Source organism: Gopherus flavomarginatus, chromosome 5 (assembly GCF_025201925.1).
Source record: "Gopherus flavomarginatus isolate rGopFla2 chromosome 5, rGopFla2.mat.asm, whole genome shotgun sequence".
NCBI lineage: Eukaryota > Metazoa > Chordata > Testudines > Testudinidae > Gopherus > Gopherus flavomarginatus.
The window spans coordinates 119052121-119317527 of NC_066621.1; the positions used below are offsets into that span (position 1 = coordinate 119052121).

The following is a 265407-nucleotide window of genomic DNA, read 5'->3' on the forward strand; positions in this document are numbered from 1 at the left end:
TCTGGCCCGCGGGCTGTAGTTTGCCCACCCCTGCTTTAAACCATGATTTGAGAACTTCAGCAATTTAGCCAGAGGTTAAGGGTCTATTAAAGGAGTGGACGGGTGAGGATCTGTGTCATGCAATGTGCAGGAAGTCAAGTCTAGATGGTCCCGTCCGACCTTAAAGTCTATGTCTCTGCCCAAGAGAGGTGACGGTTGGGGAGCCAGAAGCCTAAGAGTGGATGCACTTGATGGACCACAAGGGGGCAATACAGGTTTAGTTGCCCTGAACTGTAATGTATAGGTCTTGTCAAACAAACTCGATTTCATTTTTTTGATATAATCACAAATTTGGTTGATAACTACGTAGATGTAATAGACTTATACTTTTGTAAGGCTTTTGATTTAGTACGAGGCTATATTCTGATGAAAAAATGACCACTACATAAAATCAAGAAAGTTAAATGGATTAAGAACTGACAGATCTTGTTAAGTAAGTAATTGTCAATGGGTGGGGAGGTTGTAGCGGGGTTCTAGGCTTGATGAAATTCAATATTTTTTATCAATGATCTGTGAGTAAATATAAAATCAGTGCTGATAACTTTGTGGATGACATCAAAATTGATGGAGTGGTAAATAATGAGGACAGGGCAGTCATATAGTGATCTGAATATCTTGGTAGACTGGGCCCACTGAAACAAAATGTGTTTGAATACAGCCAAATGTAAAGTCACACATCTAGGAACAAAGAATGCAGGGTTTACCTACAGAATGGGGGAATGTATCCTGGAAAGCAGTGACTCTGCGAAGGACTTAGGGATGGTAGCAGACAGACAACTCTTCTTTTGCTGTGGCAAAAAGGGCAATGTGATCCTTGGATGTATAAACAAGGAAGTGGTCAGCAATCCCTTGGAGTTCAAGGATGATTGTCTTCCCACAAAATGGGAGTAGTGTGCGTAGGAGTAGGGAGTTGATTTTATTTTTGTATACAGCTGTAAGAGATTGGAGCCTGCCTCTAGTGCCTTCTTCCGGCTGGACCCTGGCTTGCTCTTGCTGAGCCAGTGTCCTCCCTGGTGGAATTCTGCCTGGAACCTTCCCACAGAGTCCAGGGAAGGTAGTTTCCATCAGGGGCAGTTGTTGTGGTTCTCTTATTAATTTCAGTCTCCTCAACAAACAAGATCAAAACTTCCCCAAGTTTGTCTCTCACCCCACATGAATTCCTGGTTTACCTCACAGCCTTTTGATAGTAGGCCTTTGATAATGGTCTCTCTTCTGTCCATTTTTGTTTCTGCGAGTAGTTCCTCCCAGAGTAGCTCCATCTTCTGGCAGGTAGTGCTGTCTCCATGTCCTGCTCCTCCTCTTATGAGAATCAGCCAGTTAAGAAGCAGGTCTTCTCCAAGGTGCAGTGGGCAGGGCTAATCAGCCAGCCAGCTGCTGACCTCTGTCAAATGGTATCTTTACCTTCACAATGGCATTGGTGACACCAATACTGGAATATTGCATACAGTTCTGGTGTCCATATTTTTAAAAGGATGTTCAAAAATTGGAGAGGGTGCAAAAAAGAGCCACACATACACAAAATGATTTGAGGGCTGGACAAAATGCCTTACAGTGAGAAACATCTGTTTAGCTTATCAAAAAGAAGACTGAGAGGTGACTTGATGACCTTTCACGGGGAGGAAATACTAGATACTACAGAGCTCTTTAATCTACCAGGGAAAAGCATAACAGGAACCAAGGGCTAGAAGCTGAAGCCAGCCAAACTGAAAGTGGAAATAAGGCACACATTTTCAATAGTGAGGTTGATTAACCATAGAACAAACTACCCAGGGAAGTGGTGGATTTTCCATCTCTTGAGGTCTTACAATCAAGATGTTGCTCTTGATTATATGCTTTAGCCAAACACAAGTTACTGGGTTCAATACAGGGATAACTGACTGAAATATAATGGCCTGTGCTATACAGGAGATCAGATTAGATGATCTAATGGTGCCTTCTGGCCTTAAAAATGTATGAATCCACCATTTCTATCTCCCTCCTCACCCCCCAAACTGCAGCCATCATCTCTGTCCTCCACTCAAATTTCGTATACCTACTGTCAAAATAGCAGCTGTTTGACTTGTGAAATGTGGGAGGCAAAAAATAGTTGGACAAGCCTGTAAATCTCCCTCTTGCCCCTCCCCATACAGCCAATATCAGTCATCCTCTGAAGAAAATCCTCAAACGTTATTATTCTTAGTATTACTGGAGTCCATTGTGCTCAGTACTGTAGAGATGCCTCCTCTTTCTCTCATTCTCACAACTCTAATTCCCCAAATCTTCCGAACTTCAGCCATTTATCTCATTTGTATCTAGGAAACACATCAGCCACTTCCAATCACTAAAGCCTTTGCTCCTCTCTTAAGCTTTGGAATCCCTTAATAAATCTCTTTCCTAGTCTTCAATATTATATCATATATAAAAATAATACAGTGAACATAAGCCTCACATTCAGTTTAGAAATAAGAATGATTAAAATGTGTGTTGTAAAAGGTGTGTTGTAAACAAGACACAAGAAGTCATTCTTCCGTTCTACTCTGCGCTGGTTAGGCCTCAACTGGAGTATTGTGTCCAGTTCTGGGCACTGCATTTCAAGAAAGATGTGGAGAAATTGGAGAGCGTCCAGAGAAGAGCAACAAGAATGATTAAAGGTCTTGAGAACATGACCTATGAAGGAAGGCTGAAAGAATTGGGTTTATTTAGTTTGGAAAAGAGAAGACTGAGAGGGGACAGGATAGCAGTTTTCAGGTATCTAAAGGGTGTCATCAGGAGGAGGGAGAGAACTTGTTCACCTTAGCCTCTAATCATAGAACAAGAAGCAATGGGCTTAAACTGCAGCAAGGGAGATTTAGGCTGGACATTAGGAAAAAGTTCCTAACTGTCAGGGTAGTTGAACACTGAAATAAATTGCCTAGGGAGGTTGTGGAATCTCCATCTCTGGAGATATTTAAGAGTAGGTTAGATAAATGTCTATCAGGGATGGTCTAGACAGTATTTAGTCCTGCCATGAGGGCAGGGGACTGGACTCGATGACCTCTCGAGGTCCCTTCCAGTCCTTGAGTCTATGAGTAAAATATTCTTTATCTGGCCAGCCCAATTCCTAAAGCTCAGTCATTTGAATGCACAGTCCAAAAGAAAAATTAGATCAGGCCGGATATTTCTATATGAAACCACTAAGAACTTCCCTTTTCATTACACTCAAACTTTGCCAGACATCAATATTGCTATAACGATCAGATCAGGCCAATATCGGATCCCTCAGAGAAAGGTGTAAGAACACCGGAGTAGGCAGATGTGGGTAATCCACACCCCATATTTCATCTAGGTCTAATCTCTAGTAGTTAGCCATTGGCTTAAACCCTAATAGTCTGACAGTTTGGTGCTCATGAAAATAAGAATTCAACATAGACTGAGGGCTAGAAAAGGCTGTTTGACTTGTACACCTATTTGAACTAGGGGCTAGGCTAGGCAAACTTCTTCCACACAGATCTGCCATTGCACTTCAGACCTGCCAGGTAACACAGAACAGCTACAGCAGGCCCTTCATGTCTGGAAGACCTTTTGTATTCTACTTTTAAACATTTTACATGTTGATTGACCTACATCGATCTATCTGCAGGTGTGTGTGCGTGCACTCATGCGTGCGCGTACGTACACACACCACACACACACACACTTACTTTATATAGGTTAGTTATATATGATAGAGAACAGGGAAATGTAAAACGAAAACTGTTACCTGGCAAAAAGTTCCCCAACTCTTTCTGGCAGTTGGCTACTCGTACAACTAACAGTCCCTGATCTTAGTAAATTCCAGAGAGACATCCAGTGTTTCCTTCAGCTATACTACTACTGTTTTGTTCTGTCATGTCAGTTGGAAGTCCACTCTACCTGATAACTACTCTTTTTGTAAAATAAGCTCTCCTTCAAGCTCTCCTTTTACACATGTTCCTCCCACGCTTACCCCACAATTCCTAGTGGTGGTCCATTGCACACCCTCAACTAGGGCCTCAAGTTTGGTTTTAATACAACATTTGATACACTAAAATCACTGAATCAACCAATACCCACTCAATTAAGGAACTGGGTTAACAGAAAAGGTGAAACATCCCTCTTTTAGAAGTCACATAATAGATTTACCTTCAGGTGCCATAGGAACACTAACATTTTGATACATCTGTCTCTCCCATACCATTTATCATAGAATCATAGACTTTAAGGTCAGAAGGGACCATTATGAGCATCTAGTCTGACCTCCTGCACAATGCAGGCCACAGAATCTCACCCACCCACTCCTGCATCAAACCTGTGTCTGAGCCATTGAAGTCCTCAAAAAACTTCAAGGTGCAGAGACAGCAAAGAGTCCTGCGGCACCTTATAGACTAACAGACGTTTTGGAGCATGAGCTTTCGTGGGTGAATACCCACTTCGTCAGATGCATGCATCTGACGAAGTGGGTATTCACCCACGAAAGCTCATGCTCCAAAACGTCTGTTAGTCTATAAGGTGCCGCAGGACTCTGTTGCTTTTACAGATCCAGACTAACATGGCTACCCCTCTGATATAAGGTGCAGAGAACCTTCCAGCAAGTGACCCGTGTCCCACACTGCAGAGGAAGGCAAAAAACCTCCGGGGCCTCTGCCAATCTGCCCTGGAGGAAAATTCCTTCCCAACCCCAAATATGGCGATCAGTTAAATCCTGAGCATGTGGGTGACTCACCAGCCAGCACCCAGGAAAGAATTCTCTGTAGTAACTCAGATCCCAGCCCATCTAACATCCCATCACAGACCATTGGGCATATTTACCTGCTAATAATCAAAGATCAATTAATTGCCAAAATTAGGCTATCCCACCATACCATCCCCTCCATAAACTTATCAAGCTTAGTCTTGAAGCCAGATGTGTCTTTTGCCCCCACTACTCCCCTTGCAAGGCTGTTCCAGAACTTCACTCCGCTAATGGTTAGAAACCTTCATCTAATTTCAAGTCTAAACTTCCTGATGGCCAGTTTATATCCATTTGTTCTTGTGTCCACATTGGTACTCAGATTAAATAATTCCTCTCCCTCCCTAGTATTTATTCCTCTGATATATTTATAGAGAGCAAGCATATCTCCCCTCAGCCTTCTTTTGGTTAGGCTAAATAAGTCAAGCTTTTTGAGTCTCCTTTCAAATGACAGGTTTTCCATTCCTCTGATCATCCTAGTATCTTGTTACTCCATGCTGTCCTCTTTATTATGAGCTTTCTTCAAGTAAGAAGATGCAGCTTGGATACCTCTCTAAATGTGCAGTAACTTGCACTTTATGAAGTTATAGCACAACATTCATGGACATCTGTAATGTACTACTGATCTAAGCTTTTAAATCTTTTTACTACTACGACATGTGAGGTAGGCACTATGCTGCTATTCCAGTCTTGGAGGCTCCAGTCCTGATCTACAACATCTCGTGTTACAGTAGTCTAGGAGTTGTAAGGTCCACCAGGTCTCAAACTCAGGCCCAAAGAGCTGCCAGGCAGCAGACACCTCCATGCTGCCACCCAGCAGCATATAACCAGCCTGCACTCCACAATAGATGACCCGCTGTGGACACACCATGGAAAGTCCTGCCTCAAAGGGCCTGACAGGTCAGCAGCCTCATGGCTCTTGATTATTTAAACCCAAGCAGCTTTCCAGGAAGCATCTATGCAACAGCATGGGTCTCCAGGAGCTGCTATGATCATTTCCGCTCTTTGCTTTTGAACTCCTGGCTTTGACCTCGCCTCAATTTGATTCTTACTTACCTCCTCACCCAAACCCTGAAGCTTGACTTGGACTCCAATCATCAGTATCGATCCTGACCTGAAACTTGACTACGAACTCCTCCGCGTTGTTCTGCCTCATGATTTACCCTATTCTGACCCTTTGCTCTGACTGCCCATGTCAAAATCCTGACATGGGCCTGTCCCATTGCATGGCCTGCATTTATAATGAATTTTGTATTGGTTTTTGTAATGTGGACCAATACCCACTAGGAACAAGGTTTAATCATTGGGCATATCTGACTCCCTGCCAGAACAGATCATATGCCTGAGCTTTGCCCAGCCGAGACTCATAGGTAACCAATTAGGAATCTGAAGGCTACACCAAATTGGCATAACAAAGCACACTATACATATTACAACTTGTCTCATCTATTATATGAATGTATGGTCTGTTAGCAAGCATTAGCAAGCAATGCTTCATCTCCATCCAAATGGCTCTTGTTCGTTTCCATGGGCACCGTACTTACACATATTCACTACTTAGACTGAGGTGAACAAACGCCTGCTGGGCCTTGTAGTCCTCCTGTATTAAAACTGAGAGTGGCCATACGTTGCATTGCAGAACACCGGGGCACCACTGAAACTGGTCTAGCCCCTATTTTGTGACAGACTCATTTAAACTCCATGCCACAGCTTTACATCTGTGTTGGGGGGGGGAATAAAATACAGAAGTTAAAAGAACAAGACATCTGAAAGAAGAGTTATTTATTACAAAACTAAAGTCCAAATTCTACCGCTGATTTTCTGTGAATTCCTTTACAAAATGATTTTTAGTTCAAGGAAGCTCTCTCCCAGCCATTTAATACACTGCGTTTAGTATACCATGCTGCTCTGCAATTGAAGAGAATTAGGAGTCAGCAGTCAAATAATACATGTATAGAGACATACACAAAAACAACCAAAATACATTAATATTAGCAGCATTAGTAAAGTTCATAATGCAGAAGGATAGGGTCACAAAAGCCCATCATCACTTTATCTCCAAACTTCTGTTCAGTTTTGGGTAAATTTTCCAGGACAGAGCCTAGATCACTCCCTTAATATGACAGGATAAACCTGCCTGCATAACTTTTAGGAGTCTACATAAATAAAATAGCAATAGTGGCTTCAGCACTAATATCCCCCCGTAGCTCCCTCCAAAATAGTATGTGCAACAGTCAGTAGTCCTTGACCCCCAAAACACAGAGTATGATGTGTATTTCAGAAATAAAGTAACACAGGGACAGCCATACGGCTTGGCTTACTGCCACGGAGACAGATCCAGTTTGGTCTTGGTTTCTTGCTTTTCAAGGTTGTTTAAAGGGGCTGGGCATGCTCTGGAGATAGCATCATTATCTCCTATCTTTCCCTCATCAAGGAGAAAGGGCCATATGATGCTCTAACACTTCTCAGCTCCCTCCCCACCATGACATACACCTGACCAGTAAGGAGGGTTCATTTACTCTGAAGGGGGAAGTCTCATCCAGATGCCCCAGCTGATGATACAGGGCCACCACGGAAGGATGCTCAGGGTCCAGCACGGACATAAGCGGAGAAGAGAAGGGGTATTCTAGTGGTGCATAGCACATAGCTCATGTACAGTGCTGGTTATTGCATCCAGAGACCAAGTCACATGGGCATGACCCTTGGAAGGGAAGCTACCAGGTCTGGCAACATTTGAGAGCTATGAATAGAAACATTTTGGAAGAAAACACAGGCACACCTTTCATCTCCACTGAAACACGATGGATGAGATTCCCAGAGGCACAAACAAGAGAGACAGTTGGCAGGAGTCCCACCCTTTGAACTCTCTCCGCTGATGCTGTTAAAGAAGTCAGTTATTATAGCTTTCTACTACAAGGCCTTTGCCATGAGCGCATTTGACAGGTATTCTGTTCCTTCAGGACATGGCAGCTCAGATCAACTCTGGTCCAGGCTCTTCTGGAAACTGGATGCACATCCAAAGGGCTCAGTGATTAGTGGACCAGCCTAGAAAGGAGTACAGGACTTTGGGACGGGGGGGGGGGCAGAAGGGGATATAAAAAGCTGGACCATATTAATTTGTTCTGAATGTCAGTAAAACAGACCCAATCAATTAAGACTTCACAAGAAATTCTCTGCAGATCAGACTGATGCTGGCTTTCCTGCTAGCGGGTACATGGATAGGTGTATCACATAATGATGATGAGCTGCAGACGTGTTTATTTGTGAGTCTTCCACAGCTGCCCGAGCAAAGGCACTTTCAGGACCACAGCTCTGTCCCACAGACACGAGCTCCTAGCTCTGTGGAATGAATTCAGTCATTGCTGCTGGAATGAGCATGTGTGCCCCTACGGTGATTGCCAATAGAACCTCCGTTCAGGTGAATGGAATGCCTAAAATAAGCTGGATATGCTGAACTCAAGTCCTTCTTTGTATCCTCCAAAGACTGGAGAAGTGAAAACACAGTTTTACAGTATAAATCTGAGGAAAGGGCAGGAATGGGAATTTTGAAGCCCGCAGATGTTTACATTTTGGCTCTACAGATTGAGTTTGATGACATCCCCAACAATAATGGATGACTGCCTAGGAAACCTCACAGGGATCAGCTGCTCCAGACAGCAGCATCTTCTGGCCTGTGAAAGCACCATTAGCTGTTTCCACATGACTGGGGAAGGGGACAAATGAGTTGTCCTCAAGATGAACCAGCACTCAATTCCACAGTCAGGAATGCCAGACTGAACTGAACTAGTGTTTATCAAGCCCTAGAACCCAAGCAGAAAGTCTACAGATGATCTTGTGGAGACCTCTGACCACATAGAGGCAGTGCAGAGCGATAGGTCTCTCCTCAAGAAAGCAAGGGTCAGTATCACTGCACACTGCTTCAAATCTGCACAGTTCTGGAAAGTGTGTCCAAGCTTAAATGCTGCTGCAATGCCAGTAGAGGCAGCACAAATTAATAGATTTGGTAGTGCTCACAAACACAGAGACACTGTTGTTTTGTTCTCAATGATGGCCTGGTGAATTTTTCAAGAAATAGATATTTAGGGTCAGATCCTCAGCTGGGGTAAGACAAAGTAGCACTCCTGAAGACAATGGAACAACATCAATTTGCACCAGCTGAGGACCTGGCTCTTAGAATTTAGAGGATGAACTCCCAGGCTGTACCCATTTTAAAAAGCTGTTTATTAATGTCTGAGTGCAGTCCTTTTAACACTAATTCAAGAGAGTGTGATCACAGGCTGTTCATTATTGTGGGACAACTAGATTTTTTTTTTGGTGTGTGGACAGTGGGATGCATAGGGGCCAAGAAGTGGGTTAGTTCTTGTGCCAGTCAGAAACTTCCAGTGTGAGGCATCCAAACTCCCAGCACCAAAGACAAGTAGCTTCTTGTTTGTACCGACACTGAAGCTGACCTAGGCACAAAAAGCTGGAAGGGAGACTGAGTTAGGTGGTGTTTTCAGGTAGCCAACTCAAGCTCCCCCAAAATCCAAAGCAGGCCTATTAGTGCAACAGAAGAGACAGGAACAATGATCAAGGAGAAGCCCAGCTTTCTCATGTTACCCCTGAAGTTCTTACTGCTCCATCTCCTCAACAACAGAGGTTGCTAAATCAACATTTTGACTTAGCTAAAAGGTCCTATGATGGCAAAGATGTGTGAACCACCTTTGGGACCATCCTACATATAGGTACCTACTGATTTCTTTCTTCTCAATAGCAAGGGACTGGTTTGCTGCCATTCATGTCTATATCACTGCTGGGTCCTCAGTTCCTGAGGGTATCCTGCATCTCAATTCACCCTTTACGTGAGGCCCTGGCACATCCTCCCATTGGCAGTGGGACTTCTGCAGGAAAAATCTACTCTCATGACATCACAGCATTAAGCTGATGTTCTTACTGACAGTGTAAGATACCCAATAACATTATTAAAAATGAGGCAATGTATTGCCTGCCTGTCATATTGCCACCTGTTTATAATCCGTTGCTGTTTTTCCACATGTCAAACTAAGCAGGATTTGGTGATGTTTTCAACCCTCTCCCTCATCCTTCTTTCCTACATATCTCTGAGCAGCCTTGGCGAAGCCAGAGGGGAGCACTTCCTATCACAGTAAATAGAAAGAGATCATCAAACACAGCAGTTAATTACAGTAATGACCCCCCACCATGGACTGTCAGCAGGGGATTAACTCAAAACCTTTAGCATCAAAAACAAAGGCCTATATCACTTGAGCTGGTAGCAGTAGTAGGCTCCTATCTTGTATGTGGACCAGCCTCTAGAGGCGGATATGACATACTGAGCCAGCATGTTATAATAGCAAGCAACTGCCTAACTGAACATTCCTACATTTCCTCTATTAAAGTGACAGCAAGTCTGAACTGAGCCTCAGCCCAGCATACAGCACAGCTATCCAGCCTGGTCTGGGGATGTTAGCACAATCTCCATGCCAACAGCCTTTTGTGTTACAGATAACCCATTGGAATCCATGGAGAGTGGCAAGGGAGTATAGCGGAACTCATCTTTAAAACTCAGACATACTCACCTGTCACTGATACTCACCCAATACATATTCAGGAGCAGGGCTGAGAGGCAAAGCAGAGAATCTGAAATGAAGGGTTTGATCATCTTGATACATATGCAAAATCGCCTCACAAACCTTGCTCCCTCGAAGGACACACACAGCTGGGACTCAAGGCAGTTTGTTTTGGATGCTACAGGGCAGTAATAGTGAACTGAGTGGAAAGAAAGGACCTTAGGGGAGAGAAGTGGAACAAAAGAAATATTTGGGGGAAGGAAGGAATAGATACCTCATTAAAAAGCTTCCCCACACCTGTTTGAGGACCAGGTCCCTTCCCACCCACCCCCACCGCCTGGGAAGGGACAGGTTCAGCATCAGAGAGCTCTTAACCAGACAAGCAAAGAGTTTTTATTCTGGTTTCTCTCTCTCCTTCCACTTCCCCATTCTCATTTGCCTGGCAGTTTATCATAGTAACAAGAAGTGCAGTTTCCAGTTAGAAGAAACCTGCTTTCAGCAGAGGAATATTAGTGGTTAAATACCCCAGAACTAGCAGCAGGCTTTGCAGATTCCAGTGACCACTGAGCCTTAGCATCCTCACACAACGCAGAGTTACTGGCAGTAGAACTGCTGGTATCAAAGGATGAATGACAGCTGTCAGCAAGGGCTCCCTATCTGTCCATCCCCAAAGAGGCTGGCCCTTACATCAAAGAACCCAAGACAAGCAATAAAAGAAACCTGCTGCTCTCACTGTAATTATCTTTGGAGCATCTTAGCATCTTGTGGCAAAATTGCAAGACTGATGAACTGGAACTGTCTGGCTCTGAGCTGTCATGAGGTTTGCCAGGTAGCTACACAATGATTATTATAAGTGGTTACAGGTGGCCTGAACACAAGGGGATATGCAAGGATAAACAATCTCCACTTCTTCTGTTTGCAAAGGGCCTGGGAGACAGGCAAGGCATGATGGCTTATGGAGGGTTCAAGCCACTGAGAGACTTTCAGTTTGGCCAGGTACTAGAAACACCGCATCGGATCAGTGAAATGCAAATGGCTAGGACAGGGTGTTCCCAGACATTCTCCAAAATTCTCCAAAATATATATAAAACACCATCAAAAAAAGTTATTAAATATGAAAAGATCCTTAATATCTCAGGACACTGTGCTTTCTACAGTCGATTCTTTCCTGCAATCAAGTGATTTTCACATGAACAGAGACAGACGTGTGCAACCTCACCCTCCAACACATATAAACACATACATTCTCCAAATCACACCAGTGTGGCTGCTGGACAGGCCAAAGCAAGGCCAAACTATGACTGTAAAAAATTTTAAGACACATTGCGTGGAGGACCCAGGTCTTCTTTCTGAGCAGTATCTGGCCTCAGAAATAGAATCTACTAGACCTATGGCTGGAGTCTTACTCAGAGGGTCTTTCTTGTGGTCATCCTCTGCCAAGGCTCAGACTGTGCAAACCAGTGAGGAGACAAAGGGCTGCTATGGGGAGTAGATTCCCCGGAGTTCTCCAGAGTAGTGCTTCACAGCCATTTGACTCAAAGTGCCCAAGAATCAGCTTGACCCTTGATAGTTCTTGTGTTTCTTATTCCCTTGTTCCAGGCTGCCTCCTGCCGGCTCTAGAACTCCCATGATTCCAGCCACCTGAGCCCTGCCATTGGGCTGTTGGGATCTGAAGCCATAGGTCCCACCATCCCATAGGACAGAGGATGGAAGAGGTAGAAGCTGTGGAGAGGATCAAAACACCTATCAAGGTCTGATTAACTGCACAGAGCTCAGAACTAGGGCCACAGAAACAGCTGAGTCATGTGGATGACCTATGGGAGCTTTCCATTTGGGCTGCTCTAGATTCTATTTGGGGCCCTCTCCCTCCCGCTCACAACATTAATACAGCCAGGTATGTGGCCTTACCATGGGTGAGGTGGGATTGGGAAGCCTATAAACATGTTTAATCAATACATTTTTGAAGTATAGCATAGACCGATGGCCTGGGACCATGTGGGGTGGGGATCAGAGTCTGTATCTGCTAAGTTGTGCGGAAGAAGGAAGCCAATCCAGCTGACGGCATTTGTACCCACTGAGCTCCAGGGTTAAACAAAGAGACTCCCCGTAATGAAAAGGTTTCTGCAAAGTCATTACCAAGAGATGGACAAAAGCTGTCAAAGCTGAATCTGGTTCACATGAAGGGTTCAGGGCTGAGTTTGTTGCTATCCGAGAATTTAGCAGAGGACAAAAAAAAAGGGAAAAGGAGTTGGGAGAGTGAAAAGTTTAAAAACAACACGTGTCAAGGAGCCAACACTTCCACTGAGACAACAGATGTTGTTTTACATGCAGGAGCAGCTCAGCTTCTGGCTTTCTCACCTGTACACAATGAGCAGCATCAGTGCCAGCATCCCATATGTATACACCCTCTTCCCCATGGAGCAGGACAGGCACCCAGCACAGAACTTCAGTAATGTGTCCCATGTAATTCCTAGGAGAAGAAAATACAATTCATAACTAGAGACACCATGTCAGAAGCCAGGAGAGAGATACAGGCTATATTTGCTACATTCAGTCACAAACAAATGCTGATAAAGCTCTATATGAACAAAGGACCAATTCTGTTTTTAAAGTCTGATCTCTTATCAACCCTTAGCATAAGAAGTGAAGCTTTCGATCAGTAAAGATTTGGTTTTCCCAACATTCCCACTGGAATAAAATACTTTACATTAGCCCTGACAGCTAGAGGTATCAGACCACAAAACTACATAATTCCAATTACTATCTTGCTTCTTCTGTCTCCTCCATTTCAAGTGCAACATGATTTTAGTAGCTGAAGGCTCATGTACTACCAGGGTCCGAGATTAATACTTTATACCATTTGAGAACAGGGACTTCCCGTTTACAAAGCCTTAAAACGTTATTTCTTAGTGGTCTGAAGACAGTGACTACTAAAAATCATGTTGGAATTTAAATGGATTATTTTAATATATCGTTTGTATTACAGTAGTATCTAGAGATCCCAACTGATATCAAGGCCCCACTACAAAGCACTATACAAAAACAGAGTAAGAGACAGTCCCTATCCTGAAGAACTCTAAACAGACAAGATACAGAACAGAAAGGGAACTAACAGAGTCAAGGGGAGGTGAAATGACTCACCCATGTCACATAGCAAGAAAGTGGCAAAGCAGGGAAAAGAAGCCAGGTCTCCTAAATCCCAGTCCAATGCCCTATCCACTAGCGACACAGCCTCTCTGAGGTCAAATCAAGATGGTAATCCAAATGACACAATTGTATAGGATTCACTGTCTTAAGCAGCTAGGGCTAAAAACACTTTTGAACCAGTACACATTTCTAAGCATTAGCCCTGAACTAGAGATCCGAAAGAAAAAAAGTTGATTTCTTAGTTATGTCACTTTAAAAATACCCCTTCCAACTCTGCTCGCCTCCTATTCCCCTCTGCCTTCAAAGTCTCTGCTTTGCAGTATTTACCTGTCAACATGCTAGAGAAAAGCATGGCAGGAAAGTAATGATGAAAGTAGAGGACTCTGCCCATCATGAAGAAAGGGAGGTAATGGAGGAGCCAGCCCAGCATGATCTTCCCTCCACTATGCAGCAAGACTTCAGAGAGCTCTGAAACACAAACCCACACTTCAGTAGATAAAACTTCACAACCCTGGCTACCCTTTCAAACCTCAACACCAAGGAGGCAGAGTGTGAACACCAGTAAGATTGGTAAGAACAGGCTTAGCAGGTCTACGTTCCAAGTGTTGGGGGGAAGGATAGCTCAGTGGTTTGAGCATTGGGTTTAGCAGTGTGAGTTCAACCCTTGAGGGGGCCATTCAGGGACTTGGGGCAAAAATCTGTCTGATTTAGTTGGGGATTGGTCCAGCTTTGAACAGGGGGTTGGACTAGATGACCTCCTGAGATCTCTTCCAACCCTGATATTCTGTGATCTAATCAAACCCCGCACTCTTCCCCATATTAAACCAGCCTTGGCTGAAACTCAGGGAGCTTATCACTGAAACTGAAAAAAGAATCATCTGCTGCTGATAAAGCACTCCCACCTCTGGAACATCCCTAACAAGAATTATAACCATGACAGTTGTAAAGCACAGACATCCTGGTGCTGGAAAGTTTTCGGTACAGAGAGAGACTCAACAAATGGTGTAAGATAAGTTCTGACTCGCAAATTTATGCTGACCACCTGCACAAACAGAAAAGGTCACAAGTAAGTTACAACTTGGACACGAAAGATAAAATGTAAAAAACTTGGACAGGAAGGAGGACACATAGGGGCCAGTGTGTAATTGGTTACAATTTTTGTTATGTGGGGGTGTGGGATAATGTGCTAGGCTTATTAAATTTGAAGGAGATAGCTAGTTTTACCTATATAACATAAATGAAAATCAATACTCTTTGGGAATCAACTCTGTACTGTAGTACAACAAGAAGCTGCAAGACATCGAATCCTCTGCATGTCTGTGACATGCAGAGGCATCGCTAGCAACCCCCAGACGAGTGGATCCTGATTGGCCATCAAGTGAAATTTGTCTATATATTGGGAGTGGTGAGTATAATAGATTTACTTAGTATATGTATCTCTGGGTCTTGCTAACAAATAGATGTTTAGAGCACAGTTGGGTAAGGCTCTTTCACTGGGAAAAGATCCTCAGACCCGTAGAGCTCTTGGCCTCATGAGTAAAGGTGGGTACTTAAACTGACCAGGTTTCTCCCTGAGCCGCATGGATAAGAGTAGGTGCCTTATGCCCCGAACCCTTGGAAGGGAAAGGGTGGGAGTGCCTAAATTGACTGGGTGATGCCTTGAGCTCTCAGTAGAGTATAGGCAGGGTGCCCCAGATTGTGCAGGTAACACAAGGTTACCCACAATATCCCACCTACATTATTCATGCAGAAAATGAATCACACAGAAATACCTACCAATAGCATCTTCCTCAATGAACAGATACTGGAAAAGTCATACAAGATGGACCTGCAGAAGACCTGGTCACGGACCTGGCTGGTCTTGCTAACATGGGGTCCTGTAAAGACTAATCCTGCCGTGGCACAGGATAATGGACTAGATGAGGCTTAACAGGTCTTTTCAATCTCTGATTTCTAGGATCCTCTCTGGATAGCCATCCCTGATCCTCACTGTCAGCCCATTCCCTGGAAAGGAATGTGGTCTAGTATTTAGAACCAGGGGAACAGGGGCAGGAGATCTGGATCCTATTTCCAGCTCAGTCAGTAACTCACTATAGGTATGTCTACACCGCGATAAAAAAGGTGAAGTACTGAGTCTCTGAGCCCGGGGCCAGCTGACTTGGGCTTTCAGAACTTGGGCTGCAAGGCTAAAAACTGCAGCGTAGACATTTGGGCTCAGGCTGGATCTTGGGCTCTAAGACTCTCCTCACTCACAATGTCAGAGCCTGGGCTCCAGGAGGTTTACATTGCAATTTTAGAACCCCTGAGCTCATCTATGCCAGCCATGGCAATGCCACGGGTCTTTTACCACAGTGTAGACCTAACCTCAGTGGCTTTAGCTAAAAATCACTTCACCTTTCTGTACCTTATTTCCTACCCAATTATCTGTAAAATAGGGGAAACACTGATCTATGTCAGAGGGATATTGAGAGACTGGATTCCTTAGGGTTTGTGAAGTGCTTTGTAACCTGCAGATGGAAGAGGCTAAGGAAGGAGAAAGGGCTGTTAATATCCTCCTCCTAGTACCTTCTCTCTGTCAGCTCCCTAATGGGCACTAGCTAGCATTTCTCCTTTCAATACAGATGTGTAATATTAATACAGCACATATCACACAATCATGAACCAGAGAGGGATCCAACAGACCACCCCCCTTCGAGCAAATGTAGGATTGCTCCCTACAGGATTTTTAATAGAGCATTGTCCAGTCCAGTTTTATATGACTCGAGGAATGGGGCTTCCTGCATTTTTCCTGGAAAGTCTGTTCCATAGTTTTGTATATCTCAGTGTCAGGATGATTTTCTGGATATTCTGCCTAAATTTACCTGGTTTTTAATTTCATCCCACTCCTCTTAGTTACAACCCCTTGGACTTACATGAACAATTCTTAAAAACCAGACTTTAAATCAAGGCTGATGTCTTTCTAAAAGATATGCTTTAATTCAATTTAAATTTGTTGGGCTAGATGAGATAGCTGAGTAAAATCTGTACCATGCTATGCAGGTCAGAAAAAATTTTCATAAGGGTCCTTTACAGCCTGAAAAAATTGTTAATTCCTCTCCCCTTTCTTGGCATTTACATCCTTCCAGGTATAAGATTTAACATTTCTATAGCATTATACATTTTAAATACTTGTACTCATTGCTGCCATGTTCCTCTTGAACACATTTTGTTCAATTTCTGAGTGGTCTGATGTTCCATAGCAGAGAGAGAGAATCAGCTTTCCTGCAGCAGGAAACCAGGATGACAAATTGTCACAATAGTGAAGCCTACAAATGCAGTAGGGTAGGAAAGCAGGACTTACCTTTGAATTCAACTGTCAGCTGAGCTCCCCTCTTGATGGTCACAATAGTGCAAGTTGCCATTAGGAGGTACAATCCAATAGTGACCAGATTCAGCCACCAGACTACCTGTGTGGAAAAGACCAAAGGAGGAGATGGAAGTAGCAGAGAGTGCATAAGACATGATGGAAAGCTAAGTGAAACCACAGATGAGAAGGGGAAGAAAGCAACTAGAGAAGAGAAAGACAGGGGGCCACTGTCTCTAGGAAAGCCAGGAGAAAACTACATACGTGCTAAAGGGAGACATCACTGTTTTGCAAATCCCCCACTTACCGGGTTCCCCAGCAAATAAACTCGATAATCTGTTTCGTTGACTCCAGAGAAACGCAGGCCCTGGAGGAGGAACAGGGAAAGGGTATCAGAGGAAATTAAAATGGTCTGTTCCTAGTGAGCCCACATCAACCTTCAAACTCACTGAGGCTTCCACAGAAAGTCAGCAGTGAGAAAGGTGAGATAAGTTCCTTCTCGTGCCAACAAAAAGGTTATTTCAGCAGCAGCTGAAACATAGTCATGCATTTTAATAAAGAGATGCAGTCCCACAGCGCTGCAGTTTGGGTGCCATACCCCTATCAAAAGCACTTGCAATCAGACAGGAAGGTGGATTTGTCAGCATACCTGGTAGTTGATGGGCCAGTGCCAAGGCTTGGATGTGACTTCATTCTCCTTTGGTTTGAGGCCACTATTTCCCTATAGGCGGTTGAGAAGAAAATTACAGTCAATAGGCAGTTGTGCTGCAAGTCCTGCATGGCAGCTCTCTGTCTAGGAAGGGCTTCAGGGGCATAGGAAGAATAACCCTGTTTCTGGTATGTTCAAAGGTGCGCATAAGCAAATGCCCTAGGAAGGTTAAGCCCTTTCAGGAGCACCCAGATTTAAACATCAGGCTTTGCTAGTGTTCCTACTACCTCATTACTTTGCAGTAGATTAGCTCCTGGAAATCCCCACAACTATTTCACTTTATTGTAAGGTCGTTCCCTGTTCTCTCATTGTAGCAGCATGTAGTGATAGCAAAACATTTCCTGGGGACTGCTTCATGCACCAGTAAGAGAGAGAGAGATGCCAGGCTGACCCGCAAATCACAATCAGAGACCAAGTTTAGGTCCCCATTCCATATACATTGTGTGTATCTGGAAGCCTCTCCCTCTAATTGCACCAATTGTACACATACTGAAAAGTCAACTCCTCTGCTCTAAGGCTGTTAAACAACAGGAAGAAAGCCCACCATCTTCAGAGCACAGGTAAAGTATACTGGTTTGAATCTGAGACCTTCCCACTAAACTCCAGATATAAACCAAGCATTAGGCTGTATATCATCTACAGAGAAAAGAAGTTGGGCAAGGAGCTTCACAGTAACTGCCAGCACTAAACCTGGCCCAAGATTTACATGAAGCAGTGACCAGTGAAGCAATTGACACCTGATGGTAAATAAAGGATTAGATTCAGAGTCTGCATCCTCTAAAAGTATGCAAGCAACTTTCCATGCCTGATTATTTGTACCAGCAAAATGGCTATTTAATGCCCTAAGCTGCATGCACACAGCCAAGCGTACAGAACCTTGGAAATTTAAATCTGGACATAGAGTATCAGAGGCTGTTTTCGAACAATTCTCTTTTCATAGTTTCTATAAAAAAGTACACATAGAAATCTACAGAAAGAGAATAGTACACGGTCAAGCACTCAAATGTTAGGAAATACCAGAATTAAGGTTGCCTATGTAACCTTAAATTCAGCTCTCTTGTGCATATGCATTACAATAATGTCTTTAATTACATGATCCCATATTTTTTTTCACAGGACTCTTGACCTTGATGCTGGCCACTAGAGGGAGTGGAGTCACACATTTTGCCAGTGGGTTTACAGCTATTGCTGGCAGCAGAGGAATACTGAGACTTAGCGCACGTCCAGACTAACCCGCGGCATCGGCGGGTTAAAATCGATTGCTCGGGGATCAATATATCGCGTCTAGTCTGGACACGATGTATCGATCCCCGAGCGCGCTTACATCGATTCCGGAACTCCATCAACCCGAACGGAGTTCCGGAATCGACACGGAGAGCCGCGGACATCGATGCCGCGCCGTCCAGACGGGTGAGTACCTCGATTTTAGAAATTCGACTTCAGCTACGTTATTCCCGTAGCTGAAGTTGCGTATCTAAAATCGATTTTAATACCTAGTCTGGACGTGGCCTTAGGAATCCTGGCTTTCATTGCAGGATCTGAGGGGAGTGGAATCTAGTGGTTAAGAACCATTCTGATCTGCTCCTGCCACGGCTAACACCTTCTGCTTCTGGCCCCTCCAGTTTGTCCTCATCTCAGTCTTCCCACTGCCTGCTTTGACCCATTCCATTCCCTCTGCTCTGCCTCCCCTCAGCTCCATGTCTCATAACCTCACCTCACAGCTGCTCATTCCAGTTCCTACCACCCCATTGCTGTTCACCCCGGTCTTCCTGCTACTCCCTGAACCCCTGTCTCAGTCTCCCTCCCCACAGGCCTGGATCCTCACCCATCTGCAGATCAGTCAGGTTATTTTCTCCTCCCTGTTGCCTGGGTCAGCTGGGTGCCAGCAGGGAGAACACTGAGAGCACATGAGAAAGTCTACCTGCTCTCAGTACTGTTATCTAGTGCCACAGCAGCCCCTAGCAACCAGGAGGAGCAACTGCAGGGCAAGTCCTGCTCAGGCCACCTCCCCATGATGTGATTTTCATAAGGACAGCAACAGACATATCCTGGACACCAGGATAACAAACCCCCTAGTAAATTTCAAGTCGCTGCTGAGAGACAATATTTGTTGGAGACAATATTTGCTTCTCGATTAAATGGTTTTAAAGGTGGTTTCTTTGGGGGCACTATAGGAAAAACAAAAGTATTTTTTCCCCTCAAACCTCTGAGAAATGCCTGAATTACTTTTGCTGAAATTTTTCAGTAAAATTCCACCTAAGGCAGACAGTTCGCGTGGAAAATTTCAGTTAAAGTTTGCCAACTGAAAAAAGTCTTATAAAAGAAAGTGTCGCTTAACTATAGGTGTTTCTCCCTATGCCACCCGATACTTTGTGTACATAGATTTGTGCGTGAATATATACACACCCAGTGAATGTTGGTCATCATCAATGCCTTTCGCTAGATGGAGTGTCCATCAAAGAGCATGATCATGTCACCCTCTAGTAGCTGTATCCTAGGCACCCATATCTAAAAATTACTACAAATGTGAATGTTTCCCAGGTTACTACCAAGACCAAGTATTCTCTACATTTTTCTTCTCCGGTTCTTTATTGCTCAGAACATGTGTGGAAGAAGCAGGATCTTAGATATTTAACGGCTCAGCTACTCCTACAGGTTTTCCTTTAGTCTGAAATAAGAGTCCTCATTTCAAGACAAGAAAATTACTTCTATGGAAACAGTTATGTTGATACTTCCTTACATAAAGCAATATTATAACTGGTTGCCATGGAAATGATTAGTATTAATAACGTTACTGAGCATTTCTAGAGCTCTTTTCATTTCAAAAGAGCTTTACAAAAAACACATTAGCCTCAGAGTCTTTCATAGGTCAGTATTATCCCCATTTTACAGATAGAGAAACTAAGGCACAGAAAGGAGAAGAGACACGGTGATACAAAACAGTCTCAGGTGAGAAGACTACAAGAGCAGTCAAACTCTGAAGAAAAACAAATCTGTTTTTTTTGCAAACATCCTCAGTGACAAAGAATGAGGGAAGAAGAAAGCAGAAAACAGAACATGGAAGAGTTTTTGAAACAATGGGTTTTTGTCTTTTTAAATTTTTCCATCAGATGTTCGTGTATCCTCAAGTGTTTATACACATACTTTTATGGTCCCCCATCACTGCACTATCTGAGTGCCTCATGAGCATTAATGAGCTTATCTTTACAACTGTCCCATGAGGTAGGGAAGTATAATATCCCTGTCTCACAGAAAAGAACATAAGGCACAGAGAGATTAAGTGACTTGCTCTAGGTCATACAAAGTCTATGGAACAGCCAGAAACTGAACCTAGATCTTCCAAGTACCATTTTAGAACTTCAACCATAACACCATCCTTCCTCTCTAAGTATAAATCCTTGTAACCCATGCCAATATATATATTCTGTCCTATATTGACTGCTGCTATTCCCTGGACATCACAGTATAGAATGTTTCTTTTTAGCTCAAGAGTTAAAAAACAAACACACACATGACAATCTAAAACAAAGTGACCCTACCCGGATCATAACCATGTGGGACTCCAGGAGAATCTCTGGGAACGAAGGTTTCAGAACATCCAGACTGATATTGGGCACTATGAAAAAGAAAACAGGTGAATTAGAAGCCTGTACATGCTACCTTCCTTTAATACATACATACACAATAAACCCTCTCCTTCTGTATCAAATCTGTGAGTAACTGACTTCTGGTACCTCCTTGGTTCTCAATGCATGTCATTCATATTCTAAACACAACTTCTTGCAGTCAAGAAAGTATCCCCAAGTGAATTTCACAACTGATCTACTTTTTGATTTCCCACTGTACTTTCAGAAGCGTGAGAAACAGACAAAACTCCCTGAAATAAACAAAAAGTCTCTGTGTTTAAGCAGAAATAAGAGCCTCGCTGTTCATAGACTATTCTTTATCTACAGATCAGCCATGAGTGGGAGAATGCAAAATGCATGACAGTGGGAGAAGACTCCAGACCAAATGAACAGCTCAGAATTTCTCTCTCTTGGGTTGAATATAGTACTTCTGAAAGGCTGCAAAATGTTAGCGGGTTTTAATGAGGTCAGAATCAAGCAAGTTGTGTGATAAAAATCAGGGTATTGAGTAACACGTAAACCAAGCAGACAGTGAATAAGGCTGTGACACAGGTCTAACTTTTGGATTGTGCTGGAGGGGCTGTGTGTCACAACTGGCATTCTCGACTCTACTCTTACAATTCTAGCAATCTCATTATTGGAATGTTCCTGGAAAAGAGAATGAGGCAAGTGTGGAATAGGGCAGTGAAGATCCTACACTTTCTAAAAATAATCTAAAAACTTCTATTATACACTTGCATTCAGAATAGCTCCTTCAATTAAAAAGCTGGTAAGGGGGGCTTAAAATAAGTCTCATAGTGAAACATCAGTTACAACTTTAACTATCAAGTTGTGACCGGCTCTTCCATAATACTTCACCCTTCTGCAGGTTCTGAGGATCTCAAAGTGGTTTATAAACACCATATCTCACAATCCCACCATCCCCCCATTTTATAACACAGAAATGGAGGCAGAGTGACTGGCCCAAGATGATGCAACAGGTCAGTACCAGAGCTGGGAACAGAACCCAGGGATCCCATACGTCGAGTGCCTTGCTCTGACCTCTTGATAACCTCACTCTCTCTTCTTGAAAACAAACAAGCCAACCTGCATAGTGTCCAAGAGATTTCATCACTTACACTTGGGATTGATGTGATCTTCAACATTCCAAAGGGCATTGGGAGTCTCCTTCACATATGGAGTGCAGGTGACTTCCACCTGTTCCCAGCCCCTGAGGAACAGCAGGAAGGCGAACCATTATTTACAATTCAATTTTTCATTCAAATTGACATTCCTTGCCCAAGGTCAGCTATCAATTAGCACCAACTGCAGCATCCAACCTAACATTCATTTCTGTGTACCCAGAAGTCCTCCCTTATCACAGTATAAACAGAAACTGGACTGGATTTCAGGAGTGTCTAAGGTCACAAGACTGCTGCATATATGAAGAGCAACACTTCCATATTGGGGTTCCTTAAATTCGGTACCAAAATCCATATTTAGGTAAATAAATATGTGGCTTAATTTTCAGAGGAGTTGAATATCTGTAGCTCCCATCAACTTCAAGTCAACTTTTAGATTCTCCCCAGGAGAAGCAGTCACCATTACTTTAAAAGTCAATTCATAGCTAGAGCAACTGCATTATAGAAACAAAGGAATTGCCATAGTGGATCAGACCAATTGTTCATTTAGTCAATTATACTGTCTTCAAAACAGCCAGTACTAGATGCTCAGAAAAATATGAGACCCTTAAGTTGGAAAATACAGAACAACCTCCCTATAGGCAGGGTGACCTCAGGCTACTCAATCATTGACCATCAATGAGAGCACTATCAGCGTGCATGGGCTTTTCCAGAGACCTGGAAAAAATAAAAACTTTTCCTCTTCCAGAGCCACTTGCTGCATCTGCTCTCATACTCCAGATCTGTGCTCACACATAGGAGAGAAGGGTGTGGGACACTATTGTGGTCCAGGTCTTCCCATTAAAAAAATGAATAGGAACTGATATAACTATAACAGCAAGGGACTGGATAGTTCAGAGGATTGTGAAATGGGACAACCTTTAGGTCACTGGTGGCTCCTACACTTAAATGAGCTGGTGATGTAAGAGTCGCAGTTTCCAAGGGTCTATGCTGCAATCATTCTCAGTACAATGGTCCCTCATGCTGACAATTTATTTTTTGCAAAGGTCAAGGATTGACTGGTTTATAGAACATGAACTCATCACTCATGCCTAATGCTAGCCCCCCTTGAACAGGGCTGAAGCACACCCCCATGCTGATGTCTGGGATGGACCTCTTGGTAAAGGACTTTATTCTCATGAAATGCCATTTGCTAGCCCCTTCACTGTAGTAGATTTCATAACCCTCATCCAAGATTTCACTCTGATTTTCTACTTTTCAGATGCCCCTTTCAAGAATAGAGAAAAAATATAAATGTGTGTATTCTCCAGTCCAGATTAAAAAGTGCCACTGAACAAGGAGATCTGGTGTCAAGTGTGTAAGAAAAGGAACATCATCTGCTAGCATGAGACTTTTGGCAGGAAGAATCACAAGCTAGGCTGAGATTATTTACCATTTTGGCAGCGTCTTCCCAGAGGACCCAAGTATGCATCCTGTGGCCAGATGAGTCAGTCGGATCTGACTCCGTAGGACTTTAATACGTTTCCCAGCCTTCCTGCCCACCACCTCAATCCGCCAAAAATCGTTGGCATCTCCTGTTCCATTCTATCATTCAAACACACCACCAAAAAAAACCAAAAGCACATGTCACTGGAGAACAAGACACAGAAAACAGCAGCTTCTGAAACTTTACAGTGTTGACAAAACTGAGAGGATCAGACCCAACTTAACAGGGTTTCTCTAGCAGCAACAGAATTTTATAGACACCAACAATGCATGATGTATCCATGCTTACTATTTACCTACATATTTTCCTCATCAATTCCAAAATTCTTTGCTTCAACTTCATATGTGGCTCTCAAGATATGAAGTTACATTTTAAAGGGATTTTAAACTGGATGGTTTGGCTGGGCAGCATAGGGGGTTTACTGAATAGTCTCTTGCCTCAGGACATTTAAGACTCAAAGCAGATTTCATTTACAAAAGTCACAGCACTGCTCAGTTTAGACCCTAGAAGCCATTTGTCTATACTGCAAGGCAGTATACAGAAAATAACAACTGTCAGTGCAGCTTTAAAGTTAGAATTTAAAGAGTCTGGTGCTGACAAAGCTAGGGTTGTGGTGACAGTTTAAAGCTGTTTCTTTGTATGTGCACATTTTGGAAAGATCTTAATTACGTGCTATTCTAATTCCTTCACACCGACATACATCACATATATTAACCTGTGTAATGAGCTCCAACTTCCATTATAACCTCCCATGTACTTTCATGCATTGTAAGTGTTCTCATGGATAAGAAACTGGCTAAGAGACAAAAAACTAAAAGTAGGAGTAAATCTTTTGTCTTGGGATGAATCTCCCTCAAGTGGAAGATGATTTATTCTTACTATTCACTTACTATTCCGTATCCAGTGACCTGAAAGTGCTTCCTTGTCATGGGGGCCTCATGCTGGTGACTGTGAAGATTTCTAGAAGTCCTGAAATTAATCACAAGTAAAACAGTTTTCAATTTTACATTGAGAATGGTTTGTGTGAAGAGCTTTCATTTTGGTCACCAATAAAGATTCATTTATACAGATTCCACAGCACTTTATAGGGATTACAAATTTATTTCTTAACCATATATATACAGGAATCACTTCACAGGCCACATTCAACCACCTCTGGAGAAGTTCAAAAGCATACTGACTATACCACACTACAGTTTAGGACATAGAAATGAATAGTTCAAATGAAACTACTGGGAGGCAGGAATTTAAGAATACAATTACTCAGGGCACTAGGGCTAACATCCCTGTTCTTGCAAAACATGCCATGAGGTCCTTGAGGTCTTGACCACTCTTAATAATTTTATTTTCCATGCAAAAGACTGCACCCTCTAGCAGCGCAAAATCCCCTAGCACCATGCTGAACCATTAGGCTAGGACTCAAAAGAAAAATGATCACTTGCTGCATCATTTGTGCAGCTCCTACATTTTTCTCAGTTCTTCTATCCCAGGCCCAGTCCTCCTCTGCATGTGAGAGCTCACAAGATCCAGTGACGCCAACTCATGATTTTATCATGACTCTCAATCATGACTCTCATATATTTGGTATTTTTCTTAAAGCCCCAGCTGCTGGAATCATGTTGTTATTTAAGAATCTCAGCTTTCCCCTACAAAAAGTAAAAGTAAGTTTCCAGCTCTCATGGTTGCAGAGAAAAGTTTGAAAACATGGACCCTCAACAAGGTTCAAAAGCCAAAAGACCAATAAAAAGCACCCAACATTTATTATATTTAAAATCTCATGATTTTTTGGGATCTGATTAATGCTTTTTGAATGCTTGGGGAAGGCAATACTGAAGGTCACAGAGTAATACAGCACAATTTGCAGGTCAACAGAAGTCCTATATATTTAAATAAATGAATGCTCAGAGAGGGCAAACTCCTCCGTTGCGCAGTGAAAGGAGGGGAAATGCAGATCTAAAAAAAGCACACCAGGGTTCTCTGCCATTCATTGAAGAGGGAGGACTCAAGACAAGCCTGCGTATCATTTTAAACAGTTTCATGGCTGCAGTCTCAGTGTCTGACTGGAACTTCAGCAGGGACATGCCAGGTACACAAGGCAATAATGAGGATACTTTTTGCCCCATATTCCTGGTATGTTAGGCAAAAGTTAAGGACTTATCTTGCTTGCCAAACTGGAATGGCGGGAAAGGTCTGGTCACAAACAATAGAATTAATGGTCTGAAATTCCTGTATTGCTGTGGAATAGCCCTTAACTTTGCATACCATGGAGCTGGACAGATTTCTCAGGAGCTGCAGATGGTTCTCTCAAAAAGAAAAATACATCATTGTGATGAAGCTGTTTAGAGGTCTCTCATCCCAAGAAAAGACAGTGGCTCAGAGATCCCATTCAAAATATGGGACTGTACAGAGGGAAATGCCACAAATTCCATGCTGGGTATAGATATATGGAGAAAAGTCTACAGCAGAGGCTCTCATCCAGGGGTCCAGGGCCCCCTGGGGGGCTGTGAGCAGGTTTCAGGGGGTCCTCCAAAATAAACCAAAGAGCAAGGCCAGCAGACTCGCTGGGACCCAGGACAGAAACCTGAAGCCCAAGCTCCGCTGTGCGAGGCCGAAGCCCGAGCCCCATAGTGCAGGGCTGATGCTGAAGCCCAAGGAACTTAGCTTTGTGGGACCGCTGTGGCATTGGGCCCCGGGCAACTTCCCTGATTACTACCCCCTAATGCCGTCCCTGGCTTTTAATCTACTGGATATGCAGAAAAACAGTTGCTGTGGCACAGGTGGGCCAGGGAGTTTTTATAGCATGTTGGGGGAAGGTGGGGGGGGGGTCAGAGAAAAAGGTTGAGAACCCCTGGTCTACAGCACCAAAGAACTTGAAGGTTTGTGCTAGCCTATTTCTAGTCATTGGCAGGTCAGATCTCACACCACCATCCCCATTTACCAATCCCATGGCAAACACTAATTCTGCTCAACTCCCAGAAAACATGGATTGGGAGATACAACCTCTTATATTTTTCTATTATTTCTTAAACACCTTACTCTTTGTGCTCCAGCCGGATAACATCTCCATGCCTTACAAACTCCACAGAGCAGGAAGGATCTAAATGATCTGCTGGCAGAAAAACAGATAATAGCACTGGGTTTAGAAAAGGATCAATACTCTCAGAGAGACAGTTTCAGAATGCTGATCCCCAGCCAAACAGGGGATGTGCTCAGCAAACTCACATCACTGGACCATAGACTCAGTGCAACCCCTAGAATCAGACCAAGGACCAGTCCCAACTGTTATTCCTGGAACCATATAATGGAAACTTCCAGACAGCAGATACTGTCCTAAAATAAAAAGATTGGCTGCCCTTGGGTACACCAGAAAGGCTGAGAAAACAACACTCAACAGTCAGTACATATATACTTTAAATATATACCAAGGATTGTTTTTTTAGCTGCAGCCAATCAACTTTAATCTTATTAGGTGCTGCTAGTGCAGGAAGAAAACCCTAGATACCAAGCATGCTTCACATATAGCTTCTGTGTTCTAAGATGTGGTCTGCATAGACAACCAGTCCCAATGTGAAATATACCTCTACCCCGATATAACACTGTCCTCGGGAGCCAAAAAATCTTACTGCATTACAGGTGAAACGGCGTTACATCGAACTTCTTTACCTGTGTTGGAATCATGTTTCTTTATAACCCACAGGTTGTTCAAGTCCTTGTGTAAATAGGCAGTGACCTGGAAACATAATAATAAACCATCTCATTTCACCAATAAGTCAGGGTCTAGCCAAAGTACAAGATCCATCAATCAGCAGGGCAAAAATACCAATTGCATCCAGTGCTGATACAATAATTAAATACAGGATAACTTTGTGATGTTGTCCCTAAATTACAAAGTCCTGGCTCTTGGACACTGCTTAACCCAGACACATCCTTTATTTTTTAAATGGAGTTATGTATTACCAATGTGTGTCATGTCACTTGTAGCTGCAATATCTCTGTCTGCCTTTCCCCTATTGCTCTGTGAGTGCTGTGCATCCTTGGTAATAACTTCTAAGTCATATCACAGAAACATAGAAATGTAGGACTGGAAGGGACCTCAAGAAGTCACCAAGCCCAGCAGCCCACCCTGAGGCAGGACCAAGTATACCTAGACCATCCCTGAGAGGTGTCCTTGCCATCCCTGAAAGGTGGCCAACTTGTTCTTTAAAACCTCCAGTGATGGGGATTCTACAACCTCCCTTGGAAGCCTACTCCAGTACTTAACTACCTTCACAGTTAGAAAGCTTTTCCTAATATCTAACTTAAATTTCCCTTGCTGCAGATGAAGGTAGGACAAGAAGTAATGGACTTAATGACCTATCTATTTGGTTCTCTCTCTTCTCTCAGTTTTAGTTCAGAGGCTCTTTCGACAACAAGATCTTCTGTTCTGCAAACATCAATTTCCTGATATTCCTCAGTTGGTGTCAGAAATCTTAGGCCTGACATCTTGATCACTTCCACAGCAACAAACTGCAAATATCACCAAGGGATGGTTAGAAATGCTGAATGGGAATAAGCAGCAGGTGCAGACACCGAGATCCTATTTCTAAAGTAATTGTTCCGAGTGATAGAGAATGGAGGAAAATGAAGCAAATAACTGTCTATCCTCAATATCTTTCGTCTGACGATCCCAATGCACTTTACAGACACTAATGCATACATTGCAAAGCACATCTTCTTAGGAAATCTGCTGAGGAAGCAGATATTGCTGGGGTGATGCTTAGAGAAGATGGGAACTTAGCTTTATTTTTGTGCTGCCTCATTCACTAGTATTACATGTTATGGGGCTGCTGATTCTCTCTTTGGTTTATTATCATTTCAATTATTTTTCAGAGGTGTCAACAGAGTTCAGACTGGTGCCTCTTACTACTGTTGGTTTATAAATCTAAAGAAATATAAATCTAATCTAATAAACGAACCCTCACAAAATCCCATCATTTTCTTCATCATCCTCAAAACAGAGATAAGAAAATTGAGGCCAAAAGGAGGAAGTTACTTTCCAAGATCACAGAAGTGGTCAGTGGCAGAGCGGGGAACAGAAAGCAAAAGTCCTGACTCTCATTCCTCTGCTCTTACTCTTAACAATGCCCCCTTCAAGATCAAGAAGTGGATTTGTTTTAAACGTAAGGAATTTCACTCTTTTCCATGAGGTGGCAGCTGCTCTTTCTTTTTATGTTGTCTTGGCATGCAAGACAACCTCCTTAATTTAATGCATCTTTAGTATTGCAGGACACCCATCCAGGCATAAGAGTGATACGAATTCAGGCACCTGTAGTGCTGGGATTTTCAAACAAGGGCAAAGCTCAGCACCCTATCCTCACCCCCTCATGTGGTTCTCAAAGGCCAGCATAGTATATAAGTAATTATGTGGCTTCTATCACTGTCATAAACAGATAGTTAAGGGTTAATGTCTCTTTTACCTGTAAAGGGGTACAAGCAGTGAACCTGGAACACCTGACCAGAGGACCAATCAGGAGACAAGATACTTTCAAATCTCAGTGGAGGGAAGCCTTTGTTTGTGTTTTTTGGGTTTTGCTCTGTTCTCTCTGGGTTCTGAGAAGGGCCAGACATGTAAGCAGATATTTTCAAATTCTGAAACAGCCTCTTCTGTTCAATTTAGTAAGTACCAATTAGGAAAGGCGGTTTAGTCTTTTTATTTGTTTTCTTTATTTGCAAATGTATATTTGGCTGGAAGGATTTTAACTTGCATTTGTACTGGGGGGAGGATTCTCCCTGGTGTCTATAGCTGAAAGACCCTGTAACATTTCTCCATCTTGATTTTACAGAAACAATTTTTACTTTTTTTCCTTTCTTTTATTAAAAGCTTTTCTTTCTAAAAGAGCTGATTGATTTTTGGTTATCTTGTGTAAGACCCAAGGGGAGGGGGTCTGTACTCACCAGGGAATTGGTGGGAGAAAGGAAAAAAAGGGGGGAGGAAAAACTTGGATTTTTCTCTGTGTTAGTCACTGTCTCTCTCTCTCCGGAAGAAAGGAAGGGGGGGGTGGAGAAGGTGAATTTCCTCTTTGTTTTAGATTCATGAAGCTTGAATCTGTACTGCCTCTTGGTGAGGGGAAAAGGGGGGGGGGGGAAGGTGACATTCCTCTCTGTTTTAGGATTCAAGGGTTTAAATCACAGTGATCTTCCAGTGTAACCCAGGGAGGGGAAGCCTGGGAGAGGCAACGGTGAGGGGAAAGGGTTTACTTTCCTTGTGTTAAGATCCAGGGGGTCTGGGTCTTGGGGGTCTCCTGGGAAGGGTTTGGGGGCTAGAAAGTGTCTCAAAACGCTATATTTTTGGGTGGTGGCAGCCTATCAGATCTAAGCTGGTAATTAAGCTTAGAGGAATTCATGCTGGTACCCCATCTTTTGGACGCTAAGGTTTATACCACGACAATCACTATTATGTCTGAATGCTCAGTGCAATAGGTCTTTAGGAATGTCACGCCAAATCTCAAAAGGGGAACTGTAAAGAGTTGCACCGCCCCAAGCAGCATGATAAAAACATGACAGTGGGAAAGAGCAGCTGCCTTTATTAGAGGATATAAATCTTCTGGAAGCTCCAAAGTCAGCAGAGCATGCTGGCAGCAGTGAGAGAGAGTGGTAGAGTGACACACTGACCTGCTGCTGACGAGCCCCCACACCCTCTGGGTACAAGTGCCAGTGTGAATGAAGGTACCCCCCTGCCATCCGAAGGTTCTTCATTGTGATCACAGAACCATAGGCCAGGTCTGAAAGGGGAGACAACAGGTCTTAAGGAGCTCTCCTGTCAACTCACAGTCAAGCTATAGTACAGTAACTCAAGATATAGACACTTCTCTTTCTTTTGAGGCAAGCCTATTTTCCTTCTCATGCATAACTGTAGTCAGCTACCAGGTGGCATCAAATTCACTTAGTGGCTCTTCACCTCCCTCATAGTCCCTAGAACATAGAAGGGGAGGACAACCGGCGTTAGGACCCAGGAGGCAGGGGCCAGCTGCAAAGTCAGTGAGCTAGAGGGGCACTCTCCCTTAATTGGGGAATTAAGGGGGGGGGAGAGGAGCAATGGCACCCTGCCTCTGTTTGTCCCTCTGCCCCTCCAAACTATGCCCATGGGCATCCCCAATCCTGCCCTCGCACAATTTACCTCTCCACCAGCTCTTTCAGGCACTGGAAACGATTCACCTGCACTGCTGGGAAGGGGCATGCCACTGCTCTAGCAGTTTCCCTTTGCTCCCCTGTCATTCTGTGGGGAAGCAAAGAATTCGCGCATGCAGTGACGTAGAATTCACCCAGGAGGGAATGTGTCTAAGAGGTGACATGTAAAGTATCACATGTAAACTGGTGAAATGCTGGTCATGAATATCATTGCATGATGCATGTATGGGTTGTGTACAAAGAATTAGGTATGTGTGCTGGAAATACATTCTTAAAATGTATTTTGGAGGCAGCGCATATATCAAGCCTGTCCTAGACAAAGGAATATGGATTCTTCTGTCTGACTGGCTCGATTACAGGAAAGGACAATGAAAGTACATTTACATACCAGGTAAACAAAGCAACCAAGCTAACAAGCAGAGGAAGAAAGAGCTTAGTAAGCACACAGGGACAGAGTATGCACCCCCAGCAAATCTTCCTGAGTGGAAGCATAGACAATGGACTGTGAGTAAGTATCCATATGTACCAGGCCTTTGTGGCTCCCTGCAGGTGCCCCCTTGGCCTACTACACTCCATCCTAGGAAAGGAGCAGTGAAGGTAGGTCCCCCAGGCATGCCTAGAGAGGCTGCATGGAAGCAACCAATCTGAGACCAGCAGGCTCAGATAAAATGAGCTTCAGAGCTTTAGCAGATCAGCTCCAGGCTGAGGCCAAAGGGGCAAGAAAGGGTGCTCCCCTTTGTCCAAAGGAGCTCAATTAGCCGTATTTGCTTAAGCTGGGGGAGAGAAGACCTGAGAACTTTAACCCTGAGAGAAGAGGTGAAATTAAAGGGGCCAGGTGGGAAAAGGCCCAGGGAACTAGCAACAATGAACTGAAGTGAGCAGTACATGGCTGCTGTTTATAGGGTCTATGGGTTGTGGGCAGTAGTGGGCAGGCCATGGTTCCCCCTCAGACAAAGTGGTGTAAACCCTGAGAAGAGGACAATGCTTGTTTGGAAACCCAAGTGAAGGGCTGAAATTTAAGGACCCAGAACTGGGGTTGATGACACTGGTGAGAGCAGATAGACAGTCTTGGTTGGATTTTTGTTACCCTAGAAGGGGTTCATTAGGATTGTGTGACCTGGCCAGAAGGCCAACCTATTGAAGACCAGCCAAGCAAGGTTGACAACCCACAGGGGGTGCCAGGAGTGGGAAAAGGACTGCAGTACTGCACCCAGCAGCAGGAAGCACTCAACAGATGAGTGCCCCCTGCTACAAGGTAATATAAGGGAACAAAAAGACATTTTAGTTATAAATCACTTAAAGAACTAAAAAGGCCAGAGCTCTTGGAATCTATGAAAGTTAGATCCTTCATCCATGTGAGCTGAAGTCTCTGGGAACTGATTATAGGTGAGAAATTGCCTGAGACAAAGACTGTAATCTGTTAAGCTTTAGACACCAGAAAGTCTGTTTTATTTTGTTTTGTTTGTAATTATACCATCTCCTTTTTTTCTTGCTTAGTATTACCTAAATCTCTATTCTAGTTCTATTATAAAGCCATCTCAGTGATGCATAGTAAAGTGAAGTATGACTCACCAGCTAACACAACAGGCTGGTGTGCACACTGTCTCTTTGGAGGCAGTGAACTTAATTTCTGTGAGTATCAGAGCAAGAGGGACCGGACACTGCAGGGAGATATCTGGGGAACTCACAAACTGGGATTCACTGATTGTTACCTGCAAGGCAAGATTTAGACTGGCAGAGTCTCGAAGCGTTTGCTAGTGACGCAGAAAAGCAGGTGTGGCAGGAGCCGACACTCAGCCTAATCTCTAGCAAAAGCTCATTCTTGCCGGTGAATCTGCTGACCAGCTAACAACGTATTTTGGTTTTTTTAAGACATAGTTGTGTGCCAGGGTTAGTTTGAGGAGTTTACTTCCCCAAGGAACTGGACACTTACGCTCTGGAACAGAGACATTGTGAAGATTGTTCCCAATCAGTCGGGACTGAAAGGCAGAGCTGAAAAAACCATCCCCAGGCCCACTAGGAGAGAGCAAAGAATGTTCAGACTGTGGAAACAAGTGTGCAGAACTGAAATATGCATTACCAAATCATTTTAAAAGCAAGAAACAGATAAGACAATTAGTCTGTCTCAGAACGCTGAGGAAAGAGAACTTCAGCTCTCGTAGGTGTCTACCTCTCACAATGGGCTCTGACTCACCTGGCTAGGACAAATACACTCACAGGTGATTTTCAACAGCTTCAAGGTTTTTCTATGGCCAACATAAATTAACCCTTTTAGTTCTGTATGAAGAACAGTGAGTTTTCTTTGAAAGTGGCACATTCCTCGACTCACTGTCTCACCTTGGGCAAGTCACATTCCCTCTCTATTGCTACTAAAGACCCACTCCTGCTGTGATATTTGTGTGAGACTGACTTATACCTACATGTCTGAGGAGTAAATAGAAAGAATTCATAGATCATACTGATTTTTAAATCGCTATTACCACTATATGCTCAATCACCTCCTTGACAACCTTACTAATCTGTCGCACCCATTCCCAATGCACAGTATCAATCTTTTCTTTGGAGACACCTACCATATTATGAGTAAAGCTGGTCAGAACATTTCTAGTGAAATGAAATTTCACCAAAATAAGCTATGTCATCAAAACCTGTGTGTTTTGTGGAGATGTACCAGGTTCCATACATTTTTTTTGTCAGGAAGGTTTTTGGATCCAGAACCTGGATGCGTGGAGGTAGAGAATAGTTTGATTAGAGTACTAGCCTGGGATGTGAGAGAACCATGTTTAAGGTCTCTTTTTGAACTTGATTTGGAGTGATCTAGGATGAAAAATCCACTCTGAATGAGGCAGAGCAAGGACTTGAACCTGGGTCTCCCACATCCCAAGCCAGGACCCTAAACACCAGGCTATAAGGCGGGGGTGACCAAACCATGGCTCGTGAACTGCATGCAGCTTTTTACAGTTAAAACGCGGCTCGCAAAACTTCCCATACTCCCTCCTCGCCCCCACATTCTTTGCCTCCCAGACTCAGGGCAGGAGGAGCTCAGGGCTTTTGCCAACAGGGAGAAGGGGCTCAGAGATTCAGCAAGAGCAGAGTTGAAGCCACAAGCCCCAACAGGGAGCCCCAAGGCCTCGCATGTGCCTCCCGCGGGGCTGGAACCCCAAGATTCCTATTCCCACAGGGCTGAAGCCCTGAGCCCTGCAAGCACACCCCATGGGGTTGGAGCTCTGGGAGGCATGTCCCGGCTTTTGAACGTCTGAAGATTGTTGTATGCAGCTCAGCAAGTAAGTTTGGCCACTCCTGCTAGAGCAAAACTGGTTTCTCAAACACACAAAACTTCTGTTTGTATGAAAACATCTGAAATGTTTTGTTTTTATTTCAATGCAGAATGAAAACAAATTTCAAAACATTGAAAGTAGCCACCATGAAACAGAAAAGTAATCTTCCAGTCAGCTCTCATTGTGGGTACTACTGAAACCAAGTGAACAAAGAAGAAGAAAACAAAGGCATCTGAGCCCTGTCTCAAAATCTGATTAGGGCCAGAATGGAAGGAGGGTGGTTAAAATACTAAACTGGGACTCAGAGGAAGGTTCTAATCCCACTTCTGCCACTGACTTGCTGTGTGACCTTGAGCGAGTCAGTTTCCCCTCGCTTTCCCCTTCTGTATAAAGGGGTTAATTATGCCAAATAATGCAGAGGAAGGGGAGTTGTGAGACTTAATTAACATCTGCAAGACATTTTAAGATACTTAGACAGAAGGGGCCAGAGCTACTATTATAGTTTCCACTTAAATAGCTACCAAGTCTCTGTACAAATAAATATATTAAACTGATTTAATTAAATCTACACCTCTACCCTGATATAACGCTGTCCTCGGGAGCCAAAAAAATCTTAACGTGTTATAGGTGAAACTGTGTTATATCGAACTTGCTTTGATCCACCAGAGTGCACAGCCCTGCCCTCGCCCCGGAGCGCTACTTTACCGTGTTATATCCAAATTCGTGTTATATCGGGGTAGAGGTGTATCTGGATCTACCTACACTGGGCAGGAAACCATGTTTAAGCAGAGTTTCTGAATTCTGTGCTAGCTGAACCAACTACTATTAAAATGATTTGGCTGGCTGGTGTGCACAGAGCCATCCGTGTAAGAACTATGTTTTAGTCTGGGCGGGAATCTAGGCTAAGATGTGGCTTGTAAATGTGTTTCTGATGCTGAAACCTTAAAATTACTAAAGGCAGAACAAATAGTGACTCTCAATTCAAAGGGAAGGGGAGGTGATTTTCTTTCTGGCCTGAGGGAGAAAGTAAGTAGGAAAGCTTGATAAATACCTTTTATTTAACACTGCGAAGTGAACAGCAAACTGAGCTGTGTAGAGCGCAAGTGGCAGCAGGATGAGGCAGAATACACGAGCCAGCAAGTGTTTCCCCAGTGTGACCTGCAGACAAAATCCAAATCAAACAGAGCAGCAGCAGAAACTCTCCTGATTGTGACTGCCAGGAGTGCCCCTGTGGTGGGAGACTATTCATACAAACCACTATGGCAAGACCAACTAGCTCCTTAGCAAGCTGCAAGATTTCCCCAAAAAGGCTGAGGGAAAGGTAGAAGCCAAGCCACACACTTCCAATGTGCTCCCCAAAAAGTGGCCTCATTTGAAAATATAGGAAAAAATAGTTTTTATTTTCAGAAATGCTCAGCACCCACTCCTGCAACTGAAGTCGATGGGAGCGGCCCAAGATCAACATCTTTGAAAATCAGGCCCATATTGCTTATATAGTTTAATGGGGTAGGACCGAACCTGAAAATAAATTAAGAGTGGGGAGAAGCTTGTGGAGTAGGAACTGTGACTATGTGGTGAAGGGAGAAAATGAAACCATAAGGGAGGACCAATTTATAAGAGTCTTAGGGGAAATCATGAGGTTCTCTCAGATGTGGGTCTAAAAATGGCTTCTTGATTACCCAAACTTGCTAAGAATTTAGATATATAGAGGTTAAGGCTGACAAAATCAGGTTTAATCGGGTGTCTATCTATCTTAGTTTTTTGTGAGAGCTTAATAGCTAAGTGATAAGTAAAGCAACTCCCATCTCCTAACACCAAGGCAAATTATTTTTAAACTAATAGGGAGAACACTGACTATGTTTCGTTGTGGTCCAGATCCTGCACCCACTGAAGTCCATTGGCATATTACTCCTGGGGGAACTCTGTGCCACTGTGCAAAGCAGAATTTGTGCATAATTAATGTTCTGTACAGAATTTCTTGTTTCCCCTGCAGAACTGGGGCTGCAGAGCTGCTGGCCACTCCTAAGTGCTGCTGTACTCTGCAGAGCCCAGCTCACAGTTAGTGGAGAGCCCAGCGGGGATGAAGGCTCTCTATGCTCTGGCTGCCCGGCTTGATCCTCATCAACCCAGGGACAGAAGAGGGCCTGGGAGACCTACCTCTGGTAAGGGTGAGGAATGGCAGGGCCGCACCACGTCCCCTGCTAGGACAGTAAAGAAGCTGGGGGAAGTAAAAGCACTGGGGGGACAGGCTGTCTGGAGTGGGAATGTCCTATGACTGGGCTCTGAGAGAACACAGGGGTGTGGGTGTCTGGGCTGGGGGGGGGTACCCCACAACTGGAGTCTGGCGAGTAGGGAATGCAGGTGTCTGGGCTGCAGGTTCCCCACGGCTGGGGTCTGGTGGGAGGGAAGTGTGGGTGCCCCATGGCTGGACTCAGAGGAGCGGGGTGCAGATGTCTGAGCTCCAGGGGGATGCCCACGCAGTCCCCTCCAGCATCCCTCTAGTTTGAACTGGGTTGTCGTAGATGTTTAAATCTCTACTCCTGAGAAAATCTTTTTTTTAGTGTCTGTATTGTTGACATACTTCTTCACAGGTATTTTGAAATAAATTACCCAAACAGTTGAAACACAATATAATCACTCCAGTTATTTTGACAAATAAAATATGCAGAATTTTAAAATATTGTGCGCAGAATTTAATTTTTTGGTGCAGAATTCTCCCAGGAGTAGAAGATGCCATTGTCTCAGTACTTCTGAAAAAAATCTGGCCCAAAGCATCAGTTGAACACCCAAAAATCAATGCCACTTCTGAAAATGTTGGTTTAAAGTACATAACCAAAGCCACAGTGTTAATCAACATCTGAACTGGCATTAAAATTCAGGAATCTAGTCCCCAATCCCAAACTTGGTTTTAGCACAAAAAACACTTCTCTTTTCACAAAAATCTCTTTTTGTTACAATAACTATTTTTACCAGTTATTTGTATTTATATTGAGAAAAGAAGAAAAATATGACATCACTAAAGAGCACTGAACAAAACAGTAGTAGGCCAAGATGAGGCGCAGGTTCCAGAAATCAATTTTTTCCAAATAAATGACATGTAAACAAACCAAACTAGTTCCATAGGCAATATGGAGAAAAGTTATTCCTGCTTTTAGGCTTTTACCTTACTAGTTCTTTTTCAGAGTAACTGACGAAGGGTTGCCAAATAGTTAATTATTCAGCAAGTCTCTCTTTTCTGGAGTTGGTAAATTTCTTTATCTATTCTACCACTCAGGGGTTCTCTTTTGCTGCCAACAGCACAAATGAAATCACTTTGCAGCTGTCTGTGACAGAAACTTTAGAGATGATGGATTTGTTCCATTTCAAATACCATTAACTAACTCTGTTCTCAAGAAACACTCTCTGAAGCTGGAATGTTGCATCATTGCAGCTCATATTGATTTGCATTAATCAGGGAATACAAACCACAAGGCAGGGAGGAAAAAACAATGTTTATGAAATAAGAAAAGACAAAACCACTAAGTGGAAGAAAAAGAATTTTCAAACTTCAAAACAGGCTGAGACAAAAGAAGAATTTAACTTTTTTTTTTTTTTTTTTTTAAGATGTGCTTGAATAGTGTCTCTCTCTGCAAGATCTTAAATGGGATATCAAAGACATCTCTGACGTAATAAACATCAGATTTCACAGCCCCCAGATACTGTATGCAATATTTTTTAAGCCAGAGCACCCGACCTTTCCCCTTTCAACAACTGCATTGGCAAGTTACCCAGAGCCTAAAAGCTGCTGTGCTGCATTTATGTAAAATGAAGCAGGGTACAGTTGCCTTCATCTTCAACACAACAGCGTATCTTGCAGAGACTGCAAGTCACACAGTACACACTGCAAGTAAGCCACTGGATCCCAGTGAAGCTTTACATGCCCTCGCAGTCTGTATCTTTGTATTGTAAATGAAGACAGCATCAACCTGCCCCACTGCATGCATATTAAGTGCAGCAAATTAGGAACATCTAGCACAAGGGTAGTCAATAGGCAGACCGTGGGCCAAATCTGGACCTCCAGACACTTTTAAACAGAATTTGAAATTTTTTTTTTTTAAAACACTTATTACCATTATTATTGTTATTTTTTCTGGAGTCTGGACCTTGACCATACCTTGGCCAAGAAATCTGGAATTGACTACCCCCGATCTAGCAGGAAGCACTTCTCTTTAGTAGGCCACGCTGTAGAATTCCAGATGATGGCTAACTATGAGATATCATCTGGCCATCCTTGATATGCATTTAATCTAGAATGAAATCTAATGCACGCAACCCAAAAGGCAAGAGGTCTCTCCAATGAACAATGGCGATCCTCTGGGTGCATTATATCCTGCTGACATAGCTTTTTTTTTTTTTTTTTTTTTTTTTTAAACGCAGGAGGCGACTGGTTTTTCATTATACCTCTCAATTCCAGTCATCATCTGGCGCATATCTATCAGCTGTCTTCCGCAGACAAACTGATAGTAAGCTGTTTTCATGAATATCAAAAGCAGGGAAGTTAACAAGAGGGAAAAACACTAAATATAAAGAAAAATTCTGGACACTCACCAGTGACAGGCTGAGGTCCCCCAGCAACTCCCAAAGATCATAAACTGTGTTCAGTCCAACCAAGAGGACTACAAAGAGGCCAACAAACTTCACCCCTATCGCACCAGCAAGGTTGACCCCAGTCAGACTCAGCCAGAACCACCAGGGGGCAGAAAATGGCCTGCACAACAGACAGAGCAGGTCACTATTTAATGATGGCTACAAGTGCAAACAGCACCAATTGAAACAAACAGGAAATCATCTGCTCAGAGCAGGCCCTGGGCAACTGCAAAACCTGTTACCACTGCTTCCTGTTCCATTTCTCAGGGGTCTTTCACTGGAAGTGGGGAAATAAAGTTGACATTTTTCATGAATTTTGGAAGGGTGCAAGCGCACCCTTGTTTTGATGTTTGTAAAGGGCCTCTGTTGAAACCTAGCCAACCCTATAAGGAGGGCTTCAGGAGGGGAATAGAACCACAGCCTACAAGCTAACCTAATGGGTTTGGTGACAGTCCACATACAGGAGGCCTGGGTCGGAGAGGAGTGCTACGACTCTTGCTCCATGACATGGCAAGGATGGAAGAGTCAAAGACCTGTGACAAGGAAGGGGGACAGATATTGGCTATGCTCCTCCTTGTATCTTCAATAGGCCTATATCAGAAAAATACTGGGGTAGAATATCTTCCTATCCACCGCGCAAGTGTTAATGACAGCAAAAGAAACCAAACAGTAGGGAAAAGATGAGTGGAGGATGTCTGCAGGCAGCATTGCGTGACTTTCGATGGGCCACACTAGCCAGGTCTGCTGTAGTCAGTCACACTGAGACAGCACAGTCAATTCTACAGCACATTTCACACAATGGTACAGACCACAAATGGGTAAAGCTTACCGTATATACTCATTCATAAGCCGAATTTTTTTTTAGTAAAAAAGGGAAGCACCAGAGAAGGAGGTTGGCTTATGAACAAGCCTCTCCCCGTAACAGAGGGAGCAAAAAGAGGCAGCAGAGCCAGAAGGAAGCCCAGAGTCTCTCCGCTTCCCTCCAGCCTCCAAAGCAGCTGCAGCTCCAGGGCTGGCACGCTGCAGCCATGCTGCCCGGCCCAGCCCGCTGGAACATGCTGTGACCGCGCCGCCCGGTCTGGCCTGCCAGAGCAGCTGCAGCTGTGCTGCCTAGCCTGCCAGAGCAGCTCCAGCCAGGCCAGAGACATCTTCCCCTGGCCCTCCCCAGATAAGGTGGGAAGGGATGGGATGGGGAGAGTGTGGGGGTCCTGGCCTCGGGGTGGTGTCATGTGGGGGATCATCACAGGGGTTATTCCCCTGACCCCCAGCTATTCCCCCCCCAAAAATTTCCCCACTAGTTACTGTCCCAGCCCGTTAGCATAAGCAGCTGGCACACCAGGACACTTTGTTTACTTAGGTTTACCTCCGTGCCTGCGGAGGCTTGAGGTAAACAAACCATCTCAGCCCGCCAGCAGCTTAACCTGATGGCCTGGGAGCCAAAGTTTGCCAACTCCTGAATTATAGAGTTGACTTATGAATGGGTCATAAAAATTTCCATTTTTACTTATCCATCTTGGCCGGGTCAGCTTATAAACGAACCAGCTTATGATCGAGTATATACTTCCGTTATCACATCATCTGATTTTGGTTCCATTGTGGGGAAGATGCCCTATGTTGCTCCACCTTACATAAACTCTTCAGGATCCCAAAATGCTCTGTAAGCAGGATCATGCCTCTTGGATATGCATAGACCAAATAGCCTGGAACACATTACTGCTTCATTCAGAAATCTCATGTAAACACTTCCAAAAATGCTGGGATATCAATCCTTGAAGCCCAAAATTACACTATTTTATAAATATTCATGGGCTCACCACTATGAAAAAGCAGAGCTCCCCTGGCCTGGAAACAAAGAAATTGGGCCTTGGAAATTGGGGCAAGAGGACATACAAAAGTCTTACCATTAAGAGCAAAGCAGATGGTAAAATCTAACTATCTACTGCTCTGATCACATCATGCCCTCCACTGGCTTCCCTTGTTATCAGAGGAAGTTCAAGTTTCTTGTCTTTACCTTCAAGGCTCCTGCATAGATCCACACCATCTATATCTCTGTGAATGCTTCTGCTCACACTAGCTTTCATACCCCATTCTCTACTCAATCCTCTCCCACGTACTTCGTATGTCTCTCTCAGCCTTAACCCTTTTCCACACAACCATGCAAAGAAGTGGATGGTGTCACCAGGAGGGTTTCATCTCCTCGAGCAGGACTGCTAAGAAGAAATTCGGTCCACCTAACAAAAAAGGGGAAAAGTATCTTTGGATACAGACTGGCTAATCTAGTGAGGTGGGCTTTAAACTAGGTTCAACAGGGGCAGGATACAAAAGCCTACGTGTAAGTCCAGAATACGTAGACACGACTGAAGGGTCAGAATCTGGGAGAAACATGGGAAATCAGAGCAGGGACAAAGAAAAGAAAAGAGGGACAATAGAGGGGAAATCTAATGAACATTGTAGATGTCTGTATACTAATCCAAGGCATGGGGAATGAACAGGAAAAACTAGAAATACTAGTGAATAATCAATTACAACATAACTGGCATCACAGAGACTTGGCAGGAAAATTCATATGACTGGAATAATAGTATAGAAGGGTACAGCTTGTTCAGGATAGGCAGAGGGAAAAGGGAGGTGTTGCCTTGTATATAAAAGACGTATACACATGCTCTGAGCTTCAAATAGAAGTGGGAGGCAGACCTGTTGAAAGTCTCTGAGTATAGATAAAAGGGGTAAAAAATACAAGGGTGATGTCATTGTAGGGGGTCTACTATAGACCACTTCGCCAGGAAGAAGAGGCTGATGAGGCTTGTTTTAAGCAACTAACAAAATCATCCAAAGCTTAGGACTTGGTGATGATGTGAGACTTCAACTATCCAGAAATCTATGGGGAAAATAACACAGCAGGGCACAGATTATCCAACAAGCTCTTGAAATGCACTGGAGACAACTTTTTATTACATAAGGTGGAGAGAGCAAGTAGGAGAGAGGCTGCTCTAGATTTGATTCTGACAAACAGAGAGGAAATAGTTGAGCATTTGAAGGTGGAAGGCAGCTTGTGTGAAAGTGATCATGAAATGATAAGAGTTTATGATTCTAAAGAATGGTAGGAGGGAAAACAGCAGAATAAAGACCATGGACTTCAAGAAGGCAGATTTTTAGCAAACTCTGAGAATAGTTACATGGGAAGCAAGTCTAAGTGAAAAAAGATATCAGTAGAGTTGGCAGTCTTTTAAAGAGACATTATTAAGGGCACAAGAGCAAACTATCCCAATGTGTAGGAAAGATAGGAAATATGATAAGAGCACCCTGCCTTACCCAGGAGACCTTCAACAACCTAAAACTCAGAAAAGAATTGTACAAAAAGTAGAAACTAGGTCAGATTACAAAGGATGAATATAAAAACACCACAAGAATGCAGGGACAAAATTAGAAAGGCCAATGCACAAAATGAGATTAAACTAGCTAGGGACATAAAGGGCAGCAAGAAAACATTTTTACAAATATTTCAGAAGCAAGAGGAAAATCAAGGACAGAGTAAGCCCTTTACTCAATGAGGAGGGAAAGACTAACAGAAAACACAGCTATGGCTGAAATGCTAAATGCCTTTTTTGTTTCAGTTTTCACCAGTTAGCAGTGATCAGATGACTAACACAGTGAATATCAAAGTAAACAGGGTAGGATCTGAGGCTAATATAGGGGAAAAAACAAGTTAAGAATTACTTAGACAAGTTAGATGTCTTCAAGTCCGCAGGGCATGGTGAAATACATCCTAGAATGCTTAAAGAACCGGAGGAAGAGATCTTTTAGCCACTAGCAATTATCTTTGAGAACATGTGAAGGATGGGAGAGACCCCAGAGGACTGGAAAAGGGCAAATATAGTACCTATTTATAAAAAGGGGAATAAGGAAACCCAGGGATTTATAGACCAGTCATCTGAACTTCAGTACTGGAAAAATAAAAGAACAAATAATCAATCAGTTTGTAAGCACTTAGAAGATAAGGCAACAAGTAACAGTCAACATGGATTTGCTGAGAACAAATCCTGTAAAACCAACCTAACATCCTTCTTCGACAGGATAACAAACGTGGATAGGGGACCCAGTACTTGCAATATATTTTGACTTTAGTAAGGCTTCTGAGACTGTATGATTCTGACCTTCTCATAAGCAAACTAGGAAAATATAACCTAGACCAATCTCCTATAAGATGGGTACACAACTGGTTGGAAAACCATATTCAGAGTAGTTATCAAGTGGGTAACAGTCAAGCTCACATGGAATATCAAGTGGGGCCCCGCAGAGGTCGGTCCTGGATCTGGTTCTATTCAAAACTTTCATAAATTATTTGGATAATGGCATAGAGAGCACATTGATAAAATCTGAGGCTGATACTCAGCTGAGAAGGGTTGCAAGCGCTTTGGAGTAAAGGATTAGAATTCAAAATTGTCTTGACAAATTGGAGAAAATGGTCTGAAACGAATAGGAAGGAATAATTGCACAAATACAAAATGCGAAATGATTGCCTAGGAAGCAGTACTGCAAAAAATATTCTGGGGGTATAGTGGATCACAAACTAAATATCAGTCAACAATGCAAGCCTGTTACAAAAAAAGCAAACATCTTTCTGGAATGTATTAGCAGGAGTGTGGTAAGCAAGACACTAGAAGTAATTCTTCCATTCTTTGCAGCACTGAGAAGACCCTCATTGGGGCACCACACTTCAGGAAAGATGAGGACAAATTGGAGAAAGTCCAGAGGAGAGCAATACAAATAATAAAAGATTTAGAAAACATGACCCAGTCTTCAAGTACATAAAAGGATGTCATAAGGAGGATGATAAAGTGTTATCCTTAAACACCAAGGACATGACAAAAAGTAATGGGCTTAAATCACAGCAAGGGAGATTTAGGTTGGACATTAGGGAAAAACTTCCTAACTGTAAAGGTAGTTAAGCATTGAAACAAATTGCCTAGGGAGGTTATAGATTCTCCATCACTGAAGGTTTATAAGAACTGTTTATCTAAACACCTGTCAGGGATGGTCAATATTACTTAGTCCCGTATCAGTGCAGGGGACTGGACTACATGACCTATCAAGGTCCCTTTCCATCCATGACTCTCAGAAAGCTCCCATGTTCACAACAATCTCTTCCCCTTCTCCAAGGAGCCAAATTCCCTCCATCATCTTCTTCCATCCCAACCCCTCTCCCCACCCTCCCACTATCATATTGTCTCCCTGTACATGCATGAAGGCTAATACATCTATGGCATAATAAACAAATATCACCATCTTACCTAACTGCACAGGAGTTATACTTGACCATACTCAGGACAGCTCCCATAAGAAAGAACATCAGAATGGGGTCAAGCAGGATGTACTGGGACAGCGTAATGCAGCCTGTATCTGGAAAATAAAACACCAACTATACTAAGAGATGTCTCAGTTTCAAAGAAAACCTAGAGCAGCGCCTGTAGCAAGCCAGTTTCCTCACAGCTTAGTCAAGAGACAGCATGGGCAATGTTGGGTCTAGAAACAAGTCAGCATGTCTCAACTTTTACCATAATATGAAACTTTGAAATGTTATTTTCAAATGGCACAAACAGCAGAGCTCTGAATTGCCATGCAGCAAACACAGATTATGTTCTCAGTTCCTCATTCTTTGAGCAAATGGGAGCTGGGAATGACGAATGAAAGAAAGAATGAATGAACAGCAGCTTTGACTTGGAGATATTAAAAATCCTGTGATGCTTTTTGAGAGTCTGTGTGTTAAATGGCCCATCTCTAACTCAGGTAATTCTATTCTGCCTATCTAAACCCTTCTCTATAATTTCAATTATACACAGAACCTTTATTGACTTACTACCCTGAAGTCTTATTTAGCATTGCTGGGCACTATTAAACAGCTGCTATATCCCATACCAGAGGTGACTGTGTTTCAGTATTGGGAAAAATTATCTCTAGCTATACATCTTTCATGCAGTTTTTTAAAATTCTTCGATTTAAATGTACTCCAATAGCACAGCAATGAGCACCACAGAAATACCTATAAATTAAATAAGATTATAAAATGCTTTGGGAACCTTATAAATAAAAAGCACTGTATAGATTGCAGTTATTCGGCTCTTAGAAGGGAGGCAGTGTCTACCATTTCTCATCAGTGACTTCTTCTTGGCAGGTAATGACTCCAGAGAGAAAAGTCTCTGCACAGTTAATCTGCCCTGAGGCTGGCCTCCATTACTGACCCTCCTTCATCCACATGCCAAACAGATAGGATTTCCCGTGAGGATGCTAGAAATGCTTACCAAAAATCAGGATGGAGGCTGCAAGTAATGCTGCAGACAGTGACTTGGAAAGCTCCAGCACTATGAGGTAGGCGAAGGGAACTAGGCATGAGCCTAGAAATGCACAAAACTGAAGGAAAAGAATGGACACAGAGGGGAATGACAATCTCTTCACAAGATGAATGTGTATACAGATCCCACATGCCCTTCTTCCCTCCATCCTCAAACAGATTCAAACAATGGATGCTCCTGCAAGAAACTACAACGGACTGAGTGGTGCCCAAGTCTGGCTCACTGAGGATACTCAGGCAGAGGCCAAACTAATGAAAACTTAATTTGAAGAATTTCAGTTGTTTATGCAGTTCTATGTCTACACATGTAAGTAACAAGGATTTGTTTTTTGTTTCTTTCCAGACCATATAAGTCATTTCCAGAAACATCTTTCAATCAGCTTCATCAAACCACCTTCAGGGACAACTCATCCTCATTTTACCCTGGCCAAAGATAATACATGGGTTCCACCATAACATCCAACAAGTTATTTCAGAGGCCTGCTTGCCATAAAAGACATGGGGCCAGACAAAGAAGAATGTTAATGTTTGCTCCAGTTTCAAAAATCCCAGTACCAGCCCATCTGCACAGATGAGGTAGAGATGAAAGAATTTAATATATGTCTTAAAAATCCAGCCTCTTCAAAATGTGAAGGGAAGTAACAGTCTATACTGAAGGAGCCAAGGAGAGGACGGGACACACCCATCTTTTCCAGAGGACTGGTCAGCTTTCCTTCACTGATTTGTGAGCAGATGAGTTAAGCACTGTCTGGTGCATTCTTACCCCTCTCATTCCTATGTAGTTATGATGCTCATATCTGTCCCCTGGCTTTTGGAAAGGAAACGTGCCATTGTATCCGCTCAGGTACCCAGCAAGTCCTATCAGCATCTGGGGAGGGAAAGGGGAAAACAACTTCAGAATCAGTGGCATCCACTCCAGCTGCAGGAAAGATGCTCACAGCATCCCACATCCCACCATCAAAAATCTACCCAAAATTTGTAGATCTGCATCTTATCTGGCTATAATCCATCCCAACTATGTGCATTGCTGTCACGGGCACCACTGAGGACTCTCTGAAATGTGTTCTTGCCTTTAATAAAGCATTTGGCTGCAGTGCAATAACAACCCTATTCTCTTATACCAGATACCCATCCAGTTGCAATCCTCCTCAGCCAACATAAGTCTCTCTTAATTGGCATTTTATGAGCAAGGTGATAGACTTGGATATGAAGATCTGATTGGCTCAGAATCTGCTGTTTTCAAATGTTATTTTGAGAAAAGAAGTATTGTTCACTGGTTTACAGAGCACTTAGTTCACATTCCTGCTAGTAGGAACTGCGAAGCTCCCTGGATCTGTAACTTCCCACAAGGAGACGCCTTCATTTCCCCTAGAAGCACTCGCACATGTTTTACAACCAATCGTTTTCTCCTTTTCAACATCCATCATTAAGCACACTCTTTACTTTCCCATATTTTTGGCATTTTCCATGGAAGAGAAAAGAGAGGATGTGGCCTCAAGAGGGGGCCACATGTCACAGCCTCTCAGCTTGACAACAAATAGATGACAACGGTAGCAAGGAAGGGGCAACCAGAAAACTCTGGTGCTCATCCTACACTTTGACCAGAAGAATGGAATAGGCTTTGGTTGGACTGTTCCAATGACCAGGGGATTCTACAGCCTCCTAAAATGTACGCAAGACCTGATGAGAGCTGTTCACCTTCCCCAGAGGTGGGTGGACATCAAAGAAGAAGGTCCGGTTAATGTAGTAACTTCCCATCTTCCCAAAATGAGTTTCATCCCAACTAAAAAAAAGAAAAGAGAGATGTACTCAGGAGCTGGAAATAATCAAATGTCCATAGATGTCTATTTTTCTAGTGACTATCTTTTGCCACTTTTATACTGGATAAATGCATAACATGGGATTACATGTTAAATCCATTACGAGGCTGGAGCTAATGGAAAATGGGTCAGCCTCCTTATTAATCAAGATATCTCTCCATGAACACACCAGTGCTGCAGAACCTACACTGGCTGCCTTCTGGCTGTCAAATTGAGTTTAAAGGTGTCAGTTTTGTCCCTTAAGTCCTAAATGGCCTGGGAGCTGCTTACCTAATATACATCTCTCTCCCTGTACCATAATGAGGGTCAAATTGGAGCCTGCTCAGTATACAATAGAGAAAATTGTTGGCAGGGCGTTCACCAAATGAACCCTTGACATTGAAATCCTAACCCTACCCCCTTCTGAAATAGTCCAAATCAGCTGTTCTTCCTGGCGTACTACAAAAAAAAAAATGCATACAAAACCAGGTGACTGGGCAACAAAATGGTAGATGAAATTCAGTGTTAATAAATGCAAAGTAATGCACATTGGAAAACATAATCCCAACTATACACATAAAATGATGGGGTCTAAATTTATCTGTTATCACTCAAGAAGGAGATCTTGGTGTAATTGTGGATAGTTCTCTGAAAAGATCCACTCAATGTGCAGCGACAGTCAAAAAGGCAAACCGAATGTTGGGAATCATTAAGAAAGGGATAAATAAGACAGAAAATACATTTTCTCTATATAAATCCATGGCATGCCCACATCTTTAAAACTGCGTGCAGATGTGGTGGCCACATCTCAAAAAAGATATATTGGAATTGGAAAAGGTTAAAAAAAGAGCAACAAAAATGGTTAGGGGTGTGGAACGGCTTCCATATGAGGAGAGACTAATAAAACTGTGACTTTTAAGCTTGGAAAAGATATGACTAAAGGGCTATATGATAAAAGGTCTATAAAATCATGATAGGTGTAGAGAAAGTAAATAAGGAAGTGTTATTTACTCCTGCACGTAACACACGAACTAGGGGTCACCAAATGAAATTAATAGGCAACAGGTCTAAAACAAACAAAGGAAGTATTTTTTCACACAATGCATAGTCGATCTGTGGAACTCCTTGCAAGAGGATGTTGTGAAGGTCAAGACAATAACAGGGTTCAAAAAAGAACTAGATAAATTCATGGAGTATAGGTCCATCAGTGGCTATTGCCAGGATGGGCAGAGGTGTCCCTAGCCTGTGCTTGCCAGAAGCTGGGAATGGACAACAAGAAATGGATCACTTGATGACTACCTGATCTGTTCATTCCCTCTGGGGCACCTGGCATTGGCCATTGTTGGAAAAGTGGATATTGGGCTAGATGGACCTTTGGTTTGACCCAGTATGGCTGTTCTTATGTAAAGCCTGTAAGAGCAGGCATTAGGGGAGGGATGAGGTGATTGGGCACAGCAATTTTTAAGGGGAATGTGAAGAATGAGAAATTTTACTTTATAATATACTTGTTGACTGGTGATTAGCATATGCATGAAAATGTGCTGCCTCAGTTTCTCCATCTGTAAAATGGGAATAATGATGAAAAGCACTTTATAAGAGCTAGGTATTATAATTTTAATTTCATAATGACTGTAGCAATGTATTTTTATTAATAGGAAAAGCATCTAGAGTCCAACAGAGTTATTCTTTTATGTCATTGTCATTACATTAAAAAATAAACTAACTAAACAGTTATCACCAGGAACATGGCCTAGCTCCATGTTCATATAGCACTTTGGCCTTGTCTCCACTAGCGCAATTTATCGTGTTATATAACGTTTATTCCCCAATTGAAATGCACTTGGCATCCACACTCACAAGTGCTTCAATCAGTCTCCATAGGGACTAAACAGACTGATGGAGGATGGATCTTTCCAGACAATTGTTCCAGAGACAGTGTGGACAGAAGAGCCTTCAAAAGCAACCTCCCACCACATGAGGTGGTAGGAGCCTCTTTTCCCAGCAACTCACCACAGCTGCCTCATTCACTGAGCTCACTACAATTTGCTGGCTAAGTCTCCTCTCTGCCACGCCCCCCTTGTCTTGACCCCTTCAGCTATGCCCCACAAGCATCCCCAGGGCCGGATTTCCATTTAGGCACAGAAGGCACATGCGTAGGAGGGCCGGCATTCCAGAGGCACCTAAAATTAAAATGGGTTAAAATGTTTTTTTTTTTTTTAAACGGAACACATGTAGGCCGGGGACTGCTCAAGATGCTGTGCCTAGAAGCATGTAAAGTGTAAATCCGGCGCTGAGCAACCCCTACCTGGAAGTGTCCCTGCTGGCCATGTTATTCACCCCATCCCATCGGGCTCACATACTCAATCAGCGAGGCAATGGGGCATGACTAGCCACCAGCTGCGGGATGCTGACCCGCTAGGTGACGACTGTCAGCGGGGCGAGCGGGGAGCTGCGCCCCATACCCCTGCCCCACTCCCAAGGCCCAGCCAGCCACACAGCCGCGGGCAGGCGCCTGTCGCTGCCCCAACCCCACGGGGCTGCCAGCGCCTCACCAAACCCCCATTCATTCCCCACGCGGGCAAGCGGCTCCTAAACCCGGCACTGGGCCCCTGACCGACCCAGCCGTGACTCCGCCCCCCTCCCGCGGCCTGACCGCCAGCCCCACCCCCGTTGCCATAGCGTCGCGCCCCTCACCAGACGTGCGGCGGCTCGGACAGGCGGTAGAAGCGGGAGGCGAAGCTGAGGAGGGTGATGGAGGCCAGCGGGGCCCAGACCCCGACTGGAGCTTCCAGGGGAGCCCAGGCCCGCGGAGGAGGAGAGGGACGGCTCGGCTCGCCGGCCGGCCTGCGAGGTCGGCGCTGCCGCAGCCCCCCGCAGCGCGGGCCCGACTCGGCCTGGCAGCGCCCCGCCGCCAGCGTCATCTGCGCCCCGACACGAGGGAGGCGCCGGCAGCCGGGCACCACCGCGCACGGCATCAAGGGAAAGGGAGTCCGCGCCGTAGGGCATGGCGGGAAGCGGAGTCTGGTTCCCTCGCAGGGCATCGTGGGAGTTGTAGTTCTCCGCGCCCGGGGCCAAAGCGTCACCCCGGCTGGTGGCAGGGTCAAGCGAGAGACAGGTCGGAAATGCCACAGAACGGACCCTGCGCAGCGTGAAAGGAAACGGTGGGGACCCGTCACCTCCTTCCGCGCCCAGCCGGCACCCCGAGATTGCCCTGCCCGCCCCCTTTCACTTGCAGACCCCTCCAGACTCCCCGTGACTGCCCTGCCCGCCCCCCGTTCACAAACACCCCTTGACTGCTCTGCCTGCCACTCCCATTCACTGACAGACCCCCACAGACACCCCAACACTGCCCTGCCCGCCCCCCTTCATTGACAGACACGCTGTGACTGCCACTCCCCATTCACTGACAGACCCCCACAGACACCCCAACACTGCCCTCCCCGCCCCCCTTCACTGACAGACACCCTGGGACTGCCACTCCCATTCACTGACAGACCCCCACAGACACCCCAACACTGCCCTCCCCGCCCCCTTCACTGACAGACCCTCACAGACACCCCAACACTGCCCTGCCCGCCCCCCTTCACTGACAGACACGTTGTGACTGCCACTCCCCATTCACTGACATACCCCCACAGACACCCCAACACTGCCCTCCCCCCCCCTTCACTGACAGACACCCTGGGACTGCCACTCCCATTCACTGACAGACCCCTACAGACACCCCAACACTGCCCTGCCTGCCCCCCTTCACTGACAGACACGCTGTGACTGCCACTCCCCATTCACTGACAGAACCCCACAGACACCCCAACACTGCTCTGCCTGCCCTCCTTCACTGACAGACACCCTGGGACTGCCACTCCCCATTCACTGACAGAACCTCACAGACACCCCAACACTGCCCTGCCCGCCCCCCTTCACTGACAGACACCCTGGGACTGCCACTCCCCATTCACTGACAGAACCCCACAGACACTCCATGAATGCCCTGCCCATGACCCTGCAGGCCCATTAACTGACAGACTTCCCCCCCACACACACCCAATGATTGCCTGGCCCCACCGCGCATACCCACTGCCCCCATTTGCTGACAGACCACACACACGGTAACTGTGCTGTCTACAAACAGCCACAGCTCATGTGCACATCATGGGCACACCTACTACTTGCCCCCATTCATTGACGGACCCCACACAACACACACATCTTATGTGTGCCCACAGTATGTGCACATTCATTGCCCATCCTCATTCACTGACAGACACACCCAGTGACTGCCCTTCCACTGCTCACACACATATCAGCTGGGCACACACAGCACTTGCAAAGTTTGTCATGCCTATACAATAGTACTTAATCGATCAGATTTACTTTCATTGCTAGCCAGATTCACTTTCTGGTTTTTGAACTGCATGCTACACTCTCAGCGTTGCAATTACTTTGGGGGGGATGTTTACATTCAAATTCTTCATTGAAATTTTAGAAAATAATATTAAAACGTTTCAGTTAATATGAGGATTTTTAAAATGTTTTTCTCCTTACAAAAATCTAAACTTTGGGCATAAAACTATCCAATCGAGACGCTTTAAGACATGGAAAAGCATCTAGAACTACGACTCCCAGAATCCCAGCAAATCTCAAAGCATGCCTGGGGTCTTATCTGAATAAGACTGGCAGCAGTAATAGACCTATAGAAAGCACGTGAGGGAGGATGCGTCAGCCAATGCAATGTTAGCATCTGTGTGACTTCTGTTTATTCAACGGCGGAAACAGAACAGAGCGGAGCTGAAAGTGCAAGATGAGTACTGCCTTAGTGAAGGTATTTACTGCTACTGGGGACCAGAGACAGAGAGCAGAATTGGGGCTTTTTCTTTCACTCTGGTTGCACAAAGAGAAGTTCCTATTTCTCCTACAGATAATGCAGCTTCAGCTCGAGGATCTTCAGGTTAATTCAGAGGCATCTGAAGTGCACACTGTGCATTTTCAGACAGGGTTGTAGCTACCCTCAACCCCACACGTTTTATAGAAGATGGGCTGAAATTGTGGCCCCTTGATCAGATGTAAGTAATCCCTGGATTCAGTTTAAACTCTGAGTCCTGCAGTATGTCCTATACAGGCAGAACCCTATGCCTCTGCAGAGCCACATTGACTTCACTTGGACTTTGTCCAGGTAGAACAACTTGCAGGACCGAGACCTTAGTTAGTATCCAGTGCCTCCACGTAAAAGTCTCCAGGAAAGAAATAAACTGCTTAGTATAAGGACAGCTGCAGAACACAGAAGATTTTGTAAGTGATCAGATTGGATTTCAACATTTAACAAGAGGCATCCCACCAGATGGCATGTGTGTTTGTGGGAAGGGCAAGGAATTTGGATCAGAGTTTAAACATCATGTGCAGCAAATGATATAGAACTATCATAAATTACAACATATGGTATATTTGGTATATTTTCCTCTCCCGTGACCTATGGTAGTGAAACTTCTGCACATGTATTGGATGATTAAGAGCTGAGTGATTTATTCTGTTCTTTTGGGTTATGATCTGATGATAAATTATAATCTAACAAAGCACAGGTGGAGAGTTTCAGATGGGTTTCCAACCCTTGGGCATACCTCAGAGGAACGCTTTTCCCCTCTCTAATCCTACCTTATCCATTGTTGCCAGGGCTGCTGTACTGAGGCAGGTAATGCACACAGGGCTGTTACAGTGTTGCGGTTGGAATCAACAAATGGTCAGGATACAAAGAGTCTGGTCCGGTTGATACAGCCTGAGACATATAGATATCAGTGAAAGCCCGGGAAGAAGTGACACTTAGAGGGAAACAGGGTTGCAGGGTGTCATAAACAGATAGTTAAGGGTTAATGCCTCTTTTACCTGTAAAGGGTTAAAAAGTTCACCTAGCCTAGCTGACACCTGACCAGAGGAACCAATGGGGAACAAGATGTTTCAAAAGGAAGGAGGGAAGTTTCCTTTAGTCAGTTTCAGGGTATGTCTACACTACGGGATTATTCCGATTTTACATAAACCGGTTTTGTAAAACAGATTGTATAAAGTCAAGTGCATGTGGACACACTAAGCACATTAATTCGGTGGTGAGCGTCCACACTAAGCACATTAATTCGGTGGTAAGCGTCCATGTTCCGAGGCTAGCATTGATTTCTGGAGCGATGCACTCTGGGTAGCTATCCCGTAGCTATCCCATAGTTCCCGCAGTCTCCCCCGCCCATTGGAATTGTGGGTTAAGATCCCAATGCATGATGGTGCAAAAAACAGTGTCGCAGGTGATTCTGGGTAAATGTTGTCACTCAATCCTTCCCCCGTGAAAGCAACGGCAGACAATCATTTCATGCCCTTTTCCCCTGGATTGCCCTGGCAGATGCCATAGCATGGCAACCATGGAGCCTGTTTTGCCTTTTGTCACTGTCACCGTATGTATACTGGATGCTGCTGACAGAGGTGGTACTGCAGTGCTACACAGCAGCATTCATTTGCCTTTGCAAGTTAGCAGAGATGGTTACCATCCCTATTGCACAGTCTGCCATTTTAAACAGGTGATGAGATGACGGTTATCAATTATTTTGTACCATTTGCAATTGGAAATTGGCGATGACAGTTATCAATCATTTTGTACCATCTGCTGCTGTCATGAGGGCTCCTGGCTGGCCTCGCTGAGGTCGGCTGGGGGCGCATGGACAAAAATGGGAATGACTCCTCGGGTCATTCCCTTCTTTATGTTTTGTCTAAAAATAGAGTCAGTCCTGCCTAGAATATGGGGCAAGTCTACTAGAGAGTCAGAGAGTACAGCCGCTCCGGGTCACAGCCCCAGAGATCCTGCAGAAATGATGAGCTGCATGCCATTCTAGGGGGTGCCCCTGCAAAAGCACCACCTGTTGCTTCCCTCCTCCCACACCCCTCCTGGGCTACCGTGGCAGTGTCCCCCCCATTTGTGTGATGAAGTAATAAAGAATGCAGGAATAAGAAACACTGACTTTTTAGTGAGATAAAATGAGGGGGAGGCAGCCTCCAGCAGCTATGATAGTCCAGGCAGGACATTAAAGGGTTGGGGAGGATAGGAGCGCAGCCTCCCGCTGCTATGATAGTCCAGGGAGTACAGAATCTTTTCTTTAGACACGAAGGGGCGGGGGGTGGGGCGATGGAGCTCATCCTCCAGCTGCTATGATGAGGACGATTACCCAACATTTTGTACCATCTGCCAGGAATGACAGGGAGTCATCCCCATTTTTACCCAGGCACCCCCGGCCGACCTCACCGAGGCCAGCCAGGAGCTCTCACGGGATGATGACGGTTTTCCACCATTTTGTACCATCTGCCATCAGGAAAGGAAGGGGAGAGGATGCTGCTGTTCTGCGCCGCAGCACCGCATCTACCAGCAGCATGCAGTAGACAAACAGTGACATTGAAAAATGGCATGAAACAATTTTTTTCCCTTTTCTTTCACGGGGGTGTGTGTGTGTGTGTGTGTGTGTAAATTGACGAGATAGACCCTGAACCACCCAGGACAATGTTTTGACCCTTCAGGCATTGGGAGCTCAGCCAAGAATGCAAATGCTTTTCGGAGACTGCAGGGGACTGTGGGATAGCTGGAGTCCTCAGTACTCCCTCCCTCCCTCCATGAGCATCCATTTGATTCTTTGGCTTTCCGTTACGCTTGTCACGCAGCACTGTGCTGAGTCCCTGTTGTGGACTCTGTCTCTCATAGCCTGGAGATTTTTTCAAATGCTTTGGCATTTCGTCTTCTGTAACGGAGCTCAGATAGAACAGATTTGTCTCCTCATACAGCGATCAGATCCAGTATCTCCCATACGGTGCATGCTGGAGCTCTTTTTGGATTTGGGACTGCATCACCACCCGTGCTGATCAGAGCTCCACACTCGGGTAAACCGGAAATGAAATTCAAAAGTTCGCGGGGCTTTTCCTGTCTACTTGGCCAGTGCATCCGAGTTCAGATTGCTTTCCAGAGCTCACTGTGGGATACCGCCTGGAGGCCAATACCGTCGATTTGCGGCCACACTAACCCTAATCCAACATGGCAATACCGATTTCAGCGCTACTCCTCTCATCGGGGAGGAGTACAGAAACCGGTTTAAAGAGCCCTTTATATCGATATAAAGGGCCTCATTGTGTGGACAGGTGCAGGGTTAAATCGGTTTACTGCTGCTAAATTTGGTTTAAACGTGTAGTGTAGACCAGGCCTCAGTTTCAGCTGGAGTGAAAAAGATCAAGGAAACAACCTCTTATCAGAGTAGTAAGTTTTAGAAAGGGATAAATAGGTTTATGTTTATTTCTTTGTAACTTGTCTTGGTACCATTAAGGGAATTATCAAATTTGGGTATTCTTGTGTCGGCTCTCTGAGCTAAGAGGCGAAAACATTATCTAGAATTTTGCCCAGGGGAACATCCTCTGTGTTTTGAATCTGTTGTCTGTGAGAGTAGCTGATATGCTAATCTCTCCCAGAGGGTTTTCTTTTACCTTTTTTTTCTTTAATTAAAAGCTGCCTTTTTAAGAACCTGATTGATTTTCTTCCCTGTTTTTTTTTTTTTTAGATCCAAGGGAATTGGATCTGGACTCACCAGGGATTGGTGGAGGAGTCTCTCAAGGCTACCCAGGGAGGGGAAGGTTTTGAGGGGAAAGGGAGTGATCTAGGTACTTAGAAATTCTGGATGGTGGCAGCGAGACCATATCTAAGCTGGTAATTAAGCTTAGAAGTGTCCATGCAGGTCCTCACATCTGTACCCTAGAGTTCAGAGTGGGGGTGAGACCTATGACACAGGCACATGGTGCTCCTTGTTGCGCCAAGAAGTTCCCACTGAGCCTTAAGAACTATTGCTGCATAACGGAACCTGTATGCTGTGTGGGCTGTATGCCCCTATTAAAGATGTAAGCTGCTGCAATATGATCCATTTTAAACCATGTAGGATGTAGCCTCCAGCTGTTACCCAGCTATCAATGTGGTCCTCAGCTGGGCAAAGTTTGAGGGGAAGAGTCAGGTTATTAGCCAGTGAAATAAGTTCCAAGGTATAAGTGTCACCAGGAACACACTGTAGTATTTTGTACTGGCAGCTTCTTCCGGCTGATGCTCTCTAAGCACTTTACAGCCATCAGTGCATTAAGTCTCACAGTCCCCTAGTTAAGTAAAAGAGTTGTCATCCCGTGCCCCATTTCACACATAGAGGTTATGTCCAGGTCATGTGCTACATCACCACAAGCAGAGCCAAGCATAGAACACAAGAGTCCTGACTCCATCAGCTGCTCTGTTCTTTATCCATACTACTCCCGACCTCCTCACTAAAGAATGAAATGTGAATAGAAACAAGAGTCAATGGTTCTTCTCAGTGAAGGAGTCATGAGGAGAGAGTAATATGATTGAGACTTTTCAGCTTGGAAAAGAGACGAATAAGGGGGGGATCTGATAGAGGTCTCTAAAATCATGACTGGTGTGGAGAAAGTAAATAAGAAAGTGTTATTTACTCCTTCTCATAACACAAGAACTAGGGGTCAACCAAATGAAATTAATAGGCAGCAGATTTAAAATAAGCAAGAGGAAGTATTTCTTCACACAACTCACAGTCTACCTGTGGAACTCTTTGCCAGAAGATGCTGTGAAGGCCAAAACTATAACAAGGTTCAGAAAAGAACTAGATACATTCATGGAGGATAGGTCCAACAATGGCTATTAGTCAGGATGGACAGGGATGGTGTCCCTAGCCTCTGTTTGCCAGAAGCTGAGGATGGATCACTTGATGATTACCTGTTTTGTTTATTACCTCTGGGTTACCTAGCATTGACTACTGTCGGAAGACAGGATACTGGGCTGGACGGACCTTTGCTTTGACCCAGTATGGCCATTCTAATGTTCTTAGGGTCATGAATCTTCTTTGGAATCTGATTGCACTTCTGCACACCCAGCATGTGACTGGGAGGACTTACTGCCCCAGATCTTCTCTTCACCTCCCTTCTCCCTGTGCAGACCAATTTCTTGGCCTTTCACATCTCTGAAAGGCAATGTTAACTTGAGCTGGCACTGTCTCAAGTGACAAAGGGTCCTAAGTTGTAAAGTAAATGTGATGCTTTCCCCTCATCCTCAGGGGCCTTGAAACTAAAGAGTGAGGTCATCAGCATGACACAATTTACATGCATGGCACTCAGTTAACAAATGATCAGGCAGACTGCAGAAATATATAGAGAGAACAAGCAGGAAAATGTCTTCCTTGACTGGTAGGTTAGAGCCAGGGAACAGAGAGGCAAAGGGAAGATATTGCCAATTCCAAGTGTTCAAAAATTCTGAGCAAGGTCTTAAAGAAAGATGAACAAAATTAATACATTTTGGATGTTTTTTCTTTACCTTCTGGTTTTTGATTCCTTAGAGTTTGTGGTTTCCAGTTTTGATCTGCAACCACGAGGGCTAGAAAGTTACTATTTTTTAAAATGAAAACTGAGATTTTCACATAATCTTATGACTTCAGGAGCTGAGACTTTGTGAAAATCACCAAATAGCATGAATGTCACAGGAAAATCCCAAGAGCTGGTAATACTGCAGCATTCCTTCCTTCCCTGCCCTCCTACCAACCATTCCTCCGGTGAACTTTGGCTGGGATAATTTAGTCAAACATTTACATTCTGTAAACAGTTTAAATTAATCTAATATTTAGCTGTGAAAATGATTTAGAGCTTAGATACAGGACTGGGACTCAGGACTCCTGGGTTTTAGTTCTGGTTCTGCCATTGTCACAGGAATCAATGGACAAGTCACTTCCTCTCTCTGGTACAGTATTCCCCTCTGTAAAATGGGGCTATCATGACACTGCATTTTGGGGGGAGAGGAAGAAGGGGTGGCATGTGGAGTTAATTTATTAACATTTTCTGACGTGCTTTGGTGTCCTCCAAAGGAAGTAGCTAGAGGTTTATTATTTGTTAATAAGAAATACAAACAAGTCTTGTGTACAGAGGAGGAACCTTTGTTGTATGTTACACAGTGTATTCCCAGTTTTACACAAAGACAGTCCCTGCTCGGAAAAGCTGGCATCTTTGTGATAACAGAAACCCTGTTTTTAGAACAGGCTCTCCTTTTATTATCCTACCAAGTTGTATTTCTGCACTTGCAGCTTCCAGCAACCCAAAAGTCTCTATATAAATATTTTATCCATCTTGACAAGAGCCAGATATCACAGTGATGGGTTCAATATATCAACCTAAAGAGAATTATAGGTGTGGCTGATACAGGATATTCACTCACAACAGAACTGAATCCTTCCAGTTCCCATTGCTGAATCTTCTTGTTAGGCCTGAATAAAGATATAGCACAAAAACAGGTATGCCAACCTGACCGAAGTCAGACTAACAGAGGTTTCTGGGTAATCCTTGAGTGGAAAAATACCGAGAAGCAGCATGTCTCATAAAGAGCTGGGAAAAAGTGAGATAAGAGAGCAGCTGCATTCCTGGCTTAGTACCAGCTGTGCTGTGTTAGGAGCAGTTCGTCTGAAGAGCTGATAAGGAGCCAGCCTCCCTGTATTCATTTCCTGGTTCTGTTCTCTGTCTGTTCTTAACTCCCCTACATTCCTAACTGCTGGTGTTGCCTGTCTCCTTTGCGGTCAGACAACGAACCTCGCCGTCTGGGTTCGGGTCCCCGACATTCTGAACACAGGAAGCTATGAAGAATTTGGATTCTGGCACTTTTCTCATTGGCTGTAGGGGCCAAGCCTTCCCCCACCCCAGCTGAGTGAAAAGAGAAGGTAGGGCCACGTGGCTTTCACTCTTTGGAGTGAACTGCATACACAGACCATGGATTCCTCTGGAAGGGTGAGATCCAAAGGGTTTAAAGCAGCTGGGAGCAGGGCCAGCGCTTCCATTTAGGCGACCTAGGCAGTCGCCTAGGGCGCCAGGATTTGGGAGGGTGGCACTTTGCGGCTCTCGGCTGCGGGGGGTCCTTCCGCGCTCTGGGTCTTCAGCGGCAATTCTGCGGCAGGTCCTTCACTCACTCCAGGACCCGCCGCTGAAGTGCCCCGAAGACTGGCAGTGCAGAAGGCCCCCCCTCGTCACAGAATTGCCACCGCTGACCGGGAGCACGGAAGGACCCCTGCCTAGGGCGCCAAAAAACCCTGGCGCCGCTCCTGGCTGGGAGGTTCCTTGGTTCAGTAGTTAAACTAGAGATTCACTTCCCTGCGCTCTCAGCACTTGCTTGGATGAGAAGCTTCTGTTCCACATTGGGAACATGCGTGTCGGTGAATGGCTCAAAGGGCTGGCTCATGCCACTGAGGTTTCAAATGGAGCTTCTCACTGTAAACAAAAGGGAATTTTACTTTAAAAATCAATGGCATGATAAAGAAGCCCACATCTGAAAGTGACAAAGAAAGACATTTTGCAGGACCCAAGCTCACCTGACTTGTATCCTTGTTGAAATGCATCAAAACTGATCAAATTTTCAAAGGGTCAGAAGGAAAAATGCTTCCCTCTCGCTGAGAAACTGCTAGCATTACCATCATGTAATCTGCTTTCCTCTCTCTCCTCTTAGCCAGTTCTTTATAGTTATTTCCGAAGTTCCTGCTCCTGGAGAGTGAGAATTGGTAAGATCTGGTATTTAATTCTTCTTTGCTCTGGCACTGTCAACTCCACTACCTTTCTTGAACACTAACTCCTTTCACTAACCAAACTAATCAGTGACCTACTTAGTGAGAGAGAGATCAGCAGACATGCAACTGAAAAAACAGTGACTTTGGGTTTCCGTCACTTCTCCAGGGGGAGGAGAGAGCAAACACCAGAATCAATTTGCATTTGGTGGAGGGGAAGGCTAGCAGGGAATCAAGAGAATAACCATTTCATGTACCCCGTTGAAACTGGAGCGGCAATGGGCAGACAAGATACATACTGGGATTGAAAGAATATCTCATGTTTGTTTGTTACAAACTTTTAACCATCTACCCACCTTTGGTAGAATAAGGGGGGATCTCTGTTGTCCTTTCTTCTCAGTCCTGGCCTCTCAATAGTGGGCTCTGGATGGCTCCCCCCCTGCCCTCAGTAGTTCCATTTTTCCCCAGACACTCTCTAGAGCTAGTTAGAGGGACATACTTCCTTCATAAAACTAATGTAATCCAGATGCCTTCATCTCCCACATTCTTTAGAGCGGCCTCGTGTTCTGTGCTTGCAGTGATACCACCTCGAAGTATGTGATCTTATCTGATCCTGCAAGTTAAGCAGGGTGGGGCTTGCTCGGTATTTGGATGGGGACAAGTTAAAACAAGGTTTTGCCAAAAGTCACCTGGGTGACACAGGGCAATCTCCCTTGTGAGCTACCACTGACCCTACAGCCCAAGGTGCTGTAATGCAGGGCATAATGGGGGTTATTCAATAGGGTGTTAGTACTGATCTCAGTGCCTCAGCAAAGTATTAGGGGGCACTGCATGACAGAGGCACTGTCTTCCACAGGAGATCTAAAACAACCACTCTGAAGGGAAAGAGGTTTCTTGTTTTGTTTTTACACTGTCTTCAATAGAGATTTTAAAACTGTGTAAGCCCATTTTCCTTGGAGCCTAGCTTTCTGGCTCACTATGCCTCTCTGAATCTACATGTTGTGTTTTCGCTAGCGCTGGCTCTGAAGGGAATTGCCTATGATCAGGAACCAGTGAACCTCCTGAAGGATGGGGGACAGCAGGTAAGAGGGCAACTACAGTCAGCCTCCCCCTAAGCTGGCACACAGGCTAAGCCTAGGCATCACTAGAAATTTGGCAGCCCAGGATTATCAGAGGGCAAAGGAAATGGGATCTATGTTGCCTGCTCACTCCAGACTTTTTTCCATAGCTAACTGTTGCCTCTGACCTCTTCAGCATCCCTAACTCCCTCCCTTCCTAGCGTTGACTTAAGCATAGGCTGAGATCAAGAAAATCTCCTGAAACTCACATATATCAGGCCATAGACTTGTCTCTCCATGGGAAGGGGCATTAGCTCTATTGCTTGGGGGATTTAAAACTAGAACTGGACAGCATGCTAGGGAAACTCACCATCCTGACTTAGCCCCCAGGAGGGAGTGTGAGAGAGACTGATTGCATGAGATCTAATAGTTTCCTTCCCTCTCTGATGTCTGTGCCTGACATTGTCCAGGAGGCTGCAGGCAGGCCCTCTGCCTTCAGTCGGCATGGGGGAACCAAGCTCATAAGGTGGTGGCAATAAAAGCAGGGTGCTGCTATTTCCAAGTAGAGTCCTGGGTTGTGGATGGGTGGCACCAGAAAATGGAGGCATTTGTCATGGAGATAACTGAACAACACTGTAGAAACTGACTGACTGGAGCACAGGTAGCCCTGCAGCACCACTGAGGCAGGAATCTGCATATGACAACATGGCCAAGCCGAGAATGATACTGCAATTGCACTGCTGGGGGGATCGGGGATGGATCTTGCCTTGTCACTTGGGTCAATGGATAATGCGGGGGTAATGCACCTGGAGTGAACCCTAGGCTCCAACAAGAGTGCCTCCTGGTGCCCAAAGGAGGGTCATAATGTACCAGGACCATTAGGACTGAAGCAGAGGAAAGAGCCAAGGAGAAAACGTAGTGGAGAAACCTCAGGGTTTTAGCAGTATCAGAGACAGCAAGATTGCAAATCCATTTGCGAGCAGGGGAATTGGGAGACAAGGTAGCGCTGGCCCACACTCCTACCAAACAATCAGATGTGGAGAGAGAATATACAGAGCTGTGGGACCCTTGAGGTTTTCCCTTTCAGAGAGGATTAATTGGCCTTTCTTGGGTACAGTATAGTAATCCCAGTGTTTTCTCTCCAGTTTTCTACTGAATTCCAGGCAGTAAATCCAATGCAGCAGGTCCCGGCTCTGAAAATCGATGGCATCATCTTGTCTCAGTCGGTGAGTAGCCCAGCCAGCTCTGCCTATTAATCATTTACTGTGTCCTGCTGCCCACAGGGAGGACTTTGCCCCCACAGAGTGCCTGGTCTCTGGGTTAAAGAGCACAGAAAATGATCCCGGCTGGGAAGTGTATAGCAAGCAGCGCCTGCAGGGAGACTGCCATGGGAAGTTGTCTTCCTCTTCAGCTGAGAGATTACTGTGTATCAGGCACAAAGGCACCTGATATTAGTGATCACAGCTCAACTGCTGTCTCAGAATCCCACCTTTTCCTGGGTAATTTGTCCTTTGGTAGCTTCTGCCAGGGAGAGAGATCACTTGAGAGGTGAGCCAGGAGTGCTCCACCAAGTTTCTTCAGGGAAGTTTTTCCACATCACAAAAGGACAGTATTTGGTATGGTGGTAACCTCTGATCAGAAGGGGACAGACCTCAGACAGGAAATCTGTCTTTAACTCCTGCTCCTTTGCCATGCAATGGGGCTGGCTCTCCTCCCTAGCCCTCCAGTATCTCACCCATGTCTCCTTGCTCATTGCAGCTGGCCATAATTCAGTACCTGGAAGAGACCCGGCCTAACCCCAGGCTGCTGCCTCAAGATCTGAAGAAGAGAGCCCAAGCCCGGATGATTTCGGATCACATTGTTTCTGGCATTCAGCCCCTGCAGGTACTGTCCTGTCACAAACAGGCAGATGAGACTTCCAGATTGGGTTTCTAGCTGTCTGTGTCTCTCAAAGATTGTGACAGTATCATTCTGTTGAAACTGCTGATGGGCAACAGAGTGGCAGATCTCACACAGACAGTGGCATAGGATCGAATCCAGGCTCAGCATAGTTAGCAGCATCTACCTATTTTGCCGACTGAAAACAGCAAGGCACTTCCTGCAAAGACCACATGCTCTGACACTGAGAAATGTCCATGGTTCCCCAGGGCTTCTATTCAAGAAGAGCTGAATTTACAAGCAGCGCAGTAGGTTTCAGTTGCAGAGGTTAGCGCCTCTTGGCAGGGGGCAGAGAGGGATGGCTCCAGGCACCAGCGCAGCACTGGCCTGCCAGTCACTGTGATGGCGGCAATCAGGGAGCCTTCGGCAGCATGCCTGCGGAAGGTCCGCTGGTCCCACGGCTTCGGTGGCAATTCAGCGTCGGGTATGCCAAAGGCGCAGGACCAGCAGATCACCTGCGGAGACGCCGCTGAATCCGAGTGACCAGTGGACCGCCAGCAGGCATGCCACCGAAGGCCGCCTGACTGCCGTGCTTGGGGCGGCAAAAAACAGAGCCGCCCCTGCAGAGAGAGCCCCAGGCAAAGGAGTGATGTTTCGTAGGAAGGGCAACTCTGAGAAAGAACTGGGATGTGTGGGTCTGTGGTTCAGAGACTGAAACCTCTAGTGGCCCAAAGGGCTGAGTTTGGGACTGGGGATTAGGGATTGACACCATCTAATCCCAGATGACCCTGTTTTGTGTGTGGCCTGTGGCAAGTTACAGCCTGCTGGATCAAGCTAATTTGGGGACTCTTCGGCCTCCTCAGAACCTGACTTTCCTGAAACAAGTGGGAGAGAAGATGGAATGGGCTCAACACAATATCACTTGTGGTTTCAAAGGTACGTCTGCACTGAATTAATCAGTGCATCTGCGAATAGCACAAAGCACTGGATGAGCAGTCTGGTGGGCGATCTGGTCCAAAGTCCTGCTTTCTACTGCACAGGAACAGAACAATGAGCCATCTATGGTATCATCTGCTGCCATGCTGGAGCAGACCAAGGGCCCATCTGACCCTGAATCTCACATCCAGCAGTGGTTAAATATCTGATGCTCCAGAGGAAGTTCAATGCTGCATCTGGAAACAGGGAGGAGGGGATTCCTTCCTGACCCCTGTAGCAGTCAGCTCACACTCTGACACATGAGGACTGACAACACTTAACCTTTTATCCCAGCTGTCACAGCAGATGCCTTTTACATTCATATAAAGTGTACAGCCCTGTATTTTAAATAGTACTAAGCTTGTTGCCTCAATATCCGTGGCAGAGTGTCCCACGGGTTAATTCTAGTAGGCACAAAATACCATTTTTATTTCCTCTCAATAAGTTGCCTTTAATTTCACTCTGGGCCTCCTTGTTCCACTGACCTGAGATAGGGCAATAGGAGTGACTGGCCCTCCCTGCTTCACTCAGTTTATATCTCTGTATCCTGAACCTTCCTGTTCTTCTTCTTTCCAGTTCTGCTCTTTAGTCTCTTCGTATAGGGAAGCCCTTCTCCCTGCCACTAACAGTGGAGGCAAGGGGCAGAGGGGAAGAATAGGAAGCCTATTTTGTCCTTTTGAAACCATCTTGGGTCCAAAATGGCTGAGTCCCAAAACACCCTCCTTCCTCAGCTCCAGTGAGAGTCTCCTTCCCTATAAGTGCTGCCCTGGGTTTCTTCCTTCTAGCTCAACTCAGGGTACCTTGGTTCACAAGACTCAATCCAAAAGGCTGATGGCAATTTAGCACCACTCCCCTTTAAGCCGCTGAAAGTGAGAGTTGCTGATTCCTGACCCAATGCACTGTCTCTTTCTGCAGCTCTGGAGCAGATCCTGCAGCACACTGCTGGGCGCTATTGCATTGGGGATGAGGTAAGGAGATCAGACAGCACAGCTTGCAGAAGGCATGGATAGCCTAGCATTTATCTGGGACTGGTTTTGGGCATAGAGGCTGTGGAGTCACCGCACAACCACACCCTGTGCTCAAGGTATATGCAGACAGAACATTCCGTGGGCCTCTTCATAAGAAGCAGGGCTGCAAGCATCCGACTCAACCCATTACCTGCTCTCCTTCCCTAGTTCCTCCTCCTTTGGGGAGTAGCCATTTCATTGCATTTCACACAGGAGGCGGACAGCTTTCCCTTTCCCAGCTCTCTGAGGATGGCAAAAAGCCATGGGCTAGAAGGGACATTTGCTTGGCCCTGTCTGTATGCTACCTCTCTGCAGCACAAACCAGCCTCTTTGGCGGCCATCTTGCTAAAGTCTTAAGGACTAAAACCCCTTGGAGGTAGCCACTCCTGGTCCAAGCAGGCACAGTGGCTGTGGTGATGCCCATTGACACAGGGTGCAGTCTCCAGCCCTGCCACCGCAGCACCTCGTTATCACTTACATTTTAAAGAAAACCAAACAGCCTAACTAGTACAGCTCATTTTGCTACCATTTCCAGCCAGAGCAGAAAGTATGAGAGACTTCAGGAGGCTGCCCAGTCCCTGAGCTTAACGTCCTAGTCCTGCAGTTGCTTCACTCCATTAACCCATGGAAGGAAGCTTGGTTTGGTAGCCAAGGCACTGGACTGAGACCTGATAACAGTCTTCAGCTACGTTAAGGGCTGTAATAAAGAAGCTGTTCTTAATGTCCACTGAAGGTAGGACAAGAAGTAATGGGCTTAAACTGCAAGGGAGATTTAGGTTAGATATAACGGGAAAAATTTGAATTATAAGGATAGTTAAATTCTGGAATAGGCTTCTCCCCTATATAGCACTCCACCCCCACTCCACTCCACCCAGGGAGGCTGGGGAATCCCCATCACTGGAGTTTTTTAAGAACAGGCTAGATAACCTGTTAGGGACAGTTAAGTTTACTTGTTCCTGCCTCAGTACAGAGGGCTGGATTTGATGACTCCTCAACTCCCTTCTAGTCCTATATTTCTATGAAGAAATCTGGGTAAATTCATGGCTCTGCCCAGTATCTGCCCTGGGCAAATCACTACTCTCTCTATGCCTCAGTTTTCCATCTCTAAAATGGAAATAGTAGTACTTCCCTCCTGCCCCAGTCCGTCCTATTTAGGTTATAAGCTCTGTAGTGTAGGAACTATCCGTTACACTGTGTGTGTGTACACATACAGCCAAGCACAATAGGGCCTTGGTTGGTTCCTCGTGAAGCTACTACAATGCAAATGAGAGGTTCACTTATCACGGATCCAACTCACCATCCCTAACCAGAGGCACCAATTTTCCCTGGTGCCGGTGGGAGCTCGCGCCCCTCCGCCCCTGCCCCCACCCTTACTCCACCCTTTTCCTGCACCTGCCCCCACCCCATTCCAACCCCTTCCCTAAAGTCTCTGCCCCAACTCCACCCGCTCCCTGCCCCTTCCCCAAATCCCACCTCACTCCCACCTCTTCCCTGGGTGCACCACATGCCCGCTTTTACCCCTGGCTCCCAGAGCTTGCTGTGAAAATCAGCTGTTTCGTGGTGCAAATGCTGGGAGCCGGGGGGGGGGAAGCAGGCACGTGGTGTGCCCAGGGGAGGAGGTGGAGGCAGAGCAGAGACAAGCTGGGATGGGGGGGGTGAGGCGGGGAGCTGCTGGTGGGTGCTTAGCCCCCACCAATTTTTCCCCGTGGGTGTTCCAGCCCGAGAGCACCCAGGGAGTCAGTGCCTATGTCCCCAACTGGTTGTCTGCTCCCTCTTTGGAGGGGCACCTGGATTTGTTTGCTCAGTGGCAGAGTTGCCCTAGGAATCTCATGGTGCTGTGCTGTCCTAATGAATTGGTCCCCATGGTGCGTAACCATGCAGTTCTCCTGGGGCCAATGATTAGCAGCTGCAAGTGACTCCAAGGGTTCCATTCTGCATTGTCCCCATGCCCAGCAACTAAGCCTGCTTGCAGAGAGGGAGACCTTCTGTGCAGCCCCAGAGCTCCCAATTCAACTCTTTCATGCTGCATGGAAGTTGGTAAAAGAATAACTGCCCTCCTTCCAGTGTGGAAGAAACAAACAAGCTTAGTTTCAACATGGAAACACCCATCCCAGCCCCCAAAAGGCATCAGAGAGTAACAGTTTATGGTCACTACTGTTCCAGGCAGCACTGGGGCAGCTGCCCAAGAGGTAAATAGCTTTGTATCCCATCCCCCTGAGCCAGTCAGGCCCCTCCTCTTTCATTTTGGTAACACCTGGTGCCAGTGGAAAGTAAACACTGAACATAAACATGTACAACCATTTTCATCTGTCAGTGGTTCATCTCTCCTGCACTAGCATGTATTGGGTGGGTGTAGCTATAGCTTGAAATTGAAACAACCACCCACTGCTGTTCCAGGTCCTGTAAGGAGCTGGACTGGGAGGCAGCCTCCTGCTCTTCATAAGGCCCACTATAGGGTCAGAACTGTACAGAACAGGGCGAGTGCTGAGAAGGGCTTTTGGGGAAAAAATGGGCCTGACAATCTGTAGCACCAGCCAGTGCCCTGGGCAGGAGGGTGGGGTTCTGAATTGTTTTGACCAGTTTTCTTTCCTTCACTGCAGGTTTCCATGGCTGACTTGTGCTTGGTCCCTCAGGTTCACAATGCTGAGAGGTAAATGAAGGCTGGTCAGCCCCATTAGACTCCACTTCTTGCACCAGAGGCCTAGTTGATGGCCAAGCCTGACCTTTCTCCTGCTGATGCTCAAGCAAATTGGGATAGCACTCCTTCCCCCTGCCCTCACATCTTTATCGGGGTATTCTTCTCCTCATGATTTTTTCATTTCCAAAACCCTGTATCTTTTGAGGGCTCACAAAAGTGAGGAGCTGGGATTTCTTCCCTAAGGCCCCCAGAGCAAGACTGGCAGCTGCACCCACATGAGCTTAGACAGGCCTGATTCTGTATCCCCACCTATGCAGAAAGCATGGGAAACGCAGCCTCTTAGGGCTAGTAGAAACCCTTATTGAAAGGGCCTCTTGCAGCCAGAACTGCAGCATTGCACACTCCAGGAGAAAGAAGATATTTGGATACCATGACTGGCAACCTTATTTAAAAAAAAAAAAAAAAAAAAAAAAAAAAAGTGTCTGTAAGACCAGTGGGGGTATCCATTCTAGGAAAAAAGGTGCGTTTCTTGCCCCATGCTAACCAACATAATGTAACATGCGAGAGGTAAAATCCTAGTGAAGACACGGCTGCTTTCACACATTAGCAGGCCAAGGTAGATCCTAGAGGTGATCTTAGCTAACACATGATCAGAACACAACTTTTTTCCTGGTGCAGAGTAGGCCCCGATCTGCCAGATGATCTGCTTGACTTTTCTGGAGCTGTGTGCTGATCGTGCTGCCCTGGGTCCGTGGAGCAGGGATTCTGTAGAACTCCCCCTTAGTGCTTGCTGCTGGACTGTCTAGCTGGGAGTATCTGACTGCATCTCTCTTCTCTTTGTAGATTTAAAGTGGACCTGGCTCCATACCCCACGATCACCAGAATCAATAAAGCCCTTCTGGAGCTAGAGGCATTCCAAGTGAGCCACCCGTGCCGGCAGCCGGATACCCCCGCAGAGCTGCGAGCCTAAGGTCCTTCCTACAAGCGGGCTCTGCTCCTCTCTAAAGCACAAGGGCAGGGGTGGCAGAGAAATGGATCACACTCTGCCCAGAGAAGGAAAGCCCAGCAGGCAGCCATAGCATTGATGTATCCTTGCCAGCTGCATCGGAGGAAGGAGAAAGAGAGCGAGCACCCATGCCCCTGTACGCTGAAAGAAGCTGTGGGTGGCCCATTGCAGACCTGAGTATGGTAGGGAAAGGTCATGCTTACCCCGATCATGTTTAACTACCTTCAATCTCACCACGTAGCAGATTAAAGGAGAAGCATCAATAGCTATCGTGAGCCCTGCATTTGTGTGGCTTTGGGCCCAGGAATGGGCTTGCGGAAGATATCTTAGCTTTTTTTTATTGTGGAGGGTGAGGGTAATCGACTTTTACAGGAAATGTTCATACCAAGATTGAGTTGTACCTATGGGAAAAGGCCAGCTTGAGGGTGCCTCAGTTTCACCAGCCTGATTGTCCTAGCACCCGCCCCACAATTACAGTAACCCCCATTGCCTTCAGTAAATACCAGTTCACATGCTTGTTAAGTGCAAAGAAGATCAGGCCCACTCTCCTCCTGCAAACATAATGAGAGCTAGACCCCAGCCCCGGGTCTCTGCTCTTGTAGGGAACCACCAACAGTTACGCTATACCATGCCTGCCACGCCGGCAGTGACCGCATGAAGGAGATTAGTTGTCCCAGGCTGCTGAGTGATCTATATGTCTTCCCTTCACCAAGCAGCAATCTGGGAGAACTAGTCTCCCTCGCTGCTGGCATAGCAGCCAGCTCCCCCCTTAGCCAAAGATGACAGCGTTCTCTTCCCCATCCCCAGATGGCATGCCACTTACACCCAGACATCACACAGCATCAGACACTTTTCAGCCACTTGTAGAAAGCCAGTCACTCACTTTCTAGCGATACTGTTCCCCGTCCTTCCAAAGGGGAGATTTCTGGGTGGTGAATTCTCATTCATTCCAAGCCAGAAGAACCCTATTCCTGGATGGCAGAAAGGAACTGCCAAGTTGCAGCTGAGATCCAGCCAGCTTTGGTGGGTGACTCACATCCTCACCTTACAGCCCTCTCTTCGGAGCCTGCAGCTAGGGTGACTAGACAGCAAGTATGAAAAATCAGGACAGAGGGTGGGGGGTCATAGGAGCCTATGTATGAAAAAGACAAAATAATCAGGACTGTCCCTATAGAATCAGGACATCTGGTCACCCTACCTGCAGCAACCCCCTCTCCTCACCCAGTTAAGAGTGAATATATGAGGTCACCTTCATTTCCGCCCAACAGAAGCTGGGATTTGGGTCAGGGAAGAGAAGTGATATACAGCAAGAGAGGAAAGCAAGAGACTAGTTCTGCCCAAAGCCTTGGGGAAATTCCTCTAACGGGACACTGCAGATTTAGTTCAGGCTTCCGAGGATAATTAAGTGTCAAAGCGTAGGCATCATGCAAGTGTGAGGCGGGGATTTGTGCCTAGTCCTCAGGCTCCATGTCCATGGGCCCCAACATAGGCAAGAAGTCACCACAGGTTTCAGGGAGACATTCCAAATGTGGGGCAGATTTCACCTACATGCAGAGACTTGGTTCATCGCTTTGCTTTGATTCATTTATTGCCACCCACTGTCTATCCATGTGTCTCTATTTACCATGACACAGAACCCCTGCTGTCCTGGGCTTGGTCTCCTCTAGGTCCAGCTGGATCTTGCTTGTGCTATTGTAGAAGGTCCCAGCACAGTCTGAGCCACCAAAAACCAGCACGGTGCACAGGTTGCACTTGCTCTGGCTCTCCTTGTCCACATCTGTCAGGTGGGCAGAGGTGAGGTTGAGCAGCATGTGGCCAGCCCGGGGCACTAAGGAGAGGTGACTGTGTGTCACTGTGCTCCATGCAAAGGTATCTGCAACAGAAAGGAATGATTGCTGCTGGCAAAGCTGTCCTCTGCACCAGGGATGAAACAGACAGATGGACACCAGGCTGCCAGAAATACCAGCAAGTGCATTGTCACTGCAGCACAACAGCCACCTTCAGCAATTCTTAGTCAGCAGCTCTGAGGAGGGGATGGGGAGTTACTCACCAAGGTGAAAGATGAATACATCCTGCAGGGCTCCCTTGGCATTGCAGCCTCCACTGATCAGGATCTTCTGGTCAGACACTGGCATTGCAGCATGGAAGCTAGAATCAGAGCAAAGCATAACAATAACCAGAGCAAAACGTGCAGAGGACTCACCTTCCCTGCCCCTCCTCCCCCAAACATCACCTAAGGGGCCTCTACTTACCTAGGAGAGGAAGCCTGGGATAGTGGTTCACGCCACAGATGGGAGTCAGGACTCCCAAGTTCTGGTCCCAGGTCTGCCCCTGAACTGTTGCATGACCCTGGGCAAGTCACTTTCTTCTCTGTGCCTTAGATGGTGACTCACCTCTGCAGGTGCTGAGAGGCACCAGAGAACCTCAGACAAAAGGTGCTAATGAAGGGCAGAGGATTTTATGTTTGCAAGTACTTAAGGGCCTCCCTTCCAGAACCAAGCATTCTCCTTATAAGGGTTTCTCCCTTTCTTTGGCTCTGGTGCTGCCCAGGAACTGGGGAGGGTGAGTTGTGCTGGGTGGTAGCCCTGCAAGCATGCAGGAAGCACAGTTCCAGCCATGAAGTGAGATACAGAGGGGTGGGGGAAGAAGAGGCCTCTTGATCCTGCAGCAGGATCTTACCAGCGTGAAGAAGGCTGTCCTGAAAGAAACGGGACTGGCACATACTCCATGTAACCTGAAACGCAGGGGAAAAAGCAGGAGACACTTCAAATGCATGGAAATCCTAGCAGCTCTACCAGCCCCACTGCAAGACACAAACCTCTGTGCTGAACGTGGGGAACATAGGGTTTGCTGCATCAAATCAGAGCAGCAACCGGTTTAATCTGCTACCCAGCTTCTTGCAATCACCAGTGCCTGATGTTTCTTACCCCCTGCCTTGGGCCAAGCCATCTCCTACCCACCCCATCAGGCCTTCCCTACATGCATAGCTTCCCATCCCCTTACTCTGGTCCAGACACCTCAGAGCCAGGCTGTCTCCCTCCCATATCACATAAGGGCCCTCATTCACCCACTGTCCCCCAATCATGTTTCCTAAGACAGGCAGCCCTTGGATTCCCACCCCAGCTGCCCAGTATAGCCTAACAGGATAGTGATGTCCTCTTCTCACCCAGATCCAGGATGTGCACATCATTCAGGTACAAAGGGGTCCTCTGACCCCCAAAGATCACCAGCTTGTTCCTCAGCAGAGTGGCTGAATGGCTGGGGAGAGAGGGAGGTGAGTGAGCAAGGCAGCCTCTGGAACTTCTTGGAATTGAGGGTTCAGTCTCTTTTCACAAAAGCAGGCTTCCAGGAGAGCCATTAACTCAGCTACGCGCCCCGCCCCACCCCCCCAACCGCCGCCCCACCAAAACAAAAAACAAAACAAACAAACAAAACCCTCCAGCGCTGCCCGGCCAAACAAAAAAAAAAATAAAAAAACCCGAGCGCCACCCAGCCCCAAGGTGCCACCCCAAGCACATGCTTGGTCGGCTGGTGCCTGGAGCCGGCCCTGCTGTGTGGGACAATCATGCTCTGCCCTCCAGGTGTGGAGATTAACTAGATGGGACCTGCTGGTGCTTCCCTCCCTCTATCTTTGAGGGCTGAAATGAAGGTGTCTCACCCGAGCCGAGGTAAGGGCTTCTCTCCCTCCACAATGGGCTGGTACCAAATCTTGTACTCAGGGTTGAAGACATACAGTGTGTTGCTGCAGGCTCTGGACTCCAGGGATGCCATCTTGGGGAAAGTTCCTCCAAAGATAAAAAGCTCCTTATGGTAGATGGTGGCGCTGTGGTAGGCCAGTGTCGGCACCTTCCCCTTGGCCTGAGGAAGAAAGTTTCTAGTCATGTTTCACGTGTGAAAATGAAGCACACAGGTTGGCATGGGTCAGCTCCCTGCTGGCCATGGGCATAGTGAGTCCTGGTGCCACTCCACCTGCTCTATGACCAGAACTCTAAGATGCGGGTGGACGATATCTGCTCAGTTTATGTCCCACCTTTCTCTGACCTGAACGAGTCATCACCCCACTGATCCCAATTGGTTCTGAACACAAACAGGAACAGGAGGTCATTCTGGAAACATTTCCACCCCAATCACTGCTAATCCCACCTATGCCATTCTCTCAGCCCTCTGGCTTTCCTTGTGCTTTAGTGCTGCCTAGAAAAGGAAGGGAGGAAGGTGCAGGGGATCACCAGCTGGGAAAGTTTCTCTCCAGGAAACAAAGAGGGAAGGGGGAAAGCACAAGATGAGGGCCTCTAAACCAAGAAAGCCAGATCATTATCTTGGTGCCCAGACCAGGTTTTCACTAGCCCCCCACAAATGGGGGACCATTTCCCCTGCAATTTGTGTGTTATTCTCCCAAATAGCTTGGCTCAGACAGAGCATCCAGTGTCAATCCATTCTGCCTCCAGCCTCACTCACACTGGATGCACTATCTGGTTTCCAGTGAGCTTCAACCTTTTTAACCAAGTTTTCCTAGCTGGGTCTAACTTGGCTCGCCCCAGGGGACAAAGCAAGGAGGGGATTAGAACCCAGAACAGCCCACTTCCCCTTTGCCCTCCTGAAGGCTCCCATTGATGACCCTCACCATATCCCTTCCACTGACCATGAAATGGGAACCAACTGACAGTGCCTGACACTGGACTAGAGGCCAAAGAGTGAGCACAAGAGCAAGGACATGGGCATATTGCTCTTGGGTTCCCTGTTGGTCCTTGACAGAAACACACTTCTCCCCTCCTCCTCTCTCTTCCCCCCATGCTTTGTCTCTTTCCTGCAGAAGCTCCGCTACTCACGGCCACGAGAAGCCACTTCCAGGTGGATGTGTCCAGGATGTGGATAGTGCTGTAGGGCTTGCCCTCCTTCATGCCCCCAAAGACATAGATGCGTTTGGTGTCCAGGTCATAGGTGGCAGTGTGACCACGTGAGCAGGGCGGCACAGAACCCAGTGGTGGCAGATCCATGGGGAACCAGAAATCATTGTCTGTCGGAGTAACGCCATACTAGTGAGGGGGCAGAGACCCTCCCTTCACGCCTCACACCTCAAAAGCCCTATCCCCTATCAGCCTTTGGTCAGGACCCTGCTCCCTTCATTCCTCCCACTCCTGACTCAGTGCCAGAGGGAAGGGCTTACAGCAGTTTCTGGGGTTGGTGGTGGAGGGTGTGGGGGCAGCATATAGCTGGGGAATAGCATGGCAGAAAAGATGTGTGTGTGGAAAGCGGCAGAACCCTGGCTTCACCTCACAAACCCCTCAGACACTGCAAAGTGTCCGCAGCCTCTGCTCCTTGAAAGCCACCCATCTCCCCCTCCCTGCTTCCAATGACGCTCCTAGTCCTAACAGCCAACAGCAGGAGCAGCTCACACATGCAGGACTGCAGGTTCAGACGGCAGCCCATGGCACAGACCTCAGCACTGGGTGGCACCAATGGATGGCCCCCAGTCTCAACAGCATGCAGCCTTCTGCTGAGTGGAGGGACCAAAAGGGGGAAATGGCGCTACCAGAAAGGAGCGGAGAGGAGGAGGAGTCAGCAAAGAACATGTAAAAAGGATAAAACAGAGAACAAGGAGGAAGCTGAGCAAGAGAGAAAAATGGAGAAATAGCTGCCCATAGCAGTGTGAGCTGAGGTGCCACGGGGGCATCCTCCTACATTCTCATCCCAGCGGAAGGAGCCAGTGGCTTCCAGCCTATCTATGCAGAATAATACTGCCCTCCCTGCAGAGGGTTCAGCACAGAATGGCATTGGCATGGGTAGAATGCTTCATCTGCCTGGCTCGGAGCAGACCCAATGCACTCAGCTCCTGCTTCGCCCAGAGATGCCTTCTGTCCCTAGGGACCTCTGCTTTCAGGAGCAGCGCCAGGGTTTTTGGCGCCCTAGGCACAGGACCGGCTCGCCGGTCCCATGGCGCCAGTGGACCTCCCACAGGTGTTCCTGTGGACGGTCCACTGGTCCCGCGGCTCCGGTGGACCTGCCGCAGGCGTGCCTGCAGATGCTCCACCGGAGCCGTGGGACCAGCGGACCCCCCGTGGGCACGCCTGCGGGAGGTCCACTTGAGCAGTCTGCCGCCCTCCCAAATCCTGGTGCCCTAGGCGACCGCCTAGGTCGCCTAAATGGAAGCGCCGGCCCTGTCTGCCTTCCCCTGCCCAGCCCCAAACTTCTCACCAATCTCTAGTTTCCAGAGAGAATCCTTGCAAGGCTGTTGATTGGCTCCCTCTCCACCAATCAAAATGGCTGTTTCTGGATCACTGAGGCACATGGCGTGACACCATCGTGGGCTCGGACAGACTGGAGGAGGAGAGACCAAACCGAACTGTGTCACTGGACCAGATATGGGGGCCTCAGGGTCTCCTTGCTTCCATGGAGAAGGCAAAGTGAAGAGGCAGGGGCCTGGACTCTCATGGGAAGGTGGTAGCCAGAGGCCCTGAACCCCCAAGGACAGATGGTAGGACAAGAAGCACTACATACCTATACCCAAGTGGTCTGGAGGCCAGGGCCCCTTGGGCATGGGGATTTTCTTGTTGGCTTTAGGGAGTAATCATGGGATTTCCCCTTCCCATTCTCAGTAACACAGGAAGTCAGCAGTGGGGAGTCTGGCTAGCTCCAGGATCATGCTCCCTGCACTTCATGACAAGCAGGTGGGGGGCATTTCGATCCCTTTGAGCATCCATGCAGGAAAGGATCCTCAGCTGTGGACAGGTCCAGTTCTTTTCTCCTACATTTAAGGGTATTAGGAGAGACTGGTGACTAGGGGACTGCCAGGTCCTAGGGCATGTGGGGGGTGAGAGGCCAGGGTTCCCTCCAGCTAGTTCTTTAGGGAAGCTTCTTCCCTTCTTCCATTTCCCTCTCCTTTCCCTTCCAAAGTTCTTCTTACCAACAGCCCCCCATACTAACTGGCAGGGAAGCTGGAAAAAGTTTGGTCAAGTCTATGCATCATTTTTGCCACCCACCCACCCCCCACCTTAGTGAGCCCCACCAAGTACCCAGTGGGGCTGCTCAGATTTCAGGGAGGCTGCAAGCAGCATTGGAGATAGTTCCTGTCCCTCTCACAATGCCCAGGGTGTATAGTTTGGGGGCAACCCCATGAAGGCAGGCAGAGTACACATAGCCTGCTCACAGTTCCTGAGGCTTAGGAAGTTAAAGGGACAAACATGAATATTCACTCCAAGGCCTATGACATTAAAGGAACAATATCCCCAAGTGGCTCAGAAGCCAGGCCAGGGTCTGAGCACCAGGTTCTCACCTTGCAGCTCCTTCACCTCCAAGTCTGCAGAGAGAAAACACAGACAGATGATGGTCCCCTGAAAGCAGCAGCAGGGAGTCACCTCCTAGAAGCTACTCAATCCTGTGATGCAGTGCAAATGCCTCTTCTCCCTACCCTGGCACACTGCCATGGAAATGACACTTCTGAACATGGAGATCCATGGGAGTGGATACATGCTAGCACATTGGTTCCAATCCAGCCACATATCGGGGTGACAGGCTGACTCACAGAGAGTGAAGAGTCACCACCAGCTCATTTCGCCTGTCTGCGCGAACCTCCAGGTTCAGAGACTTAGGTCTCAAAGCATAGGAGAGTAGGTGAGATTAGTGCTGGTGAAAGGTGCAAAAGGGAGAGCCCTGGAGAGAGCTGGTATCTGTATCCCCAGAACAGGTACAAGTAAAGCAGGGCCTCCCTCTGCCACTGTGCTTCACCCACTCCCTGGAGGGACCCGTCTAGGGTGAGACAGGAGATCAGGCTCCATGACTCCTCTGCTCAAACTGCCAATAAGGGGAACCACTGTGACAGTGGTTTGGGGATGGGGATACTTGTTTCCCTAGGAATGAGACTAAGACCCACCATCACATTTCATACAATAAATAGCCTTCAAAGGCTTACAGATTTTGGTCCCAAGCTGGGGTTGAATTGGAACCAATGCTCTAAAGGACAAAGATTCCGTTTCCAATTCCCCAGTCTCTGTGAGCCAGCCAACTCCCTGCAGACTGTTACATATAAAGGATGTTCAATGCAAGAACATTTTTAAAAATACTCTCCTAGCACGCTCTGCATTTGACATCAGTTAATGACGTGTCCACAAGACCAAGAGATATAGTACTGGTAAGGGAGACTGGCTGGCCCAATGGACAGGGTACAGGACTAAAGATCATGATACCGGCAATCTCAGCTCAATTGTGTCAGTGACCTACTGTGCAACAATGGGTAATGTTCTCGGTGCCTCAGTTTCTTCAGCTATAAATGGGGATAATTACATTTATCTTCATTTGTAAGTGCTTTGACACCTACAGACGAAGAGCTAGGTGAACTATTACATGGTGCAGTGCAGTGGCATTCAGGAGACGCCGAGTTCCATTTCTGACCAAACAGGCAGAGGTTGCACACTCAAGCCATTTGTTCAAGGACAGAACCGGAGAGAGATTCTCAGGGTTCTGAGAGGGACACAGGGGACCCTCTTGGCTGGGGTTAGGAACACACTGGGCAACTGTCCCTAGAGGCAGCACGCACAGGTCTGGGACTCAAGCAGGCAAGACCCAGAATAGACACCATGAAAGCAATCATCCTAATGTCTGCATCTCATGCCAAGTTTATGGAACCAGAGTTACCTTCAGCATCCTGCTCCCCTTCACATGCCCTGGGCTCAAACAAGACTTTCCTAGGCTGCTTTAGCTGGAGAGGACTAGGCTTGCGGATTTTCCTCCTGGCCTCCTTGGGTGCCTTCTGGGCAGTGGGTGACTCTGGGGTAAGGGGCATCAACAGCTTTTTTGGTGGTGGAGATGAATCCTTACTTCTGGTCCTTTGTGCTCTGGCAGTTGCCTCCAAACTCTGACCTTTAACCTGTCCAACAGAAGTGACAGCAGAATCGGTTGCCTGTGGCTTCTGGGAGAAAAAGTAAGCCTGTTCTATATCTCACTTGGCTCTTTAGATCAGTCTCATCCATGGCTGGAGATGACAAAGGGACAGGTGAGCCAGGACCCCCCCAGTTAGCCCACTACTGTGGTGGAGGCTAATTTTGTGGAGCGAACCAAGCTCATGTAGCCACCAGCTGTTCTTCCTGCTGCATGCCCAGCCAGCAGTCCGTCTTCAGATTGCCAACTGAAGAGTGGCAGAGCAAGAACGGCGGCATTATTGGAAGGTGGGAGAGCAGGATAGTGACAAGCTGAAGCATTTACCTGTAGACACCAGGTACATTTGACTCAAGTGAGGAACATTACAATTCATTGATCTTTCTAGCAAGACCAGACCTTAGCTTCACTAACCTGTTCAGCCAAGGCCCTGATAGGCGAGTGTGCCAATGGCTTTACCTGCAAATAGAGCTCACTGGCCTCGAATGGCTACAAGCAAGGGAGAGGTGGGAAGGTACAGCTGAGGTGTCCAATGTACACATACCTCAGTGGTATCGTCCAAGACCTGGATGGGGGACGTGGTATCTTCCGGGAGGACTGGTGACTGGGTGGGCTCTGGTGCCAGAAACGGACGACTGGGGGTGCTGTTGTAGATGCCCTTGAGCAGCTAAGGGACAGACAGGGACCGCAGAGCAGCATAAGAACAACATTCTCAGCCTGCCCCCATGTTTCATACACACCAGCGGCTTAGTCTCCCTCACTCACAGAGTGAGAAAAAAGCTAAATTACGAGAGAGATCAACTGCAGGCCAGGAGCCTGTGTCCAGCTCTTAAAGATTCCTAGGCCAGAAAGGTCCACTATGATCATCTAGTCTGACCTCCTATATAACACAGGCCATAGAACTTCCCCAAAATAATTCCCAGAACAGATCTTTTAGAAAAAAATCCAGTCCTTGATTTTAAAATTGCCAGTGATGGAGAATCCAACATGACCCTTGGTAAATTGTTCCAAAGGTTAATTACCCTGATAGTCAAAAATTTCTTATTTCTGGTCTGAATTTGCCTAGGTTAAACTTCCAGCCATTGGACTGTATGATACCTTTCTCTGCTAGATTGAAAAGCCCATTATTAAATGTTTGTTCCCCACATAGATACTTATAACTTGTAATCAACTTACCGCCTTAACCTTCTCTTTGTTAAGCTAAATAGATTGAATTCCTTGAGTCTATCACTGTAATGCACATTTTCTAATCCTTTACTCATTCTCGTGGTGGAACCTTCTGCAATGTATCACAATCCTGCCTGAATTGTGGACAGCAGAACTGGACACAGTATTGCAGCAAGGGTTGCACCAGTGCCAAATACAGAGAAAATAATTGCTTCTCCTAGCTGAGATTCCCTCATTTATGCAACCCAGGATTGCACTGGTTCTTTTTGACACAGCATCACACTGAGAGCTCATGTTCAGCTGATTATCCACCATGACCCCAAAATCTTTTTCAGAGTCACTGCTTCCAAGGCTAGAGTTTCCCATCTTGTAAGTATGGCCTGTGTTCTTTGTTGCTAGATGTATACATTTCCATTTAGCTGTATTAAAAACAGTGTTTGCTTGCACCCAATTTCCCAAGTGATCCAGATTGCTTTGAAACAGTGACCTGTCCTCTGCATTATTTACCAGTTTCTGTGTCATCTGCAAACTCTATCAGTGATGATTTTATGTTATCAATGACTTGGAAGAAAACAATGTTAAATAGTGTAGGGCAAAGCACCAAGTCCTGTGGGACCCCATTGGAAACAGCTGCTCAACGATGATTCCCAATTTACAATCACGTTTTGAAATCTAGCAGTTAGCCAGTTTTTGGAACTTGGACTGGTGGTGATGAAGGTGTTTCTCACCCCAGAGGTATTTACCATAGTGGATACTCATTCACGTGGAGCTTCTTTGCTTCTCTTTCTTTCCCACGGGGCTAGGCAACTGTCTAGGGGGAACCGTCACAGAGCTATTGCTGGGAATTAAGCAGAGCACCCAGTGCTGTGATAGCTAAAAAACAATGTAACAGCCAGGTCTGGCTCCAGGCACCAGCTTAGCACTGGGGCGGCCACTCCAGAAAGGGGCGGCACTTCCAGGTATTCAGCGGCAATTAGGCAGAGGGTCCTTCGCTCCCGCTCGGAGCAAAGTACCTCCCGCTGAATTGCAGCAGATCGCGATTGTGGCTTTTTTTTTTTTTGGGTGCTTGGGGCGGCAAAACCCCTGGAGCCGGCCCTGGTAACAGCCCCAGGGAAGTGAAACAAGGCAGGAATCCTCAGAGTCAGCCAGCAGTGAGACCCTGGAACCGATTCAGGTGCGGGCTCTGAAACGTTGCAAATATGAACATGCCAGGTCCCTAGGTCATCATTCCCAACCTTGACAGCAATGCCACAGGCCTCGAAATCTGCAGGACTAAGAGAGTGGAAAGCTACATGGATGCTCAGATGGACAGACAGACAAGGAGTCTGAACTCAGCCCATGGATTGGAGCCTTATTCAGGAGCGCTGCAATCAGGAACTTTCCAGCCTCGTATCAATAATAATACCTAGCTTTATAAAGCTTTTCATCCATAGACCTCCAAGCACTTTACAAGGGAGGTTAATAGCAAGAAGGAGAGGATCCATCTCCGGGGCACTTGATCCAATGTTTTCAACACATGGGCAACCAACTGCCTGGATACCAAGAACTGGGGTCAGAATGGAATTGAAACATCCTTTATCTATTAGTATCCTGTGGCATTTAAAAGTCAAAGGTGCATTGGTAGACCTGTGCATAGAACATAGGTCTGGAACAGCAGGGCTTCAGGTCAGGCCTGAGGTGCATTAGCACATCTGTGGGAGGAGACCAAGCACTGGAATAGCAGGGGGTGTTGCAGGCCATAATCAGCACCCACAATAGGAAGAACAGGATATGTAGGGAACTGCTTTCTTACCTCTCCATTGACAGTCAGGAGAAGTTTAACAGGGTTGCCACAGTCCATTTGTTTCAATGAAGCCATCAGAACATCCACCCTCCAGTCACCTTCCCACACAAGGGACCTGTGCAAGGACCATGGAATCTCAGCTCACAGTGGACACTGCCCAGGGGAGACATCCTGCTCCCTTACCAGTGCTAATGTTCCACAGAATTCAGTGCCCCCAGGCCACAAAGCACTCAGCCCTGGGAGGAAGCTCTCCCCCACCTTCTGTTCCTTCCAGATCCCTTGGCTGCAAGGATTCTTTTTCACCCTAGTAACAATATTGGGGAGAAGGGCTGATCTGGGGGAAATTGCCACACCAATAAGGGGGGTAAAGGTGAGCTGGGGAGCCCTTCCAAATTCTCTCCCACCCATCTTAAGTTCCTAACTTAAGTTCTATAGGATGGTCAGAAAAAACTATGCAGTTCTATTCTACAGGCCTTCTCCACAGGAGTCCACACATTTTTTATGTTCAGTTTGGGACGTTTCCTTGACAATCACCACACTCTCCTGCCCACAATCATTAGGCCCTATCTGCCAGAGGGGGCTGATCAGAGCAGACAAAATAATTGATTACAATCTTTGAGAGGGGAAAGATGGCCGAAAAATAAAAACTTGTCAGGTTCTCCCTGCCTACGCATCAGCTCTGCCTGCAAAAATGTTCAATGCTTTTTGTGCTAGCACAGAGCTGGCTGGGTGCTTTCTGCTGGCAGCTGCCATGCTACATCTGTGCTCCCCACTGCTACAACAGTTGCTGTAAGGGGAGCTTCATGCCCGTATCCCCCATGGGTCCTGCACCCTGTCAGACCTGTTCACCCCAAAGCTGGCCACCACAAGGAAGAAGAGGGGACCAAGCAGCTTCTGCACTGCCTGAGTGTGCTGCAGCACATTTTCCCGTTGGAGCCAGCTTGCTAGTGCTCAACCCTAGCCCAGAGTTTTAAGAGTTGGTCCCAGGAACGAGACCTGGAGCCCTATTCCCACTACTCCCCATATAAATTAGGAGAGACCCACTCCCTCCACGTCCTCTATTCCCTTGTTAGCTGAGGAAGACCTGCCCCTCCACACACCAGAAGAAACATCTGCCAGCAATCAGCTCAGATTGACCTCTAATAACAAAGGGGACCTAGTCGCCAACCATCCACCAGCACCCACCAGAAGGGATCCACTCCCCACACGACAAAGCACCCCTCAGCCGAAGACCATAGGGGCCCATCTCTCACTGCTGTCACAGATGTAAGGAACAATTACAAGAACCTCCTGGAAGGGCTGGGATGGGGTAGCATGGGTTGACAGAGGAGTTGGGGTGGAAGGGCTGATAGAATTGGGAGGTGATGGGAAAAGACCGCTGTTATGTACCCAGTACATAATCACTTCTGTCACCCCTGATGTGGAGCATTTTTCAAGGAGCTCCCTGTTAAACCATTGGCAGCATATCAGTGCCTATCCAAGCCCCAACATTTACCTCACATCAGACCCCAATTTGCCAATCCTTTGTGGCTTGACATCTGGATTCACCAGCACCTCCACAGTGATGCTTGTGTTTTGGGAATAACGATTCCAGTCACCTAAGCCAAAGATTACAAGTTGTTTTGGCAACGGCAGAGGCAGCTGAATCTGGTAACACATCCGGCTGGATTTGCTTGAAGAGATAACAAAAAAAAAAAATGGTGTAGCAGAAATAGAGGAAGCCCAAATGAAAACAAGGAGAGACCTGGGCAGATGTCCATGTGGGGAGAGACTGAAAGGATTAAGACTATCTAGTTTAGAGAGGAGATGAATAAATGGGGATGTCATTAACCTACAGAAAATAATGAATGGGCTAGAGAGGGCAAATCAGATGCTTCTATTACTCTTTCTCATCATAATATAAGGACAAAGGATATTCAATCAATTTGAAAATGGAGGGGCTGCTGGTGTGCACAGACCACTGTCGATCATGCTGATCGGTATCATTTCACTGGGTCCTTGTACTCCCTTGTCTATATCCAACTGTTGGCTCTTGTCTTAGGCCATATCTACACTACCATTTATGTTGGCAAAACTTATGTTGCTCAATGGTATGAAGTAAGGGTACCATACCACCGTCCAGCCAACGGCCACTGCTCCCTAGTTACCCAGCTCTGACTGTGTGCAGGAAGGGTTTTTTCCCTAAAGCTTCTCTCCCCCCATCCAAAATACATTCCACACACCCCAGTTTGAGAACCTCTGTCCTAAGGCTATGTCTGCATTAGATTCCTTACAGCGGCACAGCTATACCGATGTAGCCGCGCTGCTGCAGGATCTCCCATGTAGCTGCTCTATGCCAACAAGAGAGAGCTCTCCACCCCCACAAGCACCAGAAGCTATGGCGCCCACCAACACAGCGTTGTGCACACTAGCGCTTATGCTGGCATAATTTAGGTCACTTGGGGGGTGGAATATTCACACCCCTGAGCGACATATATTTTCCTGTCATAAGTGGTAGTGTAGACATAGCCTTACTGCTCTGTGTTTGTACAGCACCTAGCACAGTGGTGCCCTGGTCCACCATGGCTCCTAGGCACCACGGTAATACAAATAAACAATAATCATAATTTAATTAAATTGAAAGGCAACACATTTCAAACTGATTAAATATGTACAAGCTCCTTAGAAAAGGGACCATGGTTGGTCCCTAATCCTGACTAGGGCCTCTGGACACAGCAGCCACATAAACAAAGGGTGGCACTCAGTACCAGATCACTGACATCCCTGTCACCTGCTAGGTGCCCACAATCCAGGGGCCCAGCAACAGCTGTCTTTAATCAGCCACACCAGGGTATTACAGCGCCAGCCGCCCTGGGCTCATTCTGGCACAGCACTGAGAGTTTAGGAAGTCACGGCCGGTGCAACCATTTAAGAGACCTAGGTGGTCGCCTAGGGCACTAGGATTTGGGGGGCAGCATTTTCTTCAGCAGCAACCCCAGCGGCGAGATCTTCAGCTGCCCCAGTCACCGCTGGTATTTAGGCAGAGGGAGCTGGAGCAGGGGAGCCTGGGAAAGGCCGCCTGCAGCAGTAAGGTGGGGGGTAGGCTGCACACAGGGGAACTCCCTGCTCCAGCTCACTACCCCGCCTCCTCCCAGAGCACACTGTGACTGCTTGACTTCTCCTGCCTCTCAGGCTTGCAATGCCTAAGCTGATTGGCACGCAAGCCTGGGAGGCGGAGAAGTGAAGCGGCAATGGTGTGCTTGGAAGGAGGTGGGGCAGGGGTGCCTCAGGGCAGAGGGTGCGGAGCTGGCGGTGGGGGGGGCATGTCAGGGCAGAGGGGGGATCTGCCGCTGGGGGGGGGGCGCCATAGGTAGGTGGGGGTGCAAGGTGGAAGTTTCGCCTAGGGCATGAAACATCCTTGCACCAGCCCTGTAGGAAGTGCTGCGTAAAAGTCACCTACCGCTTCTACAGCCAGAGAGGAAGGCCGGTTACTAGCGAGCTGCGTTTAGTTTACTCCCCACTGTTTGGCACAGCTAAGGGCTGGGGGCGGGGGGGGCTGTCTGGCTGTCCCGCGGGGTTCACACGCCGGGGACTCGGGGCAGCGGCACACCTGCGGGATGGGTGCCAGCAGGCGAAGCGGGGAATTGCCAGAGCTGAGAGCCCTGACCCGTGCGGGCTGAGCGCGCTCGGAGCCCAGGCCGGGATCCCCCCCGCTCCGCGCAGGCCGAGCCTCCGGGAAAGCCCCAGGCCCCGTGGAACTCGAGAGAGCCGGTGGCCGGGTCCACAGTGCTCGTCCCCGGGTCCCTCCCGCCGCGGATCTCACCTGCTGAGCTGCCGGGCCGGCTCCTGCAGCGACCAGAGCACGTAGAAGTGGAGGCTGGTGCCTGGAGCCGGAGCCACGCTCCGAGGCACCTCGGCCGGCGCATCCCACTGCCCAAGGCCCCCGGGAGCCCAGCTCCATCGGCGGTGCGGAGACCGCCCGCTGCCTGAGGCCGAGGGGCTGGGACTGGAAAGCAACATGGCCAGGGAGCAGGTAGGGGGAAGCCTCGGGCTTTATACTCAGCTCGGAGAGGAAGGGGAACAGGACAGCCCCATCTGGGGACCCCCAGAGGCCCCCGATCCTGGGGCTGGCAGGAACCGGCGGTACCCCATAACTGGGCGGGGGTGGGGAACAAACCCCTTTCCCCAGGCCTCGGTTTTCCTCTTTTCTTGTATTCATTCTTGTAGATGGGTCTGACCTCAATCCACGCCCCCTCCGCAGCTCCCCAGACAACCCCACCCACATCACTGCTTCCGCCATTCCCCAGCCGTGAAGGAGGCACACCAGTTGGTCCTGTCATTAGGCTGGACATCAGCTATTAAACCAAGTTTAATCCACACCCATGTAAAGTGGTCGTGGCAGTGGCAGAGGTGGCAGCAAGCAAGTCCAGCCCCGGTTACAGCATAGATTGGCCAGTTCCCCTTGGTAATCAGAGCACTGCAGAAATCAGTGCCATGGTCAGTGCTTTTTTTTGGATCTGGGGCTTAGTACACAACAGGATCTAGTTCTGGCAGAGCTTGAGCCCTTTGTCTGTGAACCAGGTTGAAGGGGTAAGAGAAGAGGATTATATCTGACACCCAGGGTATGTCTACACTACAGGATTATTCTGATTTTACATAAACCGGTTTTGTAAAACAGATTGTATAAAGTCAAGTGCACACGGCCACACAGAGCACAATAATTCGGTGGTGCGTGTCCATGTACTGAGGCTAGCATCGATTTCTGGAGTGTTGCACTCTGGGTAGCTATCCCATAGTTCCTGCAGTCTCCCCCACCTATTGGAATTCTGGGTTGAGATCCCAATGCATGATGGTGCAAAAACAGTGGCACGGGTGATTCTGGGTAAATGTCATCACTCAATCCTTCCTCCGTGAAAGCAAGGGCAGACAATCATTTTGTGCCTTTTCCCCTGGATTGCCCTGGCAGATTCCATAGCATGGCAACCATGGAGCCCGTTTTGCCTTTTCTCACTGTCACCGTACTGGATGCCGCTGACAGAAGCGGTACTGCAGTGCTACACAGCAGCATTCATTTGCCTTTGCAAGTAGCAGAGACGGTTACCAGTCGTTCTGTACTGTCTGCTGTGCCATTGTAAATTGGTGATGAGATGATGGTTATCAGTTGTTCTGTACCGTCTGCTGCTGTCATGGGTGCTCCTGGCTGGCCTTCGCTGAGGTTGGCCAGGGGCGCAAAGACAAAAATGGGAATGACTCCCTGAGTCAATCCCTTCTTTATGGTTTATCTAAAAATAGAGTCAGTCCTGCCTAGAACATGGGGCAAGTGTACTAGAGAACTAGTGTATCAGAGAACCAGAAAGCACAGCTGCTCTGTGTCAGATCCTGCAGAAATGATGAGCTGCATGCCATTCATGGGGGGTGCCCCTGCAACAACCCCACCTGTTGCTTCCCTCCTCCCCCAACCTTCCTGGGCTACCGTGGCAGTATCCCCCCATTTGTGTGATGAAGTAATAAAGAATGCAGGAATAAGAAACACTGACTTTTTAGTGAGATAAAATGAGGGGGAGGCAGCCTCCAGCTGCTATGATAGTCCAGGCAGGACATTAAATGGTGGGGTGGGGAGAAGAGCCCAGCATCCCACTGCTATGATAGTCCAGGCAGTACAGAATCTTTTCTTTATACATGAAATGGGGGGACTGATGGAACTCAGCTCCCAGTTACTGTGATGAGTCTGGTTACCAGCCGTTCTGTTATACCATGAATGACTGGGAGTCATTCCTATTTTTCACCTGAGGCCAGCCAGGAGCACTCACGGGTTGATGATGAGGACAGCTATCAGTCCTTTTGTACAGTACCGTCTGCCACCGGGGAGGGGAGGGCAGAGGATGCTGCTGTTCAGTGCCGCAGCATCGCGTCTACCAGCAGCATGCAGTAGACATAGGGTGACATATTAAAAAAAAGTCAAGAAATGATTTTTTTCCCTTTTCTTTCACGGCGGGGAGGGGGTATAAATTGACGACATATACCCTGAAACACCCCGCACAATACGTTTTCCTGTCTACCTAGCCAGTGCATCCGAGTTCAGAGCAGTCACAATGGTGCACTGTGGGATACCGCCCAGAGGCCAATACCGTCAATTTACGGCCACACTAACCCTAATCTGATATGGTAATACCGATTTCAGCCCTACTCCTCTCATTGGGGAGGAGTACAGAAACCGGTTTAAAGAGCCCTTTATATCAATATAAAGGCCTTGTTGTGTGGACAGGTGCAGTGTTAAATCGGTTTAACGCTGATAAATCCGGTTTAAACGCGTAGTGTAGATCAGGCCCCCGTCAAAGGTAGCAGGTTCCCAAGCGTAGACCACAGTTTTATGTGCAATGCACATGGCTCTGGGGTGGGGTGGACAGAAAAACAGAACAACGGAGGACCTTAGCAGTAAAATCAGCAGAAGCCAATAAATTAACAGCCTGAGTTCAGACATATTCAGACTAATGCAAGAGAGAAGGATCCTCACAGCCCAGGGTTCCAAACCCATCCCTTTCCCAGCAGCAGAGAGGGAGAGAGAATGTGAGAATGACCCTACTTCAGTGATTAGGACACGCATCTCCTCCTCCAGCTGTTGTAGGTGCAGCAAAGGAACTGCTGAACTCATTCCCATAAGAAACATCTTAGGCACCTAAGCTGTCTGAATCCAGGCAGCTCCATTTGTCAGTTGCTAAACAGAGCTAGTACCTAATTCTGAGAGGGAACAGGTTTAGGACACATGCATTAGGTTGGCATCTCCTATTGGGTAGTTTAGGCAGACTCCCACCTAGTATGCTGGCTTTTGTGGATTGTATTCTTAGGCACCTATCTCTCCCCATTCATTGTATAGGGAATACTGGTGCTTACTGAGATTCAAAGCCTGAATTATTGTTCCTATGATTTTCTAAAAGCTGGTGGTGTGATGCTCAGCATTGCAATGGCTATGTCCCTTCCTGGTTCCCCGTGTGTGTCCAAGAGTTAGGAAAGTGTGTGTGGTACAATCAGTGTAAGAACCACAGAGCTGAGCAATTAACAGAGGTAAGCATGAAACTTACCATGAGTTAAAGAGTTGTCCATAAGCCAGTTTTCTGCCTCTGCCATTGGAAATTATTCAATAGGGAGTGTAGATAGGTCACTGGGGGCATTCAATGGGTAGTTTGGCCCAGAGCACATGGCCTTTTTTCTCTTCCATGACTGGATCAGCACAACTCTTAGAATTAGGTTTCCAGTGTGAATAAATTCAGAATGTGCTTTGTGAAAATATCTTTTACATTTACCACTACCCTGTATGCTCTTACCCATCCATTCATTCACAACAATACTCAGAGCAAAACAGCAGGGTAAAAAATACAAACTGGAGCCACATGCACATTGTGAAAGGAGCCCTAAGATTTGCACTAGTCACTCCACTCTGAACTCCCTAAAAGCACCCAATGCTGCATAAATGGTGAAGGGTACGTAAGGTCACAGACAGATAGTGTAGCTGTGTTTCTGCTTTTATTTTGTCTAGCAGCTGTTCTTTACAAACAGCCTGCTCCTTGGAGATATTTAAATATAGCCTTTAGATTGGCCTAGTGCATCTCCTTACAGCCCCCTATCCACAGAGGCTGAGAAGGAAAACATGGTTTCTGGGTAATTTAAGTAATCTCAATTGGAAAAACAAAAACAAAACATTCTCTCCCTCCAACAATTCTAAAGGTGATGAAATGGAGAATAACTGTCCCTTAGCCCTCCCCTCTCCTGCTAGGGGTTACAGTACAGATACTATCACAAAGAGGCAGCTCTGCCTGCTCTAACTTGTGGAACGGGGGGGTTGATTAATTCTTAAAAGCCTCTGTACTCCTGCCCTCAGACTCCAGCCCTGCAAGCATGCTCTGCTGCTGCTACTAAAAATCACATTCATTTGAAGGGCAAGAAAATCCCAACAAGACCTTATCATCTGGACAAAAAATAGTTTGGATGAAATATGTAGCCCCTGGCCTTGCTCCACCACCTATATTAGGCTTTGTAGATATTTTGATTCCCCAGCATCACATAAACCAGCTTTATTTGCAACTCAGGAACAGAGTGTTGTGCTGGACCAAACATAGGCAAGAGTCTGTCTCCATGTTGCATGGTTTTGGCAAGCCACTTACCAGTCTGTGCGAGATCAGAGGACTGGAGTCATCCTGGAAAGGGAACTATATTGCAATCTCCATTGTATTAAGTGGGGAAACAACTAAATTTAATCACAAGGGTTCAGAGACTAATTCACCCATATCCTTCAAAGTTGAGGAATATCCTGCTTGCACCAGGTTGTTAGAAGTCACTGTCAAAGGAGGTAAGACATCTGACTACAAGACCTCTCACAGCACCATCTTAAAACAGAATGATAAACTTCTTAAAGAAGCATCTGATCAGGGCTCAATACCAGAGGAGTTCCAAGCATTGGGAGCTTCCCAACAGTAGGGCCCTGCTTATGCCACCTAAGACGAGTAAGGAGAACATCCCTAGTAGTTGCCAGCTGCTGAAGTCCAGCACTGCTGCAAAGTTCACTATGAATATTCCTCTCTGCTTTGCTATTCAAAACCAAGTTCAGCTCAGATTTTTTTGTTGAAAGCCTGAAGTCTTGAGTTTTAGCTTTGAAGCATGCACTCACCTTCACAGAAGACAAAAGAGTCATAGTGAAAAGTTTATTTAAAGAGTCTGGAATTCAAACAATACATGTCACAAAACAGCCACACCATACTGAATAGAAACACGCTAACCCAGCTCTAGAAGGAAATGCAAGCACACTAGAAATATAGACTTTCTTTGGGCCATAGAGCAAAACATTCAGTGCCACATTTTGGTAAAGTATCCTTTTGGTATTTAGAAACAATCCCTTGGAAGGACAAAGAGCAGCAGTTAGGTGCAGAGAACCCGACTCAGTTTGAAACTACAGTACATGAAACATTTCACATAACACAGAGGAGGACTGACAAGAAAACCACAGATCAAGAAAATAAACCTTGAAGGTGTGTCCGGCTACAAGACATTCCCCCTGAAAGGCTACTGAGGTGCATGTTGCAATGAGGTGGGGCTTGGCCTTTCCATCTTGTAGACTGCTGTCATGAGGGTACTGAGGCCTCTTGGAGGCTGCCGTAAACCACTGAAAGTTTTCAAAAGTAACTAAAATTCAAAGTGGTCACTTGGTGATGCCTCTATAGCTCCTGGCATGATGGCTGGCATCTAACATCTCAATCTATGAATCTCACTTTTGCCCAAAGGACTGAACCCATCATCCATTCTAGCTAGACACAAATCAGGTTCTTATTCCATATGAATCAGAGTCTTACACTGTCAGAAAGGAGAAGTAGTACACATTTCTTCAGCTGATACTTCCAGAAGTCACAGGTAATTAGACCAGAATACATAGAGTTGTCATACTGGATCAGACCTTCTCACATGGTATCCTGTCTCCAGCTGCAGCCCACACCAGATACTTCAGAGGAAGGTGCAAGAAACTTCATAGTAGGCAAACAATGGGATAGCCTGTCCCTTCAGGAAGTCTCTTCCCAACTCCAGATAGTAGCAGATTGATTTGAGCCCTGAAGTGCGTGATATCTTCTAGAACTTCATTTTAATTTAGTATTTATTGCAATAATCCTGGACATTCTTGTTATTCATAAGTGTCCCATTGCTCTTTGAATCTTGCTAAATTCTTGTCAATGAGGCTAATTCTAAATTTACCATGGTACAATTTCAATGACTGTCCCTATTTGAGCTGCATGCCCTCTTAATATGGATATGCCTAGCAATGCACTGCTCCCGTGGTTCTATCAAGTATGGGAAAGGAGAACAAGTCATCTACAATTTAGATATTTTTGCACCTTTGATCCTTCATTTAGTTCCATAGTACACAGCAGCACATATCAACTCCAACTCTGGATTCACACAGGCCACTAGAGGAGGGCTGAATGGCCACAAGATCTGCTATTTTTGTGTTCTGTTAGCATGGTCACAAGTCTCTCTCATTTTAACTGCCTTGGCATCCACACATCTACAGCTCTCTCAAGAAAAAACAGCACTTAGGCATTCCACTATGCATGCCCGCTAGTAGCGGACACCTTTTGAAGGCAAAGGCCCTGTGATGCCAGCAGGGCCAGCTCCAGGCCCCAGCGCACCAAGCATGTGCTTGGGGCGGTATGCCATGGGGGGCACTCTGCTGGTTGCCGGGAGGGCAGCTGGCAGCTCCGGTGGACCTCCCGCAGGCATGCCTGCGGAGGGTCAGCTGGTCCCGCGGCTCCAGTGGAGCATCCGCAGGCATGCCTGCGGGAGGTCTACCGGAGCCACGGGACCGGCGAGCGGCAGAGTGCCCCCCCGTGGCGTGCCGCTGTGCTTGGGGCAGCGAAATGGCTAGAGCTGGCCCTGGGTGCCAGAGAGCTCAGACTTTCAGTGGTAATCCTTAGCTCCTTGGTGAGAAGGTCTCAGTTAAGACAGTTTTAATCTGCCAGGAACAGAGTGACAGATATTGCAACCACATGCAATATCTTTGGGAACCATATTGCTTTAAGTTTATGTATAACTGTGGGCCAGGGATTATATGAAACTTCAGGTGGGAGGGTCATCACAGCTCCTTGAGGAACCAAAAACAGTGGATGTTGATTAAGATGAATCATTTAGGTCAGGGGTAGGCAACCTATGGCATGCATGCCAAAGGCAGCACGCAAGCTGATTTTCAGTGGCATTCACAGTGCCTGGGTCCTGGCCACTGTTCCTGGGGGGGGGGGGCACTCTGCATTTTACTTTAATTTTAAATGAAGCTTCTTAAAACATTTTAAAAACTTTATTTACTTTACATATAATAGTTTAGTTATATATTATAGATTTATAGAAAGAGACCTTCTAAAAACATTAAAATGTATTACTGGCACACAAAACCTTAAATTAGAGTGAATAAATGAAGACTCGGCACACCACTTCTGAAAGGTTGTGACCTCTGACTTAGGTTGTAAACACCTGTAAAGAGATACCACCCCCCAGGAGGCTTGCACACTTATGGGTTCAAACTGGGAGACAAACTGACAAAGGGCTTTTGATATAAAAGAGCTGGGTTTAAACTGACTCAGGCCTCCTTTCTGATCCTGCAAACAGACAAGGTCTTATATCTGAGGGAAGCCCCAATCCTTGTGGAAGGTGGGAAAGACTTTGGCCTATTAGGGCCCCCTAGGACTGATCAGAGTAACCTCTGATAAGCTTTTAGCATGTGTATTGGAATTTATTGTTTTTATAGGTTCTCCTTAATGCTTTTACCTTAATAAGGGTGCTTGCTTAGAAAGAGCTGTGTGGTAACTCATAACTGCTGGCAATACACTGTTCATAGCCCTCAGAGAGAAAGCAACACACAGGCACTAGCTGTTCGGCAGACTGGCTTGCTGGGGATATCACAATATAAAAGACAAGGACATGTGCAGCCTTAAAACGTCCAGTGAAAAGGGAGTGGGACAAGCGTCTTTGGCCAGAGACAGGTGACAGCTGGAGACCTGATTGGGCACTCTTGGAGTGGACCAGAGTGGGGTGATACAGGTGCAGTTACCCTGAAACTGTGACAGACTATAAGGGATCACCAGCCCGACTACTAAGTGTGCTATTTGGAAGGTAGATGGAAAAGAGAGGGGGAGGAAACCGTTGCAACTAAGGGTCTGAGGAAAGTTAATAATAAAGTCTATGGCTCTGGTTTTACTCCTTGTTTCAAGGCACCATGTGATAAATTCTTAGGGAGTGGCTTCTGGGGGGAGGAGAGGAGAAAAAAAAAAATCCAACTGGGATGCAAGTGTACTAGAATAGAGATCCCTCCCTAAACCCCACCCTGCAAAGATATCTAATGAGCTCCTTCCTGCTCCAGAGCCACCAAGGCACAGCCACTGGACATGTAACACTGCTCCCCCACTTATCTCCTGCCCAACTCCACAAGTCCAGCCACACTTACTGTTTCTGTACATTTACCCACTGGAGGCTACTGATGCAGCCTCATGGTGTGCACACACAGACACACTTACTTAAAAAGGGATGCAAGTTCACAGGCAGCGAGAAAGGAGGCAGAGTGCTTTGGCCAGGAAGTTCTCTAGTTTCTAGAATAGAGAAGGTCCTAAGAAATTCCTCTTCAACTCCCACAAGAAAAGTTAAAAACAGACATTTAAATTCCCCCTCTCAGCGTCTGAATATGCATTTTCATCCCAGCTCTAACATTTTAAAAAAAAAAGACTTAACATTATACCACAAAATTATTTAACAGGCCCCGAATATCAAAGTGTCTGCCCTAGAAGTGGCACACAAAACCCTACAAATACCCTTTGGAAGGGTCCAGATCACAGGCGTCCAAGTAGTCTGAAAACCAAGGGCCTACTCCTGCTGCCACTGAAGTCAATGAAATTTTGCCAACGACTTCAGTTTAAACAGGCCCCAAGAGTTTTAATTCTGTGATCTAAATGCAATACACACTACCGAGATTTCTACTGCTCTCAATACTCTTGCAATGGGGAAGGGAAGAGGGAGTTGTGGTAATTTATGATTTCCTTTGACACTGTCAGAATCTGCTAGGGATTCTAAGTCTCCACTGTTGTAAATTTAAGTACAAGAGTTGTTTTTTATGTAGGACCTGCACAAAAAAAGCTATGTTTGTCCATACTCTCCCTTTCTGAATGTGCCATAGAAACTACTAAACGAACTCTCCCAGGTGTGTATAACATTCATAATACAGGTGAACGTACCAAAAACAGTAATTAATTTCACATTCAGTCACAAAAACACAGGGAAGGAAGACACACTTTGCCAAATAGAAAATAATTTTTCTCTGGTGAGGTTTTAGTTTTTTCTAGCCACAAACTATAGGAGGAAAACACACAAAAGCATCGCTCCATGGAAACAAGTTAAGAACTTTCCTCAAAGTGAATATTTTTAGGTAACTAACTGCCTTGCAAAACTAGAATCCATTTCAGAATTCACTTTTCATCTCAGACTCAGGAGGCACAGCTCCCCATGTCTGCAGTGAAAATGGCTGTCTCCCCAACACTGCTTCAGCCATAGGTACCAGGGCTGGATACAAGCCTAGTGGGTATGTGGGCAGAGATACTAAGGAAGCTGTAGCTTAGCGAGGAGTGAGACAGGGAGAAGAGGTTATTCCTTTGATCTAACTGGGGCTTAAGATGCCATACACTGAATGGAAATAACTGCTGTAAGCCACTGGTTATACAGCATCCTTTCCTTGCTAACTGGATATGCTTTCTGCTAGAGACTTGATCGAAGTATCTTAACAAGACTAAAGGCTAAGTTACTGACTTTACTAACAATTAGTGATGACTGTAAACCATCCCAAAGATAAGTGGTTCTCAGTCAGTCAGTCACCCATATATTTTCATTCAGTACCCAGGTGACAAGGTCACCAATATGTTCACATAACTTGGAAATGAAAGACCAAAGAAAAAAGTGTGATTTATCCTGGAAGCTGTGAAGCTTTAATTATTGTAGATTAAATATTCTCCACTTTCAGCTGTTGAGTGTTTATGGGAAATACAAGCTACTATGGTGAAATAACAATAAAGGAAGATGGGTCAAGGCCCTTTTACTCCAGTCAGCAGCAAACATAACTATAGACACAATGAGGTAATAAGACTGGCACATATACCAGCTTGGGATTAAAGAGCATTTGTCTTTAATCAAGGAGACACGAAGGGGGCAAATCTGATGAAGTGGACTGAGCCTCAGAAGAAAGATGTCTCTATTTCAGAAGGCCAGGACTGAACACTGAGATTCCCATCTACTGTACAGTCCACCTTACCTAAGGATTATTTGGATCAGCTGCCAATTACCTAGAAAGGAAATAGTCTCTTCTTGGCTAAAGGGGAAAAATTTATCCTGGAGACAGTTCTAGAACACTGGCCCCGAGTAGAGCTCTCCAAATGAGAATCAATGACATCAGCTGTCTCTAGAATACCTGGTATATATACACACAGATCAGACATGTCTTCCTTATTTATTAAGTCCTGTTTCAGACAGCAGCTGGTGGCCTAGACAGTGCATCGCTCATTCCTCTAGTCTTTCAGATGCAGGCAGGACCCTCCAAAATATGTAGCACAGGGCCAAATACATAGCAGTCACTGATGCACTGCACAGTGGGGTGGGGGGGGTGGCATGGAGATTTACAGTCAGAAGCAGAATACTTAAGGGGTGGGGCAGGACCCTGCTCCACATCTGGTGTTTAGGAAGTTGAGAGCCAGACTGAGTAAAAAGAAGGGTTTCCTTGCATTAGCTGATCAGGCCCTGGGGGAAAGGTTGTGAAAGGAAGCAACTTGAGAGGGAGGTACCTGCCCTGGCACTTCAAAGAGGGCTTGGGGAGGAAGCAGGCATCCCTGCCCTGGCTGTTAGGGGGTCAGGGAGAGAGGATCCCCTGCCCAGGCCGCTCAGAAGGGAAGGGAGGGCCTTACCCTTAAAAAAATCCTGCTTCTCTTCCTCCTTGCAGGGCCCCTCCACTGATGCTACTTGGAATTAGGAGGCTACTTTACCTTCCAGCTCCTCCAGGACTGGGCCATTCTGCTCTTCACTCCCCTCTCCCTTCCTGGGAAGAGAAAAGAGCTACAGCTGCTTGCCTCTGTGCCTCTTAAAGGAGGAGGAGTAGCCCTGCTCCTCATCCCTCACCTCTTAGCACAGCAGTAGTGCTCCCTGCCTCCTTCCTCTCCTGAAAAAGAAGAGCACATGTTGGTGCCTGAGCCTATGCTGCCTTGCCCTCCCCACCCACTACTGTTGAAGCAGCAGGCTGGCAAGGGCTGCTCAACTGTACATCTTCCTCTGCTCTTACCTCCCTGACCTACTCATTCCTCCTGAGTGCTTAAGTAGGCAGAGGAGATAAAAAGAAGGGCCTGAATTAAGAGGTATGGAATCACCAGGGAATTACCGGGCTTCTTAGGAGGGTGAAGACTTTGACTTTATACATAACACTAACTCCATCTGCAGCGAGGGCTGTATCTGCACAGAAGGGCAATATCTGGAGGGTGTCAGACTGGAACTTCACCAGAATCATCATGCACAAAGCCACTCTTAACTCCAAACAGATGTACCATAGAGCACATTCAGCAGCTACATTGAATGAGAATGTTATTGAATAAAAATCAAATAAATACTCATTTCAAATCTTAAGTTACAAATAAATACCCTTTAAAACCCAACTGTTGACAGATTAATGTGATCCTTGCTTATTCTTGCCAAGAGCTGAGCAGAGGCTGACCACTAATGCCATTACTAACCCCTGAGGTGGGCCAGGGAGCTGCATTCCTCAATAGGTTAGGAGTTAGCAATGACTTCAGGGACTCACTAACTCCAAGCAGGTATATAAGGGAAAGGATGATCCCATATTTTTCAGATTCAAAGTGTTTGACCTGGGATCGTTAACAGTTTTACATTAACACAGAGGCTGCAGCTCAATTTTCCCCACAGGTAAGAGACATTTTTGGTGACAGGAGTTTCACACATCCCCACTGTCAGAATGATCTGTATCCACCTCCCTATCCATACCTACTTTCCCTTTCCTATGGAGATCTTCCTATTGATTACCTCTGCAAGGCTCCAAAATAAAGGTTTCACATGATTGGGTCTGGCACTTGTGACATAACTACACCACCACGAATGGGATCAGAGGATGCAGGCTGCAACTCAGGTAGTTGGAGGGATGAGTCCCCACTCAGATTACTGGAGGCTTGGCTGGTGTGTGAAGCACAGCAGTGCAGCTAGGATGCAGCTGGAGAGTGCCTGTGGTACAAGTGGTTTTGCCTCCTAGCAAAGCATGGTTGGCAGTTACCCCCTGGTGATCCAGAGGTGGCAGGAGACTTTGAGGATTTTTTTTTTTTTAATAAAAGGGTATTTCAGCTTCAGTTCATACAAGTGAAATAGAAAGAAACGCTACCACCTGAATCTACCCTCTGACAATTTACTGGCTGTAATGAAAAGTCCCAGCCTGATGCCTGCACAGAGCAGGCTTCCTGAAATTTAGAGCAAGAGGAGTTGCCTTTGGACAACTGAGCAGCCACAGCTACCGTTTCCTGTGAGTAAGCTAGGAGGGAATGGGGGGAAAACCCTGCTCTCCTGTGGATAAGAACAGAGAGTCAGGTGTCACTTGGTCATAGGGCAGTGCCAGTTAGGGGGTGCCAGTCCCGGCTGGCAGCCTGCGTTACTCAGTGTTACCTGCCTGCTGTCTCCGCTCCCTCCACTCCTTCAGCTGGTGTAATAGACATGAAAGAAGAGAGTCTTGTTGCGCAGGAGGGAGTAGGAGTTGTCAAATTTGAGCAGGTAGATGCCCTCGCCCGGGTAGTCATGGGTGCCTGCCTGCACATCCCGGTGACTGTCCCTTCGGTACACAGGCATGATCTCCCCATAGCGATTTCGTAGATAGCTTTTAGAGCCCCTCTCCACATCTCCAACTGGGGTGAGTCCTGAGTGGGAGAGAGGAGACAAGCAATCAGACAAACCAACAGAGGGGAAATGATCAATAAGGCATGGTTACATAACAGGGACATGAAATCTAGCTAATGAAGACTGGCTGAGATACCCACCCTGTCCAATGCACAACCCAAAATCTCTCTACATAGGAGACCTCCTTTGAGAGGGGGCACCCTTTGGGACTGATGCACTGGGGAATAGTTTGAATCTGCCCCCCTTTCCTCCTTGTCCTCTTCACCCAGCAGATACCTTTAAACAGCAGGGTCTCCTCAAGATGGCCCAATGCCAGAGAGAAATTGATTGTGGGTGGAGGAATGCAATGGAGAGTTTCACTTCTGGCCTTGGTGGTCTCTCTGTCTTCCCTTCTACTTCAAGAGGATTCCTCAGTGGGGCTTAATTTAGTCACCACTGGTCCTGAGATGGGACCTGCATTGGTCTTGAGACTCCCCGCACATTCTAGGTACAGATACTCAAGACGTGTGCAGCATGCCCTTTGGGTGCAGTCAACAAGAACTACTGATACAGTGAGAAAAACCACTACTCTCCAACCCAGGAATTGCATAAGCATCGCAATCTGTTAGGCTGATGATCAAAGAGTTAAGTCAGAGTCTCATACTGTACTCTGATCCTGTTACAGGTTAGAAACTGAACAAGGGATAGAAAACAGTGGAAGCAAGTGATCAATGTTCAATATGCAAGGATATGCTGTGTTATTGGTGGAGCATACCCCTGGGGTGGGGGAGAAAAGCAGCCATTAGGAAGTGTCTTCTCATTGTGGCTTAGCTTTGGGACTCCAAAAAGGTTGCAGTCAACATGTAGTTTGACTACCCAAAGTGGTGAGGATTACAGCACCTGATTTGGAGGTACTTGGGTACCATGGTGATGAACACATTAATTTCTCTTGTAAAGTTTTGCACTGACCTTCAATCTCATCTTCCTCCTCTTCATCTTCCTCATCACTTGATTCACTGACTTGCACAGTAATGGCAGTACTGGTGACAGGAGTCCAGTCAAAATAGACCCCAAAGCCAATGTCATAATCATCTGTAGCAAACTCCCAGCAAACACGCTTCCCATTTGGGTGTGTTGGCACCCGGACTGTCACTACTTCACCCCGTTTCACCACCATCTGAGCATTCTTCTCCTTTCCCATTTTGGCTTTGAATTCCCTTATCTTGCAAGTGGTCCAAGTGGAGGGTGGAACCAGAGGAGGAGGCTGAGCTGAAAAATAAAAGACAAGCCACTCATCACTGGTCAGAAGGCAACCAGAGAGAGTTCTCCTAACAAGAGGGCTATTCCTGATAAAGCTCTTGAACTCAAATCTTTACCTTCCATCTCCTCTCAAGGCAAGGACAGGTGCCTTCCATTAGCACTGCCCTCAGAACTGGACATACTACTTGCCTGGATTTCCCTTCCAACCATCTCCCCTCCCTCCAGAGCTTGCAAAGCCATTCTCTGGATTAGCTTGTTATCTAGAGGCACAGAGTCAGACTGCCAAAGTTAGGTACAGGCCTAACTAAAAATTCTGTCCCATCAAGTGCACTACACAATACTCCAGCACCTCAGCTCCACCTATGGCTTAATTCTGCTGCTTCCATGCAGACACCCAACAGGGGCAGGTAGAGTTACTGGGCAGCACAGCATGATGACATAGCCTAAGAATCCAGATAGAAACCAGCTAGCATCATGCATGCAGAAACCGCCTTCTCAGCTGACCCAAAGCCTACATAATTCAATCCAAAATTCCTAAGAATGGAGGAGCGGAAGGGGCTCACACGGCTTATTCTTCACACCCAGAGGCATAACCTCTCCCATGACTTATGTGGCTTGTCTACAAGCTCTGAGAATCTCCTACTGATTTAGCTCCACCAGTGGAAGTGCCAGTGTAGAGAAGATACTAGCATTTTCCCCACCACATACAGACTTGCTCTCAACAGGGTTATAAACTATGACACCTCGTTGACACTAAAGGTTCCTAGCTACCACTAATGGGAAATTCTAAGCAAACCTCTGTAGACCACCCTGAAGGAGTAACTCTACATGCATCCAAATGCCAACCATGGAACACAGCACACATTAAATAAGAGCAGAATAGTGAGAGAGGATAAACAGATGAGGCTAGGTCAGGTGGATACTATCTTGGACTTATGATGGCAAGAGACATCTTGAGTCCTGGAAGGGCAGCAGAGAAAAGAGATAACAGCAACAGTCCTGACCCTATCACCAATCCCCTTTCTATTTCAAAGGTTTCCACAAATATCCAAATATCCCTCAAACACCTTGGGTAGTCAGCCATTGCCCAATTTATTTTAAAATCTAAAATCTCTTCTCTTCCAGGCTAAGATCTATTACCAATCTCACAGGTCCTTTGTCTGTAGTAGCCCTTTCTCCTGGTCAGTCTTCATGTATGTGTGTGTGTGGGGGGGGGGGGGGGGGCAGGAAGAGAGAGAGAGAGAGTGTGAGTGAATGCAGTATCTGGCCCTAACATGCCCTCCTCCACTCTGTCTGTTCCTAGATTTCTCTATGGCCTATTTGATAGCTCACCCACCAATTCACCTGCCCCAACACACAGCAGGATCCAGTCTGTTCTAGATGCAGACACGTGCTTCCCTTTAAATGCTGTACTGAGTAATAGTCAGGCATTGACAGGAGAAAGGACTTCACTAAATTTCTTGCTCTCAGCTTCCTACTCACAAATCTTCTCACCTGTGTCTGTGAGCTAAGGTTTATAAGGGGAGGAGAGTTTGTTTTTAAACTGCTTTACTTAGGGCTTGTTTTCATAACCGGGGTAAGTAGGCCTAAGTTACGTTACTCCAGTTATGTGAATAACATAGTTGGAGTCGACATAGTTTAGGTCAACTTACCACAGTGTCTTCACTGTGCTGCGTTGATGGTACCTTACTCTTTTCAGGGAGCTGGAGTACTGGGGTCGATCAGAGAGTTCTGCCATCAATTTAGCAGGCCTTCACTAGACCCGCTAAATCAATCCCTGACGCATCAATTGCAGCAGTGTGGATCTCCCCATGGTGAAGACCAGCCCTTGGAAATGTTTCAGTAGGTGCACACTCTAAAGAGATGGGTAGTTGAGGAGGGGGTATGTGACCCACATGGCAGGTTAGGTACTCAATGACAATTAGAGTGCAGACAATGGAGAAGGTACACAATACTAAGTGATGTGATGTGTCCAGAAGTTACTTAAAGCAGTGACTTGTCCAGGGCCACACAGCAAATCAATGGCAAATCTGGGAGTATCACCCAGAAGTCCTGAATAGGGGTCCCCTACACTCGCCACTAGACCACTCCCAGTGGTACAGAGCTGATAATGTCTAGTGGACTGTCTCTGCCCACCCTAATGAAAGAAAGCATTAACAGTTCCAATCCTACTGCCACAGGAGATCTGTGTTACAGGCCTCATTCCTACCCAAGGGAACTACTACCATCACAGTCCTCACCTTTTCTCTGCTCATCAAGGAGATCTGTAGTCTCCAGCTCTGCAGAGAGGACATCCACTGCACCTGTGTGTTCCGACTGTATCATAACTATATCCCCTGGTCCTTGTGGGGCACGGTACTTGGTCATCCGCACTACGGCCTCCTGTGCAGGAAACATAAGAAAGTTCCTCAGTGGCTCTGGGGGCCTCCAGTTGGATTTTAAATGGTTTGTCAGGGATCAACGGAGAAGGAGCCATTTCCATGAATTCACATCAATTTCCCACATCACAACTCACATCAAATTGGGTTTCTGCTACAAGTATAAAGTATTTACTAAATAATTGGCTGGCTCAAAGGACAGTTTCTGTGCATGGCCTTCTCTTCCTCCAACACTGTGAAACTCTTGAGTCAAATGCTGCACTGTGCTAGTGTCCTCTGGTCTCCCAAGGAAGCATCATCTGTGGAGATGTTTGCACTGCCTCAGAGTTTGGGGTTTATCATTGCTCTATTTGGTAAAAGATTCCAAATCTACCCAGATGCCCTCTCTAGTGCTGAAGCTGCTCCAGTTCTAGGAACCAGCCTCTTCAGTTTTCCCAGTGCTTAGACTGCAGTCACAATTAAACAGATGCCTGCTATGAACTTGTTAAAACTGTTGCCCAGATTAACACAGTGCTGCCAATACCCACTCCTCACATAGGCAGACAGAGTTTATGGTGCAAGAGTATTATTACACAATCTCTCTCCAAAGTTGTATTTGAAATTACCAGGCATTGTTTGTTCCCTGAAAGAACTATAACATTGCTTCTTCACCACCCCCCAAAAAATCTGCTACAGTAACTCCTCACTTAACATTGTAGTTATGTTCCTGAAAAATGCGACTTTAGGCAAAACAATGTTAAACGAATCCAATTACCCCATAAGAATTAATGTAAAGGGGAGGCGGGTTAGGTTCCAGGGAAAAAATTTTTGCCATACAAAAAGACATTATATACATATACAGTACAAGTTTTAAACAATGTTAAACAAACAGTTTAATACTGTACACAGCAATGACTGATTGTAAAGCTTGTTTGAGCTGGTGGAGTAAGCAAGTAGAATATTTCCCAGGCAGAATATTTCCCAGGCAATGCCTTTCTACTAAATGCTGTAAGTAAAGCACTCGGCTGAGACCTCAAGGGTTAATATTAATATGCTGTTGTTAATGTAGCCTCACACTCTGCAAGGGAGCATGGACTGAGGCAGGAGGGAGGAAACATAATAGATGCAGGGCAGTAGCTGCAAACACTTCATTGCAAGAACTGAACATGATGATGAACCTACGCTATCCAGCTGGAGCGCACCACTCCTTCCTCCTGACAGCACATGCACAGCTGCTGATTTTCCAAAGTGCTGGGGGGGGATGTGCATGAGTGAGAGAGAGACAGACATGCATTACCCCTTTAAGTACACTGACCCCACTTCAAGTACATTGCCCTTTTAAGCAGATCAGCCAGTTCAGAAATGAAGCAACAGCTTCCTGCAAACTCCCTCCACCGCCCTTCTGTCCTAGAGCCCTGTGTCTGTCCCCCCCCCTCCACTTTGTGGAGAGGGGGTATGGAGCAGGAGGGCAGGAACAGGGGGACATCCTGACATCAACACCCCTCTCCCCACCTCCTCCAGCAAGCAGGAAACTCCTGGGAGCAGCTCCTAGGCAGAGGGCAGGTCAGGAGCAGCACGGCAGTGGGAGGACGGCCACCTGAACTGCTGCTGGGCAGCTGTGGAGCCACATACCTTACAGGGAATTTAGGGGAGCTGATGGGGTGGGGCTGCTCTTCCAGAGAATCCGGCAAGCAGTGGACAAAGCAGGCAGCTGCTAAATGACTTAAGGAAGCACTGTGCACCTTTAAACAAGCATGTTCCCTAATTGGTCAGCAACATAACGTTAATTGGGACAACATTAAGTGAGGAGTTACTGTATATTAGTTTATTTAAAATTAACAGGAACTCCCTGAAGCACTAGACAAAAGCCAGTAGCTGAGAATAGTCCTGAAGCCTTAGGAATGGTGGAAACTGAAAAGGAGTAAGGACTGGCCCAATACACTGAGGGAGAGAAACAAGTTCAGTTTTAAAGGTTAGATTGTCACTCCTAACTCCCCCATTGTGCAGAAACAGCCATAACTAAATGCTCAGAGCCCCAGTTCCCCACATGCAGGCAGAGCAGCAGATAGGAAGAAGCACTCAGCATCTCGGTCTCACCTTTCAGAAATAAAAGTGGCAAGCCACCTACCTCCCTGGGGGGCTGAATCTGGTCAGCCAGCTTCTCTCCTTGTCTGGCCACATCCTGGTCCTCTGATGTACCATCACCTTTTCTAGAATACTCTGCAGCATGCACATTCACAGGTGATCCAATCGGCGGCCTCTCGGAGAAAGAGAGCATCAATTCAAGATGCTTGAAGAGCATGAAACAGTGAGCCAGGTGGGCCAACGGCAGGTGATGAGCCACCCCACTCAGGGGCTGGAATGCAAATAAACTAAGGGAAATGGGCTTCCTAGGACCAGCATTCACTGCATTAAAGCAAGAAGCTCTCTCTCAACCAAGTTCCACCCTCAGCCACAGCCAGCTGTCCTCTTTAGCTCATCAAAGCCAGAGTGAGCAACTCTGCTGAGCTCACTCCCCATTTATCATCTCTTAAGTAGCAGTAATTCACTCCAGTTGAGCCCAGCCATATTTCCTTCATAGAAGGGCTATTTTACTAACATTGCACTGATGGCTGGGATCAGTGGTAGCATCTCAGAGAGAATTAACTCACTCCATGCTAGTCACCAATGGTAGAAAGCAAGTGAAGTTTTCAGTTTTAGGAATATGAGGTGCTTTGAGCAATGCTGGGACAGTTTGTTCCAAGCTACGTTGGAAGCATCTAATAAAAACAGAATAGTCCTAATGCTTTCTGCATTGTTGCTGTAAATAAAGAGGAGGCTGGAAAAAGACAGACGTGACTGTCGTTCCTTAACTCAACTCCCTTGAGGACGCGACCTTGGACCCTAAAACAGGAGGAACCAAAGCCTAACTAAATTCTCTTAAACTCATTTTTGCTGGTAGAAAGGGCATGTCCCACCACCAATTTCCACTAAAAGAGTGATTCAAATGATCTGATTATCAGGATACAGAGATAACCCCACTAGGTCGCTGAGCAAAAGAAAGTTAAAAAAAAAATAGACCTTTTAAATAGGTTTTTGTTACAAAACGTAACTGTTTATAGCCATCCTTGTGGAAGCCTAAATCAAACATCTGAATTTATGCACCAACATCTTCCACTATGTTTTCTTTTCAAATCAATAGGTGGATGGCACAGACCTAGCTGGGGATCAATCTCATCTAGCACACATGCATGCTACATAACCTGGTAGGTTGGTCCAACATGTCAGGTTCGCAGTGTTCCCCACAAGGTGCTGGGCTGACTGAATTTTTTGAAAAAACAGCACTGAAAATTTTGGATTTTGTGGAGAAGGTGAAAAGAGCTGCAGAAAATTTGTAAGCAGATTTAAGAAAAGAAAGTCAGTTCCCCCTTCAAGCTTCTTTTTCATATTGCTCACCACTCTCTTCCCTTCAGAAAAAACCCTCAGACCTTAAACAGATTTAAAAGGAAACATTCGCATGGATTTCAAATATAGGTTGCATTTTACTTAATGCCCAAATAGTTTCTTTGGAGAAAATTAAATTCCATAATTACCTAGAGCAGTGTTTCCCAAACTTGGGATGCCGCTTACATAGGGAAAGCCCCTGGCGGGCCAGGCCAGTTTGTTTACCTGTCGCATCTGCAGGTCCGGCCGATCGTGGCTCCAACTGGCCACGGTTCACTGCTCCAGGCCAATGGGAGCTGCTGGAAGCGGTGCGGGCCGAGGGATGTACTGGGCGCCACTTCCCGCAGCTCCCATTGGCTTGGAGCAGCGAACCGCAGCCAGCGGGAGCTGCGATCAGCCGGACCTGTGGATGCAGCAGGTAAACAAACCGGCCCGGCCCGCCAGGGGCTTTCCCTAAACAAGTGGCGTCGCAAGTTTGGGAAACACTAACCTAGAGTATATGACAAAATCAGATTGAAGCAAAAGTCTGTTTGCAGCCAACTGGGCTGCTGTACAGTCTCCCTGGATGAAATTGTAATTATGAAGGCAGCAGGAATCTCAGTCTCTCCTGTGCTGCAGATTTCATTAGCATCAAAGCCAGGATTACTTCAAGTTGTGGTTTTTGTGAGGGATTTTTAAAAGGAGGACACTAAACTGGTGAGACCCAAACTTTGACCTATTTAACTCATCTGTTTCTGAAAGTTTGTGTGTGTGTGTTAGGGGGAGGAGGGAGTGTGTTTTTTGGGGGTAGGAAAGGGAAAGTTAAGACAAAACCTTCAACAGTTTCATAGAAAAGCTGAATGTGTGCAACTCTAATGTTCACAAACACCCCAACAAAAGCCAGGATGCATGCAGCCAAATGCTTACCGGCAATCCTCCAATAATAAATCAAACAATTGATATTCCGAGTATAAATTTTACTGAAAAAGCAGCAGCAAAAAAGCAGGTTTCTGATCCAACTTCCTTGGGGATTAGATACAGTGAGAATATTTTTTAAATTATTAAAAATATCCTTTAGCCAGAGCTCATACAATTTCCTGTTGAAGTTAGTTAGCTCTGTGATGCAAATAACCTGATGTGAGTCATGGGTTACATTTTACTATTTTATAAGCATTAAAATAACCCCAAGTCAAGATGAATAGCTCTTCCAGTATTGTCTACAGTGTAGAGAACCTGAAAACAGGAAGTTGAGGTCTCCAATGCCCTGGAGAGGAACAGCTGCCAGACACCGCTGATCCAGAAGGAGGTGGGGGAGAGACCGATTATCCTCAACTTCCCTGACATTGAGGAACATTTAATGTGGGTCATCACACAAAAATCTTTTCCTACCTGCACTGTGAGGCCTCGGACACTGATGAGGCAACTGTCTGGGATGCAGATTCTGGTTTTGGGGTTGAATCTTCATTCTCTAGCAATGGGTGGAAGATGGAGAGAAGATGAAACAGCTTTTAACTTCTGAGACTGTGCAGACAATAAAGCAAAACTCTAGCTATCCAGAGTCACCAAAGTCATGCAGCCTTGGAGCCTAACGCTGGGCCTGGCATCCTTCTGTGCTGTATGCTATCCCTCTCCCACAGCAGACAGAAAGGGTTTTTAATCCTTTCAATGGCCTTAAGTGGAGGGTTTGGGAAAGACAACACAGTTTCTGACACAGGATATAGGGATCAATCAAAACAAATTTCTGTTCATATGTAGGCTCCAGGTTTCCCGCTAGTCTCCAGAACCCAGGGCAAGCTCTGTCCCCACATGACTCCAGTGCATGCTCTACAGTTTTGCTGTCTGCTTCCATTACCCATAGAAGATCATTAATTGGGCACTGACAGGCTCCCAATTACACAGATTTTTAAAGTTGAGCATTACAGTTAGAGTTCTCTTTTACTTGTTTTTCATAGAGGGAATTTGGTGCTGGTGAAAGACAGCAGATTAATAGCCTCATACGTTAAAGGCCTCTGATCCACAGAACAGGAACAGTCCAGGCATCATACCCCATTGCCAATCTTCTGCAATCTGATCTAGAGGAACTGCTTTTAAAGAGGAGAACATATGCTAGTTTAAGGCCCATTCCTCTCTTCTGCCAGAGCAAACAAGGGGACCAATTAGTACCAGGGTTGTGAGGTATTTGTTTTGTTGCTTTTAAAGGAAAGCATTTTTCCACCAAGAAATGGATTGAAACCCACTGTCCCAAGCTTACAATGTTTTGTTTGGGTATAGGAGCCAAACAAATATTCATCTTTATGCTTATTAATTATCTGTTCTCTGATAATTTAGAAAAAGAGCATGATGTTAAGAACCTTTTATTGGAAAGTAAGCTCATTAAAGTATATTATATTTGGGACCTGAATAAGACTCAAAATCCGAGGAGTGGTATGACTTGTATAATGGAGAAATAATTCTATTCACTCAAACTTTATAAGCAGAGCAATAGACAGAGTTGATTTTTTTAATTTATTGCTCATGCATTCCTATTCTGGCCCCCCTAAGATTCTCCAAGGGAGATTACCTAAAAGGAACTTCCTTGCCTACAAAGACTGAACAGCCTAGATCTCAATCGCTACAGAATACATCAGGAAACAATATTTCGTGCCTCTCCCCCTGCAACAGATTAGAGGGAACCTAGCAGATCTTTTACATCCATCATTCTCATGATAGATATAACTGTTGATGTTACTGCACAGCTAGAATTTCTCTTCTACCTGGTAACCAATATGAGAACATTTTACTGCGAAGGGCTGGAGAAAATATGGCCTGAAAAAGCAACAGCCAGCAAGACTGAGTGTCATATGACTCAATTTGGCAGTGACGGATAAGCTAAATCAGGCAAGTCCCACGTTCCCGAGTCTGGTTGTGGGGAGAAATTTTTCATCTGGTGACCTGACACAGGATTACAAAACGCTTCGCACAGTCATGAACTAAACTAAAGAGATAAGGAAGTTTTTAAAAGGGGACATTAAAGGAGAAGTAAATGAGGGAGAGCGCTAGACTGCGGAGCGTAGGGAAGAGAACATGTCTGAAGTTCCGGAGAACTAGAGGTTATAGATACTACAATATCTAAACACAGTAGTAAACACCTTATGCAGAAATGCCTATAACAAAATAAAGCGAGACAAGGTGGGTGAGGTGATATATTTTATTGGACCCACTTGTTGAAAGAAACAAGCTTTTGAACTTACACAGAGCTCTTCTGAAGGTCTAAAGAAGAACTCTGTCTAAGCTCAAAAACTTGTATTTTTCCTCAACAAAAGTCAGTCCAATAAAAGATAGGACCTCACCCACCTTGTCTCTCATATCCTGGGACCAACATGGTTAAAACACCATTGCATATAACAAAATAAAGAAGTTGAGACCAAGACAGCAGATAGGAAGGTGGCGGTGGAAAGAGAATTTCCTCACACACATACAGTAATGAACCACCCACTCAACAGAGTCAGAGAGAAAAACATCACAAGGTTTGCTCTCAAGGATGCTACAGACATTCTCTGTGTGTAGTTCAAAGAAGAAATAAATTCTAGACTCACAGGCCCTTCAAACTGAGGCCCAGTATCCTATCCTCTTGAGGAGACACATGGGATATGGTCAGGAGCTCTTACCACAGTCAACTCCATAGCAGGAGATTTCAATTTCACATCAGATATTAAACATTTTGCATGTCTACGATGCATTTTAGTCCACTGTGCTAAGCAAACATTTAATAAATCTCATAAGCCCAGGGGAAAGGTCAGTATTACTAGCCACATTTTACAAATGAAAAAAATGAGGCAAAGAGAGGGGAATTGGCTTGCTCAGGTTATGCAGTAAATCAGTGACAAAAATGTATTTAGAATCCAGGAATCTCAAGTCTTAACCCTACACTAAACAATGTTCCTTTTTTAAAAGCAAACAAAAAAAAAAACAAACTTAATTGGTTCCCTGTAATGAGCTGTATTGCTTTGTTAGTCTAAAGATTGTAGTGGAGTCTTTGCTGGTGCCTGGAGACTAAAGTGCTAGGAACTTAAGCAAATCAAAGTTATTATTATCTCCTTTACATGAGGCAATGCTTACACCATTGTACACTTCTCTAAATATAAAGCAGCTGGTACACTAGGGAACAGAGAAACAACCCATTATCCTGAGGGATAGAGGCTATTGGAAACCAACTAATGATAAACAACTGTATCAATCAAGAGGCAAGTTAGGCTTGGTCTATGCTTAACAGTTATGTTGGCACTGGTACGTCAGTGAGATGTGTGGAAAAAACCCAACTAAACTCCACAGTGTAGTTTCAGCTATGATGGAAAAGACTCTGTCGACATAGACATCGTTCCGGAAGGTGTGTTCCTACACTGACAGAAAGACTCCTTCCATGGGGTGTGTCCATACTAGTGGGCTATGTCAGCATAGGATCTGTAGTGTAGAGATAGCCTAAGGGGCTGTGCTGACATAACTATGCCATCACAGGTTAGGCTAAGCAGTGTAGACATACCCTTAGACCTCAAAAGAGGTCAGCAGCAGCTGTGTTGATTTCTTCCCAAGCCCTCAGCCAACCCGGTTCTAAAGATGGGTACAGAAAACAGTGTGCTAGGACGTAGCAGCTGCAGAAAGCTCCGATTTTGCAGCAATAGCATAAGTGGAGTGAAAGCAGACTACCCTGTTACTGTCGGTAACGCTCCTAAATCCCCTTCGGAAGCTCCCACTCCCAGCTCACCCTCCCTATTGCTGCTCCTTGCGGTGTCACAGGCACTGTACTTCCTTGGCGGCCTGGCAAGCACCGCAGACACCACCCTAGGAGAGGGGAGAGCAGGCGAGAGGGAGGGAGGGAAGGAACACCGTCAACCCGCGGCGCTCTCGCAGGGAGGCGCTGCTGGGCGGCCACACCCCGTGCACACGAGTCCCAGCTTCACAGCGAAGGCTGCACACCCACAGCTCAGCCGGCGTCCCTCAGCCGCGGCCTGCAGCCCCGCAGCAACTCCTCCAGCCCCCAGCCCCCAGCCCCCGAGCGCAGCGGCCAATACACCCGAGGGACCGGAGCGGGGAGCAGGAAGAGCCCGCGCCCCGGGGTCCAAGTGCGGGAGGCGCGTCCCGGTGCCCGCCAGTACCTGGAGTCTCAGAAGGCGGAACAGGAGGTGAGCGGCGGCCCTGCGCGTCCCCCTCGGGCACGGAGCAGCGGCGACCTCCTGGCTCCCCAGCCGCGGGGGGCTCGAAGCAGGAGCCAGCGGCAGCCACCAGCACCTCCGACATGGGCAGCCGGCGAGGGGGGACGAGGTGGCGGAAAGATCCGAAGCTGTCAGCAGCTGCCAGAGGCTGAAACGGCGCCGGCGGAAGCAGCCGAGCCTGGGCGGAAAGAGCCGAGGGCAGACAGCTTGGGCGCCGCGCGCCTATCGCCCCCCGGCCCGGGCCTGCCCTAGAACAGTTCCACAGCGCATGCCCGGGAGCGGGCTGCTCGGCACGGCGCAGCTTCAGTAACACGAAGGGCCGGGCCCGGCGGGGAAGGAAATAGCTGCCAGACGCCGGAAGTGGAGGTCTCCATGGAGACTGTTCCGACGCGTTGCTATGGCTCTATGGCGGGGCGTAGCCGCCCAAGATGGAGCAGATCCCGGAGGAGGAGAGGTCCGGGGGGCCAGGGCCTGAGGCCGGGTCCGAGCAGGGGCCCGAAGAACCCGAGTCCCAGCCTGGCCCGGCCTGCCTCGCCTGGAGCCCCCTGGAGGTGGCGGAGTGGGTTCGGCAGCTGGGCTTCCCTCAGTACGAGGTGAGGTGCAGGGGCAAGGAGGGCGGCGCCGTGACCTGGGGCGGGGGGGCGCTGCGCGGCCAGCTGGGAGCTCGGACTGTTACTAACCCCACTCGCGGCGCCATCGCTTGGCGCTACCGGGCTGCGCAACCGCGGGAGAGAAATTCCCGCTTCCCTTGCTCTGCCTTGCGGCCTGGCAGCACCCCTGAAGCTGGCATCGAGAGCACCCAGGATCTCTGCGTTCTTGGAAAACTGAGGGCAAGTTTCTAGCCCTGGGGTGGTGGCGGACAGGAGCTGGGAAGAGTGAAGCCAGCGCCCCCTACCAGGCTCAGAAACCAGAAGCGTGGGGGAGGGGGGGAACCATTATTTTTAAAGATCTCATCGCTTTTACACCAGTCTCGTGATTGGGCAGCGGGCAGGCTGACTTATGTTGGGTTTTGAATGCTTGGGGTTGACAGTACTGCTCACTGCTGTATAGTGTTTCCATCTGATTTTCCTGCCAGGAGTGCTTTACAACTAACTGCATCACTGGCCGCAAACTCATCCACGTTAACTGCTCAAACCTGCCACAGATGGGCATAACAGACTTTGACCACATGAAGGTAAGTGCCACACACAGAGATGCCTTCCTCCATGTAATTTCCCATCCCATCTCCTACATGTTCATGTTTGTTCTCTGCTTACATCAAGAGGTAACACTGCTCCAGCTCTGTTAATGATAATAGGAAGCCCAATACACTCATGCTCAGTAGGACAACTAGAACCTGCCCAAGACCTGATGTTTGGATGGATGTGGTACACAGAATGCAACAATATTTTTCTCACTGCACACTGTTCTGGCTGCAATAAGAATCTTCCCAAAGCTTTATGTAAAACTCAAGATGAACCCTGACCCCAAACCTTATATGAAGTTCAGAAAAGTTGTATTTTAAAAGAAAAATTATTTCCATGCCTTTATGCCCATCTGGTTTCCATCTAGGACCTGAGGCAGAAGGGCCACAAAGGAAAAAGAAAGCCTGCTGTGGCAGTACTTCCTGTTTGTGCTCAAGTAGGAAACAACAGAAATCTTGCCCAAACACTTGTTTGTTTGACAAGTACAACCCAGCTTGGGAGACATAGTGATTCTTCACTGCATTACATCAGTTTTGTGTGGTATAATTCTTCTGAAGTCAATGGAAATTCACTAGTGTAAAAGTGGAGAAGCAGGGTCAGGAAGTTTGGATATGCACCTGCATTTCTGGGCGCTCAATCAAACCTCCAGTATTTTGCCCATCTTTGTCCTACCACTTAATGAAGGGATGTGTATATGGGGGGGAAATGGTCTACAACATCCCACTTTTTAAAATCAACAAACTAGTCTTCACTAATTAAAACTGTACAAAAGTCCCCATCTAAAGGATCCCAAAATCAGCTAATAAGGAAGGACCAGAAGGAATTTTTACTTGCTGCATTGGGGATGAACAGAGGCTTCACCTTATCCAGCCTCACATGAAGTGTTCCGTGGTTCAAGGTAGGCTCCATATAGCTCCCAAATGATCAGAGCCTTTTTAGAGGTTTCTGAGTTTATATGGAGTGCGTAGGCATGGCCCAATGGTAGGAATGTGTACTGATAATACTCAAAAGAGAACTCTGAGAGTTTTGAATGGAAGGCATCAGAGAACTGCAAATTGATTTTTAAGATGTTCAGCCTCCCTAATGAGATACAATTTGTGACAAATACTATGGAAACTGACAGAAGCATGGAATATTCAAACACTACTGTATTCATGTTCTATGTATCTTCATGGTTGCTAGTGATTGTATTCCTGGCTAAATGGGTCAGACAAGGAACCAAAATCTCTGGCCAGGGAGGGGATGAAATAAATTCAACTCCCCAATACTGGAACAAGTCTTTTGAAGTTTTACAGTCTCCTCTCTGTGCCCTCCTCCCCCCAATAACACAGATTGTTTTAGGCCTTTTGAACCAGGTCAAACCAACAAAGGACTTGAAACTGTATAAAATATAAACTCTTGCCTAAAGAGAGGGTCACTCACATGCTATCCAAGAATTGACAGGCATGTTGACTGTGTCCAAGAGAGACAGGCTCTGCTGTGGACTGGAAGTGGAAGTAGAAGGTAGGTGACCACTTGCTAAGCCAGGCATGCATATAAGCTGTTTTAGCTGACTTTTTCTAAAACACTTTTTTTCTGAATAAATGGTACGTTGTTTTATGAACACTGGCTGGTCACTGAATAACTGTCATTGCTCCTGAGAGAGCAGAACTGAACTAAAGTAAGACCAACTGAGATGATAATGAATTGCAGGAGTCTGGAGCCTAAGACCCCTGTCTGGAGGGAGCAAATAATGGGATTTCATCCCAAGAAAGGTGATTCCTAAGACCTATGTGGAGCACCTCTGAGGAGGCCACAAGGGGTCCAGATGTGCAGTTAACTCAGAAATTCTGATAACTACTATCTCCATTTCACACCTTTGAAATAGGGTTGTGAAAGAGGAAAGAAGTTGCCCAGAGTCATGTAGCAAGTCTGAGATATCCTGTCTCTATCTTGTACTTTAACCACCAGGCTCTTCTTTCCTCACTTTCAGTCCATGGCTGAGAAACTAGTATTGACTTAAATAATAACATTCAAGTGCTTGAGCAGGAAAAATGCAGTAAAAAGTTAACCTGGTAAAACATTAGCTATAATTGAATGTGACTATGTTTTCTGTATGCCCAACCAAAATACATTACCTAAACCAGGAGAGCCTTTAACAGAATAGGTTTTTTTAAGACACACATAGAATCATAGGACTCGAAGGGACCTCAAGTGGTCATCTAGTCCAGTCCCCTGCACTCATGGCAGGATTAAGTATTATCTAGACCATCCCTACAGGTGTTTGTCTAACCTGCTTTTAAAAATCTCCAGTGATGCCACGATCTCCCTAGGCAATTTATTTCAGTGCTTAACCACCCTGACAGTAGGAAGTTTTTCCCAATGTCCAACCTAAACCCCCCTTGCTGCAATTTAAGCCCGTTGCTTCTTGTCCTAGCCTCAGAGGTTAAGGAGAATAATTTGTCTCCCTCTTCCTTGTAACAACCTTTTATGTACTTGAAAACTGTTATCATATCCCTTCTAAGTCTTCTCTTCTCCAGAAGAAACACAGCCAACAGGTCCCTCATAGGTCATGTTTTCTAGATCTTTAATCATTTTTGTTGCTCTTCTCTGGACTTTCTCCAGTTTGTCCACATCTTTCCTGAAATGTGGCACCCAGAACCGGACGCAATACTCAAGTTGAGGCCTAATCAGTGTGGAGTAGAGCAGAAGAATTACTTCTTGTGGCTTTCTTATAACACTCCTGCTAATACAGCCCAGAATGATGTTTGCTTTTTTTGCAACAGTGTTACACTGTGGACTCATATTTAGCTTGTGATCCACTAGGACCCCGAGATCCCTTTCTGCAGTACTCCTTCCTGGGCAGTCATTTCCGATTTTGTATGTGTGCAACTTATTGTTCCTTCCTAAGTGGAGTACTATGCATTTGTCCTTATTGAATTTAATCCTATTTATTTCAGACCATTTCTCCAGTTGTCCAGGTCATTTTGAATTTTAATCCTATCCCTTAAAGTACTTGCAACCCCTCCCAGCTTGGTGTCATCCGCAAACTATATAAGTGTACCCTCTATGCTATTATCTAAATCATTGGTGAAGATATTGAATAGAACTGGACCCAGAACTGGTCCTTGCAGGACCCCACTTTATATGCCCCTCTAGCTTGACTGTGAGCCACTGATAACTACTCTCTGGGAATGATTTTCCAACCAATTATGCACCCACCTTATTGTATCTCCATTTAGGTTGTATTTCCCTAGTTTGTTTATGAGAAGGTCATGCGAGACACTATCAAAAGCCTTACTAAAGTCAAGATATACCACATCTACCGCTTCCCCCGTATTCACAAGGCTTGTGAACTGTCAAAGAAGGCTATTAGGTTGGTTTGACATGATTTGTTCTTAACAAATCCATGCTGACTGTCATTTGTCACCTTATTATCTTCTCGGGGTTTGCAACTTGATTGCTAAGTCACCCCATTCTCATTACTTACGTAAAACTGAGCCCCTAGCTGTCTTCCTTTTCAGGGGTCTTAACTGAGGTTTTTACATAATCAAGTGAATAGAAAACAGGACAGCAAGCCTGGATCCCGTGACTTCTGGCTCTGGCACTGACTCTGTGTAACCTTGAACAAGTTTCTTAAGCCAAATTTTTCAGAAGTGGGTATTTAAACATTTAAGTCCATATTGTTAGGCACATGTGGAACCCAGGTCACTTATGTGCTCATTGTGAGCTGCGGCTGTTTAAATCATTCAGCACCTCTGAAAATCATGTAACTGATTTAGATGCTTAACTTTAAACATCCGAGTTTGAAAATTTGGGCTACAACCTCTCCTAACATCAGTTACCCACTGAAAAAAAGGGTAAAATGCTTTCCTAAACTCATAGTGAGGCTGTGGGGATTGTTTGAAAAGGACTTTAAATCCACTAGGCATGATTCTTATTCTTTGACTGCATGTGTACACTGCCTTCTTTATCACAAAAAAAGAGCTGGCTGGATGCATCCTCGTGAGCTAGAGGGTACTGAACTTCAAATGGGCCATAGGCTGCTTTTGCAGAGCCATAACAATTTTGTTTCATATCTTCATTATCTACGGTTGCCTCCATCACACAGCATGAGCTGGAAATTCAAACAGTTTGCAACTCACAAGCAACAAGAGATAAAATCTTTATGCACCGTGGCAGGAATTTGAACATTGTGTTCTTTATGCTGTAAAGCACCAAGCATTTGGGTCAATCTTAACTCTTGACTGGCTCAACAGTTCTAACCCTTTAGTTCTAATGTACAGTCAGAGCAAAATGAACTTGGGGTAATATTTTTAAAAGCACCTACTTGAGTTTGGAACCTGTGTCCCACAGGCTGAGTGTGGAATTTAGGCATTTTTGAGAATCTCACCCTTGGCCATTATCTTCCTGGTTTCCTTTGTTATTACTGAAGACACATAGATTCAGGTTTTAGCTATACTGTTACAAATTGAAAATTACTCTACTGAGTACAAAGGAGTGTTGCTGGTATAGCCAAGAGCAGAATCTGGCCCATGTAGGTTTTTCAGTGAGAGTCCTCTCTGAACCTAACCCAATTTCTGATTGATGCTGCAGTGAGGCTGTAATCCTGTGTATATGACGCTCAGGCACCACAGCAAGCCTGTATGTAACCAAAATCCAGCTACTTGCTAGAAGTGATTATGAGGGCACCAGTTGAGCTGTATGACCTTACTGTTCAAACCTTTTACAGTTTACAAGGAGGGGAGTGTTGGTGGAAAAGTCCTGTCGAAGGGATTGTATTAGGGCTGGGAGGGTTGCTGGAGTTTCTCCAGGTTGCTGCTGGTTTTGTTCTAGTTGTATTGTTATTTTAAATCATATCAAAGGCACCCAGAGTACCAGTTGGAAGACCATAATAGCCTCCCACTTGAAACTGCATGATGGGATGTGGTTTAGCAAATAGTAAAACTGATTAGAAACACGAAAGGTGAATTGATCAAGGTTTTAAAAGACAAGATTTATATTCTGAAAAGTGACTATATTAAAAATTATAGTCCGGCTTCTCCCACTGATGGTTCCAGGTCCAGCTAGCTAAGACTACAAGTCAGATAATTTTTCTAGTGAGCAGTGCCACTGCTGATCCAACTGGGCCTTTCTGCCTCTGATATTCTCATCAGTAATAAAAGTTCTGCAGACACAATTTAGCAGACAGTGTTGATGCTGTAGTAGGCAGGGAAGAAAGAATCCCGCTCACTCACCCATAGCTGTGTTTGCTCTGCAAGTGCTAATAGTAGCAAAAAAAAACCAAAACAAAAAACCTGTTTGGGGCAATAAAGACAGCAGCTGTGATTCCACCACACAGTAAATCCCTGAAGTAATCAGAATGTGCTGTTTTTACATAATCTTTTTTCTAATCATAACTGCACATTGGACTCATCTTGCCGAATCACTCTCCAGCTCCTACATTATGGAAAGGAAAACATTCTGAAAAGAGAAACTGCAGGAGTTCTTTTCTGTGCAGCTATACACTACAGAGCTCTATCGATGTAGCCACCACACTAAGAATAGGCTCCCTTATGTTTCCTCTTGCATTTCAGGAGATTTCATGGCATGTGCGAGAGCTGCTGGGGATTGAGGAGCCTCTCTGGAGCAGAAGCATTGCCCTCCGTTACAGGGACAACCTGGGCTTGTTTCTAGAGCACAAAGCCCCAACTGGTGCAAAAGCTGATGCCCTCACCTTCTCTCAGTTTGTCCAAGAAGCAGGATTAGAGCCATATGCTACAATTCCACCTTTGTAAAAAGCTTCACATGTGGAAGCAGACGCCCTCACCTTCTTTGTTCAAGAAGTTACAATTCCATCCTCCGGATTAAAGAAAGGCACATCGATAACTGTGATTTGTTTAGTGCTGACAGTATGCTTAGCCATGCACAGTCCCTTCCTTGAACACGCTTGCCGTTTAAACTTCTACTCCTAAAGAAACCCCTCTGGGATATTGCCAGGTGCTGAACTCCTTAGTTCGGTTACATTATCTTAAAGGTTCCCTCTTTTCCATATTGCAGGAGCTCTGTGTGGCTCAGTCATGTCTGAATACCTATCAACTGCTGCTACTTCATGTTATCACTAAGACCATAGATAAATCTTAATCACCTTTCATTGACACCTGCTTTCCTCAAGCGCAAGTGATAGATTATAAGGCTTTCCGCCAAACTCTAGTCCAGAGGTCGGCAACCATTCAGAAGTGGTGTGCCGAGTCTTCATTTATTCACACTAATTTAAGGTTTCACGTGCCGGTAATACATTTTAATGTTTTTAGAAGGTCTCTTTCTATAAGTCTATAATGTATAACTAAACTATTGTTGTATGTAAAGTAAATAAAGTTTTTTAAATATTTAAGAAGCTTCATTTAAATTACATTAAAATGCATAGCCTCCTGGACTGGTGGCCAGGACCCGGGCAGTGTGAGTGCCACTGAAAATCAGTTCACTTGCCGCCTTCGGCACCTGTGCCATAGGTTGCCTACCCCTGCTCTTGTCTTTGCCATTACAGATCCAGCTGACCTTGTTCACTACTCCACACAAAAATAAGTTTAAAGAGTTAAGTGATGTATATAATAATTGCCTTATGATCTAGTGCCTTATGTTGTAAAGGATCTCAAGATGATTTACAAACTATATAATGCAGGAATCCCTTGCCTCATTGAGAGAAGTATCATGCAATCTTTTACATGGTTAGGGTTTTGGTTTTACATCTCATCCTTCACTTTTAGGTTTCATCAGCCCTTTCAGCAGCAAGGCATCTCTTAGCACTATGATTAAGTGATGGTTCAATCGTGACTGAAAGGAAAAAATGCTTCCTACCGAATCATCACTACCATTTTCTGCAGCAGCAGCAGGGATTTCCTTGATCCCCAGTCCAAATACCGAACAGGCACAATCCTCTTTAGTTTGTGAGATCTTATTAGTTCAAAACCTAATGTGGTGGGACTGCAGCCACTGTAAGGCTGCTCTCCTGCTTACCTGTCAAAAATGCTACAGAAAACGAATGTGCCCAACACTGAATTGAGGTCTTAGAACAAAATGCCATTTTAATAAGTGAGCTTGGATTGAAATAAAGCAGTTATCTGGCAGAGTGCTAACTTCCCAGGCAAGCAGGTTTAATAGAAAACCAAAACAAACTCTTAGAAATAAACAAAAACGTGCACTGGTTGGTGGAATCTGCAGTGTTACTCTAAACATTTAAAGAGCAAGCAGTGCAAATTCCCACTTTTTCCTTATCTCGCTCTGGGACAGACAGTCATCACTGTTAGGTTCCAGGACTGTTCAGTAGCAGCCATGCTTGTTGGCTCACTGACTCCAGTACTTTGTTGAACAGTGACCCTTTCCAGAGAGAGGACTCATAGCTACCACGTGTAAAAGTAGGAGATCCCAAATATTTTAGCAGTAGCCAGCTCATGTTCTGTGAGGGTGTTACCAAGACCTTTATGTGGCCACAAGGTAAGCAAGACTGCAGATGGTGTGACAAAGCTCTGTCTTTGTCTCAGGGGGTCCGGCACTTCCTGGCAGATTTTGCTAGCCTCAGAGTATCACTGTGACCCCCCACGTAGCCCTTCTCTCTCTAGAGGCAAGGAACACAGCCTACTGAGTCATTTTTATCATAAGCCAGCAAGGGAAGTGAGGAGGAGCAACTGTTCCTCACACAGTCTCTGTTGTCTCCCAGTCTCAGTGATTAATCGGGGAGGGGAAGGGGGAGCCCAGGCCCACCCTCTCCTCCGGGCTCCAACCCAGGGACCCTAATACAGTAACTCCTCACTTAACGTTGTAGTTATGTTCCTGAAAAATGCAATTTTAAGCGAAACGATGTTAAGCGAATCCAGTTTCTCCATAAGAATTAATGTAAATGAGGGGGTTAGGTTCCAGGGAAATTTTTTCACCAGACAAAAGACATTTTATTTTTTTTCTATATATATATATATATACGCACACACACTAAGTTTTAAACAAACAATAGTGGTACACAGTGATGATGATTGTTAAGCTTGGCTGAGGTGGAGGAATCAGAGGTTGGGATATTTCCCTTACTGCTAAATGATGAACTAGGAATTGGCTGAGCCCTCAAGGGTTAACTCTCTCTACAAAAGGCAGCAGGAATGGAGGGAGATATGTGCATTTCCCTTAAGTACACTGCCTTGTTAATTAGATCAGCTTGCTGATAGGCAGCTACTGCAAGCTCCCTGAGTCCTGGTCTGTCCCCACTGCTTAATGGAAGATGGGGTAAGCAGGGGGGAGGGGGACACCCTGACATTAGCGCCCCTCTTTCTTCCCTCTCCCCTGCATAGCAAGCAAGAGTCTCAGGGAGCAACTCCAAGACAGAGGGCAGGAGCAGCACATGGGAGTGGGGGGGGAGGGACACAACTGAACTGCAGGCAGCTGCTGCACAGGAAACTTAGGGGAGCTGATAGGGGGCTGCCAGTTCACCCTGGTTCCAATCCCCCAACAGCTTGCTGCAACGGGCTGCTCATCCTGCAAACAGTGGACAAAGCAGGCATTTGTGACATTAAAAGGGAGCATTACGCAACTTTAAACAAGCATATTCCCTAATCAGCAATGTAACAACATTAACTGGAACGACTTTAAGTGAAGAGTTACTGTAGTAGCAGCTATGGTAGCTGACTTTTTGGAAATAGGATGTGTACAATTCCCTGGGCTACTTCCCCACAGCAGCCCCCACTCAATATCTCCTTCCCCATTATCTCAGGGCCTCCGTCCTTGCACTTGATATAGATTTGTAATGCTTAGTTCCTCCAACAGCATGGCTTCTTCCTACAGCTCCTGACACACGTGCCTAACTTTATTGAACGGGAGGCTTGTAGCTAGTTTCAGCCAGCTCCTAATTGGCTTCAGGTGTCCCAATCAACCTAGCTATCTTCCCTGACTTCTGGAAATAGCTTAATTGGCCCCAGGTGTCTTAATTGACCTGGAGCAGCTGCTATTTATTTATCCTAGTAACAGGGATTTGTTTAGCCTGGGGCTAATATATCTGTCTCCCACTACTTTTCTATAGCCATCTGGCCTTGTCCCATCACAATGGATACAAGTTGGGCAGCTTGCCGGTATGTCAGAATTATGAATCAGGAATGCTATTTATTTTCACTGTTTAATTTGCCTACTACTTTGCAGTTGGTTTGTGCTGTGGGTGATGGTTAGGTAAAGGTTTACATGCCATTCCAGCTTTTTCCTTTCCACTGCAGGACAAAGTCCTCATGGTACATTCCTCCACCACACACAGCCATATGGCTCCTACAATAGGAACTGATAGGAAAGGGGTCTTAATCTCTGCCACAGTTCTCTTCAGCATTAAACTTTAGCAAAGCAGTTCCATCCCTGGAGGTTTAGAATCACACTGTGGTTATACTGTATGAAGCTTCAGAATCAGTGTTGGGAACATCCTCTGGGTCTTCTTTCCAAGTCACATCAATAGCAGTTGTGGGTGGACATTGACTCATGATCCAGCACCATACTGGGATCTGCTGCGGCAGAAAGAGAAGACATTCTGCTGCCAGAGGCCACTGCTGGCCATCCCTCCACTCTTTGCAAGCAAAACTCCAAAGGAGGTACAGTACAGCAAAGTAAGATGGTTCTGGAGAAGCACACTCCTTGCTAGGAGCTGACTGAAGGGAGACTCCTTCATTTGTACAGTTGTCAGGTCAAACCAGGGGAAGGTGCTGGGAAGAGAAAACAGGCTGTATTATTTATGGGCAACAGCTATCAGTTCCATACCTGTGATTTAACAAGATAGCTTTCTTTAGTCTAAGTCCTCTGTCTTAGCCCGTTGAGAAGGCAATGTGATTCAGAACCTTGTATTCTTTGGACAAATTGCCCCCAATTAGCAAAACTCACTGTAGTATTAATGGGATGATTTTGCACAAACTGGACTTAATGGGCCTACTTCATACCCATAAACAAACATATCCATCAGATCAGCCCCAAAGCAAGAGTGTCAGTGCCTTGCGATTGGATCTTCTTCCACTATCCATAAGAACAGTCCACTGCAGCATGACCCTCCGGCTATCTCTATATATGTTTGTACTATGTCCATCACAATGCGGCCCTGATCCTGATAGGGGCGTCTGGATGATACTGCATTACAACTAATCAAACAATTCAGAAAACAGAATTAGTAGGGAGGAATGGCTCAAGAATTGGTAATGAGTTCTCTGTACTCAGTTCAAATCAAACCTTCACTGGTGGTGACCAAAAGAATTATCATGTGACCCAGGGATCTCTTGGCACCCGCTGACAGAGGGCATAGGAGTACACAAGGTTTTACAAGGGTTCCTTGGAGTGGATAACTGCATAATAGAAAAGAAGGGTTCACCAAAGGGTGGCATACGATGTCTCTACCAAGAGCCAGTAGCCCACTGGTCAACATAATCATTGTGAAATGTGCGTACAGATAATATTTAAGGAGTTATGTATCTATAATGAAAATTATGTTAGGTTTGAGAGTTAAGGCAGGTCACCAGGAGGTGAGAAACCTCTCACATGTTCCTTCCAGGCAGGAGATAATCGATGTTTCTCTCTCTGTCCAGCCATACTGAGCCACCTGCCGCATAAAAGAGAGAGAAAAAAAATGTATAGAAAAAAACAATGAGCGGGAGGGTGTCCTGTTTATGGATGAAGACAAAGCATGAGACTGATATCTCTTGTGGGAGCAAAGAGACACACAGGTTTCTTCATGTAGAAGGCATGCTAACAGCATTTTTCTCTTATGAAAAGGGGGATCACAGCCAGCCTGGCTGAAAAGCACTGTGAGAAGGATTTTGGGGTAAGCAACAAGCAACATTCTACAAGACATGAGAATGTCTTGCTAATTATCTCTAGAATGCATGTTAAAATTTTATTTTATATGTAACCATTTGTTTTCAATATTTCTGCTTGTTATTACTCGAATCTCTATGTTTTGTTAAATAAAGTGAGATTTGCTTATAGTGAAATCAAGTACAAATGCTGCATGTTAAGCAGAGCCATGATCTGAGGTGGAACTGATAAGCTGAGTTGTACAGTTTCTTTGGAAGCAGCCAATCTATGAATGCTGCAAGTGTCCAGTGAAACGGGCTGGACATTCTGGGGAAACATTCCGAGGTCTTGAGGGCTGGTGTGTCCCAATCACTAACCTGCAGAGTGACAGTGGGGCCTGCGAGGCCTAGAGGGAAGTATTTGCATTGCCCATGGAGTTGGAGGACTGGCCTATGGCTTCCTCACACTGACTAAGGGCAGGTGATAGAGAGGTGCCTCAGAACTGTGGGTACCACCAGGAAGTGGCACACCATCCAACAACTGGTCAGTGCCCTATATGAAATGTGCTGGGATCTCAGATTGGTTCTTAGTGGACAGATCTTCTGGCATGTGGCTTCTGACGGCACAAACAATCAGATATCCGGTAAGTGATGTAGCCACTCTATCATGGCAACATGATCTGGAGACATCAAATGCATCCATCCACTATCAAGATAATAAAGAGGGATGCCCGTAACCAGATGGTACGCTGTTTGTTCTGGACAGGTGACCACATAAGAAAAAACACCCGACAAATTAGCCCCCTGTCATAAACAGATAAGTAAGAGTTAATAGAACAGAAGTACTTCATATCTCTTTTGCCTGTAAAGGGTTAACAAGATCAGTGAGCCTGGCTGTCACTTGACCAGCGGACCAATCAGGGGACAGGATACTTTCAAATCTTGAGGGAGGGAAGTTTTTGTGTGTGCTGTTAGATTTTGGTTGTTGTTCTCTCTGGGGGCTCAGAGGGACCAGATGTGCAACCAGGTTTCTCTCCAATCTCTCCGATACAGGCTCTTATATGTCCAGAATAGTGAGTACTAGGTAGATAAGGCGAGTTAGGCTTATGTTTGTTTTCTTTATTTGCAAATGTGTATTTGGCTGGAAGATTTTAATTTGTACTTGTATACTTAGGCTGGGAGGGTATTCCCAGTGTCTATAGCTGAAAGACCCTGTAACATATTCCATCTTAAATTTACAAAGATAATTTTTTTACTGTTTTTTCTTTCTTTAATTACAAGCGTTTCTTGTTTAAGAACCTGATTGTTTTTATTCTGGTGAGACCCCAGGGGACTGGGTCTGGATCCACCAGGGAATTGGTGGGGAGAAAGGAGGGAAGGGGGGAGAGAGAGGTTAATTTTCTCTCTGTGTTAGGATTACTTTCTCTCTCAGGGAGAGTCTGGGAGGGGAAGAGAGAAGGAGGGGGGGAAGGTGAATTTTCCTCTCTGTTTTAAGATTCAAGGAGTTTGAATCACAGTGATCTTCCAGGGTAAACCAGGGAGGGGAAGTCTGGGAGAGGCAACAGTGAGGGAAAGGGTTTACTTTCCTTGTGTTAAGATCCAGAGGGACTGGGTCTTGGGGGGGTGGGGGGTGGGAACGGAGTGTACCAGGCACTGGAATTCCTGGTTGGTGGCAGCGCTACAAGTACTAAGCTGGTAATTGAGCTTAGAGGAATTCATGCTGGTACCCCATCTTTTGGACTCTAAGGTTCAGAGTGGGGATTATACCATGATACCCCCTTTTTGGCAGTCTCTGCAGAGAGGTCAAGCACTGAGTGGGCCCTGGAGACTGAACTCCCCTCTCCCTCCTAGTACTTGTCCCTCAAAGGCACACTGGGAGTGAGAAGGAAACTAGCCTTGCCACTGCATCTGCTCCAGGGGGGTAAAAAACAGTTCTCAGACTCTGGGACTGTTCATTTAGCAATTTCCACCAACATTAAATTTAACTTAAATGTTTTAAACAAAAAAAACAAAATTGGTGCAAATCTGGCAGGAGCATGCCAGAAGCTCCATAAGATTAAAGCCATACAAGGGGGCAGCATAGCATTGTCGGAGGACTACAAAGCACTTTATAAATAAATAAAGCCTCACACCCTCCTTCCCCCATGAACTAGGTGAGGATTAACTTCTTTTTACAGATGGGAAACTGAGACAGAGAAAGGAAGTTACATCCCAAGTTCATATAGGAAGTCTGTGACAGACAGAAAAAATGAACCTAGGTCTCCTGATATCCCATTCTCTTCTCTAACTTGAGTCTGGCTGCTTGAAAAGGATAAAGGAACATTGTTCATCATTTTCATTCAAAACCCAATGATAACTATATGGTGGCATTGGCAGGCTGTAGTCATGAGGGTCCACACAGGGTGGGACGATATTCTCCAGACTGCTAGTTAAAGTGGTGGTTCTTTAACAAGAAGTGGGGGAAACATTAAACAAAAAGTTTTGCTGAGGATTGGGAATGAAACAGGAGAAGGAGTGAGAGTGCAAGGCCAGCAGCAGGAGCTGCTAGACAGAGTAGAAATTATGTATCTATACTGGGGGATCTTAGGAATTACAGACAACTGAACCACACTTCAGTACCAGATAAACTGGTTTAAATGACAGTTAAAAAGAGAACTATAAAAGACCTAGATTAACATGATATGTTAGGACTAACCAGCACAACTTCTGTAAAGAAAAATCATGCTTTTCTAAACTTCTTTGAATGTATCAACAAAACTGTAGATATGGATGACTCGGCTAACAATTCATTTGCGCTTCCAAAACCTTTCAATGAAGTCACTGTAAATTAGAATCATAGGGTAAAATTCTGTCATGGATCAGAGAGTGGTGAAGAGGCAGGAAATAGAAAACAAATATATGATCAATTTTCACCATGCCAAAAATAGGATGCCTCAAGTTTCCATGCTGGAGCTAGTGCTTAGTATACTTATCAGTGATCTGTAAGAGGAACAAACAGCAAGCTGGCAACATTTGCAAATAACATGAAATTATTTTGGTTAGTCAACATTAGAAATGACTCAGTAATTTCAGAAGGACCTTGCAAAGCTGAGTGAATAGTAACATCATGGCAGAGGAAATCCAGTGTTGACAAATGCAAGATAATGTACATGGGAAAGAGTAATATGAACTACTCAAAATTGCTGGGTTCTAAATTATCTGTAACCACTCAGGAAAAACATTTCTGCTGTATGTGCAGTGGCCATAGTGCAAACAATGTTAGTTTGCATAAATAATGGAATGGAAAATGATGTTGACAATATTTAATGCCAGTTTTATAACGACATTGTAATAAATCAATGATACGCCCTCACCCAGAATACTCTGTTCAGTTCTGGTCTCTCCACCTAAAGGAGAAAATATAGCTGAAATAGAAGGGGTTTCAAAGATAAGCAATGAAAGACTGAAAGGCTTGGACAGATTTCTGTGTAAAGAGAGATTGATAATATGGGGACTGTCTGGTTTAGCCACAAGAGCAATAAGAATGAACATGATAGAGGTATATAAAATATTGAACAGCCTAGAGATGGTGAATCATGTCCTCTCACATACGAACAAAGCAACATTTAATGAAATTGGAAGGCCACAAATTTCAAATCCATAAAAGGATTTTTTTTTAATATGATGCATACTTAACCTGTAGGACTCTCTGCCACAAAATAGCACTGATGCCAAGAGCATCATAGGATTAAAAACAAGATTGGACATTTAGATGGCTAAGAACAGCCCTAGGTACATTAGATGTTTTTTCCCTCTCTCATTTATTTATTTAAAGGAAGGGATATAAGCCTGCTTGCTTCAGAGCAGATCCCAAGCACTGAATGAGAGGTTAGAAAGAAACTTTCCCTATGGGCAGATAACTCATAGTGAAAAATTGAGACTATTCTTGAACTTTCTCTCAGGTATTTGGTATTGGCCACTGTCAAAGACAAGATAGTGGACTAGAAGGCCCACTGGTCTGGGCTGTCCAGTATGGACATTCCTGTGTTCTGTTGTTTTACACCAAGCTGCACAACTGGAATAGGTCCTACATATCCCCACTGAGTAAATTCTTATCTCTAAAAACCAGAACAGAGGAGCTAGGGGCTCAGATTGAGATACTGAGGTATTCAATGGATGGATTTCAGGCTGCTTGAGAACTGCCAGTATATTGGACTTTGGGTTGTCCATCCCTTATCACACAGGGTAACATTTTCAAAAGTGCCAAAGTCCCATTTTAAAAAATGACTTAGGAACTTGGGGGCCAAGTCTCATTAAAATCAATGAGACTTCGGCGCTTTTGAAAATTGACCCAGCACTCACTGGTGCATGACATGAAGTGAGGAGGGTGTGTACCATATTCTTCCTCTGCAATAGGAAGACTCCTAGCTTCAAATCCTGGGATGACGCAAAGGTTCAGGGAGGATGGCCAAGTAGAAACATTTGAAGTTTGGCACTTTACTTACTCCTCTTGAGTCAGGGAGGAGACAAATGTTTGGTTGACAAAGTTCCCACACACAAACCGTGGGCAGGAGGTCTTCTGCTCTGCACAGATGGGGCAGTGCTCAGGGAAACATACGTCATTCAGTAACTTCAGTGCGCGCTGGTGGGGCAGGTGCCGCCACATACAGCTGTTCAGGGCTGCATAGAAAACGGCCTCCAACCACTTGCCAGTGACAGCAATTTTCTCTGCACAACAATCAGAGAACAAATGTTGTCAGTTACCACTACGCATACTGATGTGAAGGAAATAGCAAAGATTTTTTTAATGTCTCTTCCTCTTTTGTTCCCTATTGAGAAGGGTCGACGTGGCAACAGCACTGCAGTGTGCTTATTCACGGGCCAGGGAGGAGAGGCTCTAATCCAGTAAGTAATAATAATATACTAACTTATACCCATCTAGCATGTAAAGCACTGTGCGCTGAAATAAGCTGTGTATAAAGGGACCACTCTCCCACTGCAGTTGTCCCTGTGGTGCAAAACGATGGCTAACAGTTTAGGACAGGAAGTTAAGATGAATACCATATTCAGGTGAAACCATGGAAGAGATGGGAGAAGGTCTTCTCCACAGTGATTGTCCTGACTGTAACAGTGAGGCACTGAAGCACCTGCAAACTCTAACAAAATCAGACAAGTCAGACATGGAAAAGATCTTTGGGGGTCACTTACTCCATCCCTCTGGCCATGCAGGATTGGTCCCCACTAGATATTAATTCTGTGTTTTGTCCAGTCTAGTTTTATCTACCCAGTGACAGCACTGCCAGCATTTTTGTTGGGAGGTTTTTCTTCCATATTCTGCATTTCCAAACCATTATTCTCATTCAGTGCTGCTCAGGTGAGACAAACTGACTAGCTATTACTCCATACCCAGCCCTGTTTATGAATCTTACTGGGGCTAGGACAGGCTAAGAATAGTGTGAATGTCAAGCAAAGACGTTGTTTCTAACTCCACAGGAAAACGCCTGCAAAGTGAGGAGAAATACATTTACCTTTGGGGCTACAGGGACAGGTAGCCTGGATAACAATAGGGTCTTGGAGTGCAGCTATGATTGTCCCATTTGTCCCCCACACATTCTCTAAGTTTCTGCTAGTGCATTGGTACTGTGGCCTCAGGATGGCACTGTAGGAAAGGAGTTGCTTCAACCTGAAAGCAAAGTCAGTCAAATAACTCAGAGAGGTATCCAGTGCCCAGAGAGTGGCACACCAAACGAGAATAAAAGTATATTTCTATAACACCATTCATTCCAAACTCTCTGTTTACAACATCACTGAAATGCAGCCACGTCTAGGGTGCAAAGAAAGCAACCAGCCATTGCACTGGACAACATGTTGGGATAAGGGTAAATGTTATAGCCAGACACAAAGGCAAATCTCTGCTCTTAGGCTAAGTGCCAGGGATGGTCAATACCCTCCCAGCAGATGGGACCTTAAATATTTAAGCTCCTGTCTGAAAGAACCACATGCAGTAAAGTGCAGGGCACCAAATACCCTAGTCAGAGGAGGCTGACTCAATGCTGCTAGGATTCTAATCTGAGCATGTTAGAGCTGGGACATTTCACAGAACAGCTGGGACTTTAGCTGTTTTTTGTTTTGTTTTGTTTTGTTTTCTGAAGAAAGGGAAGAAGTGAGTTTGTGCTACATCCTGGTCCAATATTGATAGAACTTTCACCGACTAGGATTTGGCCCTTAATCCCTCCCGACTTTGGTAAAGTAACTTCCATATTCTGCAGAACAATAGAAGCCCAAGAGAAGGACTGGGTGGCTCTGGAGGTCAGTAACAGGACATTCGCTTTTCACTGCTATGGTCCTGGTTTAAATCCAGCCCATCTCAGTAGTTACTGAACGGTGTTCCCATGAAACAGCTGTTTCGTAGCCTGTGTAAAATGAGATTGTGGGTCTCAGCACTGTTCCTAGTATAGATGTCTACAGCACAAAGAACCTTGTTACATTTATCCCCTTGTTAGCCATCTCAGCAGAGCGGCCAAGAACTGAATGGGCCACAGAGACTGAACCTCTCCCAATATCATCACCCCAAACATTCAAAAATCCTAGGTCAGCCCCCCCAAATCATGAAGTTAATTTAAAAAAATCATGAATTTGTTTTATATAATACTTCACTTTTATAATACTACTTTTTATTTCTGGCCTTCTGGATTTTGACCCTTTAGGGTGCATTCAAAACATGTTTCAAGCTTATCTCCTCAACCATGAGAGCTAGAAACTTACATTTTTTAAAAATAAAAGCTGAAATTCTCATGTATTCATGTGACTCCTGAGGCTGGGGCTTTAAGAAAACCACCAGATATTGTGAGACTTGTAATAAAATCATGAGAGCTGGCAACACTGCAGCCCCCATGCCAGGTCAGGCACACTGGCAGTGCTGGCACTGTACTTGCCTGATGTGTGGACAATCAGGGGATTTAGTGTGCTGGGCTGTCAAACAAGCACTGGTGCAATCAATACTACCTGGGCAGCGGGACAGCAGTGACCAGGCTGTACACAATGCAGGGTTTCCGGACAGCAGCACGAATTCCTGAGCAGATGTGCTGCAGATGAGATGGGAGGCAACAAAGAAACACAATGTCTGCCCAGGCCACGAGCTGGCCATTGTCATAAAAACATTTGACTCCAAGCTGCTGGAACTCTGCTAGGCAAGACAAACAGAAAAGGCAATCACCACCTCAGCTCCAAGAGGCCAGGAGCAGCAGGCAGTTAGCCTGCAACATCCACACTTGTGCAGGGTAGGGTCATCATGGTGTTTGCTCTCGGGCACACCTTGGTAAGGGGCGAGAAGTACGCATCACCCCAGCTCATAATGGGGCAATCCAGCTCTTCTCACCAGATGGCCCTTAAGAGCTTAATTAGCAGCTACCCATTAACGTTATTGATCCACAGCCCACGGTAGCCAGGTTACAGAGAAATGAGCCTCTGCACTTGGAATAAATAGTCAGAAAATGTGGTTGTCTGGCACCATTTCATGAATATTGATTAAAACTTTAACTGAAGCAACCAAGCCTCAGGATCTGGCTGATTTTCAAGATCTATAAAAAACCATTTAACAACTCCCTCTCCCTCTCTGCCCCTTGAAAGGATTTCATTGTTGTAAGCATCTCCCTACAGGACAGTTATCCTCTGTTCATCTTGGTTATGTAACAGCTTTATGTGACATTTGATATTTTGCATGCAATTACAATCCATAACGTAGCACAAGCACTCAATCCACCCCTTTTCACTTCGTATTTTGAAAGAGTAAAGAGAGAAAGGAGTATCTTGTGCTACTGACCCTACAGCAATAGACTGAGGAGAGTCCCTGGCAGTTATGACTTTTCAGATCAATATAGATATCGATTTGGAGAGCTATTTTATCCATCAAGTGAATATTTAACACATAGGTCAGTTGGTGGTGTAGCCACTGAGCAATGATGTTAAAAATTGCTGGGGAGGATTTAGAGTAGGGCAGCAAAAACAGTTAAGAGGCTGATGGGACTGAGTTATGAGGAAAGATTAAAGGAGCAAAATATTATCACTTTTCAAAATGATGGCTAAAGTGGGGGATACAATAAATCTCTATAAATATTTGAAGGCTGTAAATCCCAAGGAGGAGATGAGTTGTTTAGGGTGCTCCAAGGAGGCACAACTGGAATAACGGAGTGAAATTAAAAAAGGAAGGAAAATATAGAATTATCAACATTTCCTAATGCTGAAATGTAACAGCCTGTGGAATAGACTTTGAAAGGAAAAAGGATAAAAACTCCATTGATTGAGACTAGGGTTGGTCAAGATGTGTGCATCAAAATGGTTTTTGATGGAAAATTGGGTTTTCAGCTAAACAAAGTTTCCCACAAAAAGTGTCTGCTTTCTGCTGAAAACACTGAGCTTTTGTTTTTTGACAAAGTAAGAAGTTCTCTGCGGAAAAAAAATTCTGACTAACTTGTGTTGGGACACTGAAAGTGAGACCAGCCAAAGCAGGAGTGAACACACTATATGAGTCTTGCAGTGGTAGGGGTGCCTGGGTTAGATATGCTAGGTCTTTTCCTGTTTGAATTCCCATGATTCACTGACACTTACACAGAGTCTCTGGCCTCCTGGTGGAGATGTGGATATTCTGAGCTGAAATGCCACTCAGCTCCAGTAGTGCCCTGGCCAGCTGCTTCCCAATGTGGCCTCCACCAATAATTCCAACCTTCAGGCCTTCACCCATGGATTCCTTGGAGGCCATCAGTGAAACCTTCCCACTCTCTTTCTGCCTGAGAAATGACACACAGAGCTGACATCCCTCCACCAGGAACTACAATGTATCCATTACCCTGAAACTGGACACTACACTGTCCTCCTTAGGAAGAAACCACTGACCAGATTTTCCTGAAAGAAGAGAAGACTTGTCCCATGTTTTAAAGGGCCAGTGCTATGTATTCATTCACATTTCTAAAACATAAAACCTAGCACCAGCCAGCCCAAGCTCCAGCTACTCCTTTCTAAGATCTAAAATTCACAATGATCAACATCTATATTCACCTTAGATCCCACATTACCATAATCCAATCCTGCCCCACTTCTTAATCACGACATATAACAAATAAAACCACCCATTCCTTATTATGTCCCCTCTTCAAATGCCCATGAAGAAAAGGGGAGTTTTGCAGCAAGGACAGAAGGGTAACAGATTTCTAGTAGGAATGGAAGTGGATTCCAGACCTGAGAGGCCCTCAAAGACACCCTGCCAGCAGCTCCTTTTCTTTATCAAGGGGCTACAACTCAAGTCCTAGTGACCACAATTGCAGTAATATGGCATGGGGAGAGGGGTGCCCCTTAGGTAGTATGAGCATAAACCATTTAAGGCTCTAAAGGGCAAAACCAACACCTTGAATTCCACCCACTAGCAGCCAATGCAGCTCACAGAGCACTGGAGTTATTACTCCCCGCGCAGAGCTCCCTGTAATATTCTATATTAACCACAGCTTCTAAATGGTCTCACGGTGTAGCTCCAAGTGATCTAACTCTGAGATGATAGAGACATAGGCTTAATAAGATCCACATCTCAAAGGAACAGTCACACTCACCTAACCCACTCACAGGCTCAGGGGACTGGGAATGAGATATGGAGTCTCCTACCTCCAGGGCATCCAGCCAGATAGTAACCAATACACATCATTGCACTCTGAGGACTGTTCCATGACCCGCGTTGTATCAGCTTGGGGCCATGTTCTCATGAAAAGGGCATCCACATCATTAAATATACCACCACCTCTGGAACTAACTAGCTTCTTGTTGACAATGTTAGTCAAAAACCAAATGGGTCACTGAGGCTGAACTCTTCTCACTCCTCTGATTTCCACCAGGGGAGAACTGAGGTCTGTTGGTAAGGGGAAGTTTGCCAGTAGCTGCCCTTTTTCTGGGGATAAATAGAGGTCTTCAGTCTCCAGGCCTGTCAAGCCAGCTCTTTTCATCAATACTGAGAAACATCAAAGGAAAAGATGCTTATTTCAGCCTTACCTGAGGGTATGGAGCAGCTTGCAGAAGAAGACAGCATGGGCGCATGCATTCACCATCATCCTCTTGCAGCGGCTTCTTAAACACAGCAAGGGCTGCTCACTTTTTTCCACCGCATGCTCAGACTGAAAGGACTTCAAATTCACCATGATATCTGACATCGTGGCCCCGCGTGACAACCTTCAGCAATGAGCAGCAGTTAGAAGAGTGGCCCAGCATCCATCAGTTTGGCATTGCAGCCAATCCCCAGCTCCTCCCACAGAGCAGCGGTAGCCAATATACACCTAGTTCCACTTCAACAACATGACACACATAACCAGTAGTAAGGAGGAGCACAAAGATCCCAGCATGGGATGCAGCAGAGCCTCTGACATCAAGCATTGCATGTTGGGATTATTGTTTCCATGGAGCTGCAATCTAATTCATTCTATGAAGTATAGCTGTGGCTGCCAACAACTGGCAAGCTGCTGACACAGCACATGTAAGGGCGCTGTTTGGGCTGCTCTGCTCCTGAGCTACAGATAATATGAAACCTAGAGCCAAGGTGAGCGACTCCAGTTTCCAAGTACACCTCTACCTCGATATAACACTGTCCTCGGGAGCCAAAAAATCTTACTGCGTTATAGGTGAAACCACATTATATTGAACTTCCTTTGATCCACCAAAATGTGCAGCCCTGCCCCCCTAGAGCGCTGCTTTACCGCGTTATATCCTAATTCGTGTTATATTGGGTTGTGTTATATCAAGGTAGAGGTGTATTACATTTTTCATTCATCACCAGTCTGAGTTTTGTCAGCACTGTGTGCCCCACCTTCCCTCCCAAGTCTCTCAGGGAATGTCCACCTCTCTTCCTTCCTTCTGTATCCCTCCCGTCAGCATGAGCAGCTGAACAGCTTTTAGGTCTCAGAATAGAGCCTGGTATTTTTGTTGCCTGGGGTCAGAGCCTCACCAGAGCCACCTGGGGTTTCCACAGGAACAGCAGGCAGTCTCACTGCAGAGCACATCACAAAGCAAACACAGGACACTGTAAGCTTGGGCCCTCTGGTGGTTCCCAATTTTAGACAAAGTTCTGAGCATCCTTGACTCCAAGTGAAATGACAGTGCTCAGCATCTTCCAGGCTCGGACCCATATCAGGAAGTCACCATTTCAGTTCATTTGACAACAGTGGGGCTTCTTTAGATGTCGGGTAAACAGCTTCTTCAAGCCAGGCAACAGTCAGGCCTGTTTCAGTGAAGCAGATAGCTTATTACACCAGTTGGCCTAACCCAAGGCTGACCCATTCTTCTAATCAAGAAGGGCTGGAGTCAGTCATTGCTTGAGTGGCCAGTATGGGGGGTTGCTGAGCAGCATAAGGCATCTCCTCCTCTCTTCCCAAGGGCTGGGTACTGTTAACTGTGCCCACCTGAAACTGATTCTGAAAATGGCTCTGACTACACAAAGATAATATAGCAGGGAAGGCATGTTCCTAAGGCTTTCTCTAGCACTTCTTATTCAGGCAAAGTACCCACTGAGTAGGGGAGGCTGATTATGGCCAAAGATGCCTTCCATCCACAGCAGACCTGTAGCGCCATGCCAGACTCCAATAATAAGCAAACTGCTCTGTTTATAACATCACATAAAGACAGAGCCTGATCCTGCGGCCGTTACTCCCCTGAGTAGCTCTATTGACTCCAGTAGCGTGAGCAAGGAACACTCAGGTGGATAAAGGTGGCCTGTCTGAAGATCTAGCACACACACACCCCCTGCAGTTTCTACTGTCTGAATTTTATACCTAGTCCTGCCCCAGCTAAAGTGCTGATGACAAAAACCCCTTTGTCAAGCAGGATACAGTGCTCCATGCTTGAGCAAAAAACCTCAGCAGCCTCTGGGATCTCCCACCTGGTGAGACCCTTTAACCATTGCCTCCCTGCTGGACTCCTTTTCCACAAGCTTCAGATTCTCAACAGGCCACCTCCTATTCTGGAATCCAGGCAACTGAGTCCAAACAAGGGAAGTTGTCATGGCAATTGCTTAGTTACCAAATGTCCTGGTCAGAACCTTGCTGTTTGCCTAAGAGGCACCAGAACCCAGACCCTTAAAGGGCCAGGACCACATTCCTCATCCCACAGCAAATGGGATAAAATAATAGGTAGAGTATTGAGTAAGGCTAAGATTTTGTCACAGGTATTTTTAGTAAAAGTCAGAGATAAGTCATTAGCTTTCATGAATTTTTGTTTTGTCGCAGCCCTAAGGCCTCTATTCTAACATGGTGTCTGTATGGCCAATTGTCGGTCATCTAAAGGTCACACTGGTACTGTGTGCTACCTTAAGGTGCGGTGTGCAGCATTATAGAGCCATGTGCATTTTCCCATTCTTTTTGCCTGGTCACCTAGGGGTCAGCTAGTTCTGTGTGCATAATACCAGCGTGCGTGCGTGAGCAAAGGAATCCAATCTGACCAATCGTAGTTCAGTTCAAACGGTCAGATTAGGGTCATGTGCAAAACCATGCTAGTGTGCTAGGTGCAGCTTCTAGGAGCTTCTAGTGTGCCGTGTGCAGATTCTATCTACGTAGAGGGCGCCAGCTCGGAACCTGGAAGGTGAAGGAGCTAGGGACCAATCAGATTCTGACAAGTGTAAAAGAGCCTTCAAATAAAACCATACCTCGTGCCAGAATCTGCAGGAGTATCCACATACTGACTGAAGGACCTGATCAACCTTTCAGCCAGGGGTCTCCTCCGGATATAGCCGGCTCGGGACGTGACATTTATCTTTTCCAAATTACCTTCTACAGATTCAGTATGCTTCTGGTGTCTGTACTGCTGGTCAGCTGCACCTGGAATACGGTACTTGCTTTCTAATTTTCTGTAAATACTCTGTGCTTTGCTTAGCCTCTTCTCTCTTTCCCTCCCTTATTTGATACATATACGGTATATGAAAGCTGAATTGTTGTAATAATTGCTATTGTAGCTAGCTGGTGTGTTTTATGATATTTGGTTAATGTGCGCACAGTTCATTTAATTTGGTGTATTTACTTTAACTTTTAGGAAGCAGTTAATTTTGGATTACTTGGTTCTTGTTAATGAATGTAAATAGATTCCTTCAAGTTGTGTGAATGTTCTTGTTCTAATAGTACTGCTAGTTGGTAAAAGTGCTCCTCCCCAGCCCAAGTTGTGATTTTCTCCCTGTTAATAAATGGCCACGTGGGTTTTTGAATTTTCAGTCTGTCTGGTCTTAATTTTCCTCTCTCAATTCAAATTCACCTGAACCCACATTAGGGTTGGACATGTTTATTGCCTGTGACCTTTACTAAAAATAATGGGGGGGAGAGTTGACTGAAGCCCATGTGGGGGAAAGAGAGCCCAAGCCCCACTGAAGGAGAGGAGCAGGGTGCAGCACTAGCCATCCACGATGGCACCTCCTTGCCGCTCTCACTGCCCCTCGCTGCGGCAGCTCCTCACAGCTCCAGGTGCCCCCTGCCACCCTGGGGCTGAAATGGAAAATGTCAAGGTGTCTGAAAGTCACTGAATCCATGACAAACTTATTCTTAGTCCTGGGCTCCTCTGGTGGCAGGAAGTTCACTCCCACACATCAAATTAACGAGAGTAGCCTGACAGTTCTGGGTGGAGCTATGCAACCCTGACACCTAGTGGTTAGGTTAGCATTGGCCATTCATGGTATGCATACACTGCAAAAAAACACCCCTGGCAGCTGACTCAGGCTCACAAGGCACAAGGCTACACAATTGCAGTGTAGCCATTTGGGCTCTGGCTGGAGCCTGGACTCTGGGACCTTCTCCATCATGGGTTCCCAGAGTCCAGGCTCCAGCCTAAGCCCAATTTACACAGAAATGTTATAGCCCTACAGCCCAAATGCCCCCTGTCCTCCAGCCTAAGTCAGCTGACACAGGCCAACCACAGGTGTCTTATTACAGTGCAGATATACCCTCAGGCACCAAACTCCTCTGAAAATTGATGCTAGGCAATTGCTGGCATCCTTTGTGCATTGGTTTCCTGTGTTCCTCCAAGATCAAAGTGGAGGGGTAAATTTGGTACAGTAATTCTTTTTTTGGGGGGAGCTCTGTCTTAACATTTCTATGGTACTTTAAATTCCAAAAAGGCTAAAAGCATTTTACAAAATGTCAAGTGAACTCTACGCAAGGATCACTTCATCCAGGGGATGGAGTACAGTGGTTAAGTCCATTAATGACTATTAGCCAGGATGGGTAAGGAGTGGTGTCCCTAGCCTCTGTTTGTCAGAGGGTGGAGATGGACAGCAGGAGAGAGATCACTTGATCATTACCTGTTACGTTCACTCCCTCTGGGGCACCTGGCATTGGCCACTGTTGGTAGACAGGATACTGGGCTAGATGGACCTTTGGTCTGACCCAGTATGGCCATTCTTATGTTCAGTTGTTTAAACAGCTACACAACAACATTACACAACCATTTAGGACAGGAAACAAAAAATGAGCCTGCTCCCTACTGAAACCGCCACATAGGAGAGGGAGAATTTAGGGAGAAAGAATAGAATGACCCCGGTTGGAATTTAATGAGGACACCACCCTACTGGTTTTGCAGAGTGCCATGAGATTTGTAATAACCTTACATCTCATCAGAAACCCATCACCTCCTAGCAATACTTTCAGGAAAAAGCACCCTAATCAATTACCAGCTGGTAGGTCTCCCACCCCTATATGACCAGACTCAACTCTGCTTTGCTTGCAAGATCTGCCAGGATCAGAGCCCTGCCATCCCATGGTCAGACTTACTGTGCACGGCCCAGCCATGTGCTAAAGGCACCTGGCCCATGCAGCAGGGTCCAGGTTCCTGGCTGCCCGGCCACCCAGCCCTGCAGGTTCGGGTTCTGGGGTCAGGATTCCCAGCAAGCTGGTGCTTGGGGAAGCCCATGTAAGGGGGCAGCGCATCTGGGTCTTCAGTGGCGGGTCCCTCAGAGGGAAGGACCAGCTACCAAATTGCTGCCGAAGAATGAAGCGGCGTGCTAGAGCAGCTGCCAAAGCCTATCGCGGCTTTTTTTTTTCCTTCGCCACTTGGGGCAGCAAATAAGCTAGAACCGGCCCTGGTTGGGGCTGCCCGTCTGGGGCTGCCAGCCAGCCCAGCACCCCGTTCATAGTCCCACTCTGTGGATGGGTCTTTGGCCAGGAGGCACTGGGCATAGGAATCTGGAGAGGTTTGGGGTGGGGCATGTTGTGGTTCTCAATCTGCAGCCCAGGTAACACACTGTGGACCACATATGCAGCCCACAATGATAAACTGGTTGAGAACCACTGAGATAGGTCAGCCTGAGTCTGTCCCTTTTAATGGCCCATCCTGGCTCAGTCAGCTAGGCAACATTCATACCTATGTCTCTTAGGGTATGTCTACACTTAGGCCTGGACTACACTACGTGTTTAAACCAAATTTAGCAGCATTAAACCGATTTAACCCTGCACCCGTCCACACAACGAAGCCCTTTATATCGATATAAAGGGCTCTTTAAACCGATTTCTGTACTCTCCCACAAGGGAAGTAGCGCTGAAATCGGTATTGCCATATCGGATTAGGGTTAGTGTGGCCTCAATTCGACAGTATTGGCCTCCGGGTGGTATCCCACAGTGCACCATTTTGACCGCTCTGGAAAGCAATCTGAACTCGGATGCACTGGCCAGGTAGACAGGAAAAGCCCCGCGAACTTTTGAATTTCATTTCCTGTTTGCCCAGCGTGGAGCTCTGATCAGCACGGGTGGCCATGCAGTTCCAAATCCAAAAAGAGCTACAGCATGAACCGTACGGGAGATACTGGATCTGATTGCTGTGTGGGGAGACAAATCTGTTCTATCTGAGCTCTGTTACAGAAGACGAAATGACAAAGCATTTGAAAAAATCTCCAGGCTATGAGAGAGAGAATCCACAGCAGGGACTCAGCACAGTGCTGCGTGACAAGTGTAATGGAAAGCCAAAGAATCAAATGGACACTCATGGAGGGAGGGAGAGGATACTGAGGACTCCAGCTATCCCACAGTCCCCGCAATCTCCAAAAAGTATTTGCATTCTTGGCAGAGCTCCCAATGCCTGAAGGGTCAAAAACATTTTCCCGGGTGTTTCAGGGTGTATGTATTCTATTTACACCCTTCCCCCCCGCCCCCCCGAAAAGGGGAAAAAAATCATTTCTCGCCTTTTTTCAATGTCACCCTATGTCTACTGCATGCTGCTGGTAGACGGGATGCTGCAGCGCTGAACAGCAGCATCCCCTTCCCGGTGGCAGATGGTGCAAAATGACTGGTATCCATCATCATCATCAGCCCGTGAGTGCTCCTGGCTGGCCTCGGTGAGGTTGGCTGGGGGCGCCTAGGTAAAAATGGGAATGACTCCCGGTCATTCCTGGCAGACAGTACAGAAGGCTTGGTAACCATCCTCATCATAGCAGCTGGAGGATGAGCTCCATCAGCTCCCCCCCCCACTTTCATGTCTAAAGAAAAGATTCTGTACTGCCTGGACCATCATCGCAGCGGGAGGCTGAGCTCCTCTCCACCTCCACCCTTTAATGTCCTGCCTGGACTATCATAGCAGCTGGAGGCTGCCTCCCGCTCATTTTATCTCACTAAAAACTCAGTATTTCTTATTCCTGCATTCTTTATTACTTCATCACACAAATGGGGGGACATTGCCACGGTAGCCCAGGAGGGTTGGAGGAGGAGGGAAGCAACGAGTGGGGTTGTTGCAGGGCCATCCCCTAGAATGGCATGCAGCTCATCATTACTGCAGGATCTCTGGGGCTCTGACCCAGAGCAGCTGTGCTCTCTGGTTCTCTAGAACACTTGCCCCATATTCTAGGCAGGACTGACTCTATTTTTGGACAAAACATAAAGAAGGAAATGACCCGGGGAGTCATTCCCATTTTTGTCCATGCACCCCCCCGCCAACCTGAGCGAGGCCAGCCAGGAGCCCCCATGACAGCAGCAGATGGTACAAAAGGATTGATAACCGTCATCGCCAATTTCCAAATGCAAACGGTGCAAAATGACTGATAACCACCATCTCATCGTCAATTTACAATGGCAGACAGTGCAATAGGGATGGTAAACGCCTCTGCTACCTTGCAAAGGCAAATGAATGCTGTTGTGTAGCACTGCAGTACCGCGTCTGTCAGCAGCAGCCAGTACACATACAGTGACAGTGACAAAAGGCAAAACGGGCTCCATGGTTGCCATGCTATGGCTTCTGCCAGAGCAATCCAGGGAAAAAGGGTGCGAAATGATTGTCTGCCGTTGCTTTCACGGAGGAAGGATTGAGTGACGACATTTACCTAGAATCACCCACGACACTGTTTTTGCCTCATTATGCACTGGGATCTCAACCCAGAATTCCAATGGGTGGGGGAGACTGCGGGAACTATGGGATAGCTACCCCCAGGGCAATGCTCCGGAAATTGATGCTAGCCTCGGTACATGGACGCACACTGCCGAATTATTGTGCTTTGTATGGCCGCGTGCACTCGACTTTATACAATCTGTTTTAAAAAACCAGTTTTTGTAAAATCGGAATAATCCTGAAGTGTAGACATAACCTCACAATGCTACTGCAGTGCACTATAGACACTATCTATGCCAACAGGAGGCGTTCTTGTATCAGTATAGGTAACCCACCACCCTGAGAGAAGGCAGCTAGGCCCTGGTCTACACTACCTAATTTCTAGGGTAGCCATAGCTACTGCCTCTCGGGGTGGGGTGGAGGACTCACGCTGACGGGAAAAGCTGTCCCATCAGCTTAGGTAGCATCTTCACAAAGTGGTACAGGGTGCAGCACTATAAATGCAGACAAGCCCTGGGTCGACAAAGAATTCTTCCATCAATCTAGTGCTGTCTATGCTGGGGGTTAGGTTGGTATGGGTACGTCTCTCAGGTCCCTGACCAATGTAGCTATAGCAATGGCAGTTCCGAGTGAGACCAACCCTTTGCCTGGTCTGAGAGCAAACAGTCCTTTTCCACCCACTAGGTAACAATGCAGCATATAGGGGAAACTGAGACATACATAGGGGTCAGAAAAATATTCCCCAAAATTCCCACTTCATCAGGAACTTAATGTAGGGTTGTTACAGCAGATCAGGGAGGCGTCCTGGAGCCAGATTCTGCCCTGAGACTGGCATGTGGCCACTGTTGGCTCCAACAGACAAATAACCACCATTTTTGTGTGGCATTTGCAAGGCTGTGTGCTGCCCAGCAACACTCTCTGTTAGACATGCCCCTGCTGAGAACATCAAGGATGTGAGATGCCAAGGTTGCCACCCTGGATAAGCTTCTCCTTTAAGGAAAAATTGCCCCACCAGTCACGTTTCTTGTGGCTCTGGGATACTCTGAGGTGCATCTCATGTGCCCACTCCTCAAAAGACAGGGCAACCCCTCATAATCAGGGCACAGGGTGACAGTAAAGCACTAGGGAAGGAAGTAAATAGGAGCCACAAGGAGAGGCAGAGAGATAGTTTTATTTAAGGAACAGAAAGCGAGGTCTGATGCAACAAAGCTGGCAGGGAACCCCAGGGGAGAGTCACATTTCTATGGGGTGTAACAAAAACTTTCCTAATGTAAAGGCCAGGGAGAAGAGATTGTTCCAAGGGGCTCCATGGGGCCAGCATCTTCAGCACTTGCTGGGAGGGAATTTTGACTCATTCTCTAACCAGCCCAATGAGGGAGTGGATGAGCTCCAGGCAGAACTCCCAGGTTCCCTTTGGGTGAAGGGGCAAGTCTTGAGATGCAGGGCTTTGTAGTGGGATATGCAATCTGCAGAAGTTTAGCCGAAAGCTTCCTTTCTGAATCAGAGAAACAGAAAGGTTGGAGTTTTAAGCGGCAACAAGTCTTTCCCTACCCATCTTGCTCATAGAGGCAGGGAGAACGCAGCCCAGTCTCTGGTTCCTGCATCTTCACTTCTGACACGGCCATCATTGCCCCAGTCTTAGCAGCTGGTATGGCAAGGGAGCAGGTCACCCTAACCTTAGAAGAGATCTTTTCTTGATAATTGTCTTGTTCCTCTCACCTGAATGAGTCCTGATCCTGCACAAATCTGAAGTAGCTGCTGCTTTGCCAGACTTTACTTCTCACTGTACACTGAAGCCATGCCTGCCTCATGGCTTAGCCCATTACAGAGCATTGACTCCAGTTCATCAGGGTCTTGTCCTACTAGCCAAATAGCTGGGTTTGCCTTATGTCAGCCTGGATGCTGCTCTGTCCCAGGAGCCACTGGCGCTGATTGGCAATATCAGACAAACCACCAAGACTGGAAATGGAACTTGTTCTGTTGGCACTGAGGCTGGCTCCATAGTCTCCCCTCTCATTGGCATAGCAATGGCAAAGTGGGCTGCTTCTGAGGTAAGCAGACACCTCAATTCTTCCATCGGATTTGCTGAAAGAGAAGCACAACAGGACATGGCTAGTATCAGTGCTGATCGCAGCTCAGATCCCTCAGGAATATGCCCAGGGCTTATCTGTCCCACTGGAAGGGAGAACACGGTCAGGAAATTCAGCCCACGCTCGGGTGATGCTGCAGCAAATGACAAGGTGGACGGGTTTATAAACTGATGTGCCTGGAAAGCTTTGATGTTTAAGTCAATGAAAACAGTTGGATGTTTCCCTGCAGCATGGGGAATCCAAATCCAGCAGCCCTGGGCTAGCAGCTAGGATCAGCAACAAAAACCAACTAAAGTCAGAAAGTGCAAACTGACCAGGCTAGTGTCACTGCCCCACGCTGAGCCAAATGTAAGGAGCAGACAAGCAGCAATAAAGGTAAGTGCTAAAGATCATCGCCACAACATACGGAACCTCACAATCCCGTAGGATTGGGTCAGGTGGGTCAGGATTACTTGCATGGTACAGATGGAGAAACCAAGGCATGAAGGAAAGGGACAAGGCCATGCAGCAAGCCAGGATTCTGAGTCAGACATTCCTGACTTGCAGTCTCCTGTCAGACTATGACTCACTATAAGCTTGTAATACAATTGGTCCTAATAGGAGAAGTCAAACAGAACACCAAACCCAGAGGTAAAAACCCTTTGATCCTAAGAGGCCCCAGAGCAGTCACCTAGCAGGTTGTGTCCAGAAGGGACCACCAAAAAGGAGCCAGGCACCACTTGTTATCGCTCGTCACACGTTAAGACTGTAAGCTCCCTGGGGCAGGGACTGTCTTTCATACCTGTGACACTAGTCCTGGCACAATGCCTTAAGCCTCTTTTCACTATCGCAGCTCTTCGGTGTTGGGACTCAGCACTGAACAGTTGCTATTTCTCCCTTTCCTAGCACCTGCTCTTCTGCTCTGGAGACTCTGCATAGATCCCCCTTTCCTGTATCTAACTGGAACCTTCACCTGGACTAGCATCCTCCCAGCAGGGAGGATGTGGGGACACAGAGCAGCAACCCCAATGCCATACACCAAACAAACCCACTCCTGTCTCTGACTAGCGTCTACAGAAGACAGCACCAGAGGGCTAGCTCTGGGTGTATGTGGGCGAGGAGTCATTCTTTACCAAGTTGCTGAGGATGCTGTCTATCTTGTCCTCTTCTGCAGAGCCCCGCTCCACCTTACACCTGTATGCCATCAGCTGTTGTCGATCCTTCAGGTCTCTGTATGTCTAGTTAAACAGCAAAACCAGAGCTAAGGAAATCAACCTCCTTTATTGGGCAGCACCCCTCTGTTCAGCTGAGGAATAACCCTCCAAGCCCCCCAAAACCTTGGCCACGTGCTGATTTCCCCAAAGACTCATTGCTGTGCAGCAGGATCCATCACAGTCCTGGGGGAAAAAAATCACAGCCCTTATGTGATGTCCCACTGGAAGATCGGGCCTTCACCTCAAAACCTTTGGGAAAGGCCCCCTCCAGGAAGGAGAGGCTCAAGGAGTTACTGCACCGACTTTTCACTCCTGATGACGGAAACTCATGTCCTGCTGTAGACCAAATTCCAAGCCTCACGCCACTCCCAAACTGACAACCATCTCTGAATTGTGCCATTCAGCACAACTGCACCTCTACACCAGAGGAGCTCAGGTGGGAATAGCAGGGGGTGCTGCAGGCTGGGATTGTGAGGCCCCAGCAGAGTTGCTGGAGGTGGGGGTAGAGGGAGTGTGAGTAGGGCTCACTTGGCTTTAGCTGGTTCTGGGAGCATCAGCTGACACTAAAACACAGGGAAAGTAAACCCAGAGGTAAATGAAATGGGCACACGATAACAAGGCAAGGGAGATATGGGAGAGCCTGCCCCCAGCCAGGTGAGCCGGGGGCGGAGGAAGAGGGAGGATGTAGACCTCCCCCCTTGTACAGCAGGGACTCACATCAACAACAACATCATGGCACTTATATTTCATGGCAAGGTTCAACCTTGTCTCAACGTCTTCCACCAGGCGCACGTACTCCTGCAGCACCTGGATGAGAAGGCAGGAGGCATCAGCAGAGCTCACTTCCCCATAGTTACCCTTCTTCTCCCCCAAAACACCCCTGCTCCAGCCAATTGGCCTGTTACAGAAGGTCACCACACAGTCCGGCCCGCTCCGCAAGCAGAGGACAGTGTGTGGATGGGACAGCCTCACAGATAAGCCTGCTCAGAAGGATCCAGGGGTAGTGAACCCAGTCCCTCCTCAAGGGCCCTGCCAACCCAGGGGGCAATTCCTACACTACCCCAACTCAAGGGGATCAGTTGAACCCTTGCCCAAATGAAGCATCTAGAAACAGAACGCAGGGAACAATCCATTTGATAGCCTGGATCATTTAGAAGGGCTTTGCCATCCATGATCTGATCCCACAGACACCTCAGAGCCTGCTGCTGTCCATCTCCCTTAGCTGCATTTACCTCCCTCAGGTTCTCACCCCTATGATGTTCTTTCCAGGCACATGTACATAACATCTATATCCCTAAGGGACTCTGCTGGCACAAAAAAAGAGGAACTTCACATGGGAAAGTCCTTCACCATCCCCAGCTATAGAAGCCAGGCAACAACCACATGGGGTCAATGCCCCTCTCTGGGCAGCAAGCAAATTCACATGTGGGACCAGGAAGAAATAAACAGTCCCTCCCCAGGTGCACTGTAAGGTATAGGTAACAGCCACTGCTGGTGGCATGTTAGCAAGCTAGGTGACCTAGTGGTCTGGGTCAGTGCAACAGGATTGCAGACCAAATGGCCCAAAGGTCTGATCCAGTGTGGCAGGACAGCAGACTCGATGGTGTGTTCTGACAGGACAGTTCCTTTGCTCACCTGCACGGGGGCGCTGTTCCGCTGCAAGATCTCCACCACACGATGGAAGCCAATGGGAGCTCTCTTCTTGGTGTAACCCAGCCAGTTCTGAAACCACAGCCCAAACTCACAGCACTAACCTTTTCAAAAGGGACGACCAATGCAAGATTCCCAGAGGGTGGGGAACTGGGGGACAAGGCTGTTAGTAGATTTGGGTGTGGGCAGAGGAGCCACTGGATTGCTGCTCCTCCTCCCTACCCTCTCCATAGCCTCCAGAGGGCAGTGGTAATCTCCCTCTGGCTGAGGATGCTGCTCTTTCCTGCCAGACCCTAGTTCCATGGTCAGCAGCATCCCATGTTTGGAGGCTGGGTTTACAACGCATGTGAATCCCATGCAGCTGAGCCTCAAAGGCAGCCGCCTTCTCTGGCTGAGCTGATAGAAGCTGTACTAAGCCCATCTCAGCTTCTTGAGACAGGGGAACCTGCTCTCTGAGCAATTCACTTTGGACCCCACAGCATGGATGGGCCAGGCCCAGAGCTAACAAGCAATGGCTCTCCAGATAAACCCCAGAGCAGGCTAGACAAGTCACAGTGCTGGAGCAGAGCCTGCAGGATACTTCAGGCCCAGAGCAGCTCAGGAGACAGACAGTTCACAATCCTCTAACCAGATGGAAACAGATAGACGTAGCCAGGAAACAACAAGTGTTTGGACCCACCCCCCAGAAAGGTTTTGTCACTCACCTTGGTGGTGAACAGGACATCCACATCATGCCAGGCTCGCAGCTTGGCACGGGCAGCCAGGGCTGTCAGCACATACTGTTTGTCTGGGATCTGCAAGGCATAAACACTGAATGCTGAGGGTGAGAGCACAGACTGGGGTGAGGGAGCAGGCAGCACCATCCACTCAGCAGGCACCAAGCCAGCTGCTGGGAGGGGAGGGATGGTGCAATCGAAGCCTGAGCCCGGTAGCATAGTAGTACATGCAGGGTCACACAAAGGATCTGCAACTGCTACGGAGGCAGAATTACATGGCTCAGGCCCCCAGCATGGCCCACCCCATTCCACACTGACTCCAGGGAGAGCACCATGGTCCTGGAAGGCACGGAGGGGGCTCCCAACAGGGCTGGTGCAACAGGGTGAGGCTGGCAATGAACTGGCAGTGAGAAGGGCCCATTTTCCCCTTCCAAGCCATGAGAAGCAAGACAAGGCCACCCATAGGCCGAGCACCAAAGCCAGCTAAGGGTCAGGGGAGCTCACCCCAGTTAAGGGAAAAGGCCTCACAGAGCTTGGGGTTCAAATACAGGGGCAACGGTTCCTGTAACCTGGGATCCCAGCAGCACCTCACACCCCAAGTTCCCAAAACCAAGCTTCCTCTCTTGTCCCCCAGGAGGGTCTGGCTTCCAGATCAGCCCAGCCCAAAGCAAAGGTCTCCACAGAGCTCGCCCCTTGTCTAACAGCTGTATCTAATCCCACTCCCCTTGTATCTGGGGAGAAACCCTTTCTCTGCCGAGTCAGCAACACCTACTTCTGACAGGACTCAGCCTCTCAATTTCCTTCTTCCCAGGCACCCCAGCTCTGTTGCCTGCATTTTTATTGATGCTGTCACAGAAACCCACTTCCCACCAAGAATGAGACACCAATCAGATTTCACTCCCTACCTTAAAGGTTTTCTTCAGGTTGGTCGGGCTGCTGAATGTCCCCTGAAGAGAGAGAGAGGGTAACAGTCAGCCTTTTCAGATTGTGGGCCCCCTGCCCTCTTTGGTATGTCTACACTGCAGACAGGAATGAGTCTCCCAGCCCAGGCAGGCAGACTCACGCAAGTAAGGCTCAAGCTAGTGCACTAAAAACAGCAACATGGATGTTCCAGCTCAGGCTTTGAAGCCCAGGGGGGTCAAGTGGGCTTCGGAGCCTGAACTTCCACTCAAGCCAGAATGTCCACACTGCTATTTTTAGTGGACTAGTTTGAGCCCAGCTAGAGTAAGTCTGTCTACCTAGGTTGGGAGACTCGCTCCCAGCTGCAATGTAGACCACCCTGACAGACCCAGAACTCCTGCTTGCCAGGGCTCTATACATTAGCAAGGCTGCTAATGCTAGATTGGGAAATGGAGGTTCCAAAGAAAGCAATTCTCCCATCTCCTCCTCTGCTATCTGGGGCTGGGTCTCCCATGCCTCCAGTGTAGAGCGCTCACACACACTTCAAAGACTATTGTCCTACATTTGGGCCTGAAAAGGTTAAAAGCCAAGTTAACCCCTTGGACGCTGGATCCAGCAGCTGCCTCTGAAACAGTGCAAGGTAGCTGCTTTCTCTGAGGTGCCAATTCTTCTGTGATGGCCGCCATACCAGGCAAAATGCCCCTCTCTAATGCTGTCCTCACACTTCTTATGGCCCCCTGAAGTGCCAGAAATCCATAAAGTGTGGGGACCATTCTGGAAGGTTAGGGGAACTCTCTCTGGAGATCAGGGGGTGGGTGTCATCCTCTTTCTTTACCAGTGTGCCAACTTTATGAGCCGAGCAGTGTGACCGAGTGGCACTGGACTGGGACTCAAGAGATACGAGTTTTAGTCCTGGCTGCCCACTGATCTGCTGAGGGACATTGAGTGAGTCACTGCGCCTTTCCATGCCTCATTTTTCCATCTGTAAAACAGGGGTAGTAACACTAAACCCCCTTGTAAAGTGCTTTAAGATCTACTGATGGGAAGTGCGAGGTAAGAGCTGGGCATTATCATTATTTAGTGACCCATACCAAGGGTTTTGGCACTGAATTCCAGCCCCCTGCCTACCCCGCTGTTGCACCCACCTCGCCCTCTGTGTAGTGGTAGAAGCAGGAGTAGAATAGCGTGGTCACCAGTGGCATGTTCAGGATAGAGGCCTTTCGTGGGTATTTCCGAAATATCTCAGACTGCCCAGCAGCTTCCAGATGCCGGTCGTTTGCCTAGAGAAGTAGGATGAAAGAGACTGCATGGAAATCAGGCCAGCCACAGTTTGCTCACCCAGTTCTCAGAGGATGAGGGTTGTCTGGCCCAGTTGCCATGGGACAGGCCTGATTTCAGCAGGACCATCTGTGACATTGATAGACCAGATGCCAGCTCTTACCAAGGTTGTAAGCACCAGCTGAGCACTGACAAATTCATAGGTGTAAACCAGACCAGCTCACCTGTATGTTAGCATTGCTCAAGATAGGTGTTAGAGTTGTAAGGATGTGCTTAGTATTTAGACTCTAAAATCCTTGTAAGTTGCTGCATGCATTAATCTTGTTCGTAATGTCTGAATCCCGTACTATAAGGTAATACGTAAGTTTTGCTTTATAACTGTAAAAATATCTGCTCTGAACTTGTGAACCCAAGCAGGAGGACTGTTTCCCCCACCCATCAAGAAGGACTATCAAAACAAAGTGGGCCACTGCAAAACATCACAATACAAAGACTGGTTGATGGTGCTCTTACACTCATAGGTTGCTACATGCAAGAAAGCTCATCTCATCAGCTTGAATTCTGGAAGGAGGAAATAAAAGAGACAGCTGACATGAAAATTCTTCATACTCTCTGCTGTTTGGACTCTCACAGGGCTGGAGTTCGGAAAAAACAGAGATCCCCAGGGTCAACCTGAGTTAGCCCTAGAAGACATTCAGTGATGACAGATTACTATATCTCTGTCACCTTTTGGACCCACAGACTAACTCATTTGTGCATATATTTTGCCTGCTTCAACCTGTAAATAACTCACTTCTTTTTCCTGGTTGATAAATCCTTAATTTATTGTAGGATTGGCTACAAGCGTTGCCTTTAGTGTGAGATCTGGCATCAGTGAATGGTCTCTTGGGACTCGGAGCAACCTGAATCTTTTGTGATCTTTGATGTAAGGAACCATTTTTCATTTCATCCAGCTTGCCTGGGTGGCGAGATAGACTGGAGTGTCCAAGGAGACTGTCTAACTCCATGTAAGACTGTTACAGTGCTGCAGAAGTTTGCATTTATTGCTGAGTGAGTGAAATCTAGTTATATAACCAATTTGGGGTGTCTGCCCTGAGGCTGGGATTCATGGTCGCGAGCTACTCCAGACAGCATGACACCCTCTTAATGTGCTGCACAGCTCTGAAGCAAATGCCCTGCACGTACCATCAGCACATGAATATATCTGACTCTCAGTACGATAGCTTGGTGCAGTTGTCTATCAGCAAAGCTTGGATATGGAGTCAAATTAGATACAGGAGGTCGCAAGTCAATCAGCTACAGCATCTAGAAACTTCTTATTCCTCCCAGAAGGGGAACCTTGGCATTAGAACAGGCCGGTCAGAGCCAGAGGCAGATGGAGAGCTCTGAGACGCCTCTATGGCCAAAGGAGAGAGGCCCTTACCTCAATGATGATCTGTCTCTCCAGGAGTGTATAATGGTCTTGAACATGAACAGCATCTTCAGATGAAAAGGGCAACCTGGCCAGCAGCAATGAGATTAGGACAGTCATTATCAGAATCTCTTCCCAGTACACAAGGCCTGGAGAGGCTCTCTCTTCCCTACTTTATCTTACCAGAGTGTGCCAGGGGGATTCACCCCCAATGTTCTTGCTCCTCATATTCACAGTGAGTCAGAATGGCAACCCTCTTTGGCCTCACCCACCCAAATGCTCTGGGAGTGGCAGTGAGTTCTCAAGCTCTCACCTTCCCAGATCACTGCCTGCTCTCTCAGATGGAGGCCATCTACAAAGAGAGCCCAATCAGAGGGGGAAATCTTCTGGATTTCAAGGAGCGGTAGGTGAAAGAGAGCTCAGAACAATGCTAGTGATACCTACCCGAGACTAACATTTCACCTTGGCACCCTCGGTCTCATCCCCCCCCATGGGGTCAGTGATCAGAAACTCCCCACGGTCTCTTTGCCCTCCAATCAGTAGAAAATATTTCAGGGTACTGATCATCACAGGCTGTTCATAATCACGCTGTGTTGTTCCTCAAATCCTCGCTCAGTGATGAAAGAGAGACCACTGTCCCTAATCCTGTGCATCACCAAACTCTTCTGCAGGGGTAGTCAACAGGTGGACCAAGGGCCAAATCCAGACCACTAGACACTTTTGAACAAACCCAAAAGTTTTTGTATACCTTGTTTTTATTATTATTTTCTCTAGAGTCGGGTCCTTGACTATACCTTGATTAAGAAATTTGGACCTTGGCAAAAAGTAGACTGCCCTTGCTCTACTGGTTCCAGCAGGCTGCACTTCTTATTCCACTCTCCAGGAGGCACTCACACCCCACCAGTTTCCCACCTTCCCTGCTCACCTGATGCAGCCTTTAAGAAATTCTCTTCGTTTCTCTGCGTCCTGGATGCTCAAGTGCTCCCGGTACTGGGACAGCTGGAGGAGGCAAAAAGAAAACAGAAGCTGTTCAAAAGGGAATAGGCTCAGGAGATCTGGAATGTCATCTTCCAACAAAACATGAACTCAAGCCCTGCCCACTGACCACACCTGCCTAATGGCTACCCACTCCCAGTCCCCAGGCTCTTGTCACAACAGCATCCTTTGTTGGAAGGAGGAGGGGGAAGTGCAAGGGGTCTGATCGCAGCCTCTCTGAGGGGTCTCCCTCACCTCATAAAAGCTACACAGGAGAAGGACCTGCCACGATTGGGAATACTCACAGCAACCTCCTCCGTCCTGTCCAGGAATCTGCAAAGGGAAACAAAGCATTAGCCCTGCTCAGTACCCTTCACTCTGGGTCCAACCACAGGCAGTGTGTTCAGCCCAGCCATGATGCCGGGTGGGGAGCCTCACCTGAGCAGGTCCAGGAGTAGCTTCTGCTCCCCTGTCTCTTTGAGGAAATGGATTAGATGGCGCAAGGCCACCTGTCGCACCTCCAGCTCTTGGAACAGAATCTCTAGTTGGGGAGAAACAGGCAGCAAGTCAGCACTGAGGAGCCATGAGAAGGTGTGAGCTGGCCAGCCTGGGCTGTTCCAGCATGGATGGCACTGCTAGCTTCCGGAAGAAAACTAAAGGATTCTGCAAACCCACCTCTCCAGAGCACAGTCCAACCTCTTGTGACCAGGGGTTAGAAAAGGAACCCAATTCTACCTGTTTAATGGCCAAGTACTCTGTGGCGCATGGTCATATCCCACACAGGTTCATTCTCATTCATCTCCACCCCAACCTCTGCCCTCTCCTAACAGGTCCCAGGTATTCATACAGTGTCTCTGGGTCTTCACAGCCAGCACAAATCCCATCCCTTTACACTTACTGGATCCAAGGTGCATCTCTCTCAAGGAGACACCTAGCTCAGTTAAGCAGCAACTAAAAAGAGTGACTCCAGCCTTTCTCTCCCTTTAACTTGCAGCAGATAAGAGAATCTGGCCCCACTCCCCTTAACTGAGAAACACAATCCTGCACAGACACCACTGGCCCTAGCAACCTCCCAGTCACATTTACCTCTCTTCAGCGTCCTCTTCAAGAATATTAGAATCTGCAAGCAGAAGAGACATCCCTCAGATGAGCAGATGAACCCTCACTAATATCTGGACAGGCAGAGACACCAGCAGAGGCCCACTCAGCCCCAGACATCTCAGCTCCAGCCTTCATGCAAGGCTTGATCAGTATTTTGTATTAAGCAATGCTGGTGTCTTCTGTACTGCGTAGGCCAAACACAGGCCTGGGGGAGCTTGCAAGCTGACACTCACTAGTTTGGAGAGAAGGTCTGCTGGCTTTTCTATAGCTTAGATAAGCGATGCATCAATTCTACAACACCCTCACATTCCCCTCACATCCCTTCTGAAGGACCCCAAAGAGCTCTCCTAGCAGCATACATAAAGGGATCATCTCACCCACCTCGTTGGAGTGGGAGGGATCACACCACCCAGCACATGGCTCATTTGCTGCACAATGCTCTGGGAGGCCAAGAGCCCGGGACAAACCTCTCCTCTTATGAGCAGCTCCCTGGAATATTCAGTGCAGTGTGCAGGGACCTGAACTTTCCACATCTTACCCCAAAGCCCTGCACACAGGCAGTGACAGGGAACCTGATCCATCGGGCACAGGAGGTGGGGAAGGAGCTGATTGCTGGGATTCCAACCAGAGGTTCCAGAGAAGCACGTGACTTTTAACCAGAGGCTTAGAACATGTAGTTTCCCAGACCTCAAACTTGGCCCTTTTGGGTAACACACTGATTTTAATTCAAAGCACCAGCAGTGTTCAGCGGCTAAATGGCTGTGCAGATACATGAACCCTTTATGGAACCATCCTGGCCACCACCCACCCAACCCTATACTGCCAGAGGAGGACTCACAGCTGTAATGACATTCCCATCATGCACTGAAACAGCTTCATCCAGGAGCTCCAGCTTCTCCCGCAAGGAACGGAACCTCTCCAGTGAGCAGATCTGGGACATCATTGGAGACAAGGAAACACTGCATCAGCCAAGTGCCTGGAATCCAAACAAGATACAGGGAGCTAACGCTCCCTCTAATCTTGAATGATTCAGCAACACGAATCGCTCCTCTTCAGAAAATTTCTCATTCCTTCGGAGCCCAGGGCTGTGAGCGGGTCTCCCACTGAAAGGGTTTTGCAGGATCAGGCTCTTTAACTATACAGCCTGTGGGCAGCATGGTGCATGCACTTCTCCCCAAAATGCCCTGCAACCTGCAAACCACCAGAACTCATCAGAGCAGAAGGGCCCTGGTCTCTGGGATCCTCTGAAGCTGATCTGCAGACTGGAAGTGGATGATTCTGCCTCTTCCTGGGCTCCCTTTAGCCCTGAGCTGCTCTTCTACCACTCCTTGGCCTTGGAGCTACCATTTACCTCAGTGGAGATGGAAGCAAAGCCCTTCACCAACTGGTAAGAAGGGATAGTTACAACCTTAGCAAAGGGGCAGCAGCAGTTGGGTGGTTACTTCTGCACACACCACCTTTTCCTCCACAAGACTCATCTGCTCACTGCCAGCCCTGAGCAGCTGGGACCAAGGTCCCAACTCCACTGCACCAAGGACAACTCCCATTTTCCCTACCCCCACCTCTGATTTCCACCAACTATGAAGAGAGCCAGAGCCCTAAAGTTGACCTCATGGGTGCTTTTTCATAACACCAGCTCCAAAGGGTCAGAAGCACTGCAGATGACCTCATGCCATGGGAGAAGCCTCCAGGGTCTAATAGAGACAAAGGCTCTAGCAGTGGTCCAATGATTGCCACCCGTCACTTATTCTTGACTCTAGGGGCATCTCAGTGCTTCCCTTCTGCTTTTGCTCCTCCACTTGGCAAAGCCATAGGTGGGCACAGAGTTTTGGACAGTTGTGCCCGCTATGGCCATGCAACCAATTAACGGAGCTACCCAGTTCCCCTGCCCAGTCCCACAATACAGAGGTGCAAGCAGAAGGCAGCCTGAGAGCACTAATGTGACATTCTATACCTTGAGAGAGCGCCCTGTAACCCCATAACCCCTCGCTCTGTAACCCCCGTATCTAAATATGTATACCTCAGGGGAGCAACCTGTAATCCCATAACCCCTCACCGTGTAACCCCCATATCCCTCATTTATATATAATTGTGATATAGCATATAATGAAGATGCGATAAATCGACCACCGAGTGCTCTCCCGTCAACTCCGGTACTCCACCAGAGTAAGAAGAGTACGCAGAGTCAACGGGGGAGCATCAGCAGTCGACCTACCACAGTGAAGACACCGTAGTAAGTAGCTCTGAGTACATCGACTTCAGCTATGCTATTTCTATAGCTGAAATTGCGTAACTTAGACCAATTGGCTTACCACTCACCCCCCACCAGTGTAGACCAGGTCTCAGTAATGCCCACCAGACATGCCTGGACTTGTGTTCTCTAAGCACATGGACACAGGGTATAAAACAGAACACAGTGGCACCAGGCCTGGCCTATTCTCCTTCCCCCACCTATGCTGCAAGCAACAAGGACACTCAGAAGACTGAAGACTCCAATAGAGGAGACTGGCCTAGGTTTCAAGGGTGAAACCTGTGTACTATGACCTGCAATATACAGTGGTCTGAGAAAAACTGCTTAGCCTAGATGTTGCCCAGTCTAATAGGACTGAGAGTTTAGACCAGTGGTAATCAACCTTTCAGAAGTGCTGTGCTGAGTCTTCATTTATTCACTCTAATTTAAGGTTTCGCGTGCCAGTAATACATTTTAACGTTTTTAGGTGGTCTCTTTCTGTAAGTCTATAATATATAACTAAACTATTGTTGTATGTAAAGTAAATAAGGTTTTTAAATGTTTAAGAAGCTTCATTTAAAATTTAATTAAAATGCAGAGCCTCCTGGACCAGTGGCCAGGACCTGGGCAGTGTGAGTGCCACTGAAAATCAGCTCACGTGCCGCCTTCAGCACACTTGTCATAGGTTGCCTACCCCTGGTTTAGACAATGTGCTTGTATTTTATTTTGGTAACTAACTCTGACTTTTTGTCTATCACTTAAAATCTATCTTTTGTAGTCAATAAACTTGCTTTACTGTTTACCTTTACTAGTGAGTCTGCCTGAAGTGTTTGGTCAATCTGCTCAGGTTTACAAAGGCTGGTGTATATCCAGTTTCCATTGATGAAGTGGTGAACCAATTAATAAACTTGCACTGCTCGTCTTGAGCTGTGCAAGGCAGTATATTCCCGACATTCAAGGCTGGGAGCCTGGGGGGACTGGGCTGGTGGCCTCTCTCTGTGTGATTCATGAGTGGCTCTGGGAACATTCATGCAATTTAGTTGGGTGCAGGGCTGCACATGCAGTGATGATAGTGCCTGGAGGGGTTTTCTGCTTGTCACTAGCAAAAAGAGAGACAGCCCAGGCTGGAGAGTTAAGGGGGCACAGCGGTCCCATGGTCCCAGGCTGTACCTTGGGTATCCCGTCACAACCAAGGCTCCCCTCTTGCAAGCAGATGGAAAAGGAATGTCTTTACCTTGCCCCTCTGCATTCGTCTGACTGTATCCTTGGGACTCCAGTCGCTGCTGTAATCCTGCAACAGAAGACATAAGCATCTTATCAACTTCCCAAGATGCTGTGGGGCCAAGCTATCCCAGTGTTTGCTGTGCCGCTCCTCCCACTCAAAGCTGGGACAGATGAAATAACTTGTCACACAGTTCACAGCAGCTAAAAGGGTTTCCCAGTAGACTCTGCGAAGAACAAGAGCAGTAGAGTTCTGATGTGACTGAATTGGCCTGGGTAAGGAGGTTCCAGAGTCTTGTCACTTTCCTGGAACCTTTATCGGGGAGGAGACAGATTGATCTGGTTACTGGCTGGTACCACTGGTGCAAGCGCAATCCAAGAGACTCTGAAGTTCAGTGCCCAGAATGCCACCAGGCTACCATTTATGTGCAAACTTTTACTGCTGGTGAAAGGGGCCAACCACACCTGCAGAGACAGAGGTCTCTTGTTTATCCACACGATAGCTACAGCCCAGTAGGTACCGTGCAGGAGAGCTTGCTCTCACACTACCCTAACATGCCTGACCCCATACCTCATAGAGCTCCCTCAAAAGCCCACAGCTGGGTTCAATCTCCGTGGCCTATTCAGTCCTTAGCTTCTCTGCTGAAACTACCTAACAGCTGGAGTGGTTTTGGGGATGAGGACACATTCCCACAGAGCCTCAGCTGGCAATGACTTTTGCTCAGGCCCCACCTATGGCAGATTGGATAGAGCCAGAGGCCGAAAGGAGAACAGGGTGTCTATTTATCGTCTTGGACAAAGACTATCACTGCATCCACATGGTAGGTGCGTCTTAGAATGGACTCCCACCCCTGGGACCTTAAACCCCAAGTGTTGTTTTTATGGGGGCAAACTGCTCCCCCCCAACTGATTTGAGAGACCATGAATTGGCAGGGCAAAGATTCAGTTACATCCTCCCATTCCCATTCTACCCTCAGGCCTGGTCTACACTACGCATTTAAACCGATTTTAGCAGCGTTAAACCGATTTAACGCTGCACGCGTCCACACAACGATGCCCTTTATATCGATATAAAGGGCTCTTTAAACTGGTTTCTGTACTCCTCCCCGACGAGAGGAGTAGCGCTGAAATTGATATTACCATATCGGATTAGGGTTAGTGTGGCCACAAATCGACGGTATTGGCTTCCAAGCGGTATCTCACAGTGCACCATTGTGACCGCTCTGGACAGCAATCTGAACTCGGATGCACTGGCCAGGTAGACAGGAAAAGCCCCACGAACTTCTGAATTTCATTTCCTGTTTGCCTAGCATGGAGCTCTGTTCAGCACGGGTGGCGATGCAGTCCCAAATCCAAAAAGAGCTCCAGCATGGACCGTACGGGAGATTTTGGATCTGAGCGCTGTATGGGGAGACAAATCTGTTCTATCAGAGCTCCATTACAGAAGTCAAAATGCCAAAGCATTTGAAAAAAATCTCCAGGCTATGATACAGAGTCCACAGCACAGTGCTGTGTGACAAGTGTAATGAAAAGCCAAAGAATCAAATGGACGGCTCAAGGAAGGAGGGAGGGGGTACCGAGGACTCCAGCTACCCCACAGTCCCTGAAAATCATTTGCATTCTTGGCTGAGCTCCCAATGCCTGTAGGGTCAAACACATTATTCAGGGTGGTTCAGGGTATATCTCGTCAATTTACCCTCCCCCCCCATGAAAGAAAAGGGAAAATAAATTGTTTCTTGACTTTTTTATAGGTCACCCTATGTCTACTGCATGCTGCTGGTAAACACGGTGCAGCGGCAGTGAACAGCAGCATCCTCTCCCCTCCCTTCCCCGGTGGCAGACGGTACCGTACAAAAGGACTGATAGCCGTCCTTATCATCATCCCGTGAGTGCTCCTGACTGGCCTCAGGTGAGGTCAGCCGGGGGCGCCTGGGTAAAAATAGGAATGACTCTCGGTCATTCCCGGTAGATGGTACAGAACGGCTGGTAACTGTCTTCATCATAGCAACTGGGGGCTGAGCTCCATCAGCACCCCCCTTTTCATGTCTAAAGAAAAGATTCTGTACTGCCTGGACTATCATAGCAGCAGGATGCTGGGCTCCTCTCCTTCGCACCGTTTATTGTCCTACCTGGACTATCATAGCAGCTGGAGAATGCCTCCCCCTCATTTTATCTCACTAAAAAGTCAGTGTTTCTTATTCCTGCATTCTTTATTACTTCATCACACAAAGGGCGGGGGGGACACTGCAACGGTAGCCCAGGAGGGTTTGGGGAGCAGGGAAGCAACGGGTGGGGTTGTTGCAGGGGCACCCCTTAGAATGGCATGTAGCTCATCATTTTTGCGAGATCTGACACAGAGTGGCTGTGCTCTCTGGTACACTGGTTCTCTAGCACACTTGCCCCATATTCTAGGCAGGACTGACTCTATTTTTAGATACAACATAAAGGAGGGAATGACCCGGGGAGTCACTCCCATTTTTGTCTTTGCACCCCCAGCCGACCTCAGGTAGGGGCACCCATGACAGCAGCAGACGGTACAGAACAACTGATAACCGTCATCTCATCACCAATTTACAATGGCACAGCAGACGGTACAGAATGACTGGTAACCATCTCTGCTATCTTGCAAAGACAAATGAATGCTGCTGTGTGGCGCTGCAGTACTGGCTCTGTTAGCGGCATCCAGTACACATACGGTGACAGTGACAAAAGGCAAAACGGGCTCTATTGTTGCCATGCTATGGCGTCTGCCAGGGCAATCCAGGGAAAAAGGGAGCGAAATGATTGTCTGCCGTTGCTTTCACGGAGGAAGGAATGAGTGACAACATTTACCCAGAATCACCCGCGACACTGTTTTTGCACCATCATGCATTGGGATCTCAATCCAGTATTCCAATGGGCGGGGGAGACTGCGGGAACTATGGGATTGCTACGGGATAGCTACCCACACTGCAACACTCCGGAAATCGACGCTAGCCTCGGACGATGGACGCACACCACCGAATTAATGTGCTTAGTGTGGCCGCGTGCACTCGACTTTATGCAATCTGTTTTACAAAACCAGTTTCTGTAGAATCGGAATAATCCCATAGTGTAGACATACCCTCAGACAGGCTCCATCAGGTGAGCCTTCCCTGGCAGAACAGGGAACCCAAAGCCAACAGCCTCAGGTTAGTGCCTGGGGACAGGCAAAGGAAAGGGAGTCAAATGAGGTGAAAGAGACCAGGCTAGTGTCACTGCCATATCCTGAGTGAGAGGCAGCGAGTGAACAATGGGCAGCCATGGGGAAAAGTACATGGGATTTTAAAATTCACTGATGTCTCATCAAATCACACAGGCCAGAGAAGGAAGTGCCTTTTAGGTTCCACCCCGCCCCTCCCTCTAATATGCCAGTGCAGGACTAGGCCTTGCTTACTGTTCTAGGGAGCTTGGGCTAGTGCCTTTCTCTGTGTGAATCATGAGAGGCTCTGGGAACTCTAGGGCTTTGCACAGTCTATGGTAAATGTCCCAAGCATCAGGGTTTCGACTGAGACAGCTCCTCCGCGTGATCCAGATCACTGTCCGGAAGTTGGTCCTGGAAGTCAGAAGAAAACTTTCCCTACCTTTGTTTCATCCCATAGCTATTATTTCCCCCTTTATTATGCTAGATTATTCCTCTCTCTCCTACTTAACTATCTCTGTTGGGGGTAGTGATAGAGAAGGAAAGGACACTTTCCATACAGAATGTTTATCTCAGCAGCATCCCTTAAGGAAGTGTGTGTGTGTAAAGAAAAGCAGCGTATTCAGGAGGAGAACAGCACCACCAGGGGATAGGGTGTTATTCCTGAGTGAGGTGTCCTGGGGCTCTGAGAGTACCACTCTTGACTGGGAGATAACAGGCTGTCAGTTCCAGTCTCACAGCAGGAATGAAGCCATTGCCAATGCTGGGGCTGCATGTTGGTGGGGAAGAGGCTTTCAGGCAAAGCATTAACAAGTGTTCCCTTCTGCCCATCTCTGCATGGCTTCTCAGTAAGAAGAGGGAGAACTCCCGTGTCTTCACCGACACGTTCACCGTTAGTGGAAAAAGATGTGATGTCTGAGGCTCTACCTGAGTTATTGCTGAAGGGATTCCTGCAGGCTGGAACTGGGATTGTACATCTCACCCTTGCCCTCCCAGTTCCTACACTGCCCTCTGCTAGCTAAACAGGAACTAGTCACTCTCTCCATGTGACCTTTGCAGTCCATTGCTCTGACCCTGGGATTGTGAATGTGAGCCACTCACCTTGTATTCTGCCTTTGGCCTGCGCAGCTCTGGAGCATAGCTTTTAACTCCTGTGTCAGAGAGAGCTGTGAAGGGGAAGGCAGCACATTGAGTAGCACATCTGAGATCCTGATTCATGTCAACCTTCCCATATTTCCCCTGGTCTAAGCTTCCCCCCAGCACAGGGTTCTTTGTTAAAAGAACAGACTGAGTAGCAAAACCTGGGCCAGCCCCACGGACTGAGAGGAGACCATATGTTCAAGGACTGGGCACAGAGCTGCAGTGAACCAGAATGTGAGAAAGTCTGGCTAGAGGCCCCTTCCAACCCACATGAGGCTCTATTCAGACAGGTTACTTTCTATCAAAGAGGCAGCCTATTTAGCCATTAGAGTATGGGAATGAGTCAAGAGATACTAGTCTATTTCTAACCTTTCTACTGATTTTCTGGAGGACTTTGGGCAAGTCTGTGCCCTAGTTTCCTCATCTGTAACACGGGCAAGATATAGTGACCCAACTTTCCAAAGGGCTTTGAACTTGGGGTTAAAATCGCCTACATAAGTGTCAAGTGTTATCTGCCCCTTCCCCCACCCTGCCCAAAAAGGAATAAAAATTGCTCTCTTACCATCTGAAAGGGACTGAAAACTCCCAAGTTTGTTTCTTCCTAAAAAAATCGAACAGGCAACAGTGAGAGATTTTCAGCTGGCTTTCCCCAGGCAGCACCTCTCACCAAAAGAACAGAGAACTACATTCCAAGTGGGCATCGCAGGCTAACTATTAGACAGGGCCAACCTATGGGAAATGAATGGGAAGTCTCAGGCCATTTCCTACTAAACATCTGTCCATATCACACAACAAAACTGGCACTAACTGACCTCTTGCTGCCACAGGGGCCAAAAGCTGAGAGGGTTATGGAGCTTGAAATCCTTTTCACCCCTGGAGGGGTCTACTAAGGATCACTGAGCCACTCTGGGGGTACAGTGTTGTGAGGGGAGGGAGACGGCACTGGCATCTGTACCTACACTGGGACTATGCAGAAGTCTTCAGTCTCCAGGGCTAGGATTTCAGCACCTTTCACCAGCACTAAATCAGTTAATGTATAAGAACAGGGGCAGTCAAAAAACACGCCACATGAGGAGAGGACATTCAGAGGAAATTCAGCTTTGGAATCAGGCTTGTTTCCAGGCTGGAGAGAGAACAGCACTGAGCCACACGACTCTCCTTCATCCAGCTGGACTATGCCTGGCAATGCCGACATGAAGTCACTAGCTCCATCCCCACATGCAACAGCAGAAGCCATCTCAGCTCCAGGGGAAGGGTATTTGCCTGCTGCCTCTGGGGCAGAGAGGACCAAGCACAGCCCACCTGGGCCAAACACAGTCCCAAATCGCCTGCTTTCATCTACACAGATGGGTGACTGCTGGAGACTACAGCTCCCAGCATGCCATGCTCCACCTTGGTCCAAGCAGCTTTGTTACTCTGCAGAGCATAGCATGCTGGAAGATATAGTCTACATGGCCTGCCCCTCTATACTGAAAGAGATCTCAGTCAATCCCCCAGAGATGATGCATGACCCCACTTCCCCCCACTGACCCTACTATGTTGCCTCTGCTCTCCCCACTTTATAAAAGTCAGACATGATCACTGACACATGTCAAGCAGCTGATGCAGCCTGTGGCTGAGCAGAGATGGCGTACTTCCTGGTTTGGGATATGCACAAAGAAACTGGACTCCTCCCTTATGCTCTTGTGGGAAGGTCCATCTACCCCAGCCAAGTAGGGGACTTTACCTTTGAAGAAACTGCTGATGGAGTAAGAGGAGGCTTGCTTGGGGAGAGCTGGATGAGAAGAGGAGCCCTTCTGTAGGCCCAAGTCTCTCCCTTCAGGAGTGTTAGAGCTGCTGGAGGCGGTCTCTTTGATGGACCAGGAAATACCTATGGAGAGAGAACAACCTTTGTAACTCAATGAGAAGACATAAAACCAAAGACCTTAATGAAAAATTCTGGAGTGGAAGAAGCCTGTTACCTCTTGTCCTCATCAATTTTAGTTTGGGAAAATTCTGCACATTCTCCCTCCGTATTTACCTTCCTGTATCAACTGGATACAGTACTCAGCATATAGCTTCCTAAACTTGAACTTGTGTAGTGCTAAAGTTTAAGCAGCTGCCCCGTTCCTCCTCAGAAATGGCTGTATTTCAGTGGTGTTGTATGGCTACAGCTTGTATAAATATTACAAAAGATCACTTACATGACACCGTACATTTAAATGGTGCTGTATGAGGTGTGCCACAATCTCTGCTCCAAAGAGCTTACAATGGAAGATACAAAACTAGATACTGGATCCTTTGGTTTCTCTGGACTGCAGAAATGTAAGACATTCGCTTCCAGACACTACAGCGTTAAGATAACCTTGATGCCTGCAGAGGACAGGCAGGTATTGTGACAAACCATATATGAGGACAATAACTTGCTCAGTTTTGCTCCCTGTTGCTCTAAGCACAGCAAGCAGTCGCTCTCTCTCCATACAGCTGCACCCTAGCCCCACCGCAAACACAAGCTTTTGAACAACTGGCACAGCAGAAGAACAGTGAGCCAGCCTGTGATAGTGTGTGGTGGGGTGAAGAGGCTGACTGGGAAGATGAACAGGAGACACAAGCAAGAAGAGCAGCTGTGGTGCAAGGTGAGAAGCACTGACTACGTGAAAAGAACTAGCTGCAGCGTGGTGGGAGCACTGCAACCCTTTGATCTCTCAGGTAATAAGAATAAGGTAGGGGGCTCCATGCACAACACTGAAGTTCACTGGGTTGATCCAAACCTGAGGACATGGCTATAGCCAAGCTTCTTCTTAACAGGAAACTGTGCTCTGACACCATCCACCCTGTAGAGCTCCCACCCCTGCTCATAGATTGGCAGGGACTAAACTGTTACTGTGGTGACCTTTAGGGTATATGGACCTTGGTTCCCCACAACCCCGCCTCACCCCATCCCTTTTCTGTTCTCAGAAGAATGAAATCTCTTCTTTCCCAGGCAGGTTGCTGGCCGTCCCTGCCAGCCCCCTTTATCTAAAATCCCACAGCACCTAACATCATAGGTTCGGGAAGTTTTTAATTATTACACTTTAATTGTCTGCGCAGTGCCACAGATGTGTTGATCTGGTAGATGGAGGGACGGGACACAGGGAGCAGATTATACTAAAATTATCAATATTAATTAGGGTTGCGCATTTTAATAGTCAAAAAAATTGGTCAATTGACCAATCAAATATTAGCCCAATATTGCCAAATAATGTCAAAAATGATCAAACATTTTAAAGTACTAATTTATTAGAACAGTAATAAAACAGTAAAACTTTATGGCCTCCAAGAGGTTTAGATTTAAATAGATAATTATGCCAAATTACCAAAAAAAAAGTTACTTAACGGAGTTATTTTAACTCAGAAATACACAAAAACACAATCTAAAGAAATTCTAAGAAATGAAAGAATGGGACCATGATGCAATCAAAGAGATAGGTTGCCACGTACATCAGGGCATTTTTGGTGGAAATTTGACCATGGTCAAATAATAGTCAACTGACATTATTTGATCAGTCAATTGACCGTCTTGCCATGCCTGATATTAACTATCCAGGAAGGGGATTCTCAGCATTAAGGGATCTGAGTACCTCAAGATACTGTAGGATTATCCCCAAGACTGCTCCAAGACGCAAGTTTTGTCTGCACTTTGATCTCTGCTATTCCCTATAACAATCCAGGAGTCATGACCCCCAAAGGATGTAGACAGCAGCTGTCAGAGGGTCTTAACCCAGTTCCCATTCAGTCTCCAACTGTCTACCTGAAATGGATTGGTTCAGCTGCTTGCAACTGAAACTTGTACCTCAAACGTCATATCAGCCCGTCAATCATCACGCTGAACCAAAAGATTTTGGGATAAATGGGTTTCAAGTGTGGGAGAGCGTAATAGATTGTCAGTCAAACTTCTGGCAATTCCTTCACCTACGCTTTTGTTGGATGCCAGGCCTGGATGAAGTCTATGCTGGCCTGTGCTGCATATTGAGAGAGGAAAAGTGGAATTCCCTCCACTTCTATAAATGGAAAGAGTACAAAAGGAGACATCTGGGGACCTCATCTCATTCTCCTTCTAATGGGCACAGGCAGATACAAGTTTATATGAAAGAATGGCAAGTGGGAAGATTGGACTCTGAGATCCCAGCATTCCTGGGGAAGGCATCTGACTCTGGAGTAAGAAAAGTAGCTGCACAGCTCAAGTCCAGACAAGAATGTTTTCATAAGCTTTCCCTCCCCAACATAACTTTCAGATACCCCTGCACTTACTGCCCACTGGCTCTCCACTCCAGCTGAACTTCTCAAGGTCATCATCATCATCTACAATCTCTCGAAGGCTGTTCACTGCCCGCTTGGACTCCTTTAGCTACGGACAAACACAAGGTTAGCATGAAGACCATCTCTGTTCCACTCAGATAGCCTGGACCCACTCCAATCCAAACAAACCTTTTATACATGCCTTTCCCAGCCCCCACACAGCTGAAAGACCAGTGCAAGATGTTCCACACTTCACTTGGCCAACAATCAGCTCCTTTTCACTCAGTATATGGAATTTGAGGACTATGAACATCTGAGCGATCAGTTATAAATACTTCAAACTAGTAGGAGGTGCAGGTGGGGATCACTGGAAAGATCATTTACCCTCAATTTATTATGAGGTCTCAGATCTGCCCTACAGGCCTGATGCCAAGAGACCTTAAGGATCTCCACACAGATAACCAGAAGATAAAAAACAAGAAATATCTGTCCTATCTCTCATTTGCCCAGCAAGACTAAGTCAGTGAGTAGAGCTCATTAATTTAGTGCCAAGCACAGGTGCCTGCTTGATAGTTCTGAAGACCTCTGTTTATCCTCAGGGACTCTAGAGCAAGAGGGAATTCAGTTTCCCTGATCCAGTTTGCTAAAATGGCCATGAAGGGGACCAAATCTACTACGATTCTACTCGCACAACGACAGAAATAAATCTACTAGAAAATGAACTGAGGTCCAAGAACTCCCTTGATTATTTTTAAAAAGAAAAATATACTGTATTTTTTGGTTTTTTCTACTTATTTCCCCTCTCAGGAACATTACACAGATCCTCCAAGATTTGGAGAGAAATTGAGGAAGAATGCAGGAACCAACATTTTATGCCCTTCAGACTCTCTATTCCTTCCCATGGATCTAGCGCAGCTTCTTTCAAGCGGGGGAGGGGGGGTTAACTGTATGCACGGGAGCCCTTAAAGAGCTGGAATTCTCCAATCTTTTGGAAGAAAGAGGTGAGTCTCTAGGGTTTTATCAATCCATGCAGTCTGAAGACTATACCTGGGAGAGCTCATCATCGTCATCATCAAATGTGAAGGCTTTACAGTTGGAGCTGTGCCAATACTCCTCCTCGTCAACTTTCATCCTGTTCATCTGGAAAAGCAGCCAAAGAGAAACACACGTGCTAAGCGACAGACAAATCTCCCCAGGCTGGATCAGAACCAGCACTTCGGGGCCTAGGCCCTACAAGGGAGGGCCCTTGGGTCATCCCACTTGAGGGCTTTCAGGGGACTGCAGCGCCTGACCAGGAAAAGAGGGGTGGCCCCACAGGGCCGCCGGAGGAGAAAGGAACAATGGGAAGCGAGGCTGTGGCGGCTCAGATCAGCCCGTGGCCCGGCAGGTCAATAACCCGACTGACACAAGGGGACCGGCTGCGCCATAGGGCAGATATCGGGTCCCCGGCTCGGCCGCGCGTGCCGGTCTGTCTCGCCCTCCAAGGCCGGGGCAGCGGCACCAGCGGGGCCCCGAGCCGCCGCGCAGTGAGCGAGCGGCAGGGCCAGGCAGGCCCCGCCCGGCACAGAGCGAAGGGGCTCGGAGCCGCCCCTAGGACACAGGCGCTCACCCCCCCCTCCAGCCAGACTGCCCTGAGAGTGCCCGCCTCCTCCCCGGGATGGGGGAAGGGGCCCTGCTAGCTCCGCGCAAAGCACCATGGGGTGTGCAGTTTCCGCCTTCCCCTCTCATCCACGCCGCCGGCTTCTGCCTTGTGCCCGGGGGGGCTCGGTCCGCGGAGATTTGGACTACGAGTCCCGACAGGCCTCGCGAGAAACGGGGTTGCCTTTGACACCCCGCTACCCATCAGCGGCGGAGCTCAAATTATTCTGCCACGGTTGGCGGAAGGCGCAGAGCTCTGAGAGCCGGCGGGCGCTCGGAGCGGGGGACGCTGTGCCGATAGCGAGGCGGCCAGACGCAGAAGCGGGGAGAACTCTCCGCGCGCCGCCGAGCCGGAACCAAGGTGTCGGGGCCCCGCGCCGGTCGGACCGTGTCGGGGGACCGGAAGGACTGTGTGCCGGCGGCGGAAGCCGGGAGGCGGCTGCCGGCGGTTCTAGTAGGTTCTATAGGCGGGCGGTGCGGAGGAGCCGGGCTCGGCGGCGGCGTGTCCGGAGGCTCCGATGGCCAAGTGGGGGGAGGGCGACCCGCGCTGGATCGTGGAGCAGCGAGCGGACGCCACCAATGTCAACAACTGGCACTGGTGAGAGGCGGGCGCGGGGCCGGGCGCAGGCGGCTGCTCCGTGCTCGGCAGCGGTCGCTGCCTGAGGACGCGCGAACGGGCCAGCAGGGCCGGGAGAGGCGGCTCCCGAGCGTGGGGCCCCTGCCTGGGGCAGCACCGCACCTGCGCCTCCGCGTGCCCGGCACTTGCGGGCACCACAGGGCCCTGCTCAGGGGAGCCCAGTGCCTCGGCCCCGGCCAGCGTTTGGGGGCACGACGCGGGGCGTCACCGAGAACGGCCTGAGCCGTCGGTCACGGGGTGTGAGCGTCTTGTCCCGAGCCCTTTCCCCCGTGCATCCTTCCCAACGCTGGGAGAGTCGGGTTGCGTGGCCGGGTGGGAGAAGGGAAGGGACGAGATCGCAGCAGCAGGCGCAGTGAGGGGAGCACGGGGTGATGCGTCGGACACCGCATCAGAGACCCTTCTCGATGTAGGGAGGATAACGTGGAAAGAGATTGGGTGGGAAGCGCCAAAGCAAAATTTCAGAAATACTGTGTTGAAGCAGCGAAACATCAAAAGCCAGCTGCAGTCCAATTTCAAAACTACTCTTACACCATTTTAATCTTTACAGGACTGAACGGGATGCTTCTAATTGGTCTACAGAGAAGCTGAAAGGTCTGTTTCTGGCGGTGAGAGTAGAGAATGAGGAGGGGGTTTGTGAAGTGACAGAAGTGAGTAAACTGGATGGAGAAGCATCCATCAACAACCGCAAAGGGAAGCTAATATTTTTCTATGAGTGGAATATCAAGCTGTCATGGACAGGTGAGTTATAGTCTGTTTTCTCTCAGGGGAAGGGTCTAGCGCAGGGTTATGGACAGTGTTTTCCAAGGCTCCCTCAAAAGGGGGTCAGCGGGGCTTTGAGAGGAAGGTCACTTTTCTGAGCAATGATATGAGGTTGCCCTTGTGCAGCAGTCAGAGCAAGGAAAGCTGAAATGAACAAGCCTTTTTAATCAGAGTATAATTGCTCTCTACAGGCACCTCAAAGTCGGGAGTGAAGTATAAGGGGCATGTGGAGATTCCCAACCTCTCGGATGAAAATGATGTTGATGAAGTTGAGGTAAGCACAGTTATGGCTAATACTGCTGACTGTGCCACTTCATTACCAAAGGGTCTCAAAGCACAAAATATTCCCATCTTAACTCTCTAAAGCAGCCCTATAAGGATGTAGCCAATTATTGTTCTTTGGTAGACCACCTAGGTTTATCCTGCACCTCTACCAGATAAGCAGCGTATGTTTTAGCTCAAAGGGATCTGGTTTTCAATGCTGATTTGGTCAGAAGTAGAGCCATAGCAGCTATAGACAGTTGAATAGGTGCAGAAGTTACTGTGAACTGGTAGTACATGAAGTAACGAGTTATAACAAAAGTATAAAAGCTTCTTCATAGCTTCCCCTGGAAATGCTTTCCAGGCTGAAGCATTAGTTATGATGCTAAATCCCATCTTGAGTGTGTGTATGGTTTTGTTCACCAGGCCTTTGTCTGTTTTGCTTAGATCTCCATCAGCCTTGCCAAAGATGAGCCTGACACCAACTTAATGGTCTTGATGAAGCAAGAGGGCATGAAAAAGATCAGGAATGCAATGAGCACTTACATCAGCACGCTCAAAACAGGTACATAATGGTGAGGGAGAAACTCCCCTGCCAGCTGCTAAATAGCAACTGAGGTGGAAGCAACTCTCCCCACAGTTTTTCAGTGGGAGAAGTGGGAAGCTATACCAATAGTTACCTTTTCATTGCTGCACCGGAATCAGACAACCCAGGGCAGGAGGCTTTTTTGAAGTCTTTGCAGTAAACTGATCTCCATCCTCTCTAGTTTACCTTCGTAACTGTATCCACTTGTACCTCCATTAGCCTCAAGGGATAAACAGACTGTGCTCCACGGCACCCTGTAAAGCTAAGCATATCCATAACTGAGTTGAAGCCCAGCTGTTAAGAAGATTATGATGACAGTACAAATTGTTCATGTGTAGGTGCTGGACGAGAAACTCTGAGGCAACAGTGACTGACGTTACTGTGATATGATGGAGTGTGGCCCTCCGTTTTTCCAACTTGTCAAAGAAATATGTGGTGTCTCCTTTTCCATATATAATTGTCATTGACTTTTCTGGGGCGCTAGCTGTTTGCCACGTGCTCCTCTTTTCCAAGATACTAACACTACATAGAGACTGTATCTAGCTCTAGCTGGATCTGAGGTGAACTGACAACTTGAGATTTTTCCAGCAGTTTTGTTGATGTAAACCGATAATCTTTTTTGACAGTCTGAACACACTTCTTATACGCAGAATTCAAATCTCCCTGAAATGGGTGGCCCTGCACCCTCAAAGGGTTTGTTGCACCCTTCTCACATTAGGGACTCAAGTTCTGTTCAGTACATACTTTCCAGTCATGACCTTAATCCAGGGTCAGGCTTTTGCAGCTTTGTGTGTCCTACAGCATGTTGAGCAGCTAAAACGTTGACCTGATCTTTGCTAGGTTCATTGCATATTTCTATCTTTTTAGAGTTCACCCAAGGCATGATTTTACCTACAGTAAATGGGGAGCAAACAGAGCCAGTTCCTCAGCTGGCAGCTAAAGCAGAAGACCACAAGGTAAATAAAACATCCCATAAGGTCCTGGAGAAAGCAGCAGCAAGTTAGGCGCATCTGATGCGTGTGATAGGTCAAGCTGCCTACTTAGACTTTACAGTATCTTCAGCAGTGGATGCAGTCTGTGATTGCTGGCCTGGGTATTTGAATTTGCAATGGGGATGTTCCCTAACTCAAATCTAGTATAGTCAGTAACAAGGCTTAGCGTTAAGCCTTGTTACTGACTATACTAGATTTGAGTTAGGGAACATGTTACTCCATGAAGCATGGTAGCTCCTAAATAAATTTTCCAAGATTCTCATTCCTGTTCTTTAAGGGTGTTATCAACTGCATTTATTTGAGGGTTCTGGGAAATAAGATATTTATAAAGTGCTGTGTATGCATTAAGCATATAATTCAACATTGTGCTGCTTAATGTTTCCTTAGACCATTGCTAGTACTGTCACTGCAGCGCCTGAGTCAAAACCCATAGGCGTCAAGATTCCTACCTGTAAAATCAGTTTGAAGGACATTTTCTTAACATCTCCTGAGGAGCTCTACAGAGTGTTCACTACACAGGAGGTAAACCAGCATGGTCGGGGAGATGGGCCCAGAGAAGTTGGGAGTAGTACACTTCTGTATTTAGAACAGCTTAGCCTCAAGCTGCTCGGGAGTGATTTGGCAACAGATGCCTCCTCTGGGGAATAGAGACCTCCCCACCCACAAACCACTGGGTATTGACTCTCTTGCCAGCTCAGGAGTAGAGGGGGCAGTGTCCTGGCCTCCTGACAGTAATCATCAAGCACATAGTCTGTTTCCTATGGGGGGGCGTGAGGAGGTGGGCGGAGGGGGAGAAAATGGCATACTAGACGAGACTGTACTATAGGGCTGGTCTTAACTGTCAGCATTTTCTATGCTGGCTGCTGTAGATGAGTTAAACCATCTGCCAATTTGAGTGTTCACTCTCCTTGGATGGTTTACAAGGCTGTCAATGCCAGCCTACCTCCAGTCCTCTCTCTGCAGGGAAGCAGCCCTAGCAGTGGCATTGCCTATGGCAATAAATGTGTGGGGTCTCTGTAGGCCCCAGTACCCGGTTCTGTTTCTGGAAAATCACATCCCGCTCCTTGAGAGCCAGGCTTTAAATTGGGGCTCCCCAGTTCACAGAAGAGAGTCTTGGGGAGTAATGTTACAGGCACATAGGAGAAACTGGTAGAAAGGGCATAATGAGAGCTAAGGGCTCTCTAGAGATCTGGCATGTCCTCTGTCCTGGGAAAAGCAGGCAAAACACTTTATCAATGGAGTGCTGGCATTACATGACTCAGAGCTCAAATCCTGCTTTCCTGCCTCTGAGGGGGCTTTTCCTCAGTCCGCATCCCCATGGAGCTCTTCAGAAATGGGCTAAAAAGTGAAGACTCTGCTCCGTTCCCCATCCCCAAAATGCAGACCCTAAGCTTTCAGCCAAGCACTTATTCCAGAGAGCCCAGTGCTCTTGTGCTGGGGTGGGAGGCATTAAGCAGCAGCCACTCCCCTGACAGCAGGTTTCAGAGCAGCTGGTGCGGGTTATAGGGAGAAGGTTGTGGTGCTTCCAGTCACTTGAGTCCTGCAATGTCACAAGGCCTGTCTTTCTGCAGCTGGTCCAGGCTTTTACTCATGCGCCGGCAATCATAGAGGCTGATAAAGGAGGGAAGTTCCACTTGCTAGATGGCAGTGTCAACGGCAAGTTCATTGATCTAGTGAGTACTAGCTGATGCAGCTGTATCTTGTTCAGAAGGAGCCTTGGTGGCCAAGTCACACCTTCCCTGCAGTCTTTTATCCATCTGCTCTGTATCTCATCTCTAGAGCCCTGTGCAGATACAAAAATTTGGGTCCGCATCCGATCCGCAAAGGTGGTAAACAATACAACCGCATCCACAGATGCAGATATCCATGGATTTGCAGAGCTCTCTTCATCTCCCTGATTGAAACTCCTTCCCTCATGACTACCATTCTCCTACAGTCAGCCTTGTTAATTAAGGTCATTTTCATTTCTGGGAGCTGAGAGGTCTGGCTTCTATTCCTGGCTCTTTATGACCTTGGATAAGTTCAAGTCCAAGGTCAAGTCATTCTTCCTCTCTTTTCACACTCATTGTCTGTCTTGTCTATGTAGATTGCAAGCTCTTTGTGGGAGATCTGTGTCTCACTATGTTAGTAGAGCTCCCACCATAATGGGGCTCAGATCTTAGGGCCTCATTATAGTAACACCTAGTATATAAATAGATGTGAAGCATTCAGAACTCAATCCCCATAAGGATTGTATATGGGGGAGATAATACTTTGAATCACTATTGTGGTAGCAATAGTATCTCTCCTCCCCTCAGTGCTTCAGCCTAACAGGGCCCAACATTCACATAACAGGATACAGGGACTCTAAGAGTCCCTCTCCCTGTAGTTTTGCTTTCTGTGAGTCTCTGAAGTGAGTCTGATGCTTTGGGTCATGCTCAGTTCTGAGCATTGGCTAACATGGAATGGAGCGGGATTGGGAAGGCAAACGGCTGCTCATTCATTCCTTTTTCTTTACCTAGGTCCCCGAGAAGCAGATTGTTATGAAGTGGAGATTTAAATCTTGGCCATCTGGTAGGTAGCTTGAAGAACCAAACTGCAGAGTTCCAGCCCTCGCCTGTAACTGAATGAATCCTGCCATGGCTGCACACTGGCTGGTTTGACTGTGGGTGGTTCTCTAGGTTGCACTATCTGCTTGGTGATCGTAACACCACAGTAACCCCGGGCCTTATTGCTTCCTGGGCAAATGAACTGACTGGGAACACTGCAGAAGCACCATGCTCTGCCTCAAGGCTGTCTGCCACAACCCCTTTCATTGTCTTGCAGGCAGTGTTGAGGGGGACACTCTCCCTCCTCTGCATGGAAGAAAAGCAATTGTTGTGCAAGACATGAGGGAAGGGGTTGTGCACCAGGGAAAGGTTTTGGGAGGGATTCTGAGCCCTCTGGTGATGGGTGAGCTCTCCAGCCATTTTGGGTGAGGATGTGCCTGTGCTGTCCAGGGTTTGTGCCTTATTGCCCAGTGCTGATGTGGGGATTTCCTTCGGCTCTTCTAGGGCACTTTGCAACTGTTACCTTGAACTTCACTGATAAAGGCGGCGAGACAGAAGTGTGCTTGGAGGGGAAGGACATCCCTTCCAGTGAGGAGGAGAGAACAAAGCAAGGGTGGCAGCGCTACTACTTCGAAGGCATTAAACAGACGTTTGGCTACGGTGCCCGCTTGTTTTAACATCGGCTGTTGGGGAGAGTCTCTGTCAGATTCTGCAGTGTGGACTGATTGCTTCTCGTCTGTCCCTTTCTTTTTGGTGCCGCCGCTGTGAAGAGCGGGACGAGGAAGGCTACTGAGCAGCACTGCTTGTAGCCCCTTACTGCTTTGTGCATGTCTCCTGCCACAAGGGAGTCAATGAGGGGTTCTCTTACATGTACATACTTTTATTGCTAAATAAACATAACTTAAAAAACCAAAGGGAGATTATTTCAGTCGAGAGTGAGATCAGAGGATTTGGGGTCAGACTGGCAGGGATATATCTGGAAAGGTGTTGCTCATGGAGATGAGCATCAAGCTCAGCAGGAGTTACTTGTTTGTGCTTTAGGAACGGGGACCAACCCCACAGCAAGCGTACAGCATTAGCTCAAGGCAGCAAGTTTCAGAGAGTCCAGTGATCCTCTAGGCCTGCTACTGGTAAATAGCAATGGACCAAATGCCAGGGAGGGAATGTTTAAACCCCCTCCTATTTCCACTTCAGGAAGCCCCTCCCTGCACATAGTCCCAGGCTAGTCTCTCCCACTCACTATGCTGGCCTGCTTCATGAGAGTAGAGCAATAGAAGAACAGCAGTGGGGTAGGGCCTGTTCCCAAGGGGATACCACAAAGGGGCAATGCCCCAGGCTGAACCCTGAGAGAGAGAACTGCCTGTGGGTTTTAACTCTGGCATCAGCCAGGAAACAAGGCCTCTTTTTGCCTCAGAACAAGGTGAGCTTCTCCCATATGCCATCTACTGCCAGCACTACTCCCTCCAGTGACCTGGAAGGAATAGAGAGCCTTGCTCCATCCCCCCTGAACTCTGGCAGAAATTTAACTAATGGCCCCATGCACAGAGTTATGCGTGGAGGCTGTCTGTGCTTCTGGGATAGGCTGTACTGTGACTGCCCCCTCTAGGTCTCCCTACAATAATCAGTGTCTTCCTCTGATCATTTCTGCTACCTCCTTTGTCTTGGGCATGCAAGCACAAAATTCAAGGGGAGGTTGTGCCACTGATCTGTATCATGCACTGATAGCCTTGTCTGTCTTGTTCAAAAGCAACATACGTAAATGAGTGACTTTTGTTTTCCAAAACACTGCTGACAATAGACTACAATAGGCTAACAGCAGATCCCTCCAACATGGGGAAACTGAGCCTGTGATGGGAAGAAAGTGATACTGATTGTTGTAGCATCAAGTTGACAGTCTGAACATGTCCTCTCTAGGGGTGTGCTAGCTATGCATCCAGCTGAACACAGCGTGGCAGCACTGCCCCCCGATAAAGTAGGATTTGATTATAATAGCTGGATATGGAGTACCACAAGGCAGGCTGCTCTAATCACCTGCCACTGCAGGGTTAGGAAGTGGGGAAGCAGAGGGCAGCAGCTGGAGTGGAATTCTAATTGCTCTCTTCTTCACAAACCCCCGTTTGCTATGGGAATCCTGCTACTGCTGTAACAGAATGGCCCATAGACAATTCCTGGGGCACAGAAAGCCCACAAAGACCACAGAAGCAGTGTGTCTTGCTCAGAGGCTGCTTAGGAAGACTAAGTTAGTGCACAGCTGCAAAGTTTCCTGCCTGGGCACAGTCTGATTGATTGCACTCAGCAAAGCAACACAATTGTTCATTTAAAACACTGGAACATTGCCACAACTGGAGCAGTGCAGGTGCCAGTGATGAGCCCCAGGCCCTGCCAGGGGATATGAAAGGAGCCTAAGTCACTGAATGAATTATTGCTGTGAATGGCATCAGGTCAGATCTGCATCCTCCCATTTGCAGATGCTGTCATTCTCTGTGAGGCTTTTCCCCAGCATACTAAGTCATATTAAACTCTACCACAACAAAACAGTCAGTGTAATCCCAATGCTCAAAAACAGCCCATGGGTCAGACCCTCAGCCTGCATACAGAAAACCAAGGACATTTTTAGACAATGATTTGACATAACATCAGGGATTTAAAGGTGTCTGGGACCCTTATTTCAGCTCAGCACAGGAGGGCTGGGATATTTTAGAGATGATTTGCCATTATGGAAAAGCCCAGTGGCCTAGCTGGTCCGGGGCCAAGTCTTACATCTTATCTTTCTATGTGGATGTTTGTTAATGCCATCCTCTATGATGCCTTCTGGGATGCAGCCCACATGCCTTAGGGGCACAATGAAAGCCAAATGCTCTGCCTGAGGCTTGCATAGCCCTCAAGTTATTTCCTTTCAGTGATTAAAGCCCCTCTTTGGAAGCCACAGAGGCCACCATCCCACAAAGGCCAGGGGCCTTTCCTCAAATACCCTTGAAGAATTGTAAGCTCAGTGCTCCAGTCCTGGAGTGCTGTTTAGGTGGAGGTGAATGCTGCCACAGTTGCTTTAAGCAATTCAGAGAGGGCATATTGGAGCCTAACCTAAAGGAAAATCAAGGGGATTTCTCCACCCTCCCAGCCTGAATTTTTTACCTGGCCAGGCTTATGCACTCATAGAATCAGGTCTAGCTAGCAGGGTTTAGGTACAGCCCCGGGCATGGTCATGTAACGCCATTCAGTGCTGTACTCACTACCCTTTCAGAGCGATGGAGGGCATGGTTGTGCTGCAGAGGCTAGGGGCTCTCACCTCCCCGTGGGTCTCAGTTCTGGCTCCATGGATGTAGGCTCAGGCATTTCACTCCCAAGGAAGAGAGCCTGAAGAGGCTCTAGCCATACATTCTCCACCTTGGTAGGCAACAGTGATGCCCTTCCCCGAGGAAAACACTGCTCACCCCCAGCCCACCACACTTACCCCTGCCAGATGCTGTGTCGCTCAGCAATAGCAGTGGGGGTAGGTGAGTGCCTAAGGGCAAACTGCAGCCTCTGCCTGTGGGGAGTGAGAGCATGCAGCTCCCCCTGGGGCAGCTGAGTGCTGGGCTGAGGCCTGGGTTCCCAGGTGGGTGAGGAAAGGCAAGAGTGGGTGAATGTCACTCTTGGCTCCCTCCCAGACTAGGACTAATTCTTCAAACCCAGGCTGGGTGTCTGTGTGGAGCACCAGAAAGCCACTCAGCGCCCCCTCCTGGTGTGCTGCAGGACCAGCAGGCAGGGGTGTGTGTCCTCATCTCGCCTAGCAGCGGGGGAGGGAGGGAGGACACAGAAAGATCAGCTACTGCTGCAATGCTGAGCATGCACACAGCAGGGGCACCTGCCCAAGTGAGCAGCCAGCAGTAGCACTATTGGGGTAGGTTTGAGCAGCTCCCACACCACCCTATTCCGCCCCCCCCTGTAACCAATTCCTCTCTAGAGAGCCTTGGTTCCGGGATGCCTGGGCTGGGCTGAGGCTACAGGGAGGGGTTGACCCTCTGCGCCACACTCCAAGCTCCACTTATTCACTCTATGGGCCAGACTGGGCGGATCTGAAGCACTCTCCGGCCGGGGAACTGCCGCTCAGCTGCTTGGTCCTTTCACCTGGCTCAGTTACATTTTCAAGGCTCTTGGCAAGGAAAAGGGCTTGAGCCTTGGGGGGGGAGGGGTCCCCCGTGGCAGCTCCCCTAACAGAGGGCTCACTAAAGCCCCCCCCCACCCTCCAGCTCCTCGCGGCTCTCTGCCTGCAGCGAAGTAACAGCTGAGACGCCCCCAACAGCCTGTCCCTGCCGTCCCCGGGTGCCTTGCAGAAGGAAACCCTTCGCCCCACGCTGCTGAAGTTTAAAGCCACGTAGCGTAGGGCAGTTTGCCTGAGGATCGGCAGCTGCAGCTTTTGCAGGGCAGTGGAGGCAGCCCCAAGCTGCTGCCGGTCGCTCCGCTGACATGCAGCCCGCGGGGCTTCCTGTCACTCCCAGCACCCGGCCTCCCTGTCGCAGAGCCTCACCCGGCCCTGCTGGGCATGCTCAGGCATGGGAACGAGGGGATGCCGTGCAGCTGCGCCTGGCTCGTACACCTGCCTGCGGCAGTGCTGACACACACAGGCGGGTCTCAGAGCAACAGCACCGACAGTCAAGGGCACCATCATGCAGTTACTGGTGTGTGGAGAAGGTGCTTGTGCCCCTGGCTGGTGCTGGGAGTGGGGTTCCTCAAATGGCTGCAGGGGCAAGAGAAGACAGGGGCCCAGAAAGCCCTTTATCCCTGAGGCTCAGTTCACACAGCTGTTAATACAGACGAGCTGCACCTGCATTTACCGCAGAGCTTGGATAGGGCTGAAGATCTGAAGAAGCACCTGGCATTGACCACTGTCAATGACTGGACACTGGGCAAGGAGACCATTGGTCTCACCCAGCAGGACTGTTCTTATGAGCCAGCAATGTGATGTGGCTCTGAAAAAGGCTAATGCAAGCCTAGGATGCATCAGGCGAGGTATTTCCAGTAGGGACAGAGAGGTGTTAGTACCAGTCTACAGGCACTGGTGAGACCTCATCTGTAATGCTGTGTGCAGTGCTGGGCTCCCATGTTTAAGTAAGATTAATTCAGATTCAGAGAAGGGCTACTAACTGATCCAAGGAATGGAAAACCTACCTTATGAAAGGAGACTCAAAGAGCTCGGCTTGTTTAGCCTAACCTAAAGAACACGGAAGGGAGATGTGATTGCTCTCTATAAATATATCAGAGGGAAAAATACCAGGGAGGAAGAGGAATTATTTAAGCTCAGTACCAGTGTAGACACAAGAACAAATGGATATAAACTGGCCATCAACAAGTTTAGGCTCAAAATCAGGAGAAGGTTTCTAAGCATCAGAGTGAAGTTCTGGAACAGTCTTTCAAGGGGCGCAGTGGGGGCAAAAAACTTAAGTGGCTTCAAGACTGAGCTTGATAAGTTTATGGAGGTGATGGTATGACAGGGCTGCCTACGATGGCACGTGGCCCATAGGCAACTGCCAGTAGCAAAAATCCCCAGTGGCTGGAGACGGGACACTAGATGGAGAGGAGGCTGTGTTACTACAGAGAATTCTTTCCCAGGTATCTGCCTGGCGGTTCTTGCCCACGTGCTCAGTGTCTAACTGATCGCTGTATTTGGGGTCAGGAAGGAATTTTTCTCTGGGTCAGATTAGCAGAGACCCTGGAGGGGTTTCACCTTCCTCGGCAGCATGGGACATGTCATTTGCAGGTTTAAACTAATGTAAATGGTGGATTCTCTGTAACTTGAAGTCTTTAAACCATGATTTGAGGACTTCAGTAACTCAGCCAGAGGTTAGGGGTCTATTACAGGAGTGGGAGGGTAAGGTTCTGTGACCTGCAATGTGCAGGAGGTCAGAATAGATTATCATGTTGGTCTCTTCTGACAAAGTCTATGAGGCTATAGTTAGCTGCCATGAGATCCTGCAAACACATTTATGTGAGGGGAAATGGAGTGTCTCCGCACAAGGTCACTGGTTTGAACCCAGCCCGGTGCGCCCATGCCTGCTGGCTCCTATAGAAAACAAGTTGGGAGGGTTCTCGCACAATCCCACTCCCATCAAAACTGCTGCTCCCTGCAGCAAGGCCAGGGGCTGTATGCACCCTAGATCACGGGTGGGTCCCTTCAGGGCAAGGCTGGGCCACACTGACAGGGCTGGGAGTGTGGCCCTCACGGTACCTGTTCCTGTAGCCACTGGCTAATTTAAAACAAACATGGATTATTGTTTCTGGCCCCTCAAGCCTGAGGTGAGGCCCTGCGGCAGGAGAGGGGCAGCTGCCAGAGCTGTACCTGCTCTGGGGAGGGGGCTTGGGCTGCTCAGCCTGTCATCAGCCGCTTCACTAGCAGCCTATTACTTAAAAAAAAACATTCACAGCAGCTGTATCTTGCTTTGTAGCTTCACTCAGAGCCTTGAAATCCGATGCTGGTTCCCGGCCCCTGGCTGGCGTTCCTGGGCTGCTCCCGCTGTCGAGGGCTGCGCATTTTTACCTGAAGGGAAACCGCGTGGCTGAGTGCCTCTTGCTGACAGATTTGCTTTGGACATGCCTCCAGCTCACGGCTGTCCTGGCTTTGCCACTGAGCTGTGCGGGGGCTGTTGTGAGGCCGGGATTCCCGCTGCTGTGTTACAGCACGGAGAGAAAAGAATAGCTGAAATGCTTTCAGGGGCCTGGAACAGAGCAGGGCATGGGGCCCAACCAGCTGGGCTGTCTGCACACAGTTCCAAGGGGCAGCTGTCTGCTGCTCTGTGGGGGCAGGAGGGGGAGAGAGATTCCACTTCCCGCTGCACCCATGGAACTGGCAGGCCGATGGTGCACGTTTCCCTCTAGGCACTGGGCCCACAGCATGGCCTGCAGGCCTGTTGGGCGGGGTTATACAGCGTGACCTCTGATGTCACTCCCCCACAGCTGCAGCTCAGCACCCCGAGGAGCCGATGGCCATGGGGAAGTGAGAGCTTGTTGAAAGGGGGCCAGATGGACGGCAGCCAGATGGAAAGTAGGGCTGATCAGAAAGGAGAGAGTGTGAGCCAAGGAGGGTAGTGAGGAGCTGCATGTTGCTATGGGCAGGGTGGGGCTATCACTAGGCAGTCAAACCAAGTCATTGGGCTTCCCATACTCCAGCATCAGCAACACTGTGCCCAACAAGCCTGCTGCTAGAAGGTCAATGATGATGTAACCTTTACATGTAAAGATCGACTGCTGGATGAGAATCCCACCACTGCCATCTCCGGGGGAGCTGCTGTGACCTGCCAAGTGAAAACATGGGGTCTCTGATGGCCAAGAAGGAATTGCCCCTGAATTTGGCCTGGAACTAGCACATTTCAGCCTAATCTTTAACCCGCCCTAGGTGCAACACTAGGCCCAAGGAATCTGCTGAGCATCTCACCCTTTGTCCCTTCAAGGCTTGGGGGCCAGGCCTTCTGGTTCACTCAACTTTGTGCACTTCGGCCACACTTTTCTTTCCTATTGTCCTTTCCCTTCTGTTGACAGAGCGTCTGGGACATTGGGCCCCGATAGGTTTTATTTCTTGTGTTTTCTTGTCCTTGGGGTGGGACCTGGGGGAATAATTAGCAGGGTCCTGCTGCTGTAAATACACTCATATGAAAACACACATTCCTTCACTGGCCTCTTTGTTGCACTAGCCCTCTTTGGCCCCACGGCAGATGCCCACACAAGGTTTTCCTCTGAAAACTTCACTAGCAGACCCAGCCCTATAGCATTGTCCCCTGACCACTCCCCACCCATTTTGAAGGGTGAAGGAAAGTCACACACGCAAGCACCTGCTGAGATCATTGTGCCCATCAAATTCTGGGCACAGCAGCCTGTGCAAGTCAAGGTCCTTACACATGTGAATTAATGAGCAAATCCAGCACCAGGCATCAGCGATGAGGAGCCCAGGGTTAAATGGTAAAGCAGAGATCCATGAACCCCTAGAAAGTAGGGTAAATCAGGATGGGACAAATCAACCAGGCCCTACACCTTGAGGGAGAATGGTCTTGTGGTTAAGGCAATGGACTGGAACTCAGATTTGGATCAGTTTCCTGCTCTGCCACAGCCTTGCTATGTGACTGTAGGTAAATCATTTATTTAGTCTTTCTGTGCCTCCATTCTCCAGCCATAAAATGGAGATAAGAGTACTCCCTGCCTCCCACCCTTTGTCTATTTAAACTGTACACTTCCTGGGGCAGTGGCTCTCCTACTGCACCTAGCACAAGGAGGCCCTGAACTTGGTTGGGGCCACCAGACATGACCATAAATCATAAACAGTGATAACTTCTGGCTTCCACACTGCGGTGAGAGTAATTTCTCTCCAAGGCTCTTTTTCTGCACAGCTGGGATCCAGCCCCCTGCTCTGGGACCCATGTACTTCATGTTGCAGGAAAACAGCGGGCGCTCAGAACTACACAGCATCATGTATTGACAGAGCCCGCCTGCTCCTCCTCAGTCTGGGGTCAGCTGTGGCGCCAAGCAGATGTGGAGTGGAGCCACGTGTTGGAAAACCAGATAAACCTTGACAGATGTGCAGCCAGCAAAAAGAAAAAGGGGGGGAGGAGAGAGAAAACAGCTGGAAATAGCTACGCCTTGGAAACAGTCAGAACGGATGCTTATTAACAATAAAAAGCATTGCGACTGCTAGAAGGCTTGGCAAAGCCTCTGGCTTTGCTGGGTTTCGGTTGTGGAGGCTGCATCCAGAAAACTCTTTTCAAAGGTAGTCTCCCAGTTCGGGGTGGAGCTCTCCATGTTCAACACCTGCTCCAAGCAACCCCCGGTAATGCTCTCAGACACCACTAGGCTAGGTGTGGTAAAGAAGGGTCCACAGCCAGGTAAAGTTCAGAGATCTCACTGCTACATCATTTCCAAGCCTTCTCACAAACTGACCCTGATGGTCCCCTCTTAGGGGGGATAGTTCCTCCACAGTGGGGGACCTGGATGGCCTCTCTTTCTGACAGCAGGCTGTGGCTTCTGAGATCTCGTGTACCACTTTGTTAATGGTAAAGATACTGGGAGAGCATCTTTCATCCACAGCACCTTCCAAATGGCACACAACAGTCACGTCACCCACCTCCCAGCACATTCAGCCTCGTGGGATGGCAGCAGCTCATGTCATTCTTGTTGTTAGTTGTATTACAGCAGCGCCAGGAACAGAATCTAGGTCATCTTACCCCCGCAGTCTTACCTAGTCTGGTGCCCTATCTACTGGGCCACATTGACTCTGCTCAGTCCATGTTCTCTATCCTGCTCTCCTAGGACCCTGGGAGGGATGAGAAGGGGAAATGGGAGATTTCTGAGGGACATCCTCCAAAAACCAGTTCCAAAATCCAGTTTTAAAACTAGAGTGGGTATTCCCAATTAAGTCAGGATCCAGCTCAGCACAAATGAGGCTGCAGTCCCATAATCAGGAGCCCAAAGAAATCAAATCCCTTTGCACTCCTGGGCTCTCCACCATCAAAGACCAAGCTAACAAGCTTGCCGTGTAATAACAATAAATTTTATTGGTAAGAGACGTCTGCACTCTCTCTTCTCTTTCGATAAAGCCTCTGCGCTCAGTTCAGATACACAACACAGCTCAGCCCCATTCACCAGCAATACTTTCCCGTTTCTTAAGCGACTGCGACCAACACAAACAATAAATACTGTACAAGGGAGAGACCAAACATTACTATGCTAGAGATGGACGAACCGGCTCAAAGGGAAAACCTGCCTTGACCCTTCCTCCCCTGCCCCTCCCAACACAAGCCTTTGAGTTTTGAAAATTCCAGTCATATTTGGAAAGCAACTAAAGGCATCCTGGTTTCTATACCCTCTTCTCTCCCGTTTCTGCTGGGCACAGGAGTGCCAAAATACCACAGGAAAGGCTGCTGTGGGCTTCCTCCAGGAGAGAGTGAGCACCTGGAATTTGCAGCCTGCAAGGTTCACAGCAGCATTTGAACCATGTAGTTGTATCTCGGCTCTGAGCTATTTGAGGTTCGCCCATCCCTATCAAACACAAACAATAGAGAGAAGAAAGTCAGCAAATTTGTCTGGCTCCTTACAATCGAGCTATGAACAGGGACCCAACTACGCAGCATTCAACACCATTTCTGTTTAAAATATAACTAACCCACCCAGCAATATACAACTTAACACAACTGAACAATATCGGTATCGACTCATACATTTTAAATAAAGTGCTTTATTGCAAGTCAGAATGCAGGAGAATCCCCCTTTACGCAATTTGGTAGGCATAAAAGAAATATATATATATTATATATATAAAAAATATAATTAGGGGAGGTGGAGACAAAGAACTCTAATAATTGTGGCTTGACAGAATCTGTTTACTGGGATATAAAAATAAACCTTTGCCCAAACGTCTGGTCTTCCTAGCACAGCTCAATAAAGCTTCCTGGGTGGGTAAGGTGCTTGTGTGAGGAGCAGCACTGCTTCTTGCCCCTCATATTTCCATTCATGTCTATGTTTCCTGAATTCCCCAGCCAGGGAGGCAGAATAGCCACTCAGCATCCCAGGAGGTTTCAACAGCAATCCCTTTCTGTGAAAGTTCCCACTAGCCCCCTGATAGGAACTGAATGTGTTACAGGAATTATAGCATCATTTCTGGCGTTATGCAGGTTGATAAATTCAGACTAACCATGAGTAAGGATGTTATTAACACGCAACAGACCTTACTATAAGGAGGTCACTTACTCAGTGGCATCTTAGCCTAGGGAAGAAGCTGGATAACATCCTGAAGTCCTCATCTCAGAAGGGATGTATGCGAAGACCCTGAGTAGGAGGGTGTGTACCTTTTTGAAAGGTAGCAAGGTTCAAAAGGACATTTTTTAAAGAAGCATATAGACTGTGTACTGACGCTAAAAAGATTCCTCCAGTTGCATTAGATCAAGAGTCCTCTGAAGTGGCCCAATGGCATTTGATGTGCAAGAGGCAATAAGAGAGACTGGTGAATGACAAGGGATTACGCACTTCTCCTTCCACCAGTGATTGATAACCTCACCTGCCCACTCATATGCTTCACATACAAATGTCTTCTTCCATCCTGCCCCTTACACACATAATGCTCTCCCAGAACTGATCCATCGACCATTGCCCTCACCTCCTTATGACCCACTTCTGTCACAAAGTCAATAAGAGACCAGCCAAAAAGCGATGGTTTAAAGGACAGGGGGAATATAGCTGGCCCTTAATTTATCTACCATTAATGTCTTTTTGTCTCTAGCTCTCGTCCCACCTTTCATATGTCACTTGTCAGCGTAGACTGTACGTTCTCTGGGGCAGGTCTGGATATACGTCTACAGTGTGCTCATCACAATGGGGCTCCCATGCTAATTGGGGTCTGTGGGTATCAAGGAACTATAATTATTAAACAATAATAATCCAATATGTGGCAGCTTGGCAAATCCACTCGTTTGTGTTTCACTAGTGACAGCGTCCCAGATGGTGACTGATGACCTGAACACAATGGTCCAGAAGTGAAAGGCTCAACAATTACAAGAAGGGTCAGAAAAAGACAGACTGGGTGCTCCTTGACCCTGGAGAATGATACTGGGACACTGACAGAAACAATGCACAGTGATCAGTTATACAGACCTTCTGCCAAGGACGGGTTTTATCCTGTCTGATCGATATTCTGCAGCAAAGTCTGATTAAGTGGCTGTGCTTGTTGGAATCTTAGTGTAGCCATGATCCTATTCTTTGTCATATTCCCTTGATTTTCTCTTTATTTCCTCTGCTAGAAAAATGTTGCTTTATTCAGGAGGGTCTCAACTGCTGCCTGTTAGGTTAAGCTGATGGGTGCCCAGAAATAAAGACCCCGACGGAGGCTGCAGAAAAGATATTTGAGTCTAGGCTCTTGGTCAAAACCATGGGAATGTTGGGGTCAACCCCAAAAGGTGCTGGAAGCTACCATAGGCCAACATGGACCTGGGGAGAGCTGGAAAACCAGGGCAAAGCACCGAGTCATGTGAGTAGGCATTGTGGAGACACCTAAGATAAGCATTAGTATGGCACCCATCCAATGGGGGTCAATGAGTATCAGCAGACTCTATGAGCTAAAGAAACAGTTATTATTCTGTGCGTTTCCTCCTACTTCGTATCCATTTTGCATTAGTCAAATCCCAGTTCTCCCTGACCTGCAGCCAGCTGAATTTGGACAAGCCAGCTCTGCCTCCTTGCACTTCCATCTTACTGTCTGATTGCCACCAGTGGAAATGACACAGCTCTGGATGTAGGGCAAGTAATTACCCTGCACTCCAACTGGGTAGACTCTCTGTGACAGCTTTAGGGTCAGGAAAACAGAGTTGCTTCAATTCTCGGCAGTGGGGGGTATGATGGATGGAGAAAACAAGGCACTGAGCATTTGGAGGTCTTTCCTCCCCAGCTACTTGTGTCAGATTTGGGGATTAAATCACTTGACACTGTTCCTTTGTCATAGGAGATGAACATCTCACTTTGTCCCTGATAGGTTTCAGAGCGGTAGCCATGTTAGTCTGTATCAGCAAAAAGAACGAGGAGTACTTGTGGCACCTTGGAGACTAACAAATTCATTTGAAATAAGCTTTCGTGGGCTAAAACCCACTTCATCGGATGTGTGCAGTGGAAAATATAGTAGGAGGATATATATACACAGAGAACATGAAAAAATGGGTGTTGCCATCCAATTGTAATGAGAGTAATCAATAAAGCAGGAGGAAAAAAAACTTTTGTAGTGATAATCAGGATGGCCCATTTCCATCCTGATTATTGCAAGATCATCCTGATTATCACTACAGAAGTTTTTTTTTTCCTTCTGCTGATAATAGCTCATCTTGATTACTCTCGTTATAGTTAGTATGGCAACACCCATTTTTTCATGTTCTCTGTGTGTATATATATATATATATATATACATATATATATTCCTACTGTATTTTCCACTGCATGCATCCAATGAAGTGGGTTTTAGCTCACAAAAGCTTATGCTCAAATACATGAGTACTCCTCATTCTTTTTGTCCCTAATGTTACCTTGTACAATTTGTGTCAGTGTATTTTTTATATAGTTTTAAGGAGGTGAGTGGCACAGTTCTTGGGACCTACTGGTGTGTGGTTCACCCAACTATACTCACTCCTACAGTAGATCCTGGGCAGGAATGGATTGAAACAGGACTCACGAGCCGCAGGGCTCATGGACAGAGGATGCCTAGGCAGAGCAGTGTGCCTGAAGCAGAGGGACATACCTGCTGGTTCCCTGATGAGGTGGGGCTGGGCTGCCTCATTTCAGGGGGTTGGGCAGAAGATACCATTTGGGAAGGAAGTGACATTTCTGCCCCACAGTGGTGAGTGGTTTATTTCCATCATCTATTTGGACCCCACACCTGTAGTAAGGTGACATTTGCCATTTCTCTAGGTGGCCATTAGATGTCGCTATTGCCACACTGTGATCCAGCACACCATGCACTTGTCAGTCAGCAGTGGGCAAAGCACCCTTAAGGGGATGGGTCAGACCTCAGCTCCCTCAAATAATCCACAGGAACTGGCCACAGGACGGGCTTCAGCCACAAGAGAGCATCCTCAGCAGCAGACAGGTCCATGAGAGACTTGTGGGCCCTGGTTGGGGAGTTCTTAATCGAGGTGACAGGAGGGTGAAGCATGCACCTTTGGCTGGGTCCTGTGTTGCTTCTCACCCCAGTAGGATGGGAGCCTTGGACTGGAGTCAATGACCATATCTCAAGAGCCTGGAAATGAAGACATGCTGAGGGCAAGGCTGGGGAATGACTATTCAGGACACCAGCGCCTCCCTCTCAGCAGTTGCTGCTCTTCCAGACACTCTCCACTCCCTATTGCTGCTAGACGAGAGGGATAAAGCTGGGGAGATGGCTGGGCAGGCAGGAATGCAGGGGACTGGACTAGCAGAATACTGGGGACAGCAGAGAGAGAGGAAGAGAGGACCTGGTTTTGAAGGTGCCCAGAGAGAAACAGAGCAGATGCCAATCTGTTATACCGGATGCCAAGCTGCAGGGAGTGGCCTAATCCATCACACTCGCTCTCCCGTAGGGTGTGTGTGGGGTGCGGGGCGCACAATGCAGATGCACTGGCTATGGCCGCAGCCTCTCAAAGAGCGAAACCCAGCAACGGTGCAAGCATCCACATGTGGGAGTCTAGCTCCCATCCCCACGTGGTCTTACAGTGTCAAAACCACTGGCCAGTCCCAGAGGGAAAAGCCCTGGTCACAGCTGGTCACCCTGGCAGAGTCTGGGCTTGCAGAGAGATTCCTCTGACTTGGGTGCTTTCTGAATGTCTTTGTGAGGACACAAACAGCAGGGCTGCCTCCCGCACTCTGCAGAGCCAGGGAAAGGCTGTGGAAAGAGAGTGGGTGGGAACTGCTGATCTATCTTATGGAAGGACACTCCTCAACACTGCAACACTGGCTTGCCAGAGAGAGCCAGGTGTACATATGGGCTGCTAATGTGACTTCTACCAATCCCCCCAGCACATTCCCTTTGAAGTGAGGACAAGGTGTTAAACACAGACATTGGATCATTTCCTTTTCCTTCCCCTCTGGGTGGAGATCAGATCTTGTTTGTCCCTATTTGCCCCTGGCCCTGGCAGCAGGTGTGCCTTATTATTCTCAATAACTCTGTGAAGAGGGCATGTTTTCACACCACTACCCCATCCCCCAGCCACAAGAGCCCAGGGAACACCACGTGGGTCTTTCCCAGTCTCTTTCTTTCCAAGTCTGAAAGTAAGATCCAGGGGAGATCCCACCCCATACTCATCACTAGGAGACTCTCCTGGGAGGATCTATCCCCAGGTTTTAGAGGAGACCCAGTACCCGACGAGGCAGGCATTTATACAGTTGCCTGGTTGGATGTCTCTGACAAAGCTGCTAACTCTTTGCCTTAACAGCAAGTCTTGGTTGGTGTATTAAACTCCACCATCATAGCTGCAACATGAAGCAAATAGAAGCCAAGAATGTTTCACCATAAGCCCCTGAGCTCCTTATGAGATTGCAATTAACACTTCATAGAAAAGTAACAGGAGCAGCATCGTTTCCCTTTATACACCCCCACCCTCAGAGGCCGCTGCCTTCCATTGCCTCTAGCTGTCACTCGCATGGATCCTGTGCTATCCACAGAGAAGTAGCTGGGGTGAGAAGAGCACCCTGGGGCCAATCATGCAGCAAGGATCACCTGGGCCCCTTGGAAGCTGGAAAGGAACTGGGATGCCTCCGTGAAAAGACAGATTAAAAACCAATCCCTGTGGTTGGCACCAACAGGGAACTTGCGTGTAGGGCCAAGGGCTCCGCCTCTCCCCCGGACTGCTTTGTTTCCAAGGGAGTGACAAGCAGGGGATGACTCCAGAGCCTCTGTGGCCTGCAGGCCCTCACTGCGGTGGAGAGAGAGACAGGCTGCCTGGTGCTTCTGGGGTGTTACATGGTAGACCTGCCACATCCTGCTCTCCCATCACTCAGCCGAGCTCTGCTAGTACTCCTTGGCCTCCTGCAGCTGGGAGAGGTACTCCTCCTCAGTGGGGTTATCAGCACACTGCTGCCCATTGTTGGGGGGCCGAACAGCATGGTACCGGCTCCAGTCTCCCTTGCACAGAATCCAAGGCAGCATGTCCACCTTGTAGTGCAGCTCCGGGGAGAACTCCGTGCTGATGAGGTTGGGGGCTCCGGCCCCCTTACCTCGGGTGATAAGCTTTGTGTGCTCGTCATAGCAGCAGTGCTGGGCGGCCAGTGTGGTGCTGTCCAAGGAGAGCATGGACCGCAGGCAGAAGCGGGCCGTAGGCTTGTAGATGTCCAGCCGCTCCTTGGGCCCGCTGGCATCCCGCCAGCGGAAGTTCTTGCCCTGGTGCTTGTCCTGCAGATTCACAGCACTGTAAACAGCCTCTAATGGGTAGGAGCAGGGGCAGCTGGGCAAATCCGTCAGCACCTTGCTCAGATACTTGGTGAGGAAGTCACTCTTGCAGTTCAGCCACTTCTCACAGCTGTCCACATCTGGAAGAGAGGAACAAGTGGGGGGGGGGGGGGAGCATGAGCAACCTCCCCACTCAGTGGGCAGGGCCGGCTTTATGACCCGCGGGGCCTGCTTGGAACACTCGACAGCGGTCCGGGGCTTCGGCGGGGCTTCGGCGGCAGGGGGTCCGCTCCAGGGCTTCCGCAGCACTGAAGGATCCCCTACCGCTGAAATGCCGCCGAAGACCCTTGGAGCGGACCCTCCACTGCCAAAATGCTGCCGAAGACCCCTGGAGAGGGATTCCCTTAGGTGCGGGGCCCTCTTCAGCGGGGAGCCCAATTCCGGGGAATCAGGGGAATCGGCGTAAAGCCGACCCTGCCAGTGGGCACCTCTCTGAGGTCCAGCCACAGCCCTGGGAATGGAGTTATACCACAACAGTTGGGCTAACAATCACAATAGCCTCCATGGAGGAGCTGGTACCAGGGGAGGAGATTGCCAGAGACAACAAACCTTGCGGCTTGAGGGCAACAGCTGATGGAGAGATGGGGGTCAGAACAGAATGTCTCCATGGGACAGTGTTGCACAGCAAGATGCTTAATGTGGGCTCTGCACAATCTCTAAGCACCCAGCACCAGCCACTGTTGGAGAGAGGCTACCAGAGTGGCTGCACCGTCGGTCTGTTTCAGGAGGGCACATGGCAGTGTGAAATCATCAACAGGAACATGATGCAGTCCTGGGTCGTGTCCATACCACTACAGCTAGTGCAGATGAGACCTTACCCATGCCTAAGATCTGTGCTAAGGCTTCACACTGCCTCAAAGTTCAACATGGCTTAGGGACCTGGGTTAGGTACTGCCTACCCTGCATAATGGAACCAGACTGTAACCAGGCTGTGAGACCACTGTGCTGTTACTGGGCTTCCCAACATGAGTGCAGCTGTAGCATGGAAAAGGGCCATAGACTCATGTGACTGTGAAAACACCTAGGTGTGTGGAGCACCAAATCTCTCTCTTGCTTCAGGGTGGGACTTCCACTGGGGCATTTCTACCCTTCCAGTTATGAAGCCACCCTTGAGTGGAATGCCGAGCCCATGTCAGCACCCTCTGTCAGAACATAGTGCTTGGCACAAGCTAATGCCTAGGTCCCTACATGGCAAGGGTTAACTGACACTTCACGCCTGTGCGAATATTTCACTGAAGTCCACCAGAACCTGGGCCCCTTGGCAGAACACTCTCATCCAGGTAGCAGCATCTCCTCCTTGGGATGCTGCACCACGAAATCCCTTAGGAGCTCCCAGGGCACTATTGTACAGAAGAGAAACGTGCTAACCTGAGTTGAACATCTCCGTGGTGTTCTCACCCTCAAATGGCGTCTCGTCAGTGGTGAAGACCATCTCCCCATCGGCTCCTTTGGAAACAAAACATACAAACAGAAGTAATAAATCCCATTCCAGGGATGGGCCAGAGGTCCTGGCGGGGGTTGGGCACCAGACCCTTGTATTTCCTCCTGCCCCCTCCCCACCTTCATGGAGGCCTACCCCTATGCACAGAAGATCAACAGGATGGTACTGCAAGGAAGATAACACTAAGGGAGTGTAAGATCGCTTGTTGCGATGGATCTTGATGGTTGGAGCCAGCTCTCAATAAACTTCCAGTGAGGATTTCAGGCCTCATATGTAACAGAGTTTTGAAGTTAGGCAGCAGATCTATGATCCATGGGCTACTTACGACTGATTATGGAATGACAAGCCACACCCTCTCTTCATGATGGAAAGAACCAGCCATTTTTACTGGCCCAGATCAAAAAATTGAAAACTATTAACCCTTCAAGCACTAGCCAGTATCCAAACAGAGGAAAAGAAAGCTGAGTGTTTTAAGGGTTTAGGAGGCAGGCCAAGGATCACAGAGGGACTTGGCCTATGGGTTTATTTTCTGGAGTGAGTCCCACCTAGATCCCTTCATCATGTTAGAAAGGGATAAAGTTCTTCCTGCCCTGTGGAGATGGAAAATTCCTCAAGTGACACTCCTGCCCCGAGCTGGGAATCCATCCCTCCCACACTAGCAGAAACAGGATCTTGCTGTGGGCAGGGCCCATTGGGTGGATGAGTTTGAGAAAGGGCCCCCTAAGGTGTCAGGGGAGGCAGAGAAGTGGCTCTGTCTAGAGCATGAGGAGTACAATAGGCTCACCAGGGCAGCGATGCAGGTCGCAGGTTCTCGACTCGGTGGCTGTGCAGGCGTAGCCACAGGACCGAGTTCTCTTCTGGTTCCCGCTACCACAGGTCACACTGCAGGGGGACCAAGAGCTCCACTCCTCTTCATCTTCATAGTCTGGGGATGGCAAGAGAAGGATAAAGCATGGAAGTGCTTGTGCAAAGCCCAGATGGGAATGAAGCCTGGAGCTGCTCTGGACTTCCCTGCTGGCTTCCCTCTGCCTACATCACCCTGCTCTTACCTCCCCCTGTCCTGCCCTCCTGAGCTGTCTCCAAAGGGGAGCTGGCTAGAGCTCAGGAGAACACTTGAACAGATCTATAGATTTTTGAAGTTATCTAGTTTGATCTCCTGTATATTAGCAGCCATAGAACTTCACCCAGTTATCCCTGCATTGAGCTCAATAAGAAACATAAGAGTGGCCATACTGGGTCAGACCAAAGGTCCATTGACCCTAGTATCCGGTCTTCCGACTGTGGCGAATGCCAGTGCCCCAGAGGGAATGAATAGAACAGGTAATCATCAAGTGATCCATCCCCATTGCCCATTCCCAGGTTCTGGCAAACAGAGGTTAGGGACACCATCCCTGCGCATCCTGGCTAATAGCCATTGATGAGTCTATCCTCCATGAATTTATCTAGTTCTTTTTTGAACTCTGGTATTATCTTGGCTTTGGCCAAGCATGATAGTTTGTGCTTAGCCAAAGCATATCTTTCAAAGAGGCATCCAGTCTTGATCCGAAGATACCAAGAAATGGAGAATCCATCAATTCCCTGGGTAGTTTGTTCCATAGGTAATCAGCCTCACCGTTAAAAATGTGTGCCTTGTTTCTACATGGAATTTATTTAGTTTCAATTTCCAGTCATCAGCTCATGTGATGTCTTTCTCTGCTAGACTGAAGAGCTCTTAAGGACTTGGCATTTCCTCTTTGTGAAGAGACTTCTGCCCTGTAATCAAGTCACTTCAATATTCTTTTTGATGAGCTAACCTGATCAAGCTCTTTAATCACTCACTATAAGGCTTTTTCCGCAGTCCTCAAATCACGTCTGTGACACTTTTCTGCACCTTCTCCAATTTATCAATATCCTTTTAAAAAATCTGGACACCAGAATGGGATGCAGTATTCCAGTATTGGTCTCACCAATGTTGTACACAGAAGTAAAATCACCTCCCTACTCCTACACACTACTGCTCTGTTTATACAGTCCAGGGTCTCAAAAGTCCTTTTCACCACAGCATGACACTGGGAGCTCACATGAAGTTGCCTGCCCACTACGACCCATATATCCACTTCAGAGTCAATTCTTTCCAGGATACAGTCCCCCATTCTGTAGGTACGCCCTGCATTCCCTGATCCTAGATGTATGACTTTGCACTTGGCTGTATTAAAAGGCATTTTGTTTGAATGGGCCCAGCCTACCAGGTGATCCAGATCGCTCTGTGTGACTGTCAAGTCCTCATCATTATTTACTCTCTGCCAATCTTTGTGTCGCCTGCAAAGTACATCAGCAGTGATTTTATATTTGCTTCCAGACCATTGATGAAAATGTTGAATAGTGCGTAGAAGCGATCCCTGCAGAACTGGAAACACTTCCATTCAGTGATGATGTCCCATTGGCCCAATGTGAGAGGGCAAGAGCACATGCATACGGTAAGTACCTTAAGGAACTGCTGACAGCACAGCCACAAGCCCTAGAGAGGCTAGAGGTGGGCACATCTGATTCCTCTCAGTCCCCCATTCTGGCCAGCTCTGGGAACCACATTGGCTAGTTCTGGAGGGAGCTGCGTCCAGTCCGCACCACTGTGACATGGGGAGTGGGGGAGAAGTGGAAACATCAGGGGACCTGAACTGTCCCTGAAGTGCCTCCTTCTGCCCCTTTTCTAATTTCTCAGAGTTGTTCATGGATGCCCCTCCTGACAACCCGGAAGTGTAGGCACTCTTCCAGGTCGGGGCAGCAGCAGATGGCCGCACCTGCCTTCGCTGGCACCCTTTTCAGGATGTACTTCCTGGGAACAGAGTGCAGGCGTCCCAACTCCCAGTCTTAGCCACTAAACCAGTGGTTCTCAGACTTTTGTACTGGTGACTCCTTTCCCTTAGCAAGCCTGAATGCGACCCCTCCTTATATTTAACACCATTTTAAATGATGGATGCAAAGCGGGGTTTGGGGTGGAGGCTGACAGCTCACGATCCCCCATGTAATAGCCTTGTGACCTCCTCAGAGGCCCTGACCCCCAGTTTGAGAACCCCTGCACTAGACCATTCTCCTTCCCAGAGCCAGGAACAGAACCAGAGCCCTAATTCCTACCTTGGCACACTCTCTCTCAGAGCTGAGAGCAGAACCCTGGAGTCTTGGCGCCCAGTCTCCTTGTGCTAACCACTACACCAGAGCTCAAATCCATTCAGTGAGGAGGGATGAATTCCATGCTTATTGATGGTCCAGGGGCTGGATATACATTTAGGACTGCACAGTCCCTTATCCACAACCACCTCCCACTGATAGCAGTGGAGGTTTGCCCAGAATCAAGGTTAGAATACAGCCTTGCTGTAGTAACTCAACCTTTAGGTCATTTATTATTTGTTCAGTACCTTAATGCCACATTCAGTCTTTCTCACTTCACTCTCCCCCTCTGCCCCATTCTATCTGCTGGAGCCAACAGCCATAAGATAGTTAATGCTGAGATTGAAAGATCATAAGAGTCACAGCCGTTAAATCCAGAAGGGGCCATCATCATCTAGTCTGACTTGCATAACACAGGCCAGAGAACCTCACCCCCTCATTTCTGCATGGAGCCCATAACTGCTGTTTGATCTATAGCATATCTTCTGGAAAGGCAGCCAGTCTTCATTTAAAGCCTTCAAATGCGGAGAACCTGTCACATCCCTAGGTAAATTGTTCCAATGACTAATGACCTGCATGGTTAAAAATCTGTATATTTTTTCTAGTCTGAATGTATGTACTCATTAGGCTTTAGCATTAGCAATCCAATCAGCTGGGAATTCAGTTCACACCTCTGAGTTATTTATCTTGTCTGTCTGCAGACTCAGGCAGATTTCACTGTTTTGGTTCCATTTGGGGCACATTTGGAAAGTTTCCTTCATAACCATAGGGGCTAGAAACTTCCCTTTTTCTTTTTTTTACACACAAAAGCTGAGATTTATGCAAATCCATCAAGCTGCCATTTGTCTGACATCCCTGCACTAGAACAGGCTGTCCTGTGGATGCCCCCAGGGCCTTTAACAGCAATCCAGCCCCTAGTGGGCAGGGAGATGGCCACTGCAGAATTTGGGGGGGCATCTGCTGAGAGGCAGGGGATAACTCACCATAATTATATTTTTCCTTGAAGATCCAATTCTTCTGACTCGGCCACCTCTGGTCCCAGTTGCCTCCCACTCCGCTCAGCACTGTCTCCTCCTCTTCCTCATACTCTGTTGTATAATCTTCCTCCTCCTCCCCTCTGTCCAGGCTGTCATCCTCATCATCCTCCTCTTCCTCAGTGGGATCCATGTACTCCCAGAAGAGGGGCCAGAAAAGGTCCTTGTGTGACAACCACTCGGAAGAGGTCAGGGACCAGTCATTGCTGGTCTCCTTCAGCAAATCCATCTCTATCTCAGCCTGGGGATCATCCACCACCTCAATGGTTACCTGGGAAGCCAGACACAAGGCAGGGCAATAAGGGAGGTGCCAGCACTTAAGCCAGGGCTCCTGGCTGACTCAGCTCCCGGGGACTCTCTTAAAGGGCAACAAAAGACTTTCCTGTTGGTCCAATAGCTCCCTACTCAGGATATAGACATTCCAGCTAGTTTCCCCCTTTGGCCGGGTTGTGCTATGTGCAGGACACAGTGCCAGGCCCTGCTAGAATCCTCCCACGGCTGATGACTCCAGTCACTTTGTCCAGGCTTTGATGCAGGGATCTCAAACTCAAATCACCACGAGGGCCAATGAGGACTAGTACTTTGGCCCAAGGGCCACATCACTGACATCTTTTCATATAAAGATGCAAAAGGCCCCCACTCTGCTCCTGGCCCAGCCCCCACTCCACCCTTTCCATGAGGCCCCGCCCCTGCCCCTTCCCACCCCATCCCCGCCCCCATTCCAATCCTCTACCCAAAGTGCCTACCCCAACTCCTCCCCGTCCCTTCCCCTATTCCAACCCCTTCCCCTGGCCCCGCCTCTTCTCTGCCTCCTCCCCTGAGTGTATGGCTTCCTGCTCCTCCCTCCTGGAAAGCGCAACACGCCACCAAACAACTGTTTGGTGGTGGGAAGCACCTGGAGGTAGGCAGAGGAGTGGGGACGTGGTACGCTGGGGGGGCAGCGGGTGAGGGGAGCTTGAGGCGGCTGCAGGAAATAATTCCGGGGGGGCGGGGAGCTTGGCGGGCTGCAGCAAATAATTCTGGGGCTGCATGCAGCCCATGGGCCACCTGTTTGAGACCCCTGCTTTAATGTGTCATTGAAAAAACCTGACATCACAGAGTCTGGAGGCAGCAGGAGGCAGTTGCATAAAACAGCAACAACCCAGGAGACCAGGGTAGATTCAGGTTTGGTAAACAGTCTGTGAAGCACGCTGAGGTGCCCAAGGCAGGCAGGGAGTCGGTCAAGCAACATATCCTCCAGGAATAGAAACAGCCCCCACACACCTAGAGAGGAGACAGTTTAGTAACGGGATGGGTGCTACAAAGTAAGATGTCTCTGGTGGTTAGCTGGGCCCCTGCTCTGGGAATGGAAAGCAGCAGGACCAGCATTGAGGTGATCAGGTGGGCTGAAACTCCAGCCACACTCCTAGAGAGGCCAAGATTATCTTCTGTCTTGAATCACTAGAGCAGTGAGTTTGGTGGATTTCAGCCTAGTTGTAAGCAGACCTTCCTTCACAGTATAAAACTCAGCCTGGCACAACTGGGAGGAGGGACTCAGGCCTGGAATAGCAGGGATTGCTGCAAGAAAGGATTGAGGTACATTGGCAGAGGTGTGTGTGAGTAGGCCAGGGCTAGACTAGCAGGGGGTGTTGCAGGTCAGACAGGAGACATGTTTGGGGGGTGGCTAGCCCAGCCAGGCAGGGTAGGGGAAAATCTCTCCTGACTGCAGAGGGCCAGTGCATAGGCTAGAACTCTTAGAAATTCAGTGCTTGTATCTCCTTAGGAAACTATCCATGAACCCATCCTTGTTCTCTAAAGGGAGCAGTTCTAGAAAGAAGTGAGAGGGTCCAGGAGTACAGAGAATCCTGACCGAGCTGATCTGGTTATACAGCATTCATTCCCTTGTGCAAGGAGTTTATATGCCAGTATCTCCTGTCCTAAATGGGTGTGGCTTATATGTGCCTGAGGATTATTTGCCAAAATATATAGTATCAGCCTTGCAGAGTCTAGGAATTGGAGTCCCCACACAAAAGGTTTCCAATTAGGAGATCAAACAAGGCCAGAGAGAAAACATCTGGTTAATTGACCCCACCCTGCAGTCTGTCTGTGGCACTCCCCAGGCCTGGGTCCAGTTCTAGTCTGCCACAGTGCCCTCCCCCTGACAATCTCAGCACCCTGCACACATGCTGACGGCCAGGGCCCGGCTAAGGCAGCAATCAGGCCCTTTAGGGATGAAGAGGAAATGGTGATCAGAACTGGAGGTATTACCCCTCTGCCCAACCAAGTCCTCACAGGGCCCCCAGTCCTGAGCACATCGAGGGAGTGTTCCCGAGCAGATCCTTCCCCAATGGATTTTGTGCCAGCTCAGCACAGGCAGGGTGAGGGTTAGGGGACTTTGTGAATAGGCTCCCCCCAAAACAAGGTTAACCATAGCAGTGATTTACTTCCCATTGCTCCTATGTGCTGGGAGTTTATTTTGGCCTCTCTTCCCCAAGACTCTAGGAAAAATGTATCGCCCCAGCCCCTTATATTGCCCGGTTTCAGTCAATTGGTGACTTGGATTGGGTAACGTAAGAGCGGACTCAAATGGAACCTTTGTTCAGTTTCATCCTGGAGCCAGGTCCCTTCTCTCATCCATTCCAGACCCACTCACCTCTCCACTCGGATTCCTTCCCACCCATAACGATGGGGAGCTGAAGCATATCTCAGTGTCTCCCTGATGGAGCTTGGGTGTAACAGTCATTAAAAATCTGCCACTGCTTCCCCATTAGTTTGGCCTGAAATGTACAGTGAGCCCATAAGCACATGCCTCTTAGAGCGAGGGAGTTCCTGTCAGATGTGGCAATACTGCCCCAGGAAGTGCCACCACCCTGGCACACAGTCACTCCCCACTGGCCTCTGCAAGGCACTTTACCCTAAAAACTGTTGGTGACAGAGCAAGCTGTGGTGGAATCAACAGCACTGGTGATAATCCAGGCTGAGACCAGCTGTCTGGGATAGTGTACAGATAATGAAATCAATCCTGTCATGGTGCACAGGAAGGAGTCTGGGGGCCCTTCTGGTCCCTACCACACAGCAGATGGACAAGTCATCCCCAATCAGGTCATCCCTCGGCCGCTCAGGTGATTCTACGCTTGCATAATCCAGCCACATTACTTTTTTGCTCCTGCCCAAAGTGTCCGTGTCCAGCCAGTGACAGAGACTTGTGCTCCTACCTGTATGTTTGGATTCTGGGCACTCAGGTCAATGTTGGCCAGCCCTGGCAGGTTCTGTAAGTCCAGCACAAAGGGTGTGCTCTCCTCCTTGCTAGCGCCACCAGGCCAGAGTGGCACTGGCTGGTTCCTCGCAGCCCGTGGGGATGACCATCGGCGTTTGTGCCGGCGAGTCCCAGCCTGTCCGCTTCGCCTCAGGCTCCGAACCTTGTTGGACTGTGGCATCTCCTCTTCCTGCGTCAAATGGGTGTCAGATGAAGTGGAGACCTGGCAATGAAAGAGGCAGCAATGGCAGTTCCAACCCCACCCTGACCATCTCCACAGCTACCATTCAGGACTCCCTCCACTACATCCTCACCAGGGACAGGGCAGGAGAGCAGGCACTATGGAGGTGAGCAGCTGCCTGCAAATGTCAAGGAACAAATCCCCGAAACACGACTACTAAGAACAAACGCAAGGCTGATTGACCCACCATCTCTGTATTCCTCCAAGTGTGGTCTGAGACAACAAACAGGCCATACAAGCAAACAGCATATTGACTGCTACATTAGATCTGGCCACCAACTTATCTATTTCACTATCCTCACCTCCCCTGCAGCACCCAAGTGGAGCAATTGCCTATCTAGTCCAATATCCCTGCCACTCTCGAGCACAGCAATGGCTCTATTATGTCTAGCATTTCCCTGCTTTCTGCCACATCAGAAACCAGTCCAGTATTTGCACCTTTCTGCTATAACACTGTCCTATCTAATCTGGCACTTTGATTTCCCTGCCCATACCAGACCAGTCTGCTAGTCCACCTTGTTTGGGATCTTCACTTTTGACAATGTCCGAGACCAAATTCTTTGGAGGAAGGACAAAAATATATAATGCATCTGCCCAGCTGTTCAATATTTTACATGAAGGGAAAATTCCAAAACACCCCCCACCATGATCAGCCCCTGTAAACTATCAATTTTCACCCTGAGACACAAGATTTGATAACTTCTAGCTGGAAAATGACAAATGCAAAGATTATTAATGGCCACAAAGTCACCCAGCCCAACACTCATATCTGGTGAATTAATCTGAGGTGAAACTTTCCCAAGATAACCCGGCCGTGTAAAAGCTATTCGTATCAGAGAAAACAACCTAGACTCAGACTTTAAGGTCAGAAGGGACCATTATGATCATCTAGTCTGACCTCCTGCACAATGCAGGCCACAGAATCTCACCCACCCACTCCTGTAACAAACCCCTAACTTATGTCTGAGCTACTGAAGTCCTCAAATCATGGTTTAAAGACCTCAAGGTGCAGAGATTCCTCCAGCAAGTGACCCGTACCCTACGCTGCAGAGGAGGGCAAAAAACCTCCAGGGCCTCTGCCAATCTGCCCTGGAGGAAAATACCTTCCCGACCCCAAATATGGCAATCAGTTAAACCATGAGCATGTGGGCAAGACTCACCAGACAGCACCCAGGAAAGAATTCTCTGTAGTAACTCAGATCCCAGCCCATCTAACATCTCATCACAGACCATTGGGCATATTTACCTACTAATAATCAAAGGTCAATTAATTGCCAAAATTAGGCTATCCCATCATACCATCCCCTCCATAAACTTATCAAGCTTAGTCTTGAAGCCAGATATGTCTTTTGCCCCCACTACTCCCCTGGGAAGGCTGTTCCAGAACTTCACTCCGCTAATGATTAGAAACCTTTGTTTAATTTCAAGTCTAAACTTCCTCGTGTCCAGTTTATACCCATTTGTTCTTGTGTCCACATTGGTACTAAGCTTAAATAATTCCTCTCCCTCCTTGATATTTATCCCTCTGATATATTTATAGAGAGCAATCATATCTCCCCTCAGCCTTCTTTTGGTTAGACTAGACAAGCCAAGCTCTTTGAGTCTCCTTTCATAAAACAGGTTTTCCATTCCTCAGATCATCCTAGTAGCCCTTCTCTGTACGTGTTCCAGTTTGAATTCATCCTTCTTAAACATGGGAGACCAGAACTGCACACAACTGCACATGGGAGACCAGAACTGCACACCAGAACTGCACTCTCCAGATGAGATCTCACCAGTGCCTTATGTAATGGTATTAACACCTCCTTATCTTTACTGGAAATACCTCACCTGATGCATCCCAAGACCGCATTAGCTTTTTTAAACGGCCATATCACATTGGCGGCTCATAGTCATCCTGTGATCAACCAATACTCCAAGGTCCTTCTCCTCCTCTGTTACTTCCAACTGATGTGTCCCCAGTTTATAACCAAAATTCTTGTTATTAATCCCTAAATGCATGACCTTGCACTTTTCACTATTAAATTTCATCCTATCACTATTACTCCAGTTTACAAGGTCATCCAGATCTTCCTGTATGATATCCCGGTCCTTTTCTGTATTAGCAATACCTTCCAGCTTTGTGTCATCCGCAAATTTTATTAGCACATTCCAACTTTTTGTCCCAAGGTCAGTAATAAAAAGATTAAATAAGATTGGTCCCCAAACTGATCCCTGAGGAATTCCACTAGTAACCTCCTTTCAGCCTGACAGTTCACCTTTCAGTATGACCTGTTGTAGTTTCCCCTTTAACCAGTTCCTTATCCACTTTTCAATTTTCATATTGATCTCCATCTTTTCCAATTTAGCTAATAATTCCCCATGTGGAACCATATCAAATGCCTTACTGAAATTGAGGTAAATTAGATCCACTGCATTTCCTTTGTCTAGAAAATCTGTTACCTTCTCAAAGAAGGAGATCAGGTTGGTTTGGCACGATCTACCTTTTGTAAAACTATGTTGTATTTTGTCCCAATTACCATTGACCTCAATGTTCTTAACTACTTTCTCCTTCAAATTTTTTTCCAAGACCTTGCACACTACAGATGTCAAACTAACAGGCCTATAGTTACTCGGATAACTTTTTTTTCCTTTCTTAAAAATAGGAACTACGTTAGCAATTCTCCAGTCTTACGGTACAACTCCTGAGCTTACTGATTCATTAAAAATTCTTGCTAATGGGCTTGCAATTTCATGTGCCAGTTCCTTTAATATTCTTGGATGAAGATTATCGGCCCACCAATTTAGTCCCATTAAACTGTTTGAGTTTGGCTTCTGCCTCGGATGTGGTAATATCTACCTCCATATCCTCATCCTACCATTATCCCTAACCTCCTCATTAGCTTCATTACAGATTGAGGACAAGTATTTGTTTAGATATTGGGCCATATCTAGATTATCTTTAACCTCCACTTCATTCTCAGTGTTTAGTGGTCCCACTTCTTCTTTCTTTGTTTTCTTCTTATTTACATGGCTATAGAACCTTTTACTACTGGTTTTAATTCCCTTTGCAAGGTCCAACTCTACATGGCTTTTGGCCTTTCTCACTTTATCCCTACATGTTCTGACCTCGCTAAGGTAGCTTTCCTTGCTAATCCCTCCCATCTTCCACTCCTTGTAGGCTTTCTGCTTTTTCTTAGTCACCTCTCTGAGATGCTTGCTCATCCAGCTTGGTCTACAACTCCTGCCTATGAATTTTTTGCCCTTTCTCGGGATGCAGGCTTCTGATAGTTTCTGCAACTTTGACTTGAAGTAATTCCAAGCCTCCTCTGCCTTAAGATCCACAACTTATTTGAAGTTGGTCCAGTAAAAGATATTACCTCACCTGCTTTGTCTCTAGGAACCTCTTGAACAAATCGTCTACTAAAGGTCAATAGGAGAAGAAAATGCTAAAGATGAATGGCTGCATTTTACATTGTAGGAAACAGATAACAGATGGTTAAAGCCTCCTTGTATAACAGACTATGAAGCAAGATAACTTACTTAAAAATGGTACCTGTGACTCAAGCTGTGTGTTAACTGACCTGCTCTCACTCTGCTGACATTTTTATCCATTCTGAGGCACACTGTGCTCACCTCTGCACTCCCACTCTGGTCTGGGAGCTGCACCAAGAAACAGTCTCGTGCTGATGTCATCTTCCAGGAAGCCTGATTTTCAAGAGGGTTCCAGACCAGAATGGGTTAAGGGTAGATTTGGAAAGAAGCAGGATTAACTCCTCCGAATTAAACCACTTGAACCAGGTCCCCATGTCACTAACCTCTGCACTCAACACACACTGGGATTAAAGGGTGCAAGTCAAAGGGGCTGCAAGCTTCAGTGCATCAGAGAAATCGGAGCTGGGAACAACCTGTCAAGCTCTCTGCACCCCAGTCCTCGCTCAACCAAGGCAGACTTCCCTACAGAAGGTTCTCCGGTGGTCTAGGATTTAACTTTCCAACCTATGTGCCTTCCACTCTGCCTGATTCCCCAGATTAGTGCATCTCGCAGGTATTTCCTGATGCCCAGCCTAAATCCCCCTTTGCTCCTAGCTCTCTTCCCTGGCACCACCAAACCCTCCTTCCCCTCCATGAGCCCAGACTGTAGCTGCAGGATTAACAAAGAGGGAGAAACTCCCCTCCCCACCAGGGAGACAGAACAGCACTTTTACCTGCAATTAGGACCAGATGGTTTGGGGAGGGACTCCCCTCCCTTTCATCCTGATCACTGGAGCACTTCAAAGAGAGCTGGAGCCAGGCCAGGCTCACATGAGCACACATACAGCATGTCAGCCAGGCCTGTTCCTGCACATCAAAGGCTTGGTGCCTTTCTCCCCCGCCCCAAGAGAAAGGAAGGGAGCAGCGGGGACACTGCTGGTCCCTTTGCTGTTTATCAGAGTGGAGCTGGCTGTGGCAGAGACTGCAATAGCTTTGTCCAGATGGGCCCCTGAATACAGGTTGGAGGCGGGTTCTGGGTGAATATTCCATGTGTGGGGAGAGTCGCTGCTCTGTCCTGGAGGATTGATCAGGGAGGATGGATATTAGGCCCAGAGCTTTGTTGGAATTGATCCAGCTCTGATGCCACTGCCCTAGGCAAGCAATGGCTCCAATCTGAGACATCCATGGCCCCAGGGTTTTGTTTGGGGTCTGTCCGTCCCTCTGATTTGACATCCCATTGTGGGAAAGGGGGGACAAAGGCAGGACAGGGGTTTTTTATATTCGCCAAGCAGATGTGGCAACTCAATTAACTCTCCCAAGTCAGCTAGGGCTGTGCAGCAGCAGGGCATGGTGGGTCCTACTGCCAAGAATTCAGGGGACATTTTAATGGGTTCTGGTCAGGGTGGGGTTAACACTGAGGTTTGGGTTCAAAACACAAAGAACAATCAGTTCCAACCACTTTGGAGAACCTCAAAGCCCAGCCCATGGATTGCCTCTCTCCTCCAACCCCCAGCCCCAGACAGCTTTCACCCGCAAAACCGTGGCCCCTGGAATGCTGCTATCCCCAGCCTCTACCAAATTCTACAATCCAGCCCCTGGATAACCACCACCACCACCCAATCCACAGTGGGCCAGGGCCAGGAGTTAGTTGAGAGCAGGCACCACAAAGAGATGCTGTATAGATTTCACAAGATTCATCACACACCTGTGAGCTGAAACAGCTCAGAGGAAAGGCCAAGTCCAATCAGACATGAATTGCAGTTGGTATTTCCAAGGTTCCTCCCCAATGCGGCTTGCTCTGGAATTCAAGCCCTTCTGTTTCTGGATCCTGACTTGCAACATGCTAAGCCATTTCGAACCTGGGCTTCCCTACTAGGTGGCTCAAGACATTGGAAATAAGTCACTACTAAACCATCGCAGCGTCTGAGTGCTTTTCACTCCTAGGCTGCTGACCGGTCAGTGAATGTCTTCACCCTCTGAGGGTATTTGCTACCTGCAACCTCTCACCCTCTGAGTGAGAAAAGCACCCACATCATGAAGGTCAGCATCACAGTTAGTCCTTCTCAACAGAGAGGCTGAGGATGAATAGGCCACAGGCTGAAGCACCAACAGAGGGTAATGTGACAGAAAATGAACCTGTTCTGTGGATAAAGAGACTCCTGTCGCTAGCTCTGTCAATAGCACATCTTTCATGAGCACTACATTTTCAGCAAACTGTAGATTAAACCTTGTATTACAGTAACACACAGCACTGCAAGAAAGTCACGTCAGTAAAACACTGGTGATACATAGTCCTTTTATAGGACTTTTCAATTGTAGGCCTCAAAGCGCTTAACAAAAGCAAGGAGGCATCATCATCACGGTCAGCTCCAGGCACCAGCTAAGGAAGCGGGTGCTTGGGCGGCCAATACAAAGGAGCGGCTGTCCGTCCGCTATTGGGGCGGCATGTCTGGGTCTTCAGCAGCAGGTCCCTCAGTCCCTCTCTTCCTCTTTGAGCTACCGCTGAAGAGGAAGAGAGGGAGTGAAGGACCCACCGCCAAACTGCTGCTGAAGAATGGAGTGGCACGATTGAGCTGCCGCCGAAGTGCCACCAATCGGCTTTTTTTTTTTTTGCCGCTTGGGGCAGCAGAAAACCTGGAGCCAGCCCTGATCATCATCCCCACTTTACATATGTGGAAACTGAGGCACAATGCAGGGAAGTGTCCATCACACAAGAAGTCACAGTGATAGAGCCTGGAGAAGACCCAGCTCTCCTGACTCCCACTCTTCTGCCCTATCACTGGCCAATACTGCCTGGTTCAGATTTTACACCCTGACCAACTCAGGAAATTCAGATTCTGGTTCTCACAGGGGTAACATAATCCTGCTGAAGGAGACCTGGAAAGAGCTGATAGGCTGACAGGCTGCCAGATTTAAGAAACCCCTCACCCATTTACCAAGCATAAAGTCCTCTGGAATCACTAGTTCCTTTTCCTATTCTACCAACATCCCCTGCCTCAATTCCAAGCCACAACACACACCTGGTGTCCCTAATCTCAAATGAGGAACTAGGCAGGGGCACTCCACCATCCCTATATTGCACACAGTGGCCATTGAGCTCCTGGCAATACCAATGTACCCAGACCGTAATATTTTAAGGATTGAAATAGGCCAGACATTTTTTTAATTTTCCAGTCACTTATTAATATTCACCAAATTGCCCAGCACATCTCCCCAACAACTCAGTGATCTTCTCAAATAGTCAGGGGATGAGTGAGTGTCTCTCTGAAATCAAAAAAGGTTTGTATATATCAGAAGCAATCCCTACTGGCCAAGTTTCAGCACAATATCCCAAGCAAAGGCAGAGGCAAAACGCAACTGTTGATAGAGGGGGTGGGGGGGCATAATTTTGAACTCTGTGCGCTGGGTGGATGTCAGTGTGAAAATATGTATCTTTCATGTCAAAAGCCGAGTCCTCTAACTATTGAGGGAACTATTGATGCCAAAGCTATCATGTGGAATTTTAGCTTTCAAATGAACTAGTTGAACTGTTGCAGATCAAGAATTGGTCTCCAACCCCTATTCTTCTTGGAGATCAGGAAGTAGAATCCCTTCCCTTGATACTGAGGTGGAAACCTTTCTATGGCTCCCCTGAGGAGAAAAGAGTTCACCTTTTATTGTAGAATCTCGTGAGAGTGGTCCCTTAAAAGAAACTGAGAAGGGTGTTTGTGAATAGGAGATACCAGAAACACCATCAGATAACCCAATCATGAATAATCTCTATACCCATTTATCTGTACATAAGGCCCTCCAGTTTTTCTGCGAGTTTCATAAGGTGGCCTCCAAATATTAGGGGAGAGGAATGAAATGGCATCAGTAAGGGGATGTGGATCTCAACAGTCCTGTCAAAAGAAACTCTTCACTTGGGGGTTAGAATATGATGTGGTGGTGGATGTTTCAGAGGCTGGGATCCTGGGTCTATAAAACTCTGTCTGGTGCGTGGTGGCTCCTGAGCACAGTGGTGGTAAAATGGCTGAAAACGTGGTCTTTCCTTATACCCCTCTGTCTCATGTAAAAGCCCAGTGAGCGAAGCATTGACCTTTAGCCTTAAGAGAGTTGAGAGACTCCACCATCTTCCCATAAAAAAGGTTGATAATATCAAATGGCAGATTTGGGATGGTGCTCCACAACTCTCTAGGGAAACCTGAGAATTGCAACCATGACTTCCTCCTCATAACTATGGCTGTAGCCATCCTCCTAGAAGCAGAATCTGCTGCTTCCAGTGTGGCTTGGGGTGGAATTTTGGACACCAGCCTGCTTTCATCTACTAAGCCCTGGAAGCAGGCCCTATCATCCTCAGGGAGCTTGTCCTTGAATTCCAAAAACTTATTATAGTTGGTAAAATCATATTTGGCCAAAAGGACCTGGTAATTTGAGATCCTGAATGGGAGGGAGGTGGAAGAGAAGACCTTTCTTCCTAGTAGGTTGAGTCACTTTATGTCCCTTATTAGAGGGAGTAGACTTTGGATGCTGTTGCTTGGACTGGTCTGTAGCCATCTGGATCACCAAAGAGTTAGGCACTGGGCGAGATAAATCTCCCGCCTCCACCCCCGACGGAACAAAGTAGCATTTCTCAGGCCTCATAGGGGTGGGTGGACAAGAAGCAGGGATGTGCCAAACCACCTTTGCTGGGTGCATGATGGCCTCATTGATGTGGAGGGCCAGTTGGTTGGAACTGGAAGGCTGCAGAATGTCCAGTAAACTGTGCTGAGGCTCCTAGACATCCTCCAGCTGAAACTATAGCTCCGCTGCCACATTGTGCATGAACCTCTGGTATTGTTTAAAGTCGTCTGGTGGAGACAGAGAAGATGGAGTACCTGCCTCATCTGGTGAAGATGACAAGATCGCTCCCAGAATCGTTGGAATAGTTGGATCTGGCTCACCTTCCCCTTCTGAATATTCTGACAGCGCTGGTTGTGCGTAATAGGCAATGGCAAACAGGGCTCCTGCACTGAACCCAGATGTCTCTGGTAGGACTCCCAGGGTTCCCAAGATTGCCACTAGAATGGATCAAATGATGGAGGAGAACTCAATGCCATTGGCTACTGCCTGTCTCTTGGCCAACCATCTCTGGTCCACACCCTGATCATTTGGGGCTCGTGACTCATGCTCCTTCTGACACCATAGAGGCTCCTACAGAGGCTCAGACTTATCCGACAAGAAAGCCAGAAGCTTGATCTCTGGAAGAACCAATGGTACCTATGGTTGCCCTTCAAGACTGACAGGGAGGATGGGGACTCTGCCTTGCAAGAAAAGTATCTTCCTCTGGTATATCCGTGTCCCAGAATAGAGACAGTTCTGGTAGGAGGGGTGAATGCGGGCAGGGAAGAAGACGTCCTCTGGGGAACCACAGGTATCAGAATGTCCTGGGTTACCAGCAGAGTCCATCAGCAGAGCCATTGGAACCAGACTGGTCACTGTGGCAGTCAGCTTCCTCTGGAGCCATGTTGCTTCCAGGTACCACACTGGCTCTAAAAGTAGATGGGAATGCCAGGAGCCAGGTCTTCACCATAGTCACTGATGTCCATACCCTTGCACGCCGCCTCCTCCTGTTGAGAAGATTTACTCAGACCTAAATCCTTAGTGTCCATGAACACCAGCTCCCCCACTTTGATGGGGTCACGAAGTGATCCTTTCTCTTTAGGAACTTGTCCTTATGTCTAGGAAAATGCCCCTTATCCTCATGTGAAGCCGTCTCTTTAGGCTTAACAGTTTTAGTCTCCATTCCCAAGTTCAAACCTGCTTGTTGAGACTGATGTACAGGTGGGTTCCGCTGCCTGGATCTGAGTGGAGTTTCATTGCCTTCTCCATAAAATGTTTTCTGAGACTCACGAGACTGGGGAGGAAAACAGCAGCAGATACTGCACTTGGCAGAATTATGAACCTCATCCAGGCAGTAGGCAGAGTTGATAATCGTCGCTCACTGAAAAGGAGTGAGGGCAGAAAATACAGTTTTTGATCCCTTGGACTCTGGAATAATCCCAGACTTCTCAGGGGGAAAAGATCCCTGAGTGGGTGTAACAGGGTGCAACTCAACACTGTGGCGCCTTCTGCTGGCTGCCCTGGAGATTAGCTCTATGCCCTCTTCTGGTGGTGTCTTGCCTGCCATGTGGCTCCAAGGACCGCAGTGTCCTCTTCAGGGCACAGCCCTCTGGCTGTGCCACACGATATGTTCCCCCCATTCCAGAGGAATGTACCACAGTGCGATGGTCCAGTCACGTACTCAGTGGTGAGTGCGGGTGAGGGGGGAATCGGGACCCGCCCACTTCTCTGGGTCCTGGCCCAGGGACCCTGTAGATGGCAGCCATGTGCTGCGTCCCCTTGAACCTCTCAGTCTACTTCCCTGGGCCACTTCCCCGGGCCACTTCCCCGCAGCCCCAGCACACCTCCTCCTTTATATCAGGGTCTCAGCATGACAGCAGTCAGCCAGGAGCTTGCTTTCACTCCTCTGATCCTGCCCTATACTGCTCTGTCAAAGGTGCTAGTGTTCCTCTTCCTGCAAGGTAGGCAGGCAGTCCTCGCTTCTCGAGCTCCAGGGAGCAACTGAACCTGCTCTGCCCCGCAGCTCTTCTTAGGTGGGCCAGCCCGGCCCTGACTGGCTGGTCCTCACAGCCCCCCTCTAACTGGATGCCTCCTGAGCAGCCTCCTTCTCTCTTAACTCATTTATAGGTCAGTATGGGGTGGATGCCCCATCACAGTGGGGAAGAAAGAGGGAAAACCACTATCCAACTATGCTGTGTAGAACAGACTATGCTATAAAAATACTAAAAATTATTAAGCTGCTCAGAACTAACTATATGTAACCCTTCTGCCAGGCCGAATTGATAGCAGCAAGGGCTGGGTTCAATACATAGGGGTCCCTTCCCTACAATGTAATGCAAAACAAGCTCGAGCCCCCACCCAGAGACCTGGGAAAATCTTACACACACCCCTGAGCGCCTCGAAGAGGCAATACTTCCCCTCTCGCAAGCACAGAGTCTCGGTGTAGCAGAAAAGGTTTAATTACATGAGATAAACAACAAGCATTAAACTGGGAAAACACCTTAACTAGAGTTCATAGACCAAACCGTGAACAAAGACCCACCTCAGGAAATTGGGCCGTGTCCTTTTCCCCGGGCTCTTGAGTCCAGCAACCCCCAAAGATCACCCAGAGTCCCAAAAGTCCCGCAACACAAAAGTCTCTGTCCCGGGTCAGTGCAGCCCCAGAGTTCGAGAGTCTATCTGCAGAGGTCCCCCTCCCCCAGCCTGGGTAGAAAGGGGCACCATATGAGGTCCGGGGCCAACTGCCCTGCCTCTCTGTGGGGTTCTGCTTCCGCCTTCTCCACGAACTGCTCCGCTCTACCAGCCACTCCACTCTGCTCCTCCAGCCGTCCCCACAAACTGCTCCGCTCCGCCAGCTGCTCTGCTCCACCAGCCGTCCCGTGATCCACTCCAGCCGTCCCCACAAACTGCTCCACTCCGCTCGCTCTGTAGGCCGCTCCACCCGTCCCACAGCTGCTCCGCTCTGCCAGCTGCTCTGCTCCACCAACTGTCCTGTGATCCCCTCCAGCCATCCCCACAAACTGCTCAGCTCCACTCACTCCGTGGATCCACAACTGCTCCACTCCGCTCTGCCAGCTGCTCTGCTCCGCAGTATAGCTTCAGGCTCCCCCACTAGTTAGCACAGTACTCAGTGCTCTCAGATCAGCAATTCCAGCTCTTTAATGATTTCAGCTCACAGTAGGGGAGCCCCAGTGCTAGTGCACAATTAGCCCAAAGTAAGTTCAGCTCAGTAACCTGTATCTAGATTCTTAAGGGAATCAAAAATCAACTCTAATATTCCACAGTGGAGAGGAGATGTAGGCACACAAGGAGCCTACACCACCAGGTACAAATACCTGTCCCCAGCCTCTCTCTCAATTCACTGGGTTTTGGAACCCATGTCCCTTGTCTAGCAAGTGCTATATAGTTGATAGTGAAACCCTTTATCATAAAACAGTTTCGTAGTTCCTCACTTACTTAATCAGAGTGACAACACTTTATTCCTCCTGCCCCAATAACAAAGAAATTGGGGATCCCACAGCTGTGAAAGTAACCATTTTAGGATGCCGTGGGCTATGCTAGGCGGAGTGGGTGTGCCTATGCAAACACGATCAGCCTCTGAAATTCTTTTCCACACTTGCCATAATTCACCACCAGATGTCAGGGTAGAGCTCATCCTAACTCTGCTTACATATATACAATATTTTACAGCAATGATGCAGTAAAAACTGAGCGGAGGACATCGAAGATTTCAACTCAGATCATGCGGCACTAGGAAGGAACTGGCAAGGCATTGGCCTGCACCACCTTTTATGCCCTTGGTGCGGTGCACAGGGAGAGCATCTGTGGGTCAATGGACACTGCTTACAAAAAATCCCAGACTCAGGCACAGAGTGTGCATGTGTACCCCATGTGTGGAATACACACAGGGACCATCACTTGAAGAAGAACCTGAAGATATAAATAAGTCAGTCTTTCCCACTGTGCCCCAACAAAACAGCCAGCAACACAAGGTGCCTCACTACTACCAAAAATAAAGTGACTTTCCACTTCAATTTACAAGTAGTTATTGAAGAGAGTTGTGAATATTGTCAATGTCTTGCGGTTTTATAAAAAAAGTGATGACCGCCATTCTCTTTGGTGACTCTCACTCTAACTATACATGTTAAATTGCATTCCATATAATCATGAGCAGTACATTTGCTACAGATCTGCATAGGCCCGTCTGGTATATATCAGTTAGTAGCGTTGTTTTTAAAAAGTTTTGGTTGTTTAATTACTTTTGATAAAGTTATTTTTGTTTGTTTAAAAAAGGTTTTGAAATTTTAAATAAAAAATATGAAAAAAAAAAAGGAGGAAACAAAATAAACTTTATTATTTCGGCCTACTCACTCAAGATAAACACTTCTTTCTGATCATTTTTCCCAAGCTCTCTCTACTGTTCTCAAGTATGTATTGCATCTAACTCACCTCTGCTGTGAACAATTAACATTTCACATAACACATGTCAAGCAGCTGCAAACAAACCCATGCATGAATTATTGAAGGGGAAATAAAAGGGATCTGTGCTATTTTTTTAAGCAGAATATTTTTTTTTCACCTACATCCACCTCATCAAAAACCAACTGTATAGATTTTGATCAAATGTTCCAAATAAGTTTACCTTTGAACTGAAACCAAGCATGAGAAATTTTCAGCCCAAGAGGAACATTTTTTGAGAAAGTGATAGACCTGCTGAACACAGCGGTTTTAGAACCTAACTCAGTGTGATTGCTTTACAGAACAGATCCTGAACAATTCCCACTGCCGGTCAGTGGCAGAAAGGGGGGGGGCGGTGCAATCTAGTACAACATTGTTAAGATTCTTAAAATACAAGAAAATCCCCAAATAACTTTAACAGCATTTTAGCCAACAAGAATAACATTTTATTCATAGATTCCAGGGCCAGAAGGGATGATTGTGATCATCTGGTCTGACCTTTTGGCTAGCACAGGCGAGAGAACTTCCCCAAAATAATTCCTAGAGCATCTCTTAGAAAAACATCCAATCTTGATTGTAAAACTGCCAGTGACAGAGAATCCACCACGACCCTTGGTAAATTGTTTCACTGATTAATTACTCTCACTGTTTAAAAATGATGTCTTATTTCCAATCTGAATTTGTTTAGTTTCAACTTCCAGACACCGGATCATGTTATACCTTTCTCTGCTACACTGATGAGCCCATTATCAAATATTTGTTCCCCATGTAGGTACTTAGACTGTATTCAAGTCACCCCTTACTCAGAGGTGAAAGTAAGCCAGTACGGTCCGGTCCGGCATATCGGCAAGAGCCAGTATGCCGTGCCGGACCGCACCGGCTTCCACGGCCGGGATTAAAAGGGCTCTGGGCTGCACTGAGCCCTTTAAATCCCACAGCTTCAGCGGCCGGGCTGGGGCCGGGATTTAAAGGGCTCAAGCTCGAGCAGAGGTGGCTGGGAGTCCCGGGGCTCATGGGCAAATTAAAGGGCCCGGGGCTCCGGCCGCCACGGAGCCCCGAGCCCTTTAAATCCCAGATGGAGCTGTCTCTTTCCTTTCCTCTGAACAGGGCAGTGTGAGCACAGGACTGGAGGCCAAGGCTGTGACCCTGGGCAAGTTATATTTGCTCTCCAGGCCTCAGCTGCCCTATCTATACAATGAAGTGGGGATCTTGCCTTTCTTCACAGTTGCATTGCAAGGATATTAATAGTTAAAGGTGAAGTTTGAAGTAAAATTGAAAGAAATGTGTTGTATGCCCTCTAGATCTCCATTGTGATGGATTCACTTCTGAGGGCATTCTGTGCCAAAAAATTCAAAATTCTGTGCACAAGACTTTAAAACTCTGCAAAGTTTATTTGTCAAATAAACGTAGAGGCTCCGCATGGCACTGGGGAGCACAGGCCACTGGCTGCACAGAGGTGGGAGATCACTGTGCAACCCCACCACACCCTGGAACATGAACTCAGTGGTAAGACTGCACCCAACCCTGACACAGCACAAGGAGTGGGCCTGCCCCAAAAACACCCCAGGACCCTGCCCCTCCATGCCAGGTGCACCAGGTGTGGGCAGGTTGGCTCAGCAAGGCAGGATCCAAGTGTGAAGGGGCTTAGTGTGAGGGGATCCAGGTGTAGGCTGAGAGAGTTCTGTGTGGCGCAATCTGGGTGTGGGCTCAGTGGGGGATTTGGATGCACAGGGACTTGTTGGGAGGTTCTGGATGCAACGGTAATTGGACTCTACAGGGGGGGTCCAGGTGAAGGTGATTGGGGCTCAGCAGGGCAAGGTCTGGGTGTGAGGAGTATAGTGCCAGGCAGAGGGGTCTGGGAGTGGGGGCACGACAGGGGGTCCAGATGCTGGGGGACTGGGGCTCAGTGGGGTGGGGATCCAAGTGCAGCTGGTTGGGGCTCAGTAGGGTGGGGATCCAGATGCATGTGGCTTGTCAGGGAAGCCCAGGTGCAGGGGGAGTGGGGCTCATCGGGGGGTTCTGAGTGCAGGGGGGTTTGGTATTAGGGGGTCAGGATGGACAGGGGTTGGGTGGATAAGGAAGCAGCTCCCTGTACAGCGATCCCTCCCCCTGCAGCTGAGGAGCAGGGCCAGCGCTACCATTTAGGCAGCCTAGGCAATCGCCTAGGGCGCCAGAATAAATGGTGGGCGCCGTTTTGCTAGAGGGGGCAGCAGACGGCTCTGGTGGAGCTGCCGCAGTTGTGCCTGCGGACAGGGCCGGTGCAACCATTTAGGCGGACTAGGCGGTTGCCTAGGGAGCGAGATTTGAGGGCGCCAAAAGGCGCCCTCAAATTATTTTTTAAACGGTTGAGCAGCCGCTGCTGCTGGGACAAAGAGGGAGTCTGAGCTGCCGGCGGCAGCCCGCAGCCCAGGTTGTCCCCTGGATCAGGGCGCCGACGCGGCAGCCCGCAGTCCAGGGGGTCCCCTGGGTCAGGGCGCCGCCGTGGCAGCCCGCAGTCCAGGGGCTCCCCTGGATCAGGGCGCCGCCGCGGCAGCCCGCAGTCCAGGAGGTCCCCTGGGTCAGGGCGTGGCCACGGCAGCCCGCAGTCCAGGGGGTCCCCTGGGTCAGGGCGCCGCCGCGGCAGCCGGCAGCCCAGGGTGTCCAGAGGGGGCGACAGGCAGCTCCCGTGGAGCTGCCGCAGTCGTGCCTGCAGACGATCGGCTGCTCGCACGGCTCCAGTGGACCTCCTGCAGGCACCACTGCGGCAGCTCCACCGGAGCCGCAGAGCACCGGACCCTCAGCAGGCACCACTGCGGCAGTGGAGCTGCCTACCTGCCCAATCAGGGCATAGTGGGGGGGTCAGGGGAGGGTTGAAGTATGGCTGATAAGAAACCTTTTCACTGTTTGGAATGTTCAGTGTTCCCCTTAGAAATGCTAACAAGCTTATTCAGCGAAGTTTTGATGTACTTGATACATGCTATTAGATCGTCAATTAGGCATCAACGAGATAATTTAAGAGTAAATGTCTTTTTGTTTGAAGTACCACTGAACACTAATCTGTCCATTGCCCTCTCCCTCCTGTGTTACTGCTTGAAGCAGACTCCTGGGTAACAGTAATGGGGATGCTGGTAAAACCTTTTAAAATATTTCCCCTTTATAATGCCACATTTTTAATACAATTTTAAAATTAGATCCCATAATTTCAAGGCATCGATTTCCCCGTTTGGACAATTAAATTGCAATGGTCGGCATGAACATCATTTTAAAGCTGGGTTTTGAAAATCTAATTTAACTTCAAAAATTAATGGCCAAAAGATGGGCATGTGAAGTAAGGTAAAAGTAATTAACCGAGGGTCTAGCATTCACTCCCAACACCGCAAAAGAGCTGAGGGATTTCCAAAGAACTCCGACACCACTACAGTGTATCATTCAAACGTGAGAACATAGTTACTACAGATAATAAATAATAAGTTACCTGGGTTGGAAATAGATCTTTGTGGAAGGGAAAGCAGGAAACTTGTCTTTTTGATTACAGAATTATTTTGCTTCTGGATCCATTAAAATCATAACCGATTTTTGGGGGGAGGGGATGTGGGGAAGAAACTCTTTTCTCTAGTAGGTTTGTTTATAGACAGCTGAAAAGAAAAGTTAACCGGCTTTGCACAGAACTGAAACCTAAAGGTCTCTCCTCCCTCCTTCTCTACTCTGACCCCTCTGGGCTATTCCAAGTTAATTGTCATCTAATTGCCCAGCAAAGAAAGAGATAGTGGCAGCAATTAGACATAGCCCCCACCAGTTCAGGAGTCATTAACACAGTACAAAGATATGTTGCATGCTTTCCGTGCACCCAGGCCTAATGAGAGACTGGGGGCAAGAGGAGCAGGGCGGGGTGAGCCCCTAGGGAGTGAGCCGCAGAGAGCCAGTGCCCAGGAGGCTGAGAGGGCAAGGGGCTGCAGGGGCGCCCCCACTGCTATTTAAAATGCAGATCCCACAGATCCCGCAGTGGTACCTCTCCATGGGACAGAGCCGGTTCCTCACAGAAGCTTCTGTCCAACAGCTCTTCCTTCTGCAGCTGCTCTTTGTGCTCCAGCTCCATTCATGGCAGCTGAACCCCCTGTCCTGACTGCAGCCAACCCCTCATCCCCTGCCCTGCCTCTAGTCAGCCCCACACCCCTTCCCCTGCCTCCAGCCAGACCCTCACACCCTGCCCTACCCGCAGCCACCCCTGCTGCACCCCCTGCCCTGCCCACAGCCAGTCTCACACCCCCTGCCCTGTCTCTAGCCAGCTCCACACCCCTGTATCCAGCCCCTCACCCCCTGCCCGCAGCCAGCCCCACATCCCCTGCCCTGCCTGCAGCCAGCCCCGCACCGCCTTCCCTGCCTCAACGAGCCCCACACCCCCTGCCCTGCCCACAGCCAGCCCCTGCTGCACCCCCTGCCCTGCCTGCAGCCAGCCCCACACCTCCTGCCCTGCCCACAGCCAGCCCCACACCTCCTGTCTCCAGCCAACCCACACCCCCTGCCCTGCCCACAGCCAGCCCCTCACTCCCTGCCCTGCATGCAGCCAGCCCCTGCTGCACTCCTTACCCTGTCCATAGCCAGCCCCACACCACCTGTCTCCATCCAGCCCCTGCTGCAGCCCCTGCCCTGCCTGCAGCCAGCCCCACACCCCCTGCCCTGCACGCAGCCAGTCCCGCACCCCCTGTCTCCAGCCAACCTCATGCCCCATCTCCAACCAGCTTCGCATCCCCTGCCCTGCCCAGAGCCAGCCAGCCCCACACCGTCAGGTTATTCAATTATTTTCATTAAATATGTAGGCTAATTAATGAAATTAATAAATTTTCAAGCTGAATATGTATTAATTCTAATGAACAATGCCACATTATGCAGTATTCATTTTTGAAAGTTTATAATAAGCAATGCTCTGGGGGGAGGGGTGGCGGCAGAGGGCGCAAGGTGGAAGTTTCACCTAGGGCGCAAAATATCGTTGCACTGGCCCTGCCTGCGGATGGTCAGCTGCTCGCGCGGCTCCGGTGGACCGCCCACAGGCATCACTGTGGCAGTTCCACCGGAGCCGCGGACCAGTGCGCGGGGCAGTGAATTTGCCGTCCGCCTAGGGCGCTCAAACCTCTACCGCTGGTCCTGCTGAGGAGTGATAGGTGCAGGAAGCACGGGGGGAAGCAAGGGGAGGGAGAGTTTGTAGAGCTTCCTACAGTCAGGGGAGAAATCTGGGGGTAGGTCTAACACGCCCCCGGATGCTGTGCAGGAAAGGAGGAAGTCCCATCCTCCCCAGCCCAGTCAGGACTAGCAACTGAGCCTGCTGCAGGGTCAGAGCCACCAGCCATGTCTTCCCAGTCCCACCCCCTGCCTCACAGTGATTTACCTCTCTGTCGGCTGTCCTAGGCATCCAAAACATACTGCTGGGGGGGAGGTTGCATGACCACTCTTGTGGCTTCCCTGTCAGAAAGTCATTTTTCTGTGGGGAAGCAAAGAAATCTGTGGGGGACATAAATTTTGCTCATGTGCAGTGGCACAGAATTCCCCCAGGAGTAAATGGATGAAGACACAGCGCCTCAGACTAGAAACACAAGAGGATCTTTCCTCTTTACAAAGAAACCACAAAGGGCACAAGCTTCTCATTTCCTCTTTGCTTTGCAGCTCACCTGTAATGACTGCAAAATGCTCTGAGGATGAAACACATTCATTGTCAGTATTTCGCCTGCTGGGTTGGCTGGGGCAGTGTTTCAACAGCATCCTCATAGGAACCTCTGATAAATAATAATAATAATTTGTATTGCACTAGTCCCAAGGAGCCCCAGTCGTGGACCATGATCCCATTGTGCCAGGTGCTGTATAAACACAAAACAAAAAGACAGTACCTGCCCCAAAGAACTTGCTGCCTGTAGCCTCAAATTTCATTTAAACAACAGTTCTCACAAAATTCCCAGGACCAGCTAGTTAGGAACTGAGGGACTTCGTGCTCTGATGGTTTACGTATGAGACGCTTGGGATGTCAGAGCCAAGAAACGGAACATTCCATGAGCGTGAGAAGAAACTTAATCTCCTCTGCCCAGCCAGTGTTTACTTAGAACAAAAGTGTACAAGGTGGCTGAAGTTGTGTTTCACATGCTAGTTTAGCTTGGTTGGGGGTACCTGGTGAGTGACTGCAGGGACAGAGCAAAGCAGTACAGGAGAGCTCTTATTCAAGATCAGTTTGCAGAGTGATAGTGCAGCCCAAGCACTGCTGGGAGTTAGCCTGGTGCTGGAGCTCAGTGTGAAGAGCAGGCAGCTGTAGCTCTTCTAAAATAACCATATTAACCCTGCACCCCACGCGCACCTGGGATGACTTCCACCACAGAGTGCAGCCAGCACCAACCTGTTCCAGAAACAATTTGCAGTTTGCTCTCAAGTCCTCCACCTAAAGCAGTGCTCAAGAGAGCAGATGAGGCACAAGAACCCCTTTGTTTACATTAAGGACCTACATTAAGTAACACTTTCTAGAAATTTTTCGGTGGTGGATTCACTATGTTTACAATAGAAATACCAGGGTTTACTCCAGAGAGTCTGCCCTGTCATACACCTTGGTACAAAAACCAGCCACAACTTCCCCACCACAAGGAGTGGGGCTAGCACAGCCCCCAAGTGGGCAGCGCATGGTTTGGGTAGCTGAGGAGTATGGCGATTCCATGCATCGTCCAAATAACCTCCATTGGAGGAGCCTATGGAGTCCCAGACCTGGGGTGCTCCAGTACAAGTGCCTGCCCTCTCTTATGGTGAATCCTTCATGTGTAGATGACCAGGCTGTAAAAAGGAAGTGAATCCATCCTCAAGGCAATGAGTGACTTGACCAAAGTGACACAGAGAATCAGGATTACAGTTAAAAACAGTACTCAGATCACTTGACTCCCCATCCCCTGCTTTAACCACTAGCTTACCCTCCCTAAGAAGGATCACATTACACATGCAATTTGTTTTTGACTAAGGACCTGAGCAAGCCCCTTTAACCTGATCCTGGAGATCCTGTAATTCATTCCAGAACAGATCTGTTACTCAGATACAATGCTGGAGTTATAAGAGCCTGGATATAACAGACCAACAGAAGCTTGCAACAATCTACAGGATTGTGTGGCCCACTATTATATTTTAACACTTGCAGTCCTAGGTTTATCAAGACATCCTGGATAACATGGCATCATTCTCTCCTCTTAATATTATTTCATCTGCCTTGAAATGGGAGCGACAGGTATTGGGATCAGTAGATTCATCTTATTTCACATTTACTTTCACATTCCCAAAGCCTTTCACCCCAAAGTACTTCCCAAAGCCTGTACGCACACCACCTTTGACACCCAGCTGCATTTGGGATGGAGGACAACAGCCAGCACAAAGCAACACTGCACAAAATTAGGTGAGGAATTTTGGCTATAGAGACCAAAGCCAACCCACTTCTCACACCAAATGTGCCCTGGGATCTTTAATATCCAAGCAAAGCCAGACAAGAGCAGATTTTTAAAATCTCTCTCTGCACTGATCTAGCGCTCATCACTGTAGTATCCAAAGTGCCTCACAACCATTAGCAGATTTTACTTTCATAAAACACCAGTAAGGTAGTGAAGCTCTAGTCCCATTTTAGAGATGGGAAAGTCAGGCCCAGGGTAGATTGGGTGGCTTGTGCAAGGTCACACAGGAAATCTGTGGTTGAGTCAGGAATTGACTTTGGATCTCTTGAGTCCAAATCCAATGACTTACCCAGCCTAAGATCCCATCCAAAAGTTTCTGAGAAGTGTTCTAATGGTGACTTCCACCAGTGTGACTCCCAATAAAGATCCCTCTGCTTCCCACATAAATACAGCACAAAACAGAGCAAGGGAGACTACTTCTTTAGCAGCTGAAGCACAAAACTGTCCCAAGCGGCTTCTTCAGAGTTACTTGCACTTTTTGTCCTGACACCGATAGGTTTTGCATAAATGTCACAGTTCAAGGATCAGAGGGGTAGCCGTGTTAGTCTGGATCTGTAAAAGCAGCAAAGAATCCCGTGCCACCTTATAGACTAACAGACGTTTTAGAGCATGAGCTTTCGTGGGTGTTCACCCACGAAAGCTCATGCTCCAAAACGTCTGTTAGTCTATAAGGTGCCACGGGATTCTTTGCTGCTTTTACAGTTCAAGGAAAAATCCATTGGAAACTGGAGTCTGACAAGACAGTTGGTGCCCACTGCAGGCAGCCCCACACCACTGCTACTGTAGTTTTACTGCCCTCGTGCTACTAGGACAGAAAGACACTCAGAATATGCATCGGAGTACAGAGTACAAGCTACATGTAGCCAGATCTAGATCAGAAACAGAGACAGTCGGACACACAGAGACATACCCACCCAGACAGGCAAATTCTAGTGTTAGGGCACATGTTTTCTGTTAACATAGTTGAGCTGTAATACACATAAGCTCTTAATGCATGGGACTGAATTGCTGTTAACTTGTTCCAGCTATAAAACCCATGTGCTTTAGTAACCATTAACTTGTTCCAGTTAATGATATACGTTTGTTAGCTTGCACAGGGTACCCCATCAATGGCTCCAGCTGCTGCTTCCTTAGCTTTTCAACTTATGCAAAGCTGTGAAAGAAAGAAAAGAAGCCAAACAAGAGCCCTCATCCCACACACGCCCCATCTGAGTAACACTGGATAGCTCATGGATCCCATCAAGGTGTCTGGATGAATTTTTTAGACTGAAATCAAGGAGAGCAGATCAAAGACAACCTCCCTGGCTCCCCTAATCTGTGGCAATGTGTTGCAATGGGAATCAAGAGGGGATGGTACACCAGGCAATAGAATGTAAGGCATGTCTATTTCCCTATCCCAGAGGGATGGCTTTGGATGCACTGGGGGAAACTGGCAGCAGGGCCAAGCCGCAGACTCATCCCTCAGTAGCAGCAATGAGTGATGTAACCCCAGCTGCCCAAGAGCTGCCAGCAAACATCACAAGCTACAAACCACAGACACTTCCCAGTGGGATCAAAACCCACAACAAGCAGAAAGCTGGGAACTCAGCTCTGGCTGGAAATCCAGCCTGCTTCTCCCCTGCTTACACACTCTGGCCTTCGGGAGCCAGGTTCGGGGGCTGCTGAGAGGATGCAGCAGGAGGTGGAACACAAGGCCAAGGGATTAGGCTGCCCAAAGAGCCATCACTATCACAGCTGTGGGTCTGACACCTCTTGTGGGGAAACTGAAAACAAATAAAAACAATTGCTATGTAAATCCATCATTAAGCACTTTAAATCAAAAGCATTTCAGGAAACTGATTGCTTGAGCTGGCTCCATTCATAGCAATTACGCACCCCAGATATGGAAGGATCCATAGAGGAGCACCTAGCATCTCCCTGACTTGCAGTGGGGCATAGAGCTGTCACCAGGCACCTGATCCCTTCCTTACATGGGCCCGTTTAATTCCAGTAAAATCATCTTCCGCAGCTGGATGGCACAGCTGCATCTTCCCAGCAATAGGGACTCCCCCTCCCAGACCCTTGACAGCTCGTCCCACTTCCGTGTGGCTGGAAGCAGCTTGTTCCTTCTTACCCGCACAGTATGGAAAGGCAGCTAACACCACAGTATGGAAAGGCAGCTAACACCTCCAGGCTGCTGCTGGACACTGACATAACTGAGCTGCCTCCTGTCCCCCGGTTACAGCACGGGCAGGAAGGAGTTAAGCCCTAAGGACACATTGTGCACCAGGGCCCAGGGAACCTGACTGCAGGGGCTTCAGGGAACCCGGCTAGAGAGGTGGCTCAGCAGGGGAGGGCGTCTAGGGGACAGAGTACCCCTATGCTCCTGGGGTATGACCCAGGGCAGGAGGCAGGGGTGGCTGACGAGGATGTTAAGCCCCTTCCCTGGGGGCTACTTTGGAGTCTGCAGGTTTGGAGAGTGAACAGGCTGGAAACTGCTCCCCCCACACACACTCCAGAGCTTAGCTGAGGGGTGGAGAAGGTTCCCTGTGCCAGCGCTGTGTGGGGCTTTGGCACATGCAGGGCTCGGCTCCTCCTGGCCAGTGCCCTGGACGGAGGGTCTTAGGCTTTAGCAGGGCACCAGCCCAGCCAGAGGCAGAGGGGAAAGGAAGGAGCCTGCTGGCCAGGCTGTTGGTGAGCTGAGTGCTCTGATCAGGGGCTGGTTCTCTGCACAGCGCTGCAAGCAGGATGCGCCCCGGCGGGGGGGATATGGAGGAGAAGTGGGGCTGAGGGCGGGGCGGTGATGAAGGGGCAAAGGAGGGAGATGATAGCGAGAGGGGGGAGCATGTAAAGGGCCAATGAGTGGGCAGTAGAGGAGACATGTAACTGGCTGCCACCTGCCCACACTCACCAGCCACCACAGCGTGCAGCCAGCTCTGGTTGGAAACAGGATGAGGGGATGGGGCCCTGCTGGCTGAGAGCTGAAATGCAGGGGGGCTGTGCTGATGGACCAGCAGGGGGAGCAGCTGGCCCCGTGTGCTGCAGCTTTCCCCCGCCACCAGCCTCGCACACCCACCCCCATCATCAGCCACTGGCCCCCCCACTCACCACTGGTGGGCTGGCAATCAGGATTCAGCCAGCAGCAGGACCCACCAGGACTTATGGTGGTGAGACAGAAAATATGGGACAATCTGCCCGTTTTTAAGAAAAAATCAGGACACTTGCAGGAGGGCTTAAATACGAGACTGTCCCTTTAAAAATGGGACAGCTGGTCACCCTAGGCATGCCCCCTATGTTGGGGCTTGACAGCAGACCTATGGCTGTCTTGAGCAGTGCCTGTGCCAGGGGGATTCTCCCCTGGCCAAAGACAGGGCTTCCATATAGAGTTGCCAACTGTCTAATCACACAAACCCAAACACCATTGCCCTGCCCTTTCCCCAAGGCCCCTCCCCAGTCACTCCATCCCCCCTCCCTCTGTCACTCACTTTCCCCCACCCTCACTCACTTTCACCAGGCTGAGGCAGGGGGTTGGGGTTCAGGATGGGGTGTTGGCTCTGGGCTGGGGCCAAGGGGTTTGGGGTGTGGGAGAGGGCTCCAGGCAGAGCCTGGGGCAGGGGGTTGGGGTGCAGGAGGGGGTGTGGGCTCTGGGAGGGGATCTCAGGGCTTGGCAGGGGTTGGAGTGCAGGAGGGGGTGAGGGGTGCGGGCTCCGACCTGGCAGCACTTACCTTGGGTGGCTCCCGGTTGGTGGCACAGCAGGGCTAAGGCAGGCTCCCTGCCTGCCCCATCCCTGTGCTGCTCCAGGAAGTGGCGCAACACATTCCTGCAGCTCCTGGGGGCAGGGGCAGGGGGCTCTGTGCACTGCCCCTGCCTGCAGGCAACACCCCCACAGCTCCCACTGACCACAGTTCCTGGCCAACGGGAGCTGCGGAGTCGGTGCTCGGGGTAGGGGCAGTGCATGGAGACCCCTGCACCCCCCCCCCCCAGGGGCTGCAGAGATGTGCCGGCTGCTTCTGGGAGCAGCGCAGAGTCAGGGCTGGCAGGAAGCCTGCCTTAGCCCTGCTGCACTGCTGGACTTTTAGCAGCCTGAAATCTACTGGTCTGGCTTCAGTAGCCTCCAGGAGATGGGCTCTATCTCCTGGAATTGGGCTGATTCTGGGAGACTCCCAGCAAAACCAGTAGGGTTGGCAACCCTAGAACTTCTATAACCCCTGTATATCCGCACAGTGCTGTGCAGGGGCCACAGAGGGAGAAAAAACCTTCCCTCAGAATCTAGTCTATTTAAACAGATTTAATTTATTCATAGGCTATTCAATGACATTCTTCCCCAATGTCTGAGTGCCTCACAAAAAGGAATTCATTTATCTTCACCTGCCACTTCACAGAGAAGAAGCTGAGCTTCAGGGGGGTCAAGTGACTTGCCCAAGGTCCCCCAGGAAATATGTGGCAGGGTCAGGAATAGAAGCCAGATCCCCTGAGTCCCTAATTCCAGCTCTGTCACTACCTCCTCTGTTACCTTTCCTCTCTGAGCCTTATTGGTAAAATGGAGATAGTGATATTGAGCCACTTTGCAGAGGGGTAGAGAGGCTAAATTACTCTTTCCAAAGTCATAAAAAACAAAACCACCACCCCTCACAGGAAGCCTTTTCATTTATGGTTTTAACATTGGCATTTAAATTACATCCATGCGGTGCTGGATGCTTCACAGCCCAAAGCCCGGTTTTGGGATACATGGCCCCATACACAGGCTTTGTCAGCATGCAAGTGCCATAAAACCAGTGCAAACAGCCACTTGGGAATTCCTCTGACCCTGGGGGCTTCCCCAGGCTAGGTAGCGCTGGCAGAGCAGACCGCAGCCTATGGCACAGGGGTTTGCCAAGAATTACAGCAAGGTATCGCTGGAGTACACTATGCTAGTCTGGACAGCTGTATATTAGAGCAGTCCTTAGAGCTGCTTTAATTTATGCCAGAGACTGGAACGCACAGACTCCAGGGAAGCCACCCCGCCCCCCTACTGCTGGACCCAGCTCAGGACCAGAGGACTGAGGTGTCATGAGAAATTTCAGATTTTGATTTTAGACTCTTGCTTACTGGCTCTTTTGCCACATTTTCAAACAACCTGCTGAAGTCATTTCTGCTCATAGTCAGTTTTGCAAAACCCTTTCAAAACAGCAACACTCATATGTTAGGCCTAAACAACTCTGTCCAGCCCTCAGAATGCTATTTACAGGTGTGAAGAAAACTAAGAGGTGGGGAGACTGCAAAGGGGCATTTACAGAGAGGTCGTTGGGGCGACTGACATTGTCCATAGAACCCATTTCCCCCATAACACCCACTGCCTTCCCTCTCTGGAGGAGTTTCCCTTTATAACAATGTACAAGATATAGGACAGGATCATCTGGGGGTTCTGGCCTGTAGTGGCGTCTCCCCCTGACACTTTGCTAGTTAGTGTATCAGCATTTTCTGAATGTAGAGGGACCTAGAAAAGGAAGTTCAAGATTCCCCAGTGTTCACTGCACACCCATGCTTGTTACCGTGAGCCCCATTCACTGCTGTAGAGGAAGGCAAAACCCTCCTGCAAGCCCTGTGCAATCAACTGATGAAGTACAACTGCAAATAATATGCCCCTCACACCCTAGTTCCAGAAGTGCAGTGCATCCAGTGCTTCTAGGGTTGGCAGTTCATAGCCTCGGCATCTCTGTCATTGCAAATTAAGCACTGAGTGAATCCCCACATCACATTCCACCCAGGAATCCCCTGGGACACCCCCTATTTACACATCCTGGGATAGACTATTGGTTGCTTCCTCCCTTGAGAGAGGAGTCAGCTTTGCTATGTAATGCAGCCACAGTCTCTCTGGGAAGCGGAAGGGTGTTGGGGGTGGGAGAGGGAGAGCAGATGTGAGCTTAAGACATCTGCACAAAATCTCATCTCGCTGAAGACATTGCACAGCGCTCTGCAACTGGTGTCCTCTGGGTTATTAGTGAGGAGGCTGCCTGCGCCCTGGGAACATGCAGCTAAAAATAGAGAAGTAGATTTTAGCAACATATTACAGGGAAACCAAGCAGGGAGACGCCGACCTTGGGCTCCACCACAATGAGGGAGAGCTGGGTAATGACTGGGAATTTGACGAAAGGGAAAGGCAAGGCTGAGGGTAATTTAATCGTGGGGGTGATCAGGAATGACTGAAATACTCCTCTCTCCCCACAGGGCAGCCTTCTGTCCCTCCCACTCTCTCCCCTCATGCGCACACATTTGTACAGACTAGCTGGCTGTAGGGTGACCAGACGCAAATGTGAAAAATCAGGATGGAGGTGGGGAGTAATAGGAGCCTATATAAGAAAAAGACCCAAAAATCGGGACATCTGGTCACCATAGCTGGCTGCTCCACAAACATTTGCACTTTATCTCATAGCTCCCTGACAGGCTTCAACACAACCAGATAAGTGTTAAATGTCTCCACTGCCTTGTCTACACTAGAGTTCTAGAACATGTTAAACCCGTCGAGGCTGGGGGTGAGCATATGACAGCGAACACATGCTATCGATCATGTTTGAAAAGTTTAGGGTAGGCAAGGCAGTGTAGGTTTCTGATGTATGCCATACTGGTGAACCTAAAGCCTAGGCTCCCCCTATGTAGCATGTGCTAAAGCTGGGCATATACTAGACTTTCCAATGTATGCATTAGCATACGAACACATGCTAAATCAGATCTTAAATCCTAGTCTAGACCAGGCCCTAGGTATGTCTACACTGCCATTGGAGGCGTGATTGCAGTTTGTGTAGCCATAACAGAGCTAGCCTTGATCTAACTAACATGGCAAAAAATAGCAGTCAAGACTCAATGCATGGACCCTGGTGCAGGCTAGGAACACAAGTATGTCTCACAGTTCCAGGTGAGTTTGTACAGCCCATGCTGAAGTCCATACCACCGCAACGTCACTGTTATTTTTAGCTTCGCTAGCTAGATTAAAGCTAGCACAGGTCCACGCTGCAACTGCACCGCTGATTGCAGTGCCAACGTGCCCTTAGCTAGAATGTGTCAGCTAACATCTTATAACCCAAGTCAAGATCACGGTTCCCTTCCTCTTCCCAACAAACACTAACTCCATCCAGCCTTTCTGTTGCCCCCTCTTGCTGTCTCAGTGCAGGGGGAGTCTGCCAATAAGCAAGAGGAAATTTACAACATTTTATTCCCTTTAAACTTTATCCTTCCCCTGGAGACTAAATAAAACAACCAATAGCCCAGGAAATATTGCTTCCCTTCACACCATGAGCCACCTGGGACAGGGAGGCAAATAGACCACCATATCTCTGGACTCTTAGCTCCAGAAGTCACTGACATCCTCTTAGCTTCTCAGTAAAGCCCAGGAAGTTACTAGACACCTGGAGCAAGCAAGAACTGAACAACGGCAAACAAGTCACTAAAACGGATTCTGACAGCTGGTCCTTTAAGCGTATCTTGTAATCCATTAAGGGTTTTTTCCCCTGTGAAAAATTTTCAACAAAACCCAAAAGGTTTTTATCAAATACTGAAACTATCAGTTCTTTAAAGAAAAAAGTTGCGGAAATCTTTTTTTCACCTTTGTTTAACCCCAACATTTTCAATTAAGAGAGAAAATTTTGGGTGAAAATGTCTGTTGCATCAGTGAGCCATTGTTTACCAAACAAATATTGGAGGAAAACTTCCCAACTAGCTCTAGTAACCAAACACGTCCCACGTGTTAAATGCAACAGCTTGATTTCACACTGCACCAACTACAACCCAGCTGCACAACCACTACCACCACCACATCTCAAGACCAGCCATAAGTCTGCTCCCAGCAGGCGCCAGGGCTACTTTGGCAGTACATTGGTCTCTCTTTAACTGTTTTTAGTGATGGTGAAGGATACCAACTGACCCCACAGCAGACAGGAGACCTCTAATCCCCAGAAAAGGTCCAACCTGGGCAGCAGCAGGGCAGGTTTTCCACACTCACACACACACCACCCTGATCATATGCTTCAACCTACTTTGGAGAGAATGTATTTTGAGGGGACACCAGTCTCCATAGGCCAGCCTTTGGCAAACTCTGGGAAAGGCTGGCAAGATACAGACACCCCTCCATTAGGAACCAAACTGAGGTATGCTACCCGTCCCAGTCCCACTCTGCCCCCACCCCCAACGCATTCTACAATGGCTATGTGCCACTGCTGACCTGCAGCTGGATTTGAACCAGCAAACTAGACGTGCTGAGAGTCATTGCTAAAGGGTACACAAGCACCTAGCTCATGAAAATGGCTCCTCCCTGCATAGCAATTCATGTCTAAGCCATTCCCTTTACATGTGCCTTTTACAGGCACCCCTTTAATTTTTGCAATAGAAACTCAACAGGCCTATTTGTTCTACGAAAAGGGAAGAAGCCTCCTGATCCAGTAACTTCCCTACAGCCGGCTCCTCATTGTTTCTGCTCCTGACCCAGCCCCAGGGCGGAAGGGTTTTCACTTTGTTGACTAAGATAATTTGGCACATCTCAAAAGGAAATTTGCTACAAAGGGTAAAGTACCTTCCTGTGCACAAAGAGCCCCTTTCAGAGTGGAACGATGCTTCAGTGCACGTTTTATACCCACAAATCCGACCTCGGACAAGGACAAAGCCGGAGACAAGAACGCTTAATTGCTGAAGAAATGAAAAGGTAAAAAGCACATCCGTAGGCAAAATGACTCTGCCACTGACACAGCCTGCAGCAGCTGTGGCCTGTGGGGAGCTCACTGCACACTCGGCCTGCTCAGATCCTGCATCATGTGTCCGTGGGTTCTTTTCCCCTGGGTTACCATGGAAGACAGAGGAGCTGTTCCCTTGTCACCCCTGCAACTCCGTACCTGAAGCCATCCTCCACTGTCTGTGGCAGCACAATTAGCTAGTCCTGAGATGTCAGTAAGAGAGAGGATTGGGAATCAGCAGTAGGAGCAGATAAGTTCCGAGGAAAGTAAGATCCAGTTTTTATTCAACCATCCCTGGTCACAAGAAGGAGGGAAGAACAAAACAAATAGGGCTATTCAGAGCAAAAGTGATGCTAAAAGGAATGTTTTCCAGAAGGCACTAGCAGCTACACTGCAGAGATGAAGCTAGGGGAACCCAGTTGGGTCCCGTCTGGTCCATCCACACAGAGATCAATGAGAGATTGTTCCTTACACTGTGTTCTCCAGGGCTTGCTCCTATCCATGTTTCAATGTCCCAAGCCATGGGGCTTCTGCTATTTCCACTTTTCCTGAAACTTGGGAAATTTTCCCTCACGCTCAGCCTATATTTTCTTTTCCTGCTTTTAATTCCATTAAACCTTGTTATACCACTTTGGAGCACCCTAAATAATCCCTTTCTCCCCTTGGTAGTCATATCTCGCAGATCACTCTAAACAGGCGCCATTTAGTGATAAAAATTTGACTTTGAATTCATCCTCACAACTCAATCACTCCACCTATTTGCTCACAGCCTGGATTGACTAAATCACAGATTTTAATCATGATTTAAATTAGCAAGCAGGAAACCTTGATTTAAATTTTTGTTTTTGATCCTGCTTCACATGTGAACTTTTCAGTTATTTTCCTAAAGAAAAGGTATACAATAAAAATGATCCTAATATATATTTATTCAGTCTTAATTTTTACTTTTTTATTATGATAGAAAATGGCAAATGCTGCATTTATTATTTACTAGATGATCATTTTTTTTGCTCATGGTTTGTGTCAAGCAATATTTGAATGGAAATTGGAATTCAATTAAAAATGCACAAAAAGGCATTTTAAAATTGTTTATTATCAGTAAATAAAATAACCTTAAATGTGCTGGGTACATAGGGAAAAAAGTTGATCAAAACACGTTTACATTTAAAACTAACTGATTTATTAAACAAAGGATGTTCTAACTGGCATTAGGGAACTGACAGATTGTTTCTGGTTACTATGGGCCAGATTTTCAAGCGGTATTTAGGAACCTCGTGGAATTTCAATGGGAGTTAGGTGCCTAAATTCCTTAAAACCCCCATGTGGATGAGGCACCTATCAGCATCTAAATACACCTTTGAAAATCTGTCCCCATATCCTTCAGGTTTTTAGCATCAGTAGATCTCATTTTCTTCCAGCTGGGTTTTATTCATTGATTGGAAGAGCAAGACAAGCTTTTCTGCTTTTTCAACTCCTAGTTGGTTTCTCAACTTTGAATGAACCAGCCAAATTAAATAAATATTCTCTCTCCCTCTGCTTGCTAAACTGAAACCAAAAGGAACAAAGGCCAAAGCTTTTCTGCACAACAGAAACTAAAAGTACTTACATTAGAAAAAATGTAAAAACCAGCATTCACTCCACTGGAAAGATTGAAAATAGCACAGCTGCTTACATGACATTGTCACATATTTATAAAGCTTGAGTTGACCTCAAAAGTTAACGTTTTCTGACCGATTCTGTATATTTTTAAAGAAGCATCACCCTTCAACTCATTACAATGTGATGAGCTGGGCTCATTGATGAAGCATATTTTATTTATTTCAAGGCATTTACTACTATTAAAGTAAGCTTATACCTTATCATAGGTTATCAATTTCATATTTAACTGAAAATAGGTTTAAAAAAACCCAACGTATTCAACTAAAAAATACCATATTTTTTATCTACCTTGCTTGATCATTTCTGTTGTTCTTCTCCGTACCTCTGCCCTCTCCTCCAATCTATCCACATCTCTAGGGCTTTCCCCAAAAGTAACCAATATTCCAGACGTGGTCACACTGGTGCCATCGAGATAGGGACTGTCAACTCTGTGACATGAACCATCTGTGTATACAACCCAAAAATCACACTGGTATTTTTGCTACCCTGTTGCTTTGCAAGCTGATACACCCAATCTGCTGTTCCCTCTCATCGGCAGAAGTCTCTCAGCACTACCCGCTTTCTACAGCTCTCACCCCGCATTCAGTGGCTTCCAAAAAGAATAACTATACACATCCAATTTAGAAATATTTTCTAAGAGTCAACAAACTTCCCTCTGCTGCACAAAACACAAATGAAGACAGTCCCTGCCCCAAAGGCATTACAGTCTACATGGCACACAGACATGACAAGAAGCGCTGGTAGACCCCTAGGAAGCCTGTGTCTCCATCTTATCTCTTGCCTTATCTCCTAAGCCCTTTTGTATAAATACAATATAAAACTTCAGTAGAACCCAGAAGTCTCAAGTTGAGACCTGTTGCGCTAAGCACTGTACAAATACACGTGGAGACATGGGTCTCTGGGCATTCATGCAAACTCCCTAATTCAGAACCATTCACAAATTTGTGCTGATTTATTCCTCCCCTTTTGCTCGCTGATCAGTAAAACTGGGCCTAACATAGATTTCTGGGGTTCTCCACTGGACACCGCCCTCAACTTCATACATTGCCATTTTATCATTATCCTTTGATTAAGGCCTACAAGTTTGCCTTTTCAGGTAAGAATCCATAAAGTATCATATCCAATGCTTTACTAGATACCATGGCTTTTCTGCAAGAGTTTGGGTGTTAACCACAGTCTCCTGGCTGAACAGCAGCTCAGGTAATTTACATTATGCATGCCTAGAATTCCAGCTCTTGTGTGGCTGCATGCTATTACACAGCCATGTTCCACCAAGAGGTGGCTGCATTTCTGTAGTGAGCAAACTGATACAGGTATATATGTTTGCAGAATTTCCCAGGAAAGGCACAATATAAATGTAAGATTATTGTCTAGATATAACATTTCGAGCAATCCCCCTTCATCCATCCATTGGTAATTCAATCAAAAAAAGCTATCCAACCCATTTGGCATGATTTAGGCAAAGATAAAACCAAGCTCTCTGGTGCTTGTGGTTCAATTATCTTCCCCTGGCTTTCAGATTCACTCTCAACATTTATCCCACTATTTTACTAAGGAGTGAAGTTCAATTGATCAGCCAGAAACAGCCAGGATCACTCTTTTCAGACTAGAAGCACCACATTTTAGTAATAAATAACAATAAGGTATATCTCCATTTCTCTGTAACATTTCAAAAAGAGCTGCCGGTCATTCAGTAAACTCATCAGCCAACCCCTCTGACATGCAGGGATTAAAATCTATCCTCCAAGCTTCTTATACTGATGCCTATCACTGATGACTATCTGGGCTGCTACTACCTAGACCTACTAATTCATATCCAGTCAGTTTTTCCACATATTCCTTTTACCTGTTTTTTATCAGTAGCTTTAGTCACTAGGTGAATACTGAATTTTTTTCCTTATTGTCTAACCCCCTTTTCATTTTCCTGCTAAGAGATCAATTTAAAAGGCAGTTGTTTGGTTCAGCCATACAGAAGTCACTGCGTTTCCCCTCCTTGTTTGTTAAAGGGCCTTTTTCCTCTAGGATTGCTATAGATTTGCTTCCATTCCACTGCTCTCTCCCCCACTCAAACACACAGTGGGTTTCCATGCATTTTGATCCCATATCCTATAAGCCCACTAGTCACTGCTGTCTTGAAGCCACAGGGGTAGAGTCAAGGTTTCCTTCCATTTATCTTAGCTGGTCTAAATCTTTGCAAGACAACACACAGGTCGAGCCAATGAGTTCCGGTCACAAGAAGAGGCAAAATATAGCCCCTGGAATACAATGCAGCCCCTGGCCATCCCCACCTTTTACAGAGAGCAGGGGTGGATGTAGCCTACCAATTCAATGGGTGCACTAGAGGGAGGGGATGGGGGGTGTCAGAGCTCAACCCTGTCAGGTTGCTGCCCTCTCTGCGGGAGTAGGTGGATTCTGCCCTGCCTGAGACTGGGGGGAGGACACTCCTGTTCCCACCTCTCCTTGAGCTCCAGCCCTACTACCAGTGGGAGCAGTATCCCTGACCCTCCCTCTGGGCTCTGCACCTGACAGGTCACCTCAGACCTGGTGTGATAATGCCAGCAGTAGCAACAGGTGTGATCTGGGTCCAGTTAGGGTGGACAAGTTGTTCCCTACGCTATTGATGGCAGGTGTCAAACCTGAGTGGTGCTGTGACCCTGTGTGCCAGGTTGCAATGTCACTCACTCAAATGTGGCCTGGCCGCCCCTCTGTCATCATGGAGGAGCAGCTGGGCCAAACCTGAAATGCAGGTCCTTGCACCCACAGAAATCATTGCATTTTGGTTAATCTGGGCCTGATTTCTGTGGGTGCAGTTGAACCCATGCTAAAGTCTACTCTGCTTGAGTGGTGCAGCATATGGAAATACGGAAGCTAGCATGCCATGCTCCTTCCTATGCAAGCACAGGCCATTTGAATCAAGAAGGAGCGTGACATTCTGGAACCTGTAGCCACTATGGTCTCCACCTCCAGGGGCAAGGTTGCCGCAATCTGCTGCATTTAATGCCAATGTGGTGAAACATTTGTGCTCCTGACAAGCTACAAACCCTGCCTTGGTCTTTGACTCATCTCTCTTGTGACAGATATTGTCCTTTGGAGGCAGCAGACCTTCCTGAGCATTGAATTATTAAACTTAGCCTCAGTCTTGAGGTGTCTGAAACCACATTGCCTACTCCCATCCCATGGAAGGCTGAGATCTCAGGCTATCATACACCTTGGGATAGTGGGGAAGGAGCTCTGTCCTTTCTGGGCAAAAAAACAACCAACCAAGCCAAGGAGGAAACTAAAAACCTGCCTCTCTCAAGCGGCAGCTGTTATCCATTGTGTCATTCAGAGCTTTCGGTAGGACCAGGTGTGGACAGGATACACAGATGCATTTTGGATAATATGTAATGTAATTACATATTAGCTTGGCCATGACCAACTTCAAGGGAGTCCTCACAGTTTTAGCAGGAAGGGCCCTCACCTCTATACAAGGGTGTGCTGTCCCCTTCCTCATGCGCAGAGATGCTGGAGAAGATCTCCTTAGGGCGGGAGGCATTGCCATATGCTGAGACTTAACTAGCTGCAGTTGGGCTTTTGAAGAAAAATCATGCACCTAAAACAAAACGGGACCCCACAGAGTCCTACCTCACCCAGCCGCTCCTGGGGCAGATACTGGATTTTCTAGAGCTCTGTCCAGGCAACTTTTTAAATGTCTCAGAGGGTGAGGGGCTTCCACCACATGTGCCATCTCTTTAGAAGCCCTTCATGTGCCATGTTGGGGGTGGTTCATCAGGACACCCCCCGGTTTCACTTCTGTTCTGTTCTTCTGCATCTACGCCCCCACGCCTCAACAATATCCAGAGTAAGAACTAAACACTGGGCCTCACTTCTGCTCTCAGAGCAGCAAGCAGCCAGTTGCCTTACCTCCATCAGCTTGTGACCCTGCTCCCTGGGGCTGCTGGTGCGTTGTTTCCTCAGGGGAAGCCCTCTCACCACCGCCAGAAGAGTTGTCAGAAAGACGAAGCCTAGGATAAGCACAACTTTCCCTCTGATCCCAGACATCTCTTCCTTCGCCCTCCCCACTAACCCAACTCTCCACTCACAGACAAGGCAAGCAGCCAGGCACACACACCCCCTACTAATCCAGGCTGCTAATATTACAAAATCAGTCCCTGAAGGAATAGGAGAGGGAGGATCAAAAATTGCAGATGAAAACTCTTTCCAGCCTTCTGCTCCTGTATTGTTGTGTCCCTGGCAGGGCCCAGAGCCGCTCAGAGTGTGAGAGAAAGATTACTGACAGTGCCCTGGCTTCCGGGGGACTCTCCTCTGGCCGGGGGGGGGGGGGTCTGGCCCTCTGATCTCTCTTGCAGTTTGCTGATCACGTTTGGATTTAGCTGCCCTTCCTGGGCTCCGGTGCCTGGGCCACTGATGCTGAAGGATAACTCTGAAAAGATTTGCAGGGGGAAAGAAGAAAGGAGAGGGCTTCACCTCCCCCACCCCCTTTTCTAATCCTTTTTGCAATCTGATTTCTTTTCCTCCTCTCCCCCCCCCCACCCCCTTGAGTCACTTGGGCTGGTGATTTTCCTCAGGCAGTTCCAGCGCTCGTTTTTCCCAAGGCAGAGGCTCCCCCCGTTTTTCTTCTTTAGCTGGGAAAATGCTCCTTTTACATCAGGACAAATAAAGTCTCTCCTCGCAGATCAAAGTGGCGCAGCATCAGACGGCTCCACGCGCTCGGATTCGCGCTGCGGCCGCGGCCTCCCCAGCCCCAAACTGGAGGCGGCTACTGCTGACAATACAAAACTTTCCTCTGTTTCCCTCCAAATGTTTCCACCTCTCGGGCTCAGCCAGTCGCTTCTCTCCTCCCGGATGCTGCATGTCCCGGGCTACCTCTGCTGCAAACCTCTCCCCTCTGGTCCCTTGCAGGGCTCCCGCTTGCCTCTCATGGAGCGGAGGGGGAGGAAGGCTGGGCTCGCTCCCCCGGCTCTGCAAACGAGGATGACCCGCTCTTTGTTCTGCAAACTCTTTGCCCTTCTCTCCCTTTGCAAAGCTTCCCCCAGCCGCCGGAGGTTTCGCCTCCTCGAGGCTGAGCTCGCGGCAGGCTCCTTTTTGCTTCTCCTCCGTGGCAGTGACTTTCCCTTTGCAGCTCGCTCCTTGAGGAGCCTTGTCTTTAGCGCTGGGATCCTAGCGCTCGCTCTTCCCATTCACATTTCCTCCTTGCGCCAAGTGCCCCTTGCTTCCCCGAGCGAGCCCCTCCAGCGTAACCCCCCAGCTGCCGGCCTCTCCCGCCTCCTCTCCCCTCAGGATCCTGGGAGCGCCGCGCGGAGTTTGGCTTTGCCCCTCTCGGGCTTTGCAGCGCGTGTGCAGACCCCCCTTGGCTCGCAGCATCGGGGCTGCCTGCGCTGCTCCGCTCGCCAGTGACTCTTCAACCAGCCCCCAGCTGCTCTGACGTTGGAGAAGGAGGGTCCCCACAGGCACACTGAGTGAGTGAGTGAATGAATGACTGACTACGTGAATGAATCAATCCGTGAATCCGAGGCCATGGACAGAACAGGGCAGGGGAGAGAGGGAGAAATCCCACACAAGGGTTAAAAATATGGTCAGACACCACCGAGGTTTCAAGCCCTCCGAGCTGCGCATTTTACACTGGCAGCTCCTAGGAGGCAGAGCCTTTTCACAGAGCTGAGGCTGCTGCTGGACAGATTTACAATCGGGCACGTTGATTGCAGGGTGCATTCAATTGCCATGTTTCATGTGATGGCATTTTCTCTGTGCAGGACACAGGGGCATGGGAGGTGGGGATTAGCAAACCAGCCTGACTGTAAGGAGAGATTTGGACTCATCCTCAGGACTCGCCCTGTCTAAACTAGGCTTGCCAAAACTAATCAAACCATCTGCTGGTGCAGCACCACCAGCACCACACAAGGGACAGGGCCGGTGCAATCATTTAGGCCACCTAGACGGTCGCCTAGGGTGCTGGCATTTGGGGGGGGTGGCCTTTTCTTCGGCAGCGACCAGGGCGGCTGGATCTTCGGCTGCCCCAGTTGCCGCTGGCATTTAGGCGCAGGGAGCTGGGACAAGGGAGCACGGGGACGGCCGCCTGCAGCAAGTAAGGGGGGTAGCACGCAGGGGAACTCCCCACCCCAGCTCACCCCTGCCCTGCCTCCTCCCCGAGCACGCCGTGACTGCTTCACTTCTCCTGCCTCCCAGGCTTGCGGCGCCTAAGCTGATTGGTGCCACACACCTGGGGGGCGGGAGAAGTGAAGGAGCCAGGGCATGCTCGGGGAGGAGGAGGGGCAGGGGTGAGCTGGGGCAGGGGGGGTGCCTCAGGATGGAGGGTGGGGAGCTGCTGCAAGGGGGGCATCTTCAGGGCGGAGGGTGGGGAGCTGCCATGGGAGGGGCGCCTCAGGGCGGGGGCTCGGGTACAAGGGAGGGCGCAAGGTGGAGGTTTCGCCTAAGGCACAAAACATCCTTGCACTGCCCTGACAGGGGATCTGGCATAGCCAAGGTGCTGGAGCTTTAAGGAGTGCCACATGGATCTGTTCTGAGCAGAGATGGATAGCAGCCACACAGGGATTTGAACACCAACAGCTGCCCAAAGCCCCATCTACACCAGCATTCCTACCTTTCAGGGGACATTTTTTGTTATACATGTTATTGTGCCTTTTATTTGTATTAAGATAGTGCCAAAGAGGCCCTCAAACAAGATTAAGGCCCCATTGTGCTACCCATGGTACAAATAATAGTGAGGGACAGTTCCTATGCAAAGAAACTGACACTCTAAACAGACAAGGCAGGGTGGTGGAGGCAGCAGGCACAGAAAGGTGACAGCAGAATAGTGCCAGGCTCCTGCCCTCCCCAACCCCAGTTCAGGGCCCTGTCCATTAGCCCTCTCCCCATATTTTTTTGGGGGAAAAAGCCAGTGTAGCCACCTGTCATAAACAGATAGCTAAGGGTTAATGTCTCTTTCACCTGAAGCACCTGACCAGAGGACCAATCAGGAAACCGGATTTTTTCAACTTTGGGTGGAGGGAATTGAGTGTCTGAGTCTTTTGTCGCCTGCCTGCTTTCTCTGAGCTTTGGAGAAGTACTTTCTACCTTCTAGTCTTCTGTTTCTAAGTGTAAGGACAAAGAGATCAGATAGTAAGTTCTATGGTTTTCTTTTCTTTGGTATTTGCATGAATATAAGTGCTGGAGTGCTTTGATTTGTATTCTTTTTGAATAAGGCTGTTTATTCAATATTCTTTTAAGCAATTGACCCTGTGTTGTATCATCTTAATACAGAGAGAACATTTGTATGTAATTTTCTTTCTTTTTATATAAAGCTTTCTTTTAAGACCTGTTGAAGTTTTTCTTTACTTCAGGGAAATTGAGTCTGTACTCACCAGGGAATTGGTGGGAGGAAGGAATCGGGGAGATCTGTGTGTTGGATTGCTAGCCTGATTTTGCATTCCCTCTGGGGGAATAGGAAAGTACTTTTTGTTTCCAGGATTGGGAACAGAGAGGGAGATTCACTCTGTTTGGATTCACAGAGCTTGTGTCTGTGTATCTCTCCAGGAGCACCTGGAGGGGGGAAGGGAAAAAGGATTATTTCCCTTTGTTGTGAGACTCAAGGGATTTGGGTCTTGGGGTCCCCAGGGAAGGTTTTTCAGGGGGACCAGAGTGCCCCAAAACACTCTAATTTTTTGGGTGGTGGCAGCAGGTACCAGGTCCAAGCAGGTAACTAAGCTTGGAGGATTTCATGCTAACCCCCATATTTTGGACGCTAAGGTCCAAATCTGGGACTAAGGTTATGACATGGTGTAGCAGTGGTGGGAGATAGACAGAATCCAGAAGCCAGTAGAAATATTATATTTTTCTTTTCTCTGCTAAGGGCTTTTTAGCAGAGAGAAACAGTTGGTTTTAAAAGGGAACCAGAGAGAATTTTTTTTTTCTGCTCTCTCCGGCAGTTTGTGGCTTGCATGTTAAGCGAGAAGCCATTAAGAGACTGTTGAGGGTCTTTTGTCATGCAATAGCCCTCCCATTAGGAGGCAAGTACCAGCACTTATAGGCATGCAAATAAAGTGGTTTTTCTGGTTTCCCTTCATTGAACATTAGCTAGAGAGAGAAAGGGAAAAAAGCACTGTTGCTAGGCAGACTCCAGGAGGCAAGAGAACCTGCAGTTCAGAAGATAAACACCGGAGGGCACCCCAACACAAGAAAACAGGAACCATGACTTCTGAGGCAAAAATTGAGGCTGAAGAACAAATCAAAGAAGCTGAACACAGGCGAGAGATGGAAAAACACAAACAGGAACTGGAAATAAAACAAAAAGAGATGGAGATGAAAGAAAAGGAAGAAAGCATGAAACTGGCAGCCTTCCAAAGAGAACAGGCAGCCCAAGAGGCAGCACACAAAAGAAAACTAGAAGAAGAAGAGGTGGGCCTACCGAAGGAACAAGCAGAAGAAGAGTTGGCCCACAGAAGGAAGCAAGAAGAAGAAGAGGCGGCCCACCGCCGAGACATGGAAAAACACCAAAAAGAAATGGAAAAACAACAAAAAGAAATGGAAAAACAACATGAAGAGAAGGAAAAACAGAGAAAACATGAACTGGACTTGGCAAAAGCTGGGCTGCATGTGCCAGCCAACCCTAACAACCTGGCGCCAAATATTGCTCCACAGCACAGGAAATTTCCCACCTACAAGGCAGGTGATGACACCGAGGCCTTCTTGGAAAATTTTGAAAGAGCCTGTCTTGGGTACAACATCCCCGAAGACCAGTACATGGTAGAATTGAGGTCACAGCTCAGTGGACCTTTAGCAGAGGTGGCAGCTGAAATGCCTAAGCTGCAAATGAATGACTATAAACTTTTTCAAACCAAGGCCAGATACCGAATGGGGATAACCCCAGATCATGCCCGTCGGCGCTTCAGAACCCAAAAGTGGAAATCCGAGGTGTCATTTCCCAAACACGCCTACTACATTGCAAAAAACTATGAGGCCTGGATAACAGGAAACAACATTCAAACCTTGGAAGAACTGAACCTCCTCATACAAATGGAGCAGTTCTTGGATGGTGTTCCTGAAGACATCACACGGTACATACAAGATGGAAATCCCAAAGATATCGCTGAGGCGGGGGAGATTGGAGCCAAATGGATGGAACTGGCAGAAAGCAAGAAAGCTACTGTCAAGGGGAACGATTACCCCAGGGGGCACACAGACCATAAACCCTACAACCGAGGACAGCCAAAGACCCCACATACCACCCAAGTAAGCCACAGATACCCTACCCTTCAACCTCACCAGTCTCCAGTAACTCACCTCGGCCCAGTGACCCATCAGATGGAAGATGCTTTAAGTGTAATGAACTGGGACATATCAAGGCCAACTGTCCCAAGAACACCATGCGAGTGCAATTCATTACACCACCATCACACCAAAGATCCCCAGGCCCGGATGCCTCTCAAATACCCTTGGAGCGAAGGGAAAATTTGAGAGTGGGCGGAAAGAAGGTTACTGCGTGGAGAGACACGGGGGCACAAGTGTCAGCTATCCACCAATCCTTCGTTGACCCCAAATTCATCAACCCAAAGGCCAAAGTTACAATTTACCCCTTCATGTCACAAGCTGTAGACTTGCCTACAGCTCAACTGACCTGTCCAGTACAAAGGCTGGTCAGGAATGTGGACTTTTGCAGTCTATGACAATTATCCTATCCCCATGCTACTGGGGGAAGACTTGGCCAACCAGGTGAGGCGGGCCAAGAGAGTGGGAATGGTTACACATAGCCAAACCAGGCAAGCTTCCAGACCCATTCCTGTTCCTGAACTGTCCACAGAGGCCCCGTCTGTGTTACCAGAGACCCAGACAGAGGTAGTGGACCCGGATTCCATGCCTACCACTGAAACAGCCACAGCATCTCCAGTCCCAGGCCCGGAACTGAACAGCAACCAGCACCAGCAAGTGCAACCACATCTTCAAACTCAACGCCAGAGGGCGCCAGCGAGCCAGAACTGGCAGAAGCAAAAGACAGCCATACCCAAAAGGCTCAGCCAGAGCCTGAAATACCCTCAGGTGCACCAGCGGAGAGCGGTATACCAGCAACGGAAACAACCCCATCACCTACATCGCTTCCAGAGGGACCAAGCCCAAGTCCACAGTCTGAGGAAGAACTGGTGACCCCAGCCTCAAGGGAACAGTTCCAGACTGAGCAGGAAGCAGATGACAGCCTTCAGAAAGCTTGGGCGGCGGCACGGAGCACCCCACCTGCCTCTCAGCTCTTCTAATCGATCCCGGTTTGTTATAGACCAAGGACTTTTATACAAGGAAATTCTTTCTGGTGGACACCGGGAAGAATGGCAGCCGCAAAAACAGTTGGTGGTTCCAACTAAGTACCAGGGGAAGCTCTTAAGCTTAGCCCATGATCATCCCAGTGGCCATGCTGGGGTGAACAGAACCAAGGACCGGTTGGGGAAGTCCTTCCACTGGGAGGGGATGGGCAAGGATGTTGCCAAGTATGTCCGGTCTTGTGAGGTATGCCAAAGAGTGGGAAAGCCTCAAAACCAGGTCAAGGCCCCTCTCCAGCCACTCCCCATAATTGAGGTCCCATTTCAGCGAGTAGCTGTGGATATTCTGGGCCCTTTCCCAAAAAAGACGCCCAGAGGAAAGCAGTACGTACTGACTTTAGTGGACTTTGCTACCCGATGGCCAGAAGCAGTAGCTCTAGGCAACACCAGGGCTAACACTGTGTGCCTGGCCCTAACAGACATCTTTGCCAGGGTAGGTTGGCCCTCTGACATCCTTACAGATTCAGGGTCTAATTTCCTGGCAGGGACCATGGAAAAACTGTGGGAAACTCATGGGGTGAATCACTTGGTTGCCACCCCGTACCACCATCAAACCAATGGCCTGGTGGAAAGGTTCAAGTGGAACTTTGGGGGCCATGATACGAAAATTCATCAACGAATTCTCCAATAATTGGGACCTAGTGTTGCAGCAGTTGCTGTTTGCCTACAGGGCTGTACCACATCCCAGTTTAGGGTTTTCACCGTTTGAACTTGTGTATGGTCACGAGGTTAAGGGGCCATTACAGTTGGTGAAGCAGCAATGGGAGGGGTTTACGCCTTCTCCAGGAACTAACATTCTGGACTTTGTAAGCAACCTACAAAGCACCCTCCGACACTCTTTAGCCCTTGCTAGAGAGAACCTAAAGGATGCTCAAGAAGAGCAAAAGGCCTGGTATGAACAGACATGCCAGAGATCGGTCCTTCAAGGTAGGAGACCAGGTTATGGTCTTGAAGGCGCAACAGGCCCATAAGATGGAAGCATCATGGGAAGGGCCATTCACGGTCCAAGAGCGCCTGGGAGCTGTAAACTACCTCATAGCATTTCCCAATTCCTCACTAAAGCCTAAAGTGTACCATGTTAATTCTCTGAAGCCTTTCTATTCCAGAGACTTACAGGTTTGTCAGTTTACAGTCCAGGGAGATGATGCTGAGTGGCCTGACGGTGTCTACTACGACGGGAAAAAAGACGGTGGCGTGGAAGAGGTGAGCCTCTCAACCACCCTGGAACGTCTGCAGCGGCAACAAATCAAGGAGCTGTGCACTAGCTTCGCCCCATTGTTCTCAGCCACCCCAGGACGGACTGAACGGGCATACCACTCCATTGATACAGGTAATGCTCACCCAATCAGAACCCCACCCTACCGAGTGTCTCCTCATGCCCAAGCTGCTATAGAACGGGAGATCCAGAACATGCTACAGATGGGTATAATCCGCCCATCTACCAGTGCATGGGCATCTCCAGTGGTTCTGGTACCCAAACCAGATGGGGAAATACGCTTTTGCGTGGACTACCATAAGCTAAATGCTGTAACTCGTCCGGACAACTATCCAATGCCACGTACCGATGAGCTATTGGAAAAGTTGGGACGTGCCCAGTTCATCTCTACAATAGACTTAACCAAGGGGTACTGGCAAGTACCGCTAGATGAACCTGCCAAGGAGAGGTCAGCATTCGTCACCCATGCGGGGGTGTATGAATTCAATGTCCTTCCTTTCGGCCTTCGAAATGCACCCGCCACCTTCCAGAGGCTGGTAGATGGTCTACTAGCTGGACTGGGAGAATTTGCAGTTGCCTACCTCGATGATGTGGCCATTTTTTCAGACTCCTGGCCCGAACACCTACTACACCTGGAAAAGGTCTTTGAGCGCATCAGGCAGGCCGGACTAACTGTTAAGGCCAAAAAGTGTCAAATAGGCCAAAACAGAGTGACTTACCTGGGGCACCAGGTGGGTCGAGGAACCATAAACCCCCTACAGGCCAAGGTGGATGCTATCCAAAAGTGGCCTGTCCCACGGTCCAAGAAGCAGGTCCAATCCTTCTTAGGCTTGGCCGGATACTACAGGCGATTTGTACCCCACTACAGCCAAATCGCTGCCCCACTGACCGACCTGACCAAAAGACCCAGCCAAATGCAGTTAAGTGGACTGATGAGTGTCAAAAGGCCTTTACCCAACTTAAGGCAACGCTCATGTCTGACCCTGTGCTCAGGGCCCCGGATTTTGACAAGCCATTCCTAGTAACCACAGATGCATCTGAGCGTGGTATAGGAGCAGTGCTCATGCAGGAAGCAACAGATCACAACTTCCATCCTGTCGTGTTTCTCAGCAAGAAACTGTCTGAGAGGGAAAGTCACTGGTCAGTCAGTGAAAAGGAATGCTATGCCATTGTGTACGCCCTGGAAAAGCTACGCCCATATGTTTGGGGACGGCGGTTCCAACTACAAACTGACCATGCTGCACTAAAGTGGCTTCATACTGCCAAGGGGAACAACAAGAAACTTCTTCGTTGGAGTTTAGCTCTCCAAGATTTTGATTTTGAAATTCAGCACATCACAGGAGCTTCTAACAAAGTAGCTGATGCACTCTCCCGTGAGAGTTTCCCAGAATTCAGTAGTTAAAAAGTTTTCTTAAAATGTAGAAGTCTGTTAGTTATATACTTAGGAGTATATGTAAAGGTGCATGTGTTGTATTAATCTGTTTATTTTCAAGTTCTAGAAGGAAATCGCCGCCAGTGAGCTTCCCCACTGTCTGCAATTTGGGGGGCGTGTCATAAACAGATAGCTAAGGGTTAATGTCTCTTTCACCTGAAGCACCTGACCAGAGGACCAATCAGGAAACCGGATTTTTTCAACTTTGGGTGGAGGGAATTGAGTGTCTGAGTCTTTTGTCGCCTGCCTGCTTTCTCTGAGCTTTGGAGAAGTACTTTCTACCTTCTAGTCTTCTGTTTCTAAGTGTAAGGACAAAGAGATCAGATAGTAAGTTCTATGGTTTTCTTTTCTTTGGTATTTGCATGAATATAAGTGCTGGAGTGCTTTGATTTGTATTCTTTTTGAATAAGGCTGTTTATTCAATATTCTTTTAAGCAATTGACCCTGTGTTGTATCATCTTAATACAGAGAGAACATTTGTATGTAATTTTCTTTCTTTTTATATAAAGCTTTCTTTTAAGACCTGTTGAAGTTTTTTCTTTACTTCAGGGAAATTGAGTCTGTACTCACCAGGGAATTGGTGGGAGGAAGGAATCGGGGAGATCTGTGTGTTGGATTGCTAGCCTGATTTTGCATTCCCTCTGGGGGAATAGGAAAGTACTTTTTGTTTCCAGGATTGGGAACAGAGAGGGAGATTCACTCTGTTTGGATTCACAGAGCTTGTGTCTGTGTATCTCTCCAGGAGCACCTGGAGGGGGGAAGGGAAAAAGGATTATTTCCCTTTGTTGTGAGACTCAAGGGATTTGGGTCTTGGGGTCCCCAGGGAAGGTTTTTCAGGGGGACCAGAGTGCCCCAAAACACTCTAATTTTTTGGGTGGTGGCAGCAGGTACCAGGTCCAAGCAGGTAACTAAGCTTGGAGGATTTCATGCTAACCCCCATATTTTGGACGCTAAGGTCCAAATCTGGGACTAAGGTTATGACACCACCCTCTGTGATGGAAGCATGCAGGAGGGAGGCCAAGTGGTAAAGGGGGTAGATTCTATGAAAATCTAGTAAGACATCTTTGTAACACAAGTGTTGCAAAATCAAGAGCTCTGAGCCCACTGAGCTACTGAATGTACCTGGTAGTGAGAGTGCCTCCCATCACACATGGCAGATTAGCATCAGAGTGGTTGAGCACCTGTACCTGCAAGGGTCTCAGGAAGATGGATGTTCCACAGCATTTTAAGGCAATTAGGTCCAGAGATAAGATATAACTAATGCTGCCCCACTCCATCATCCAAGGATAGGAGACTGTTCAGGGCAGGTTTTTAATTTTTAGTGTAGAAATAGCCCAGCCAGCATTAACACCATAGAGATGTTGTATTACTACCGCCAATAATTCATTCATACAGCGCTGCACACATGGGTGGCACTTAACCAGCCAGAATTAGATGTGGTCCCTGCCCAAAAGACCTTAGACCTCTCTTTAAAACATTGTCCTTTTGGGTTTGGATTTTCCTCGCCATCCATTTTATCGTAACTGTTTTCTCTTCTATTTGTAACTACTCTTTCATAATCTCTTGTGTCTCCATTTCTCTACACCCCTGTTAAGCGCTCTCCTGGATAGAAGCTGGATCTTAGGCTACGTCTAGACTACCCGCCGTATCGGCGGGTTAAAATCGATTGCTTGGGGATCGATATATCGCGTCTCATCTAGACGCGATATATCAATCCCCGAGTGTGCTTATATCGATTCTGGAACTCCATCAACCCCAACGGAGTTGCAGAATCGACAGGGGGAGCCGAGGACATCGATCCTGCACGGTGAGGATGGGTGAGTAATCCGATCTTAGATATTCGACTTCAGCTACGTTATTCACGTAGCTGAAGTTGCGTATCTAAGATCGATTCCCCCCCCTCGTAGTGTAGACCAGCCCATAGTGTTACCCACACAAAATTCTCTGTTACTCACACACTCTAGGGGTACCCACCTTAACCCAGTTCCTAGGGCTCAAGGCGTAACCATCTTAATTTAGGCACCCACCCTTACCCTTCCATGGGCTCAGGGCGTAACCAGGGCCGTCCTTAGGCATAGGCAGAATAGGCAGCCACGTAGGGCCTCACTCTCCCTGAGGGCACCACTCTCCAGGCAGCTCAGACAGTGTAGAAGCAGGGCTGCTGGGTCCTAGAGAGAGCTGAATGCAGCACAGTCTGAGGAATGGGATTGGCTGCTGGGGTCTCCGGGAAGGGGAGGGGGTAGGGGTTGGGGAAGGAGTTCACCTGTGAGTGTGACTCTTTCCCCCTGGCTGAGGTGAGGTGAGGCAGGCTCTGTGGCTCTGGAACCAGTATCCTTTGTTGTCTCCCATAACATCCATTCTTCTCCCCCCTGCCCCACGGAGCACCCCCTCCTTTCTCCCTCCTCCCCAGGAGCACCCCTCTCTCTCTCCTCCCTCCCCTCCATCAGGGCTGGGTTGGGTGAGGTGCTGGAGGATAGGTGAGAGGAGGAGGCTGGCTGCCTGCCTGCTGAGGAATAAAAGTGAAAGTAACTCACTTCCTCTGCAGGCAGCCAGGATTGGAATGTCACACAGGGCTTGGCTGGGGTTAGCCAGATGTGTGAAAAATTAGGATAGGGGATTGGGGTACAGTGATCAGATATCCCTATTTTATAGGGACAGTCCCAATTTTGGGGTCTTTTTCTTATATAGGCTCCTTTTACCCCCCCCCCCCATCCCTGTCCTGATTTTTCACACTTTCTGTCTGGTCACTCTAGGTGGGGGTAATTGGTGCCTATATAAGACAAAGCCCCAAATCAGGGCCGTAGCAACAAAGAACGTGGCCCCCTCCGAACATATGTCCGGGGCCCCTTACAATGCAGAAACTGGAATGCGGTATTTATTTTATACAATATACAGGGCTCATATTATGTCTACATAGGCCTACAGTGTACATGTATTCCGTATTTACGCAAAGCGCTTCTTTCGAGCCTTGTTCTCCGCAAATTGGTTAATCAATGCATCATATCCAGAGATCTGGCAATCTTGTTTTCGATTGAGATAACTGCAAGCGCAGAAAGCCTGTCATCTGTCATGGTTGAGCGCAGGATATTCTTGATCAGTTTCATTCTGCTGAAGCTCCTTTCAGCAACAGTAACTGGTGTGGTCAGCAGAATTCTGATGCAAATGCAAAGATTTGGATATATCTCCTGAAGGCTGTTCTTGTATATGTACGTTAAAAAATTGTTTGCCGTGACAAGTCCTCTCTCTTTCTCGATGACATAAATAAAACGATTCAATTCCATTATGAGTTCGTTGGCATCAATGTCTCCCATTTTTCTTTCAAAATTTTGCTGTGATTCTCCAGTTCATTTTCTCTGAGACACTGCTTCAGGCTGTTAGCGTTGTACAGAAATCCAAACAACTTATACCACTCCACGAGTTGGTCAAATCGTGATGAAACAGAAGATATGGCCTAATCAGTGAAAACAAGAAAGAACTGCGATTTGAATTTTTCTTCGGCAGAAGGACTACTCGAATCATCAGCACATTCGTAACCAAACATTCTCTTCTTACGTCGCACCCTGGTTTCTGGAAACACCTGCTCAATGCCCGTATGCTCTGCTATTTCACGTGCATTTGTGACCACAGAGTTATATCCTGTATTTCGATAGTCTTCCAAAAACTTCATTGTAGCACCGACTTCTGCCTGCAGTACGTTGACACATCTGGTGACTGAATTAATTTGCTGGTTTTATTGACGTGAAATAGTATATCATACCACGTGTACACAGTCAGAACAAAAGGCCACGTAGTAACATGGTCCTAAAGCGCACTGGTTTCTGTTGCTGTATTGCCATCTTTCTTTTCGAGCGCATATTCTCGCAAAGATGACAAAGCATTGCACAATTCTTCAAGGTGATAACGCAATGGCTTCACAGCATCAATTCTCGACTCCCGAGTGTCCGATAACCCTTTAACAGATATTGGCATATGTTCTTGAAGTATATCCCAACGTGAAGGTGAAGAAGAAAAGATAACGTATATTCTGTTAATCAGACCGAAAAAGTCAACGACATATTTCGATGACTTTGCTGCGTCTGAGATCACAAGATTCCAAGTGTGAGCTCCACATGGTACATACAAGGCACGGTCATTTATTTCTAGCATGCGGGCTTGAACTCCTTTATTCTTTCCTCTCATATTTGCGCCGTTATCATAAGCTTGGCCTCTCATGTCAGCAATGTCTATTCCTAAGTTGTTTGCCTTTTCAAGAAACGCTTCCAATAAGCCCTCGCCAGTTGTATCATGAACATTAAGAAAACCAACAAACGCTTCACGAATATTGACACCATCTTCACCGTTGCATTCAACAAAGCGTAACACCACAGACATCTGTTCTTCATGTGACACGTCGGGAGTACAGTCCAAAATAACTGAATAATATTTTGCTTTTTTAAGCTGCGCTATGTTGGCCTCTTGAATGTTACTGGCAACAAGTTGAATCAGCTTGTTTTGGATCTGTGGACTGAGGTACTGAACATGTGTCTCTGCCTTCTTAATCCTCTGTAAAAGTTCGCTGAGGACAGTATCATATTTTGCAAGCAATTCAAACAGTCCCAAAAAGTTGGCATTCGAAGAATCGCTGAGCTTTTCATTACTTCCTCGAAATGCCAAGTTTCTTTCGGACAAGAAAATAACGACATCAACCATGTGTTTGACAACATTTCTCCAGAAATCTCTTTCTTTCAGAAAAGCCTGCAGTTCGAGTTGGTCAATAGATGTACGGTTTACTATGCCTGACCGAAGGTCAAACCATTTCACCATACAGTCTTGATGACCTTTGCCTGTTTCATGCTGCTGAAGTCTTTTTGACAGTGCTTTCCAAGCAGATGTTCCACGACGTAGCGGTATGTTGCCAGTGCCAAATAATTTACAACAAAAACAAAAAATGGCATCTTTCTGAACTGAGTACATTAACATGAACGTCTTATTTTCTCGCCATTTGCCATGGTTCGATAGAAATGAGTACTTGTGAACCTCCGTCTTTCCTCGTTAATGGAAATTCGTAACTTTCATTCTGCTGCGGTGGGCCACGTGCAACAATGTCACACACTTGCCTGTCCGATATTATAGACGGCCAATTTCCTGGATCATCAGTCAGTGGTTCAGATTCAGATACTTCTTTCCCGGCAGCAGCTGGAATATCTGTCACAGTTTGGTAGAACAACTGGCTTCACCTTCGACCTCACTTGAAGCACTTCTGGATACTTCTGGATACGATTCGTTGCTGCTAGCACTGTCTGTTTCATGTGCCTGTACCTGTACGTTGGATTGCAGCGCAAAATACATTGACAACTTTGGAATTTTCTCAAGTTCCTTCTCGGCATCTTTTGCTGCCTTTCGTTTACTAACTCCGCTCTTATACATTCTCTTAGACATCACAAAGCACGCTTCTGCGTTGGAAACGATAAAAAACTAAACAACTAAATTAATAACATTTATCCGCCGACCGCCATTATGAACGCAAATACACATTCTTTGAATGGGTCCAACTAAAATTTGAAACTGACCGACCGACAACTGATGTAGCCAATAGCATTATGATGTATCATAATGACTTCACGGTTTTGTCAGGAAAACCAACATGGATTGTGCAATAGCTTCAATAAATGTCACTTACCTAGTTATACCTTACATTTTTTTTGCCACTTTTAGGGGGCCCCTTCCTTGCGGGGCCCCCTCCGGTCGGAGGGTACGGAGGGCGCTCGCTACGCCTCTGCCCCAAATATCGGGACTGGCCCTATAAAATGAGGACATCTGGATCTGGCCACCCTAGCTGGGGAGCGCCTTTCCCCCGGGCTGGCAGCTGCCAGCGATCCATCTCATCGGGGGGGAGCTGCACAGGGCAGGATGAGCTGCTGTGGCTCCATGGGTGCCCCGTCCCTGAGATCAGATGCTGTGCTAACTTCACCATGGTCCATAAGGCTGGTGGTGGTGCCCATTGGCATGTGATTGGACCTGAGGGTTTGCTGCTGCTGTTGCCACTCTGCACCCCAAGAGGTGGATTTTGGGGTCCTGCAGTTTTCCACCTATCTCCTCCTCTACTGCAGCTGTTGGACCAGCAGGCTGGGGGGTGAGCCAAGCATGAAAGCAGTACTGTGTTGCCATTTAGATTGTCATTTAACAACGTTGTTTGCCAAAAATTCTTGCTATCAATCCTGAATCCAATTTCAATATTTTTTTTTTAAATCAAGATCTTAGCCAAAAACAGAAAATTAAGTTGTTGACAAAGTTGTTTGAGGCAGGGAGTGGGCCAGTTTTCATCAGAGAAACAAAAAATGTTGACTGACTTTCCTATAGCCTGTTACTCCTGATAAGAGCCCTCCTACAACTGTAATATGCTCATCTCCTTACTAGTGTATAAAGCAGGGGTCGGCAACCTACGGCACACGTGTCAAAGGTGGCAGGTGAGCTGATTTTTGATGGTATGCAGCAGCAGGCTGAGCGGCTCAGCCCATCACTGCTCTGGGGTTCTGGCTGCTGCCCTATTGCCAGCTGGGATACCAGCCATTGGCCCCACTCAGCACCTGCTGCTGGCCTGGGGACCCCCAAGAAACCCCAGGCTGGCAGTGGGCTGAACAGGCCAGCTGAACCATTCAACCTGCTGTCAGTCTGGGGTTCCATTAACTCAGCCGGCAGCGGGCTGAGTGGGTTGGTGGCGGGCTGAGCAGGGCCGGTGGGGGGTTGAGTGGCTCAGTCTGCTGCCAGTCTGGGGTGCCAGCAGCACTCAGCCTACTGCGACTCCGGGGTTCTGGCTGCCAGCCCCTTGCCAGTCAGGAGCTCAGCCGCCAGCCCTACTCTGCCTCATGCCAGCCTGGGTGAGCAGAATCCCAGGCTGGTAGCGGGCTGAGGGGGGGTGGCGGCCGGGATCCTGGCTGGCAGGAGTTGGTGGTCAGAACCCAGACCAGCAGCGGGCTGAGCAGGGCCTGGGATCCTTGTCTAGGGTTCCAGCCACCAGCCCGCTGCCAGTTTGGGGTTTCATTTACTCAGCTGGCAGTGGCCTGAGCAGGACCGGTGGCCAAGACCTCAGATAATAACAATAGTTTATTTATATAATATAGACATAGAGAGAAACCTTCTACAAACATTAAAATGTATTACTGGCACGAGAAACCTTAAATTACAGGAACTTGGCACACCACTTCTGAAAGGTTGCTGACCCTGGTATAGAGTGACCATATGTTGTACTAAGATTCTCCTGCTTTTTTTTTTTCCGTGTGAGTCAGTATAACTTTTGCCAGCCCAGATGTTGGGCAGCCAATGTTTTACATTTTCACAATGTTTTCTCCAACTTTCATAAAGTAAATACATAGTTAATATGAGTTAAAAAGGCCAGGGACACTTCTTTGTGAAGAATCTGTACAGCAGATCATGCCCATAGATGATCCAGAAAAGAAATTTGAGGTTGAATTTTTTAATGTTATGATGGATAAAGCAGTATCTGCTGTTGATGAAAGGTTTAATACCTTGCAAGTACACCATGAACAGTTTGGATTTTTGTATGACATAACTAAATTCAACGAAATAGGAAAACAAGAGCAACTAATGACAAAGTGCAAGAACCTAGAGAGCCTCCTGAAGCACAGTGATAGTTTTGATTTAAATGGACTTGAACTGTACGAAGAATTGAGTACACTGTCATCAATGTTGCCACATGCAAAATCGGTGATGGACATTGTACAGTTTATTCATACCCGCAAACTTGTTGACATATATCCTAATGTGTACATTACCACTCGTATTCTACTGACAATTCCTGTAACAGTAGCATCAGGAGAATGGAGTTTCTCAAAACTAAAGCTCATTAAAAACCATCTCCACTCTACAATGAGTCAGGAACGCTTAACTGGTCTTGCTATTCTTGCAATCGAACAAGACATGACTTTGTCTTTGTCATACGATGACATTATTACTGATTTTGCAGCCAAAAAGCCAGAAAGATTGCTTTTAATTAAAAACAAATCTTTGTTTCAATACCTCTTCATATAAATTTCCAATAAAATTTTGATAAATTAAAAAAAATATATTATTTGCATCATTCTGTCATATCAGAATTTTTTCTATAGTGCTGCTTCTTTAGTGCTAGTCCATCAGCATTACAATGTGCTTAATTAAGTTAAACTGGTTTTAATAACATGAATGTGGCAAGTTTTCCAATACTGTAAGCTTATGTTTGTGTTGCTAAGAGCAGATCAGGCACAGGGGCACCAGTTTAATAATCTCGCCTAGGGCACCATAAATCCTAAGGCCGGCCCTGGGCATAACCTTACACTCTGTGGATTTGTTGGGTCTTTTACCAGTGAAAGAGCCTCACACACTAATCTCCCACTTAACCTTTATTAACAATCGCCAAAACAGAATGCACATGCTGAGCATACAATGCTCACTACTCCTAATAAGGCAGATTAACTTTTCTTGATGGCCACTCAGGATCAGGTCATCGGGGAGACTCCCGTTTCTGCACAGTGCGGTTGGCAGGGTGTGGTGGTCTGGCAGCTCTGATCATGGGGCTGTGTCCTGGCGCTGGTTCCCAAGAACTTCCTTTTGGACCCCAGTTTATATAGTGAAACTTGAGTCTTGCTTAGCTGTACCTTAACCAGTCATTTTACTAAAATATTACTGAGCAATTTTCTAACCAGTCCTAACATATTGTAAAACAATCCTTTAACCAGTTATACCCCACCACCACAGTTGATTTACACCTAGCAAAATTAATTATGCAACAGGCAGAAACAATCGAAGAACCAGACAGAGACCAAGAGAACAAGAGAGAAGTGGGGACAAAACAGTAGAAGTATAGATTTTACAATCACAACTGTTGATAAGTGATTCCTTGCCAGACAGGATGCTGTCAAACTAAGTTTTCTTTAACTATCTTAAAATCTATTCTTTTATCTGGTGATGGTGGGTGCTATTAGGACAGGATTGCCTTCTTAACAGTCTGATCTTCCATTGTTTTAACGTAATTTAGACGGAATCTGAGGATGTGAGTTTCTGCTTCTTGGCACATGGCTGCTTCTCTCCTAATATGGCTGCAGAGAAAGGCCTCAGACCTTTCAGTAGGTCGTGCTCACCTGCCAATGCCCTGATCCAATTAGTGGAACAGTTTGTTTTTCCAAAGAGCATCAGCTTGAGTCGCATTGCCAATTGATCCTGACCCTGTTACTGCCATGGCTTCTTCCAAGTGAGAGCCTGCATCATCATCAATAGTACATCTCCCATACAATGTCAGTGTTAAGACCTCACCATAGAGCCCCAGGAAATACATGCAGAACACCATCCAGCTCAAGTTGTGCCTGGGACCGCCCTCGCCCCCCAATCTGTGTTCCCATGACCTCTTTTTCAGCTCTCCCCTTCCTTTCTGAAATTCGTTCCCTGGTCTCTATGGACCCTCATGCATATGTGTGTGGCAGGGGTCTCTGGAACAGTGGTTTCCCCAGGAATTGAAATGGGAGGGGGGATGTTCGAATTTAGGGGAGGTGTCAGGGCTGATGAGGGGTGAGACTGAGGGTGAAGGTGGGCTGTATGGCACCATAGTAAACACTGAAAAATGTTTCATGACCATTTTATTAGATTTAACTCATGTTTTAAAATCATCACACAAATTAAAGTTGGCTACTCAAGCCTTCTGTGAAGCACTAAGTCTACATCCTTGGTTTCTTGTTATAATTTTGCACAACTCTGTTAGTGCATTTCTTGAATACAGTGCGTTCATCGTATGGCTTCTCGTGTGTCCGGTACTTCCATTCCTTCAGTTGATATACTCATTAGTTCATTCACATGATCGGGCAGAAGTCAACTTCTTTCAGACCACAAAATTCTACTCAATGATGAAAAAGAATGCTCAACGGTAGCTGTTGTGACTGGGAGTAGCAAGAGATGAATTCCTACTTCGTTCATCCCAGAAAACAGAACACAAAGATCAGGTCAAGCCACTAGTGATGATAAAAAAAGTTGAAGTCAAATCTTCCTTCATTCGTCGTATGATATTCCACTCTGTGTTCAAATACTGTATTCTGTCCTGATCACATGGCAGGCCCATTGCTGGTAGTGCCTCACTCCACTTAACTGTTGGTGTTTTATAGGACAGGCATCTGTAAAAGCTATGTAGAGGTTGAGTAGAATCTAGAAGTCGCTGTTGTAGATTTTTAAGAATCAAATCTGTGTACTTTTTCAGTTGTCTTAAACACTTCTTGTCTTCTTCACTTAAGGATTCAATATAAATGCCATCATTAGTCAACTTCTGGACTGAAGTCTTTGCTTCTTTTAGTACTTCTTCAATGGATAATTCTCTGATTGATCCAAAAGTAGCTTCTATTGCTGGACAAAGATCTACTACAGTTTAAACAATGCCATCCAGGCATCTGCTACATGACCCAAGTGATTTCAGCAGTAGACTTACGAGAGAGAGAATGGCAATAGTTTTCTCTGTACGTAGTAGCAAAAGTAATCCACCAGCCTCACTACTTAGATCCATCCCATCTTGGTAATACTTACCAAAGCCAGTAATAACAGCTGGCGTAATTTTAAGACAACAGCCAAGGATCACTCATGAGAAAGCCAGCGGGTTTTCCCAGGTTGGACTAATTTGAACTTCAGTCTCAGTGTATCTTCTATATTTTCCAAGATATTCAGTCTCTTTGGACTTTCACTGAAAAAAGAGTATAATGAAGACATTAAATTTATAGCTTTTTTAATGTCTTTTGAAGATTCTGCAGCTTATACTAGTGCTAGTTGGAGTAGATTGTCTCTGCAGTGTGTATAGAAGAGATTAGCGTTACACTTTTCTCTGAGCAAAGCTTGTACTCCACCATGTCTTCCAGAGAAGTTTGCAGCTTCATCAAATGCACAAGCAGCCATCTGTTTGGGGTCCAATTGACAAGCATTTAACTCTTCTAAGATGTGGGTTGTGTCAGATGCAGCCGATGTGTCTTCTATAACTTGAACATCTAGAAATGCGTCTACTTGCCTACCCCTGACATCAAGATAACATACACAATGACTTAATACTTGATGTCCATTTTCATCAGTGCATTCATCAGCCATGTATGCAAATTTTTTGAATGTGATGAGAGAGTTCTTCATTTTTTCAACTGTTGAGTCTTTCACTGCTGCACTGCATGCTTCTAGCCAGTCAGTTGAGTTTCTTGCAGAAAGACAGTGAGTATTTGCTGTTCTTGTTTGGAACAAGTGTTCAACTTCAGGATGAACAAGTGACAATGCACTTAACATTGGCCTCCAGTTTGTAGTGTGTGGTATCTCTTGCTTAAATAGAAAGTAGGATGCCACAGCCATGTTTGTTCGCATGAACTGTGTTGTGTCTCCAGCATTCTTAACAGCTTCATTAAGTACTTCTAAAATTGGCTTTGAAAGTGGGCTTATAAGGCTTTCTGCATGTTGATGCACTTTAGAGGCCTGGTGTTTTGCAGAGACTTTTCATGTAGTTTGCCAGCATTGGCTTTGCTGATGGTTTGACAAACCAAACTCCTCCACTTTTACCAATTATAGCATAGGGAAGCTTTCCTTCTTCGTAAGCTTTTTTGCAAGAGGTGCACCAGTAGCCATCTTTTGTAACTTCAATTAATGGGAACACTTTGACCGACAAACATCAGGAACTGCCTTTAGGTTTTGGAGACACTGTTTCTTTAGTAGGTAGTTGTATTTGAGCTTCGCGCTGGTCGGATGTAGATATACCACTTGAACCTTCAGATGACATGTTGATATATTCTTGGTTCTTGATGTGTTCTTCACTTTAGTTGGTTTTTGAGACCTTTGAGTGGAAAAACTGTTGTAATGTTTTTTGTCTTTTCATTTTCACTTTGACCTGCAACATATAAAAGAGATGAATAAAGTAAATGTTTTGTTAGGATAACAAATTTAACGTAAGGATAATGCAAGTTACACCAAAACACATAACAGGTCTAGATTTCTAAACAAACATAATTTTAAAAAAATGTATTTAATTTAAATTGACTTTTGAAAAGTAAGCCATCATGGGATAAGAGGGAAGGTCATCTCATGGATCAGTAACTGGTTAAAGAATGGGAAACAAAGGCCTGGAATAAATCATCAGTTTTCAGAATGGAGAGAGATAAATAGTGGTATCCCTGAGGGGTCGGTACTTTGACCAGTACTGTTCAACATATTAATAAATGATCTGGAAAAATGGGTAAACAGTGAGGTGGCAAAATTTGCAGATGATACAAAACTATTCAAGATAGTTAAGTTCCAGGCAGACTGAAAAGAGTTACAAAGGGATCTCACAAAACTGGATGACCGGGCAACAAAATGGCAGATGAAATTCAATGTTGATAAATGCAAAGTAATGCACATTGGAAAACAATCTCAACTATACATACAAAATGATGGAGTCTGAATTAGCTGTTAACACTCAAGGAAGATCTTGGAGTCATTGTGGATAGTTCTCTGAAAACATCCACTCAATGTGCAGCAGCAGTCAAAAAGGCAAACAGAATGTTGGGAATCATTAAGAAAGGAATAGATAATAAAACAGAAAATATCATATTGTCTCTATATAAATCCATGGTACGTGCACACCTTGAATACTCCGGGCAGATCTGGTCACCCCATCCCCAAAAAGATATATTGGAATTGGAAAAGATACAGATATGGGCAACTAATATGATTAGGGGTATGAAAAAGGAGAAGTGATTAAAATGACTGGAAATTTTCGGTTTAGAAAAGAGACGACTAAGGGGGGGGGGATATGATAGAGGTCTATAAAATCTTGACTTGTGTGAAGAAAGTGAAGAAATGTTATTTAATCCTTCACACAACACAAGAACTAGCAGTCACCCAATAAAATTAATAGGCAGCAGGTTTTAAAAAAAAGAAAAGGAAGTACTTCTTCACACAACATAAAGTCAGCCCATGGAACTCTTTGCCAGGGGATGCTGTGAAGCTATAACAGGATTTAAAAAAAGAACTAGATAAATTCCTGGAGAACAGGTCCATCAGTGGCTATTAGCCAGGATGGGGAGGGATGCAACACAATGCTCTGAGTGTCCCTAGCCTGTTTCTGGGAATGGGCGAAGGGATGAATCACTTGATGATTACCTGTTCTGTTCATTCCCTCAGAAGCACCTGGCCTTGACCACGGTCAGAAGACAGGATACTGGGCTATATGGACCATTGGTCTGACCCAGTATGACCATTCTTATGTAAACATTAATTATAATAATAAAAATGTTTAGTACAGAAACTCCCCAATATAATGACCTCTCAAGATAGCAACATGTGAGATAACCTTAGCAAATAATGCATTTTAAAAATCTTGGCCTACTAGGAAACATATAAGTTTCCATTTCCAGTCACAAATCTAGCATTCTGGAGCAAAGTCACTAAAATATAGTCCAAACAAATAAATGCTAAAAGTGCCCTCACTCACCGTGTTGTCCTTGGTCAGTATTCACCCACGAAAGCTTATGCTCCAATACATCTGTTAGTCTATAAGGTGCCACAGGACTCTTTGTTGCTTTTTACTAACACAGCTACCCCTCTGAAACTTGGTCAGTGAGATTCAGAGTTCAGAGGTGCTTTCACGTGAGTACACCTCCCAGGTTGGAGGCAAGAAGGCACCTTGCTTGTTCCTCCAGCTGCAAACTGTTCGCTCTGGCCACTGCTGTTCGTTGTGCCACCATTCACTCCACCACTCTGTTGCCAATGGCCCTGCGCAGTCACCTTCTGCTGCCACCTGCCACTGACACCTCTGCGAGTTGGTCTCTTGAGGTTCCACCCAGCTCTCAGTGATTTCAGCTGAGCTCTCAGTGGGGGAACCTCGCTGCTAGTGCAGTCTGGGCTGTCTCTTTCACAGAAACACTGTCTCCACAGCAGGACTAAGCACTTAGACCGGATTATCAGTGATTTCAGCAGCAGTGGTCATTTAACAGAACAAAAGACTATCTATGGAGCCTAATCAGCTCTGTCTTTAAACAGTGGAGAGGGACAGGTCCCCACCCTCTCTTGATGCCCTCAATCAGCACAGGCTAAGTACAGTTCTACTGCCCTTTACTCATACAATAAGAACATTTCATCCCTCCCCTCCCACATTCAAGTGATTTGTAACCCAACCCCCATCAAAATCTATCCCTTGGGCAACACAGCTCTGTTTGGTGGATACCTAGGTAGATTAAGTGTGAATGTAAATACAATCTGGTCCTGAAGCCTTTCCCCCCAGCCCCAGCTCATCACTAGCTATCAGGGAGAGCTCATTTAGGCTTTGCTTACAGATCAGCATTTGAAATTATTAGGTTGGCCGACATCACCAAAATGAATGCACTGACATGGTCATAAAAAACAACAGCTGTATAAGGAAGCTAGTCTATGTTCATACATCTCAAATCTATTACACTTTTTCAGATACACGTATTTTATCATACACTGTATATGCTTTTAAAGTGTGTATTAATGTTTCAATTTCAATTCAGATTTCCAAACAGTTACTAAATTGTAACTAGTTAAAACGGGGGGGGGGGGGGTGTTGGGGAAATTCAGGGGTGGGGGCGTATAGGGAAATCACTGCTCTGGAACAACAGAGGGCCTAGTGGATTGTTTAGGCCCAAAGCTGGCCCCCAGCTCTCAAGCATCCAAGCGTCTGACTCTGGACCCACTGGCCCAGGGCAGATTAAGGTTTCTTGAGACCCCACCTGGGCCAAAGCAAGTGGAGGGCCCTTCCTCACCCCCTTCCACCTGCAGCCCTGCCCACAGCCCCACCCCTTTCTGCCTCTTCCCTAGGGCCTACCCCTGTTCCACCCAGGGTTCCCCCATTTTGCCCCCTCATTGCAGCACCAAGACCAGAGAAGCTCTGTCCTCGAGGCCACAGCAGGGAATGAGAGCTCCTCCAGTCCCAGGGCCGCAATGGGGGTCAGGGTGCTGAGGCATCCCCTGCCACCCCCCACACTTCTGCAGGGCACCAGAGTCAGGGCACTGGAGCTTCTCCTGCCTCTCCCGGCATTTCTGCCAGAGAGCAGGTTGGGTGCGGGGACTTGCCCTGCCACCCTATGCCTTCTGGTGGGGACAGGGGCCACTGTGGGGGGGGCTTCCCCTGTCCTGCGGCTTCTGCTGGGGATAGGGTTAGGGGCACTTCCACTGTCCTGCTCACCCACTGCTACTGCTGGGGAGCAGGTTCGGGGCACTGGGGCTTCCCCTGCCCCACCCAGGCTTCTGCTGCCCAATGGCGGATTTTTTCCAGGGCCCCTGGGCACGGGCTTTGTTGACCCAGTGGCTAATCCACCACTGCACAGACCTTTATAAAGGGTGACAAACATTTGAGGAACCAGAGTCCTATCCAGCCCACTCCGAGGAAAATGCAAGAGGTGGGGGGGAAAAAAAAACCTACTGAGAAGTGTTCATTACACTGCTCTACAGCCAAAATGCTTCTGAAATAAATGTAATCCAACTTTACTAATTCTGGGTCACTGAGAACAAAAATGATGCTTAAAATTGTTGATTGGCTCTAGTTTTCAAGATATGCCATTGGGTCAGTATATACGACCCTTGACTTGGGAATGGCGGAGGATAAGTAAGTTATAAAGGGAAGGGATCTCAATTTAAACCAGAAATGACTAAAATACATCTTTGACTGGATCTCTGAATAAATCTATGACTGGGTTTGGATAGTACTTGCTTTTTAGGCAAAACAATGAATGATGCAATCTGAAGCTGGTATTGCATCATACATGATATGAATTGCATCATGTTATTCCTAGAAGTCATGGATGATGCAATCATAATGAAGCTTACATCACCTCTGCTGAATAAATTGCCCTATATCAGCTCTAGAAATCATACAGTGTCATGCTGTCTTATTTGTCAGTGTTTGATTTTGCAAAGGGACACATTTCTGTTTAGCCAAAGTGAGCAGAGATGCCTCGTACTTGTGTGAAGAGTGCAGATAACTTCTACTATGTTTGTGGTAAAGTGACTTTTGCATCACAAAAGCGCAGTATAACCGCTATGGTTAAGAAAGCCTATCATCTTTATTTTGGCTGCAAAATTGCAGATCAGGACAAGAGGTGGGCCCCACACATATGCTGCAACACTTGTGCAACAAATCTTCGCCAGTGGTTGAACAGGAAACGGAAATTATGCCTTTTGCAGTGCCAATGATTTGGAGAGAGCCAACAGATCATACCAGCAATTGTTACTTCTGCATGGTGCTTCCAGTTGGGAAAGGTGTGTCAAAGAAGAAAAAGTGGACTGTGCATTATCCAAACATTCCATCAGCTATACGCCCAGTACCCCACGGAGAAGGACTGCCGGTTCCTGATGCACCAGAATCATTCTCTCTTGAGTCAGACGAGGAAGAGGAAGAGGATGAAACTTCTGGTCCTGAACCATCAATATCACAGGACCCACATTTTCTCCCATCCTCCTCCTCTGAACCACACCTCATAACACAAGGTCATTCAGTTCACCTTGTCAGGGATTTGGAACTACCCAAGAGTAAGGCAGAGCTGTTGGGCTCCAGACTACAGCAGTGGAATCTCCTAGCAGGCTATCAGGGCAAATGGAGCCCATCAATGCTTGCAGACTATTGCTGGACAGTGACAAGAGATGCTCCATTTAATGAATACAAGAGACAAGCCAAGGAGCGCCGAGTAGACACTGAATAGGACTAAACTATGTACATAATAGTTTTTTGGCTTTTGTTTCATAATAAATTTTATTTATATAACCCTTTTGCTGATTTTTAAAGTGTTACATAAACAGGACAGGTGAAATATTATCATGTAAAGCAACCATAAACACATGAAAAGACCTAGGTTTACAATTTATGATTAAAACTCTACTATCTACACAATATACCTAGACATAAAATGTAAAAACTTAAATATCTTAGAAACAGTAGCCAATCAGTTGTTTTAATTGTCATATTTGAATTCAGCACATCAAAATACATAATAAATATCACATTTTATCTCTGAAGCAGGCGACTTCTCAAAAATTGTAGACCAGTGTTATCATAGCATATCCCAAGGGATGTAGCCTCCTTGCAGATCAAGCACAGAAATGATTGGGTCTCCTTCAGACAACAGAAATACATTTTCCGAATGAGAAGAAGCTAACAGGAAGCCTCATTTGCGTGCTCAAATCAGTATTTAGTCACCTACAGGCCAGTTTGAGCACCTGTGTTGGAATACCAGAGGAAAAGGTTACTCACCTTGTGCAGTAATTGACGTTCTTCGAGATGAGTGTCCTTGTGGGTGCTCCACCCTAGGTGTCGGTGCGCCCCTGCACCTTTGATCGGAGATTTCTGCAGCAGTACTCATACCGGCCACGCATGCTCAGAGCCTCCCCCCCGCCCCGAGTATACCTCTAGTGAGCATGCGCGGCCGGTTCCCTCAGTTCCTTCTCTACAATGGAGGCTACCCCAACTCCGAAATAGAGGGGAGGAGAGTGAGTAGTGGAGCACCCACAGGGACACTCATCTCGAAGAACGTCAGTTACTACACAAGGTGAGTAACCTCCTCTTCTTTGAGAGATGTCCCTGTGGGTGCTCCACTCTAGGTGACTTCGAAGCAGTGTATCTCAAGGAGGTAGGGACTTTGGATCTGGTAGGAATGCAGTAGATAATACTGCCCTGCCTAATCGAGTGTCAGAGAGGGCCCTGAGTAAGGGCGTAGTGTTTGACAAATGTGTGCTCGGAGGACCAAGTGGCTGCTCTACAAATGTCAGTCAATGGTACTTTACGTAAGACGGCTACAGAGGTAGATGCAGATCTAGTGTAATGTGTTCTGATCGATGCTGGAGGTGTAACATTTTTTATCTGATAGCAGAGTCGTATGCAATCGGAGATCCAGTTTGAAAGTCTCTGGGTAGAGATAGGCATGCCTTTGGAGCGCTCCGCGATGGAGACAAAGAGTCTAGGAGAGTTTCTGAAGGGTTTGGTTCTGTCCAAATAGAAGGACAAGGCCCTGTGCACATCAAGCGTGTGCATTGTGACTTAAAAGGAGTTTGCATGTGATTTCAGGAAGAAAGTTGGTAGATGTATTGGTTCATTGATGTGAAATGAAGCGTGAACTTTTGGAAGGAATTTCGGGTGTAAGCGTAGGGTAAACTTGTCCTTGAAGAAGAGCGTATATGGTGGATCTGCCATAAGGGCTGCTATCTCTCCTGTCCGTCTGGTGGAGGTAATCGCCACCAAAAAGGCTGTTTTCATCGAGAGGTGTAATAGGGAGCAGGTGGCTAAGGGCTCAAAGGGTTGATGAGTTAGACAGGACAATACTAGGTGAAGATCCCATGGAGGGGTAGGTGGCTTATTGTCTGGATATAAGGTTTGGAGTCCCTTAAGGAAATGCTTGGTGATGGGATGAGTGAAGACCAAGGTATTGTCAACTGTATCATGAAAGGTTGTGATGGCAGCTAAGTGGACTCTGATGGAGCTGAAGGAAAGGCCAGATTGCTTAATGTCCAATAGGTAGTCGAGTATGTGGGAGAGGGGTGCATAGATAGAAGACAGTTTAGTTGAACACCATTCCGTGAATCGCTTCCACTTTTGGAGATAGGTGGTACGGGCGGATTGTGTTCTGACCAAGTTCAGAGGGTGCTTCTACACAGCAGAACAGTCTAGTTCTCCTTGGGAGAATCATGCAGGTACCAGGCTTTGAGACGAAGCATGGAGAGACTGGGGTGAAGAAGCCTGCCGTGTTGCTGTGATAAAAGGTTCGGGATGAGAGGCAGTGAGATCGGTGGTCAAATTGACATTCTGGTGAGGAAAAGGAACCATGGTTGTCTCGGCCATGAAGGTGCAATCAAGATCACTGTGGCAAGGTCCGGTCGTATCTTTATGAGGACCTTGTTGAGAAGTGGTATTGGGGGAAATGCATAGAGTAAGTCCCGGTGCCATGGGATCATGAATGCATCTCCGAGGGAGTGTTTGCCCAGTCTTGCCCTGGAGCAAAAATTGAGGCATTTCTTGTTTTTAACAGTTGCAAAAGAGATCTATGGTTGGGTGACCCCAAGTGCAAAATATGTTATAAATGATTCCGTCATCTATCTCCCATTCGTGTTCCAAAGGGAAACGTCTGCTTAACTCGTCGGCAGTGGTATTCATCACCCCGGAGAGATAAGCAGCTGATATGCGGATGTGGTTCGCAAGGCACCAATTCCAGAGTTTTATGGCTTCTGAGCAAAGAGAGTGGGAGCAAGCCCCTCCTTGCCTCTTTACGTAGAACATGCAGGCAATGTTGTCTGTCATTATGCGTACATGCTGATTCTTGATTAGTGGCAGGAAGTGGCGGCAGGCATTTCGTATAGCTCAAAGTTCTAGAACGTTTATGTGCAAGGAGGTATCGGAGGGAGACCATAGCCCGTGGACTGTTTGATGAGAGATGTGGGCCCCCCAGCCAGTGAGAGATGCATCGGTCGCCATTATCAGAGTTGGGGAGGTCTGGAGGAAGGAGACTCCAGAGCAGAGGTTGGAGGGGACTGTCCACCATAGGAGAGAGTCTTTTACTCGGTAGGGTATGGCCAGGGGGTTGTATAGCGAGTGCACGTTTGGTTTGTAAACCGTGGCCAGCCAAGCTTGGAAGCACCTCATGTAGAGATGGGCGTTCTGGACCACAAAGGTACACGAGGCTATGTACCCTAGTAGTTGGAGGCAGTCTTGGGCGGTGACCTGGGGGCTGTCGCAAAGTCTCACAGCCAGCAGTTTTATGGTATTGAATCGGTCAGGTTGGAGAGATGCCAGCCCGGTTGTGGAGTCGAGGCTCACGCCTATAAACGCCAGGTGCTGGGTAGGACTTAATATAGATTTGCTTCTGTTTATTTGCAGGCCCAGAGATTGGAAGCAATCGATGGTGAGTTGTGTGAAGCGGAGGGCTTTGTCGAACGTGGAGGTCTTGAGAAGGCAATCGTCGAGGTAAGGGAATATTATGACCCCTTTTTTCCTGAGGTAGGCAGAGACTACCACTAGGAGCTTGGAGAAAACTCGGGGGGCAGTGGAAAGGCCGAAGGGTAGAACTCTGTATTGGAAATGCGTTGAGCCAAGGGTAAAATGAAGGAAACGTCTGTGGGCCGGGTGGATAGTGACGTGAAAATAGGCATCTTGTAGGTCGATGGCTGAAAACCAATCACCTTGCTCCAGGGCTGGAATTATGGTGGTGAGAGTAACCATCTTGAGCTTTTGCTTTTTGATAAATTTGTTGAGCCGCCTGAGGTCGAGGATCGGACGTCATCCTCCAGTTTTCTTTTCTGTTAAAAAATAATGGGAGTAGAACCCTTTCCCCTTGTGGCATTCGGGCACGAGTTTGATAGCCCGCAGTTGAAGGAGATGTTGTACTTCTTGCTGGAAGTGTAGCTCATGAGAGGGGTCCCTGAAGAGGGATGGGGAGAGTGGGTGGGAGGGAGGTAAGGAGAGGATGGGGATAGAATACCCAGTTGTGATGACCTCTAGAACCCACTTGTCGGTGGTAACATTCTGCCATTGGTGCAAAAATGGCCGTAGGCGGTGTCCAAAGATAGTTGTAGGTGGTGCATACGCTGAAGTTGAGACAATGTTTACGAGACCCTCAACCAAAGGTTCAAATCTGCTTATTAGTTGGAGGAAGTTGGGGAGCCCCGAAAGTATTGGCTTGCCACCGCTGATATCTGGATCTCTGGTGTTGATGTTGCTGTTGTTGATCCTGAGATCTTGTGAAATGCTGAGTATATGGGGGGTAGCGTAGACAGTGGTAAGGTTGATATCTGTACTGTCGCCTTCTGGTCGTAGGGGTTTGGATTCCTAAGGACTGAGGAGTTTCCCTTGACTCCTTCATTGAGTGAAGCACCTCATTTGTGGTGGAAGCAAAGAGTTTATCACCATCGAAAGGGAGATCCTCTATGGTACTCTGAACCTCGTGAGGAAAAAGGGAAGAGGAGAGCCGTAGCGGTGGATCTTGCTGCGATATTGGCTGCATCTGGAGCTGCTTGAAGAGCTGTGCGTGATATGATTTGACCCTCGGAAACTAAAGCTGTAAACTGTTGTTTCTTCTGGTCTGGAATATGTTCAATAAAGTCCATGAACTTGTTATAGTTTCTATGGTCGTACTTTGCCAGAACTGCAGTATAATTGGCAATTCGAAATTGTAAGGTTGAAGAGGCATACACTTTGCGACCCAGCAGGTCTAAGCGTTTGCTTTCCTTGTTGGTTGGGGTATGGCGGAAATATTGTTGTTTATTCCTTTGGTTGGCTGCATCCACTACCAGTGAGTTTGGCGCAGGATGTGAGAAAAGGATTTCAGAGCCCTTAGAGGGAATGAAGTATTTACGGTCCGCTTGTTTGCAGGTAGGTTGGCGTGTGGCTGGAGCCTGCCAGATGGACTTAGCGGGTTCCAGAAGGGCTGCATTGATTGGTAATGCCAGTCTGGATGAAGAAGAGGGTTGCAGGATGTCCGTTAACTCCTGTTGTTGGTCCGATACTTCCTCTAGATTGATTCTAAGCTCGCTGGCAATCCTTTTAAAGAGATCTTGGAATTTCGAAAAATGGTCTGAGGACATTAGAGGGGAGGGAAGTAAGGCTTCTTCAGTTGGTACTGGGTTAGGAGAAGGATTTAATTGATCCTGAGAATAGGAGGGTGCCGCCAAGTGTGTCATATCACTTGGACGTTCGCATCTCATCGAATTGGAATAGCGGGTGTGCTGCCGAGGGAAAGATGCCCATGGGGCCCAATACAGCCATGGTGGTGGAAAAGGCATAGGCGGTGCCATCCAGGGGTTAACACATCAGGAGGCAGGGTCTCGAGGATAGTCTGAGACAATTGTCCTGTGCCCGCGGGTGACAGGACTCCGAGGATGGCATTCTGATTGCATTGAAACATCACCCTGTAGTTCAGACTCCTCTTCACTAGACGAAGGCTGCTCGGACTCGGAATCATTTGTAAGGGAGAAGCAGTCTTTAAGTAAGGGTGACTGCAGCATAGGTGACACTAAGAGGTCACTTGACTGGGTAAACGGCAGCGCTGAGGCAGCTGAAGGTGAAGGCTGATAGAATTGTTGTGAGGGAACCCAGGCTTGCACTGGAGTTCTAAGTCTTGGCTCAGTGCCAAGTAGCGCTGTTAATGCTGGTCCTGGAGCCGGTGCTGTGCTATTAATAGCGGGCTGCGGTGCCTCAGGGGGGTCCTGAAATGTCAGCACCGCGTTCGTCGTGGTGCCGATAGGTGCCATAATCGAGGCAGGCAACTGAAAGCCTGTCGCCTCGGCACCGGAGCTTCGCGCTGCCGCCGCAAACACAGGCGGGTTTAGCACGGTGCTAGAGGAGCCCGGCTCGTCGACAGTGGTCAGGCGGGAGAGCACCGGTAAGGAGACCATGGATCTGACCAGAGAAGGTTTGTGTCTGAGGGCTTCTTTTAAATTTGACAGAAGGTGCCCTCGTTTTGCTGCTTGCTTCTGCTTTTTAGAAGCAGGAGAGCTGTGACGGTGAGCGGAGGCAGAGTCCGTGCCAGGGTCTGAGGCTGACCCTAAGGATTTTTGAAGTAGAACAAGTTTAAGTTTCAGCTCCCTGTCTTTTAGTGCTCTGGAGCTTAGTTTAGTGCAGTGAGCACATTTTTGGGGAATGTGGGTCTCCCCCATTGGAGGAGGGACAGTGTCCTTACAGGAGGAGCAGCGCTAAAGCCTGTGGAGCCAGGCAAGTAACACTAACTAACAACTAATTAACAAGAAACCAGCTAACTACAAGTAATTTTAAGATGAGAAAAGTAATTCTTTAACAAGTCTGCTGAGTTCCATCTCAAGCCAGGGACAGTAGAGAAGGAACAGAGGGAACCGGCCGCACATGCTCATTAGAGGTATACTCAGAGCCGGGGGGCAGGCTCTGAGCATGCGTGGCCGCTATGAGTACTGCTGCAGAAATCTCTGATCAAAGGCGCCGGGGCGCACCGACACCTAGAGTGGAGCACCCATAGAGACATCTCTTGAAGAAGAACCGGCTGTTCTCAATTTCAAAGACTTGACATCTCTGATTTATAGATGGCTGAATGTAGATCTGAAATGAGCCATGCATTTCCAGGCAGAGATGCAAGTTGAGTCTCAAAGCTGGAACAGACTAAGGCCTGGTCTACACTATGCGTTTATACCGATTTTAGCAGTGTTAAACTGATTTAACGCTGCACCCGTCCACACAACGAGGCCCTTTATATCGATAGAAAGGGCTTTTTAAACTGGTTTCTGTACTCCTCCCCGACAAGAGGAGTAGCTCTGAAATCGGTATTACCATATCAGATTAGGCTTAGTGTGGCTGCAAATCAACAGTATTGGCCTCCATGCGGTATTCCACAGTGCACCACTGTGACTGCTCTGGACAGCAATCTGAACTAGGATGCACTGGCCAGGTAGATAGGAAAAGCCCCGTGAACTTTTGAATTTCATTTCCTGTTTGGCCAGCATGGAGAGCTCACCAGCACAGGTGACCACGCACAGCTCATCAGCACAGGTAACAATGCAGTCTCCTGAGAATCGAAAAAGAGCTCCAGCATGGACCGCACGGGAGGTACTGGATCTGATCGCTATATGGGGAGAGGATTCTGTGCTAAGAGAACTCCGTTCCAAAAGACGAAATGAAAAAACATTTGAAAAAAATTTCCAAGGCTATGATGGAGAAAGGCCATACCAGGGACTCAGTGCAGTGCAGAGTGAAAGTTAAGGAGCTCAGACAACCCTACCAGAAAACCAAAGCAGCAAACGGAAGGTCCGGATCAGGGCCAAAAACATGCCGCTTCCACGCTGAGCTGCATGCAATTCTAGGGGGGTCCGCCACCACTACCCCACCCTTGTCTGTGGATTCCAAGGTGGGGGTGGTAAACTCAACCATGGCTGAGGATTCTGCGGACGGGGAAGATGAGGAGGAGGAAGAGCTTGCAGAGAGCACACAGCACTCCGTTAGCCCCAACAGCCAGGAGCTTTTTCTCACCCAGACAGAATTACTCTCCCAGCCCTCCCAAGCCAGCAGCCCAGACAATGCAGCCATGGAAGCGACCTCTGGTGAGTGTACCTTTGTAAATATAAACATAGTTTAAAAGCAAGCGTTTTTAATGATTGATTTGCCATGAAGACTTGGGATGCATTCGTGGCCAGTACAGTCATTGGAAAAGTCTGTTAACATGTCTGGGGATGGAGCGGAAATCCTCCAGGGACATCTCCATGAAGCTCTCCTGGAGGTACTCCAAAAGCCTTTGCAGAAGGTTTCTGGACAAGGCAGCCTTATTCCGTCCTCCCTGGTAGGACACTTGACCACGCCATGCATGTAGCAAGTAATCTGGTATCATTGCATGACAAAGCCTAGCTGCGTATGGTCCTGGTGATTGCTGGCATTCAAGCAACATCCGTTCTTTATCTCGCTGTGTTATCCTCAGGAGAGTGATATCGTTCATGGTAACCTGGTTGAAATTCAGGAATTTAATTAAGGGAACAGATGGCCATTCCTGCTGGCCTGTTTGCCTGTTGCTTAAAAGAAATCCTTCCTTGCAGGTAGCCAAGTGGGGGGAGGGGAGGGGGGGGATAATGGCGCTTTTTCGCGTTTGGCTAGCAGGGATCTTCCCTGCTACCAGCCACGCTGTTGGGGGGGGGGGGAAAGAGGGGTGATTAGCAGTGATCTTCCATGATACCAGCCATGCAGTGGGGGGAGGGGTAAAGCGATCATCCCAGAGAATTGGATGGGGGGTGGTTTCTGCTGCTGCATGTTAACAGAAAAGCAGCAGCACTGAACGGGATTTGCTTGGTATTTGTGAAAGGAGGGCACTGTGTATATGAAGGCTGCAGAAGCCGAAAGACAATGGCTTACCATGGCTGCATGCAAGCTGAATTCTGCTGCCTGGACCTGCGTCTGTGAGATCTGTAACACCAGAACCGCAGGCATTCAATATTAATTGCAAAATGTAACCTTGTAGTGAAATCACATGTGCTATGTAAGGTGAATAGTGTTGTTCACTGTGAAAGAGTATAACCATTGTTCTATAAAATGTATCTTTTTAAATACTTCTCTCCCTTTTTTACCTCCCTCATGCAGCTGCACATTTTTCAAGCCTCCCTACTCCATCCCAAAGGCTATCTCAGATAAGGCAGAGGAAAAAAAAGATGCGAGATGAAATGTTCTAGGAAATCATGGAAGTAACCTGCAATGAAAGAGCTCATCTGAATGAGTGGAAGGACGTGGTATCAAATTACAGGAAAGGTGCCAGTGAACGTGAGGACAGGAGGGACCAATGTGAGGAGAGGAGGGACGCTCGAGATGAGAGGTGGCAGCAGGAAGATCAGAGGTGTAGGCAGGAAGATCAGCGGTGGCAGGATGCAACGCTGGGGCTGCTGCGTGATCAAACTGACATCCTCCGATTGTCCATTGTCTGGTGGAGCTTCAGGAAGAGCAGCAGGGTCACAGAGTGCCGCTGCAGCCCCTGTGTAACCACCCTCACCACTCACCATGTTCCATATCTTCCTCACCCAGACGTGTAAGAACGCGTGGGGGAAGGCTTCGTGCACCTGCCCACTCCACCCCCGTGGACAGTCCAACCAAAAGGCTGTCATTACATTGAAATGTGTTTTTAATGGCCTTTTCCTTCCCTCCTATCCTCCTCCCAAACCACACCCGGGATACCTTGTCAGTTCTCTCCCTCTTTTTATAATGACTTTTTAATAAAGAATACATGATTTTTAAACGATAGTGACTTTATTTCCTTAAGCAAGCTGTAATCGAAGGGGGAGGGTAGGTTGCTTACAGGGAATGAGTCAATCAAGGGGGAGTTCATCAAGAGGAAACAAACACAACAGTCACACTGTACCCTGGCCTGTGATGAAACTATTTTTCAAAGCTTCTCTGACGTGCACCGCTTCCTGGTGTGCTCTTCTAATCGCCCTGGTGTCTGGCTGCGCGTAATCAGCGGCCAGGTGATTTGCCTCAGCCTCCCACCCCGCCATAAAGGTTTCCCCCTTACTCTCACAGAGATTGTGGAGCACACAGCAAGCAGCAATAACAATGAGGACATTGGTTTGGCTGAGGTCTGAGCGAGTCAGTAATGTGCGCCAGTGCGCCTTTAGACGGCCAAATGCACATTCTACCACCATTCTGCACTTGCTCAGCTTGTAGTTGAACAGCTCCTGACCACTGTCCAGGCTGCCTGTGTATGGCTTCATGAGCCATGGCATCAAGGGGTAGGCTGGGTCCCCCAGGATAACTACAGGCATTTCAACATCCCCAACTTATTTTCTGGTCTGGGAAATAATTCCCTTGCTGCAGCCGTTTAAAGAGAGTGGTGTTCCTGAAGACGCGAGCGTCATGAACCCTTCCTGGCCATCCCACATGGATGTTGGTGAAATGTCCCTTGTGATCCACCAGTGCTTGCACCATCATTGAAAAGTATCCCTTGCGGTTTACGTACTGGGTGCCCTGGTGCTCCGGTGCCAAGATAGTGATATGGGTTCCATCTATTGCCCTCCCCACAGTTAGGGAATCCTATTGCAGCAAAGCCATCCACTATGACCTGCATGTTTCCCAGAGTCATGACCTTTCATAGCAGCAGCTTAATGATTGCTTTGGCTACTTGCATCACAGCAGCCCCCACAGTAGATTTTCCCACTCCAAATTGATTCCCGATTGACCGGTAGCTGTCTGACGTTGCAAGCTTCCAGAGGGCTATTGCCACTCACTTCTCAACTGTGAGGGCTGCTCTCATCTTGGTATTATGGCGTTTCAGGGCAGGGGAAGGCAAGTCACAAAGTTCCACGAAAGTGCCCTTATGCATGCGAAAGTTTCACACCCACTGTGAATCGTCCCACACCTGCAAAACTATGTGGTCCCACAGTCTGTGCTTGTTTCCCGGGCCCAAAATCGGCGTTCAATGGCTAGAACCTGCCCATTACCAGCAGGATCTCCAAAGTGCAGGGGCCTGTGGTTTGAGAGAATTCTGTGTCCATGTCCTCATCACTCTAATCACCGCTCTGCCATAGCCGCCTCTTCCTCGCCTGACTTTGCAGGTCCCGGTTCAGCATAGACTGCACGAGAATGCGCGAGGTGTTTACAACGTCCATAATTGCGGTCTTGATCTGAGCAGGGTCCATGCTTGCTGTGCTATGGCATTTGCACAGTTCACCCAGGAAAAAAAGGCGCGAAATGGTTGTCTGCTGCTTTCATGGAGGGAGGGGTGAGGCTGTACCCAGAACCACCCGCGACAATGTTTTTTGCCACATCAGGCACTGGGATCTCAATCCAGAATTCCAAGGGATGGGGGAGACTGCGGGAACTATGGGATAGCTACAGGATAGCTACCCACAGTGCAACGCTGTGGAAATAGACACTAGCCTCGGTACATGGACGCACACCACTGCATTAATGTGCTTAGTGTGGCCACGTGCACTCGACTTTATACAATCTATTTTACAAAACCGGTTTATGTAAAATCGGAATAATCCCGTAGTGTAGACGTACCCTAAGAGACTCTCCCGGAGGCTTCACTGCCATCAGGACAGTGCTGCAAACGTGTTGTGAGTAGGGACTAGACCAGAGCTAAGGGGCAACTCCACAACTCCTTTTAAAGCAGCCCATGTACATCCTGCATAACACAGGCTCTTAGAATCATACCCAGCAATTCCGACAGCGAGCCCAACAGCTTGTGCTTCTTGACCCACTTACAGGGCAGAAATCTTGTCAACATTTGTAAAAAGCAAACACACCCCCAAGGCCTTTTCTGAATTCTTTATTATGTAGAACAGATTATATTTGAACAATTTTTTTTCCAAGCAGTTGTTTTTCTCCAGTGTTTTTAACATGCATTGTTACCCTTTTTATAGTCCATGTACCATCTGCTTCTCTTCTCCCTCCCTGCCCACACAGAACCCAGCTTCATGTTAATTCTCAACAGTGTAAAAAAAATTAGATATCTGGCATAAAATATTCTGGGGAAGCCCATTAAAAATGTCATTTAAAATGTTTCATATCTACAAAAGATCCAATATACATGTACATTATAGCAATGCAGAGGCAAAGGAACACAGTGCAATGTAAGAATTCAAAAGCTATGACTGGATGGTGATTCAACACTGAGGCTATGAAGATATGGGTCACCATTAGCTTTGGGGCAGCTAGCCTAAAGCCTCAGGCTCCATGGTAGCTCTTTTACTCTCTCGCAAACCTTTATTAGCCCCTTTCTGGAGTGACATTGAAAAACTGGAAATGCCTTTAGCTTAGTACACTCTGTTAGGGGACTGCAGAAATACTGGCTGAACAGGGTGTGATTTGGCAAATAGTGGATGCATACAGTGTCTGTATGGTTTACAGCACGCTTCATTTGGTCAGCAATCTCTCTATCTGCATCAACCCCTGGCCCATTCCTGCTGCTCCACTGACACACATGCCTGTCTACAGAAGAAGAAATAATTAAGTTGCTAGCTGCCACAGCTTCCTGCATCCTAAAACCTCTCTTCCCCAGCCTCCTGCTAATCCTTCCTCTCTTCCAGCAGCCCAGGGGCAGATCACCAAACCTTGCCAAGCAGTAGCATGGATGCAGAGCTGTAATGACTGCACTTGACCCTTGTGTACAGATACCTCTTCTGCTTATTAAACAAACCTTGCTGATAGGCAGGGCTGAACACAAAGCAAACTTAACCCTCCCACCCCCAAGGAACTACATTCTATATTGCTTAATTATGAGCACAG

The 265407-nt window shown here is 47.4% G+C and overlaps 9 protein-coding genes across 18 annotated transcripts; 3 read left to right on the forward strand and 6 right to left on the reverse strand.

Moving 5' to 3' along the window:
• Positions 1-6502: 6502 nt before the first annotated feature.
• On the reverse strand, positions 6503-49883 carry POMT2 (protein O-mannosyltransferase 2). Of its 3 annotated transcripts, XR_007774921.1 has the most exons (22): positions 49657-49883; positions 46862-46946; positions 45927-46031; positions 45114-45222; positions 44106-44214; positions 38776-38935; positions 35240-35346; positions 32844-32926; positions 30395-30504; positions 27407-27473; positions 26780-26852; positions 24634-24712; positions 23690-23841; positions 22255-22346; positions 21050-21126; positions 17451-17522; positions 17109-17168; positions 16799-16904; positions 13786-13926; positions 12670-12781; positions 11718-12033; positions 6503-10381 (listed from the first exon to the last, which is right to left on the reverse strand). XR_007774921.1 is itself a non-coding variant. In XM_050957191.1 (21 exons), the coding sequence occupies exons 1-21, from the start codon at positions 49881-49883 to the stop codon at positions 11928-11930; spliced, it is 2229 nt and encodes a 742-aa protein (XP_050813148.1). In that variant the 3' UTR covers positions 6503-11927. The 3 variants fall into 3 exon arrangements, 2 of the variants coding, with proteins under 2 accessions (XP_050813148.1, XP_050813147.1); XM_050957191.1 differs by having other exon boundaries at positions 6503-12033; positions 26780-26849; XM_050957190.1 differs by having other exon boundaries at positions 6503-12033.
• A 1795-nt stretch (positions 49884-51678) lies between these two features.
• On the forward strand, positions 51679-68386 carry GSTZ1 (glutathione S-transferase zeta 1). Of its 4 annotated transcripts, none has more exons than XM_050956575.1 (9): positions 51679-51784; positions 59495-59546; positions 60564-60631; positions 61753-61833; positions 62366-62491; positions 63349-63421; positions 64376-64428; positions 67068-67117; positions 67784-67942. In XM_050956575.1, the coding sequence occupies exons 1-9, from the start codon at positions 51764-51766 to the stop codon at positions 67836-67838; spliced, it is 579 nt and encodes a 192-aa protein (XP_050812532.1). In that variant the 5' UTR covers positions 51679-51763; the 3' UTR covers positions 67839-67942. The 4 variants fall into 4 exon arrangements, with proteins under 4 accessions (XP_050812532.1, XP_050812530.1, XP_050812533.1 ...); XM_050956573.1 differs by lacking the exon at positions 67784-67942 and adding an exon at positions 67949-68386 and having other exon boundaries at positions 51680-51784; XM_050956574.1 differs by lacking the exons at positions 51679-51784; positions 67784-67942 and adding exons at positions 58475-58782; positions 67949-68386.
• A 324-nt stretch (positions 68387-68710) lies between these two features.
• On the reverse strand, positions 68711-83936 carry LOC127052692 (uncharacterized). Its single transcript, XM_050956564.1, has 14 exons — positions 83732-83936; positions 82444-82497; positions 81425-81601; positions 79939-80044; positions 77524-77646; positions 76740-76971; positions 75382-75405; positions 74304-74426; positions 72938-73125; positions 71770-71969; positions 71278-71369; positions 70791-70845; positions 70162-70259; positions 68711-69984 (listed from the first exon to the last, which is right to left on the reverse strand). The coding sequence occupies exons 1-14, from the start codon at positions 83926-83928 to the stop codon at positions 69728-69730; spliced, it is 1926 nt and encodes a 641-aa protein (XP_050812521.1). The 5' UTR covers positions 83929-83936; the 3' UTR covers positions 68711-69727.
• Positions 83937-95026: 11090 nt separating this feature from the next.
• Positions 95027-108626, reverse strand: TMED8 (transmembrane p24 trafficking protein family member 8). Of its 3 annotated transcripts, none has more exons than XM_050956568.1 (7): positions 108485-108626; positions 104742-104820; positions 102079-102208; positions 101133-101201; positions 99834-99975; positions 97303-97602; positions 95027-96374 (listed from the first exon to the last, which is right to left on the reverse strand). In XM_050956568.1, the coding sequence occupies exons 1-7, from the start codon at positions 108624-108626 to the stop codon at positions 96157-96159; spliced, it is 1080 nt and encodes a 359-aa protein (XP_050812525.1). In that variant the 3' UTR covers positions 95027-96156. The 3 variants fall into 3 exon arrangements, with proteins under 3 accessions (XP_050812525.1, XP_050812528.1, XP_050812527.1); XM_050956571.1 differs by lacking the exon at positions 108485-108626 and adding an exon at positions 108094-108180; XM_050956570.1 differs by lacking the exon at positions 101133-101201.
• An 11-nt stretch (positions 108627-108637) lies between these two features.
• Positions 108638-117651, forward strand: SAMD15 (sterile alpha motif domain containing 15). Its single transcript, XM_050956577.1, has 3 exons — positions 108638-109134; positions 109617-109715; positions 115281-117651. Exons 1-3 carry the CDS (start codon positions 108970-108972, stop codon positions 115479-115481), a joined length of 465 nt encoding a protein of 154 aa, XP_050812534.1. The 5' UTR covers positions 108638-108969; the 3' UTR covers positions 115482-117651.
• A 1531-nt stretch (positions 117652-119182) lies between these two features.
• On the reverse strand, positions 119183-130896 carry NOXRED1 (NADP dependent oxidoreductase domain containing 1). Its single transcript, XM_050956579.1, has 6 exons — positions 130491-130896; positions 129066-129244; positions 127464-127644; positions 125987-126141; positions 124964-125186; positions 119183-119405 (listed from the first exon to the last, which is right to left on the reverse strand). Exons 1-6 carry the CDS (start codon positions 130646-130648, stop codon positions 119183-119185), a joined length of 1119 nt encoding a protein of 372 aa, XP_050812536.1. The 5' UTR covers positions 130649-130896.
• An 8029-nt stretch (positions 130897-138925) lies between these two features.
• Positions 138926-162727, reverse strand: VIPAS39 (VPS33B interacting protein, apical-basolateral polarity regulator, spe-39 homolog). 3 transcript variants are annotated; one of them, XM_050956567.1, is made up of 20 exons: positions 162707-162727; positions 162144-162236; positions 161109-161205; positions 158566-158709; positions 157402-157440; positions 156801-156865; positions 152553-152609; positions 149927-150019; positions 149074-149107; positions 148426-148528; positions 148293-148320; positions 147938-148011; positions 147025-147100; positions 145469-145603; positions 144329-144370; positions 143412-143501; positions 142693-142779; positions 141775-141864; positions 140977-141081; positions 138926-139859 (listed from the first exon to the last, which is right to left on the reverse strand). In XM_050956567.1, exons 2-20 carry the CDS (start codon positions 162234-162236, stop codon positions 139839-139841), a joined length of 1473 nt encoding a protein of 490 aa, XP_050812524.1. In that variant the 5' UTR covers positions 162707-162727; the 3' UTR covers positions 138926-139838. The 3 variants fall into 3 exon arrangements, with proteins under 3 accessions (XP_050812524.1, XP_050812523.1, XP_050812522.1); XM_050956566.1 differs by lacking the exon at positions 162707-162727 and adding an exon at positions 162389-162647; XM_050956565.1 differs by lacking the exons at positions 140977-141081; positions 162707-162727.
• Positions 162728-163169: 442 nt separating this feature from the next.
• AHSA1 (activator of HSP90 ATPase activity 1) lies at positions 163170-169411 on the forward strand. The gene is made up of 9 exons (XM_050956572.1): positions 163170-163332; positions 163919-164109; positions 164322-164404; positions 164839-164956; positions 165845-165933; positions 166357-166491; positions 167541-167642; positions 168471-168522; positions 169002-169411. The coding sequence occupies exons 1-9, from the start codon at positions 163253-163255 to the stop codon at positions 169172-169174; spliced, it is 1023 nt and encodes a 340-aa protein (XP_050812529.1). The 5' UTR covers positions 163170-163252; the 3' UTR covers positions 169175-169411.
• Positions 169412-177979: 8568 nt separating this feature from the next.
• Positions 177980-228961, reverse strand: ISM2 (isthmin 2). Its single transcript, XM_050953304.1, has 6 exons — positions 227681-228961; positions 193227-193490; positions 189982-190303; positions 186639-186779; positions 185782-185859; positions 177980-184493 (listed from the first exon to the last, which is right to left on the reverse strand). The coding sequence occupies exons 1-6, from the start codon at positions 227816-227818 to the stop codon at positions 183976-183978; spliced, it is 1461 nt and encodes a 486-aa protein (XP_050809261.1). The 5' UTR covers positions 227819-228961; the 3' UTR covers positions 177980-183975.
• Between the last annotated feature and the right edge of the window lie 36446 nt (positions 228962-265407).

Excerpts from the sequence above, each read along its gene's own strand:
- POMT2 (XM_050957190.1), bottom strand. The coding sequence starts at position 49,883 with ATGACGCTGGCGGCGGGGCGCTGCCAGGCCGAGTCGGGCCCGCGCTGC. Across the intron at positions 46,947-49,656 it reads TCCGAGCCGCCGCACGTCTG|TTGGGATGAAACTCATTTTG; the intron begins GTGAGGGGCGCG and ends TCTTTTTTTTAG. Across the intron at positions 17,169-17,450 it reads ACTGGCCCATCAACTACCAG|GGCCTGCGTTTCTCTGGAGT; the intron begins GTATGCTGACAA and ends TTCCTCCTCCAG.
- ISM2 (XM_050953304.1), bottom strand. The coding sequence starts at position 227,818 with ATGTCTGGGATCAGAGGGAAAGTTGTGCTTATCCTAGGCTTCGTCTTT. Across the intron at positions 193,491-227,680 it reads AGGGTCACAAGCTGATGGAG|GTCTCCACTTCATCTGACAC; the intron begins GTAAGGCAACTG and ends TTTCATTGCCAG. Across the intron at positions 184,494-185,781 it reads CACGGAGATGTTCAACTCAG|ATGTGGACAGCTGTGAGAAG; the intron begins GTTAGCACGTTT and ends CCTCTCTTCCAG.
- VIPAS39 (XM_050956567.1), bottom strand. The coding sequence starts at position 162,236 with ATGAACAGGATGAAAGTTGACGAGGAGGAGTATTGGCACAGCTCCAAC. Across the intron at positions 150,020-152,552 it reads GACGAATGCAGAGGGGCAAG|ATCTGCTCACTGGAGAGGTT; the intron begins GTAAAGACATTC and ends ATGATGTCCCAG. Across the intron at positions 144,371-145,468 it reads ACCACTACACAGAGGGCGAG|GGGACATTCAGCAGCCCGAC; the intron begins GTGGGTGCAACA and ends CTCTCTCTTCAG.
- TMED8 (XM_050956568.1), bottom strand. The coding sequence starts at position 108,626 with ATGTCGGAGGTGCTGGTGGCTGCCGCTGGCTCCTGCTTCGAGCCCCCC. Across the intron at positions 101,202-102,078 it reads AGATTCAGCCCCCCAGGGAG|CACTTTGGAAAATCAGCAGC; the intron begins GTAGGTGGCTTG and ends ATCCCCCCCCAG. Across the intron at positions 97,603-99,833 it reads CCTTGATGAGCAGAGAAAAG|CTCAGCCTCCTCCTCTGGTT; the intron begins GTGAGGACTGTG and ends TTTATTTTTCAG.
- SAMD15 (XM_050956577.1), top strand. The coding sequence starts at position 108,970 with ATGGAGCAGATCCCGGAGGAGGAGAGGTCCGGGGGGCCAGGGCCTGAG. Across the intron at positions 109,135-109,616 it reads TGGGCTTCCCTCAGTACGAG|GAGTGCTTTACAACTAACTG; the intron begins GTGAGGTGCAGG and ends TTTTCCTGCCAG. Across the intron at positions 109,716-115,280 it reads CAGACTTTGACCACATGAAG|GAGATTTCATGGCATGTGCG; the intron begins GTAAGTGCCACA and ends CTTGCATTTCAG.
- LOC127052692 (XM_050956564.1), bottom strand. The coding sequence starts at position 83,928 with ATGTTGCTTTCCAGTCCCAGCCCCTCGGCCTCAGGCAGCGGGCGGTCT. Across the intron at positions 81,602-82,443 it reads TGCTGTACAAACACAGAGCA|CAAATCCAGCCGGATGTGTT; the intron begins GTAAGGCTATGT and ends TATCTCTTCAAG. Across the intron at positions 73,126-74,303 it reads TCTCTGGAAACTAGAGATTG|ACAATGATTTCTGGTTCCCC; the intron begins GTGAGAAGTTTG and ends TTACTCCGACAG.
- NOXRED1 (XM_050956579.1), bottom strand. The coding sequence starts at position 130,648 with ATGTCAGATATCATGGTGAATTTGAAGTCCTTTCAGTCTGAGCATGCG. Across the intron at positions 127,645-129,065 it reads CAGGAGGCCAGAGACTCTGT|CAGAGTTCCAGCAGCTTGGA; the intron begins GTAAGTGTCAGT and ends TGTCTTGCCTAG. Across the intron at positions 119,406-124,963 it reads TCCTCCCTGACTCAAGAGGA|CACCTTCCCCTGGTTTGACC; the intron begins GTAAGTAAAGTG and ends TTCTCTTCCCAG.
- AHSA1 (XM_050956572.1), top strand. The coding sequence starts at position 163,253 with ATGGCCAAGTGGGGGGAGGGCGACCCGCGCTGGATCGTGGAGCAGCGA. Across the intron at positions 163,333-163,918 it reads AATGTCAACAACTGGCACTG|GACTGAACGGGATGCTTCTA; the intron begins GTGAGAGGCGGG and ends TAATCTTTACAG. Across the intron at positions 166,492-167,540 it reads GAGTGTTCACTACACAGGAG|CTGGTCCAGGCTTTTACTCA; the intron begins GTAAACCAGCAT and ends GTCTTTCTGCAG.
- GSTZ1 (XM_050956573.1), top strand. The coding sequence starts at position 51,764 with ATGAGTACTGCCTTAGTGAAG. Across the intron at positions 60,632-61,752 it reads TGAAGGATGGGGGACAGCAG|TTTTCTACTGAATTCCAGGC; the intron begins GTAAGAGGGCAA and ends TTTTCTCTCCAG. Across the intron at positions 64,429-67,067 it reads GCTATTGCATTGGGGATGAG|GTTTCCATGGCTGACTTGTG; the intron begins GTAAGGAGATCA and ends CCTTCACTGCAG.